A 288358-nucleotide genomic window follows, 5' to 3' on the forward strand; every position below is an offset into this window, starting at 1 on the left:
GTTCCTCTGCAACATTCCATTCAAATTCCTCAAGGAAACAACCAAACGTTAAATATGGAGCCTTAACTCATTGCTGTTCTTGGCTTACTCAAATCATGATGTCCTTTAAATATATAACACTAATATAACACTGTGAGAAATCTACACCACAAAGGGATAAAGGAAAAAGAACATTACATTCTATGTGGGGAAATACTTGTAGTTGATATCCCAGTAAGAGAACTTCATGGAATTATCTACTCCAGTACTATTTTTAACATTTCAGAAGTGTGGCTTTTTTATTCTGTGAGCACATACGGTAAGAGAGGTAGTTGGAGCAAAAATGTGTATAAATAGTCCTTGCAGTCAGGGGGTAGTAAAAACATAAATTATTAATGGACAGAGAAGGGAGTTCTCAAGACCCCTGCAGGATCTGAGTATTGAATGCTGGGTTTATTTTTGCTGTTTAGAAAGAGGAAAAACAGAGTGATTAAAAAAAAGTATGCACAGCTCGTCATCAATACCCTACACATATAGAAAATATTAGGACCAATGTTTCTCCTGAGAGCAGAAATAACTAACCTCATAACCTCCCAGTAAGTTTTCACCGTCACTTGTCTGAGCTCATAACAAGGGTTTCAGCCGAGACTCACCCCTTTAAAAGGGTTTGACTATTTCATTCAATATTCATTTACTCATTTAGTTGTTGATTGAACTTTTATTCTATGATGTTCTTTTAAATGCTAAAGAGTAGAGTAGTGGACAAGTTCACAAACCAAGATGAATAGGAGAATCTGAATATATGAGAGTCTTTGAATATATGAGCAGTACTGCACACTTCAGTGGCAGTTACTGTGGTGAATTTTTGTTTATGATCTAACCTAGCCTGAAGATCAGAATGAAGAGCTAAGGCACTAGTTTGCCACATTCCTAGTTAAGAGGTAAGCCCCTAGTTAGCCACACGCACGCACGCACGTACGCACTAAGCCACTCATTAGCCATATACCTATGCCACTAGTTAGCCATAGAAGACAAGTAGTGGTAGCAACTCCTTTGATCCCAGCACTCAGGAGATAGAGGCAGATGGATCTGTGTGAGTTCAAGACCACCCTGGGCTAAAGGAGAGTGAATCAGTCTAAAAAGAGAAGCACATCTCACACCTTTAATTCAAGCATTAGAGATAATATAAGGCAAGAGTTCAGTGCAGTCTGGGAGAAGAGTCTGAGGATACCTGAAGACAGGATAGCCCTTTCAGTATGAAGTAGAGGTAAGAGCTCTCTGGCGGCTTGGCTGCTTTGCCTCCCTGACCTTCAGCTTGAACCCCAATATTTGTCTCTGGACTTTTATTATTCATGCTAAAAGTTACCTGTGATAATGCATATTACAGGGGATGAGTGTGCCATAAAATCACTACAGTCTAAAGACCAAATATAAATGACATTCAGTTCTATTGGCACTTTTATGGTTTCCATTTTTAACTAATATCCCTGAAAAAAGAGAATGTCTAATAATAGCATCATTGCAAGATAACAAGAGGTATTCCATTCCCAAGACAGAAATAAGAAAAAAAAATGTTACGTGTTGAGTATAAATCAGAGAAGAGATTTCCTAACTAAACTGTAGCAGGAATGATTCTTCTCTATAAAACCTCGGCATAAAATGAAATAATCTCTGAGTTGTTTTGAACAAAACCCGAAACTGTCCTTTTTAAAATCCTTGTAAATCAAAAAGAAATTAAGCTGTTTTTTATTAACCAAATTAGAACTTTAATTGAACACAATTAAGAAGTTAGTAAATTGAAATTGTCATGAACAATGCAGATGTCTCAAAAAGTTGTAGAAAACACTGTTGAAAGCCAGGTACACAGTATAGGGGGAAGTAGTACTTACAAAACTGAAATCTGATAGTCAATAGTACCATGAGTGCATGCCCCACAAATTAGAAGAGGGCTGGAGAGATGGCTTTGACGATGGTAACGACAATTGCTGTTCAGGCAGAGAACTGACTTCTGTTCTATATGTCAGCTGACAACTCTCTGTCACCAAAGGTGATTGATGTCCTCTCCTGACCTCTATGGGTACCATCACATATGTGGTAAACATACATGCACACAGGCAATGCATGTAAGATAAAATATCTAACCAATGTATATGGTATTTTTCATTGTTGGGTTGCAGGAGGGTTGGGAAGCAGCTGGCTAGGAAGATAATACAAAATCATGTATTGAATGCATCACAAAGAAACCTGTGATCCCAATCTCTCAGCATGGAATAGGGATTCAAGGTAGCATCCTAAGCCTAAGAGATTCTGGCAATCCATGGCTTTTGGGAGAGAGGGAGATCAAAGTCTGAGAGACAAGCCATGGAAAAGTGGCAGCACAATTTGAATTCAGGGGAGTTAAAATAAAAGGTTATACAAACAGTAGGGATCCTGTATGGGACTGACCTAGGCCCTCTGCGTGTAAGTTACAATTTTATAACTTGTTCTTCTTGTGAGACACCTAACAGTGAGATCAGGGGTTGTCTCTGATTCTGTTGCCTGCTTTTGGGATCATTTCCTCCCACTAAGTGGCTTCATCCAGCCTTAACAGAGGAGGAAGGAGGTGCCTCATCTAACTGCAGCTTGATGGACCATGACTGACTGATATCAGTGGGAGGCCTGCCCTTATCTGAAGAGAAGCAGAGGAGGAGGAAGAGGAGGAGGAGGAGGAGGAGGAGGAGGAGGGTGGTGAGAGAGGATAGGTAGTGGGAAGGAATTTGGAGGAGAGGAGGGAAGAGAAACTTTGGATGGAATGTAAAAATAAAATACTAAAATGAAGAAAGAAAAGGGTAAATGAAATTAAGGGAGTTAATAGTGGAGGAAAATGGGTGCAAGAACACAGCACAAAAGGACATTGGAAGGGTCCTGTGGGGGGGTGAAGGACAAATGGTGGGTGGGAAATAGGTAGAGACCTACAGACAAACTTCTGTGGAAAGCTTATTGGGGGGAGGGAAGAGATATGAGAGACAGAGAGACAGAGGGACAGAGAGTGCTTCCTCCCCAGCAGACAGAGTGAATGGAGGTTTCTGTTGTCTGGTTCCTTAGCCCCTTAGTCCCAAATAAACACACAGAGGCTTATATAAATCATCTGCCCAGTGACTCAGGCTTCTTATTTGTCCAGCTCTCTCTTAATTATTAACCCATTTCTATTTCTCTATGTACCTCTACTTTGTCTTGGCTTACTGGTGATGCCAGGCCCTCTGACTCCCTTGACTCCTCTCTGCCTCCCTCTTCCCAGCATTTTCCTAATCTGATAGCCATGCCTATACTCCCTGCTTCACTACTGGCCAGTCATTATTCATTTATTCATCCACCAATAAGAAAAACATATATTCACAGTGCACAGAAAGACATCCCTCATCAAAGGAGAGAGCAGAAGTGGGTGGAGCTTGCCTCTTAAAGGGACCTTAGCACCTGCATACAGAGCCAGGGTACTGCCTGCTATGCACAGAGGGATGATGAACTGTGCCAGGTTCCCAAGAGATGGGGCCGTGTTTGCCTAGACTACAACAGTGGGAAATGATGAAGTGGAGGTAAAGGGATGGATTTGATCAAAATAGATTATATGCATGCTTGAAATTTTTGAACAACAAAGTCTTTTCAATTAAAGTAAAAACAAACAGAATAATAAAAAGAGAAAAAGATTAAAGATATGTAGACATATACACAAAAAGAAACTTGTTTCTCTCATCCTAGTTAAAAAGGATAATTTAACAGAAAGGGGAAAAATGGACTGGTATAATTAACAATGGAAGTGTTCATAAACTTGTATGTTTATAAGAAAACATACAATTACATTTCTTCTTAAAATATTCAGCTACTAGCTGAAGCAATGTTATAGCAAAAGCTCATGGAAGGCATTGCTACATTATTTACTTTCAAATTCTTATGTGTGTGTGTGTGTATATGTGTGTGTGTGTGTGTGTGTGTGTGTGTGTGTGTGTGAGAGAGAGAGAGAGAGAGAGAGAGAGAGAGAGAGAGAGAGAGAGAGAGGAGATGTAAGACACCAATCCCTTGGATTTTAGCCATGGCCATATCTATGTTGTACCCTGATCTTTTTACAGAAATCTTGAGTATATTCCCAGAGAGTGATTTAAAAGCTTTCTGGTCTGTATCCCCTGGGAGTCACAATGTGTGCAAATTTTGACCTTTCAAGTTATTCTCCAATGACACATTTTTAGACTTAAGACAAAGAAATAAAGAAAAGAAGTCACCTCTTGGAAAACTGAGTTGTTTTTAACACTATACATTTTTAACTGAAGTATAATTTATGATTGTTTACTTTCTAAAAGAGAACTGAGAATAGACATTTAATTATCTTACTGTAAGAACACAAGAAGCAGACATAGATAGATGATAAATTATAAAGAGATGATAGATTTTTAAAGGCAAGAAAAATGACATTGTAACTCAGTAACAGCTACCTAAATCCATGTTTCCAATTATTTTCGTATTCTCTCTGAAGCCCACTAAACTCAAGACTCTCCAATTAATTCACATGATTTGTCAAAGTCTCAGATTGCCTTTCTGTGTTTAACTTACAGTCATTCTTCATAATCCATTGTACTGTATTTGTCAATAGAAGTGGAAAGAAAAATTAACAACTCACTGTTAACAGTGTTTTCTTCTCATTTCAAGACCCCATCTGTGTGTGATATTTGTTCAACTTACTAGCCTGCCCTATTCTCAGTGTCAGAGTGTTAAGGTCTCACTCCTTGCACAATTCTTTTTCTTAACTTTCATTTTCTTGGCAATATAATCAAACAAAGAGCTGTAGGCATAACTACTCCCAAATGTAAGTGTCTATTCTAAACCAATTCATAGAGCTGTTGTATGCAAGTGGCCATTCAACTTTTCAATGAGACATTTCCTGGAATGATCAACCCACTCAGGGACAGCCAAAGAAGTTCCTGGTGCCTGGTCTCATCCCCTAAACAGCTTCATGCTGACTCCCCAGATTTGGTGGGTTGCTCCAAATCCCTAAAGTCCACTGAATCCCTCCATTTTCCCATGCTCAGTAAACATTACTAACAGTATCAGAGAGACACACAGAGAGAGGAAACATGCTCTGTTTAAGCGTGCTCTGAAATCATTTCATTTTCCTACCACTTTGATGATGATATCATAGCTCTGTGCTGAGATGATTACATTAGCTGTAATGTAGCTATCCTCTATACCTCCAGCATAATCATGTCTTGTTAGTCCATATACATTCATGTTTATAGTGTAAATCAAACACATTGTATGTAGGCAATGATTAGAGCTAGTCAATGAAAACATCACAGTTAATTGTAATGTTCTCTCTACTCAGTAAAAAGCTTTAGATTTTCTACTAACAAGCATTCATAAAGAAAAGCATTTGTAAGCTCAGATGCTCTGGAGACATGTCTGAACAAATAATGCATGACAGGAATGACATAAATAGGTGGGGGAATGAATCATAATACATGGCTTACCTGTTGATGGTTCTCCAAAACTGTGGGATACCTCAGCATTTCAAAGCGAAATTTGATTTGACAACATTTACTTGTAATACAGAATATATAGATGTAAACCACCTAAGCAACAAAAGCACACTCCCATTGCTTTAATAAGAAAGTTAATGTAATTGAGTTGATATGTCTGCTATCACTATGAGGCCATAACTTGTGACTGGGAATTATTAGTCTAATTTTAATCCAGGTGCATACATGAATGCATTGGCAGTAAAATTCCAACATGGTAAGGAGAGAGTGCTAGTTCCCAGGTTTATAATGAACTGACTGTGTCATTTGATGGAAAGAAGTGGTGTTGTCAAAAGTTCCCATATCATTATGCTGAGATGGTCATTAGCAGATCTTTCTAAAGCATGTATCTTAGCAATGAAAATTTTCTTATTTTCCTTGGTGAGTCTTTCTACAGCTTGTATCTTATCAGTAGTAAGTCTTTCTAAAGTATGTATTTCATCAATATTTAGTTTTTTTAATTGGCCAAATTATCCTATTCGACAGAGTTATCAAACCACTTTTTAAGCATAAGATATAAATTACCAAACTGATAGTAATTACAATTGGCATTATGCCAATCTTAGCTGAGTCATCCCTCATTCAAATTTTCCATTTTCAAACCCTCCTTAGTAGCACTATACATGGTACTAGCACTCTGCCTTGTAGTCTCCCAAAATTCTTAACATGGGAAGGATCTTTCATTTTAATATTATTTAGTCTCTTCTAAAGGACTTCCCCAGGTATCCCATCAAATCTGCTGACTCTCAGTTTGTCCATGCTGCCAGTAGTAAACGGTAAACTCAAGTCCCTCTTGCAGTTACTAAGTGGGGCCTACTTAACAGTCATGGTAAGCCAGATGGCTTCGAGTGCTTGCATTTAGAAGCCCAGATGGGAACTGTGGCAGAGCTGGTTGGTGTGACTTCACTGTCCATGAGGCCATGCCATGAGTTTGAGTAGCAAACGTTAAAGTTTTGGAACAGTAATTGTACCTTAATCTACTGCTATTTCTGACAGTAATTACCATTCAATAGTTGCCAGATTGCTTCTCTGGTAGTGTGGCCCAGCCGCTCAGGTTGCAGCCTGGCAGGAATTCTTTTCCCATAGGCACTGGACCTGTTGCCGCCACCAGATTTGGCTTTAACTAAATCTCTATTGTTCTATTTATAAATAAGACTTTCTCTAACTTCTAGCATCTCCTAAAGAGAGTGTCCTTCCCTTCCACCCAAACAAACAAACAAACAAAAGACACACCACCTCAGAACATGTATATCTGCACATGAAGAGGGCACCAGATCTCATAACGGATGGTTGTGAGCCACCATGTGGTTGCTGGGAATTGAACTCAGGACCTCTGGAAGAACAGTCAGTGCTCTTAACCTCTGAGCCATCTCACCACCTCAAAACACCCCCTACTGTTTCCTGCACATCTTTCTGTCTCTCTCGGATGCCCTCTGATGATCTATGATTACTTTATATCGCTTAGTTGCTAATTCAACATCCTGATGCAAGGTTAATTTTATTTAATCAACTGAGACGCAAACTGGTGATACACAGTGTGATTCACTATCCCCCAACAATGGCCATTTACCATCGTAACAATACTGGGTTCTGCCTGGTAGCCTAGGACTTAGCCAGTCATTTTTTTTCAGCATAGTTAATAGTACCAAATGAGTTCTATCTTCTGTAGCAGTATTTTTTAACTACATATTTGTTCTCCTCTCTCTCAGTCACTTTTCTCATAAGTGTGATAAAAGTTTTGACAGAAGTGACTCACAGACAAAAGGAAGAACAAATATATATATATAATATATATAATATATATATATATATATATATTTCGTAGTTCAGAGTCCATCATGGAGAAAGCATGACACAGTGACTCCGTGGCAGCAGACGTGAGTGGCAGGACGCATCACATGAAGGCAAGACCTCAGAGCAGGAGGGCAAGCTACAAGTGTAGCTTTCAAAGGCTTATCTGCAGTAACATATTTCACTACCTAGACTGCCCAGCTTCCCAAGATGTTGCCACCAGCAGAGTACATTTAACCCGTGGTAGACATTTCAGACTTACAGAACAGCATATTCTTATTAGAAAACGCTTCGTGCGGTATACAGTTTAGGTTAGCTTTGTTCAAATTTGGGTTTGTATAATCCAGAACTGTGCCATGTTGGGGGTTAGACATATTTAAAAGCATCCCGATTTTAGAAAGAGACAACTACAAATATGCATTAGTAAAGAAAAATGACTTGTACATTTCCTCTTACATCCAGCATATGGTGCTGGCAGGTACAGAATCAAATTTCTATCTTCATTCAATTACACTCAATAGCAAAGCCATGAAGCCCCGATATAAAAGGCCTTATTGTAGATGATTGTAGATATCACTTTTCTCAGAAATTGCCCTGTTTTCTATCTGCAACAGAAAAATGCACATTATTTCATTTTGTATCATTTTTTTTCAGGCAGGTTTTGGCTTTGTAACTTTAATGTTATTTGATGGAAAAAATAAAGAGATTTTATCAACTTATAAACAAATGATTCTCTTTCATTTGTAGAAGAAATAAACCCAAAACTCTGTGATTTACACCAGTAAATAGGCTAGTGATTGTGTCAGAAACACCTGAAAACCTGGAATATTTATTTACTTTAAGGCAGTTCTGCCATCTCTTCCCTAGAGATGGTTTTTATGTTACCTTACTCTAAGTCTATTGTGAATTATTCGCTCTCTGCCTTCTGTGTTTACATCCTCAGTTTCTTACACTACTTAAAGAGGCTGAGAGCATTTTCAAATACTGGAACATTAAAAATCTTCGGTCTCTTGTGCATTGTTTGCGAGGCCTTGCGTATGTATTCTGAACATGTATCTACACAGCCTAACATGCTGGTGCTTCACGGTCTTCAGTCCATGCTGGTTAAATCTTTGATCATTGTACGGACCTGTGTAATCTGGGTCTGGCCCTCTGTGAGAATTTCCTTTCCTCTCAGAGCACAATAGCCTATTGTTCATCGCTGAGAACCACTCTCGAAATTTTGTTTTCTCAGCATCTCATGTTGGATCTTAAGTCCTTTAACACCAGGTTCAATTTTTGACATATTTCTAAAGCTCTCTCTCGAGACTGTGACATTTTTGTTGGCACTCAAGTCATGACCCTGTTATAAGTCCTTCTTCAAACTGACTATTTCCTTTAAAAAAAATAGCTCAATGAATAAAGAGCTTCAGTGTGTTTGCAGATTTTCCCAAGTGTCTTAGTTAGGGCTACTATTGCTGTAATGAGATACCATGACCAAAAGCAAATTCTAGAGGAAAGGTTTTATTTGCTTACAGTTCTACAGTCATAGACCATAGAAATTTAGTACAGGAACTCAGAACAGGAACCTGGAGGTAGAAGCTGATGCAGAGGACATGGAACATGGAACGGTGCTGCTTACTGGCTTGCTCTCGATGGCTTGCTCAGTCTGTTTTCTTATAGCACTCAGGACCACCAGCCCAGGATTGGTACCACGTATAAGGGATGAGTCTTCCCACATCAATCAATGATTAAGAAAATGCCTAGCAGGCCTGCCTGTAGCTGATCTTATGGAGGCATGTTCTTAATTCTGGTTTCCTCCTCTCACATAACTATAGCTTGCGTCAAGTTGACATTAAAATATCCAGAACACCCAAGTTAGACAAAATAACCTTGAAGATAAAATAAAGATGATTTCCTATTTGTTCATTGATTAAATACATACATTTTATTTTATAAATTCCTCTAGGCTTTATATGACTCTGACACTCCCCTTCACCTTCATGTGTCATCTCGATTATAATAGCTCTGAAATAATAATGGAAATTCATTTTTTTTAGTAAAGGAGGGTGTTGAGTTGTCCATTATGAACCTGAAATGAGCAAGGTAGCTTTTTACACTCACACAATCTCCTCTTTAGCTCCCAGCATCAGGTCTACTGATTACAGTAAGTCTCCAACGTCACATAAGAAATCAGCCCAGACATGCCTCCTTTCCTGAATCCTTTCCGTACGAAGAACTGAAAGCAGCAAATGGACACGTTAAAACTGTATCAGCTCTTAAGTTTTTCAGCAAAATGTAAGCTCAGACGGAAATTTAAGACATTCTTTATTTTCAGTTTGTCTTCTACTTCAATGTCCAATCTATGTTAATAACATCCTTGTGAAATTTGACAAGTCCACAAGCACACATGAACACACACTTGTGAAATTTGACAAGTCCACAAATACACATGAACACATACTTGTGAAATTTGACAAGTCCACAAGCACACATGAACACACACACACCGCCCGTGTCTTGCAGTTTTCTCCTTTCCTCACCCTCATCATCGACTCCAAAGAGGACTGTTTCTCCTCCCATTTTGTTCTTTTGTGAATTCTTCTGTAACAGTGCCCCAAACCTCACTTTACATTTAAAATGGTTGGAAATTGGTGGGAAAAGAGGCCATGAACGTGCAAGGTATTGAAGAGGGGCATTAGAAGGGTGAAGAATGAGGAAATAGAAGGAGGTCGTGTTGTCATCAAAACACAATCTCAAAAACAACTAAAGAATAAAACCATTAAAAATCTCTTTACATTTGTAAAAGATGCAATAACTTTGTTCAAATGAAGATTGCCTCTGTTACTTGAACAGTAGATATCATACTTCAAAAAAATACATGCTCATCAAATAAGTGCATGAAATGCGTTCATCTCCAAAATGTGCATTTAACCTCAAGTGGAATTTTTTAATAGAGTAATAATTAGTTTATAAGGATTTAAAGGCAAAATGGAAAATTTTTTGCTTCTATCAATTTGCTTTATTTTTTCCACGTTAATACTGTAGATATATTTTTGGAAAATTTGTTTCACTATCATTCTTATTGTGAAATCATTATATTATGTGTGAGGTCATAATTTGCTCATGAAAATAGTTGATTCATAAAACCTAGTCTTAACCAAGTGGGAGTATTATTTGATCTTATCATTGATATAATGATAAAATTCAAAATGAACTTTGTCAAAATATGAAAATCTTATTTCCCCTATAAGTTAGTACCACTAACAGTACTACAAAATGAAATGCAAATATCTGCCAGGTGGTAAAGGATAAGACTATGTCGTCTCAATTGGGGATGTTCAGGTGGAGTTAGGGCAGAGGAAACCATGATCAGAATATACACTATGAAAAAATTATTTTCAATAAATGTATGTTAAAATAATTGAAGGTAATGAGAAAGTTTTAAAAGGTCTCTTTCTAAATCATGATGTTTTGTGGAAAATATAATTTGTGTATAATGACATCAGTGCTTTGAAAGATACTCAATGGTGATTGGAAAATATGACTTATGACTAAAACAGAATCAGCAGTGGATGTTTAGTGAGAGGCAGAAGTTGATATAAAAAATAACTTCATTTATGTGCTAGATATATTAAGCTTTAGAGATATGCCCCTGTCATTTATGAATGTGTTTTTTTTCTGTTTTATATCTTAAGATCAAAAATACAAATTATGTGGCTATACCTGTACTTGTCAGTAGCCAAAAGATGAACTATTAGAATCCCCTTAAAATTATTAAATGTATACATGCAGCATTTAAATACATATATTCTCTAAGAGACAAAATCATGTTCATTTCTTATGGACTTTATAAAGGTGGGAAATTACGTGGTGATTACCCAAGCCCTCAAGAAATAATTCATAAAGGACACTGAAAAAAACCTTGGATGAGAAAAGAGACAGCATACAAAAGAACACTTAGTTCCATGAAGTGGATTTGAAAAGCGCATCCCCCAATGACTCAAGTACTTGAACACAAGGATCCTCTTATGGTTCTGCTTGGAAAGGTTTGTGAGCTGTGGCCTTGTTGGAGGGAGTGTGCCACTGGAGGAAGGTTTAGAAAGATTAAAAACACAATCCATTTTAAGTTGCTCTCTCTGCTTCATGCTTGTAGTTCCAGATATGAGCTCTTAGTTTCTCCTCCTTCTACCTACTATGGGAATAAATTTCCCACCACAATAAACTTTTATTCCTCTGAAACCATAAGATCAAACAAGCTATTTGATAAATTGCCTCAGTCATTGATTGGTTTTCTAACACAGCAAAGAGAAATAAATAATACAAATGGTACAAAAGATCAAAGATAATATTTCTAAAAATAATCATAAGGATTTGAACATAGAATGAGGCCCGGTTATTCCAATCATCATTGCCACCTATTTTTTATTTCTTCTGAGTGTAAATAGGTGAGGTGATCCTCAGCATCAGAAAATCCTTGTATCATCATCATTCATATTAATTCTCCCCAAAACTGTGAGAGCAGTAAACAACTGGGGTACAGGATCTCCAACTGGCCTACTTGTCTGCAATTGCAACAGAGAACTCTAGAGTTACAGCTTTTATAAGTTGTCACCCTGGTTGGGAGTGAGTGATCTGATGACACTCTGTTGACAATGTCTCTGTTGATAAGATTAATCCCTCACTGTCACTTCTCTAAGTAACCCCAGCACACTCATTGGTTCAGCAGATAGCTTTCTGTTGTGTGATGAATGGATGTTTGTCTCATGGTTCCCCAGGAAGAAGACTTAACACCTTATGCACAGTCAGTGGTCATCAAATATCAGTCACTATACCTAAAGAGGTAATGTGACCGGCACTTGGGAGGCAGACGCAGGTGAATCTCTGTGAGTTCGAGGCTAGCCTGATCTACAGAGGGATCTCCAAAGCAATACAGAGAGAAACCCTGTCTCAAAAAACAAAACAAAACAAAACAAAAAAGGTAAGGTGGCCCCTCATAGTAAATATAATTGAGTATTTGGAAGAATTTTTCTGATTTAATTTTTCAATTTCCATAAATGACAAACTGATTTCCTCATAAGTCAATACAGGCTTTGTCTGATCCACATACCAATGAACTGTTAATTCGGTTTTTGTTTAAAGTTTCTTAGTGAAAACTACTACTTAATACTTCCACTTGCTCTTTTTCAAATTCATTCCCTATGAATTGTACCATTTATGGGAATTAAGTATAGTATAACAAAACCTTATCAGAATTTTCTTCTTCGAAATCAAGGCTCTAAATATACTACATGTAAAAATATTGCTTAGAATGAAATAATAACTACTCTAAGTAACATATTACTGGTTTGTTTGGTTTTGGTTTTTGTTTGTGTTTTGTTTTCTTTCTCTGTGTAGCTTTGTAGACCAGGCTGGCTTCGAACTCACAGAGATCCGCCTGCCTCTGCCTCCTGAGTACTGGGATTAAAGGCGTGTGCTACCACGCCCTGCTTCATATTACTGTTTTAAATGAGAAACCTACTCCCATTTTCATTTTACTGAAACTGTCTCCAAACATGTCTCAAAGAAGTGAATATGTTGCGGTTTTACTGTCATTACTGAAATTTAAGATCAAAGAATGATGCAGTTAACTGGGACAAAGTACAGTTAGGCATGTGCAGCCTCTGATAAGACATGAAAATTGAATCAGTGATCTCTATTACTTGTGCTTTAAAAGCAATTTTCCTGGATTACCTAGCTATCTTAAGCAAATGAACCTCTAAGTTTCATTTATAGACAGTGATCTTAATTCTTCATGGTAGTTTAGGCAAAATTAATAAAAAGTCTGTATTTCCCTTTCTGATGAAAACATCAAGTACAACATATTCTATGGTGCATTAAAAGATTTGGTTGAACCTTCCCTGCCAAAATAATGAAAAATGTCTTTGAGAGGGAATGGAGGGATAGGGTGGGAGAGTTAGAAATTATTTAAATGGTGTTATCATATGTGAAATTTTCAAAAAAATAGAGAACCGTCTGTACAGAATTAAGTGGTGCTAGAGACACAAACGTATCTCTATCTTAGTTTTCCCCCAATGCTAAGGAAACATCTTAGGATGGAGAGCAGGGGAAAAAAAGAGCAGGAGATGAGAGGAGACGAGAGCTAAACAGTGTCTTCTGGGACCTTGGCATTAGTAAATTCATTTCTGCCATTTCTGTGATCAAAAACAAACAAACCAAAAAAACCAAAAAAACAAACAAACAAAAAATCAAACCTGAAGCAGAGAAGCATGAAGAAGAAAGGGTTGTGTGCAGATAATCCTAGGGAACAGTCCATCCCTGTAGGGAAATCAGGGGAGAAACTGATAACATAACATTCACAGTCAGAGAAGAGAGAAATGCACAGATCCCTGTGTACTCTATCCATTCTTAAAAAGCATGGGGCATGGTGTCACCCATAGTAGGCTGGGTGTTCATTAATCAACAATCAAGGAAATTACCACCTGCCCATCTGATACAGAAACTTTCCCACTTGAGGCTCTCTTCCAGGTGATTCTGTGTTGTTTCCAGTTGACTTTCACATTCTCAGAGTAAGAAACAGATAATGATAAAATGAAAGTCCTTCTGTAACCCACCCTCACCCAAAGACAAGTTACACTGTTTACATTTTAAAGAAACTGTCAAAAGTGTCTCACTTATCACACATAACAGTGCCTTACCTCATACTTTAAAGAATATAGGTTTCAGGTTCTAAAGTTCTTTGTAAAGTTTGGATGCATTTCAAGCCTTTGTGTCCAGTGTGAGCTGTGGTTTGTATATGCAGTGGTTCTCTTGTTGTGTCTTGTCATGCTGTCGTCCCTCATTGCCTTTGGTATACAAAGCTCTCTTCGGCAATGTTCCCTGAGCCTGGGAAGGAGACCTATGTGGCATTATTCTATTTTCTCAAACCAAAGGGAAATAAAAAAACGAATGTATAAAGTTAGCGATTGAAATTGTAGCAATAAATTATTGTTTTTTATTTTTTCAAAAAGATTTATTTTTTGAGATTATAGCATAATCACTTGCTTTTTCCTTTCTTCCCTCCAAATTCTCCCATATTGCCCTCTTTGCTCTTTCAAATCATTACCTACTTTTATGTTAATTGTTGAGTGACTGTGCAATCTTGAATACATAAGTACAACCTGCTCAGTCTGTAGAATATAAATTGTATCTCTGTTTTCATGTACAAATATAAGTTGGCACTCAATTTCACATGGCCTGTAAATATACTGAAAGATATTGTTTTCTTTTTTCAGCTTTAGTTTAGCTCCTGTGTAGGGAGACACCCTAGCCGCTCCCTGGGACAGGCACCAGGTGGACCCGGGACTCGCCCATAAGGGTGTGGTGTAGGAAAGCCAAGGTGACATAAGGGAGGCTTCTTAAAGACGGTTCATGGAGACCCGAGCCCTTTTGTTCTAGCCGAGCTTGCTGGGTTCCTGTAACCTCGCTCTGGCCTGCATTTTGCCCTGGTGTTTTCTTAAATAAAGAGACTTTAATCTATTACACCTGCATTTGGTTGCTAGAAGAAAGGGTTACATAAGCTTAGGAAAATGTGTTGACTATAAAAGTAATTCTTGTGTCTCCATAAACACACTTCTCAAAGAAATTACTTTAATACCAAATAAATATGATATATGTGGGTAATATATAATACAATAATTGATAGTTTAAACAGAATGTAATATTTAAACATTTCCTCAGTTCTATTGTTGAAAAGGATTAAATGTTCTTGATAGAACCCAAAGCAATAAAAAATAAAATGTCTTTACTAAGAGTACTGAACAAGGAGTTTAGATTTAATTACAGATTCCTTTGTAGAGATATTCCTGAGCTGTCATTGTTATCTCTTCTCATAAAATGCAGCCGTACAATACTCCATTGTTTAAAGGATTCTCGTAGAGTTGCTTTTCAGCAATTTTCACTCAAGCGTTCTACAGTTAACTGCAGAAATATGCCAAGTGACTGTAAATGCTGAGGGAAAATTCTCCCCTTGCTTAAAGCACTACTCAATGATGTAGATCCATAAACTCTAGGGTAATAGTGGAAAGACCATGTGTTCCACATACCAGCTTCTAATTGTGTAAAATAAAACGCTCTTCTTTAAACTGGTCAAAACTGTGTGTCAAGGAGGACACACGTCATAGAGCAGTTCTGGACAAAGCAGTAGAAGATAGTGATTTCACTAAGAAAGGAAGTTCCTGTTAGTGAACCCTGTCACTCAGTATGGCGATGTGTCCATCTCTTTGTTACTGGACATCGGACCCTTTGCCAATTTCCAAACACATATTAGTGCTGAGAAGTTATCAAAATGAGAGAAGCAGGCAAAAGAGTAATGAGGGCACTCCTAAGGACAAGAGGCTTTAGGTATGCATTTCCCTAATTCATAAAATCTTTTGTGCCGGGCGTTGGTGGTGCACGCCTTTCATCCCAGCACTCGGGAGGCAGAGGCAGGAGGATCTACAAGAGCTAGTTCCAGGACAGCCTCGAAAACCACAGAGAAACCCTGTCTTAAAAAACCAAAAAAGAAAAAAAAATAGATTGTTGGCCTCACTGTGTTTTCTCACTTGTTAACCGTATAGAACACCTGCCTGTCTCTGTCGTTACAAGGAAACGAGCCACAAGGTAAAAGGTAATGGCAGGATATCTCTAGGAACAAACTGGCCATTAATCTTTGTCTTACAGCATGCTAGACAGGAGGGCAGGGGAGGGGGCACTATATGGGAGGGATCCCAAGGAGAAAAGGAAGGGAGCAGTGAGGTAATTATATTATAATATCAAAGAATAAAAGAATTAATAAAAAATGTATGACAGTGGGAACAGTGAAGGTTTTATTTTTGTCTTTTTGTTTGTTTTTTTGTTTTGTTTTGCCCTCAGCTTCTCCCACGAGGTTGCAAATAGATTGTTTTTCATGACTGACCATAGGCACGGATACACTCACTACCTATATTTGTAATTTATTTCCAGTGAAAGTTACTGGACTTTTTCAGAGTTTGGCCTTGAGAACAGATTGGTTCCCTGGCATCTTTTCAATGAGTTCCCTCATCGGAAGCCTGGTTTTCAGGGTCCTATTGTTTACAGCGCGCTCCCACTCCCTGGTCACTTCTAATCACTCTGCTTGTCCAGCCTTCATTTTATAAGTAAATGGAAGGGCTGAAAAGCCGCCCTGCTGGGCGGGCTGATTTCGGAAAGTGACTTTCTAACGTCTCAGCCTGTCCTTTAGGAAATTTTACTTTCCCCACCAGGAGTCTCCTTCCTTAGCATTCTTTCATATTTTCGAGATGCTTTTGTCTGGGACCTCATTTAAAGTAGGGTAGCCAAGCGGAAAGAGCACTGTGCTGAGCAGGAGGCGGGTTGCAGCATGGCCTCTAATGCGCTAGCTGCTCATGCTGTGGCCTTGAACTTTCCTGTGTGTGTTGAGAAATACCACATCCTTTTTTTCTACTGCTTTTCTACCGTCTATGACCATCTTTTGTCCTTCAGAGAAACTTGAAAGATAAATTACATAAAGTACCAAGTGTGTGTGTGTGTGTGTGTGTGTGTGTGTGTGTGTGTGTGTGTGTGTGTGTGAGCGTGCCTGCCTGCCTGTAGGCAATATGGTGTTCTTAGTAAGGCCTGGCAAATTAGTAGATTGAAAATAAAAGCCTATTATGTTTGATATAAAATAATCAGTGTACATGCATGGGTACAGTGTTGGAATTAGTGCCTTTGCTCAGGTTGTATTATTCAAGGCATTTTGCCAGGTGGTCTAAGTATATTATTCCATTGTGCTGTAAATACAATGTCGATTGTAGAGAAAAAGAAACCGGTCCAGGGACCCTGATTTTAATCTTAACAATTTTGCTAGTATAGGAAAAAAAGAACAGGAATATTAAATGGAAGAATTGTTTGCAATCTAGAGTCCAAAGGGAACATTTTGTAATGACACGGGTGATGATTAACTATATTGTAAATATTCCAAACGTCCTTGATATGTTCACTTTCAAATGGCTAGTTTTCTTTTATGTGATGCCCACCCTGGGTTTAGGAGATAGATAACAGTGCGGCCATAGCAGGTAAAATAATACGCAGTAGGCAGACAAAGACGAGTAACTGCTAGCAGCAGAGGGGCACCCATCATGTTGTCAACAAATTTGACAGAGAACAGACCCCAAGCTTCACTTTATAGGATTGCAGTACATGGGTTATATCTGTGGAGTAAAATCTCCACCAAAGCCTAGGTACCTTTTAGATCCTTAAATGACAAGGCACATAACCATTATGGAAATCTCAACCATTTCCCAGAAAAACAAACAAACAAACAAAAAACAGATCTATTCAAGCCATTCCCCCCAAACAAACAAACAAAAAATAGATCTATTCAAGCCATTCCCCCCAAAATTAACTATGCTCAAGGGCACAGAGAGACACTCGGTGCACTACACTGTGCTGCTTTTCTGTGAGAAATCTTTACATTTGTTCAAAACACACTCTGTGTCTGAGACAAAGGACCCATGTTTCACATGACATTTATATTAAGTTTAGTTTGCCCAGTAGTACTCTTGGAGATGGAAAGGACTAGTGTAATGTCCCCAAACAAGACACTCTGAAATTCTTGAAGGGAAACATGGTTGAGAAAAACAAGGTATGAAATGTATGTTTTTGTTCTGGGTCTAGCCCAACATGGAACTCAGGTGGCCTTGAGGGTAGTATTGAGGAATCCTATCTCTCTGGAGGAAAAATAAGTCTTCAATCTGGTGGTAGAGGGAAAGGCCATCCAATCTCTCTTCCCCAAGCCATAAATTCTTCTTAATCTCTATCCAGACAAATGTGGACTATAGCAGGGAAAAAGAAATAAGAAATGCAGGAAGGTTAAAACAAAACAAAACAAACCAACAAACCCACATTTCTTCTATTTTGTTTGCTATCTCACAAATTATTAATTTAATTGTAAATATGTGCCATGTGAGGATTTGTAAATGTAAATATGATAAGTATTACTCACATATTCTGTGTCCCAAAATACATTCATGCTACAAATATCTTTCAACACACCAAGGAGAATGAGCTAATGCAAAAGGGAACATTCCCTCAGTGACATATATTTTCAAACTGAAAGAATTTGGTGACATATAGATTGTTATAATCCATGATAAATTTACACTAAGAGACTACAGAAACTGAAAAATCTTGGTTTTCATGTATTAGCTTTCTAAATTTTTTTCTACACTTCTGGTCGACAATTAGTAGATATTTTATAAATTATAATTTTTGCCTATTTAGATCTTACATGTGAAATAATCACATGCAACATAGCAGAGATTTCAGTGAGTTACACACTGTAGTTTATATATAAGGATCATAAAACTCAGTAAAAGATACATTGATTCAAGGTGGTTTGCAACAGAGAAACAAATATCTAGAAGTATAACCAATTCAGGCTTTCAGTAAGAGATAGCTTGACTCCAATGCTATCTATCTTTTGATGATTCTATTTTATTTTATAGTCACTATCTCAGCTTCCTCAAGATGTATGTTGTGTATAGCTACCATATTGACACAATATTACACATTTGATGCTATTTGTGATCATTTTCAAAATAATCATGTAGTACTTAATATTGATTGCCAATTTATGAGGATATAGACTCATCTAGGAGACAGACTCCTGGGCATGCCTGAGCAGGATTACCTAGATTAGGTTAATTGGGAAGGGAATACCCACTGATGTAGTTCGATTTTCTGTTGCAGTGATAAAACACTCTGACCCAAAGCTTACAGTTTCGGTCACAATCCATCATTTAAATAAGTCAGGCCAGAGATTCAAATGGGAATAAGGCAAGAAACCATGGAACAAGGCTGCTTTCTGTCTCTCAGTATCCCTGGTGTATATTCATTTATTATTATTTTATGTATGTGAGTGTTTTACTTTCATGTACATATATACTTCATTATGCATCATAACTGAAGAAGATATATCTTATTTCTAACATCAGAGGACTCGTTGAAACATTACATCTACTACTGGATTGGTCTGTGATTTATTTACAAATGTTCAATTTCACTTAAAATTTGTTTTCTTTGTGTTTCAAAACACCATATATACCTGCATGAAATATGATCATATCTGCCCTTCATTTCTTCCAACTCTTCTCAAAGATTTACAACACATATCACTCACAACCCCATATCTTTTTTGTGTTTGTGATAACCCACTAGTGTTAGTCATTGTTCCATTGCTATGAAGCAAGACTAAGATTACAGAAGGAGGCATTCAGTTGGGAGCTTTCTTACAGATTCAGAGGATTAGTTTTATGTAGTGGTTTGAATAGGAATGTTCCCTATAACTCATATATGAATGCTTGCAGAGTGGCTCAATTTGAAAGGACTCGGAGGTGTGGCCTTGTTGAAGTGGGTGTGGCCTCATTGGGGGTAGGTGTGGCTTTGTAGGAGGAAGTGTGTCACTGTAGGAGGAAGGTGACGTTTCTAAAGCCCAACCCCATGCCTAGTGTTTCCTTCTTTTGCTGCTTCCTGCAGTTCCAGATTTAGATCTCTCAGTCGCCTCTCCAGCATCTTGTCTGTCTTTGTGCTGCGATGGCCCCGCTGTGATGATAATGGACGAAACCTCTGAAAATGTAAGGCAACCCCAATTAAAGGCTTTCCTTTATGAGTTTCACTGGTCGTGGTGTCTCTTCACAGCAAAAGAACAGTGTCCAAGACAGCCCATGATTATCATAGTGTCAGCATGGGCGTGGAGATGGAGAAGTAGCTGAAAGCTTACATTTGATCAAAGGCAGCAGGCTAGAGAGCTCGACTTGGACTGGTGTGAGCTTTTGAAATGTTAGTATCACCCCCAGTGATGCACTTCCTCTGAATAAGGTACCTCCTCCAGCAATGACACGCCTTCTCCACCAAATCCACACTTCTTATTCCTTCTTAAACAGTCCACCAACTGGGAATAAAACACTCTGTGAGCCCATAGGGGCCAATCTCATTCAAACCACCACACTGCTAATAATCAGTTAGTGCTATCCTTATATACATGGGTGTGTGGTCATCTACTAGAGCATGGCAAGCTTACCAGTGCTTAAATCCTCTAGAAAAGAATGAGTAGCTCTCCTCCAACAGCTATTTACTGGCAATAGCCTCACAGCATGGGGTCAAACGTAAAAATCACTTTTCCCATCTAAGCAAAGATTTCAGCTGGCCTTTAATGTGTCTTATACAGGAGACAGCTGCCAGGGGTTCATGCTTGCAATGGGCATGTCATATCCATGTGTTAGCTAGCGTTTCATAACCCCCAGCCACACCCTGTGGCTCTTATAGTCTTTTTTACCACCTCTTCTGAGGTGTTCACTGAATCCTGGTTATTGATGGGTGATATAGATGGCCTATTGAGACATCAACTCCAAATCTCTGGGCAGCATCACTTTGGCCAGTTATGCTTCTCTCCATTAAAAGAAGTCTCTCTGACCAAAATGGGAGCTGCCCAGGTCTATGGGTATAAGCAAAAGTGTTTAGAAGATAATTTAAATACATTGATCATTTTAAAATATAAAAATAGCTGGTTCTACGCTAGAACCTCTGACCTCCCCTATCCTAGTTAGGGTTTCGATTGCTGTGAAGAGACACCGTGCCCACCACGGCAACCCTTATAAAGCACAACATTTCCTCTGAGTGGCTCTCTTTTAGTTCAGAGGTTTAGTCTATTATCATCATGGCAGGAAACAAACAGCATGCAGACAAATTGGGTTCTGGAGATGAAGGTGAGAATTCTTACGTCTTGACCCATAGGCAACAAGAAGTGGTCTGAGACACTGGGTGTGGCTTGAACATGTATGAGACTTCAAAGCCTCCTGCTACAGTGACGTGCTTTCTCCAACAAAGCCACACCTACTAATAGTGCCACTCCCTCTAGGCTAATGGGGCCAATTACCTTCAAATTACCACATTCCTCTACCCTCAAGTGACAGACTTTGGATAAGATTGTAGTGGTAATCTTAAAATGCCTTCCTTCAAAGTATGCCTCAAATCAAATCCAAAAGTGGTAAGTTATACCACAATCGTCATGCCATGGTTACACCAAGAGACATATCATGTCTGGTAGGTTGATATTGTGGCAGGAAGGGCCCAGCACTGTATGTGTCCATTTTTTGGCTCCCAGAAGCCTGCATAGTACCTTCCGGTACTATGAATATAGGCAGCAATGAGGAGGTTTTCCAGACTTTTGAGATTTATTTTTCAATCAAAAGTCTTCATGGAAACCCATTAGTATGTTCAATTCAAAACACAACTTAAAACAATAAAAGAATTCCAAAGGCATTCCCTTACAGAGTTTAATGATGCCATGCCCAGAAAACAGGTAATTAAATGAAAACCACAGTAGAAGACAGGAGAATGGTTTGAATGAGAATGGCTCCCACAGGCCAGTGTGTTTGAATACTTAATGCACAGTTGGTAGAAGTGTTTTAGAAGGATGAGGAGGTGTGAGTTTCATGGAGAAAGAGTGTTACTGGTGGCTGGTTTTGAAGTTGCAATTCCCGATATTATTACCTGTAAACTCCCTCTGACTCATGCTTAAGGAAAAGGATTTAAGTTTTCAGTTACTGCCATGCTTCCTGCTGTGACGCCCATAGACTATAACCTAGAACTTGGACCTCCAGATAAATCTCTTTTATCTACAAATTGCCATGATTTGGTGTCTTACTAGAGCAATAGGAAACTAAGACACCTCCCTATGAACCATTGATCCTAGAGTTCCCAGCTATCTCCAAAACAGCAGAAGTTATTTCCATTAGTAAGTTAAATTCAAAACACAACCTGAAAAAAAGAAAAGAATTCCAAAGGCATACCCTTACCATGGCTACATAGTAAAATCCTATAGCCGAAAGCAGCATTTACTTTGACTTCAGGAACTTTTCTATTTCTAAAAGTCTTAACCTGCACTTTTGTGTTTCAAAAACTTCTATATATTCATCATGAATAGTTTTTTCTTTTTTAAGTCTAGAAATAGTCCATTCAATAACATTGACCTCGTTTTGCTTTCATTTAAGCTATTGGGTATATAAACAATTTTTTTGCATAAAGAGTTTTTTCTTCTGTTGAACTACTGTAAGGAGAAATAGACCATTCAACATGAAAATATGACAATACAGAGTTTTAAAAGTAATATATTCAACTGTGTAGAAAAGTAGTGATAAAAACTTATTCTAATTAGTAAGACACAGAATTCCTGCTGTCAGCAATATTCACAACAGAACACTTCAAGGAGTTTTAAATTCTAATTATTTCATAGAAATATTTAAAAACAAGAGAATAGGAGGCTAGAGTTTTTAAAAATTATTATAAACTTCAAAAAAAAATGTGTGTGCCTAGAATTGAGCTTTATGATTTTTTTGAATCCGAATAAATACTCTGACATTTTCAGTCAGTGAAACATAAAATTTTTTTTTATACTTTGTATTGGTTACTAAATCGTCCCAAGGGTTAGTTATTTATTTTGGATCTCAGTTTCACTCCATCAGGTAGGAATGATGGAGAACACTCAAGCTGAACAGTTCCTATTATGGCAGACAGGAGGCAGAGAAAGGGGGTATCTTTCTACTTCTCAGATATTTATTATCTGGTTTATGAGATGGCCCTGCCTGTATGCAAGGTGGGGTTTACTCCTTAGTCAAACCACACTGGCAGTACCCTTCATAGTGGCAGGAGAGTGTTTTTCGCATTTCCCCTGTACTGTAAGTTAATAATTAAAATGAACCCTCTCATTCAGCATTTCTACAAGGTACAAATTGGGGGTTGAATGGAGGGTAATTTGAATGTGTCTCATTAACCAGAGAAGAGCTGAGCTATGGTAACACAACCAAAATTAGGTATCTCTCACTTGGTAATCCCAGCTCACAAACACTGTGTCATCTGAAGATGAACAGATGGCTGCTGTAGCATGCCACCATGAGGTGTCCTTTCTCTTAAATGATTCCTATCTATCGCTCATTGCTTTGGGATGTTCAGCATGTTCACAGGTCTGGTTTTTCGGATGCTACAATAGAAGCATCATGAATTCCTCTTTCCACTAGGTCATGTTAATCCCATTGATCAGGTATAAGACCACTAGCACAGATCAAAGCCCAAATAGAAGCAAGCTTTAATTAAACACTGGCCAGGTGGATGGGTTTTGTCCAGATACATACTCCCGTTCCCAGGAAATGCCCCAGAATCAAATATGGCAAGGGCTTAAGAAGGAAAAGCCATAACGCATTATATTTCTCATAAGGTCCAATCAGGGGCTAGCATAGGTTCTATTTCCTGTCTATGTACCGCCCAGTCCAATGTGACCAAGCACATCTGGAGCTGATAAGTCAAATCAAACAAACTTGTTGATGGGCATGAGGACATGTGACTTGTGGGCTTCCATAAACACTATCCTCCAGCATTTCAGGAACTATCTGTCCTTGGGCAAGGGGCTTGCAGATCGGTATAGACAGAAGTTTCTGTCCCACCCAACCCCACAGCCATTTAGTCCTCCTCTCTGACAGATCAGAGGCATTTTTGTTTCCTGGATCTCTAAGGCATAGTACTTAAAACTTAAGATGTAACTTTGGCTCTCAGAGTCATAATTTATAGAAGTGACATCAGTTCACACATGATGTCAATTTTGTTGGTATTAGTTGTTAGTACAGCTGTGGATCCACGTGTTTCTTGACTCAATTGATCAAAATACGATTATTTGCTGCAAAACGTTAATCATCATGAGTCTGTGCTGGAGGAATGGTTGCAGTTGACTTGTGCAAACAAGGTGTTCTCGTTCTTCCTTAGCATTTGTTCTTGAGTGGATCAATGTGTTGCTTTCCATCACTGGGCCTCTTGGCACCAGGCACACACCCTGAGACGTGATTTCATACAATGTGGAGCAGCAGTGCAGGACACAGTGTATTCTCTGGTTCTTATCCTCAGTTTTGAAGATCGATAATATCGGTCCACACATAGCAAGGGACTAAGCCTTGAATAAACTCTGCTTGACCTCAGCCAAGAAACTTTGCATTCCTGCAGGCATGTGGGCATCTTCCCACTATGCCAAAATCCCTCTCATCTTCCCTCTCAGTGAGTTACCTGGCTCAGCCACTCCCCACATCCTGTGCAGGCCAGACAGTTTCCAAAGATAAAACAAGGGTGTACACACAAATTTTTCCAGGAGTTAGAGATTGCAGACTGTCAAGTTGCTCCCTGAAAGTGTATTTAACTTCCATGACGCTGCCACCCTAAGCCAACAAACTCTGAGTGTTTCCTTTTCTCCTTGCAGATACCCCTTTCCCTAGGGAGAGTGTCTGCCCCTTGTTGTTTGAAATAAATGTTCTTTTCTGCTAAGATCTAACTATGGTCTCTTTCCTGACTCAAGTCTCCCTAAGGTGCCTCAGAAACTTAACACACATACTGAAATGAGCACAAATGATAAATAAATAAGTAAGTAGTACCTAGGAGATCTCGTTTTTATTGCATGATTTGTTTAAGTGTCCACGAAGGATAGAAGACAGAAGTCAGAGAGAAACCTATGGAGACAATTCCTTTCTGTCCTATAGTTGTACCAGGGTGACATGGTTCTCAGCCTGTCCCTACCCTCAGCACATGCTCTCTGTCCTTCAACAAATCACTTTGAGTATTTTCGTGATAGCAGACACTGAGGCATGTTTAGTAGCTGGATGCTCCAGATCTGGGCTTCAGGTGCAAATAAAAGGCCATGGTCTTCTAAAAGGAAGACAGCAAGCCTGATACAACTATTAGGCATCCTAATCGAAATCCCAATATACAACAGTGTTTGATTCCTGGGAGGCTTTCATGCAGGAAGTGGTAGGGAGGGGACCAAGACTGCACTGACATTTCCCTCAGCTTGAGTAAACTGCTGACAATGTTTCTTTGGGCCTAGAAGCCCGCTCTTGACCTTAGGCATTTACATTAGAATATTTGTAAGTGTAAATTTCTTTCTCTGCCTTTTGGGATGCAAATTTTTTCTGAAGTTTTGCACCAGCTTAAAGTGGTCTCTTTCCAGGGCAAGGGACATCCCTTGGAGATGTGATTTCAAGAAGCCACTTCCTCCCCCCAGTTACTATGAAGATAGGAGAAAGTTTACTTTTCATTTGGGTAAAACCAATTAACAGGCACAGGGCACCTAAAATACCTCCTCCAAGATGTTTAAAATTGAGCACTTAATACATTAGAGTTAAGATCACACAGAACTCATGATTTTCACCTATTCAAGTTCTGCCTCAAGTCTTACTTAGCTGACTGAATTTCTTGACAACAAAAATTGTCTTTTCTTCACAAACCAGAATGTTCTACATAGACCTGTTTAAGTGACAAACAAGGACTGAATAAGTATGAACTGTGTGTTTTCAAACTAATCCCCTGATTTCATAAACATTTGCAGTAGTTACATACACACACACACACACACACACACACACACACACACACACACACACACACACACCCCTATATATTCATTTTTAATCACTTCTCCATTAAGTCCAAAATGTCCTAAGCAGACAAACTTTGTTCAGGTAAACAGAAGGACTGTTTTGGGTAAATGGAGGCACATGACAGGTTTCTCTTCACTGGGAGCCTCTCTTCAGCCACCAGGAACCTAGCTTCCTCTGCCCCAAAGGTGAACTATGTTAGGAAAGTGCCTCTAGTTCCAGATCAAAGACCACACCCTGTAGACTGTCAGGTAAAATCTGCTTGCTTTCCTGCCATTTTGTTCTTCCCTCTGCCACCCACCCCTGAAAATAGCCTTGTCAGTTTGATCCCTAATAAGCCATTCTTTCTACCCATGAAAAGGCTGAACCTAGCGAGCCTCTATGAAGGTGCCAATCTGGGGTAGGGGTGGATGGTGGATCGAACTCTAAGCACAGCATTAACCATGTATGTTCTGAGTCAGTTATAATATGGGCATGCCAGTTCCTCTCTACAATATGAGGTAAAAGTGTTTCCTTGTAGAACACAATAGTGGCCATATCTACCACAACTATTCTATACAATTTTTAGGGCATAAAGGAAAGAAAGTGTGTGTGTGGGGGGGGGGGGATTAAAGAGAAATAACTTACAGAAAATCCATTCCCTGGGAATAGTCTTTTTTTTTTTTCCTTTCCTTTTCTTTTTCCAAATTTAAATTTGAAACAAGCTTGTTTTACATGTCAATCCCAGTTCCCTCTCCCTCCCCTCCTCCCCTGCCCCCCACCGACGGACCCCCTATCCCTTCACCTTTTGCTCCCTAGGGAGGCTTAAGCCTTCCATAGGAGATCTTCAAAGTCTGTATATCAGTGGGAGCAGGGCCTAGAACCTCCCCATGTGTCTAGGCTGAGAGAGTATCCCTCTGTGTGAAATGGGCTCCTGAAGTCCATTAGTATACTAAAGATAAATACTGATCCACTGCCAGAGGCCCCAGTCCTCCTAACTGACACCCACATTCAGGGGGTGTGGGTGAGTCCTATGCTGGTTTCCCAGCTATCAGTCTGGGGACCATGAATGACCCCCTTGTACAGGTCAGCTGTTTCTGTGGTTTTCTCCAGCCTGGTGTTGACCCCTTTGTTCATCACTCCTCCCTCTCTGCAACTGGATTCCAGGAGTTCAGCTCAGTGTTTAGCTGTGGGTTTCTGCTTCTGCTTCCCTCAGCTACTGGATAAAGGCTCTGCATTTTTTCTCTGTGTGCAATGTCTGAAAGGATAATGTTCTCTTACAATTTGCTAACCAGATTTGAAGACAGGTTTCTCTTCTTCAAAAATATGGTTAGAGCTAGGAAGCAAGGGGCAACATGAAATGAACCCCAAATCACTACTGCTAGTTATAAATATTTCTTCATTTCTATAAAGAGTCTTACAATCACTTTCAGTTTGTAGTTATTCTGTTTCTATTACTCTAATTGTATTTTCCCATTTGGGCATAATAATATTTTATTGGATAATATTTCTTAATCAGTCTTGTTCTGCATTAGAGTTATTACCCACTGGAGCCTACCTTACTATATTTTCCCCCTAAACTTCTCTATTTTCCTATAATTCTTCTTACTTAAATTACTTAATCCTGAACACTTCTACTTTCATATAGATTTCAGAATATTTAAAAGTAGTTTACAGTGTCTTAATATGAATTAACCATAGGATAGTTGCCATGTCTGAGATTGTAAGTCTCACTATTTATAAAGATTTTATTTGCTGTGTTTGAGGTAATAAATGTAGAATGGATAAAAAAAAAACAATGTTGTAAAGCTGGCAAGAAATATGCTATTCTTTGGTTAAATTTATTGCTGTTTACATTATTAGATTAGAAGTAATGGCTTATAGTCACATTTTGGGCACCATGGTACTATTGTAGGACAATCGTACAGTACCAAATTATCTCTTTCTCATTGGGGGTGAAACATTGCAAATATGGTCTCACTGAGGCGTGAAGTAATTTCTCATATTGTAATTAATGTGAGAATATTTTTAGTTGTCATGTGTTCTCTTCTGTAAGGTTGTTAGGATTTCTGGTGAGGAGCTCAGGGTTCACTGGGTCAGCAGTCTGAATTATTGCAAGACTTGCCAAAGTCTCAACTTGTATAAGTCACATTTCACCATCAGCCACCTCTGCAGGAATGAACTTGTAAGCTGTGTGTGGCTTTGGCACCAATCTAATTTCTCCAGTCATGTTTTTGCTGACTTAATAGTAGAGTGGGTACTGCAACAAGCTTTCTTCCTGAAACTTTCCACAAACACCTCAATATCCTGTGAGCTTCAGTGTAATGTTGAATATGACAAGAGAGTTTAACATCCTCAAATATAACTTGTCATTTTAAGACACGGCCATTGTATTTCATAGATATTTAGGGGAATAAATTTCATCATGGAAAAAAATCCTTTCCTTTCTCTCTTTTGACTTGTTTTGAGACTGGAAGAGAAACCAAGTGAGTAATGATATTTTGCTTGTGCTCTGTCAAATGCAGCTTGCATGCAGATCAGAGGACAGTACTAGCCGCCAGTCAACCATAGAGGTCTGGAGATCTGCACAGACTGGATGGGACCAATAGGAAATTGGTCCTATTCAACTGAGAAGCTGGGGGCTAAGAGTTGGCTGTGGCTCCCTCCTTTGTCTCTCTGATCTTTAAACATTCACTGTATCTGACTCTGGATTTTTATTATTGAGACCAATTAGAACTCATGCTACACAAGTGTCTGTGATATTTGCACCAATGACAACTATGGATATCTAGATCCTTAAGTCAACCTCCATAAAAAAAAAACAAACCACAATACACTTTTGATGGGGGAAGTGCTTCCGTGTGTATGTTTGTCTTATTGGATGATAAATATACTGTTTGGCCAATGAGGCAGCAAGTTAGGTGGGACTAGGAGTCAAGAAGGATTCTGGGAAATGTAGTAAAGAAGTGGTGATCCAGGCAGGAAGTGTCATAGCAGGGAGACTCGTATATAAACAAGGGCAAGAAGGAAGTGGGCTGCTTCTCTTTTCTTCCAGAGTCACCATGTGAACTCAGGAAGACAGGACACTTGTCACTGGTGTCCAATAAGTCTTATAAAATATATATATTTATAAAAAATCCTAGTCATTGGCAAAGCAGCATTTGTACCTAATATAAGTCTCTGTGTGTTATTTTGTACACCCACTGGGCGGGCAGAACTCAAGCAGGTGGCGGAAAGATTTATCGTAACACACTTTGTATATGGATTTCCAACTTTGGAATTTCAAAAGGCAGAGTGTCATAATTAGGTATTTCTGTGATTAAGTAAATACGTATCTGACCTATGGTTACAGAAGTTAAATGGGTTAAATGAAAGACTAACTGTACCACTGTGTCTTATATGTAGCTTTTCAATTTCATTGCTTCTTGCATGAGAGTTTAATAATCCTCTCCTATGGGAAATATTTCAAGAAGCAGAGACTGAAATGGAGGGGAGTTGATCCCCAGTCACCAAGGAGGAGACACTTTCCACCAGTCTATAAAACAGGGGACTCAGCAGTTACCATTCCTCTAACAAGAATTTTGCTGCTGGCTGTTAATCTGTTAAATGTACAAATGCTTCTTTTAGCATTAAAAGAACTAAGATAGCTATTTATTTCTCTTTTGTGGTTTATAGAAAGGGTGAAATACTGAAGAATCTTGTTCAGAACGCAATTAATCTTAGCTCAATTTATAGAATCTCGGGGAAACAGATTAGTCACTCTGTTAAGCATGTGTGGCAAGAACAATTTCTATACCATTTTTATAGAACCCAGTCCTTTTGATTTTGTGGAGGAAAGGTGAAAGGATCAATCAGGCTGCTAGGGTGGGAAACCTATCAAACAGAGCAAGTAAGGTAAGTCTAAGAAATGAAATGTTAAAATTGGAAGAACATAGCTTGGATGTCAGAATTATCGATACTTATCATTTTTGAATGACTCGGAGTAATGGTCAGTGTACTTTGAAGAAAGAAATGGAGGAGATAGCTTTTGAGGAAAGGGAGCGATGATCATCAACTTTCAACCAATTCAGGAAGAAAAATAATCATTGGATCAATGTTAATAAACAAGGAAAATGATAGGCAGTCATGGTTCAGTCTGTCAAAATCCATGGAGTAAAAATTACTCCAAATTACTCTTCGAAAATGTGCTATGTCCTCAAACCACCGAAAACGGGACCACTATCAAGGTCAAATATCTGAGAAGTACTTTCTTATCTCTCGACACTACATGGCAAGCTATAGGAAAAGTGTCTAAGTTTATCTATCAGACGTTTGTTAAAATGAGACAGTGCTATCCATGTAATCCTTGGGATGAGATTCTTTTCCCATGGAAACAAATTCTCGGGCATGATACATTAGTAGACTACCATCTTGAAATGGTACAGTATGTTTTTGGGACACACACTTGTATAAGGAACATGAAATGAATGTTTGTACATATAATTTGATGTCCACATTTCTTTTTTTGCATTATTATCAAGCATCCATTGTTTTACATTCATCATACTCCTTGCTGAGTCAGAAAACTGTTTTTTCTTTTCCAAGAATGAATTTTTAAAATATAAGAATAAGGAGAAACAATAGAAAAATGTATTATCACCTTTCCATTATAAATGATTTGAAATCACAGTATTAAAATAAGAAAAACCTCAAGCCCATGTACGAGATGAAAAGGCTTAAGGAGTCAGAGCATAGAGATCATTAATTTATTCACATAGCTGTCTTGTCTGTCAGCTCACACATTTAACGGATGCTTTATGAGAGCCTAGGATATAGCAGCAAGGAGACAATCACCCTGCCCTATTAAGCTGACATTCAAGTTTGTAAAGGAGACACCTTGGTTGACAAAGTGAAGATCCTCAGAGGAAAAGAATATGCCAGGGGTCTCAGAGGGAGAGAGAAATACAGGAAGTGCCCAAATTCTTTAGGCGGGAGCAGAGCTAGCAGATTTGTAAAACAGCAGCAAGAACAGCAGGAATGATGAAAGGAAGCCAAGGCAAAGATTTCGAGGGAAGAGGTCAGAAGTAGCTGCAAAGCTGTGCTGTTTATAGCGGTGTTGGCCATTTTCAGCGTTGCCTTTTATGCCCAGTAAGTGGTAATGGAAAAGGAAAAAAATCATAAGTGGTTTGTCATGACAAATATATTTTTAAGTTGCCCACAGGCTATTATGTTCAGAATAGAATATAAAAAAAATTGAACACAAAAGCAAGAGAAAGCATATAATAATTCGATTTTTTGTGTTTCTGATATTATCAGAGGTAATAGTATGTCTTATTGACATATATGTAATTCTGATCAATTATGCCAGGGAGACTTATTTAAAACAAGGTGTCTTGAAAAGCATTCCATCATAATACACATTTCATATAGATCCTCTCAGTAGAGGAAACTCAAATGGCTGAGAAACACTTAAAAGAAATGTACCACATCTTTGGCCATCAAGGAAATGCAAATCAAAGCTATTTTGCGAATCCATTTTACACCTGTGAGAATGGCTAAGATCACTATCACAAGTGACAGTTCCTGCCAGTGAGGATGAGAAATAAGGTAAACACTCCTCCATCGCTGCTAGGAGCACAAATTTGTGCAGCCACTATGAAAATCAGTCTGGTGGGTCCTCAGAAAGTTGGGAATTGAGTGACCTCAAAATCCAGTTGTATCATTCTTGGGCATATACCCAAAGGTTATTTCATCCTACCACAAGGACGCTACTCTACTCATAATAGTCAGAAACCAGGAACAACCCAAATGCTCTCCAGCATAAGAGTGAATAAAGATATCCCTAGCATACAAATGGATGTTGGGAGCCCACTCCATGTAGAGGGATTCTCTCTCAGCCTAGACACATGGTGGAAGGCCTATGTCTAGCTCCAAATGACATGACAGACTTTGAAGATCTCCTATGGAAGGTCTCGCCCTCCCTGGGGAGCAGAAAGGGGGTGGAATAGGGGGTTAGTGGGCAGCAGGGGAAGAGGGGAGGGAGAGGGAACTGGGATTGATATGTAAAACTAGCATTTTCTAATTTAAGTAAAAAAAAATACAAAAAGAAAAATTAAATCTATGATAATCCAAAAAAAAATTAAAGAAATATGGTACATTTACAGAATAGAGGATTTCTCAGCTCTTAAAAATGTAACATCATGGAAACTGGGAAAAAAATAGAACTGGAAAAAGTCATCCGAAATCAGTTAGCCAGGCACAGAAATATAAATATGGTATATATTCACTTAATTGTGGCTATTGGCCATTGAGAAAATGATAACCAACCAGCAATTCATAGACCCAGAGAGATAAGGTATAAAGGGAGGGACTGGGGGACAAAGGTCTTTCCTTGGGGCAGGGAAATAGGTTCTATGAGAGGACCGAGGGTGAGTGGTAACCAAATGGGGAAGGGTAATTAGGATTGAGGTAGGGAACGCAACGAGAGAAAGTTAGAATTAAGGTGTATTTGCTGGGTGATATGCAAACTTAGTGCAGTGGAAACTTCCTAAAATATATGAATGTGATCTCAGTGAGGTATTCTAATAATGGAAGACACAGATTCCCAACAGACCATCTCTTGTCCTCAAAGAGGTTCCCAGTATCAGGACTGGGTTGTAATCAATTGAGTTGTTGGCCAAGAGGGTCTTATAGAAATCCCCCCAACAATCCAGAATACTGCTAAGACAAAGGGATGCCTTCTGCTGACAAAGGGGTCCCATTGCTGGGGACAATAGCCACACAGCGATTGAATATGGAGAATCTCAGCTAGTGTTTACACGCGCCCTTCTTCCCTACCTACTAGAGTCTTTCTTCTAGGAAGGTACTCTGCAAGATACTAAAAGGAGAAACATAAGCACCTACCCAGTCACAAAACCTTTGACCTACAACCTGTCCTGACTGGAAAATATGCTAGGGTAATGGTGGCAAACTGTTGGGAATAGCCAACCAATATATGGTGGGACTTAAGGCCTACTCCATGACAAGGAACCCATAAATGACGATTTCTGGTTAATTAAAAATCAGAGACTGGATTTTCCCAGAGAACCAGGGTAAAGGCAAACACTACTTACTGGTCAATATATATTCAATAAAATGACTCATAACGATATCCTGCTTTGCCTTATTATTTAGTCATCATCAGAGAAGCTTCCTTAGACAGTAGATGGGAGGGGAGAGACACACAGGCTTACATTAGGAGGAGAGAGAGTATAAATGGGAGGTGTATATCAAGTCCCTCCTGTCAGAGCTCAGGGAATACCACAGAAGAGGAGGCAGAAAGAGCCAGAGGGGATGGAGGACTCCAGGAGAACAAGGCCCTCTGAATAAACTAAGCCAAGTGTGTATAATCTCACTAAAACTGAAGCATCAAGCATCAGACTTACATGGTTCTGCACCAGGTCATCTGTGTAGATATTATACTTGTCATTTTAGTATTTTATGGGACTCCTGAGTGTGAGAATGAGTGGATCTATAATTCTTGGGCCTGCTCTTTTGACTCTACCACTTAGTGGGCTCTTGTGTCTTAGATATGATAGTTTTTGCTTTATCTTACTATACCTTATTTTGTCATGTTTGACTATTATCTCTTAGAAGCCTGTATTTTTTTTTTTCTAATGAGAGACAGAAATGGAGTGGATCTGGAGGGTGCTAAGATGGCGAGGAACTGAGAGGCGTAGAGGGAGGGAAAACTATAATCAGGATATATTTTATGAGGAAAGTATTTATTTTCAATAAAGCAGAAACAAGAAGAGAATTTTAAGGATATTTTCACTGAATCCTGATGAAAGTTAAGTCTACGTGAAAGTGTTACTTTCTCATATTTATGATCCTCAGTAGGTAGCTAGATGAAAAAAACTTTTGCAAAATTCACGTCCCTGGCTTCATTAAAGAGGAGGTTTTCCTGAGTCCCCCTGGAACTAAGTCCAAATACTAAGCACTTGTCAGTCTGAAGCCCACAGGGTGCTTAATTTCATGACAATTAAGAACTTTCTTTTAGTTACAAAACAAAAAACAAAAAAAAAACACCAAATAAATACAAAGTTTTCCACCTGCTAAGCATTCACTTAGGATTCAATGCTTAGACATTCTTTTGCATAATTTAGTTTGGCTTACCTCAGATGTAGTGGTATGGTGTTTTAACAGTTATCTTTTTATATCTATACTTTCCAATGAGGTAGAAGAGAGCCAGGGCCAGAGAGTAAGAGTACTTGCAATTCTTCCAGTGAATCCTAAGTTTGGTTGCCCGCACCCAGGTCAGGGGGACCCATACCTGCCTGTAACTATAGATACAAGACATGGGAATCCAAAATACACTTTTGGCCCCTGTGGGCACATACTTACATAAGTCACACATGTAGACATACGATAATAAAACTAAAAGCATATTTTTTTAAAGAAGGGTTCAAACTTTCAGACATCTGTCAATATTGAAACATACTTAACTATTGTAATTAACAAGATGGTACTTTGGACATCATCTGATAGATGTCAAGGACCTCTTAACCATCTTACCATGTGCAGGGCAGCACCTTACAGCAAGGAATTATCTAGTCCCAAATACAGTCAACAGTCTGACTTATACAGTCAGACTTATAATAGTTTCAATACAGTCAACAGTGCGAAACTATTCCAGCCCATTCTGTTTCATTTCCTTTAAGATTCCATTGGGCTTTGTCCCTGCCTTGTTCTTCTTGTCTTTCAGAGTTTAGGTCATCTCTCAAAAATCATTCTGCCTAACACATAGACAGTACATTGTCTCCCAGCATTCTGATCATGTTAGTAGCAACTTCCTTGATAGAAACAAATGAGTGAAGAGGTCACTTGGTCAAATAGTATTTCACATTTTCTTTAATCACCCATCAATTTTAGGAATGTTTTGTCAATTTCGTGTCCCAACTGCTAGTGACATCACTACAATATGTGTAGAAAAACATCCTTGTCTTTTAAATATGTACATTTTACTGCCATATCCAATGTTGGTCTTAGATAATGAATGTAATTATAAAGCATTATGGAGCCTCAAAATACTCAGAAGCAGCACGCTTAATGTATCTATTATAAAGGAATGAAAATAAAATGATAGTTCAAAGTGTTGACTATATAATTAGCCTCAGATGATTACTATGTACAAGTGAGTCAAAACATCACATTGGTCCGGTCCTGAGTGCTGCAGCCATTCTTTATGGTAGATTCAGTCTGTCCATGGACCTCAACATATCCTGCCCCTATGGCTGCTGTGGGCAGTTTGGATGCAATTGACTACAAAAACTCAGATTGAGTGGTAGTATTGGCAAGTGTAGCCTTGCTGCAATACATATGGCTTGGTGGAGGAAAAGTGTCACTGTGGTGGTGAACATTGGGGTCTCATATATGCTCAAGTCATGCTCAGTGTGATAGTTTACTGCCAGTTGCTCTCTGACTAGAATGTAGCCAGCATCGTATCTGCCTGCCATGTGGCCATCCTCCCACCATGAGGATAACAGACGGAATCTCTGAAATTTATAAGCAGACTCATCAATTAAATGTTTTCTTTATAAGAGTTGCTGTGCTCATGCTGTCTCTTCACAGGAATAGAAACCCACACAAAGACACCTGCCACTGCCATATTCGGAGATCCTAAGGGGCCTCTCCCCTGCCCTAGACCATAATCTGTACCACCATTAGTCTGGCATTCCACAGCCACTACGTGGGGACCCTTTAGTTTCACCACACCACATGCCCTGGACCAGAACCCAAGTCCAGGTCTCCAGCCTCCTTAGCCTTAGTTCTTCCATATTGACACAACACCCTGCCCTACTTGAGCCATCCAAGTCACCACCCTGTTTCAGGTTTCTGGTTTCATAGGCTAAAATCCCATGCCAAAAGATAACCAGCATCCTAAACTCAGATTCTCAAGTCCTCTTGTAGAACACCAGTATGAATCAAAACCATTCTATAATAATGTCACCTAGGAAAAGTAGCTTGGGAAGAATTCAAGATGCAGCTCTAAAGAACAATTAGAACTATCGTCAAAGAGTTGAAAGTTCTCAATGAGAAAATAAATGAATGTCTGAAGACAAAAAAAAGGATGACTGAAGACTAAGGCAACAGAAGTAAAAGGCTGTATGAAATTATGCAGAGAGAGAGACTCATGACTTCACAAGATGCTGAAAATAATCGAAGGTTGAAGACTGAGTCCTAAACAAGATGTTTAGTAGAGTTCCCTCTAAGGCTCAGGGATCACTGTGGAAAAGAGGTGAGGAAATATAAGATCCAGGAGACACAGTGAAGGATTATGTGGAATGCATCCTCTAGACTCAGTACAATGAACTCAAAACAACTGTGATACCTGCATTGGGTCAGTGACGGTCTGTCACACACTGTTAGAGAAGCCGGAGACACTTGGGAAGTCATAGCCCTCACTGCTGAAATCCTTGCTTCTCATTCTTTCTGGACAAGGAGGAACACTACCTCCAGTTGTGAAGCCACCTCAGAGCCAACCAGACTCCCGTGGAAAGCTCCAGGCTCATACTGATAGCTTTGATGAAGCTCAGTGGGTAACAAAACACAACAAATAGATATGAATGTAAGATATTTGTATGAAATGGGGGGTGGGACCCATAGAGGTAGTGAGGTGTTGGGGGGGTGGTAATACTGGTCAGTGGTCATTATGTAAATATATGAAATTACCAAATAACTAGTTAATAATATAAAAACATCACATGGTTCCACAAACCATATGCTAATATAATATTTCACCAAAAGTAAATTAAAAGGTAAAATCTAAAAGAACTTAAAATGATTTGGATGTAAATTAGAGTTGCATCATCATTCTAAGCACTTTAAGACTTTTAAATTATAAATGTTTTAGCAATATCTATTAAGCTCATAAGAGTAAAACAGGAAATTTCAAATATTAAACTAATTACAAAATGTATTTTCATACCTTTATCCCAATCGCATATATTCCAGATACAAGGAGTAAAATACCTATCAAAATGTATATTTATTTAAAATGTTATGAGCTGTTAACTTTCCTAGAGGTAGAAGATAAACAGCTTTTACTATTTGTCACCCTAAGCTCTCACACTAAATTGGCTGACATAGTTATATATGATTTGAAAATGAAAAAGTTTTCCTTGTTAACATATTCCTTCTGATCCCAACTCCACAGGAAAGTGAGTAAAAGAGAATGAGTTTTCTTTGGCTCATGGAATTCCTGACAGTGTCCTATTAGAGAATATTACAGACAAGGGAGCAGATGTCTATTTCCTAAACTTTCTCAAGATAAAGTGTGAACCAGATCATCAGGCAGGTGTTTGGAAGACATCGCTGAACAACAAATACACATTAACAAACAGAAGTCCATGTTTATTTTGTAGAGCTTCTTTAGAAGAGAGAAAACAGTAAAGAAAGGAATACACAAAATGCATGATAAACACAGATATGTTAATTGACTAAAAGTCTTAGGGAATAACATTTTGAAAATCAGAAAACTGGCAAAATTGTACAATTATTTTTATAAATTTGCGAGACCAGATGAACAGACTCTACTATTTTATTACCAATTGCTACCATTTAATGGTGCTAGAGAAAAAAGTAAATCATACATAATATTTAACTATTTCCATAGGCTAGGAATGCAAATATGTGTATTTGCATCTTTTCCTCAGAATCCCATAAATCTTCAAGCATGGTGGCAACCCAACTATGTGTCCATTTAAAATACACGTCTCGAGTTTCTCTTCATATATTAGGTGGCTACCAGTTAAATCTAGGGCTGTAGTAATAGCTTTCTTCCTGTCCATCATTAGTGTTCTCTTCAGAAGACCTCCAAACTCCTAGTTTTCAGGACTTCTTTATAGTATGCAAGAACATCCTTCTTTGTTCCTTTTTTTTTGTATTTTTATTTTTGCTTTTTGAGTGTTAGTTATACTTACCTTTAATGACTTAATTGGATACATTAGGCTGGCTCAGAATGACTGTGCTTGATGAAATGAATTTGTTATTCAATTCATTCTGTTATACACTGGAGTTTAATTGCTTTAACACCATTCTGCAGGTTCTGGGTCCTACTAAATATAAAGTGATCAACCAAGATGATTAGTGGTTATACTAAAATTTATTATAATAGTGGAAATAGGAATGGTGGTGAATAAAAAATCATTTACTGTCAGTGTAACAAGGGAGAGGAGATAAGGCATTAAAAGATGATAAGAGTTGATATTATTTCTCCCGGAAACAGAGCTATTGCAATTATTTTTGATTGTGAGTTAGGAATCCTTTAGTAAGAGCATGGGTCAAGTAGACCAGAAGGAATATCAGATTGCCATTGTAGTGTTTATGAAGAATAATGACTGTTAAAAAGTGAACAATTATGTCATGTAACCAGTTGGAACATAGGAGTGTAAAGAGAACAGGTTCAGGGAATAACTGTTCAGGGAATAAAGCTGTGATAATACCATGTTCTGAGGGCTCAAATCTAGATAGGTTCTAGGAAGAGACTTGAGATCAACAGCCTGGCACACATTTACGTGGAAAGAATTTCAGGAAGTAAATATCTTATCATAAATGCATGAAGACCTGAATATGTAACTGTCATTTCAGCTCGGGAAAAGCAGGGGCAAGAGCATCTCTAGTGACGGTTGACCAGTCTTTCTTCGCATGCCTAATATATATGAACGTGTATACACACACACACACACACACACACACACACACACACACACACACACACACACAAACACATGCACTCATGTATGCACACATGCACAAGTTAATGAATAAACATCAATAATATCGGATAACTAAGGAATATGAACAGTTAATTCTAATGGAGAGAAATTAACATTATCCTAGGAGTTAAATTAAGGATTTCTTTCAAGAAAGGAAAAAAAAAAAAGAATGCTCAATTCCTTCTGGAGGAGTTCAAAAATTATAAAGTAAAATGAGTCTAAAGGCAACTCTTTTTAACATACATATGAAGTAGTCTAAATGTACCATTGCTACCAAACAAATCTAGATATTTACAGCAATTGAATTTGTTACAGCAATGTGCTATTAAAGTGAATGGCAAAATATAAGCACTGAGAGGAAGAAAAATTAAGGCAAGAAAATTCTGAGTTCTGCCTTTAGGAAAACATAATATCAACAGAAAAAACAAGGTGATATATAAACCATCAGTATTCACATGGATATTTACATGAAATATCATTCCCTTATATAATTAAGAGAAATAGTAGTTGAAATCACTGCAGTTTTTACAAGAAAAAAATCTTTAAATTCTGTCCTACGGTTCTTTGCTGTGAAGAGACACAATGACTATGGCAATTCTAATTCAGGAAAACATTGAACAGGGGCTTGCTTACATTATCAGAGGGTTAGTCATTGTCATCATAGTAAGAGACATACATGGAAGCATGCAGGCAGAACTGGTCCTGGAGAAGTAGCTAAAATTTCTACTTCCAGATCTGCAGGCAGCAGGAAGAGTGAGATGCTGGGCTTGGCATGTGCTTTGAAAACCTCAAAACCAACCCCACCCTTAGTGACACAAGGGTCACTTGAATCTCTCCTAATCCTCTCAAATAGTGCCACTCACTGGTGACCAAGCATTCAAATCTAATGGGGGTCATTCTTATTCAAACTACCAGAAGTCCATAACAGGTATTAATTGATACATTATAAAATGCAGCATAGTACTAAAGTAAAATATTTAATTTTAATGACCTACAGTTATTTGTCATCACAGATCAGAAACAAAGCATTAAATATACTTTTTATGTACATAAACTTATTTATGTGTGTGTATATCAAGTATAATATAAGAGAGTATTAATTCAACCTGCAAAAATTCCTTGTATGCAATAGAAAGGTTGATTATAGATCAGGAGAAGGCTACAAAACTCTTAATACCTAAAACCCAACCAGGTTTGTTTTCTTCAAGCAATGTCCATTGAGCTATGAACAATGTTTCCTGGTGAGCTGTGTGCTCCTGAAACAGTAGGTGCTCCAGCAGCAGTGGGTGCTCCTGAAGCAGTGGCTACTCCCGGAGCAGTGGGTACTCTTTCAGCAGGGGATGCTCCCACAGCAGGGGATGCTCCCGCAACAGTGGGTTGTCCAGCATCAGGGGATGCTCCTGCAGCAGGGGCTGCTCCTACAGCAGGGGATGTTTCAGCCAAAGTGGGTGCCCCTGCTGTCCTCCCAGAGGAGGAAAACAGACTGCACATTTGAGCACCAACTCTGAACCCCGCCTACCTGCCATGAAACACGCATCAGCATCATCTCATCAAACAGAATTACCCACTGCAGGTCAAATGACTATGTCTAGCTTTAAAATGGGAAAGACAAACAACTTCCTTCTCCTCGAACCAGGGAAGCTGGTGTTAATGATTTACAGATAAGTCCAACTCGAGATACCCTGTTCTTTCTTTTACTCATGTTTTATTGTAACAGATTTAAAATCATTCTCCAACTGGGCTAAGTAGCCCAGTTGATTTTTTTATGAAGGCAATATATTCAAACATAGGGGCTTGAAACAAGACATTTTGTTCAATGCTATATTTTGATAAATTAGCTATCTTATCACACATCTATAACCTCAGCACTAAGGAGGCAGAGCTAGGAGAATGGCAAGCTCAGGACTGACCTGGGATACAAGTCAGACTCTAGATCAAAAGGCAAAAGAAACACCAAAAACTTCAGCGAAATAGAAATGAAAAATAGCCAGGTAATACAAAATAGATTAATTGAAAGCTCTACTTATCAACATACTGCAGCTCAAAATTGTTAAAGTGGGACCTAGTTCTGCATAAGAATTTTTTTTGGCAAGAATTAAGCCCTAGTTTGAATACCACCAGCAAAGTAAAGGCAAAATACTTCTACTATTGGTACCTGTATTGAGTTTCAGGACATCAAGTATAAATCGTTCTTCATTTACTGATACTTAAGATATATATATATATATATATATATATATATATATATATATATATATATATCAATTAGCAAGCAGAACAGTAAAGTCTGAATTCATTGTAGAAATATTTAAAAATGTTCATTTTCTCCTCTACTATGAGTTTTCCCAAACTTTCCTCAGTCATTAGTTGTTAACTGCCATATCCATTACCAGATCAGCAGAAAAATGAACTTGTGGAATGCGTTTATGGCTCTAGCCTTCATCAGTGTTTCTAAGTCTGTCTGTCTGGATTCTTTAAAAGATATTTTCTTTGTGTAAGTGGATGGAAGAGATGAAAAACTGGATTTTTACCCAAAAAAAAGATGCCTTAGGATATTTGTCATCTGGGATAATTCAGTGCAGATCAACTGAAGCTCAATAAACATTCAAATTCCATGGAGCTTGGCAGGGAAGCTTGGTTACTGGTGGTTATTGATGATATCAAGGGCAGTATATTTGGATGCTGACAGTGGCTGTGATCTTAGGGAATATATATGTTAAGTACACTGGAAATGGATTTATCTTCTTTCTTATTTAGAGAGTTGGAAATTAAGCTCTGTCTCTATAAGACTAATCCTGTAGACACACCATGAGAGAGGTCCTCATTTATCCTACAGTTTAACAGCACCACACGCTTTTACTTCCTTTAGGGTAACTGTGCAGTGCTGTGAAAATTTACCCAGTGGTTAAGTGAAGCATGGGTATGCATCTGAAAAATCATGCCTCTCCATGATGCATTTGTAACTCAAGCCTCGGTGGCTCTCAGGTTTTTATATTTATTTTAGAATGCTCTAGAATATAGGATCCAAATCCTACCAGCTATAGTATAAGGTTTTTTTTTTTAAATTTGTATAAACTTAACATTTTAAAATGGAAGGCTAAAGATGAAAAAAACTCACATGGCCATAATGTTCTAATATTGTTTCTCTTCAACATTTGTATAACCACTATTACCACTGGGAACTATACGTTTTTCACAGCACTGGGACAGGTCTATATGAAAGGACAGTTTGTATTTAAATGGAATACAATCTGCACTCATTCGTGCAGGTGAGTTTTTGTGGAGGAGCTGGTTGAAGAGATGTATATACTTTAGAAAGAAATGGAAAAATAACTTTTATGTTTCTTGTCCTATTCAGTTGTTAGGTTTCAGTAATTGAATACCTAACGAAACAGCAAGTATCATTAGAATAATGCAACTTTAGTCACAATATCTGGGATTAAAAAAAACAACTAACTTTTTGGAATCAAATATCGGAAAAAGCACTGTTATTTGGCAAAGTACAATGTAAAAAATGCTCTAAAATTGACATAGTAAATAGTGGCGCTCAGTAAACAAATTTACCGCCTTTGCTGCCAACTACTGTAACCTGAACATTGCAGAATTTTCAATGGGCTCTGTGGGGCTTTCCAATAGTCCACATGATCAGGGCTTAAATATGTCATTTACCCTTGGCAGAGCTGTCATCCTAGTACTTGAGTGCAGTGGAAGGCAAGGCATTAAATAAAAAGCATATGATGTTATCCGGTGTCTGTGTTTAACTTAGAGTTTTCACTAATGTAACTTCAGCTTCTTTACATGGTTGACCAAGAACATGTATTGAAACATGTCCATGTTGGAGTTACATGCACAGAAAAGGGAGATATTGGTTGGAGAAACTGTTCCTCTAAGATAATCATGTTGGATCATGACATTTTTGTTTCCAGAGGAATCATGGAAACACAACTCTTAGAATCTTTCTGAATGGGCCTTGGGTAAAGAAACTAGATGTTTAGATTGTCAAACAAATCATTTTTTAAAAAGCATTAGATGTCAGAGCCCAAGAGAACTAGAAGGAGCCTTCTTGTATTAAAGGAAAAATTTTATTTAGACATTCATTGTTTTTACTGGATTGAAACTCCCACGAAGATCTACACAAGAATAATTCAGTCATTAAATCTAATATGTACATGGCATATAGTTGACATGAAGCAGAGTATTAAATTCTTTATTGCAATTCATTTAATTCTCTTAATAGGATTCATAAAATCCTATTGAATCTATGATTTTATTGTTATGCTGAGTGTAGCATGACACAAAAGATTAAGTAGCTTTTCTAAATTCATTTACTGAAGAGAGACATTCTCAGCAGCATGGACAATTCTGGCTCCTCTGGCTGAGTTGTTCATTGTAGCACAAGTGTAAGTTGGATTGATAACTTGATTCCAACTCTAGATTCTACTATGTGGTCATTCAAATTTTTGTTTGTTAACTTGACATAAGCCGGGGACATATGGGAAGAGAGGACCTCAATTAAAACAAAAATAAACAAAAATCAAAAATAATGCCTCCTAAGATTGGCCTGTAGTAAGTCTGTGAGGCATTTTCTTGATTTGTGACTTAGATGGGTGAGGCTCTATACACTGTGGGTGATGCCAACCCTGCACAAGGTGGCCCTGTATTGTTTAAGAAAGCAGGCTGAGCAAGCCATGGAAACTAAACTAATAAGCTGCAGTCTTCCATAACATCTGCTTCAGTATCTGCCTCTAGGTTCCTGTGTGGAGTTCCTTTCCTGACTTCCATGAATGATGGATGGCAAATTTTAAGATGAAATAATCCCTTTCCCCCAAACTTAATACAGTTCATGGTGTTTTATCATGGTAATAGAAACCAGGCACACTGTGGCAGCAGCTAGGAAAACTCCCCAGTTCTAATCCCTGCATGTCATCATGCATTTCAGGTATGAATTCTAAACTATGTAAATATGTAACTGAAACATAAAATGATGAGTAGCAGTGAAAAAAAAATTTTAACAATGAGAGAATCAACAGTTACAATAATAAAAACAAAGAAATCTATTCATGGTATAAAAGATGGTAGAATTTTCTCTCCTGGACTGAGGAATAGAATTTTTTAAGAAAACAATCAGGGTCCAAGGACTATAAATAGTTCACATAACTTGAAAAGTGAAGTCCAGTTGTTTGTGATTTAAATAGCTGATAAATATTTGAATAGTTCTTTAGAAATATTTGCTTCATGGAATATAGCAAATTTTCTCCTTAAATCCTTGAAATTTTCAGTGGTACAGGCCTTTAATCCCAGGACTGAGGAGGCAGAGGCAAGCAGACCTCTTGTGAGTTCAAGGCCAGCCTGGTCTACAAAGCAAGTTCCAGGACTTGCTCCAAAGCTACAGAGAAGCTCTGTCTCAAAAAAAAAAAAAAAAAAAAAAAAAAAAAAAAAAAAAACATAAAATTTGAACTTTTCAGAGAGTTCTACTTAAAATTGAGATTCTTATTCTGACTCATTTATTTTTATTTTTCCTTATTTGTTGTAAACTTCCATAGTAACCTTGAGTCTCTCTTTTCCCACTAAGGTGGCATATACTTTCCAAGAGTCTTGAGACTAACAGCTTGCTTGAGTTGGTTGGGCCTTTTCTAGAAGTAGATTCTGTTGTCTTCACATCTGCCATTCAGAGTCAGACATGTGGAGGGAGGCATTGCACATTCAGGAAGTGCTTCTTCTGATGGGAGATGAATTAACATATTCAGATATTTTCTCATCTCCCTCTTTTTTTGGGATATTTGATCACACTGTGTGAAGGTATCTCTGTCTTACCTCACCTGCCTAAGGCACCTTCTGATTGGTTTAATGAAGAGCTGAGTGGCCAATAGCTAGGCAGGCGAGGAGAGACTTCCAGGGAGAAGAACCTGGAGGAAGACTCTGAGAGGCGAGGGATTGGCCAGTAAGATGCAGAAAAAGGTGGAAATACACTGTATTGATGAAAGGTACCAGCCATTTGGCAGAAATGAAGATTAATATAATGGATTAATTTAAGTTACGAGACATTTGGGAGCAAGACTAAGCTAAGGTCAAGCTTTCATAATTAATAATAGGTCTCCGTGTCATTACTCGGGAGCTGGTGGTCCAAAGGAAGTTAAACTATACCTCTCCCTCATGCCCCCTTCCCATTGTTCTCATTGATTGAATATGTGAAATATATATTAAATTGCACATATGCATAATTAAAGAGTAAAGAGCCATGAATTTTATAGGAATTTTATGGGAGCAACACGGGAGAAGGTAAGAGTATGGATAAGGTATGGAGGTTATAATGTAAATATATCACTCCTGAATGAAAATCTCCCAAAATAAAACAAGGCAGAATGAATTCCTTACTGAATAAGGGTTCGGCACGATTAATTGTCTTAGTCAGTGTTCTACTGCTGTGAAGAGACACTCCGATCAAGGCAACTCTTCCAAAAGAATGCATTTGACTGGAGGCTTGCTTATAGTTCCAGAGACTTAGTCCATCATTGTAGGGAGTCAAATTGGAGCAGAAGCTAAGGGCTATGTAGGGAGACACCGTAGCCCCGCCTCCTACAGTGTCTCCCTACAGGCTACATCCCAATCTGTGAGGCAGAGGAAGACAAAAAGCTGGGTCTGGTATGGACTTTTGAAGCCTCACAGCCCACATGCTCCAAGAAGGCCACACATACTGCACCCGCACTTCCTAATCCTTCTTAAATAGTGCCATTCCCTGGTGAATAAGCATTCAAATCTGTGCCTATTGGGGTGACTCTAATTTAAACAATCACAACAAACATAGGCAAGGCCAATCCCAAAAGGCAGTAATATATAATAATGTTTTTACATTTAGTTTTCAATGAAGTTCAGTTAAGAAAATAATAGGAAATAGTGTTGAATTTTTGGGCAAATATAAACTAAAAGAACACAGGACAACTTGCCCTGTTTTCCCATTGTAAAGCTGAGCATGGAGCTTACAACTAGATCTCTGTCTCTCAAAGCAATGGTACATTATAGAAATTATTATTTATATGAAACATGATTAAATTTTATCCTCCATATTATAATATTTTAGTTTCTTTTTTAATGAAAAAAAAAAGAGTTTGGGCTTTCATTCAAATATCCACCACATCTTTGCAATTATTTCATGTTTAATGCACTTTTATTTCCCACACATGCTAACTTATCAGCTTTAAAAAATGAGACAACCAGAAAGTGGCAAGCTGGGAAGGTCAGACAGCCCAAGATGCTAAAAGCCTCAGGAAGACTTGCAAAATATTTTTTTTGTACTTTAATTAATGGAAATAACTTTGTAGCAAGGAAAATGTTAAACTATGTCTAATGGCTTTCTGCTTAAGAAGGAAATGTTGTGAATAACACATTTTATAATATGGCTCTAAACTGACATATTAAGAAATAATTCTTCAAGGTAGGTTAGCATTAATCAAATATGGAGCATGATATTCTGTGTTCTACCTAGTGTTTTTCTGCTACTTTTGTCCATATAGACCTGTCCTTTAATCTCAGTGTATAGCTTTAATAAGAAAGGTGATATATCCTAATTTCCATGCCTGATAGATGAGGTTTAATAAGCCGTTGGGGATGAACTGATTTAGTTATTTGCCTGTACAACTAAAAACAGTCATAATGGAAGCACCGTCACCAGAAATCATGTGTCATTGAAAACATGTGTTTTTTCTCTCATATTATTAACAGTAAAATGAGAGTATTCAAACAAAATTAATCTCACTATTTAATGTTAGTTGAATAATTCCTCTAAATTGCTTGTGGCAAATGTTTTGAGAGGTTATTGAAGACAAAAGTCATATAATGTGAAGATAGCATGAAGCATTTTTATTAGTAGGAGTTAGGAAACATGTACAAGTCTGATCATTAGGATTGTTTTCTAATGAGTATGAGTATCAGTTTACTAACCTAATCATTATTTACTGTGTATATATATCCATGATAATCTGTAAGCATGAAAATAAATGTTCTTGCTGTTTGTGAGGTTAAAATACAGCAATTTATTTAGGCAAGAAGATTTTAAAAGAGTTACAGGTTCTCTAACAATGAAAGTTAAAAAAAAGAAGCCACCATAAGTAAAAGCAGCCCACTAAATCCCAAACACATCCCACTTTGAGAAGGAAATGAGAGATGAATGGGACAAGGGTGTTTCGTTTTGTGTGTGTGTGTGTGTATTTAAAATTTCATTCATAAAATCAAGTTTGTGTCTTCATAACACTTCTGTATGTCCATTTTCATTGAAAACAACCCACCCTTTTGGCCTATATATGTTTATGGATGTATATCCAGGTGTGTGAGTGCACATGTGTGTTGGTGTATCTCTGTGTGTGTGCATTTACATGTGCATGTATGCATGTGTGTTTGTGTGATTGCATGTGTCCTGTGTGCATGCGTGTGTGTGTGTGTGTGTGTGTGTGTGTGTGTGTGTGTGTGTGCGCGCGCGCATTTGCAACAAAGGATAATATTGGGTGCCTTTCTCCACAGATATATGCCTTATATATGGAAACAGGTTCACATACTAAACCCAGATGTCATCAATTTGGCTAGTCTGTCTTGCTCTGGGGATCCACTGTCACGGCCATCTTCACTCACTCATGCTTGTAGAGAAACCTCGTTAACCTGCAGAGCCATCCTGTCAATGCAACACTACCCAGTTTAACAAGCTAAAAATAATCTTATCCTTTCCTATGTTAATGCAGTTCTAGCATCCATAATCTGAAAACAGGGAATCTGAAAGTTTCTGAGAGCCAGCATGATGTCAAACCGGAAAAAATCTTGTCACTATGAGATGTGATTTGTGCATAAAACATCAAAACATTGGATATAATTACTTTCAGTCGTGTGGTGAAGGTGTATGCGGACCATAAATCAGTTTCTGTTTAGACTTAAGTCCCATCCTCAATGCATCTCACTCACTCCATGTATGCTCAAATGCTAATGTAATTAATAAACAAATCAAGAAATATTACTAGTCCGAAGCATTTTTAAAAAGGGCTACTTAAGCTGTTGCCAAGTTCTTCTTTGAAAAATGCAGATGCTAACATACTTGGAATAGTTGACCTTTAATGACTATTCTTTAACATTAACCATGCACTCCTCCACTGTGTGAACTGACAAAGTTCACACTTACATAATACTGTCCACAAGAAGCTTAAATCATTAGAGACCAATTAGGAAAATTTGAACTGTTCCCCTACGCAGATCACATACAACCTAAAAACCATGAGCCCTTTGTTCCTTCTTTATTTTTATTAGTACCTTTTAAGGATTTTCTTTATGATGTTTGCATATATGTATAAGACATATAATTATGTATATATATGTATATGCACATATATATCCTCTGTTACCCTTTATTATACCCTTGACTTCCCACGTCCATGTCTTCTTATGTTTGATGCTCTTTTCATCACACATGGAGAGCAAACATCCTCCACTACTCATGTGGAGACGGCCGATTTCTTTGAATATGGTGCTCTCTTGTTTTGTGTCTCTTTTAAATATCAAAGCTTCATTCTTCTTTACTGATAACTAAAACTCCACTGCCCCCTTTTCCTTATTTCATATATCTATTTCCCTATTGATGGGCATCTAAGATGCTGATTCCGTAACTTGGCTATTAGAAATTGTACCTTTCTAATATGACTATGGAGATACATTTAGAGTGAGCTGATTTAGATCCTTTTGGGACATGGAGCTCAGAAAGGTATAGATGTTTGCTAAAGTTATCTAGAATCACAAGGCGATGGTATTTTGAACATATGTCTTGGTTTTCAAAGTATTCTTTCCTTTGATCTCTGTGTCTGTTTCTCTGTTTTGTGTGTGAATAGTATCCTACTTTGTTACCATGGCTCTGTTGTACAACCTTCAGTTTGCATGTTTTGCTGGTGATTATCACATATCCTCATAGGATTTTCTTGATTTCTGTTACTATTGAAAAAGTAAAAAAAAAAAAAAAAAAAAAAACTCTAGGTCATGAAGTTGGGAAATGGCTTAGTACAGTCACTGACTTCTCTTCCAGAGAACCGGGGTTCAATTCCTACTCTCCACAAGGCCGCTCCCAGTCATCTGTAATTTCAGTTTCAAGTGGTCTGACAACCTTTTCTGGCTTTTGTGGTTGCCTGGCATGCATGTGGTACACAACATACATCCTGGCAATAAATCCACATATATGTAAAAAAAAGTACTAGGTCAAGTTAAAATAATGTTGAACATAAAAGTAAAACCAATTTACAGCCAGGCATGGAGGTGCATGCTTTTAATCTTAAGACCCAGGAGGCAGGGGAAGGCAGATCTCTGTGAGTTCAAAGCCAACCTGGTCTACATACATAATGCGTTCCAGAACAGCCAGGACTATGTATAGAGAGACTCTGTCCCAAACAAACAAACAAAACAAAAACATTAAGTGAACCAGTGTATATATTAAATTAGCTCAATTGAGGATCTTCCTTTGTCTTTCATTTTTCTTCTTGGTGTTTCTTACTCTTGGAGCTAAGGATAAAATTTAAATGTTATCAGATTTCTACCATAGGTTTACTTATATTTGCTTAACTTAATTCCCTCATGTAATAGAATTTCATTGACTTTTAATGTCTCATTGAAGTTTTGTTCTTCATTGCTTGGAGCTATTTGATGTATTTTCTTCTTCCTTTTCCTGTATTTTATTAATGTAATAATATCTAGTGTTAGAAAGAAATGGAATTTGAGACACTATTAATGAATGTTAAAAGAGGAAAGAAAATCAGAATTGATTTTAGAAGTGATCACAAAGCAACTCCTCCTACATAGAATTCGATTAAACAAAATCCCCTAAGCTGGTAACTGTATCTTAATTCTATTTTTTTCATAGCCATCTTATACATAAAACAGAAGAACTTTATGAGTAGACATGTTTCGATACCTTTTAGTATTCAAGCTCCATTTGGTCCTGATTGGTTGAAGGTTATCAGGAAGTTGAGCACCTAAGGGAAATTAGGGTAATTTATTTTTGTAAATTGTCTTCCTTTGCTATTCTTTTCCCTCTGGCCCAAAGTTATTCTTACTCATAAATGAAAGCTTCAGGAAGATACCTCTGGGGTCACAGATTCTCTCTCAGCTAGTGATTTTCTGCCACTTTATGCACATCATGGTCACTTCCAGTTTAAGTAATTGAACTAAGATGTCTATTGAACTTGTAGCCAGACAGTTCAGTCTCTGCCTGATGACTCACAACCTGCCCAGACAGCACAGAAAATTGGAGTGCGCAATCCATAGTTTCAGAAAAGGTCAAGACTAGATCCACAAATTTTCCACAAATCTTCTCTCCCTCCTATTTTAAAAGAGAAACTAAAATTAAATGTCTTCTATTATAGATTTTAGTGTTTATGCTTATTCTGAACACACACACACACACACACACACACACACACACACACACACACGTATAATCTGGTATGCCCTTTTATAATAATGGGGAAATGGTAAGGACTACAGTATAATGTGACAGTTTCCTTTCATTGTATTTTAAATAATTCAATAGATACCTGTTGAACTTGTCAACACTTTAGAATATAATGCATGCACATCAAAACTATGCTATGTGATTTGTAGGACTTACCTATATAGTACCTGTGCAAATAAGAACCTAAATTAGTGTACAATTTCAAACAATACTCCTTGAACAATCTTGTTTATTGTGCTCCTCTGCTCTGGACCCAGGGTTTTGTGTTCCATTACGCCTCTTCTTTTTATCAGCCAGCTGAAGCTTCTGGCCAAAGTCAACACTTTCAATCTATTTTATTTTTTACTCAAAATGCACCACTTCACAGACTAAAATCTGTGTATTTTTAACTTAAGTTCCCCTGATGGAAACTGATACGTTAGGAATTTGCTGAATTTCCTGAGAATTAGTGTTCTTTGAAGGTATATTTTAGTTTGTTACAGCTCTATTGGCCATCATGTGCCATGAAGACTCACTTGTACCTCTAGAACTTTCCATTCCAATAAATGGACTTTCTGATACCAACTGCCAAACAAGCTACTTGAACCGAGTGATCTTGCCCTGAGATAATTGCTTACCAATTCTGAATTATTTCATGTTAAGGCAGTTGTGGACAATGTTGTGTTTGGGAAGTAGAATGTCCTTCCAAAGACTCATGTGTTGATGTTTTGCTGTCCAGATGGTGCATCTAACTAGTGAAGTGTGATGCGGTCACAAGAGTTCTGCTTTACCAAGTGGATAAGTCCTTAAAAGCCTTGAAACATTTGTTATTTGGAGGTGTAAATTAGGAGATGAACTACACTAGGAATAAAGAAAGTAGAATGGAATATCTTTTCTCTGGTCCTCACCCTCCTCTCTCTCTTTCTATCTGAGCACGTGTGGTGTGTGTGTGTGTGTGTGTGTGTGTGTGTGTGTGTGTGTGTGTGTGTGTGTGTGTGTGTGTGTCCCTACCAGGCTTCCATAAGCTGACAGTTGAGCTTTATTCATATCCATGGCATCATTGCTATCTCATCTCAGGCCTATAGATGAGGACCAAATAGATAATAGAAGGAAACTTCTGAAACTGTCTGTCCACATAAATCTTCTCTCTTTTATGCTTTCTTTCATCAGCTTTGTCATGACAAAAAAATCCTATTCATTAAAAGGAACTGGGTGTTTCAGGAGACTGTGAAGAATGAGTAAATAATAGCTGTTGTGGGCCAGATGGTGATGTAAAACATAACTTAGTATGTAATAAGATTTTATTGAAGACTTAAGTTGTCAAAATGATTTATTTTGATACATAATTCAAGAAAGAAATGTTAGACCAGGTATTGAATCACATACAGACACAGACCCAGGAATCCATATATACACAAACATAATGTGATTCTAACTACTGATATTCTGATTCACTTTCACCTGATAGGAGAACAGAAACTTTTAAAAATTATTATTCTTGAAGATATTTATGGGAATGGCCATGGGATGTTGATGCTAGAAAATAAAATGTGTAAAGCTCCTATTACATGCCAGGTATATAAAATCCTGTGGGAAGCAGTTTATTCTTCAAACTTAGTCCTGTCCCACAGTAAAAAAGATAGAGCATTAATATATACAAATATTTATGTATCAGAGAAAGATACTAAATAATGCCAACTTGGAGGAGGTTAAGCCAATATAAAAGAGAGTTTAAGTGAAGAAAAACGTGTTTAATTATTGCAAAGAGCATAAAAGTCATTACATAATAAGAGTAAATAATACATTACATATTAAGAGCATTCAGTTTTAACATTTAGATACATAGCCCCTACCTTAATTAAGGAGTAGAAGTCACAGTTTGAATAATTTCACAGCTTTCTATTTGGTATAAAATATAATCTTACTGAAGCAATAATCTTGTGAAATTTAGTAATGAAACACTGTTTCAGTTCTGAAAAGCAATGTAGCTATTTCAAACAAAAATATAATTAGATGTTTAAAAGATGTACTTTTAAATGGTTAAAATTAAATAGATGTTCTTGTGATTATTAATCCTGTCAACTCAACAGGATCTAGAATTTCCTAGAACATAAGTCTCTTGGCTTGCCTGTGAGGGTTTGTGTACATTAGACTAACTGTGGTTGTAAATCCTACCTAACTGTGGGTAGAACAATTCAATGGGCTGGGCCTGGAAGTATGCTAAGAATTAACAGTCTTATTCTCTGCTTTTTGAGTACAGGGAGAGTGTGGCCTGCTGCTTTGTTGTTGCCATACTTACCCTGTCATGAAGACAGGGCTTTTGAACCTAACAGCTAAAAGCAACTTTTCTTTGCTTAGTTTACTTTTTATTGCAGCGGGTCAACAAGTAACTCTTAACAGTAACCATAACAATTACAAAGATTTAATACATACACAATTTATTATGAAATTGAAGACAATTCCTTATTAAACCTTTACAGTTAATATTGAAGCATTCAGATCCATCATTACAGGAATTAACTGAATTTTACACAGCTGAAATCCATTTGTCTTGAGACGAGACATATTTGTGTGTGTATGTTTCTGTAACAAATAACTAGAAAGCTGACATAAAACTAAGAAATACATCCACACCCAACTGGATTTGAGAAATCCATATTCAAAGGATAGATTTAAGAGAGGAGAGTTCAATGATTTGGAAGCTATCATCTGGTGTAGAAGAGCAATAAACAAGACACTAAAATTTTGTGCTCAGGAAACTTGATAGACTATTGCTTCTATAGACAAGAATAATCAAACATCCATGTATATCTATTTCTTAAAACATGACTCCCGGAGATACTTGGAAGATAAAGACCAGGATAAAGGCAACCCATATGATCTCATGAAAACACAAAAATAAATAAGTATGTAAAAGAAATGCTCCAGCCAAAGAGCCACTTCAGCCCTGAAGATCACAAATTATTTGCACCAAGAGTGTATATCAAAATAATCTTCATTGCTTCTTACCTCATCACACAACAGTAAAACACTAGTTGGGTGTGTGAATGACATGTACAGTGAATTTCACAAAAGGAGTTGAATGTCAAACCACAAATGATGCTATGATGTAAATCAAGATAGAAAAATGATATAAACTATTCATCTAAAACATAAACACTATTTTTGAGGACATTTGAAAGTCAAGTTACAGAACAAGTAGAATTCTTAGAGTTCATAAACTTATATGGTCTCATTAGTAAGTCCCCATGCTGTTATATACTCATAATTTATGCTCTCAACTTTTTCCTTTTGAAATTCAGTGAAATATAACTTAAACACTATTCATGGGAGCATTTGAAACACACACATTTCACAGATTACGTGAATGTTCTGAAACCCTTTAGCACAATTTTCCATCAATAGCTCCTAACTGTAAACATATGCTTATTTCAGTCCAAGTTGTTTAGATAGTCAACGAAATTATATTGAATGTTTTAGTATATACTCATACAGTATAGAGAAGGAAGAATAAAGCACATAGCTGTATTAACAAATATCAAAGTTTTAAGTTGAAAGAAGTTAAAATCAAAGATTAGACAGAGGATAACTAAAGCTAAAAATTTTAATACAGAGAAAATTAAAATACCTACTAGAAATCAAACAGGTGGCAAAAACTTGTGGGATTCTGCCTACTAATGGATGTAGGTGGTGTTTTCTATTAGCAATACTTTCTGTTTATTGATTTTGTTGTTTATATGTGGGATTGAAAAATACAATGAAGGAATCTGTATATATGTTTCTTTTAGGCAAGCCTATCATTTTCATGACAGACTCAACAGGACACATTATATTTAATTCCCCATTTCTCCATAGATAGTTCTTTATAGCCCCTTAAAATACCCTCTATTTTTAACCGATTACTAAGATGGAAAGAAGCTTACATTCACTCTAGATAAGGGATAAAGTGCAGACAAAATTAAAATATGATTTCTCGAGTTTACATTGATGAACCACTTTTCTAGAATTATAGGAGCTCAGATGAGTGTATACAGTAGAGTCTCCAAAGCCCCATACCAAGCATGAGTTGGGATTTACAGAAAGCTTTCCCACTGAAGATTTCCAAGTGATCTAACCAGCTTCAAGCACATTGCTGTCAGATAGGGCCAAGTCTTCAGTCTTCAACACATAGTGATAAATGCAATTAAACACACATATACAGGGCATCACAGTTTCAGAGGTTTAGTTCATGGTCATTGGGTCCCAAGTGCTTGAATTCCCCATTAGAGTGTCAGAAAAATGTTTCTAGATGTCCAGCACATCTTACAAACTCAGGTAAGTAAATAAATGGTAAAATTTTACTAGATTTTTAAAGCAAAAAATCAAACTCTGTTTTTTCTACTATTCTGTGCCTTTTAAAGCGATGATAAAATATATATGTGCCTCCAGTTTATTGTGGGGCAATAATCTCTGTTCTGGAATCATCTTCCCAATTGTGTCTAACACCTACAGTGCTTAGAGTCTTACATGTTTTCAGTATTAACAGTCAGGTATTTTACTATTTCAGTATTAACATTGTCATGTCAGGTGACAGTTTTTTTGTGGCTCTCTCAAATCTCTTTATGGCTTCCACGGAAGCCACTGCCTGCCATTCATTCTGAATACTCACTCTTATTATGTATGGACAATCTGTTATTGAAGGACCAAGGCTGTGTCCTCTTATAAAACTGAGGGCAAGCATTCCTGTAACACCTTTATAAACATTTGCTTTCTCAGGCTGAAATACTCATTCTATATCAAAACCTGTTAAGTCTATTTGTGTCTTTTCATTACTTCACAGTAATGGTAAAGACTGCAAGTTAGAGAAAATTGATTTTTCCCTATTTTGACTATGTACATTCCTGTAAGTAGTACATTGTTCTTTGTCTCTGGCCTAGAAGTCTTCTGCTATCTGCCTATTAAATCGCAACACTTATTTTTGTAAGACTAGTTGAGGGGGTTTGCCTGGAGAGAGTTCTTAGTAGCTAAGAACACTGGGTGCTTTCTCAGAAGACCCAATTTCTATTGCCAGGACCCATTTGGCAGTTCACAGTTGTTGGTAGCTCCAGTCCCTTGGAATTTGATGCCATCTTCTGTCCTCTGTGAACATCAAACATGCATGCCATACACAGAAATACAGGTAGGCAAAAACACCTATAAGCATAAAAATAAAATAAAACTAATTATTAAAGTTAAAGTTATCTTGAAATATGAAATCAAACATAGATATATTTACTAGCTGATGACTTGGGGAAATTGATTACAATAACAAATACCTCTGAATAAAGTTAACATAATTACATATGCAACTTCTTAAACACAAATGGTTAATACACAATTTTGTATGTATTTTGGATTGTGACCAGGTCCTAGTATGTGGCTCAAGATAGCCTAGACCCCTTATCTTACTGCCTCCGTTACCCACAAGCAAGGGTTTAAGGCAAGGATTTAGACACTAGGTAATATGCTAGTTTAAACACCGTTGTGCTTGTCAAAATCATTGATTATCATCTTTCTTGTCTGGAGAGACAATTTCTGTAGTTTCTTGTTTTCCTCATGCTTTACAAAGAGAGGCACTGATTGATTTTGTTTGAGACCTTTTTGTAAATGTTGTTTGTGCAGTGAAACATTTTGAAAGGTGCAGACGTTTTCTCCTCCCAAAGCAGAGTGCAGAAAGCTCTGATTGCCTTTCAGATCCAAAGGGCACTGAACCTTTTTGTGGTGTTGTGCTTATACTCATTATTCAATATGAGTCATTTGAGCTTTCAGTACTTCCTCTGTGGGGCAAAGCCATGGTGTGGGGGGTGTGAGCCTGGGTCATACCATGCTGCCTAATAGTGCTTTTGTGAATAAGAGAGTATGTAAGACCTACACCTCTCATTGCCTGCTGCATGTTGGGGGTTCTTAACTAGAAACACTCATGTATATGCCCAGAATCTGGGAAACTGTGGAATGTATATGCCCAGAATCTGGGAAACTGTGGAATGATAAATCAATAGAAGAATGGCAAAAGCTTTATAGTCATCATAATTATTGAAATTTGTGTAATACACCAAGATTTATAGTCTTGAATACACTCTTAATCACACCTTGAAGTAAATACATTTCTTCCTACATTGAAACAAATGGGTTCATTTCTGAGATAACTCAAATAATAAATTCTTATCATGGTATTCTCTAAGTACCAATGATTTGAGGTGTAAAAACTAACTGTGCTGCAAATAGACTCAAAAGTTATTTTTTGAAACCCAGTGAAGTTTTCAAGCTGTTTATCTTTATGTCTTGCTGGGGAGTTGACTACTTTCATCTATGACAATGAGTTGTGGTATAAGGAGGTTAGGGCATATCATTTGGTTTCCAAGTGTTATTCTTTATATTACTTTTACCAATAATGTAGATACTATTTCATAATCCTTCAGTTCTTTAAAGTTTCATCTTGCATCCATTTATGGCTGATGGTAGAGTACGAAGCACTCTATTCTCCACTAGATTTACAGCCATGAATAAAAGGGAACACGGAGTACAACACAAGGGGAGGTATTTGTAGTTACCACAGGAGGCAGTCAAAAGGCCACACCCTTGTTAATGTGCTTTAAAGGGGCGGTCCACATTAAAGTGTCTCAAAAATTAGAAATATTAACAGTAAAAGAGCTAGCTGTGGAATAATGCTTTTTTTCTGGTTCTTAAGTTGACTGAAATCGCTATATTAAATATAAACTGTTTTCAGAAAAATAAATAACAGTATTTTCATTTTTAAAAAGTATATGGGTATTTTATTTACGTGAATCTTTGGCCACCATGTGTATGCCTAAGGTCTTTAGGGATGGAAAGAGGGCATTGGACAGACTAGAACTGGAGTTAGAGAAGGTTGATAGCTGTTATGTAGATAGTGGTCATTGAAGCCGGGCCCACTAAAAGAGCAGGCAATGATGCTAATTGCCAGGCCACCTTTCTGGCAACAAAATTAGTGAATTAAAAAAAAGTAATTAGTCATGCTGATTTCTGGATATTTCACTGTTTATTACTTAATGCTACCTAAAAGGAAACATAGTTTCCTTGTTGAATGATGTTAAAGTTTTCTTTTTAGCAAACTCAAGCTCCACTTTACATAATTAAGTGATAGATACAATATTATTTAGACAATTCGTCTTTCATCTTCACATCTATCTTGATAAGATTTGACACAAAAATAATACTTTCAATCAAAGGTATGATTTCTTCAGCTACACAAATTATATACATTGAAAGTGCTTATTCTCCACAATGAAAGTATTGCTCTATTTGCATTCTATGTAAGTTTCAGCATAATTTTAAACATATTATTAAGTCCATGAAAAGTATATGCTAAATTATTGACCATTTTATGTAACTATTAAAAAACAAATTGAAAATTCATAATAAAGTCTCTCATTTGAGATTCAGGGACATCCTATTCTTAAAATTGTGGGACAAAGCCGGGCGTTGGTGGTGCACGCCTTTAATCCCAGCACTTGGGAGGCAGAAGCAGGCAGATCTCTGTGAGTTCAAGGCCAGCCTGGTCTACAGAGTGAGTGCCAGGATAGGCTCCAAGGCTACACAGAGAAACCCTGTCTTGAAAAACCAAAGAAAAAGAAAAATCAAGGGACAAATTTAAAAGCCATTTATACCATTACCTATATATCGACGTCTTAAGTCATTAAATTACCTCTTGCAGGTCATTGAGTTTCATTGCAGAATAAAACGGGAGTGGGTATTCTTTTGATCATTTGTTATTTAAGTCACAGCTTGAGATATTCGAAGTCATTAAGAAAAATCAAGTAAACTGTGGGAGTCACATTAAAATTACCACAGTGTTCTTCCCATCCCTGCTGCAAAAACAGAACATCATTCACACAATTAAAAAGGGAACAAGACACTGGACATCTATAAAAACAGAACTTTGTCCTCCTTGTAGTGATTAATTTAGAAAATTATAAAATTGTCTTCGACTGTACATACATGAAAAATGTAGAAACTACCCAGGTTAAAAGGGCCTAACATAAAATATTCAGTGTACTCTGGGCATCTCTTTGCAGTGAGTGTAGTTTCTTTTCTAATAGAATGAATGCATATATCAGTTACCTTTAGCTACATAACAAAAAAAGATCAATTTGTATTGGTTTAAAGCAGCTACTACCCAGAATCCGATAGCTGGAGAGAGATGAGATGAATAGATCCATGACCCCACTGATTCATCCATGTAGCTGAAGCTTGCTTGCTTGCTACCTGGTGCCATTCAGATGTGTTAGTTGAATACGAGGCAGTCCACCCGTGATGGTATCCAAATTTGAGGGAAGAGACAAGACGCCAGGCCTCCTGCTGTTGTGACTCAGCACTCATATTCTATGCCTTCCATGGTGCCTACATGGAATAAAAATAAATTCCAAGGAAATGCACATTACCCCTTTAATTAAAGAAGAAAAAATTCCCTTTACAATATTCATGACTATTAAGGGGTGTGGAAAACTGGAACCATTTCTGTTGTAACCTACTAAATGATGGTATAAAGTTTTTTATGATCTTATTACCTGAGAGTTAACATTAAAATTGCTTAATGAGAGATGTAAATGTGAGGATCATCACAGCTATTTTATGAGTATTTTGCCCCCAATTTAAATTATTTTGTTCTTGCATTTCTCTGTGTACGCCTCTCTCTCTCTCTCTCTCTCTCTCTCTCTCTCTCTCTCTCTCTCTGTGTGTGTGTGTGTGTGTGTGTGTGTGTGTGTGTGTGTGTGTGTGTGTGTGTGCAAACACAATGAATGATCACAAAATCATAGTCTAGGAAAATGTATCCTTGCATGGGTATTTTAGCAAACAAACTCTTTCTGTGCATGTTTCCACGTTATAGGTCACTTCAGCCAAGATTTGCAGGTCAGATGAACTTAGTCTTGGTGGGAAACCTTGTGAACTCTCTGGAACACCAACACCTGTGGGAATCGTCTATGAGCTGATTCTATTCACCTCTGTGTGTCCTGTGGAGACTGACATGCCTTGGTTTGGCCCAGTTCCCCAGATTCTGATGGGGTAGGTGGCCTTCTCCTCCTGCACTTCTTAGGATTATAAATACAGTCTATAAATATGTTCAAGTGTCTTGTGCAATTGGTTCCTGAGGAACAGGACACCCCACAGCTTGCATTGTATTGCCCGACCGCCCCTTTGGTTTTAGCATCGCCTTCTTTGTTGCCTTGGCTAGATGGTGAAGTGAGTTCTCTCCTCTTGAGTAATGAACTGTCTGTATCAGAAAGGGCCTTGCTGCATTTCCTTGGCTGAATTTGTCAGACCTCGGCTTTGGCCTTGTTTGCCGCTGTGTGCTTGACAGGAATATATTTAGAAACATGGCTGTAGCCTTCCTGATTTTGGCTGTTCTTTTCCCATCACAAAATATCTGAAAAGTTACAGGCAGTATTTTTTTTCTTACTATTGGATAGTATACTATATCAAGCTTCTCTGAAGATAATTAGTCTGGTGTCAAGACTCTGTAAACATCAGAAGGGTTCTGCCTCATCAACTGTGAATCAATATCATAAAATTTAAAAAATTAAACTTAATTATTTCCCTCTTATTTATCATACAATCTCTGCATTCTTCCTAGTACATAAGAGAACTGGAATTGGTTTTGAATCAGGGAAAAGATAAATCAGAGGATAAATAAGACTGACATTAGCCAGAGCAATCTATCTGGCAATCTCCAAGTCTTTAGGTGTAATTGTGCCTAATCTGAAATCTAAGACTTATGAAGGCATAGACATAGGTCATCCCCTCTCTTCTCTTCACTCTAAATAGCCTCTCTTGGTTGTATAGTGATAAGCAGTCTTAACTTCATTTCCAAGAATTTTCAGACTGGATGTTGCATGCAAAAATACTTCTGTTTCATTGGGAGAAATTGTCAGAATAAAGGCATTTCCAGGACATGCAGTTAGCTCACAGGGGTCCCAGTAAACTTGTTAAATAATTTTAGTAGCACCGTTATTGGTCAGGATATGATTCAAAGGTAAGTCCACACTGTAAAAGATTCTTTGTGCCTCTAAAAGCACATTTATTATATAGAAATGTGTATTATCCATGATTTAGAGTTTTGGTTATTTAATACATGTGTATCTTTTAAAGCGTTCATTGCTTTGCAATGAGTTCTGAAACAGAAAGCTTGTTTCATTGAGCATTTTCAGTTATTGTTCTTTTTTTGCAGTTATTGTTCATAACAGCAATTTTTTTAAAAAATAAGTAAAGTTTTCATTGTAACAAAACCCTTCGAATTTGGGATAAAATGTTAGTAGTGACCGTAATTAACATACAAAGTGAGCATGGGTCAAGGGAGATATCTCTGTTGGAAAGTACTTCCTTCAGGGACCTGAGTTCAATTCTCACACCTCAAGTGAACAAAAAAAAGGAGAGTAAGATTGCACATACCCCTGCCACCCCAGAGCTGGCAAGGTGGAGACAGGAGAATTCCTGGAGCTCTCAAGCCAATCACTTTAGCCTATTTGGCAATTCCAGGCTGTTGAATGACTCTGTCTCCCAAATAGGTGGGTTATACCTTGGGAAGATCAAATGAGGTTGTCCTCTGTCCTTCATATCCACCTTTACCCACAGCACACATACATACAGAAAACTGACAGTATATTATGCCTTGCTGGATCCCTCCTACTGTTTTCAAGAAAAGAATATATGTACTTACTGAGAATTTGAATATCAAGGGTGTTTCATATTTTAATATTTAATAAACTAGGGGCTGGATATCACCAGCTTATTATATTTAGATGACACTTCAGGATAAGATTAGACACAGTAAGCAGCGGAACACTATTAAGTCCTTGTAGATACAGATTGTGTTTCTATCTGTCAGTTCTTTTTTTTGACTTTTCCTTCCAGAGGAACCAGCACTTTTTGACAGGTATGAATTACAGCAACGATACACTTTCATAATTTACAGAAATAATTCATCTGTATCTTTAAACTTAGGCAGGCTTGCATTCCAGGACAGTGCTGAAATTTTCACACAGGAAAATGACTTTCAAGAGAGAAAATATATAATTTCTTTAAGCTCGTCACCAATTCCATTGAGGGAAGGAAAGGCTATGTGCACGAAGACAGTTTGAAAGCACCACAAACAGTGGGTGAGTGCTTCCCTGGCAAAGACTGTATCTCTCACTCTCAACATTCCATAGTTCATTACATAGGGCTGAGACATCGGGGACTTTCATCACGCTCATGTGTTGATCAGTGTCATCCTTGTTGAGCTCCCGTTTGGGCAGTTATGTTGGTGAGATAGTAAGTCCACAACTTCTGACACGGCCAGAAAGCCACACTCTCAAAGCCAACTCCTTTGTGTTCTGGCTCTTGCAATCTTACACCCTCTCCTCTGCAATATTATTATAATCTCAAAACATAGAAGAAACTATACAAAAAGAACAACAAAAATGTAGTTATTGCACAGGAAGCCCCTGAGAGTTCTAAAATCAATTCAGATATTAAATTCCTTTTATTATTATACATCTATCTATCATCTAGATATCATCTATCATTTATCATCCATATATCTACTATCATCTAAAATCTATCTACTACCTATTATTATCAATCTACTATACATTATCTATCTGCTATGTCTCTCTATATATATCATCTATCTATCTCTATGTGTGCATATGTTTGAGTGTTTGGTGTTGGTGGTGTGCCACAATGAAGTGAAGTAGTCAGAGGACGACTCTTGGGAGCTGGCTCTCTCCTTCAACCATGTAGATCTCAGATTTTCAGCCTTAACAGCAAACACCACAGGTCCTGTAGGTGGCTTTTAATCCTACAATTATAATTATAAGCACTTACCAAAATTAGAAATACTTTTATAAATATTTAGAATTTGCATCTTTTTAGTTTATTTAAGGATATTATTCTCTTGGCATGCTGCTACTTATGGCCATACAACTGTTATTACCGTCAAGAAATTTGAAGGAGTTCAAACTCCTAATTGCCAGCGAGTTGTTTCAAGGTCAAGTATTCTAAAAGTTATGAGAACAAAGAACTTACAGATGACACATTTTTATAATGCATGCTAACTTTCTACTTCCCACCCTGAAAGCACTTTCCAAACCTTAAAATGTAAGGTGATGGGTCATTTCCATTTCTCCTGTCATATAGACAAGTGCTTATTACAATCGTGTTATTTTGTAGTGCTAATTTTTCAAGGTTGTTGTATTTATAAACTATATAGATTTTAATTCTTCTGGTGGTTTGAATGTTCGACGTCCTATGTATTCTCATGTGTTTAAATACTGAGTCTTCAGCTCTTGATGCTCTTGTGGGAGGCTGTAGTTCCTTTGGGACATGGGATTGGGAGGGTGGGTCACTGGGGGCAAGCCTTGAAGGTTTGAACTTAGCATTGTTTCTAGCCCATGTTTATCATAGCCCTGCTATGATATGAAGAGCGCCAGCATATTGCAGAGCCATAAACTCTGCATGCATCCCTCTCAAACTGTGAGGCAGAACAAATCATGGTCATTGTAGGGGAAGCTGTAGCCACGCCTTCTTAGGGGCTGGCTACAGGAGTACCTGAGGGCTTGTGAGGGCGTGGTCAGAGTGAGTAGGGGGACTGCGTTTTCGGTTTCGGTTTCTCTTTGCTTCTTGCTGTACAGACTACCACCGGCTGGCTGGTTCGCTCTGTAAGTAAGGCTTTTCCCTATTAAATACCCTTATATTTCTACCTGACTCCGTATTGGTAATTTCTTACTATAGGTCATGACTTAGATGAGAAAGACATATAATGTTTTCATATTGTCAAGCTCTAGATATTCTAAGTGATTATTTTATCAATTATAAGATTATCAAATTAAGAAAAGGAACAAACATTATTTAAGACACTATAATAATAGAAAAATATGCAAAAAAGATTGAGTGTGTCCCATAATACCTTTTAAGATGTCATATCAAGGACTCTTATGATTAGAAATTTAAAATGACTGCAAATCTTCTACCAAGGAGGAAGGACTATCATGGTAACTAAATACAGAACTGTTGACATATTTCTTCAGGCCGATAGGAAGAAATGTTGAATGGAAATAGATAGTTTATATAATCCAGGAAATCAGTCCATAATCATTCATTTGGATAGCAACCATGAGTTTAAGATTATGGCTCTTGGCCAGGCAGTGGTGGCTCATGCCTTTAATCTCAGCACTTGGGAGGCAGGTGGATATCTGTGAGTTCGAGACCAGCCTGGTCTACAAGTGCTAGTTCCAGGACAGCCTCCAAAGCCACAGAGAAACCCTGTCAAAAACAAAAAAATATGGCTCTTCCATAACTTGAAAATTACACAAAATAAAAATAGCACTCCTTACATTTCATTAACATTATGTGCCCTGAAGCTTATTGTATTATACTGTGAATTTTCAAAATTTGCTTTTTAATGAATTAAGATTTTCAGGATATAATTTGATCTCATGTTGGTCTTGAGCATGTAATCCCAGCAGCTTGAGTTTGTATATGCAATAGTCCTATTAGGCTGAGCAAATATGGCATCACTGTAAATGGTTACCACCTCTGACTCTTAAAATAATTTTGCCGTCTTTTCTGTAATAGTCCTTGAGTCTTGGAGTGAGGGTGTGTGATACAGAAGCCCCAGTTAGAGCTGGCTCTCCATAGTCGACATATTGTCGACATCTTGATCGTCTGTGGGTCTCTATATCACCCTCAACTATAAAAGGAAGCTTCTATGATGAGAGCTGAAAGACAAGCAAGTTTATGGGTATAAGGCTAAATAGTTAGTGGACATTTTATTTTTGTGACACGTTAGGAGAATATTGGTATTAGTTTCTCCCCTCACTAGTAGTATAAGCAACTTTAAAATCTATGCAATAGCAAATCAGCCAAAATTCCAGTAGGGAAGCAGAAAGGATTCTTCCTGCTATGGAGCTATTAATGTTTAATGGCCACCATGTAGCAGTGTTCAGTTTTTAAAGAAAATGTATTCTAGCATTAAGTAGACTCAGGGGCTTTATGTACAAAGCACATGACATTGGGGAGGGGGGGAAGGGCTAGAGAATAGGGATTGATTAAAACATATGCATATATATAAAATAATAATTGTTTTTAAAAATCTCAACTTTCAAGGGGACTGTGAAAAGTCCTAACATGAAAACTGTTGGCTTCATTCTTGCTCCAGGGTCCAGGACCCAGTCAAGTTGTCTTTCAGCACCATTACAACAGTGCCTTAAATTTTGTTTTATTAGTTGCCTAGCAGCTTCGTTAGCTTTAGCTGTCAACTTGAATCATCTGAGAAGCGATTTTTCATTTGGGGGGTTTTCCGAATTGAATTGGCCTTTGGGAATGTTTCTGAAGAACTATCTTCATTGTTGGTGTAGGAGGAAGGGCTCAGTGTTCTATGGGTGGCATTTTCTGGACAGGAGGCTCTGGGCTTTATAAGAAAGCCAGCTGAACTGTAGTCTATGGGCAATCTCACAGGTAGATTTCCAACAGAGTTCATTCTTCAAGTTGCTGCTTGTGTTCCTGCCCTGACTTCCAGGACTATGAAGTGGAGGTCTAATCCAGTAAGTCTCTTTGTCCCTGAGTTCCTTTTGGTCAAGGTCTCTAACACAGCAGCAAATACAGGATAGAAAACCTAACAAGGGATACTGAAAATCCATTTCAGAAAACTGGGAAGAACTGATTACACAATATTAATTTTATGGGCACAAAAAAAGAAAAATAAGGAAACATAAAGGCAAAATATGAATGTATTTATTACAAAATAATTCAAACACAGCATTGGCAAGTATAATAGTCAGTTAAAGGCATATGTGTTTGTGGTGGATCATAGGCCCAGGCAACCCAGTGAATTAGAGTAAATGTGAGGAGGAGGAAGAAGATGAGGAGGAGGATTATTGTATATAATATATTCTATTATATACAACACACATATGCACACTCACACTAATAACAATCTATTATACTATAAATCATGTTATATAATATATGAAATACCTATATACATTAAAATATATTTTAGGCCCTTCTCTAGATTACATAAAAGTCCACAATAAATATGATAGTAAACACTTCTCTTGTTATACTAGAGCCCTTTGGGTAAGCCTGCAGGAGTGGTATAGCTGGTTTACATAGTATATATAATTTACTGATTTGAGCAACCTCCGTATTTATTTAATTGCTGGACTACTTTAAATTCCCACTATCAGCATGAAGAGATTCTTTTCTGTCTTTCTCTTTAGTGGCATTTGTTGTTAGTTATTTTCTAAATTACTACCACCTGATTGGAGCGAGATGACATCACACTGTAGTTTTACCTTGCATTTCTCTGATGGTTAGTGAAGTTGAAGATGTTATTTTTATGTTTATTGGCCATCTGTACTTCAAACTTTGTAATGTGTCTGTTTATTTCATTAGGTCATTTACTGAGCTGTTAGATTTCTGTGTATCTAAGTTTTCATGGCTCTAGTTTTCATATTCTAGATATTAATTGCTAGTCAGCTGTATTTTCAACAAAGACTTCCATCCATCCTGTAGGCTGTCTCTTCACTCAGTCAACCATTTTTTGATATGCAGAAGGTTTTTAATTTCATAGTGTCCAATGTCTCAATATTGGCTCTACTTCCCAAGTGAATGGAATCTTATTTGAAAATGTTTAGTTTCCATTATTCCCCAACATTAAAAATTTTCAGAAAGTTTAGAAATTCATAGGTCAACATGTATAATGAGATTTTAATTGCTTAGAAGATATATTGATTTTTAATGGTGAAACTTTGCTTTAAAAATTATTGCAAGTTATTCTTAGGGTTTAATAGGAGTTGTTCACGGTTAGCATCAATTACTTCAAATCCAGAGTTAATTTTCATTCAATTTCTGTCTATGTGTCTACTGAAGATATACATCCTTATTTGGCATTATTTTTGTTTGTTTTTACTTTTTATCTTTTAAAGATTTATTTATTTATGGATATCAGTGCTCTGTCTTCCTGTACATCTGTGTGACAGAAGAGGACATCAGGTCCCATTATAGATGGCTCTTAAAAACTGAGCCTGTTTTTACTTTTTCAAAGTAATTATCTTTCTTTTCCTTAGTGGTCCAGCCATGTTCCTTCTTAGGAACTCAAAAGAAGGTTTGATGAGCAAGGATATAAAATATGGTATTTAACAGTCTTATACATATTGATAGTTCATTTTGAAGCATGCTTTGCATTGTAATCAGTATTGTCAGCGTAATATTTGTTTCTATTCAGTAACAATTTGGTTCTGTATTGTTGGTCTGGGATTTCTGTAGTTCCAAGTTTAAAAGCACAGGGAGTTCTTATTTAAAAGTAATCAATGGCTCCCCTGGCCCTTACAACACATGCAAAACTTCTCAAAAATGTCTTTAACCTCTCAATGTGATTTTTCTATTGCTCAGTGACAAATTTCTCATCAGTTTCTAGTAAACAGTGAGCTAGATACAAATTTTGATTTATTTCCATAGTATCCAGCAGCTTTTGATCCTTCAGGATTCAGCCTACCAGTTGTTTATAGGCTTATTATGACAGCGTTGTCTCTAAAAGAAATGACTTTTCCACTAATTCATAGTGATACAGGGCTCTCTGTGCACTATGTTTCGTGTGTTTTCATGGTACACACTCATAAAAATATTTCACAAACTATAGCCTCCCTCTTACAGTAAATGGAAATTCTAAGTTCACAAGATTTATAATTAAAACTATAGAATTTTGTGGCTGTAAATATGTTCTCAATGCAATGAAAACAAAACAGGAAACAATGAAGATATTTAGCATGAAAGGTTTGCAAACTCCTAGTGTGTTTGTCCTTCTAAATAACAACATATGGTCATATAAATTTGTTTTGTAATTGGCTGAGATTTTTGAAACATTTGTTCTGACTTTATAGGCACTCCTTCAGTTGTCCAGAATTTCAACTAACTGGGGCATGGATTAGTATTATTTTTTCACTTGATTTAGCTAAATAATTATCTTAATTTTCTACTTCATTATCTGTGTGTCAATACATGCTCGGTCTATTTCTTTAAGATGCTATTGGACATAGTGTGACTTCTCTTTGCCTTTTAAAATGGAATGTGTCACATTTGGGTTTTCTCAGTCAGTGAAGTGAAGCATTAGGAAGTAGGCAGTTAATGTAAGTTTCATAAGTGTAATTAGTCAAGCTGGGTAATCGACAAATTTCCATCTTACTGCGTTACAATGCAACAGTATGGGCTTTAGCAATTTGAGCATTAAGCATTAGGTGTTCTTGTGAATATTTTCCTGCCTTGATCACCACTGGTACCCTCCATATAAGTTCCAAGATGCTGTTAAATGTAATAGTAAGTACTTTTATGCACTTGTTTAGTTTTTTGCTTTAAACTTAAGATCTATATGAACTTACATGCGAATATGAAGTTAGTGCTTCACAGCTATGTCAGGTTTGGTAACTTAAAATTCTACTTTCCCCACTATTTTAGGTGAATTGAAACTAATAGTCATGACTTTTTCAATTTGGAACTTCTTCCTCATAAAGCTAAACTGAAGGGAAATGTTCCTCTTCCCCAATTTTTTAACTCTTCCCATGTTTTTTTTTAAAGCTCTAGATTTAGATCTTTGCAATTTCATACTTTAGTGCCCCTCTTTGTAGTAGACACATAAAGCTTCATGATTTCATGAAACATTTGACCATGTAGCTGATGTGCACGGGATAGTGTCAAACACTGAGTTGCAAATAGAGACTTGGAGCATCATTTGGCAACTGATTTCGGTCCCATTCTCTATCGGTACCATTCCACAAGAAGAGCACCCTTGGCTACAGAATCAGACTCGTAGAGCAGAATCCTACAAGTTTCATTGCCTGGAGGCAGTATCAACCTGTCTTCTCGAGCAAGAGATGAGTTGAAGTTTGTTGTCTCATTTTCCTGTGTTGTCGTGACTAATATACCTCAATAATCACAACATAAAGGAGAAAGAGTTTATGTGGCGCACAATTCCAGGTTACTGGCTAACATGGCAAGGAAGTCAGAGCATGGGACCCTTGAACAATTAGTCACATCACACCCACAGTCACTAGGAGGCAGGCAGACTTCTTTCTAGGCAGAAAGATAGAGGGGCCATGGCTACAGGATGAAGGCAACACATTTCCAAGATGGCCAGGTTCTTCATCACCCTCTTGACTTGAGAAAAAGCCTGGCAACTTATAGCTTTGTCCTTTGTCTTCAATCTGTTGGTCCCTGTTGATAGATTTCTCTACAAGCTCAAGGTCACAGTGGGATGTGTTATGTAATAGCTGTAGAGTAACCAACTCTCCAGAGGCTTAAAAACACATGTATGTTTCCTGCAGGAAAAGTTTGACTTTTAAGAAATTACTAAATTTTCATTTACATTGATTTGTATGCAGTATCCCTCACAAGATTTGAATACTCGTTCACAGGAGGTGATTACTTGGGAAGGTCTCAAATGTGGGCTTGTTGAATGGGGTGTGTCACAGGAGATGGGCTTTGAGGTTTCAAAAGTCTCAGAAGCATTTCCAGTTGTCTCTCTCTTCTACTTGAAGATAACGATATAATCTCACAGCTCTTTCTACTACCATGCCTCTGCACTACCACCATGAACTCTAACCTTCTGATACTATGCTCCAAATTAAAAGATTGCTTCTGTAATTTATTTTGACCACAGCATTTTTTCACAGCAATAGAAAATTAACCAGAAAAGTTGGTACTAAAGGATTGCTGTAACACAGGCCTGAACATGTTATTTTGTGACTGGGTGAAAGAGTGCAGAAGTTCATCCATCTTGCCTTCTTGCTGAGGCAATTTTAGGTTTAGCTAGGATATAATCTCGTTCATGCAGAATTGGTGAAAAATTACCCGACTCTGTTCTAGGAACACTTGGTCAGGATGCCTCAGCTAACTTAGCTTCTGTTAAACAGCCTCCATATGCAAACCTCCAGCTAACCCCTTATCTTAAATTCTGTTAAATTTCTTGCTTGCACAAAAATTCCCCTTATAGTTACAGAGCAAAATACTAGGATATGACTTTTGCCATGAAACCCTTTACTTGAAACACTTGAGACTACACTTGGGTCATGACTATAGTCCAACGTGGCTGGAATAACAATTTCATCTGGCTATAAACTGTGTGTATGAGTGGCCATCTCTGGTGGGCTCCCTGTAATACTTCACTGGAAAAATGTGGAATACTGAGAGATTGGACTAGAAAACTTATTTAACACTGTAAGCAGAGATTAATGGCCTATCCTAGTAGGAACTAGAAGACTCAGTTGCTGAGAGCTCTGTAGGCTATGGAGGCCTAGGTCAAGGGACATCATAGAGTAAGACTCTACACAACTGGAACAGAGATTGTAGTGATGTTTTGGCAAAGAATGTGGCCACATTCTGGCCTTGTCCTGAAGAATTTACCTAAGGCTAAATTAAAAAGCAATGAACTAATTTCTTTGGCAAAGGACATTTCAAGGCCGCCTAATGCTGACTCAGTTGTGTTTGTTACCAGTCATTGTTATATAAGTCTACAATGACAAAGAAAAGTTTTGATATACATAGAAAATAAGCTTGAGAATATTGAATGTTGGAGCCAAAACGTCTGGTAAAGGAAATGAATGTAAGAAAGGCTAAATCTGTGTTGAGAAAAGAAAATGGAAAAAGTTGACATCAGGAAAAGAGCTAGGAAATTAACCAAAGCGACTAAAATTATAATTCAAGGTGACTAGTCTCCATCCCAAGCATGTAGCTGGATACAGGAGAGCGTTCCACATGGTTCTTTCATTAGAGTCATGATGGATACACAAGACAAGAGGTTGTGAATCTTCCTCTATGGGTAAGGAGAGCCTCCGAGGCCAGAAAATTGTGTGTCCCTGTATGACAGTTCTGAAAGGTTCAGAAGCTCCGAGAAGATATTGCATGGGATTATGAAAGTGATGTGTGAGTTGTGTTGGAGACCCCCAAGTGTTAGAGATGAGAGAGCCATAGGATACCTTCTAAGAATAGCTGCACAGAAGGAGTGGAGCCAGCTCAAGAATGAGATTTATCTTGCAGGGAGCAAAGCTGGAAGGTTAGAGTGAACTAATCCCTCTGATACCAGATCCACGTATGGAATTTCAAGATTTGGGGCTTACACTGCTGGATTGTGGCCTCTTATTTCCTGACTCTGTCCTGATTCCTCTATTTTGGAATGCATTCTGTCCCAGGGCCTGTTACAACTGTATAGTTTGCTTTTGATTTTACACCAGGTTATAATAAGGGATTTATTTTCATCCCTGGAAAGACTTGGACTTTTAAATGAGGCTGAATCTGTGAAATATTATGGGTTCTTTTAGAGTTCAACTAAATGCATTTTTCTTTCTAAGATGGCCAAGAGACTATGAGGTCCAGGGAGTAGAATGCTATCATTTGAAGGGGATATCTGCTGCCACAGGCCTTTGGCATTTGAACACTTGATCTCAAGTCATAGCTGATTGGGGAGGATTCCAAGGTGTAGTCTTGTTAGAGGATGTGTGTGACCGGAGGGTGGGCTTTGAGGTTTCAGAAGACAATGTCATTCTCAGTGTCTTTCTCTCTGCCTCATACTGGATTTAAGTCCTCAGCTATTCCTATCACCCTGCCTTTACTCTTCCATCATAGACTCTAAGCATCTGAAAGTGTAAGGCACAAAATAAACACATTGCTTCATTAGCTGCCTTGACCATAATGGTCTGTCACAGCAAAAGAAAAGTAATGCAGACTGGGTTTCAGTGACAAGGCACCTTCTCTGAAACCCTGTTCTGTTTCCTCTGGTGATGGCTTTCTCCCTTCAAATGAGGCTAAGTGCCATAAAGGAAAACGAGAAACCCACCTATGTCATTTAGAGGTCATGTTTTAAAACAACCTCAAAGATAATCTGTTTATCATAAAGCACTATACACAGTGTGTCCAGAACATTCACAAAGAGCCATGAGTCCCAATCAATAAAGAGAAGCTGTGACAAAAAGGTAACCAGTTATATGAAGATGAAAGACCTAAATGAATGAACACACAATTATATGCTGGGAACTACTTACAAAATGAAGTAAAATATACTAAATTTCATTCTAAATACAATGATACTTCAGTAAGTTATACACATGGCACAATAAAGAAAATTTTATAGGAGAGAACTTAGGGTCTTCAAGACCTAAGGGATGACATGGTTGCTAACTCTATTATTTTTCTTTGTCTTGCTTAGAGCTATTGAAAATTGTACTGAAAATATCAAATTATAAACCCAAAGATCCCACAAATGGTTACATCTGTAGTCCATAGCGCTGCAAAGGGGCTTCGTAACAAGACAGGGAAATTTTAAGCATGTCACTAAGGCGCTAATGATAGTTGAAAGCTAGAACCAGCTGCGATGAATCAGCAAATGAATCCATAATGAAAATGTGATGCAAACTCATAATGGGATTCTTAATTATGCTGTAAAGAAAAATGAAATTATAACATTTGCAGTAAAGTAGGAAGAAATGGACATTGATATATTAAGTTATGTTTTTTAGACCAAGAAGGACAAATTACCACACTTTCACTCTTCTGTAGACTCTAGATTTTAACTTTCATCCACATGAACATGTGTGTGTACAGATGGGTGGGTGCAATCCATAATACATACCAGGAGCTATGACAATGAAGAAAGTTCATAATATATGGTTGGAGAGGGATAAAAACAGAACATATGTAACACAGAAGAGGAAGGTGTGGTGTTTCTAGGAAGGGGAGGCTTTGTAGGGTCTAGTGGAAAGTCTGACTTCTACATGCATGCGATGGGACATAGAGCCATACACACATATCATGTGCACACATACCATAAATTAAGCTTTGAAAGCCATCTAGGTGGGGAAATACTGAAATACGTCTGATGATGCTGGAAGAGGAAATCTCTCTGTCTCTGTGTGTATCTGTATTAGTTTATATGTACACCACATATATTCAGGTTCCCATGGAGGCCAGCAGGGGGAGTCAAGTTCCCTGGAACTGAATTTAGTAGCCAGTTAGGAGTCATTTAATGTAGATCCCGAGAACAGGTTCTAAGTTGTCAGCAAAAACTTCAAGTGCTCCTAAATTCCAAGCCATCTCTTCAGTGTAAGAATAAGACATTTTCACTAACAAAGGGACAATGTATACGTATTCATAGAGGAAATTCTAAATGAAGACACACAGTGGTTATTTGCAAGGAAATGAGAGAATCCTAGAAGATAACAAAACTAGAACACATTGATCTTACTGATCTTCACATTTTAGCATCCAAAACTGAGAAAAAAGTAAGTAGCTCCTTAAATTGGCTAGGCTGCGTTTTTTTTTTTTTTTTTTTTTTTTTTTTTTTTTTTTTTTTTTTGCTTGTTATTAATGGCGTCTTTGGTGGTTTGAAAGAAAATGGCCCCCATAGGGAGTGGCCCTATTGTATTAGGAAGTGTGGCTGGTTGCAGGAAGTGTGTTACTGTACGGGTGGGCACTCACTTCACTTCCTGTTGGTTTTGGAAAACAATGTAGAATTCTCAACTCCTTCTCCAGCACTATGTTTCTCTGCATGCTGCCATGTCCCAAATGATGAACCTGTAAGCCAGTCTAAATGAAATGTTTTCTTTACAAGGGTTGCTACGGCCATGGTGTCTCTGCACACCAATAGAAACCATAACTAAGACATCTACAACAAACCAACAAAACACATAAAGGAACTGGTTAGTCACATGCACAATTTAAACAACAGAACTTGTTAAATGAAAAAGATTAACCTCAACGAATTAGGTCTTCTTTGTTCATATTTATGTAAAGGTAGTGAAGTGAAAATAAAACCTATAAAATGGGATAGTAGTTTTGTGAATGCCAGGATTAAATGAGAACATACAGGGGAGAAAGTGGGTGAGAACATCAGATGTCAGCCTAAAGGATTCCCAAAGTGCTAAAATGTTATATGCTCTTTATAGTATCACATAGATTTTCAGGATATTATCAACAGGGCAAACTGGCTAGAGTAACTCCAGTGATCATTAGATGAAACTGAATGTGAACAAGTATTTAAAAAGTGCCCTGAGTGCATATTTGTCAAGATAATTATTACAGCAGTAAGATTATGTGTAATCATGCACATACCTATACACACATGCAAATACACATCTGTGCACACCATACACACACATAGACAGAGAGATATTTAAGAGTAATTTGAAAGTGTGACACAGTGGTACCAAAATACAGTACTAACCACCAGACAAAAATAACCCAGATATTGAAAGTGATAGGCGAGGGGAAAATATTAGAAAATAAAATTAAATAAATTTTCAAGTTTACCAAAGGGGAGGATAAAGCTGTTGAAGAGAATATAGGAAATTCAGCTGAAATATATAACTGTCCACTCAGGATATAAAACATTCAATTACTAGCAGTCCCAGAGAGCGTTAACAGAGAAAATGGAAAGGAGACTGTTGCCAAAGGGAGGAAAAAGTAATTTACAGAAGTTGAAAAGAGATGAGTTTCCAAATTACTTTTCTATAATATAGCAGAATAATAAATTTTTAAAAAATAAGTAGATAAATTATCCACACATATTCAATACAATGAGAAGTTTCAGAACCATGGAAACAGACTTTTACAAAAAAATCACGACAGAAAGACAAATAGTTTCTTACATAGATCTGAAATCAAGTTGGCATCAGAGTTATCACCAGTCAGTATAAAATTATGAAAGGAATGACATAATCTCCAGGTTTGTGATGGAGAATAATTGTTTAGTCAGAAATTCTACACCTCGCCAATTATTAGAGCAGGATAACTGCATTTTAAGAATACTAAACAATCTCATGTGCTTCCAAGAATGTATTTGGATGGCCAATTTATTCAGCTACAAATCTGTAGGTGCTTAGTCCTGCAACCATGTGGATATTGTGCTGTATTTTCCAGACGTAAGTCCATTACTGCTCACCTGGGGTTATGTGAGAGAAATTATCATGGGTAAACAAGATTTGCCAGATTGAGCCAGATGAAAGACTGTAAGTCACATCAGGCTCCCCTGAGAGTCAGTAAGTTCTAATGGGAAATAGTTTCCACCAGCACCAACATTATGGGACTTGGACACCCACTTGTGAAGTCAGGCTGTGAGTAATCACTGAGACAATTATTTACAATAAATCCCCCCACCCTAATCCCTTCTGTTTTTTTCTAATCTCTACCTCTCGGGTGGAAATGTGACTGATTAATCAGCAGAAAATTCGGCCTAAGAGAGGGCATAAGTTAATTTTGTGTGTCTGTGTAGAATGTGCCACAGAATGGCTTAAAGGAAAAAGTATTTGTTGGGTTCAGTTTCTTTTTTGTATATTTTTATCAATTTTGTAAATGAGTATTGGATTTATATACTTTCTCTACTCACAACCCTTACACTCAGATTCATACTCTTACTTTTAAATTATAAGATAAATTATATATATTATGTGGTTAAATATGGGGTCATGGACTCTAGGCAGTGGCTACACCACTTAAAAAACTCACATACCATACCACAAATACCATTACCTTCCAAAAGTATTCCAGATACAGGTAAGAGTTAGAACATGGCCATCCTCTGGACTAATCATCAGAGAATATTGATGCATTTCATTTTCAAAGATAAACTCATGATACAAAGATATTATAGCTACATTATGTCCAGAAGATATTATTTTATAGTCTCTCTCTCTCTCTCTCTCTCTCTCTCTCTCTCTCTCTCTCTCTCTCTCTCTCTGCTGTGTGTGTCACATTGAATGCATGAAAATCCCTTGAGTAGATTTTTATTTATTTTGACTTTGTTATATTCTTTTCTTAATTTTTATTTAGAAACAATCTTATTTTACATATCAATCCCTTGCTCAGTCCCCCACCAACACCTCAACCCTGTCCCCAAGGATAGTGAGGCCTTCTGTGGAGGATCATCAAAGTCTGCCAACTCATTTGCCGGAGGGCTTAGGACCTTCTCCGTGGATCTGAGCTGAAATAATATCCCTCCATAGGGAATAGGCTCCCAAAGTCTGTGCACAACAGATAAATACTGGTTTTGCTTTTAGAGGTCCCATAGACTGCCCAGGCCTCCTAACTGACACCCACATTCAGAGGGTTGTTTCAGTCCAATGTTAGTGTACCAGCTTTCCGACTGGGGTCTCTGTGCTCTCACTAGGTCAGGTTGGCTGTTTCTGTAGGTTTCTCCAGCATGATTTTGACTTCTTTGCTCATCATCCCTCCCTCTCAACAACTGGATTCCATCAGTGCTTAGCTGTGGGAGTCTGCTTTCATCAGCTACTGGATGAAGGCTCTAGGATGGCAATTAAGGTAGTCATCAATCTCATTATAGGGGAAGGGCATCAAATGCAGCCCCTCCACTACTGCCTAGGTTCTTTGTTAGGGTCATCTTTGTGGATCTCTGAACATTTTCATAGTGCCAGATTTCCTTTAATCCTATACTTGCTCCCTCTATTAAGGTATCTCTTTTCTTCCTCCCCTCCGAATCAGGAAAGCCCTGATTAAGTCTTCCTGATCCCTCTGGTTCTCCTCCCCTCTTCTCTTTTTCCTTCCCTCCTCCCCTCTCTCTCCATGTGCCAAATTTGCTCAGGAGATCTTGTGCCTTTCCCCATGTATGTCTCCCCATACATGACCATGTATGTCTCTCTTAGGGTCCTCCTTGTTTCCTAGCTTCTCTGGAAGTGTGGATTGTAGGCTGGTAATCCTTTGCTGTATGTCTAAAATCCATATATGAGTGAGTACATACCATGCTTGTCTTTCTGTGACTGGGTTACCTCACTCAGAATGGTTTCTTCCAGTTCCATCCATTTGCCTGCAAATTTCAACATTCCATTGTTTTTCTTTTTCTGCTGAATAACTGTGTAAATGTACCACATTTTCTCCATCCGTACTTCAGTTAAGGGACATCTAGGTTGTTTCCAGGTTCTGGCTAATATGAATAATGCTGCTATGAACATAGTTAAATAGATGTCCTTGTTGTATGCTTCTTTTGAGTAGATGTCCTTGTTGTATGCTTCTTTTGAGTATATGCCTAAGAGTGGAATTGCTGGATCTTGTGGTAGACTGATTCCCATTTTCTTGAGGAATCACTATACTGATTTCCAAAGTGGCTGTACAAGATGGCACTCCCAGCAGCAGTGGAGGAGTGTTCCCCTTTCTCCACATTCTGACAGGAGTAAGATGGTGTCTCAGAGTTGTTTTGATTTGCATTTCCCTGATGGCTAAGGATGTTGAACACTTTCTTATGTGTCTTTCAGCCATTTTGGATTCCTCTATTGAGAATTCTCCATTTAGTTTTGTATCCCACTTTTTAACTGGATTGTTTGGGGTTTTGGAGACTAGCTTCTTCAGTTCTATGTATATTTTGGAAATTATCCCTCTGTCAGATGTGGGGTTGGTGAAGATCTTTTCCCATTCTGTGGGCTGCTGTTTTGTCTTATTGACGGTGTCCTTTGCCTTACCTTTTTCTATACCTTGCTGGAGTAGAGTCCCTAGAATCTGGTCCCTAGATTAGGTTTGGCCTTTTCATGGTCTCCCATATTTCTTGGATATTATGTGTTAGGGATTTGTTGGAATTAAGAATTTCTTTGGTAGATGATCTATTTCCTCTACTGAGTCTTCAACACCTGAGATTCTCTCCTCCATCTCTTGAAATCTGTTGGTTATACTATATATATCTATAGTTCCTGATCATTTAGCCAGCTTTTCTATTTTGAGCATTCCCTCATTCTGTGTTTCATTTATTGCTTCCATTTCAGTTTTCAAGGCTTATACTGCTTTGTTTCCTTTACCTGTTTGGTTGTTTTGCTTGGCTTTCCTTGCCTTCTTTAAGAGATTTATATATTTCTTGAATTTTTTGGTTTTTCTTTTCCTCTACTTCCTCTACTGTATTTTTTGTTTGTTTTTTCTTCCATTTCTTTAAGAGATTTTCTCATTTCCTTTTTGAGGGTCTCTATCATCTTCATAAAGTTGTTTTTAAGGTCCTTCTCTTCTGATTCATCTGTATTGGCTTGTTCAGGTCTTGCTGGAGTAGTCCCCTAGATTCTGGTGCTGTCATCTTCTCATTCCTTCTTCCAGTGCCTGAAGGTGGGGGTCTCTCTCTCCTCTTGTCTCCTGATGGGTGTCGGTGGCTCAATACTTTGATGTCAACAACTCTGGATGGTGTGAGCTCTCTTGGAATTCTCAAGCAGAAGGCATAGGTGGGCCAAGACTGCAATGAGGGCAGACTCCAGATGGCTGCACTGAAGCAGAGGGCCTGGGAGGGGGCAATACTCAAGCAGAGAAAGTAGAGGGGCCAAGACTACCATGAGGGCAGGCTTTGGATGATTTGTTGTGGAGGACAGGTGCACTATGTAGAGCTAACCCACCATGTTCCAAGGAGCAAACAGGGGGAGTTGGGCCTAAGTGGGCCCATACTCACCTCAAGCAAAGAGAGTAGGGGGGCCAAGACTGTGATGAGGGTAGACTCCTGATGGTCCAGAGTGCCAGAGCTGGTCCACTACATGCCAAGCAGACCCATGAATTTCTTAAGTAGATTTTTAAATGTTCATTAATCAATTAGTTTATTATGTGTATGGGTGAGGAGGGGGTCATTGCCCCCCACACACGCAAATTCCAGAGGGCTGCTGACAAATTTGGTTTTCTCTATTCTATCTGTATGGCCCAGACTTCAAATTTAGCTCATTACAGTTGGCACCATCAGCTTTATTTACTGAGCAATCTTGTTAATGCTGTTTATCTTCTTAGGTGTTTCTTTCAGAGCCATGGAAGGGTTGACATATATGTTCCTTTTGGGGCTGAGCACAATATAGTTAACTTATTTTCATCTTTTGAGCACTTATGCTTCTCTGCATTAAATGTCAGCCATGACAACACAGCCTCTCTGAGCTAAGATAAAGATTAATGCCAAGCTATAAGAATAAATCTAAATATTTAGAAGGCAATTTAGCTGCATGCATGTTTAGCAAGACTGCAGTAGTTAATTTCTTGTGATGGTCTATGGCCTTCCCAGCTACCTAGCCATGGGTTTTGATCATTTTGTAGAGTGGATCTCAAATCTACTCAGGAAGTGATCGTTAGTCTCCATAATAGTCCTACTGTTTAACTATTGGGTACATCTTACTTTGTTACTATAGCTCCTATAGTCCACAGTTGAGGTAGAGTTTTAACGAGTTTTGTCTGTTTGCATCTGTTTAGTGTCTATAAAAGACACCTAATAAGGAAGAAGAAAGTTTTAATTCAGTTCTAGTTTTTTTTTTTCTATATATATCTTGCATTCAAAGGACATGGGATTTCCAGTAATACAATCTTACCTAATAGATACAGTTAGTACCAAGCTGTCACAGCTTGCTATGACCAGTGATGACCTTTCTTCCCTGATAGCATGCGTGGCATCTTCCACCACTATAAAAACATGGCCAGTAGGCACGAGCCCTCCAGAATGGTAAGAGCTTGATTTCTCCATGGCCTAGGATATAGATATACCGAGGTGGCCTCATGAAAGTGTCCATGTGTGTGTTTCTGTGTGTTTACATGTTCACCTATATAGGTGCAAGTGTGTTCAAATTTAGCTGTGTGTGTGTGTGTGTGTGCATGTGTATCTTTTACCTGCGTTTTGGAAACTGACCTCAGGTCCTCATACTCCCAATGAAAGTGTTTTCCAATTAAATTTTCTTCTTAGTCATGTATTAATCACCATTAAATATTACATCTAATTAACATAATTATTGAGGCATGGAGATAGACCTTTATCATCACTGCAAATTGATAGTATGCTCAGTCCCTATTATCTACCTATTTTTTAGAGAATCTATAAATGATCAATTACAGCATTCATTTTTAATTAATTAAGTTTAATCCATGACATCACAGTATATTAGAAATATATTAGCATCATCTTAAAATAATTTTCACATAAACTAATCCATTTCATGTGTCTTCCTACTGTTTTAGGATATCCATTCTATCTTAAGTATTGCAGGATATGTGGAGAAATTAGACATTTAATATTTGGGAAATTACCTATAATGTATTGTCTATCCTTAAGCCCCAGCTACTGACGTTTTATAACTAGAATAGGAGCAGATAATTTTAACATTCTCACAAACTGTTTCACTTTTGTTATTCATCCCTCAGCATACTGAATTTCTTTGTGTTTAGATTCTTTCACTAGCATAAAATAATTATTTTGTTATTCTAATGATAATTAAAGCCATCCTTAGACCATTAACACAAATCTATTATAGTAATTCTCAGCTAAGCAATAAAGACTTATACTACAGATAACTTCAATATAATTGGTAAAGAACTTTCTTAGTGAAAAGGTATAAGTTCATGAATATAAATATAATTGTAGAACATGTCATGATTCTTCTTAAAACATTTCTATGGAGAATTCTGTGTTGAAATTGTTTTGTTTTTCCTTTTTTTGTTTTTCCTTTTTTTTCTCTGGTCATTATTTTCATATGTACATTTTTGATCCTTTTTGCTTGCATTCAGCTTTTCTGAATAACAAATATAAATGTGGAATAACAAAAGACATTACTAATAAAAACAATTAGCTTCACAGCAATTCTAAACCTACTCGGCAAGTTAATAATGTCTTGCTCACTGTTTGTTTCTTATTGTAGTTTTTCCACACATGGCTTCTGGTGTGTATTTAGAGGAGTGTGTACATGTTGATTATGTTACTAAGGCTTGAGTGAGTTTTTTTTTTTCCGGATATGTTACCAGATGATCCCTTCAGGGTCTGGATTAGTGTTGTTGACACTGACAAGAATGTCAATTTTCTGGTCTGTAGTTGGATTTGCAGATGCTAGGTCTATCACTAGATATGTAGAAAAAGTATGGATCCCACTGGATTTCTTCCCTGTTATCTGAGTAGACGTGACTGGCATCCTGATGATGCTGAGAGACAACATACAACAAAACCACAAGAATGCTTCAAGTTCCACCTGGACCTTGATATGGTTTGAGGAGAGAGTTGCATGCCCTTGTGAAGAAATGGCAGAGTAACATATATTCTAGGCTGGTTCATCAATGGTGGCTAGCACTGTTGGTTTTTCATGCAGGACCTGAGTTACAGCATTACTTATGCCAATAGTAGAAATAGGTTGATGCAATCCTTTGCAAAGCATTTTTCCTGTTCATTTTTAATTTTTTTTAGGATAAATTCTATTTCTGACACTCTTGTTTACTAGACCTCAAAGAGACTACCCACTCACCTATCATCTTACCACTAAACCTCCACCAGCAAGTTGCTCATAAAAACTTGAATAACAACATTTTTAGACTTTCCATAACATATGTCCTATTGCGACAGTAAAATCTACTCTTTCCCTATAGGAACAGTGGTACAAAATATAACAATAAATGTGTGTGGGTATGTCCAAATACAACTTAAATTCAATATAGTGGATACTCAGAAAATTTGAAATCAATCTACCTCAAGATCAAGTGATAACACTCCTAGGCTTACACCCAAAGGATGCTCCATACTAACACAGGGACACTTGCTCAACTATGTTCATAGCAGCTTTATTTATAATATCTAGAACCCAGAAACAACCTTGATGCCCCTCAACTAAAGAATGGATAAAGGATATGTGTAACACAAATGTAAATACACAATGGAGTATTACTCATACGTTAAAAAAAATAACATTGAAAACTGGAACCAAATACATGGAACTAGAAAGCTCATCCTCAGTGAGGCACCTAGACTCAGCAAGATAAACATGGTATACACGCCTCACAACTGGATGTTTGCTGTTAAGGTATAGATAATCAAGCCACAATTCATAGCCCCTGAGATGCTAAGTATCCTGGAGGGCCCAAGGTGGGAAATGTGGATCTTTCTGGGAAGCAGAAGTAGAATAGAGTTTTCAGGTAGGCTGGGGGTGGGTAGGGATGGAAAAAGGAGGGATTGGGTATGGGGAGATTGGGAGACACCAAGTGTGTACTGGGAAAGACCCTGGAATTGGGGGAGGGGTTATTTTGTGGTGACATGGAAAACTAGTGCATTGAAAACTCCATGGAATGTATGAGTGTCACCCTAGCAAGGACCACTACTGATGGGGAGCCTTAGCTGGCCATCTTCCATAACCAGGCAAGTATTCCAGTTTGGGGACCGAGACATTGCTGTGAGATGAATTTTCTGGATGCTGTGCACCATATGTATTACTCCCACTGGTTAACAATAAAAGCTGTTTGGCCTATGGCAAGGCAGGATAAGGTGAAGCACAACAATCAAACTGAGGACTCAGAGGGGCAGAGTCAAGGAGTCACCATGCAGATGCAGAGGGAACAAGAGATGAACGTGCCATGTTAATAAAGGTACCGCTGTATGGAAGAGCATAGATAAGGAATATGAGTTAACTGAAAATGTAAGAGCTAGGTACTAATAAGTCTGAGCTATTTGCTTAGCATTTGTAACTAATGAATGGTTATTTGGTACCAGGTAATCAGGAGGGTACACTTTTATTTACAGGACATCAACCCAGACACAGGACCTTCAACCTACTCTTTCTCATGCCTACCAGATGTTCTGGATAATGATGGCATAACACTCATGGGAATGGCCAACCAATCACTATCCTAACTTGAAGCCCACACCATGTAGGGTATACCCGGCCTGACATTGCCTAGACATTCTGGAATCAGAGGTTGGATAGCCCAGATTCCTAGGATAGAGCCAAACTGAACTGGAAAAAAAAAAAAGTCAATGAAATGATTCTTAATGTTATTTTCCTATAATCATAAATCAGTGCCTAGCCTACATCATCAGAGAGGCTTCATCCAGCAACTGATGGATACAGATACAGAGACCAAAGCAAAACATTAGGTGGAGCTTAAGGAACTCCAGAGAATATTGGGAGCAAGGCTTGTAGGAGTCAGAGGGGTAGAGGACATGAAAAGAATAAGGTCACTCCACAAAAATTAACCAAGCAGGGTTCATAAAGGTTCACAGAGACCCAGGTGATAATCGAGGAGCTTGTTTAAACCTGAGCTAGGTCCTCTGCATATACGTTATGGGTGTGAATCTTGGAACAAACATTCCGACCTTTTAATGACTATTGATTATGTAATTGAAAGAGAAAGATTCTCTGAGTGGTTCTTCTCAAAATAATGCCCAGTCCTGTGTTAGTCTGGGTTTTCTAGAGAAACAGAATGGATAGAATGAATGTCTATATTAAAAAATGGGATTTATTAGTGTGGCCTATAGGTTATGGCTGTCTAATGCTGGAAAGTCCAAGAATCCAGCTGTTGTTTGGTCCAGGACTGTGGACATCTCATCTTATCTTCTAATACTAGTAGAGGAAGGAACCTTCCAGAGAGATAGAGAAGGAACAGTACCTTGTCTTTTATGCAGCCTGCCAGCAGCAGGTGTGACCCAGGCTTAAGGTGGTTATTTCTACCTGAAAATATCTAAATTTAAGGTGGGTCTTACTACATAAAATAAAGCAATAAAGAAAACTCCCTCATAGAATTACTCAGCATCATGGATTTTGGCTATTTCAGATGGAGTCATGTTGGCAACAAAAAAACAGCCATCACACCTATGTTGACATGTTGTGAAGGACTCCAGTATAAAGTGGTTTCTATGCTTCTGCATCTTGTGCTTGCATGACATTGGTCTCTATGTATATGGTGTTTGGTTTTCTAAGAACTTCCATGTAGCTTAGGGTACTTAGATGATAGGAGCCATAGAACACATTGTAGGGATAGTTAGAGAGGATGCTAGGCCTAAATGGCAAGCTTTTCAAGATCACACAAGTCACTGGTGCCATCTTAGATTGAGCATGCGATGAATTAGCGTCACTTTTCAGTAGTGTGAGATTAATTATATATGTCAACTTGATTGGGACAAAGAAAGCGTGGATATCTGGTTAAATATTATTTACAGATTGGTGTGTGACAGTGTTAGCAGAAGAAATCTGCAACTGAATAGACTTAATGGGCCAAACAGATGGTCCTCCCAGTGGGGATGGAAATTATCTGGTCCCTGCTACTCTAAAATGCCTACAAGGAAGAAGGTTGCGTTTACTTTTGGTCCAACTGCTTGAGCTAGAGCATTGATTGCCTACCGCCACAATTTCTAACTTTTCAGACTAAAATGCACACCATTGGTTTTTATGCTCTCAGGTTTTTAAACAACCAATGATTTGCATTCAGCAAATTCCAGAACCAGGGCTCCACATGATCCTCCAGCAGACACATACACACACAGAGACACATAGATAGATACAACACACACACACTCATGCACACACCTCCTTTATACACATTTAAAGGTTATGTCAGCACAGTCACTGTTAAAATTCAGATATTAAATATCTTTGTACGGCTTGCTGTTCTGAGCATGTCACTTACTTTGGGGAAGCTCCAGAACTGTGAGCAGGTGGGTGTGTAGAAGTCACCAGACATGGGCTTTTGAAAATGGTATCTACCTTTGCATCCTCTCTCTCACCCCCTGTTTCTAGTCTTCTGTGATATCCAAATTCTTCTAAGCACATTCCCAGTGCCATGTCGTCCATGGCACTGGGAAGGACTTAATCCCACTAGAGCTTGAGTAAATCCTCCCTCGCTTGCAGAAATCAGCCCTGCTCCCCTGAATTTTGTATCTACACTTTCTAGTGCATAACAGATTTAGAGCATTAACTACCCTTTAAATGAATAGTTATGTAATATGTTTGTGTTTTTATTATCTATCACCTATGAAATTATTTTCAAAAATGCAACTCTCCTAATCATATTGTTAGATTTTTACACTTTTAAGTGGTTTCCACCATATTAGGACCAACCATATGGAAAAATTAGGTTCAATAAGTTTCTTCTTTCTGACAATTAGGGTGAGGTGAGGAAAATGACATCAGAACTCTTAGATTTTTCTGCCCAGGAGAGCAAATCCATCCAGGTCACACACCCTTAGGATCCTTAACCTTATTTTTTGTTTTACAAGGCCCCAATTTTCCTGCAGGTCCTCATGACTATAGCTGACATGGCAACCTAGACTTGAACCTGACCCTGGTATCATATTTTACTGGCAGATCCATAATTAACATCTTTCCCCCGAGGCCATTATAATTATGAATATTTACACATTAAAAATCCATCTTTATTCCAGAGGAAGACAAAAAAAGTAAAATGATTCATACAACCCTGAGTGAGAAAGACAAGGAACACAGAAAATGACACTGGCTAAAGTTAGAAACATCCAAGAAAAATGAATTTTTCTATTTTCCAAGGTTAAAAAAATAATATGACTACTGAAATGAAACTGGCATTTAACTTTCCAGTTCTGGAACACTGTTAATATCTGTTCATCAGTCAAGACAAAAAGGAGATCTTATGTGCTGTCACTTTCTCTGGTTATTGTCAATATACTCAACCCATAATAGTATCAACGATTTTTTTTTAATCCATGGGTCTTAAAATGCATGCATTTTCCTCTTAGATAGTCATACTTACTGAGATAAATATAAAACCTACCTAAATTCTTTAAAACATTATTGTATTAACTTACACTGAATTCATTTCTGCTCATATTAGAATGTCATCATGGGAATTTTAAGCCAATATTTGGTCAGTTTCATAAACTTTGGATAGTTAGTTCTGCTATGTAAATCACAGCTTAACTAAAAGTAAAGCCACACACTACTAGTAAGTTCCTTCTAATAGTTAGAATGACTGTTTACTTTATGTACATTGGTATGAAGGTGGCAGATCCCCTGGAACCAGAATTATATGTAATTTTAAACTGCCAGGTGGGTACTGGGATTTGAACCCTGCCCCTCTGGAAGAATAGTGAGTACTCTTAACCACTGAGCCATCTCTCCAGGCCCTGATACTTCATATTTTTTAACCCAGTAGTTTTGTTGACATGTATCTTGATGGCAGCAAGATCACAGAATTCTTTTCAACAACAATGAAAAGTAACAATTTCCTATTATTCAGAAACCACATAGTGCTTACTAATTCATTATAGCAATTCAAGAGGACAGAAGTGATTCTTCACTGTTTGAGTTTCCTGTTGATTATTGCCCTGGTGGTGGGCTCTTCCACTGCAGCCAGGTGAGAAACAATGAAACAAAGACCCTGGCTAAGCAAAGGTCCAGCTTGAAAACAGAGATTTTAAGGATGTAAAGCAAAAATCATGATGCTTATGTCCCCAGTCTTCAGTCCCATTTGCTATGGTTCAATAGATAACTACACTCAGCACATTTCCCATCAGTGTCCTTCAGCAGTAAGGCCATATGGAAACAAAACATCTGTGTGTCCCACTCATAGGCCTGGCTGCAAAGTAAAATTCTCCTATTTATTTTACAAATGAGATTAGAAAATAAAATTACTCTTAGTAGAATCTTGCCTTACATTTAAAAACCTGTAGCTATAGCCATTATACAATATTGTTTTACAAACTCCCTTTCTTAATTTGTCTGAGAAATTACCACAATTATCCAATAACCTTAAATTGTACACTAGTTTTTAAAATACTGTACTTTATAAATACATTTAATACTTACGATGTTTTGTTTGTAATGCATAATGCTCACCTAATAGTTACAATGCTACCATATCTCTATATTAACATTTTCAAAATTTTTATTTATAAGAATGCCCCCATATAGTTGAATATATTTGAATGTTTATTTTCAAAGGCTCCTATTTTTTAATGCTTCATCATCAGGGAGCAGCATTATTTGAGAAGAATTAGAAAGATTAAGGGCTGTGACCTTATTGAATGAAGTTTATAACTGAGGAGTGGACTTTGAGATTTCAAAAACCCATGCTAGGTCAAACTCCACAACTCTCTGTCTCTCTCCTTTTTCTCTGCTTGACATTAATGTATCTTTTGATACAGCCCCAGGATTATCTGTGCTACCATGCTTCCTGCCATGATGATAATGGATTAAGTCTCTGAAACTGCAAGCAACCCCCACTAAGTGCCTTTTTAAGTGACAGTTGTCTTGGTCATGGTATTTTCAGAGCCATATAACAAGGACGAAGACAGTATGTGAAGGAAAAGAATACACACAAATATCCAAACATTTTTGATCCTTTTCAGTGACACTGCAATATATATTAAGGTTTTCAAATAGAATCCTGTACAATGATAATTTAATAATCTATAGAATATGCTTATAAGCAACCGAATAAAGTGCACAAGAGATTTAGTTTGTGCAACATTTTATGTATGCCATATAAGAAGGATTTATTATTTTGTGAAAATCTGACAAAGACAAAAAAGGCAACTGGTAAGAGCTTAGACTTATTTTTAACACATCACTAAATAAGCTGGCAAAATGCATAGTGGCATCTGTAATGACAGTAGCCCAGCAAGAAGAACAACACAAGATTCAATCCAAAATGCAAATTAGGAATCAGTGTATCTTTCCTGGAAAATAGAAGGTCATAAAATGATTTCTCCAACTTTCTAAAGTTATGTGAGCTTCCAAATTTATTTTACTATTATTCACCAACATAAACTCTCAGTTAAAAAAAAAAAAACTAACTGTAACTCAGTTACATCTTAATATTGACCAACTCATATCAAAGAGTCTGTATAATATTAAGGTGCAAGAATTTGTTTAATAAGAAATTTCACTTCTTAAATATGTCTAAATTATAAGATAAGGCATCAGACTGCAAATCATTGTACCCAGATGGAAATAAGTGACAATAAATATGACATGCAGTGATACATTTCAATAAAATCAGACCGCACACTAAAAGTCAGATATTGAAAAGAACAAATCTGTAATTTTTGAGAATATATAAATTTCAAAGGGGAACCAAACTCCTATTTCTTTTTGTTTGTTTTCGAGACATGGTTTCTCTGTGTAGCTTTGGAGCCTATCCTAGCACTTGCTCTGGAGACCAGGCTGGCCTCAAACTCACAGAGATCCACCTGCCTCTGCCTCCGGAGTGCTGGGATTAAAGGTGTGTGCCACCAATGCCCAGCAAACTCCTATTTCTTGATAATATTGTTATATATGATATATATATAAAATCACTGCATAATGAGTATAATGTTCTATATATAAAATTCAGGAGTATGAACTAAAATGGACCTCTGTGAAGTCTCACATACCACTCTTTATGATTGCCCTGGAGACAAAACTATTTTGAATTTAATTTTTGCCATCACCACGCTTAGGGAATCATGGACTCACAAAAGAATTCTTTTTCCTTATTTATTTTTATTATTCGTGAAAATCCCATGGCACTTTAATTTTCTTCTCTACATCCGTTTTTGTAGTTGATTTGCAATCACATCGGTTTGTGAAGCCAACTTTGTTTCACTCATTTTTATTATACTGTGTGTCTGTAGCAGAAGTTGGTAATACGTTTCCTGTTAATAAATGCTTAAAGGGTTCCCGGTGTTTTACCTTTTTTCTTTTTCTGTGATCCATCCTGCTTGAGGAACTTGTTGCTTTTCCCATGTGCCATTCAATGCAACTGTTCCATGTGACCAGGTCCTATGTTGCTTATATGTTCATTCACTTTCAGTGGGTTCAAACTATTTCTCATGTTTGTGTTGAAGATTGCACTTCTGTTGGAAATTGTGTAATTTTCTGTTTTCTTCACTTTGCCTACACTTTGGCTATGGCCTACCTACTCATTATCAAATATCTTTCAGCAAAGTTCAATTTACATTCTCACGAATATTAATGAAGCATAATTTGACTGTCCTGTTTTAGTTAGCACATGTATTTCATCCCCTGGAGCTTTTTTATTGTATTTGTTGTCTGTGTTTTAAGAGATGATTTGTTTTTGCGTTATTTAACCAATATTGCATTAAATATGCGTTAATCAAAATTATTTATCCACTTAAAGATAACTTGATGTTCTTCTAAAGGAAAACACTTTCAAGTAAAAAAATTTAGAAAAACAGTGTTTCAGTTAGAATTAGCTCCTTTTCATGCTTAAAGGTAAACCGGAATTTCAACAAAACTTAATAGCATTTCTCACTTCTATATTTTGTAAAGGATAATAAAACTATCACACAAAACAGTACATATAACATATGGGAAGTGTTTAAAATTGTGAAGACATGGTAAAAATTGAGTCTTTTCATTGATAATGCACTGCCTAGACAGTGGTGACTTGAGAGCAAGATGTGTACACTTGTTTTACCAGCCAAATGCTCCCATTTAAGGAAAAATCTATAAGCTCCATTTCCAAGTAGGTTCCTGCTCTCTGGCAGTTCATTACCTCTGTGATAGCTGTGTCTTGCACTAGAGGCAACGTTGCTTGGCTGCTTTAGCAAGAAATTATATCCTGCAGTCAGCATCTGTTTCAGAAGCACAGTACAAGCTTCAAGTTTAATCCTAGATGAGGTCTTAAATCAAAGTAATTTGGAGGCTCCCACTATCAAGAAACAACAGAGTAATGCATAGAGATTGAGTGTCTATAACCTCATCACAACATCTTATGGGTTATGGAAAATAATCCACACTGTGGCAATATTTGTGCAAGCATTTGTTTGTCTCCTAAAGAGTGATTTGAGTGATTTTTGGTCCCCCAATAAAATGTGAATTGGTTGTTTGCTGTCTAAAACAACACAGGTAATAATTGACTTTGGCCATTAACAAGACGTGTTATCATTTTTTTCCATTTCCTATGAGTACTGTATAGTTTGGGTGTCCTAACCAACACACGTAAGTGTAAAGACTGAATATCACTGAATGCTCTGACCCTCGGCAACTTGGCACATGAGTACAAAATAGCCATATTTACAAAAAATATCAATTTTCACCCGAAAATGCCCCCACTCTGTATTTTTCCTTTATAAAATTATTATTAAAAGACACTTTCTTCTGGAGGCACAGGTATTTCATGGGAAATTAAGAATTTCACTCTACAGTCAGCTATCTCCCACATAGAAGAGAAAAAAAATTAAGTTTCTCTGACAGAAAGGTGTTCTTTGAAGGTGGCTTGTTATCATTACAATAAACAAATCTTATAAATTGTTTCTACTTACGAGTCTAAGGGTGGTGTCATTTGGTGTTAAAACTTTTTGTTCATAAATTATTTTCCCTGCTGACTTGAAAGACACTATGAAGCTTGTTGATTTCGGGTTTTCTTTTATAAGAAAAGCTGTTATTCAGTGTTTTGATAAATCACTCTCTGGTCAATAACACTGGAAAATTTAACTCATTAAACTGACCTTCATAATTAGACATGTGCACAATTATTGCAAAAATGCTTGAAGGGCATTTTACAGGAAAAAAGCATTAAAATTTTCATGCCATATTTAGTGCTATCAAAAAATAACATCTGCTATATTTTAGTTGTAGTAGATACTTGTATGGTTGTATTGTGTTACAAAAGTATATAAAAGTGCTAATATCTTTGCATTAGGTTCTAGATTCAGTAAAGACATAAAGCTAAGAAGAAAACCTTTTAAATATATCCATGGGAAATTAACTTCCAATAGAGAATTGCTAAAGCCAAAGAAAGCTACTCTGGGGTCACATTGTAGCTTGTTATGGAATTTCTTCTGACGGGGACAAAAAAATGTTGCAACATTGATTTTTTGGTGATGGCTACAGAACTCTGAATCTACAAAAATCCTATTAAATCGCACACTCTTACATAGAAAACTGAATGGTGGATGATATCTGTGTGTCTTCCATCTTCCATCGACCTATCTATCATCTCTCCTCATCATGTTTTAATATCTCACCCTTGGAAGGCAAACTGGTGAAAGAACAGTGGCAATAGCAAGGCAGACCATAATCTTTGACACCCTACCTGCTCTCATGGCTTTATACAATCCAGAGAAAAAGAAATAGTTTCAGACAAGGTGACCACAGGGAGTAAGAGCTGCATAAGAGAAACAAGCACTATTTAGATAAATTAGAATAGAACTTTAGCGAATTGCCCGGATTAAGTCTTCAAATGGCACAAGTGTTGAGTGACTTCCTTGGAGATATATGATTTTCATACAGTAAAAAATAGAATAGGTAACGTAGAAATCAATCTATAGCTAACCTACAGCCACTGAGATAAACAACAGAAGAAAATAAAAATCCCATAGCTTAGTCTAAGCCTGTAAACTCTCTCACACATAAGAATAAAAAATAGTGTCCAATATTACTTAATGTCCCATTTCACCCACTGGGATGGAATCAAACAAGTATTTGTTAGGTAAAATGTGTTACATTTAGAGTTTTAAATTATGACATACATTAACTGATTTTTTAATATTTGAAATATGAATTTACACAATCAGCACATAAATGTACAATTTATTATCACTGAAAAACCACAAACAGATCTAATACATTCATTTTTAATTCAAAGCAGTGTTTCTCAACTTGTGGGTCATGACCTCTTTGCGTGTCCAATGGCACTTTCAGCAGGGAATGAAATTAGACGTTTAGACTATGATTCAGAAGAGTAGCAAAATGACAGCTGTGATGTAACAATGAAATAATTTTATGGTTGGGGGGTCATCACAACATGAGAAACTGTATTAAAGGGTTACAGCATTAGGAAAGCTGTAAATCACTGACTTATGGCTTCCAAAGAAATGATAACTCCAGATATCATTTTTATGTTTTACTTATATGTGCAAAATCGTATTTGGAAGAAAATAAAATTCTACCTGATTGACTCTTACATACATTCCTAATTGGTTCCATATCTGATGAGACAAATTATTTTGAAACAAGAAACTATGCTCTGTCTGCCTTTTACTCTGTAAAGCATCTCCTTCATCTTGTGAAATACAGAATCAGGACTGAATGCCAAACACTCTGCTCTGGAATAAGTAAGACTAGCATCTAAGCAACTGATGGATGGTTTGATGGTGAACTCACAGAAACCACTAAATAATTCAATCTTTCTTTCACACTGAGCTATTAAGTTGTGTTGAAGAGTTAAAAAATTACAATTTCTGTGTGACACTGTTGCCTCTGTTTCAGCCTGAGTACTTTCATTGGTCCTTTGGATTCTTTATATTTTATAGCCAATTCTATGGTTCCATTTAATTCTCCCATTGTAAAAGTATACAAACTCCTAAATTAGCAAATGCAAACAACTCATGTTGAACATCTATTTCTTGTCCCATGAACTTCTCACATTTAGCTAATCTCTCCTGAAGCCTTATCACTTATTCTTTTTATCTTTAATGTTCAGCAAACTCATATAATGGTAAAGGAAACTGATGAATGAGGTATTCAGCTATATCCTCAACCACACGCAAAAACAGTGGATTTAAATGACATTTAGTGTACCCTGGCCTGGTGATGTATCTAAGTCTCTACTTAGGTTCTTCACAGACCTTAAATCCCCTGATCCATAAAGGTTTTCCTGACACTGGATATGAAGTAACCTGACAATACATTTGCAATTTTGTATTTCTAACACATAATCATAAATATATACTATAAAATTTACTGAATGAAATTTGGATTTTCAGGTAAACTTGAAAAAAAACATGTTTATTCTTTGAAGAAACTATTCTAGAATCACTTCATTTAGCCCAGCAATCCTTTTAGAACAATTCTTGAGGAGTAAGAGTGAGAGAAATGTAATGACTTTAACCTCAATTTGACAGGGAGTTGTTAGCTCTGAATATTTTAGAGCAATCCTTCCTTTCTTTACACCTCTGTAGTGTCACACAGCTGTTGCCATGGTCTGAATGTTTATGTGACACATGTTCCATCTGTGTGGTGACATCTCAGTCTGATGGCATTCACTGATGGAGTATTTGCGGAGTGATTCAATTATTAAAGCAGCAGCAGTATTTGGTCAACCGAATTGAACTCAAGCATCCTTAAGGGTGCCTTGTCTCATAATGCATACCAGGACTCCACCCCTTTTAAAATTTATTGTTTTATTTATATATTCTTCTCTCTCCTTTTAGCCTAAAGTTCCTTTGTGTATGAAATACAGCTTCTGCTTTGGGGCTTTGATGGGATTGCTTAGTGCCAACGAGTGAGTCTTTCTTTTTTTGTTCCTTCTCTTGGGATGTTTCCTTTTTATTTATCTTTACATATTATGTTGTTATCCTGACTGTTTTCCAACGAGCATAAGAAAAGGAGTAGATCTGAGTGGGAGGGGAGGAAGACAGGAGCTGAGAGGAAGGAGTACCATTATCAGGATATATTATATGAAAAAATCTATTTTCAATAAACAGAAAAACAAAAGAAAATGACATTATCCTTTAGGGAGGGATTTACTGCCTTGTGAAAGAAGAGAGGAAAGACTGACTCACCACAATTGAGCTGGAGTGAAAGGTGTCCTCTGTGGACCAGATGGAGAGCCTTCATGAAACACAGAATCTGTTTACTCCCTGAACTGATATTTAGCTTGAGCTCCAAGACTCTGGGAAATAAATACTCTCCTGCAATGAGACTCTAGGTTCCTGGTATTTTTGTCATAACAACCCCAAAGCATGATAAGAGCTGCTACAGCCACCTGTGGATTCATTGTCATTCCCTGGGGAATCACATGTCTCTGTGAGACTTGAACACTCCAACAGGTATAGAATTATAAACTAGACAAGTCCCCACTGCAAATGTTGTTTTCCTGTCTACCAGGAGGCTTTGGTCCTAGCTTTGCCTTCCAGTCCCTTCAAAGAGGTTTAGATTCAGGATCTTCCCTTTCTGTAAGATACACTGTTGCTTTATATTTTAATTAGCATGTGTGCTTTATACAATAGTTTATTGTACTCTTCACAAAAAATATATAGATGTTCTAAATTGATATTCTGGACAAGCATTGTCTATACATATAATAATGTGAGGCAGACTCGGTGTCTTAAAAATTCTGAGAACCACAGAAGGATTTATGTGTGAGTGCACACATTTAAAAGAATTACTCTGAGTCAAATATTTTGCTAGCAATTAGTAATAGTTTCGAGTTTCAGTTTTAGATGAAAGTACCTTTTCTTATTTTCACAGAAGCATTTTGCAAAAACAACAAATAAACATCACTTGCTAAAACCACATTAAGGAGGACTGTATCTGAGTAAATTAAAATAAACTATGTTGATAAACTGTAGCATCTTTAGGAGCTTGTTTTACAAATATAGAATTGCCTCTTTTCTATTCAATATTTGAAATATATCCATAAAATTTTTATTCTGATGATTAAAGAGAAGTAGCTGAAACAATAAATTATTACATCTGCATATTGAAAAATTCTATAAAAAATATCACCTATAATATAGGATTAACTAGGACTAACATTTTCCTTTATGTCATTATAATTAAGATAAAGTGTTAAAGCATGCAATTCCAATCATAACAAACTTATCCCTTCCATTATACAACTATCGAGCACTTGGAAAAATTTACCTATATGATGTGCTTTGTAAGTTTTTTAAATTTCTGATTTAATTAGTGCTACTGTGGATAAAACATTTTTGAAAGATTTGTTTAACCAACATCACACATTAATTTTCTTATAACTTATTTTGCCTCAACAGAATTCTAACTGAAGCTCTGAAAGAGTTCCCTTTTAAAATTAAACACTTAAATTACAAAATCACATAGAAAATGGATAGACTTATTTATTGCATCAAAATAACTGATAGTATTTAACAAAAGATATAATAAATAAATTTAACAGATGGATTGCCAACAATTGAAGATAGTTTTACTCTTTGGCATTATGAACCACTAAGGTGAATATTCAGTTTCCAATAAGCATTTATTTGAAAATTACTGTGTGCCAAAGCCTAGGTTTTGTGCTTAGGGGAGAAACCCACACAAGGCCTACTCAGTCTCTTGATGATTATTTATCTATTTATAACAAAAGTTTCTTAAATACGACCACAAAGTGAACACGTCTTTAAATGGTGGAGTCATACTGCCCTTCTCCTGGTTCACAACTGGACTTCCAGAATTTCAATCCCATTGTCAAACCTCAAGTGACTGCCTTGTATAACATGTTGGACATAAACTATAAACCAATGTTGTCAGAAAAAATTACTTCTAAATCCATGGATCACATTAAAGAAGAATTATAATGTTTTGTTTTTCATGCTCTTAAATCTTGAACTATTTTGATATTGCAACAGGAAACTAAAGTAGGAGGAAAGAGCAGTAAAAATTTTATGATCCACTCTATGACTGGAAGAATGGGAAAATATTTCCTATTATAATTTATATATCAGCTTGTTCTTGAATGAAAATGAAATATTGGAGAAAGCTGTAGCATTCACAGGATATTTCTAAAATGCAATTATCATATAATTTTATCCAGTATTAATGTGCCTTAGCAAAAATGGAGAAGAAACAAGTGTGAAAGCTGATTTTTTAAAAAAAGAGTCTTCTTCTATAAATCTTCCATCTCTAGAAAAAAATTGAGAAATTAACCTGCCCAACAAACACCTGGAGAAAAAAAAAAGATAAAACTATTGCCAGAGATAGTTATGAATATGTGAGAAAGCTTAAGATGTTGATTTCTAGAGCATTGCTTTTCAAGGTGTTTCTATGATATCAATGTCAAAAACTCAAAGAAGACCAGAAATAGATAACTGTCATTTCCTTATAACTGGAAATCATTACACATAATGCCCATGAATCATAGAGTGAAAAGAAAGGTAATTTCCCCAGATACTGCCTTAAAGAAAATCCAAATTTTTTCCATAGAGGAAGATAGACTTTGTGAAGTGCAGTTATATATGCATATATTGGATATTTTACGTAACAATAGATACAATATCCATTATTAAGCAGGATTCTATTTCTCTCTACTAACATGTTCTCTTTTTTTCTATTTGTCAAGTTGAAGAATGCCTCTAGGCTGAAGAGAGTGAGAAAGTTTTCCCTGCTACATAGCTTTCAAAGCATTGGAGGAATGTGCAGGCTTCTTTGTAAATCCTATGAAACAAAAGACCAATTTGCGGACTTGTGCAATAGTGGCTTGAGTGTTGTGGAGACAACCAACTGTCTTCTCATCAGATTTGAAGCCCCCTATACAGAGAGAAGTCCACAACTACCACTGTTAGCCCTGCTAACAACTTAGGACAGGGAGTTATTGCTATTATTTAACTCAGCCAATACATTGTGAAACTGCTTTGTAACATCTGTGCTTATGATGATAGACAATAGCTTTTCCAAGCCTTAGTCATACAGTTTCTCTTAATTTTTAATGTCCAGTAACTCACAACAATAATGGTTATAAGTTCTTTGTGAACACAGGGTGGATAAGTCATGTAGCGTGGTGTCTCACAGGGCCCAGCCCTTTAAGTCTGAACCATTGGGAAAGTAAGACTCAGGGTCTCCCATTGTGTACCCACTGCTGATATTACAAGGCTCCAACAGAAAATTCCAAACATGTGGTCTCACAAATGATGGAACCCAGAGATGACAATATAAAATTAATAGGTGTGAAAATGAGAGAGAGAGAGAGAGAGAGAGAGAGAGAGAGAGAGAGAGAGAGAGAGAGAAGTAAAATGAAAAGCCACAAGCAAGAGAGATTTTTTGAAGGGTACAACTACAGTGTTCAGTAGAAAGATATGAAAAGGTACAAAGTCAGAGTGGCAAGGGCCCTGGAGAGATGATTCAGTGGTTAAGAGTATAGGCTTCTCTTCCAGAGGACCCAGGTTCAATCCCAGGAGCCACACAGCAGCTCACAGCTGTCTGTAATTTTGGGTGGCGACCTTTAATACAAGCACTTGGGAGGCAGGAGGCTCTCTGTGAGATCAAGATTAGCCTAGTATACAAAGCAAGTTATAGGACACAGAGACCTTCACAAAGAAACTATGTCTCAAAAAAAGAAAGAAGAAAAACAAAAGAATGGTCAGTATATATTGTCTATATAGTCATGAAGCTATGCAATAACAAAATTTAATTATGGGTGGAGATTTAGGATGTGAATGACACAAAGAATAAATGAAAAGGAAGTTAAAAAACTCTCTAAGTATTAGGATACCTAAAAATCCATAGTACCTGGGTATTATCAATACCTTTTAAATTACCATGTTTAGATCATTATACTTACAAGAAGCAACAATAGTAGAATCAATCACCAGCTATGCTGTTAAATTGTCTTCTAAATGAAAAAGCAGCGAGTATAAATGGGATCAAATTAAGTTTACTTAATCTGTGTAAAAATCCACTTTTTAAGGATATTCTTTTATTACACAAAATATTATGTTTCTTCTCATTTCTTATTCTAAGCTAAAATAAGCTATACAGGAGAGTTATGATTTCTCGGAGTTTGGGTGATATATGTATATACATATATACATATACATATATATATATATATATGAATGATATGTATTATATGTTTTGTATATAAATTATCATGGGAACATACCTGTGTGAGATTTGCTCAGACATTGATCACTAAACACTAGATTAGTATTTTAAAAGATATAAAAGTAGTTTTAATTATTTCAAATACACTTGGTACACATGCTATGTGCCACGCCCTAAAGATACAATGGTGAATTGATGATGATAACATTTTGCTTCTTATGTGAAGCAATCCATCTACTGAAACAGTCAGTGCCACATACATGAATACTGACACACATGCGCACAAAGGAGTCAGGGACACGCGCGTGTACATAGGTGTACATGTGCATGATGGAGTCAGTACCACACACATGGTCATATTCATGCAGGTGCACACAACACACAAATACTTGCAAAATCTGAACGAAAATAAAATGATTACCATGACGGAAAAGCATATATATATGTGGATGGATATAGATATAGATATAGACATATATAGATATAGATATGTAAATATAGAGATACAGGTCATGTACTTCTGGGATCTGGAGGAGAACAAGCTCCCATCCAGAAGGATGAGAGAGGAGGGTACCAGAGATCACTCCAGCCATTAACGCTGGTCAGAGTAAACTGTATATGAAGAGTGTGATGTGTCAGAATAGGGGGTAAGAAGCTAATGTAATTTGATCTAGGACATGGCAGGTTGAAATGAGTCCTGGCATACTGACAGAAATGATAGAGTAGGAAGTGAAATTTTTATTTTATGTATAATGAAATTTTATTGACCTGACTGGGGCAATAATGATAACAGAGAGTGAGGGTGGGGTGGAGGGAGGGGTAGAGAGGGGGAGGAGGGGAGAAGGAGGGAGAAGGAGGGAGAGAGAGAGAGAGAGAGAGAGAGAGAGAGAGAGAGAGAGAGAGAGAGAGAGAGAGAGAGCTTGGATCAGGTATGCCATGTGATCTGACAGAGACAGACTAGCAGCCCAGAATATTTTACACATACCATGAGAGAGAAGAGGGGTTTACTGTACACAGCTAAAAGACAAAAGAGGAGATAGGTTTATTGTTTATAGCTGAATGAAGAGAAGAGTTATCGAGGGAGATCTCTATAGGGGAAAAATTTCTAGTTTCAGTCATCAGGGAAGAGGAAGCTGCACTTAATATTTTCTGCATATTCTGGTTTTCACTAATATTCAATAATTTATCGTATCTGCACATGGCCAGAGAGAGGAAGGCTTTGCCATTTCTTTGAGCCTGGCCTGTGGAAGACTGCCATTCTCATGGGACAGATATATTAGGTTCACTGACATCATAATAGTTATGTAAATGATAAAAATTCACTCAGGACTTCATCCATACCCCACATTCAGTGTTTAATTAAATTAGGAAAACCAGTTGGTAGTACTTAACAAATTTTGTGTGTACCTATCTTGCAAATACTGTGCCCCCAGAACAAGAACAACAAAAACATAGTATTTGAGCATTTCTGCATGTTGATGCTTGATAGAAGTTATCTCTGAATTAATAAAATTAACTGAAATCTGTATTTATCATTTACCTTAATTAAGAACCTTGAGAAACATCCCCTCATCCAATATAGTATCAGTATAAGCCTGCTATAATACTTCAGTACTCCCAGCAACCAAGGGAAGGAGTAAGAGAGGAAATAAAAGAGAAGGAGGGAGGGAGAGAGAAAATAGTCAAATTGTAGTTTGCATGGCCATTCATAGTAAGTGCAATGCCCTAAAGTAATTGTTTATGGCATTGTGAATGTGAGACTACTATTCTAGAATCTCTTCTTGGTTTAGTTAGGAGGGAGGTTTCCCGTCAGGTGTAACACTTTCTAATAGTTTAAACCAGTGTGATAAACTTTACCCTGTTCTTATTACCCATTAGATTCTCATTCATTTCCCTGACTAATGTACTTTCCAGGCAAACGTTGAGTCCCAGGCTATACTAATGAATTTGAACAGTTTTTCACCTCTCTACACTCTTGAATATGACTGTGAATAGAGCACAAGTCATTAGATGATAAATATGTGCAGTGAATTGCAAAATACACAGATAAACAATATGCATTGTGTCTCTAATGAAGTTTGGCTAATGTATGTTGGGCATTAGGTAATGTATTTTAACTGTCTACACTTGTAAATGTGCTGGCTCATCAGAGTCTGCAATAGGAATTGCTTATTTGGATCATATTATTCATTAACTGTTCTTTACAGAGGCGCTAGTACATCAATTGTAGGATATGTATTTTTGCACAATTACTAAATGAACTTTTAGAGTATTAAGTGTCAGCCATATAATTCCGATAAAAAAATATTAAAGTAAGAAAACTGTCTACCATAATAAAGTAACATTTTATGGACGTTCTTTGAGCCAAGAAAAGTTTTGGTTCATTTACTAATTCTGCCATTGCCTGTGTGGGCACGAGTTATTTGCTGTTGCATTTACCACCACACATTCTGTACCTTAATCTTTTTTCATCTTATTCTTATTCACTGTTTCAGCTTGTCTTTGTTCTCATGCCTCTCTCTATTCTACTGGAAGAATCTGTTCATGCAACCCTCATTAACTGTGAAATTGAATTTCACTTAAGACCACACTCCATTATTTTCTCAGGAAAGAAAAATCAAGCTTTTCCACAGATCTCCACATCACACCACGAAAACACGTTCTTGGAGTGACTATCAGGGTTCAAAGTTTGCATTTGTATAGTATGAACACCTAATTTTTGAATCATTCTCTTTCATCATAGATTTTATGTCCCCTAAAAAAAAATCTGTATCTTGACTCCCTGTAGTAAATTGAATAAGTCACAAAAATACTTGATAATGAAAGGAAAAGAAATGTTCTACTTATATTTGAAGTTATTACTTTGAGCTAGTCACTGTGTCCTTAAACATGTCACTGTTCCCTCCCAATCAATTTGTAGCAGAGTCTTCCAAAATCCCTTGTTGAACTCAAATGAATTGGTCCAAACCAACCCCTGTCAATCTCGGAATGGTGTCTGACAAATACATCTAAAAGAGTCTAATGTTAAACGGCATCAAGAAGACATCTTCTGTATGTCATGCCTTGACTTTGTGACAATAAAAAGAAACTTACCACATGGCAAGAAAGGTCATTGTGAACCATTCTTAGTTTAGAATTTTTGCTCAGTTTTCAAAAACAAAATACTGTTGCTCAAAAAGCAGGGCTTAGTTAAGTGAAGCTTGCCTTAATAGAAAAGATAAGAATACCAGATTGTATAGGTAGGTACAGTGGGAACAAAATAAGATCAGGATGCTTTACTAATGCCCTTGCCACTGTCTGATTGTGTCTCATTTCTTAAGTAATGCAGACGTGTTGTGAATTCGTCTGTTGAATCCAATGGACTTTAGTTCCACACCATGACTGATTTAATTGGCTATCAAAAACACTAAAAGGATGGGTATTTCTAGAATTTAATGTGACTGTTGGCACTAGAAGGTTTCATGCTGGCCAACAGCCTTATTGTTACCAGGAACTTGTTACGGATGCAGAAACTCTGGGCTTCACCTCAAATCTATTGAGTGTGTGTATGTGAATGATATATATGAGCCAGGAAGTGGTGATGCATGCCTTTGATTCTAATACCTGCAAAACATGGACTGGCAGCCTGGTCCACAGAGTGAGTTCCTGAACACCCAAAGCTATGGTGAGAAACCCTGTCTTGAAAAACAAAACTTTATATATACATATTTATATATGTGTATGTACGTGTGTATAATCAAAAATTATATTTGTTTTGTTTGTATATATAAACAACACACACACACACACACACACACACACACACACACTTATATATATGGGGTGATCATAGAAATGTACAAGGTCAAATTAGACCCACCCATAGTAAATCTACAAGCCCCAAATGACTATATTTCTGTGTCATTAAGCCAAGACAAATTTTTTAGCCATTAATTATATCTCCCTTTTAATCTATTGCTAATACCCCCAATGAATAACCTGAAATAAATTCATGTCCATCTATGTTAAGTTTAAAACTACTAGTCTCTAAAATTGGTGAGAATTATTTTTAGTGATAAGTTCTTGGGAAGTGACATATAATAACAATTGAGCTCACATCCTGTCATTAGAAAAGTATATGTAAGGCAGAAAATATAATGACTGCTTCTCTGATAGGATTCTGGGTTATGCCTGTCATGTTAAGTTGATTGATAACTAGGACCCCTTCACTTTGTACACTACTTGTGTGGATGACAAATTATATTGTTACTCTGTCTATAAATAAATTAAATAAAATAATTGATTGGTGGCTTAAGCATTTGCAGCTAGAGTTTTATGACATAAACATGTTTTAGAATAAATTTCAAATGTATGTTTTTCTGTATTGTCTAGGTCATGAAATACTAAGTCTAAAATTGGTATAAGTTTATCAGCTTCTGCCTAAGAGACCTTGACTAGACCATGAAGCTCTTAGATCAGAATTATATCCAATACTGTTCACTCAATATCTGGGAGTGTTTTTCTGAGACTATTCCAAAAATCCTTGGAAAATAAAGATAAAACATTCAGACATGAAGAGCAACCAATGAGCATAACCTCCATTAGCCCTCAGAAATATTTTTGCATTACAGTATAAGGTAGATCCCAGAAGCAGGCTCTATGCTGGAGATTAGTCAGTTAGAAGTTTAGTAGGTAATAAACAGTCTGTGGATTGGGTATACCAGAAAGCTCTATTATAAAACAGTACCAGAAGATCCCATGGGCAACTTTGCAGGTGATGCTTTTAATATTAAACAGTCTTTGAAGTCAGGTCAGGCTCAGACAAGCAACCAGTAACTGGAAGCAGGATACCCTAAGAAGATGCATGACCTAAAGATTGCTGAGAGGTTAAGACTTGGCTACCAGCATATACAGTTGCAATAAAAAGCAAACAAACAAAAGAGAAACACATAGATGTTTTATATAGGATGTTTCCAGTGACAATATTTTAACAATACTCTATTATTCTATTATTCAAAAAATTATGTTATGATGCTTGGAGTCTTTATAAAGTACATCAGTTTAGATATGGTTCATGATTGCGTTTCATAGGATTCATGAATCACATTGAAGTTGTATATGCCAAAATATTTTGAACAAAAGAAAGACAGAAATACATTTATTACAGAAATAATGAAGTTTTCATTAATGAAGTAAAGAGATCTGGTTCCCAGAAAAAAATCACAACGAATTGAATTTTTTTTAGGTTATTTGAAAAATTTAGCTAAGTTCTCTGGACCAGCTGATCCTGATTTGAATTCTCAGGAGGTACTTTTGGGTTATTCTTGTCCTTTGGAAAAAAAAAAGCTAATGCTTAATATACAAAGTTCAAAAGGAGTATGAGGAGCTTAATTGTTAAACTCTCCAAATTGAATTATTTTTCTTTTTAGTCTAGATTGTAACATCGGGAAAAATGCCATATTTCAGTGATCTACAATCAAAGAAAAATTGTGTTGTTTTCGTGAATACAGGGAAAAGAAATCTGTATCTCAGCTGACAATCTTTTCTCATAGGAATGGTCCTAGGGAGAAGACTGTTGGAATAGCAACCTCTTTTGCTGAGTAACTGGCAAGTGTTTAATTTTCATTGCCAACATATGGGACTCTGACTGGCATAGTCAGAGGACACATTACAGCTGAGTTTTCTTTGTGCCAGGTGACAGAGTTCTCATAAAAAATCTCTTAAAAAGAAAGAGACTTCTTATCCTGGAGTTTCTACCAGGTAAAACCATCCCTCATAACTTAGATCCCTTTCCAAACCTATATCCATCACATGTTTTAAGGAAACAAGCGTTTACCTGGAATTAAAAATATTGGTTTTATGTATGTCTGTGACTTCCTGACTCCACTTCCTTTGCTCAGGGACAAGGCTTTCAGACTGCATGTAATCGTGGACTTTATCAGTGTAGACATACCCTTTTGTATATTAACCCTGAGAAAAGACACCATCTTTCCACTTTGGAAATGCTTTTGAATTTAATTCCACTGCAATGTTTAGAAACTGATATGTGTGGGAAATTTATTTGCTTAGTAACCTTGATTGGTTAAAATCTATGTCACCAATATTCAGAATCTTTCATTTAATGGCCCTTTCCTAGCTATCAAGTTTTACTAATCACCAATACATATTTTCATCACTAAAATGGGAAAATATGTCTTTAATTCATATTAGTGACAGAAAGGTAGCAGAAAACTAGGCATGCCTGATCCTGTAGCACCTACCCTATAATGTTTTCAGGCCATTTATAATCATTTCTTTGGTATTAAAGACTTTTAAGGTAGAAAATTGGCTTGATTTTTAAACAGCCCAACAAGTCCTAAAATGAACCGACATGGCTCAGAATGTTCCTTGCATTCTGGCTTTACCTTCTGTGTGAAATGATGAATTTAATGGCAATTAGACAGAAACAAAGGGAGGCATTTTCAAGCACAATTATCAAGCTGCTAAGATCCTCAGTGAAGCACAGCGTGATTCGTTTCTCTTGCCTTTTCTCTTCCATTTGGCTGCAGTCCCAATTTACCCCAGCTTTCATGTATGGTTAAAATCAGCAATAGTCTCATGCTTCCAGGGCTTTTTCCCCACCTCCTTCCCTAATCAAACACCTGCTTTCTTAATGCTTTCCCTTTGTTATCCAGAAGCTGGGAAGTAAAGGAGAAAGCCTTGTCTATAGTCTCATCCTCGAAGACAAATTTATTTCCTGTTCCTCTTGACTTTCAAACATTAACTTTGTTAATTAAGTGATTAAAGTTTCAAAATTACTGTGTCACCTAACGGAATTAACATGAATAAAAGTATGGTCTGGGGATAATATTTAATAATTTTTAGATCTGAGACTTAGAGTCACTAAGGTATCAGAAATGCAAATGTCAGATTTTCAATATTTCTAGTTCAATATTTCCAAATTCTGTTTCTCCTAGCTAGGATTTCACTGAGTTAGCATTGTGTAAACCAACACTATGCCACATAGGTTTCATGGATTCCATTTAAGCTAAGACTAACCATTGAAAGGAAAAGAGTCCGCAGCATGAAAATTCTCCTTAAGACAGTCTTTGTTGCCAGTTACAATAATGTTTAAGTGTCTGATTCAAATTTTGTCCATTGTAGAATATGTGAATATAAATATAAAAATTATCCAGAATGTATCTATGGACATATAAAAATATAGCTGAAAATGAAAATAAAATATAAAGAACCCTGCCAGACAAAAGAGAGGGAATGAGAAGGAAAAAATATGAGAGAGAGAGAGAGAGAGAGAGAGAGAGAGAGAGAGAGAGAGAGAGAGAGATGAGCAACAGTGACATCATTCTAATTTCTCAGGAACATGTGATATGGGACATGTGACATTTTCCAATATGTGGAAAATTCCATGTGTTGTAACAGAAATTGTCAAACCTTTACTACCCTAAGGATCAATTAATATTAATATAAAAGTCATCAAATAAATGAAGAAGCTTAAGTATGATTAAGTAGAAAACACGGTTATATTACAGAACTCTTGCATCTAAACTAATAGCAGATATCCACACAAGCAGAGCACCAACATAAAACAAAGACTCTCTTTGGGGGAAAATGTTTCTTTGAACAATTATTCATGGAGCTATGAAAGACCAAAATAATAGAAAAGTGAGCGGGAAGGGTTTCCAAAGAAGACTAGAGAAACTCTTAAAACAACTCTCTATTCCATTGTACATGTGTAGGTTCTTTGTCAAAAATCAGGTGTTCGGAGGTATTCAGGTTAATATCAGGGTTTTCTATTCGATTCCATTGGTTTACCTGTTTTTGTGCCAATACCAAGCTGTTTTCAGGACTATTGCTCTATAAAAGAGTTTGAAATCCGGGATGGTGATGCCTCCAGAAGTTCTTTTATTGTATAGGGTTGTTTTGGCTATCCTGGGTCTTTTGTTTCTCCATATAAAGTTAAGTATTGTTCTTTCAAGGTCTGTGAAGAATTGTGTTGGGATTTTGATGGGGATTGCATTGAATCTGTAGACTGCTTTTGGCAAGACTGCCATTTTTACTATGTTGATCCTACCTATCCAAGAACATGGGAGATCTTTCCATTTTCTGGTATCTTCTTTAATTTCTTTTCTTAAAGACTCAAAGTTCTTGCTATACAGGTCTTTCACAGGTTTGGTTAGTGTTACCCCAAGATATTTTACATTGTTAGTTGCTATTGTAAAGGGTGATGTTTCTCTCATTTGTTTCTCAGCCCTCTTACCGTCTGCATATAGTAGGGTTACTGATTTTTTTTTTTGAGTTAATCTTGTATCCTACCACTTTGCTGAATGTGTTTATCAGCTGTACGAGCTCCATATGCCACCCTAGAGCCTGCATCCAGCAGCTGATGGAAATAGAAGCAGATAGCCACTGCTAAACACTGAACTGAACTGGAATCCAGTTGTAGAGAAGGATGAATGATGACCAAAGGGGTCAAGACCAGGCTGGTGAAACCCACAGAACCAGGTGACCTGATCAAGGAGGAGCTCTGGGCCCCCAGAATGATCACTGGGAAACCAAAATGAAACTGATGCAGACCCCAGGAATGTGAGTGTCAGTGAGGGGGCCTCGGAAATCTATGGGACCTCTTGAGTAGATCAGTACTTATCCCTGGCATAGGAATGGACTTTGGGAGACCATTTCACATAGAGGAATACTCCCTCAGCCTAGACACATGGGGGTGGGCCTAGGCCCTATACCAAAGGATATGACAGACTCTGAAGATTCCCCCCCCATGGAAGACCTCACTCTCCCTGGGGATCAGAATTAGGATGGGATAGGTAGGGTGTTAGTGGGGGAGGGGGGTCAGGGGAGGAGGGGAGGAAGAGGGAACTGGGATTGACATGTAAAACAATCTTGTTTCTAAATTAAATAAAAAATGGAGAAAAAATAGAAAAAGAAAAAGGAATAAGATTTTTAGGAGTATTAATAAGTTTAAATAAAATTTGCATGTAAAGAAAAGAAACAACTCTGAAGCTTTAATAACCTTGAATGTGGTATTTCTCTGATATTTAAAATGCAAAACAGACACAGTATTTTGTTTTGTTTTCAGCTTGACAAACTGAACAGGCTGACTGAAGACACCTGTCTCACTGCTATTTACCATAGAACATTCGGTGTATGTGCAGAAGCCCGAAGAGCTTAAATTTATTTCACATAACAAAATCGTGTAAGACTCTAGATGCAGGTGTTCTGATTTAAAAACCAAAATAACCCACTAAACTAAAATAACCCTTTATGAAATCCTGAAAGCAAGTAAATGGAAACTGAAATAATTTTGTGCAGTCAAAATATGAGACAATGCTTTGAATTACAGGGCTAGAATTTTCCCTCATGCCATTAAATTGCCATTACTTTTCTATTAATTTTATTAACCAATGCATAAACAATTTTTTCTAAATGTCTGGTAGATGTCATTGTTATGATTACATTTCTATAATAATCCAGTAATATCTCTAACTTCCCTATACTATCCTTCAAAGGAAAAAGACTCAGAAAGGCATGTAGGTGTGTGTTGAATTGCTATGTCTCCTTTTCTACACACACATTCCAGCTCAATTATCTGACTAGTGCCAAATCACTATATTTAGTTGGAGACAAAATTGTTGGGAACATGACTGGATTTCCACTATGCATTTCTCAGTTGTTTATTAAAAACCACTCAGGGCACTCTGTTTTCATCTGTTTCCAGTTTGTAAAACGTAGAATAATTTTTCAACTAATGTGAGATACCTGTGTGTGAACACAAATATCTTGCTACTCAGCATCAAGTTGCCCTAGACTCTGAGGTTTGTTATTACCCAAAGATTTACACTATTACATTATTTAATTAATATCTTGAAATTAAACACAGTTCTCCTTCCCACACCTCCCCCTAGCCCATCCCCAGTCCACTCCTCCTCATGGGTAAGGCCTCCATGAGGAGTCAACATAGTCTGACAATAGGTTGGGGCAGGGCCAAGCCTGTCTCCCATTCATTAAGACTGAGCATGGCATCCCACCATGAGGAATGGGCTCCAACAACCTAGCTCATGTACCAGTAAGCCTGAATTTTAAAATACACACAAGACTGTATATAAAACAAACCCTTCCTTCAAAAATTACTTTTGTGTCTGTCCACTTTTAAAGTATGAAGACCGCACATATGAGTGTACACATTTACACTTGAATAAAAACATATATAAATTCTTAGAGACGGTTCATATATCAAACAGATTATTCCAGCTATTTTTAGCTATTTTATGCTGAGTGTGCTTTCTAGGCCAGAGAGAAATTTATATATTCCCCAAGTGGTACCTTATAACTACTAAGATGGATTCTAAATAGAAACACCGAAGAGTTAGCATTTTAGAATACACTCTGCTTTTTAGGTTATTTTCCATTCAGTTTAAGGAATATTTGCCCACCCTCCCCCCAAAAAGCCTTAAAAGTGTTGATGGCAATTATTTAAATAATAGTAACTCTATGTCCTGAAGATGTTAGTAAAACTATTTAAAATAGACCTACCTGAGACATAGAACTGGATGGTGGAAAGTCACAGAATTTGATGGGTGATAAATACAGTAAGAGTGTATGATATACTTGACTAAAAATGGCTCTATACTTTACATACCTTCTCCCCGACTTCGCACTAGCATAGCAGCTGGGGCAATCTGCTGTTCCCTGTCAGACTTGGACTATTAAAATATTTGTCCTTGATTTAATTCACCATTACTTATTTGGTAACCTAAAGTATGCCTAGACAAAAAAATTGATTACAGCACCTATGTAAAGACTTTCTCAGGCCTCCAACTAGCTCCCACATCATGGCAATGGAAACTTAATATTAGTTATGAATGTTCCACCTTACCTTATATTTGTCCTCATAACTTAAACTGTTTCTCTTCACTGACATTTTGCCTTGGAGCTTTTTACCTTTCCTTTATTCTGTCTGTCACACTCTGTGTCTGCCTTGTTGGCAGCTGCCTGGCTGGGTAGCCCTGGAAATCAATCTCTCTCTCTCTCTCTCTCTCTCTCTCTTAAGCCTAGATTTTTGCCTCTCTGCTGGCTAGCCACTCCCATCTATCTATTGCCTAGCTATTGGCTATTCAGCTTTTTATTGGGCCAATCCGGTGACTTAGATAGGCATAGGAAAATAAATGCAACACATGTCTACATCATTAGACAAATGTAGCATGACTAAATGTAACACATCGTTCAGTACCTAAAGTAATATTGCACTGCACTCTCAGTGGCCATTCCAACATCCCCACGGTTATCCTATGTTCAGTATCCTGCATTAGTTACTTTTCCTTTCTGTGTGATGAATGCCAGATAGAAGACTCTTAAGGGAATGTTTGACTGGCTGTTGAAGGAATAGAGCCCCAGCATGACAGAAAAATCATCATGCAAAAAGTGGCTCATGTCTGTCTAGGAAGGAACATAAAATTGCTTACTCACATCTCAGGGTACCATGAAACAGAGAGATAGTAGAGTTTGGTCTTGGCTGTAGACATCAAGGTCAGTCCCTTAGTGACCTATTTCCTTCAGCTAGGCCTCATGTCACAAAGGCTCCATAACTCATGGAACAGTCTCTAACAGATGAGGACCAAGCACTCAAACACCTGACATTTCAAAATCACACTTTGACAAAACACTGAGATGCCAGATCCAAAAGGCAGATAGGCCCAGATGTTTGAGACTGAGATAGCAAATCATATTTTCTTTCTGAAGAGAATGAGTATTAAGGGAGACTCACAGGAGAGAGAGAGAGACAGAGAGAGAGAGAACTTGAAAGTGCAGTTAAGGTCCTTGAAAATGAATATAAATAGTGGCAGGGTTATTGTACTTATAATGCTAGTATTGGCATCAACACAGTCTGCTTAAATAGCCTGTATCTTCTGGCTAGGAATTTTGTTCTTAATATTAATTTCAATTAAAAATATGTCCATTCAAATTTATCCTTGTCATTCAGATTCTCTAGAGGGGAAATTTCTGTTGTCCCAATAAACTATCTGCATTTTTATGTTACATTTCTGTGTTTGTGATCTAGTGCAAGAAATATAAAAATGGTACATAAGTACAAATTAACATATATTTCTCCTAGATTATGGACTATGAAGACAGAAACAATCTGTTCAAGGCTAATAGAAAATTAAAATGTTCAAATTATTTTACACTGTCAAGTAAATATAAAAATATTAGGACTGAATATTACTTCTTTTATCATCTTAAATTGTTAATATGTTATGAAACAATTGTTATAAACTTATATGACAACTAATATTGAGTTATTATACCTATGCAATTTCCAGTATTGATACATTTTAAAATTACTATTTTTAAAAAATTAAATTAAAATTGTATTTCTCTTATTAGTTTGATAATGTCTGCAGCACATTGCCATTAAAATCAAGAATAGAATATTTTATTCAAGAAAACACATAAAATTTGACTCAATTCTGCTGCTTTTTCTGATGTTTCTGATTTTATTTCAAATCTGTTATCATATTCCAAGTGCACCTATGAGCTCATTTTTTAAAGCATATTACTGCCTCATGATCTTATCTAGCTTATTGACCTCATAGGATATTAATATCTCAAGAGGTTTCAAATTTTTCTGTTACTCTGAACTTGTGTTTGAACTCCTGAGTCATTTTTGTATGTACATAACGTTAGATGGCAAAGCTGCTTGCAACTGATGGCATTCGTTTTATATGGAAAGAATATTTTATATGTTTCATGGAAATCAACATCTTTACACTGACATTATGGAGTAATCACACACACTACATTTTCAAATTCGTGATTCCCTCTTGGTGTTGCTTAAGCTACTAATCACACACACTTTCCTCTTAACTAAAGCAACAACCCTGTCACGTGGTTGTTAATATATAAAACCCTCACACATGACATTCTGAATATCAGTTGCCATTTCTTTCCAGTATCAGAACAAAGACCAGTTTTATTTCACTACAATTAGAAAATGGACACAACTGTAGTGTCTCCCTTGGTATTTTTCTATCTATAGTTCATTAATCAGTCCATTCTATTCACCAAAAACAGGGTGACTTTCAAAAGGTTATTAAGGTTATGCTGTACCCATGAGTACCCTCAGAATAATTAATTCCATTCTATCACATTTAAAGGAATGGCCACCTATTGCAGCCTATGAAAGATTGGCTTGACACAACACTTTGTGTCAAGCTTATTTTCCAATCCCATTCATTATTTTGTTTCCCTTTTTCATGTTCGGTTCACTTCTGATATGTCCACTGCACTTGCTACTTTATTTCAATCCTGTATGCAGCTCTATTGCCCGTTAAACTGAAAAATTGTTTTAAGACATTCATTAATGAGTCAGCGCAAAATTAAGGCACCCCCTAAATTATGGAATTTATAAATGGAAAATTTTAGAATTATAGCTTCCTTCTGGAAAATCCCTCGAAGGAAATTAAATAAAATCATTCACACAGTTAGGATTTTGAGAACATGAAGTTGTTAATTTTACTACAAAAGAGAAAGTGTGTGGTATAATTATGTAAATTGATTCATGACAAATGGCAAATTATTTGGTTGGTTGATCAAGGACAGGGAAAGAGCATCCTTAGAAAATTGGTGGTAAAGCATTCTAGGGAAGAATTATGTGGACAGGCTTTTTTTTTTTCCTGAATGAGCATGAAATATGAAGCCATTTGTGGTATATATAAAAAGGGAAAATTACATTTTTGAGTAGGAAACTGTCAAAACTATGTGGACAAAAGTCATCCATTCTGCTGATGCAACTCCTGTCTCCCCAGATATTCCTGTTCTGTTCCACCAGACAGACAAATTTAGTGGTTATTGCAGTAGGGGTTGATGTTATATTTCCATTTGCTGTTACAGAATTTGGCAGGCAGGCGAACTATGACTGAATGACTAACCTGCTCTAACACAAAGCCGTTTTCTGGAAGACCAACAACCCTTCTACTGGCATGATAATGATAGCGAAGTTTCCACCATGGACAAGGAATGGTATGGACTCTCTGGCGTAGGCACGTAATCGTGGAAATGCCTCCTCTAACATTCCTTAGTGCAACCTATAGCATTGCTTCTGAACATGACATTAATTTTACAGCAAACAAATACAGCGCACAGGCCTTGAATGAGCAAAATTTGAATTGACATTTTTACCACTCCAGCCTCCTAATGGCAATTAATTAGTGGTCAGAGGAGGAGTTTCTGCTAGTAAAGATGATCAGAAGGAGAGATCATGTGGCATCTTTAAAAATAGGATTGTATTGCCCCATGATGTAAGAAAAATTTTGTTGAAATTTAGGTGATTCTGTTGAAGGATTTTTTAAAAGCCCTGTACAGATACCTATAGTTAATTTAAAACTATAAAACTCGAGACTCAATGAGATCCCACTTGCTCTGGTCAGCTGTTTCTGTGGGTTTCCCCATCATAGGCCTGACCTCTTTCTTCATATTATCCCTCCCCCTTCTTTTTTTTTTTTTTTTTTTTGGTTTTTCGAGACAGGGGTTTCTCTGTGTAGCTTTGGAGCCTATCCTGGCACTCGCTCTGGAAACCAGGCTGGCCTCGATCTCACAGAGATCCGCCTGCCTCTGCCTCCCGAGTGCTGGGATTAAAGGCGAGCGCCACCAATGCCCTGGCCACTCCCACTTCTTTACCATTGGATTCTAGGAGCTCTGCCCAGTGCCTAGCTGTGGATCTGGGCATCTGCTTCCATTAGTTATTGGGTGGCATGGGCAGTTGGTTGGGCCACTAGCAGGGGAATAGCTATTTATCCCTAGTGCATGAACTGGCTTTATGGAGCCCTTTAGCTAAGGAAAGATACCTTGCTCAGTCTAGACACAATGGGGGCGCCTTTGTTAATTCCCCATGGGAGGACTCACCCACTCTGCGGAGTGGAAGTGGGTGGGGTGGGGTAGGGAGAAGGAACTGTGATTGGTAGGTAAAACAAGATTGTTTAAAAAAAAGAAAAACAGAAAATATACATTCTATAGGCTATGTTGGAAAAATAATAAAACTACAAAACTCAAGACCCAGAAGATTGTGGAATGGAGTTTGGCTCTATCTACTAAATAAGAATACATAAACAGCCACAGAGACAATCCATGGCAGAAAGTGAAGAAGTATAGATTAAAATAGCTCTAAACACCAGTGATTACAGTAACTGCTACAGAAACAAGGGCAACACTATTCTAAGCATGTTCCTTTAATTATTGTGAACACGTTTGGATCTTTACACAACTAGTTCTTCTCATAAACATGTTCATAGAAACTGATGGCGTGGCTCAGGATTTGAACCCAATGAAACCGTGAGAAAGTGGTTTCTCTAGCCATGGAGTGACCAGCACTCAAAGATGCTTAGGTAGCTTTTGTGTCCTATTTTGGAGCAGAGTTTATTCTGGTTTTCAACTGTATAATAGACAGCAGCATTATTCCAGTTAGAGTACCACGCCATCTTGCCGTTATCACTTGGAAGTTTTTTGTACTGTTTAAAACAAGATGGCAATAAATGGAATATGGGGACTTTGACATTTACTGATTTAGCTCAGCTCAGCACGTATTTCCTTAATGGCCTTCCATGAATAGGGCTAGGTTAATGCTGACCTAGTCAATAGATGTTCTAAATGATTTGCAATACAAGGCAGAATAACGGCCACCACATTAAAATAGAGTCCAGCCAAGAGTTACTGCAGCATAGCCCTAGCAGAGATTGTGTTGCTCATTTCTGTAGGCCTTGAGAAATGGCTACATTACATAGTTCCTACCCAATCTTTTTCATCTGGGTCTGTATATCATATGAATTATGTGCACGTAGTTTTATGATCAAGTGTTTTCAGGCTTTTTGGTGGTCTCTGAAATCATCAATATTATGTGCTAGTATCGCTGTCTTTACTCCTGACCTACAGCTTATTCTCTCATAGTCTACCTTGCCAGTGGCTTCCCCTTCATTGTGTCATGTTCCATTCCTTCCCACCAGAATTGTGGACACTGGGGAAATTAAAACTTGAATTGATCAATAATCTACAGACTTATGGACTACTTTATCAATCATTCTTATTGATTTTGTTTCTCTTATTGTGATAAAAAATGTTACAATAAAGTGATAATTTAAGCATTATAAAACTGAACTATTATATTTTACATTATCTCTACTTTTAGAAAAATAAAAAAGCATAGGATTTGATTCTTTCATAAATACTAAATTTAACAGTCAACAGACATCAAATATTGCATGCATATTTGTATAAATATGTAGTTTTATAATTATATTAATATGTATATCAGATTTTTATTATAGTATTATAATAAATGATTATATGATTGCAATTGTTATTTTGTATTTTTATCTGTCAGAAATGAGGTAAACCTAACAATAATTATGCAATTGGACTAGTCCACTCATGAAGGAGAACAGTTCTTCCTTGCAACCAAGCAGAATTCATAAATAGACATGCTTACATATGCTTAACTGACTTTGACAAATGAGTAAACTCAGTCATTTATAAATTGTATGTTTAAAATTTAAAAGCATAAATCAGTCTAGAAGTTAGTATATGTGTTTTGCAAATAAAAAAATTTAATTTCCCAGTATTAAGAGATTTCCACACAGAACATATACTATTCTGAAAGTGCAAGCCCTTAAATTATGGCATCCATTTGCTTGTGTCTCCCCTATTCTCACATTCTCAGGTTTTGCCCCATCCCACAGATGGCTCTCAATATTTGCATATCTAGCTTTCCATTTCTCCATAAATATATCCTTAAATCAAATCTTCAGTAAAGTTAGTGGAAATGCTGATGGATGAATTACCTTTGGGAAAATGGTCCATGAAAGAGGCGTGGGAAGGATCTATAGTCGAGAGGTGAGTCATCTTTTAATATGGAACTATGATGAGAATGTATATGTACTTGCCTTCCTGTCTTTACAGACTCCCATTTATGGAAAGTGTGCAATTGGAGGAAGGCCAGAATTTGATCACTGAAAATATCCAGCTATGGGTGAGACCTGCACTTCCAAAGTCTTATGGCAGTAGCCATTTGAGAACTAGCCAGGAGGCCATTATATGTGGAAGAGTCTAAGAAAAAACAAAAGATGAAGTCAGGGGGAAGTTAAGAGCTAGACATAATTGTCTAATGGGCCTCAGCTGCCCACTAAGATCGCCAGTCAAAAAGTACTCATGTCTGGTCAGTGATTCCAGACGCTCTGATTCAATTGATCTGGGCGAACATCCAGTCATGGACAATTTATAAATCTACCCAGGTGAACCTGGTCCAGAGCCAAATTTGAAAACCATATACATAAACACATTGGCTTTCCCTCTTAGACAGGAAGCCATTAGAGAATTTGGAACAGAAACCTGCCACAATGATTTAAATTTCAAAAGAAAATGAACATAGCAGCTAGATAGGGAATGGCCTCCAGAAAATGTAGAGGAAAAAGGGAGAGATCTTTTTCTGAAAGAGAAAATGAGGCTTTCTGCCAAAATGATATCAATAATAGATACTTAGACAGGCATTTTGATACAGAAGTCTGGAAATTGTGTACCATGTGTGCATGAATATATGTATGTCTGTGGATGCATGTAAAATAACTTTGATGTGAAAGAGAGTTTGCATGGACACTTGTAAACGAGTACACAATTTCAACTTTCCAACAACAACAACAACAACAACAACAAAAAAAACTATGGGAGTGTTTCAAACAAGTCTCTTCCTTTATAACTAACAATGAGAAGTAATGGCTGAAATGAAACTCAACCTAAGTAAGTTGTATCTGCAAAATACTGTTTATTTTAGCTGTAGGTAAACTCTACAATGGCTTATATGACAATAAGCACTAGTTAGGTTAGTAGGAAAATATACACAATCTAGTATATCTTCACATATAACTTTAAACTAGAAAGCATAATTTAGAGGACTTGCCACATGGAAAGCAATTGCATTTTTTCTAAAACTGATTTAAGAAGGTAAAAACATCATTCTTAGATAAATTGGCTTGATTGATGTTTTATTGTCACTATCCTCTAGTGTTAAACTTAACATTAAAGCATCTTTCATTTTGATTGTTATTAGTTAATTACTATTATTCTTATTAGGCGTGTGTGTACCATGTACACGTGCATGCATGCAGGTGCTGTTGAAGCCAAAAGATGTCAAATCCACTGTAGATAGACTTGTGAGCCACCACATTGGTACTGGAAACTGTCAACTATAACGTCTATTATTTCACAGCAATGAGAAAAGTAAACAATACCGGTACCAATAGAGTTACCTGTCATGTTAGAGAAACCAGGAATCTGTTCCCACTCTATCAAGGAACAGGCTGTTCCAAGCTGCAAAGCCTTAGCCAGAAAAATGCTATAGGCATAGGCAAGAAAGTGACCCCTACCGTCAAGTGACAATTGTCAGGTCCTTCATTGTTCTGACAATGTGCATTCTCCAGAAATGGTCTGGGGACTTCACAAACACTTGTCTCCCATAGAAATATTTGAAAGCTTAGCATCTTTTCGTCTATTTTGCTGATGCCAGTTTACTTGGACCCATTACTTTATGGGACAATATCTCTCCCAATCCTTCATAAAAGACCATTGAAAACCAGGTTTTGCTCTTCCTAGGTTTTGTGTGTGTGTGTGTGTTTACATACAGGCTATATAGATGGTATTTGGGGGTTAAATAAGCAGCTTCATGATACTACTCATTTCATGGCCTTTATTTTAACTTGTTTTCTAAAAGACATTGACCAAGGAGATTTTCTTCAGTATTACAGCTCTCCTATGATTTACATGCTGTGCATTTCATTGTCAAGCTTAAGAAGAACAAAATGCTAGGAACGAAATTTATAAGATCTGAGATGAAAGAGTTCAGGAAAAGACAAATTCTTTCTTTGGAAAACATTAAAAGCTGAAATAGAATTCCACTCTGTAGTTATTGGTATTTATTGGACACACTTAAAGATACATATTAAAATAATGATCAGCAAATCAACACGCATTCAGTACTATTCATTTATGTCAGGATATGTGGTGTGGTGTGTGGTTTACAAGAGGCATTTTTTCCTGCATTATGGCATAATGTCCTATAATCCTGTCACATACTCTAGAAAGCAGAGACATGAAGAAATATGCCCATGCACAGGGGAGTCCGCCAGACTCACATTAATGGTGCTTTTCAATCAAAACTGAGAAAACTATTTCAGAGAATACATCAGGGTTTATTATTTCTGCTTCTGTGTTTGCTTGCTTTTGAATTCAATTCCAAAGAATTTTACTTTTTAAAACACTACATACATATGCATATAGTTTATCTAATTTCTATTTATATCTAATTTCAGTGACATAGTTCACAGCTATTTCACTGTGTAAATTTGATTGCCAAATATGTTTACCTGTAGTGAAAATATTGTAATTAGGTCATGAACTTAATTTCAAGTAAATGAGAATTCCAATGTCTACTATTCTTTCTTCTTTGCCACCTTTTATTATTTACAGTATTCTCTGTAAGTTCAAATAAATAGATTCAAACTCTAAAACTTTTCAACTGGTCCAATAAGTCAGGTTAGAAGAGTTCCTATCCTCATTTTATACTGCAGCTATATTGTTCAGTAAAAGAATTAAGATGAAGGATTACTTCTTGAAGTTTAAATACCATAATGGCTATTTTTCTAGTTAAAATAAGTGCAATAAAGTACTTTATAAAATCATTATGATCTGAGTTATTCTTCCTGATAAATATCATCCTCTGGCTTTGTCTAGTAAATAAATATTTCTATTCTGGTTTCAGTCTGTAAATCATATGTAATGAGGATAACCTTGACCCCATCCAAGCCAGAAACATGAGTTGTTGACCCACAACTATTCTTCTAGGACACTGAAGACTCCTCTCTGTGTGTATCATCTTTGGGATACTGATAGCGTGCTTTCTGTAACAGTTGCTAGATTTCAAGCTCAATGTATGAAGGACAGTGTAGATTTGGTTCATTATTGAATCAGATCAATGCCAGTTCTTAAATTCCTAGAGCAATCCATAAATAACAGTTGAGCAAGTAAGCAAATGAATAATTTACTTTCTGGTTTTCAAAACATTAAGAGGACCCTTCTCAACATGCACACTTTTATAACTAAATTGTTGTCTTTTGTAAGTTATTTTATGGATTCTAATGAGCACCCTTTCCAAATACATTATTTATGACATAATGATTTGCAAATATCATATAAAATATATTTTTATTTATCATCTTTCTTAAGACATCTAAAAATATTGTGATGGGAGAAGCGTTTGAATTTTGTATAATAAAGTGTATATTGAAATCAGTTGCTCTGTACAGCCCGTGTGTCTTCTAATCTACAGCCCTTCTGTGAAGTGATTATGAAATTGAGCAGAGAGCTTAGTGACTGTACATCACTAACTTTCCACACAACCTTGTCAGTTCTATTTTTCATCTTTCTATTTTCATCTTCCTTCATGTCAGAGAAATTGCCATAGGCTACTGATCTTGAATCAAATTCATCTGGAATTCAAACATAATGAAAATGGGAAATGATGAATGGAAACTCGTCACAGCCATCAATGTTGATCGTAAGTAAATAAATTCTTCTTCAAGCTTGAGAACATTAGCACTAATGCCTGTGAGAACGGAAGTAGCAAGATAAATGCATATGGTCCTGGGTGAGGAATAATTAGTATTCATACTATATTAGCAGCTAACTATATAAACTGCTTAAGATATTTAAATAATTTCTGCCATTCAGGGGCCTATTATACTTTCTGAAGATTCAAGAAATTATCATTGAGTCTCTGTGTTTACTATGAAATTGTATTATGAAGTATGCATTACACAATAAGAATTTATTTTTATGCATCAAACTCAGACACATGACTTAAAGTTTGTAAAGGCGTTTGGTATATTTCCCACTGAGAAAGAATAGGTTAGGGTTGGATTAGGGTTCTAGTTCTAGTTCTTTTCTTGGGTCATAGTCAAGCTTCACCCTCATATAGACTATTCTCAAAGGATGTATTCTCAAATGTTGGGATTATATTATATCACACAAAAATCTATGAATGTATTCAAGTAAGATACTACTATTGTTGTTAAACTAGCTTTTACCTGGGGCTCTAGTCAGCATGGAGTTTTCTCCAAATACAACTTATTTACGACACTGCTTTCTTCACTGTGGAAATAACAAACTCAAAGTCATGGAGAGGGGCCACTTATTGGCTTGCTTCACATGGGCTTGCTCGCTCACCCTGCTTTCTTATAGAGCCCAGGAACACCTACCCAAGGACCCAGGAAGCCAGGGATCTTAATCATATCAAAGATAGTCCTGGTAGCCAGTTTTGCCCTTGTGCTACCGTCCCAGGCTGGAACTATAGCTAAACACCAAGTCTACCAGATGCTATTGTGGGCTCTGGTTATCCTGACTTTGTTCCTCACAGTTGCTCGGCACAAAAGCATCTCAGATCTGAAAGCTGTTATTGCTGATCCTGTAAATATTCAAAGCTGTACCTGAAGGCATGGCCCAGCCATGCAGGTGATCCAGGGTGTTGAGGCAGGGGCATCACAATTTCAGAACCAACTTGGGTAACTTCTGAAGTCCCTGTTTTAAAGGCTTCCTGGGTCCTCTGCATATATGTTGTGGTTGTTTAGGTTGGTGTTTTTGTGGGTCTCCTAACATTGGGAGAGGAGGGTGTCTCTGATTCTTTAGCCTGCTCTTGGGACCCTTGTTCTCATGACGGGTTGCCTTGTCTTGCCTTGGTGTGACGGTGTGTGCTTATTTTTATTCAGTCTTGTTATGCTGCATTTGGTTGACATCCCTTGGAGTCCTGCTCTTTTCTGAAGGGAAACACAGGAGCAGTGGATCTGGAGGAAGCAGAGGTGGTGGGGAGGCATTGGGAGGAGTGGAAGGAGGTGAACCTGTGGTTGGGATGTACCATGTGAGAGAAGAATAAATAAAAAGAAAAAAAGACCCCCAGCCTCTTCATAAAGTGGAATATTTGAAGGTGGTTTTCTTTCCTTTCTCCTCTTTCTCTCTCTCTCTCTCTCTCTCTCTCTCTCTTTCTTTCTATGTTCCTTACTCTTTCTTTCTGCTTCCCTTTTTCCTTCTTTCATGTCTTCATTCCTTCCTCCATATTACATGTAAGGTTCAAATTTATAGAATATTTGATTATTAGGGTCCCTACATAACGAATACCCAGTTTCCATTTTCCTCCCTCTATTAAACTCTTAGTATATTAATTTTCCACAAATAAGTAATGAAGTAATGGTAATATGAATTTTCCACAAATAAGTAATGGTAATATGTTTTTAGGGATATGCATACTTTAATCAGATATGCTTTTGTTTGGTTGTGATGTCAATATGTATAGTCCAGGGTGACCTCACACACATGGTTATCCTACCTCAGATTTCACGTTAGTTCAGATTGAATTTTTTGATGCCTGAGGTCCTATATCTGACCCAGTGTTCTGTAGTCATTAGGTGGTCCTGTCTTCTGTAGCTTATCCTGGTAGTGATAAGGAAGAAAAATCTGCTCTTCCTCATTTTGATGGCATTGAATTATCTATGAAAAGTCTGGACAAGGGGCACAGTAGTTAGTCTTTTCATTGACTTTGAGCTGTTTTTCTTAGGATGAAACTGGATTAACACTTCAGGAAAGAAAATTACCGATATTATAAAATCAAAGATTCCTATCATGAACATGTCATCATTATGGATGATAACCTTGAGCTCTCGCCTGAGGTGATGAAAGCCAGGTTTTTCCATTATAGATTCTACCTTATTGCTCTTTCCACATATGTACTTTGCCAGAATTGACTGCATGTAAACACAGTTAAATGTAGGAGTGATAGCCCACTCTTTGTTCTCACAGCTTCTATATGTTTGGGAGGAGTCTGACTAACACAGTTTTTGTTTTTATCTATTTGTTTATTAAACTATTAATTTATCCTGTTAAGGTAACATGGATATTTAATAGTACTTTGTTTTATAACCCAGCACTTTTGCATTGTCTTTTTTTTTTTTTTTTTTTTTTTTTTGCCTAAGTTGCTCCAACCTGGTCTTTAGGATGTCTTTCCCTTTGGGTCTGTGAATATTTAATATGCTCTCCTCTTTGTGGATTCTTAATAATTGCATTCTTACTTTCAGACGTCACAAAATACTGCAGGATAAGTTTCCATACTGTCTGCTCTATTCAAGACCAAAGCATGTCTCCATGGAGCACTGGTACATTTTATTGTACAAACAATGTTACCAGAAACCAAGGTTTGATTGTTTGTTACTCTCACTGATCTTGTTCTATTGTTACTTCTAGAGTCCTCCAGTTAAAAGAGAGGAAACAAAATTGTGTATGCACAAATATTCTGTTTTTTTTACACTTAACCACTTGTATTTCTATGAAATTATCTGTCTTTTCATATTCACGAGTTCATGTTTATAATATAGCTATTTTTTACCTCCCTTCTTTATCTTTATCCTCAGTATCTTCAATAGTGAGAATTGGAGTGTCTATATTCTGACACTGTTCAACTTTGAGTCACAAGTAGAGTTAGTGTAATGGTGTATGTCCCAGGATTATGCACTACTTCCCTGCAATTTCTTTTACACTGAAATGTGTGAGTCCCAAATTTTTTGAATATAGTAACTCACATCACCACTCTTTTTTTATGAGGACAGTATTCCTCACACTGCTGTTACAATTTTTGTTTTCTTTATCATTTTCTATTTTTTAAATTTTTACGTTTTTGTTGTTTTCCTTTTATTAAAAAATAGATTTTCCATTCAATTATGATTTCACTCTCTGTATTCCTCCCAGTTCATTTCCTTCCCACATATGTTCCCATCCTCATCTGTCTCTTATTAGAAAACAACCAGGCTTCTAAGGGTCATTAATAAAATAAAATATCAAACTATTCCAAGATAGAACATAATAAAACACATTGGAATAGGACAAAACAAATAGAAGCAAAGAGCCCTAGAAAAGGTACAATGAGCAGATACAGATGCAGAGACCCACTCAAGAAACCACAATGACACACTTCACTTTCTATGCTCAGTTCAAACAAAGATCAGAAATATTTACAAAATATACGAAAAAATAAATGCACACTAGAGTTCTTTTAGACACTATATAATGAATCTAACCCTGACCATAGTACCCTCCACGGCATACAAACACACACACACACACACACACACACACACACACACACACACACACTCACAATTCTGTGTGACTCTAGGGAAATTCCATGACTTCTCTGTCTGGAGTCTTGCAGAAGATGCTATAATACACTCTGGGATGCTAATGCAGGAAGGTAAATCTTACTGTGCAGCTGCTAGACAGCAATGACCATTCTTGGTAGATAATATTGGTACCACCAAAGTTCATGCTCATCTTCAAAACATGATACCTAGTCCAGTCTCCCCATCTTGGACTGACAGAAAGCTTAGCCAAGCTCCATTATCTCTGTGGGATGCATCTGACACCCTCTTCTATCCTTGACTGCAGTTGCCAGGATTACTGCCTGCTAAACAGCACATAGACCTATCTGTTCCTGGGAATCAGACTCCTGAGAACTCAGTTTTCCAGGCAGGGTAGAATCTCTATCATCTAAGAGGGCTATTGAGCAACTTAGAGTTAATTCATTAAATACTTATCACTCTTGGAAGGGTGAAAGGCTCAATTCATTTGCTATTATAACTCTCAGGTGGAAGGGATCCATTGGCTCCATTTTACAGGAGACAACAAACATAAGATAAAGCAGCTAAGAAAAAATAAGCATGAAAAGGAACAGCCTGAGCAGACGTTGGAGATGGAACAGATTTTTTTTTATCATTTTTTAAATTTGAATTAGAAACAAGACTGAATTACATGACAATCCCAGTTCCCTTCTCCCTCCCTTCCTCCCCTACCACCAACTAAAACCATACCTATCACATATCCTTTCTTCTGATCTACACCTGACTCAACCTTTCTGCTCCCTCATGACCTCTGCATCCTTCGTCTTCCGAAGATGGAACAGATTTTGTGGGTACCACGTGAGTGGGTTAAGGAAGATTATCCCCAACCATGTCCATTTGGTTTGTTGATTATTTCAGTGCAGCTCCTCAAGAAATTCTACTTGTAGAAAGAGCTCACTGGCCTCTTCTTCCCTACTGAGAGCACTCAGCAAGAATTATTTTGCACAAGCAGCCTTCTCTATACCAGGATGAGAGTAACACAGAACTGTTGCAATGAACCTGCATAAATATCATTCCTGAAGTAACCCTTCTGTTGGCAGCTTTACCACTTCCCTGTATTTTCTAGTGATGTCCTGGAATGGACTGCCCCAACTCATAGCCTTTTATCTTATCTTTTTTTCCACAAATTTGTCTAAAAATATATAGAAGTTTCCTGTCTTTAAAATCTTTAGTCTCTAGTGAGCATCAGCATGTACCCAAAGAACAGCAAAACATGTATGATTTTCTCTTGTAAATAAATCACAAATAAATAAAAATAAAAGAGAGGAATATGTAGTTTTAATAAAGCTGTTAATGTTTTGTATCCATGACTCATATTTTGGATATTTTATCTAAATAATTATTGTTTAATCTGAGTTCACATAAACTTCCTGATGTGTATTATTCTAAATATTTTGTAGTCCAGCATGCTGCATTTACATCTGGCTTATTTTTATTGACATTAAAATACATTTGTATGTGTGTGTGCCTATTTGTGTGAGTTCAAATGCATACATGCAAACCACTGCTACTCTGTGGAAGTCAGAGGACAACCTTGAGTGTCTTCAGGCTTCTCCTACCTTCTTTGAGACAAACTCTCTTGTTATTTGCCACTACGTAGTCCATACTTGCTGGCCCTCAGGAATCAAGATACTCTTGTTCCTATCTCTCATGACACCATAAAAAATGGAATTACAGATACATCTTATAGCACTAGATTTTAAGTGTTCTTAAGATTTGAAGTTGGGGACTCAGGTTTTCTCAACATAGCGCTTACCCATGGAGCCATATATCTAGACTGTCTTAGTTTTTTTTTTTTTTAAGTGTAAAATATATATCTAGATTCGTCTTTGAGTTTATGGACACACAGCTGTCACAATGCTTTTGTACTTAAATCATTTTGAAAATCATCTTTTCCCCCAGAGATCTTCTGTGGTTCCTTTCTGAAGCATCTCACCACAACTCTATCTCTTCTTTTCACAGCAATTTTCTTTTCCTTATCACTTCTTTTACAATTCTGGTCTATAATTTTGACAATTAAAAGGTCCAATCAGAAGGCATACTCTGTTACATTGATCTCTTTTCATCAACTTGAGTAGGAAGGATATAAGATAACTATATATTAATAACTCTTAAATGCTATTTTGTATGTTTGAAGGATATTTTTTGAGTGAGGTTAACTTTGGAATTGATAAACCATCCAAGGCAGATTACTTTCATTAAAATATGTAGGTCACTGAATGAATTTAACTTCATGTGATATTTCCCTTTGTATAGGCCTGCTCTTGTCTTACAGTCCATCCATGCTTCCATCTATTAAAACAGACAAATAGAATATATTTATACATAAATTAAAACTATTAGTTCCATTCCTCTGGTTGCTCTGATAGTACCAGGAATTACAATGTCAGATCACAAGCTACTAGTAGATATTTTCAAAGTATATTGACATATATGAAAATATCTTGTATATTAAATAAAAACATTTATAGGTCAGTTAGAAAATAATCTAAAAAATTAGTAAAAGGGTATCTCATCAAAATTCTGTATAGTGACAATAATGCATGAAAGACAATTATAAGCAGTGTGTGATATAATAGAACTACAGATATAAATAATGAAATATCATTAAGCATCTGTTGAATTGCTAGAAATCTAATTGCCAAATTATAACAGCTAGGCTACAAACCAGCAGGACTTCCATCAGTTATAAATTCATGCTCTTGGAAGAGTGGCTTAGCCCTGTCCCAACCTATTGTGTCAGACTTTATTGACATCTCATGGGAGCCCTTACTCAAGAGGAGAGTAGACTGGGAGTGTGCTGGGGAGAAGTGAGGGTGTTGGGAGGAAGGGCTGGAGGGAGAAATGTGGTTAAATAAATTACAATAAATAAGTTCATGCCATATGAAGACCGAAAGTCAGATTACCAATTCTTAGTTGTTTTGTAGTTTTTATGCAGTCTCATTCTTTGTCCCAAGATGTCCTGAAACATTCTTCTTAGCTCATTTTCTGATAGCTAGAATTACCGGACTGTTCCACTACATTTCACAGGTTGGCAATACTCTTATGCTCACAGTTAAATGCAGACAACTATATAATTAAGAAAAATGCCCCTACAGATTTTCCTCAACCACTTGCAGATATGTCCATGTGAAACCTGTATACAATTTGATGACATATTTATTCGCACTGACTTTAAAAGGAAAAGCACAAATGACATTTAATGCAGGATAAATTTTGATATAACAGGCAGTAAAATATTATTTGGTGTTAAAAAGCAACATCTGGTGATAGCCTATATGGATAAAAATGATATATACTCCTAAATGAAGCAAACTAACCTGAAAAACAAACAAGAATTTCTGGAAAGAGCTAGACTATAAGAATGTAAATGGAAGTGATTGGTTGTCATTTAATAAAGGGAAGAAAGAACTATTTGAACTGAAAAAATGTAGGAGAATGTTTAGGATGCTGAATCTATTCTGGGTATGTTCTAAACCATGAAGATATACCATTTATACATTTGCTAAAACATGAAAAAAAGTAATACTAACAAGTTTTTTAGAGAATTGATTTTGGATATTGATTTAGAAAATAATACCTGAAACTAAATTTTCATTTGCAAGTGGTTATCATTGGAGACAGATTCTGGATTAGAGAGAGGAGTGTGTGTGTTCACTTCTCTTTCCAGTTCTCAGACCTCATCTGGTGCAAACCCTGTGTGTGCTGCCTCCCTGAAGGAAGTTTCACTTGGGAAACAAACTACTCCTAAGGATAGGACACTTGCCCAATAGAACACAAACTCAATGCGTATTTGGTGGTTCTTATCTCATGATGAAGTAACGGGGCTTTCTCTTTTCTTTTTAAAACATTTTTTTTTAAATTTTTTCTGCTTTGTACTTTCCAATACAGATCCTCTGAATACATATATATATGTGGTTACTTCACTTAATATAACTTTCAGTTTTATCTTTTCCTATGCAAATATCATTTCTGTTTCTTCTTGGCTGAAAAAAAAATTCACTTTGTGGATACAGCTTTTGCTAAAATCCCTTCCTAGGAGAAGACTTAAGAAATGCCTCCTTCAGCCAGGTGGTGGTGGTGCACACCTTTAATCCCAGCATTCGGGAGGCAGAGGCAGGCAGATCTCTGAGTTCAAGACCAGCCTGGTCTACAAGAGCTAGTTCCAGGACAGCCTCCAAAGCCACAGAGAAAGCCTGTCTCAAAAAAGAAAAAGAAAAAGAAAAAAGAAATGCCTCCAAGTTAGGATTCCAACACAGTTTAATCTGAGGATCCCATGCATTTGCAGAGCTTCCGTGCAGATCATAGGTGAGAGATTACTTTCAAGGAAGTGGGTGCTCCCATAGCCTTTCTCATCAGGGTCCAGGGCTTCTCCCCAGCTATATAGATTGAGTGCCAGCTCTAGTCTCCTCCCCACCCCCCTTTACATCATTTATCCCCTTTCCCAAACCACAAGCTGAGCATTCAGTTGATACAAAGCAGCTGTTGGATACTCATGGTTAGCACGCACACCTATGCGCACATGTCCGTCTGTGTGTGTGTCCCTCTGTGTGTGTGTGTGTGTGTGTGTGTTGTCACAATCATAGCTGGGATGATATTTTGCAAGAGGACAGAGATAAACGCCCCAAGATGTTAGTTACATGGCTGGGAGGACAGTCACTCAGTACTGCAATACAATGACTTTATCCATTCATCTGCTCATGGACATCTAGCTTTTGTGACAAATCCCTTCGTAAATATTGATAGTCAGTGTCTCTGGTATGAAGACGAAGAATCCTCCAGAAACAGAATGGCTAGATAAATGGTAGTTTTAGTTTTAGGTTCATGAGGAAGCTCCAGGAGTTCCAAAGTAGTCTTCCAAGTTTAAATCCCCTCAAGCACCGAACAACTTTCTCTTTCCCAATGTCTTAGACAATGTTATCATTTATTTTCTTAAGGCTAGCCATTCAGTTTGGGGTGAAATGGATTCACGAAACTCTTTTAATTTGAAAATTCCAGATGACTAAGGATTTTTCAATACTTTTTAACATTTGTACTAGCTCTTTAAATTCCTCCTTTTGAGAATGTCTTGATGTTCACCACTCTGAGGATAGTGAGATGGAATCCTAAAGTAAGTTCAATTTGCATGTCCCTGCTGGCTTAGGAGTCTCCTCTATGAAAAGGACATTTCAACAGTTCACTGATTTGGAAAGAACTAAATATCTCAAATGCCATCAGATTTTTTTTCCTGACCTAATTCCATAACACTTGATATGCATAAAATGGTGCTCCATTTTAAACGAAATTAAAAAAAAAAGAGGGGATACAGGAAAGAAGAGAGAATTAGAATTTTGTCCATGTCTTGCCCAATCACACTGACTGAATCACTGAGTGTAACAAAGACCTTATTATGAATTCATAATTGGTGACTTTCAAAACATTCCAGTGAGAAGATGAATAAATGGGTATCGTTCCCGCTCTCACACAAACATTTTGTCCATTAAAGTCTAAAGAATGAGAGCTAATCTCTGCTGTTCCAAGAACCAAAGAACCCTGTGGTCTGTGCCGTACACATTGACTTTTCCTGCTGTCAAACAGTGCTCTCTTGACTATTCATGTCTCAAAGTGATTATTTGCTGAAACATACTTGAGAAGAATTAAGGTGAGAGCTAAAAGCCAAAGAATCAGCCTCCCAGGGCACAGAAATAAAATCAGCACAATTCAGCACAGAACAATGGAAACTGACAAAATCATTTTGTCTTCGGGGCAGAACAAATCCATGGAAGAGGAAACCTGGAATCAGCACTGTGTTTTGCTTTCTCTTGGAGCTGTGTTGATTAATTGACCAGCTCACTTGTTGAGGGGGATGCATGGTAACGGGCAGCAGACTGAAGCTTCCTTACTGCTAACTCAGAACATGATCACATTGCTACTTGTTCTCTGAGAACTTTTCACGCTGAAGTCTTTTCAATACTGGTATCATTCACCTTTCCATTGAATCTTAAGGATTTAATCGCCCCCCCCCCAACATACTCACCAGTATGGAGCTTTCCCCAGAACAACACAATGGCTTGCATACCAAAACTCAATACTGATGGTCTGCTTCAAAAGGTATCCAGTATCAAAGATGCTCACCAATGAGAACAGCACGGATGTAGCTAATACTACCCTTTGCTGTCTCAGAAAACTAATTTTTCTTTGCAAATTGATATCTTAATCACAACAGGATGATCATGATATCATATGAGCTTGTTGCTGAATTCTATGAGGTAAGTAGATAGAGTAGCTATACTTTACTGATCTCCACATGTTACTCTGTATGTATAGGCAGTTGAATGTGTAGATTGTGTATAGGTACATCCTCCCCATGCTTGTAGTGTTTCCCAGATGAGGATACTCTACAACAAAGCATCATTCATAGAAACTGTCCTTCATCCTTCATAACTATGCTCAGAAACTGAAACCCAATTTCAATATTAGCCTGTAGAAAAAAATAATTAAGATGGTAAACCTGGGAAGGGCAAAACACATAGAGGCTAAAATCAATGGTGAGTAATACTTGTGCTATGTCTTCCTTTCTTATTAATCATGATAAAACCCAACTATGTACTAAAAAGATTATGTTCATGAATGTATCCTTAGGCAAATAAACATTGTACGTTATACAATGATTTTCATCAAGTTGAGGACAAGGCAGAAATATAGCAAGATCTACCTGGTATAGATTCAATATATTCATAGATGGATGATAGTTGCAGACTGTGATTTATTAAGTGAGAACAGATTACTAACTGTGAGTGTAGTGTTTACAGTCCTATCAAATTGGAATGCATTTTAAAACCCTTCTACTGTAAGTCTGATGGCAAAGGTTGGGGGACAGAATATTTACTGGCTGTTACACCCAAGCACAACATTACTATTTTAAGCATAACTCATATTGCTGAGTGCATTTTATTTGTGATAATTAGAAATGAAAGATATGCCATTCAGATCAAGTAAGTTGAAACAGAAGGCAGCACAGATGAAAGATGATGACTTTGGACTTTACATATAGTCCATTTGTTTTATATTCAGTAGAAACAAGTCTATTATTATTTTGTGACAGGAAGGACCATGGGTCCACAGCATGCATGAGGAGGTTAGATGCCAACTTGCCAGGAGCTGGCTCTCATTTGACTAGGTGAATCCCGAATGAGTGCTGGTCATCAATCTTTTAAAGCATCCGAACCCACAGAGCCATCTTGCTGGGCCCCATTTTTAGATCCAGTTTTGTAGTGTTTTTACATCTTTTTTTTTTTCAGGGAAAAACAACAGGGAGAGTGTTCTTTTTTTTTGCCTTTCATATAGAGCAAAACTATTTTAATTTTCCATTTACCTCTCTACAGTATCTCAATACACACATCACATTTGATTTCTTGTGACATTACATTGAAGTTTCTTACTGCAATGAGATGAGTACATCTCTATTGTCTTTCAGATGTGAAATTATCAAAATAAAACTGTCTTTTAGAATAATCTACAAGTTCTATGATAACATAACACCACACGTTTTCACACCTTCCATTATTGTCATTTCACAGGAAACTGTAACTATTTATAGGTTGAACTGAATGACTTTTCTATACACATGGATTGGCATGATTATTCATTTTGGTACTGTTACCTATCCATTTTCCCTTGGGATGGAGGACTGAATGGGAGAATTTAGGAGAAGTGATGCGGGAAGTTAAGTACGATGAAAATACATGATCATTATTCTATGAAACTCTCAAATCAGAGGGGGCCCTGGCAGGAGGACCAGGATACAAACCTGGTACATGAGCCTGCTTGTTGGATCCCCTTCCCTATGGTGGGATGCCATGCTCAGCCTTAAGGCACGGAGAGGGGCCTGGCCCTACCCAACCTATTGTGTCAGACGATGTTGACTCCAATGGGAGCCCTTACCCATGAGGAGACGTGGGCTAGGGGAAGGTGACTATGACGGGGGCAATGGGGAGTGGAAGGAGGGGTGGGAGGAAGAACTGTGCTTGGAAAGTAAAATGAAATCAATCAATAAAAAATGTAAAAAGGATTACCATAAATACAATTTAAAAAGCGAAACACTTATTAGAGTTTTTCTTGGCTATTTGACCACAATCAGTCCTCTGGTATAACTTAAAAGTTTTAATCAATACAGAAAATACATAAACAACTTCACTTTTCAAATAAAATGTATCTACTAGAAGCAATCCCATGTATGGAATCCAGGTGTCCTTTTTCCAGGATACCCCTGACATTCAACTGCTCCTACAGTTTCTTATTATATGGAGTGATTTTTTTTTTAACCTCTAAGAGTGGCTTTAAGAAATGCTGCTATTGTCAAACGTACATTTACAAAAATGTTCAAAATGCCATCATACTGTGTATATTGCTATAATAAAACTGCTAAACAGAGACTTGGCACAATTCTAAAAGGTAACTGCACAGCTCAAATCAACAAACCCTAAAATCCTGTCAGAAGTATGTATGGACTGTGGGAGTGGTTCTCATTACTTCTCCTTGACAGCTTTGGAGAGAGAATTCTGGTGTTTCATCTGATCTGCATGTTACAATGACAAAGTAACTTCAAAGACATCACACAATTAATGTACATGGAGAATCTGACCATAGTCTAAGCCACAGAGCTTATCAGAAGAACGCCAGGTTCAATAAAAATTCTCACTAATCTTGTACTACACAAAGTTATCAAACTCAAAATCAAGGAGAAATTGCAAAACTAATCAAAGGATGTATACAATACATACAATTTATTCTGACAGCAAACACTTTAAGGTTGCTTTCAAAGAAGGATTCAAGGAACAGATTCTAAATAGTACAATTTGGGGTAAATGTCAAGGAACATTATTCTGATAAATGTCAGTGTAATAATTGCATGGAAATTGTTCTCAATACTACACACTGTATAATCAGTTTTGATAGAAGGATCAAAGGTGTAAAATTCATGACCATTCAATGAAGGCATTTATCAGAAACTTTTACTGGGAAGTGTAGGAAGGGAGAGGATAACTATTTGCAAAACTATTTCACTCAGCCATAATACAGATTTCACTGACTTTTAAAATAATTATCTACTTAATACTCTTTTGAGGGAACAATTACAGTTCTCTTAATATAGGAACCAAAATGGTATCTAATGAGGGGATTACCAATACCAAATCAGGTAAAAATATAAGGGTATTTATTAGGGAGATGCCTTACTTACAGAGCAACCTAGCCAGCCAGTAGGGCAGGAGTAAGTACAGCAAGCCGATGATGAAAAAGAAGAAGGGGCTTCCATGTGAGCATCCCTCACCATTAAATCTTCCCTACATCACCCTGACCACAACTTTGCGGGCGTGGTCAGGCATACCTGTAACCAGCCCCTAGCAGGCATGGTTACAGTGTCCCCTACAGGTACCCATTATAATTGCATTTAAACATTATTATAATATATACAGAGAATCTTAACTGAAGTTACAATACTGGCTCTGATAGTGGGCGGGGAGAGAGAGAGAGAGAGAGAGAGAGAGAGAGAGAGAGAGAGAGAGAGAGAGAGAGAGAGAGAACTTTTACAAATTAAGATTAAAAGCAGTCAAGGCCGACTGTGACAGCATATATCAGTAATCCCAGAATTGGGCAGAGGAGGAGTATTGGAGGAGGCTGTTAGTTCTAGGCCTGCTAGACCAACATAGTGAGATCATGTCTCACAAAGTCAGAAAACAAAACCAACAAGAATTAGTAAAGACTTTGGTGGTTGTCTACATTTTCTTCTGTGGTACTACTTGAGCTAGTGAATATTGGGTAACATATATAGGATATGCCCAATAATAAATTTTAGAGGATACTACACCTAAAATAGTTAAAACATATGTAACACAGACTTGTGGCCTGTGAAGGCAAATGCTATGCATTTATGCGTTACATATTTCTAATGTGATATATGTGTCATATTTTTTAAATGGTCATGAGTGTGATCCTGAGTATCACTGTGCATCTCGAGGAGGACAGAGGACAGAAGAGGATATTGGAGAACTAATACACTATTCAAGATAGAACTCCTTTCATCTGAGATCAGAATGCTTAGTTCAAAAGAGTCATGGCTGCCTGACACTCTGTCTGGCGTTTCAAGGCACGCTCCCTCACTGTCTGTAAGCATTTTGGCATAAACAAGAGGAAAAAGGGAGAGAAAGCCAAGGTGATTTTGGAGCAGTGTAATTGATTCGTCGATTTGAGAGTCCTACACAACCCAAGGTCAGTCTAAGTCTGAGGCAGAAAACCTAGATCAATTTTGCAGTGACTGAATGCTTACAACCACAGAGACACATTCAAACCCATCTGCGACAATCTATTACCTCTGTGAGTTAAGTTTATGAATCAAGTAGGACTTGCATCTGTTCTTTAGTGTAGTACAGAAACACTTTAGAACCTCCCTGAAATGATTAAATGCAGTTTCAGAGATTAAGTATGTAGGTACTCATTGCATGCCATTCAAAAGAGAAAAGGCAGGGATAAAGTCATTGATTTTACAGCACAAAGAGTCTTACAATCTTGTTTGCTCCTGTTTGTGACTCTGTTTTACTGCAGTTATAAAAACATAGTCATCCAAATTATTTCTAGAATATCTTTTCAGGACTTTGTATTATGGTATTATAGATGATTTCCAAATGTATTTTACCCAAAAATAACACATATAGGTAAAAGGCATGTCTCATTTGTTCCCTGTAACTTTGGTAGCTCATCTTGCAATAACTTGTAACTTCCAAGCAATGCTATTTATTCAAGGACAAACAAATTTACAGTGATGCTTGCATTGGGGGAAAAAAAAGCTCCTGTTCTTGCTATTTTAATAAAATAGGCAAAGCAGAAGAATGTTATTTGAAGTAAGATTAAGAAGTATGAGATTTATTATCATGCTATCTGATGTGCAAAGTACAGTACACACTTTTAGGTGATTTTTATATTTAAAAAGCCTTTCATTTCTCTGAGGCCACTATTTAAATGGCTGACAGGGGATAATTTGTTTTGTTCAGTGAATTCCTGATTGTTGTACAAGGAACAGTTCTTTCACCTTTCATTCAACAATCCATCTTCCTGGGGTGATTTATTTTAGCATTTCTAGACATGGTTTATTACCTACAGACTTGGCACTGACTTTCTTTTTTCTTCTTCTTTCTGGGAATTGACTGAGCCCTAAGTAGCTATACATATATTATGCTAGGTTACAAAGGTACATTTTATGTTATTATAGGCCATTGTTTTCTTTATTTGAATATTTACATATTTTAAGATACACAATTATAAACTGTTTTATAAAATTGAAAAAAAAAGGCTGAAACACGGCCACATGCAGAGCACCAGTCATATTATTTGGTTAAAAATTAGGCAATAATGTTACATGTTTTTGGCAAAGAGAGTGATGAAATAACATCTGAGGGAGACAGAACTATTTACTATTTCTTAAGGCTGTGTCTTCATTTGATTAGTAATGATAGGATCTAAGATAAAAGTAGAATTTATGACAGAAAGAAAAGAAATGTCACATTATATTTTTATTTTCTATTGTTCTTATGATTTAGTTTAAATGGCAAATGAGTCTTTATAGGGTGCTACAGTTCATAACACTGTAGTTGTCATCAACCTTCATTTCACTAAATTCTACGTATGTCTTCTGTCAACATATAATAGTTATAAAAATTTACAGCATCTTTGCTCACAAAAATTATGCCATATTTACAAATACATGTCCTTATCAAAGTGCTTTCTGCTCTTGCAAAGGACCCAATTCTTTTTTCCGTGTCCCATGTCAAGTTATTCCTAGCACGTGACACTTTTCCTGCTTGTTAATACATGTAAGCTGTGCCCCTGCCTAATTTGAATAAAATATGAAAGTTAAGACTCACTCTAATCTGTATCATCTAAAAATTATCACATGAAAGTCTACCAACACGGCAAGACTTTCCCGTTGCATAACTGAATGAAAGCAGTTTAGGTATACAGCAAAAGTGTTGTTTTCTTTTGTTTGGCTTAGAAGCATGTGCAAAGTCGAGAGACTTGTGAAGACTTCGAACGATCAAAAGCTGGGATCAAAGGAGCGGGCTGCAGAAGATATAAAAGAAACTGGAACCACACTGGAGTCAGAAACATAAAACCCTCCAGGGAGAATCAGTTGTAAGAATGGCGTAGGAAGAGTAAGGCTGTTTGAAGACAAAGGAGCAAGCCATCTAGCACACTTCTCTTCCTAACTACTCTTCAAACAGCAAAAGTTGGGACATTCTCAAGATGTATGACTGACTCACTACCTAAAGGATATCAAGCTTCACTCTGACATTCCAGGTCATAATCCGAGTCACAAACTCATGGTTTGCCTCTCCGTCCATGTACAGCAATCCTGATAAATGTACACTGGTTTCATACTCTACCTTACAGATGCTAATGAACAAGTGCTTTGTTGTAGAAAGATGTCCGTATCATGTAGCATTGCTAGAGACAGTCTCTGGAAACCATCCCTTCACCTTACAATTATTGTTATACTAATTATGTATGTGCTGCTAAAACCTTTAGTATGCTTTTTGAAGTTTTTAAATCAAGATCTACTACTTCTTGAGGTGGGCTTAGGAATGCCTTATATAGTAGTAAATTAGGAATGCCTTATATAGCAGTAAATCACTGCTTTGGATCCAAGATCCTTTCCTTGTCCTGTTTAATCATAGTTTTTTTTTTTCCCTGATACCTACAAGATAAAAATAAGACCAATTTGGGTCATTCATTAACAAGAGGCATATTACACAGCCATAGGCTGCCTAGCATTTCCTTTATACACCGCATACAAATGCTTGTAAATTTAAGATCATATTAACATCCAAGACATGTAATATTTCACATACACTGAAAGAAATAACTACACACATATAAATATATCTCTGGGAAAACATTTTCATTTCTTAAAATATCAGACAGTTATGATGAATACATTCATGAATGCTTACTCAGTGAAGTTTGGTGCTTTTCTCCTTGAAAATGAAAATAAAATAAGTAAACTCATGCTCCTATTCCTTACTTATCTTTCAAATATTTATTGTATTTAAAATACTCTGCAATGCATGAAGGGAATCATAAACACACACACACACACACACACACACACACACACACACACACACACAACAGGATCAATGTTTTAAAATTCAACTGATATCATCGATGAAACTCATTTTACCTGCAGGACAAAGTTCTGCATTTTAAAGGGACATTCTTATAATGCTAAAGTATCCAAATACCCAAGAGATTACTATTGAGCAAGGATCATTTGCAGATCATAAGTGGGTAAATTTTAAAAGGCACTGCTTAATTTACCAGGAAGTCCATTAGGTCCTTACAAAGGGAAAGCGAGGAGCATCTAAAGACCTCTCAGACTGGAACCTTAAGAAATCTAGTAGGTGGTGAAATATTATCCTATTGAGAAATCCATGATCCATTTCTAGGAAGAGTGATGGCTGCTATTGGTTTATAGCCATTTGCAGCAGCTTGTGGGAATTACATTATGCTATTTATTCCCTAACCTTCACAAAGATCTGCCACAGAGAATCACTTGCTGATAGGGTTAATCTGGGAACACTGAAGGAACCTTAGCAAAGGACCATATTCTCTGAGCAAGCAACAGCAAAGGAAAAAGCAACTGCAGAGGATGTCAGCATCAGTGATGCAAACAAGTGCTCCGACGCTCTGACGCTTCTAGAATAATGTGACCTTTGAGGTTGAGGTCTTATGGTGGTATGTGACAAAAGGTTTGCATGACTCCTAATGTTGGCAAGGACCATGTCATTCAGACTGGTAATCCCAGTTATTGGGAAGCTGAGGCAGAAGGATGGAAGGTTCAAAGCCAGTCTGGGGTACACAGTTCAAACCAGACTGAACAACTTAATGAAACGCTGTCTCCTTAAAAACAAAATAGTCAAAAGGTAACTGTGGATCACAGCTTAAAACTCCTGCCCAACAAATGTGAGGCCCTGATTTCAAATCTCTTGACTCAAAAAGCACTGTTGACACTAAATTTACCTCGTTCCAACAAGAGCTGTGCAGATGAGGAAGTGTGGTTAAGGATAAAAACTTCAGGAGGTTGTTCGAATAATATTGTCTACTACTTAAAGGGATGCAATAGAGACAGAGGGAGAACCCTTGACAATCATCAATCTGTTCCCAGACAGGTTTACCTGAAGAGGTGACTTCTGAGTGCTTAGTCCCAAACAAGAAGTCTCTGTCACCCAGTGCAAGGCCCAGAGAATATCATAGACCAGACATAGAAAGACTTTGGAGAATAAAACATGGAGAGGAGTACAGAGGGATACAGAACCCTGGGATAAATCATGAAGTTTCCAATCATAAATCCATAGCATGCCTGTGTGGGGACTAAAAGGAAGGAGGGACAGAAGGAGACAGACAGACAGATACACAGAGAGACAGAGGCAGAGAAATAGAGGCAAATTTAATCTATATTTATGCCATGCATGAATGAAACACCTAAAAGGTCTTAAGATGTTTATTTTATGTGACAAACTTGGCTCTAATATTTTTTAAAAAGCCCTACATAAATGGCATGTATTATGCTATATATGGTATATCTCAATGAATATTAGCTAATTTCTCGATGCAAAGAAATACACAAACTGGTATCAATAATTAATCCACATTTTTAGTGTTAGGCATACTGAAATTGGGAAGATGGAAGAGTGGGAGAGGCACCTGTTGTGTAAGCATGAAAGGCTAAGTTCAAATTCCCGATAATCACATAAATGCTGTTCTATTGTGATGGTCTGATCTGTAATCTCAGCCTTCAGCAGGCGGAGACAAGGAATCCTAGGTGCAAACTGGCTACTTCTTAATCTAGCTGAATCAGAGACTCAGGTTGACATTGAGAGATAGATGAAGACACAGGATGTCAACCTTAATACTTCATACACAAATTCATACCAGTGTACACACACAAGCACACACATGCCTATATACACAAATATGTACATACACACTGCAGCATACACATATTAAGTAGATAGATTAGATAGATAGATAGATAGATAGATACATAGATAGATAGATAGATAGATAGATAGATAGATAGATAGATAGATAGATAGATAAACATAGGCTTTCATGCCGGGTGTTGGTGGTGCACACCTTTAATCCCAGCACTCAGGAGGCAGAGGCAGGCAGATCTCTGTGAGTTCGAGACCAGCCTGGTCTGCAAGAGCTAGTTCCAGGACAGCCTCCAAAGCCACAGAGAAACCCTGTCTCGAAAAAACAAACAAAAAACAAAAACAAACAAACAAACAAAAAACAGGCTTTCAGTTTCCACTCTGGCATGTACAGAGTCTGGAAAAATAAACAAAAAATTCACAATTCCTCTTAAAGCCATCCTAGAATTGTCATCAAAGACCAACTTGTCATAAAAACTATCTATTGACACAGGCCAGATGTAAAGTAAGAGTTTGAGGAACTGGGAGACGGCCTAGGTTGATAGTGCCTACCCTGTGTGATGCTTAGTTTTGATTGTCTACTTCATAGGGTTAAAAATCATGACAAACAAAATGGCAGTAACCCTTCTCACCAGGATACGGTATCTATGTGTTGGGATATGCCACACAAAATAAAAAGGGGAATACAACGTAAGCACAGGTGTCTCCCCAATATCTCCTGGAACTTTAAGCCAAAGAAAGTAAACCTGTCCTTTACTCATCTTCATCAAACATTTTGCCTCAGAAACCATTAAATACATGTAAGTCTAGTAATGTAAATTCAGATTCCCATCATGCACAAAAATGCTGTGCCATATCCTGTGGCAAGCATGTGTAATACTGGTCTAAGAAGATGGAGAAAGGTGATTTCCTGGGAGTTTGTATCTGGCAAGTCTAGATGACCTTTGAGTTTCTTGTTTGTTGAGAGATCACACTGCAAAAGCTAGAATATAAAAGAGATTGAGGGACGCACCTGCTGTTCACATCTGGCATTTATCCTTCCACCAACATGCATAGAATTACACCCATAAAGACAATTATATAGACAGGAAAACACACACACACACACACACACACACACACACACACACACACAGATAGACAGATAGACAGATAGACAGATAGACAGATAGATAGATAGATGATAGATAGATAGGACAGCAGACAAGAGACAAAGACTTAGAGATAAGAGAAAGAACAGAAAGACACACACGAGAGAGAGAGAGAGAGAGAGAGAGAGAGAGAGAGAGAGAGAGAGAGAGAGATTGAAGCAAGATAGAGCCAGAAACAGAGAATACATAAAATTTAAAGAAGTAACCATCTTGAAATGCATCCAAAGATCTTGGTTTGTTTTTAATCAGGGCTTTCCTTCAAGGGGAAATATTTTCTTCCAAAGGAAAAAAAAACCACATAATATTTTACAAAAAAGTACTCAATTTGAAGAAGGACAAATGTTATACCTTAAGTCAATTTATCCTTTAATTTGGGCAAAAAGAAACAGTCACTAAAAGACAAAGACTTAATCATAAGACTATACAGTGCGTCATCACTGCCCACATACAGATGAACACCTAGAGAACCACAGGCTTGTATCCTGTCCACGGCCATAAAGAAAATTTGAATGCAGAGAGTCCTTCAATAGGAAAGCACTAAGAGAAAGTTTAGCATCTGATGCTGTGGTTGCTGCAGACAGGAAACACACACTGACTTCCAGCTATTTAAACAAATGAACATGGTGAATTCCATATTTTTTTGAATGACAAAAATTCCTAGTCATGCTAAAAGATAAAACATTGTGCAAAGTAACTATTCATACTAGACTTTGAACTGGCAAACATTTTGAGTATTTGGACTAATATACCCGTGATGGACAAGCTAAAGAGTATGAAAAAGAAGAAAGCATTCCAGAAGACATTGGGCAACACAACAAAGAGAAGTAAAGTATAAATGGAATAAAAGAAAATAAGCTTTCTCAGTACAAACTGAAATATGGAAGAAAAATAAAAGTGTGAGATCAGAGAACAGACTGTCCAAGAATGATGGGGCAATTATAAAAGGCCTAAAGCCATAAAATAAACACATCACAAGGAAAAGAGAGAAAAGTCAAGAAAAATATCTAAGTAATAATATCTGAGAAATGTTTAGAACTCATACCAAACACTAAATCACAGATTGCCTGAGCTCACAGTACACTATGAAGACTGAAAAGGATCCATGTCTCATTATATCATTTTCAAACTGCAGAAAATCAAAGAGAGAACATTGGAAGGCGTTAGGAAAACAAATGGACACCATACCTACAGAAGAAAAGGGACAAGAATTACAGTGAGCTTCTACTGAACACTCACAAAGTCTAGAAAAGAAAGAAATGAAATACTGAAAGGGTAGTGCTGGGAAGTATTGTCAACACAGGATTTTGTGTCCAGTGAGGTTAATGCAATGTGTGGTGTTTTTCATTTAAAAAATAAAGGAAATATGTGACCACTGAATATGCAGAACTAGAAATGTTGAAACAAATTCATCGAAAAATAAAATGATAGCGTTGATCTACTTGGATCTACTTCCGAAGGAGGGAGAACTCGCTAAACAAATGAATGTCAAATTAAAAAATACATTAAACAGTTTTAGTTGATCAGATATGTAAGAGTTTTAACAAAGTAGTAAGATGTACAGTTTATGGTTATAGAACACAGATCAGTAAATCACATGTCAGGATTTTCTGAAGTATAAAGGCACAGATTGAAAATTTGTCATAAAGAACTTAATATTAGTAATGAAGAGATTTTGATATTTAAAAGGAAACTTGGATTAGTTAAAAGCATATATTTCAACATTCATAACTCTTAAAATATTTTGAAAGAAAATGAAATTCCAAAAGATTATAAAAATATTATTGCCAATAGCAAAGAAAACAAGAAAAATAAGAGATTAGTAAATGAGCATTAAACTACCAACATATGCAGTTTTAATCCAACTGTATGAATACTTTAAGTGCTCAATGTAGAGATAGTAAATGTCCTGAATACAAAAGAGAGACTCAACATGGTCTTGCCTTTCATTAAAAAGTATACATAAGAAAATCGATTGGATGAATGAATACTTGCTTTGCTAATACTACTTGAAGGAAATATGGGAGAACAAATTGAATTCAGAAAAATAAAAAAGTAAAAGTAGAAAAAAATGGTTAAAACATGGAGGATCATTTAGTCAACGATTAATGTACATGTTTTTCAAAACTGTACAACAGTTTTAATGTGTGTGAGCATTGCAAACTAGCGAAGAAATGTTAATGTGAACCTCATAGGCACTGAAAGGAAAACAGACATTATCAATCACTCAATGTCCAGACTATAAACATCTATCTATGCTGACCAATTCTTTAAAGAATATAATATACTACCTCTTAGAAGATGAGACCAAGATAAACTTAATGGATGTAAATAGATAGAGTAACAAAATTCAATCAGTAACCAATGACTCCCTAATATCATGAGCTTGAGAAAATATTATAAACATTCAATTCACAAATAATTTTGAAATTGACAAGCACGTTTCTTAATTCTTTACAGGTCTCTCCAAAAATCATAAGCTGAGGTGCCAGTTACTGACTTGGTTTGACAAAGTTAGATTTGTATTAGCACAAAAATAAAAGTTAGAATATCATAAACTAACCAAAATGCTTAAACATACATGTGAAAAATCTTCACCAAAATGTTGGTGCATTGCATCCCAGTGTGCACAAAAGATTGAACTCTTAAGAGTGACCAACGTTCATTCACTGTAGTCATTTGGTAAAGCTAGTTTAAGTAGAAAACATGCAAATATTATGGCAACTTGCCTAAAAGAAAGTGCAAAGATTCCTATTGTTAGACCCCCGGAAAACTCAGGTATCCAGGGTCCCTGGACACCACCACGGTCACCCCAATCACCAGGCAGATTCAAAAGCTTGCTGCAAACTGCATGAGGCTTTATTGTAATTTAACAATCTAACCCCATGTTAGCTCGGGTCTTTCACCCACCTGCCATGGTGGATGCTCATGGCTTGCAAAAGACAGCTTGAAGCGTCTGCATAGAGATCTTGTAGGGCAGCATAAGGGGAGTGTCTAGGGGTAAGCCAGGCTCACGATTGGCATGCCTCCAGGCTTGGAGGGCTTGCCCTGTGTTGATTGGCCAATTGGTTGTTATGGCCCATAGGCCCTCCCAGGATGGTTGCTATGCTCTGCGCGTCATTGCTGTGCACTTGTCCGTAAAGCACACCCAGAGCCGTAAAGCATAGCGCCACCAGCTAACTTCTGATTGGTTCCTTGCCACGAGGCAGGGATCTGACTTTCTAGTGACTAGGACAAGGTAAGACAAGCACGTGTTCAGCTGTTATGGCTGCCGAAAGGGGCAGGCATCTGACCTTAGTGACTAAGACAAGGTCAGACAAGCTGTTATGGCTGCTGAAATGGGGAGCTGGTCCCTTCACTATATGTGTGTGTGTGTGTGTGTGTGTGTGTGTGTGTGTGTGTGTGTAGGTATATAATATGCATGGGTATGTGCACACACACATATATGTATGTATGTATAAACCATATTTCCAGTGTGGTTTGACTAAGAGAGAAATCCTATCCTAAATGTGGGCAGGGCTATTTTGTAAGCTGGGCTAACCAGACAGAATAAATGGCTGAGAAGTAGAAAACCACCACAGTGCAGGCAGCCTTTTCCTGTGCCTTCTGTCTGCAGGGATATGAAAAGTTCTGCTTGAAAATATTCTTTCTACCTGATGGACTAAATCCTTTAGAACTGTTAACCAAAATAAATGATTAACCCTTGAGGTTATTTAGGTGTTTGCTTTCCATATATTTTGTCTCAAGGATAAGAAAAGTAACACACAGAGTAAGAATGTTCTTTGCTTTCATTGACTGAAAAATGCCAGAATATTTCTTTAGCAAAATAAATGAGAAAAGTTTAAAAATCTTTATAGCTTAATTCTAGGCATAAACTCATTTTATATTGAAGCCTATAATTATGATTTTAAAATAATCTAGGCTCCTTTTCTCGTTGTTTTTAATAATATTTTTTATGAAGCAATTAGAATGTAAACCTCCTTGAAGTGTCCTGTTGTGAATACTGCTGACAGCATACATTCTCTGTGTTATTAATTAAAATGAGTTGTTAGCAGTACTTTTCTACATAGTTGAATACATTATTTTTAAAAGCCTATAGTTTAAAATATTGCTACATTTTCAAACTGAATGTTCTGTTTCTTATTATAGTAGTTCTACACACAAAGAAAAACCTGTATGCAGAAATTTGTTTATGCAGGTGATGGCTTAAATGAAAACAAACTAAGGTCAATTTTATTGAATAACTCTATTTCTAGACTAAAAATTTAGACCTAGTAAAAGCTATTCATGATGAATACAAAGGAATTTTGGGGATACAAGACTACAGGATCACATTTTAGAAATGCAAAATTTCCTAGATCCCAAGTATATGCTGCCTTCAGCAAGAGGGTCTTACCCTGAATCTCTGGTGGCTCAGCAAGGGCACTAGCAATGGCCTGTGCAGTTTTGGCAATGTATGGGAACTCCCTAATAAACAAATTCATAGCTACTTTTATGCTGTTCTTTAGTGTCTTAGTTACTTTTATATTGCTCTGATAAGACATCAGGCACAAGACAACTTGTAGATAAAAGAGATTAATTTGGAGCTCATGGTTCCAGAGGGTTCCAGTCTATGACCATCATGGCAGACAGCATAGCAATAGCTGAGAATTTACATGATTTACCTCAAGCATGAGGCAGAGGTATATAACAAGGAATAATATGGGCTTTATGGGCTTTTGAAATTTCAAAGCCAGCCCAAGTGACACACTTCCTCCAAGAAGGCCACACCTCCTTATCCTTCTCAAACAACTCTACTAACTGGGGGAAAATATTCAGACACTGAGGCCCATAGGAGCCATTCTCATTCAAACAACCACAGGCAGTATCCCCTTTCTTGAACTTGGATTTAAATTGAATTACCTATGTCTGCTGAGAATGGCATTGCCAAAATCTGTAGGGTGTGCTTCTGGAATTACTACTACTTCTTTTTTTTAAAAAAAAAAAAAAAATTATTTATTACGTATACAGTGTTCTGCCTGCATGTATGCCTGCAGGCCAGAAGAGGGCACCAGATCTCATTACAGATGGTTGTGAGCCTCCATGTGGTTACTGGGAATTGAACTCAGGGCTTTTGGAAGAACAGTCACTGCTCTTAATCGCTGAGCCATCTCTCTGGCTGAATTACTCCTTTTTTAAGTTGCATTTTGAAGGGAGCTTACACACTGCTGTCAGGCAAGCAGAGAAACTTTCTGTTGTTTCCCCCCCTCCCTAGTTCCTCTAAGTCCAATCCTCAGGCTCTTCCAGCTCTACAATGGAACACATACTGCAGCCTTCCTTGTCCACAACCCCTTTGTACATGGATCCCATACCTCTTCCTCTCCTAACTCAATCATCCCACCAATTGTTTATCTCTGCTAAGAACTCCATTAGGCACTCTCTGTGAGCACATGGGCCACTCTTGCCAGGGAAGCAAGTTGGCTAGCTGACCTGCATTTCTGTTCCTCCAAGTTCAAATCCCCAGTCTCATGCTCAGCTCTGCAGGAGAGCACCCACTGCAGCCTCCCTCCTACAGCCATCTCCAGTGGATTACAAAGGTACTCCCCTCCAAACCACCCCCCCACACACACACACAGCTCATTGCTTTGCCCCAGGTCCCAACTCCAGCAGGTACACCCTGTGAACCCACCAGCAACTCTGAGCAGGGAAGGCAGATGCTAACTGCAGATTCTTCATCTCCCTCTCCATTCCTATAAAGACAATCTGCTGCTCTCATTCCCAGCCCGGCAGCAGACTTTCTCCTGAGGCCTCCCCTCACTTCCTGCCCCCTTACCCAGGACACTAAGGAAGCAGATCCAGGTTGCGTATTCTGTTCTCCTGCCTCTAGTGAATCCCTTTTACTGCCCCCAGCTGATCCTCATTTCACAGTGTCAGGTCCAATACCCAGGAACACATCCCCAGTGCCCACAGCTATTAGGACCCCAGAAGATTTTCCTACAGGCAACACAGCCATTGCAACATCCTAAGAGCCAGAAAGGGCAAAGGAAACCAAGGTACAAAACACTCACCCAACAAAACCAGGACCAGACTTCAGCACCTAGAATTGCAATCTTCCCAAATAGACACCAACATTAAATTATAACCGACAACATCCAGAACAATACATATCCATTAGAGCCTAGCAACCTTACCACAGCAGGGCCTAAGTAGTCCAACAGTTGAAGCACAAATAAAAGACCTTAAAATAGCCTTTAGGAATATGAAGAATATGTTTCTTCTTTAAAGAATATTCAAGTAAATCCCCTAGAGAAATGTATGAAAACATAAAAAAGAGTTGAAGGAAATGTATAAAACCATTCAAGACCTGAAAATAGACAATCAATGTGGAAAACCCAAACAGGAAAAACAGGAAATGGGAACCTTAGGTACTAGAACAGAAACCACAGAGGTAATCTTCACCAAGAGATTACAAGAGAAAGAGGACAGAAAAAAAATCACAGGCTGTGGGTTTTGGATGTCTGCTTCTGCTTCCATCAACCACTGGATGAAGGCTCTAGGATGGCATATAAGGTAGTCATCAATCTCATTACCGGAGAAGGGCATTTAAGGTAGCCTCTCGACTATTGATTAGATTGTTAGTTGGGGTCAACCTTGTAGATCTCTGGACATTTCCCTAGTGCCAGATTTCTCTTTAAACCTATAATGGCTCCCTCTATTATGGTATCTCTTTTATTGCTCTCCTCTATTCTTCCCCTGACTGGATCTTCTTGCTCTCTCATGTCCTCCTCTCCCCTCCTCTTCTCCCCTTCTCATTCTCCTAACACCCTCTCCCCTCCCCCCATGCTCCCAATTTGCTTGGGGGATCTTGTTCCTTTCTCCTTCTCTGGGAGACCATGTATGTCTCTCTTAGGGTACTCCTTGTTTCATAACTTCTCTTTAAACTCCCTTTTTGATTTACATTTTAACGGTACTTACATAAAACCTTCCTGAAATGTATCTTTAATATTAGTTTTGATACTTTTGCTCGAATTTCTCTCTTTTTAACTATTTTTCTTTCTTCCCCCACTTCCTCATTTCCATGCATGAAACTTTATAAACTCTATTTCTATTAGCAAGTATTTTGTACCAAAAGACAAATTGTACTTGGCCAGTTTTCTTGGATGAATAACCTCACCTAGGGGCATGGTACAAAATCATGGATAATAGCTCCATTTTTTTCTAGTCTGGGGCTTAATAAAAATATGTATTAGTTATTGACATTTAGATGTATGAAAATTCTTCTGGACAGTGTGTATATGTGAGATTCCTTGCTGAACATTAGTTTCCTGTATGCACGTGGCAAGTTGTTCGTACATACATGCTTGCCTATGGAGGCTACAGACCAGTAAATTTTCTTCCTCGAACTATGTCACTTTTTTTGAAACAGTGTCTCACTGAAACTGATCCCACCTATACACTTTGGCTACGTAGCAGACAAGCCTAAAGTTGCAAGGATTTGGCATTACAAATGTGTGCTGTCTGTGTCTAGCATTTTCCATGAATGCTGGTATTCTAATTTGTGTCCTGATCCTTGGGGAGCAAACACTGCTGAAGAATGTTCAGTCCAGTAGTCTGTTCTCTCCGTTTATTGATTTCGCTGACATGATACCTGGAAATCCCACTAGTTGTTTTCTAACCAGATGGTGTCTATCAGAAAATGTCAATAGAATCATGGATGTGTAGACAGGACTTTTAGGCATTTTTGAGATAATGCATCAACCTTGGCTTCTAATGAAATGTCAACAGTATTACCTAAGCCAATGCAAATCACAAGGACTTTGTCACTGTGCCATATTGGCACAGCTGCTGGCCAAAACAAATCTGTGAGGCAGATTTATTTATTTATATGCTGCCGAAGAAGACAGCCTGGAGTGAAAAGAAAATGTATCAGTGAACAGTGGTATGAAAGATTTAGAGCAAGAGTGAGAATGAGAGCAAGAGAGTTAGAGCAAGAATGAGAGAGACACAGAGAGACAAAGAATGAATGCCCAGTGTTAACAGATTCTTTTCTAGGCCCACAAGCGTGTTGCTTACTGATATCTGAAAAGCACAAAATAGAAACACATAATATATTTGCATTACTATTGATCATAGGTTGTTGCTGAGTTTATCTCCTGTGTGTTTATCTCCTGAACCCAGATCACCTTTATCTAATAAAGAGGAAGCTTCAGGTGTTTTGGAACTTACACATTTAGTGTGATGATATTTTCTCATGGGAATTATTACCTTATCTTGAGTAATTAATCACCAAATCTTACAGACCCAGGAACATGGAAAATTAAAACATCAAAAAGAGTGTGTGTGTGTATGTTGTGTGTGTGTGTGTGTGTGTGTGTGTGTGAGAGAGAGAGAGAGAGAGAGAGAGAGAGAGAGAGAGAGAGAGAGAGAGAGAGAGAGATTTTTCAAGACAGGGTTTCATTGTGTATCTGTGGATGTCCTGGAACTTGTTATAGATGAGCTAATCTCAAACTCACAGAGATACACCTGCATCTATATCCCAAATGCTGGAATTAAAGGCTTTCACCACCACGCCCAGCTAAAAGTGTGGTAGTTTGGATGTAACTGGCCCTCATAATCTCATAGGGCATGGCAGAATTAGGAGGTGTGGCTTTGTTGGAGTAGGTGTGGCTTTGTTCAAAATAGCATTGGGCAGAGTATAAGGTTTCCTATGCTCAGGATCCTGCCTAGTGTGTCCGTTGTCTTCCTGTGGCCTGCATATCAAGATGTAGCCAGCACCCTGTCTTCCTGCACAATGCCATGCACTCCACCATGATGATAATGGACTGAACCCCAGAAAGTATAAGAGAGCCACCCCAATTCATTGTTTTCCTTCTAATAGTTATTGTGGTCATGCTGTTTCACAGCAATCAAAACCTTATCTAAGACAGATGGTGTATTATGGATTCTCTGAATATAATTTATTTTTCTTATTCAAACAGAAGGCAGGAGTTTATTACATTACATGATAAATACCACTATTTGGAACAAAATTCCCACCATTAACTATATCAAAATGTGATAGGCAATATATTCAATAAATACTAGTTACATGAAAGAATAAATATACATGATCGACTATCTTTTCACTTTAAAGTATTAAATTCTAGGCTTACTGGGGTCACTAATTATCTATAGCTATCCTCCCAAATTTATCACAAAATCGATTATAATGAGAACTGAATGTTAATCTTCATAAACAGAAAAAACCCAGTCCCCTAAACAGTAATACACTAACCTCAGCAAATCAATGACCAAAATGTTGAGTATTGTAAATGTTTCCACAGTCATGATTGAAGCCATATTTTTCTCTGCATTAAAATAAATTTTAAGTAAAAAAATACTTAAAATCAAATATGTAATTCTTTAGAAATTCTTTCAAATGTCAGTGTATTTACTGTGCCTAAGTATTGTGAAAGTTCTTTTAATTCCTAGTGGTACATTTGTCTACGTTTAGATGATATCCTATAAATGAGATTGATCACAAAACCTAGGGCTTTAGGATTTATTAATGTTTATAGGATAGCAGATTTATGAGTAAAGGCAAAAGAAAAATATAAAGTAAAAATAGATCATATTTGTATAGAAATTTTATCATGTAAAATCCTTTCAGGACACCTTAATTTTTATAGCTCCTTGCTCTACACTATCTACCTTAAGGCATCAAAACTGTGGTTTAAAGAATCTGAGTAAATTTCTAATGTCGTGGGTACATTAAGAATGAATCTAGGTCTCATTCTTAATATTACATTTCTTTAGTCACCTGTTGATAGTGGTACCTTTTATTGTTTTAACCATATCTCAGTTGCTTAGAAATGACTATATACAAACAAATATTATGTACATGAATATACTTATTTATGGATAAATAATTCACCTAACTGCTATAATTCAATTTTCAATGTAATACAAATAAATACCTTGATGGATAAATGAAAACAGAATTAATAGAAAAACTGGAAAATTGTAAACTTTAAAAAACAATAAGTGACATTGACTAAGTGTCAACTAGCAATGTAATATTCCATATTTTTAAAAGATAATTCTAAAACAAATCATAGAAATGTAATAAGGTTTGATTTACATACCCTATTTGCCTAGATTTCCTAATTTCCACTATAAGCTTAGGAATTCTTACTGATCATGGAATTAAACTTTGTCATTACACTTCACTTCCAAATAAAATAAGGAGAAAAAAATGTTTTATCTTTAGCAATAAAACACACATAATATTCTTAGACAAGAATTCAAACACAAATATTTGTTTGCTTTGCCGATGATATTGAAGAAGACAATGAACCATAATGTAATTTATATCTTTTGAATTGAATGCTATGTTGAACCACATACAGATGTAATCTTGTTTGTTCACGATAACAGTTATAACTATCAAAATAACTCAATTTGAGGAAATAACTTTCACTCACTAAACATGATATAATTTTCCAGAGAATCCTGAAGATAGTCACTCAACAAAACCGCCTGTGGAGTTATTGCTTAAGATGTTTTTGTCATCCTTCATTTAACTCTCTTTATGTAAATTCTAGAGCGATTTTTTAAAAGCCTGACACAAAAGCATAAACAAATCAAGTTCCCAAGAAAATTAATAACATACTAGTCTAAGTTGTGATCAACACTAAGAGGTCTTCAAGGAGGTAATCAGCCTGCCCACTCAGCAGGAGCCGATCAGGGCAAGCAGGAAGCTGGTTTAACCAGCTGCATGATAATCGCAGAGCTGAGACTCTACAGAGATGGTTTAGTGTCATGAAGCAGTCTAAAATCATTAAAGTCATGCATTATTTACTGGAGATTTGGAACTTTAACTAAGTCTGAAAACCATTGATTACATCACTGTACCTCACAAATACGTTCTTTAAATGAAGGAAGGGAAAGATCTCTACAATGCAAATGATTACTGGTATAACTTGGTAAACTTGAAGTGCTGTCATGTGTAGAATCTTTTCAGCTAAAATAATGATGCCTTTTATAAATGCATTCAAACCCTACAAATATAAAAGTCCTTACAGAATATGTCTCCCTTCCTTGTTTTCCCTGGGAGTCCAGGAACTCGCAGAAATAAACTCTAGTGAGTTTGAAGTAAATTTCTGTAACTTACTGTATACAGATACACAAACAAGTCAAATCCAAGCCATTCCCAAGTTAGGCATGGTATGATTAAAAAAATTTGTTTATAACATTACTTATACCAAAGGTCCTGGATCCTCATTTAAGATAATTAGTCATTATATTAAGTTATATGCCTAAGGAAATATTTGCCTGTCAATTATATACACGGTGTCTTGTTTAAAACTTTCAAAACAGGGCTGGAAAGATGGCTCAGCCATTAAAGGCTAGGCTCACAAGCAAAAATAAAAAATCTGTAAAATATCATTTCTCCAGTGGGCATCTCATCACTGTCATTCTTACATGGGATCAGAGTTGTCAAACCCATCTAGATATGATTTATTCTCCTAGGAGCAATGTCCAAAGAATAAGAATCAGATTAAAAAATCATGTGTTTGAGACATGAAAATTCTCTTAGTTTATCAATACACATTTTATGTATATATAAGATATTCTACTATGCAAATATATATAACTAATAGATAATGAAATAATTTTTCATGAAGAAAGAATTTTCTCCAGAGTGACAGATGGCAGGTGATATCTTAAAAGCACACTTTGCACACAAGCAGTGAGGGAATCTTCGGAGGGAAGTGATGCTATATTTAAACAGTAAAAATGATATTCAGATGCTTTTCACGATATTTGAGAATATTCCAATAAAAAAAGAGGTCACCATGTGAATACAAAGGGTCCTAACTGGCAGAAAAATATCAGCAAAGTTCTCATCATGCTTAGGCTTTTAAGAATTCATACAAAAGATGGAGAAGGCTGAACAAAGAATTCCATAAGAGATTGGTTTTCACAAAATCACCAAGTGAGCTGATCATTAAACATGTTCTCAGTAATGGCAACATCACTCTCAGACCAAAGGAAGGTTCTGGCATCCCTGTGAGACTCAAAGCTTGCATCAGCTTTTGGCAAATTCCCATGGTCTAAGACATTGTCCTGGTCACAGGGTAGGCAGTGTAAGCAGCACACATTCATCCACGAATTCATCTGCTCTTAGCACATCGGAGACCCACACTGTAGACAAAATTAATGACTAGCTCAAACATAAAAAAAAAAGACTCTTTCTGGGACATTGATGGATGCCAGTGCCTTGCTCTGAAATCTCATAAAAAACAAAAGGAATTACGTTCGTACATTATGTCTATTATCTACATAAAGAGACAGAAGTATAGTTTCATATGTATAGCTATGTATTGAAAAGGGAGAAAGGTATATATGCCATGGACACATGAACTTGTACCTATAAGCTCAACATATGTATGTACATAATGGAAATTTCAGAGTTACGTTGGTCTCGTGGGAGGAGACAACAGATACTTCAAGTCAGAGGACTACAAATCTTTGGGTCCACCATGTTGATTTTGCCTTTTTGCATACCCAGGATATCATTTTTGTTCAGAAATCACAGGAGATGACAGCGGGGTCAGAATATTTACATACTCTTCAACATTGAGTACAGATCAGGTTGGACCATTACAACACTTTTTCTATACTCTTGTTAAGACACCAACTCCAGGGAATGCCTTTTCTCTGAATAATGAAAGAAATTATATCCCCCAACTAGCAATGAATGCTTACACAGTAGATGACAAAATAGCAGACTAAAAATTAATAGCATGGAGGTTATTATTCCTCTCGTGCATTTATTGTGTTAAAAACTGCATGTCGCCATGCTGGTTTTAATAATGTTCATTTTTGAAAGAATATCGATATTATAATCTAGGGTGCTAAATAATATATGAAAATGAAGGCATCCATTTAAAGGCAAAAATCACTATGATTATATTCAATGGAGGAAAAGAATCTCTGATTAGTAATTTTCTTTACAATACTATTCCTGTACAATAGTGAGAAAAGGTGGTTTTACATTAAACTAAAAATTTAAATATCTAGTAATTAACAAAAAACTAGCAGAAAAAGCCTTGGGACATTTTTTTTTTTGGTACAAAAAAACTCTGTTAAATAAAAGAATAGAGAACTACATTTGGAACACAAAATTGGTTAAAGTTAACTTACATTATTAAATTATTTTTGAGGAGTTTATTAAATAATCTGTTTGCTACCTGAAATCATTCAAAAATGCAACACCCGTACGCAGTGAATGGCTTCTTTTAACTTAACCAATTAATTATGAAATAATATTGTCTACCTAATTCAAATTGCCTATTTGTAACATCATATTTCAGCCTCCTCAGCAAAAGCATACTTTTTATCTCTCTACTATTAACTTTTTTTTTATCTGGGAAAATAGTCATGTAATAAACAGCATTTAACTAGTGTGAGTAATACATACATTCAAAATGATTTTTAAGTATGCAATTTATTGGATATTCAATACAAATGATCAGCCATGAAACTATGTACACACAGCAAAATGGACTCAACAGTTAATCTCCAAAATATGTAAGAGATCAAGATACTGGACATCAAAATACCAAATAATCCAATTAAAAATGGGGTGGAGAGCCAAACTGAGAATTCTCAACAGAAGAAACTCAAATAGATGAAAGATATTTAAGGATTTGCTCAACATCCTTCATCACCTGGGAAATGCAAGTCAAAATGACTCTGAGATACCATCTTACACTGGTCAGAATGGCTAAGATCAAAAATGCTGAGGGCAGCTTATGATGAAGAGGATGTAGAGTCAGGGGAACACTCTGGTGTGTGGTGGTAAAGCTGTTCTATAAAGTAGTCCCCCCAAATTAAACATAAAAGTATAATAGGATGAGGATATTCTATATGCCTGTATATCCAAAAGCAGCAAGAGGAGGGACTTGACATTCACACAGCCATTTTTACAGTTCTGTTATCTTTAGTTGTTGGTGAGTGGGAACAAGCCAAAATACATCAATTGCTGAATGAATGAATTTACTGATGGATGTGGCAACAATTACCCAATCTTTAAAATCAGTAATTATGCCATACATTACAAAATAGGTGATATTGAATACATCTGGTTAAAAGGATTAAGCAAACCATGAAGGGATAATTATTAAAGGATTCTAATTTCTAAAATAGTCCAATTTAGAGACATAGAACGATCAACAGTGTAGGAATTTACTGTGGAATGAGTATACAGTTTCTAGACAAGATGATGGAGAGGTTCCCAAATCAGGTATCAATGATATTTTCTTAACTAATGAACTAGATACATAGAAATGAAGTAATAAAATTTAGGTTATACCTCCACAACAAAATAGAAATAATTTTCAAAGAAGAAACTGGCTGTGAAGTATGTCAATTACTTCTCTGATTCTTTCATATCTTATAGAATTCTTTTGTTGTTGTTGTTTTGTTTTTCGAGACAGGGTTTCTCTGTGGCTTTGGAGCCTGTCCTGGAACTAGCTTTGTAGAGCAGGCTGGTCTCAAACTCACAGAGATCTGCCTGCCTCTGCCTCCCGAGTGCTGGGATTAAAGGTGTGTGCCATCACCTTAGAGAATTCTTTATGTGACTAGAAGTTAGTTGAAGGTTGTTAGGATAAATCTCTCTGCCAAAGCCGCCTGAGCCCTACTACCACATGAGCGGTCTCCGCCAACTGCATGGATGGACAAAACAATACAGAGACATACCAGGTACAAAGCTGCTTGGCCAATGACTAGGATTCTCATCTTTTAGCTCAGTCTCAATGATCATAAATCTACATATTTTATAAGACTTACCTTATAGAAGATGCCTTCTGCTGGCACCCTCTCTTGCCAATGGATCACATTGTGCTGCTGGAGGAAGAGCCAAGGGGAAAAGGGGGACACTTCCTGTTTCTCCTTGCTTAAGTATGAGTCTCCTTGCTATGTCACTTCCTGCCTGGATCACCACTTCTCTACTACATTTCCCAGAATCCTCTTTGACTCCTAGTCCTGTCTAACTTGCTGTCTTACACAGTACATTACCCATCAGAAGGTGAAACTTTCTTTCAACTGTTTTCAATCAAGAACTTTCTTGACTTTCAAATCCCCTTAGAAGGTATGATACGTGAACACATAGACCATCCACAGACTTACAGGATGACAAACATGGAAAGACGAGTGTGTTACAGCCAGCTCCATCAACAAGTGGCCAATAAAATGAAGGCAGAGGGAAAATTGTTACTTTTCTCAAATCAACCAAGCTGTTAAGATATAAGGATTCAGTGCTCCAAAATGCAGCTAATACTGATATGATTACTTAAATATTCACGGGTCATGCTGAGACATGGGAAATTGCCCAGAGGACCTGGTGCAAACACATGTAGGTCCTGGTGCCTAGAATATTTCCTCCTCCTCCTCTTTGGTGGGGTTAGAGAACCCCTAGGGGAGGGACATGACAGAGACTCACATTTAGATTCTCTGTATGCATATTGTTTGGCTATGGACCTCCCCACCAGCTTCCCTGTTGCCTGGGGAAGCATTTCGGGGCAAAGCACCAATCTATTAGTTAGAAGAATATCATTAGGAATCATTACATTGGCATTCTATTTATTATTTGTTTATTTTGCTAGTCATGTTTATGTTTACCCCCAGGTCTCTGGGCTATCCAGTCTCTGGTTTCAGGCCATACATGCAATATAGGGCATGGCTCCCTCTTAGTAACATTGATTTGAGGTTAAACCAAACTTTTGTCAGCCACTCTCACAAGTTATGCACACACACACACACACACACACACACACACACACACACACACACACAGCCCCCTGCCAGCATTTCATACAGGTATAACAGATGAGAGGTCAAGGTTTTTGTGGCTGGGATGCTGTTCAGGTTTCTCTGTCATGAGTTAAGGATATCTTTTCAACCCAAGAAACTAGAACATGGGGATGAAGGCAGACACAAGTTTGACCTTTCTATGTATGGCCAACAAGCTATGTGGATGTTGTCGTCAGCAATGGTGCCCTGCTGTCAGTTTGCAGAGAGCAGTTTTCTGTCCTAGGCTGGGTTATTTAGAGATCTCCATGGGAACCCACAGGCCAAAATCTCCACCAAATGTACCACAGTCCCAGCACTGGAAGCCTTTCCTGGTTACAAATGATTGCCAATTCAGACTCTACAGCCTCCGTTACTAGGAAATCTCACTAAGGTCACCCTCAGAGATTCCAAGAAATTTCCAATGTAGAAAAGTCACAGAATATCCAAACATAAAATATCTTTATCAACTTTAGTTGGCACAGAAATCAGACAACAAACCTAGAATCAAAATGTTCATAGTAATGGATGTAACAACTTGTTCACACACAACGGTGATTTTCTGCACAGGGCCACTGAAACCAATGATGCCCAAACCTTTGGAGAAGTCCAATTCGCAGACTGCAGAGTCTCTTTGTCTACTGCGTGGGATCGACAGTATTACCCCATACCTTTGCTATACATTTTGCTTTTGTATTGGAATATATATATATATATATATATATGGTTTACTTTTCTATCTTTCAACTCTATGCTTATTTTATGTATTCAGATATAAGAGTAAGTCACTTATGAGGGAAAATTGCTGAATGCAACAGAAGACCCAGTATCAAATTGGTTACAGAGTTACAGCAGACAAACCTGGTGGTACAGACTTGTAATTCCAGCTGTTTATGTAACCATGGAATGGGAAATGCAAGTTCGAGGCCTGAATGCACAATGGATGGAGAGCCGGGTAAGCATGAGACATTTAGCGAAATCTTGACTCAAAATAAAGATTTACATGGCTGAAGTTATAACTGCATGGTAAAACTTTTACCTGGAGTTCCTGACAGTCTAAGTTAACATAAAGTATAAACACAAAGTATTAAAAATTGTATAAAATGTGAAAGTGTTCTAAACTCAAATCTAATTTAACAGTGTACTCTAATTGCATATTGCCATATATGCTGGAGAGAAATCTCACATTTTTCTTAGGAGGCAGAATGACATGCTGGCTGTGACCTGTCTGCCCCCATCACTGGGTGAATTCTTAAACCTCAAGGAAATGATATTAAAAAGATGAGCCCTTTGGAACATAATGAGTCCACAAGGGCAAAGCCTTGAGGATTGGGTTCAGTTTCTACATAAAGGAGAGTACAGAGAGCAAGAAACATTTTTGATGTCTGAACATGTTCCTAATTTCCCAAAGCAAAGACAGCACAATTAATTTTCATGTTTCTAAACTTGGCCCAGTTTTTATTTTTGGTTGGCTTGTATTTTTAAGAAGCATCTTTCTTTATAACTGCTATGGGGCAAAGGTGATAATTTCATTGTATGCTGATTTACATAACTAATGTTTCATAGATACTTTCTAGTAAGGAATCCAAAATAAACAGCAGAGATAGTTCTGTTGTCAAGGAATGTTTGTTTTATTTAAGGAAACATTTAAATTGATAAATTACTATGTGTGGTGGTTTGATTTGCTTATTTCATATATATGTATACATGTATTTCATATGACATCTACATACGTATTCAACTTAGGAGCTTTGGAATAGTTTATATTTATCACCATTTTTACAGTGATCATAGGGAGAAGAATATAGACAGCAGTTAAGAGAACATTAATCTATTTTTGTTTAACTATATTTGGGAACCCAGATATGACATGAATATTGATTCTTACGGGTACTATCATTAGGGATAAAATTAATGTGAGAATAGAATGACCTCAGAACTCCTTAAAAATAAATATAATCAACTCTCCATGTTTCAACTCTCCTGTTTTAATTTATGGAGCAGGATAACCTCAGTTTTCAGTAAAATAATTAATATTTGAGAGAAAAAGAAGAGGAATTTCCTAGACTTCTGCTTCATATGTGCAAGGGAAAGAATATTTCAAAGGGCTGTACTAACAAAAATTATGGCTTCCCAGATTCAGATGAGGGATACCCCTTCTGGAATATATCAAAAATAAAGCATGAGAGAAACTCTGAGAAACTTAGTCTATTCTTTCACTTTTGACTTTGAGGAGATAACAGTTTCTCACGTTATTCAAGCCCTAGAATTTTGTTTCCTATTTTTCCTTTGTGGATAGTATAAACCTGTTCCACCAAACTTCTCTTAATCTGTCAAACAGGGTCCACAAAAAGTGGTACAATCAGCAAATATTTGCAGGGCTAGAATATCTATTTCCTGAAACTGAAAGACAACTTGCTGTTGAATGTAATGACCAAGTCAGTGTAAAAAAAATTATTTTTGAAAGTCAATGTAAGTTCCAGACACTGATTTCATTACTCTCTGAGTAAGAATCTTAATTTAGAACAACCTCAGCTTCACCTCCCACCAATCACTGTCTTCATTTTTAGACTTAAAAGCCTAAAAATGCATAGCAGTTTGGGAAGTAATTTAAATTCTACAAGTGACCATTTTGTAAATTGATACTTATTCTGTAGAAAGCAATATCTAAATCCAACCAAACTGGATGTGGATCACTAATAAAGTTTTATGCAATTTGTGGGTAGAGATATACATTTAAAAATAATTAATGATATTGTGGCCAGAAAATGCTCAAAATTGTAAAATCACAAAGCTATGTAACAGATCTGTGTTTCCAACAGAGTGTGGTTTAATTGCAAATGACTACACCATATTTCCATAAAGGGGAAACCATTTTTACCTTGTTAGCAATATTGGTTGCATGATTGGGTTATACTTTACTTATGTAAAAAACTATGTACATATGTAGTGCATGTGTGCACATATGTGACCGTGCATATGTAACTATAAAAGAAAGGGTTTCCTATGTAAGTTACATCTTTTTTTCTCCTTTCCTTTGTTGGGAAGAGATTTTAGTCATGTAATATATTCTCATTATGAATTCTCCTCCACAATCCTCTTCATCTTCCCTCCCATTGGCAAACTCAACATTTCTGTCTCTCCCTAGGAAACAGGTAAGGCCTCAATAATCATGAAATAAAATAAAATGATATAAAACAAAACAGACAAATCTGAATAGGACAAAACAAACAACTAAACAAACGGAAGGGAAAGAGCCATAGGAGGAAAAAACATATACATACAAGTGCGCCTACAGATGGAGACCCTCACAGTCACACACACAGGAACCCTATAAAAACATAAAACCGGTTCCTTCTCCCCTTCCTCTCCCCTGTGCTCCCAATTTTCTCAGGAGATCTTGTCCCTTTTCACTTCTCCAGGGGACCATGAATATCTCTCTTAGGGTCCTCCTAAGGGGAGAAGAGGAGGGGTGAGGAAGACATGATGGGACAGGGAGGTTGAGTTGAGGGAAGAACAGAAGAGGGCAAGTTAAGGGATGATATAATAGAGGGAGACATTATAGGTTTACAGAGAAATCAGGCACTAGGGAAATGTCTGGAGAGCTACAAAGATGATACCAGCTAACAATCTAAGTAACAGAGCAGAGGCTACCTTAAATGTCCTCCCCTGATAATGAGATTGATGACTGACTTATATGCCATCCTAGAGCCTTCATCCAGCAGCTGGTGGAAGTAGAAGCAGACACCCACAGCTAAACCTTGAACTGAACTGAAATCCAGTTGCAAAGAAGGAGGACTGATGAGCAAAGGGTCCAGACCAGGCTGGTGAAACCCACAGAAACAGCTGACCTGAACAACGGGGAGCTCTTGGTCCCCAGACTGATACCCGGGAAACCAGCATGGGACTGATCCAGACCCCCTGAATATGGGTGTCAGTGAGGAGACCTTGGAAATCTATGGGACTAACATACATATAACTTTCAGATAAAGTAAACTAGGACTTTTGTTGGTTAATGAACTACTTTGAATATTTTCCAGATAAATAGGGCAGCACTCGAATCCTGTGACTTCTAAACATAGAATATTTACCAGATGTTTACTATAGGTTTGAAGTGACTGTTGTCCTTTGAGAAAATCCTAATTGGGACAGAGAAAAATAAAGAAGAAAGAGAAGGGAGCTATGGGGAAATATCAGAAGCTCTGTGAGTTGTATTTTCAGACTAAGAGAAACTGACAAATATTTATTTTGAAACCAGCAAACGGACTTTCAAATTATATAACCAATGGAACTACTTGTAATTTTTGCAAAAGAAACAGAATTTGCCACCAATGCACCTCTAAAGCAGACTCTTAGGAGTAAATCTCTTGAGATTAAAAAAATGACCATAATTTAAGATAGTGAGGTACAAAAACAGAAATGTGAGCCAAGAAAAAAAATACTGAATATGCAGTCAAATGTAGGCAAAGATCATATGGAGAAAAACAACCAAAGTGTCTTGGAAAGGAAAAATGAACATAGTGTCACTAAACAAAATCGCGTGCTGCAAGAAGACTAACTACTTACACTTTCAAACTTCTTTGGAATTTTTGAAATATGCGGTAAAACATGAACTGACAAGATATTCATGTTGTAAAATGATGTGTCAGCCATTCGTGATCAAATATTAAACAGTAAGTAAAATGTCACAATGGGGTCTTTTCATCTTGTTATTGGTCAGTTAGAATACCCCCTGTATTGTTTTGGCTTTCTCTAGAACGGCTCTCATCCATAATTCATAGGGGAGTAATCCACACCTGTCACTTAGTCACCTAATAACCCATGTCTTCTGGGAGCAATGCCATTCACTAATGTTGTATACTTTTGTTCAAATTCCTATTTTTAGAAAAAATAGATTTTTAATTAGTTTATAAATTATTTGGGTTAGCACAGCCCTACCCCCTTTCCACCTCCTCTACTCCTGTCAATTTTAAACTTATTGCTCCCAGTATGCTCTCACTATTCATCCATCTATTACACTGTCCCTATATATTACATATTTTGCCTCTGATCATGGGTTCTCAGTAATGCTTCACATACAATGTGTCTTATGTATAACCCTTTTCATGACACTACCTTTAGCCATGCCCATCATTCAAATAACTACTTGAACATGTCTACCATGAGTATTTCATATCTCATAACTATTATTTCACCTGTATTTTGATATTTCCTCCTCTAAATGTATCTATCACTAGGAATGTTCTGTTGTTAGTTTCCTTAATTCCATTTTTACTCCATGACATGCACACAAAAGAAAAGACTGGAAAAATTAGTCTTTTGGGGACTGGGTGACCATAGAATTTTTCCAGTTCTATCCATTTATCTGCAAATTTCATAGTTTCATTTTTCTTCACAGCTGTGTAATATTCTGTTGTGAATATGCACCATACTGTCACTCTCAGTTGTGAATACTGAAATTAATTAGATGTCTTAGCTATTGTGATTACAATACTATGTACAAGTGTCCCCATAGTAAGATATTCCTTTAGTCATATATCAAGGCCACATTGTAGATAAATTTCTAATATTTTTGCAACATCTGTAGACTGATTTCCAGAGTGGCTACACTAGCTTATACTCCCATGGACAGTTTATCAGCGTTTCCATATTTGGCAACATTTGTTGTTATTTTTGTCTTTGATGATAGTCATTTTGACTGGTATGAAATGGAACTTTAGAGTAACTTTAGTCTACATTCCCCTAATGACCAAGGCTGTCAAGCACTTCCTAAAGTTAGCCAATTTTTCCTCAAGGATGGGCTCCCGGGTAGACTATCCAACCCTTAGTGGTCTGTTAATCAGTTCTAAGTGTTAGAACTCAGGCAGTAGAACAGTGAGCCCATATATCCACAAATGAGTTCAAGCTGGACCATAGGAAAGTTTCTGGCAGTTAGATAAAAGCCAGTGTTGGTTTAAATTTATAGCCACAGTTAGCAATGTTCTCCTGCCGGAAGGCAGGGAAATTATTCCTTTGGCAGATGGGAACCAGTTTCACAAGTGTGCAAGGAACACACACACACACACACACACACACACACACTAGGCCATAGAAGAAATGGAAATATAAATACTATACTTACATATGAAAAGGGAGAGAAAGCGCTGGAAATAATATAAATATAGAAATAGAAGAGAGCAAAAGACGAGATACCATCAAAGAGGGAGCCAAGTGAAATCAGGCACTAGGGAAATGTCCAGAGATCTACAGGGATGACACCAACTAACCATCTAAGCAACAGTGGAGAAACTACCTTAAATGCCCTCCCCTGATAATGAGATTGATGACTGACTAATATACCATCCTAGAGCCTTCATCCAGCAGCTGATGGACGTAGAAGCAGGCAACCACAGCTAAACACTGAACTGGAATCCAGTTGCAGAGAAGAAGGAGTGATGAGCAAAGGGGTCAAGACCACGCTGGTGAAAACCACAGAAACAGCTGACCTGAAAAAGCGGGAGCTCTTGGTCCCCAGACTGATAGCTGGGAAACCAGCATGGAACTGATCCAGACTCCATAAATGTTGGTGTCAATGAGGAGGCCTCAGAGATATATGGGGCCTCTTATAGTGGATCAGTATTTAATCCCTATCCTAGGAATGGACTTTGGGATCCCATTTCACATAGAGGGATACTCCCTCAGCCTAGACACACCAGGAAGGGCCTAGGCCCTATACCAAAGGATATGACAGACTCTGAAGACCCCCCCCATGGAAGGCCTCACTCTCCCTGGGGAGCAGAAATGGTACTGGATATTTAGAGTGTTAGTGGGGGGCAGGGGAGGAGGAGAGGGAGAGGGAACAGGGATGGATACATAAAACAATCTTGTTTCTAATTTAAATTAAAAAAACTAAAAAATAAATTGTAAACAATAGTTTTATTTTTATAATTTTCATTCAATTTATTAAAAAAGATTTCTTCCTTTCTTCTATTCTTCCCCTGACTCAACCTTTCTGCTCCCTCATGACCTCTGCATCCTTCCTCTTCTTGGGGGTTGGTAGGGGAGGAAGGGAGGGAGAAGGGAACTGGGATTGTCATGTAAATCAATCTTGTTAGTAATTCAAATAAAAAAAAAAGATTTCTTACTAGAATATATTCTGATTAGGGCTGGAGAGATGGCTCAGCCATTAAAGGCTAGACTCGCAAGCAAAATACAAGAATATATTGTGATTAGAATTTCCCTTCCTCCAACTCCTCCCATATATATGTCCCCAGCTCCTCTGTCATCTGGATCTAGATTCTTTTTCTGCTTTGTCAAAAACATGAATGTAAAGAACTTAAAGCACAAATATAAATAATTAAATTCATCAAGTATTTACTAGGTGTTTCTATTTTAGTTCAATAAAATTCATAGACTATATTTTGATTATATTCACTTACACTGCTCCAACTAACTCCTCCCAAATCAACACATTTCCCCTTAAATTCAAATTTTCCTTTTATTAATATCCCATCAAGTTCAAATGCTGTTGGCTATACACTTCTTGGTGTGCTGCCTATTGTTTATTATGGCGATTTTTTTTGAGGGGGTCATTAGATGTTTGATTTCTTGGTATATTCCAGACATGAACTCTTGTCACCTGTTTCTCTGGCAAAGAATTTTTTCACTTTCTGTTGGCTGCCTGTCTATTCAGTCAACCATTTATTTTCCCATACAAAGCTATTTAGTTTAATTAAGTCTCATTTGTCAATAATTGGACTCCTGATATACTGGAGTCCCATTTAGGCAGTTTATTTCTGTTAAAAAATAAGCTGATAGTACTAAGTTTTCCTCTAGCACTTTTATGGTATCAGGTCTTACATTGAAAACTTTGATCCTTCTGAAATTGAATTTTGTACAAGGATCCACTTTCATTTTTTTTCTGGATGTTGAAATCCAAGGTTTTGTTGCCATTTGTTGAATGCTTTTCTTTTCTCCAATATATTCTGTTGTTTTTGTTGAACATCAGATGGCTAGAACTGAGTGGCCTTCTAGTTGGCTCTTTCACTCCATTTTGTTGATATATGTGTCTGTTTTGTGATAGCATCACGATGCTTTCCTTACTATGGCTCTATAATATAATTTTCTTTGTAGTTTTCAATACCATTTATGCTGTATTTAGAGTGTCTAAACTTTAATAAGTTACAGCAAATCCTTTCATGGTGCTGCCTAACCACAGTCTGGTAACTCTCTATTTGATGTATATCTCAAGCTCATTCTTTGATTTTATTCAAAATATTTACAATGCCTTCATTATATTATTTTTCGTGCATATGACGAAGGAGTAGATCTCCTCCATATTTCATTCAAAATTTGTCATTGCTCCTTAGTGAGTTATCCAAGTCTTTTCTTGTCTTTCAGTCTCAATACTCCATTTTCTATATGATCCATTCTATTGTTTAGGCTTTCCACTGAGCTTTTTGTTTTGCTTGTCAAGTCCCTCATTTTGAGGATCATTTCAGCTTGTTTTTTTCTCTCATGTAATTCTCTCTGTATTTAATTCACTTCTCATAACTTATATTCAATTTATTACATTAATCTCTATAATTTGTTCTCTTAGAATATATTTATGTCACATTTGGGTTGCATGAACATTGTTATATTACTTCTTTTAAATTCATTGCCTGTAAGTGATTCCTGATCAATGTTAGTAGTGTCCATGGGCTCTAAACCACTGGAGCACCTTTCCAACAACACCCCGCCCCCCATCAAATTCCACAATTTTACTACATTTACTGTCAGTGTGCCCATCTACATTATACTAATTGCTAAAGCTCTTATTTGATAGTTAATCTGTAGTTTTCATTTTAAAACAGATATACTATAGCACTTGTGTATATGTGTGCACGCCCACGTGCACATGCATGTTTGTATGAATACACATATGCTTATGTGTATATGAAATAAAATAGTATGAGAGTTAAGAATATAAACACACACACACACACACACTTTCATTGATTTTATTTAGCCAAGCCTCTTAAGTGTTCCTACAGAAGGGTTGACATGTCCTTGTTTACTCCAAAGAAGGATGGGCACTGTAGAATTTGTTTAGCCATCAAGAACATGTACTGTTTTTTTTCAGAGGATCTGAATTCACTTCCCAGCACCCAAATCAGGTCACTCACAAGAACCTGTAACTCCAATTTTAAGCACTCCAATGCTCTATTCTGGGTTTTATAGGTACTGCATTCAGGTGCACACAAATGCCCACAGACAGAAAGATAGAAACACACACACACACACACACACACACACACACACACACACACACACACACACACACACACACTGCTTAAAAGTAAAATAAAATTGAAAAAAAGAGCAAATTACCCAGGAGACACTCTAAGACAGATAAAATCGGGGCGGAGGGGGGGAAGGACAAGTAAAATATATTTATTGAGGTTACAAAATCTGTGCTTTTATTTTTATGATAGCTGAGTGTCTCAGAACTCATACAGGGTTGTAATGTTCACCATGGAGCCACTAAACTATTTATTTTCTCCTTACATGGAAGAAAAGGCATTCTTTGGTTTGACTTCAAAGTTGGTGTGCTAAGTTACATAGATTACAGAACTCTGATTTTCCAGGGGTTTTTTTCCCTGCTGTAGATATCAGAAATTTGAGTTTTGATCTGGAATCTCAGAAGAGATAGCTTTCTCATAACAGTGGCAGAAACCATCCCATACTTTTGGATGTGGTGCTTTTACTAATTAAGACTCATTGCTGGTTCTCTCTTCTGTTACCATCTTCTATTAGGACAGTGCCATCTGTGAGAGCTTTCTAGCATAGTGACTCATTGTTTGTGCTAGCTTATGTGTGTTCTCTGTCAACTTGACAGGAGCTGGAGTTATCTGAAAGTAGGAAAGCTCTGTTGGAACAATGCCTCCATAAGATTCAGCTTGGTGATTAACGCAGGAAAGGCCAGGATGCTGTAGGCAATGCCATCCCTGGGCTGGTGGTCCTTAAGTCTATAAGAAACAGGCTGAGCAAGTCAATAAGCAGCCACCTCCATCAGCTCCAGCCTCCAGATTCCAGTCCTGCATGAATCCCTGTCCTGATTCCAAGTGATGAACTAAAATCTGGACATGTAAGTCAACTTGCTTTTGGTCATAGTGTTTTTCTTCAGCAACAGAAACCCTAAAAAGATGATGTAATTTAGAAATTACATTTCACGGACAAAACATTCTTAAATTAAATTAGTGTGTGTGGGTGCATGCATATGTGTGTTTTTATGTAGTTTTAGTACTGATGAAAATATGAATCTGTAAATCTCAACATTTCTTCCTATAAAGTGAAGTCTCAATTTAAATAGAAAAAAATTCATTGATTTTTGGCACGAGTAAAGATTTCTTTGATGGTGATTAATCATATTTTGCCTGATTTTACTTTTTATGACTGCACATTTGGTATGATAATTATCAACGATTAATGACTATGGAAAATATAATGCTATTCTTTAAACATCAGCCATAACATGCTATTTGGTGAAGATTATCAGAGTTTTGTAGCAAATTCTTTCCTGGGACACATGGTATGTGATGGTCTCACACAACTTAAATTTACAACTAGAAAACTCCCACCTGCAGAAGATTGGAATAACTACATCAACTCATAGCCAAAGATAATGCAAAAGGTGAGACACAGCTGGAAATGAGATTTCTCCATCAAATCCCTCCTCTCACAACTCATGAAATCCTTCAGAAGAGGAGGCAGAAAGAGTCTAAGAACCAGAGAGGAGAGAAGACACCAGTTGAACAAGGCCTTCTGAATCAATTAACCAAGGTGCATATGTACACAGTCTTCATCAGGTTCCTCTCTCTCTCTCTCTTTCTCTCTCTCTCTCTCTCTGTCTATCTCTCTCCTCTCTCTATATATGTATTTATATATATGTGTGCGTATGTGTATGTATTATGTATATGTACATATCACAGCTTTCAGTTTAGTATTTTCATGGGATTCCTGAATGAGCAAGTGGGTATCTGATTCATTTTCTTGTGTTTTATCATTATCTCTTACAAGCCTGCTCTTTTCTAGGGAGAGACAGGGAAAAAATGGATCCCAATGGGAGGGTGGTGGGGAAGAACTTGGAGGAGTTGAGGGAGGGGAAGCTGTAATCAGGATATATCGTGTGAGAAAAATGTGTTTTAATAAAAAGGAAATTGTAACTAGAGTTTCACTTTTTAACGGTTCATTTATTTTTTATTTTATGTATATGAGCATACCCACACATTGGTATGTGCTCCAAGTGCATGCCAATGGAAGCCAACAGAGTGTGCCTGGTGTCCTGGAGTTGCAAAGTGATCTCGGTGTAGGTGTTGGGAAATAAACCTGGATCATCTGGCAGTATTAAATGTTTTTTCTTTTTTATCTCTTGAGCTATGTTTCTACCACCATGATAAGATGATAAGAAATACTTTATTCATACTGGCGTTGTATAATCTGTCAAATGGGTAGTCAGCAAATATTTTCATTTTGCATGCATGTCCATGCTGATGTCTTTCTCTTTTACCTAAGGTTAATAATAATGATCCAAATATTTTGTACATTTCTCCTTTATTAAAATCCAACTATTGGAAAAATATTCACACAAAAGACTATTCCTAATATATCTGTTTATAATGTAAAGAGTTAAGCTCTAAAATATTTTCCTTCTGATGAGACTGGTACTTAAATTTATCATTTTTGGCTCTAAAAAAATAAGAAAACAGAATATTCCCTTGCTTCTATTTCAATACCAATCAAAATGTACCAGCAAACAAATTGAAAAGAAATTATCACACACTTTATTTATCTTGGTAAGGCAACATATGTTTTATGTGTCTTTAAAAATCTTACCTACACTGAGCAGTCTAGACATGAGCCAGAATTGCAATCACTTTCAATGCAGAAAAGTAATTGGACAGGGTCAAGTTTGAAGCCATGTTTTTAAAATTTATGAGAATCTTGACTCTCATCTTAAATATTAACAATGACTCTGACTGACCCAACTTAAATCTCAAGAACCTCTATACAGAATTGTTTGAAAAGGTTTTATAGTGATAATCACTAGTGAATATGTAGACTAAGATTCTTCATAAACCGTTAAGGAAACTATCCTGCCATTCATCTGAAAGATGCCAATGAAAATAAAAACATACACCAAAGATCCAATCTGAGCATATTGGTCAAACTATAAAAATATCAAAATTCAGGTATCAACCGATGTCTTCTCTTGTTATTAATATATTTGTTTGGCTAAATATATGTACACAGACCAAAACAAATGCATTGTTACTCACCTTGCAAGCTAGAAAGTTCATTTTGTATTAAAGGGATATCCTATTTTATTCATTGTGCATTTATATTTACTTATTTTCAGTGGTGTAACTTATTTTCTATTAAGTAATATTCATGACTTCAATAATTTACCTTTTGCACACAGAGAAAAAAGTGTCACGGTTTTAGTCATGCAAAACAATTATACATTTTAAGCATTCTTTGGGTCTTGATGTACTAATATGATGTGAAAGATTAAAGAAATTGCCCACCAAAGGATCATATATTTGCATGTTTACTTCCCAGTTGGTGGACTACTTAGGAAGGATTAAGATGCCTGGTCTTTTTCTCAAGGCGCACATTGAGATTTCAAAATTCCACACTAGGCCTGGTCTCACTTTTCTCTACCTCATACCTGTGGATCAGGAGGTAAGCTCTGAGCTACTGGGAAGTGACTAACCTGCCTGCCTGCCTGCCTGCCTGCTACCACACTTCCTGCTATGATGACCATGGACTAACCCTCTGAAACTAAGCGAGGCCCCCAAATTAGTGATTTCTTTTATAAACTGCCTTGATCATGTTGTTTGATCACAGAAATAGAAGAGTAGCTAAGATATGTGGGGACATTTTAATAACTGTCATAATCACACACTAGTATTTCTGTGTTCTTTAAATAAATTCCATATTGCTTACTTTCTCCTTCTATGTAGACATATTCAAAATTCTAAATGGTCAGTTCTTTGTCAATACAATAGGTGTTTGCTGATTTGTAGCAAACCAAAGCATGCAAGTTTAGAGTATATGGACAATACAAAAAGTCATTTTAGGTTATCATCTTGATTTAAAAGTTTTATCAGTGAAATCTAGAACTTTGCATGCTTGTATCACAATGTGTCTACAATGATACCACTATTGCCTATGAAGGTTGCAAATGAAAAAAAAAATAAGATTTGAGTGTGCTAAGTGGCTCACATAAATACTTGAAATCAAAGTATGATATGATACATTTATAGTCATTTGTCATAAACTGTCACCTTACTTTCAAATATTCATGTTTTAAGAGAGGAAAACCATGTTCTCTCTCGAGTCCTTTCTTTTCTAGCTGGCTGTACTCAAGGGCATCAAATCTGCCATAGAAGCTGAGCTGTCTCTGTATGAGAACACTTTCCTAGGCACAGCTATCATTAGAACATAGAAAAGACCTGAACACTGGGAATTTAAGTTCAATTTAGCCATCCATAGTAACAGAAACATTTTTCCCTAATAAAGTCCTCAAATAAATATTTTAGGGAAAGTGACATTCAATGAGAATCTCAAATGTCTAACAAACTTTGCTCAGAGGGTTTAAAACACAGGATATATTAATTTCTCAATAGATTTTTAAGATTTATGATGAGATTTGAACTGAAATAAATAGTACTAAGTGTTAAAATAAAAAAAAAAATTATCCAGGACTAGGAAACCCTGTGCATTTCCTTTTAGTAATTTTTCCTGGAGATTCTGAAGATATAGCTTGACTGCATAGTTCATTCCCTACAGAAAGAGATGAATTCAAATAGTTTCACTGACTCTTGCTTTCAATAAAAGTATCTCATAAGTTATTTGAAGGATGAAATGTATATACTAAATTATCCACTCCAGTGGCTTTAGAGTTAGGTTTTTTTTTTAAAAGAATACCCAGCACTGACATATTGCTCAAAGCTCTCCTGCTTCTGCCCTGTCAGTATTTTATGGACAACAAACAGTGAAGCTCAGACTTACTGAATTCTGCTTATGCGTGTGCTGGCAGATTGCGTATATCAATGTCTAGGAGGTCACGAGAATTGCCATGTCAATCACCGTACACATCCTGCCATGCTTGAGCTCAGTAGAGATTTTACAACAAAATGCAAACTGACCTCAGGCTGCCCTTGAGAAATACAAAGTGAGATGCATGCAGAACACAGCTCTGGACCTCAAGCACAAATAAGTCACTCCACTGTGTATTGGTTGTCCAGTAGAATTTCTCAAACACGTTATTTTTTCCATTTCCTTTCATTTATTTAGTCTTCTCTCATACAATACATTCCAACCACAGCCTAGCCCCCTCCACACTTCCTAATTCCTCGCACCTCCCCTCTCCCCCAGAGTTCTACTGCGTCTCTGTTTCCCTACAGAAAAGAGCCAGCTGCTCAGTGATACCAACCCAACTGGGCACAACAAGATGCAAGAAGACTCTATAATATATACCCTCATATCAAAGCTGGATGAGGCCACCCTGGGGGAGGAAACAGGTCCCATTAGCAGTCACAGATGCCCCAACTCCCATTGTTAGGAGTCCAACAAAATGGCTAAGCTAAAGAACCACAGCATGTATGCAGGTGACCTGGTGTAGACCAAACAGCCACCATGATTGCTGCTTCAGCCTCTGAGCTCCTATGAGGTCTGCTGAGTTGATTCTGTGGGCCTGGTTCTAGGGCTCTTGACCCCCTCTGTCTCCTACAATCCTTCCATCCCTAGAAGTCAATGTTGCATCATGTGTCTCCATTGAGGACAAATCTTAACTTCTTTCTACTTCCTCTTCTGCAGCAATCCCTGCATAGTGGAGAGGATGGTAGAAATGCCCTGTGTAAAAAGATGTTTGAAAATCTAAAGTTCTGATGGCTTCACAATCCGACGTATCCTCTGTGTCTCTGCATCTGATTTCATCAGTTCCTAGATGAGGGCTCTATGATGAAAGTTTGGGTATTCATCAATCTGATCGCAGGGGTTAGGCCAGTTCTGGGATCCTCTCTTCTACTGCTAGGAGTCTTAGCTGGAGACATCCTGTAGATTCTTGGGAATTTCCCTAGGTTTCTCTCTAAGCCTATAGTGGCTCTCTCTATTAAGACGTCTCCCATTGCTCTTCCACTCCACCCCTGCACTGTGCAACCATCCCATTCCCTTGCACTCTTATTTCCCCCTCTCCTCCCCCTTACCACATGCTAGACATTAATCTTCAACACAAATATATATATATTTTTAATTTCTCATACTCTCAAGGCATCTTTCACTTTCATTCCCCAGAAGCATCTTAGGAATCTGTCCATCTATGGTCATAACTTAACCATTAATTTCTGCTTGACTAATAGGCATCAGTAAGCAATAATAATGTATTGTTCCTATATTAGAAGTCAATATAATCTTAAAGTTGCTATGTAATAATACTCAAATTTGGTGAGAAATGTCTCTGCGCCTATGTGTGATTTGTATACAGTTTTGAAGAGTCAGCTACTTAGTTGTGATCTGTAAATCTCTTCAGTAACACTGGAGGTGCTAGTTCATATTTACTGTGCACAGAAAAGGTTATAAATGCTATTTAATGATTTACCTCTCTCTCTCTCTCCCTCCGCCCTCTCTCTCTCTCTCTCTCTCTCATACATTCACACTCTCTCTCTCATACATTCACATACACACCATGCAACACATACCAAATCTCCTTCATATACAAATTAGTCTCAGCCATCACCATATTACAATGACTCTGCTCCTGCCTAGTCCTGTCTCTTCTTTCATAGAGTTCCTGGAGTTAGTGTTTTTTATACAAAATGTCATCATTTCTGTCATCAAAAATAAATATATTTGTCTTTTACTTGTTGACAACCAAAATATAAAAGCCCAAACAAATGTGGTAAGAAACACTTTTCTATTTACTGCAAGGGATTACACACAGAATTTGTTTTTCTCTTTGAGTTGTTTTATTTATTTTCTCAACTTATAGTGCTGGTTCACTGAACTTCTTTCCCAAGGAATAAGGAGTTAGACAAAGGACATATGATGGCTGAATTCTATTGATAATTAAACCCATTGTGTTATATTTTTTGAGCTATCATTCAGTAGAACACAGGAAGCTGAAAAGCTTATGTGCAAAATCAAGTACAGAATTTGATGAAAAAACAGGCCAGAGTACACAAAGAACATAAAACATAGGGGCTGCTCTGATACTCTCCCTGTAATGTCAAATACAGTGGTCTCCAATAATAAATTGGTTAATAAATAATAAACAGATGGACTCGGTACAGGGCAAAAAAACCCTGGTAGACAAGGATTCTCTTTCTCCATCATACATAAAGCCAAGAGCAAATAGGAGAATAAGAGAAAAGAAAACAGAAAATATAACAGAGGGAGGTAGAGAAACTAGGTATCAATGGGTCAATTCTGAAAGTAAAAGGGTGTATATATAGTTACTCTATTTACTTCTTGGTTCTATTTCATACTTTATAAATTTCTGTTCATACTGAATTTTGCTTTGTAATTTCAAATATCAGATTGGAGGTACATATGCTTACAGTTTCTTGTATGTCTATACAAGCTATTGAAATATTAATTATATCAATGAAGTGGTGATCATGATATGTGAGCCACTATGGCTGGTAACTTTGGAGTTTTGTTTCTTTGCAAATGCTCATATTTTCCTATAGAACATGTGAGTGTACCTGATACTTGAAAATGCCACTGTGTTCATTTATCAAAGTCACATTGGAATGTCATATATATATATATGTGATATATATATATATATCACAATGGGTTTAATTATCAATAGAATTCAGCCACCATATGTCCTTTTTCTAACTCCTTATTCCTTGGGAAAGAAGTTCAGTGAACCAACACCGTAAGTTGAGAAAATAAAACAACTCCAAGAGAAAAACAAATTCATATACATACATACATATATATATATACATATATATATATATACATATGCTATGCATGTGTCAAAAATTAGTTCATTTGTTATATATTTGAATTTTTTTCCTAATGTATCTTCCTGGAATCTGCAAATTAAAACAATGTTTCTACATTTCCCTGCAATGAAAATTTACACATGACAAAGAATCTAGCCAAGATAGGCATCCATGTGATCACTGAAAACAGAAAGATAATGTAGGAAGCCATAGCTGTGCACATATCACTGAAACGCATCTGACATTTCACAACCTCCATTAAGCTTCCTCTGGTGTCCTATACTCAAGCTGGATGAGGCATGATGAGCAATGCTTTGCAAAGCTATAATTTAACTCCATTAAAGTAATTTCCTCCTCCCGTATTCTAACCACTAAAAATGATAGTAGCATGACATATGTATGAGACTCTAATATCTGTAGATATTCAACTCAGTGCTTTATGAGTATTGTGTCATTTATTTGTGGGTATAGCTGTATATAAAGCTGACAGTACAACTGTGTTTATTAACATCAGTTTATATTCTAGATTTAGCTAACTGTAAGACTAAGAAGTATGCCTTCTGTTGTAATCTATAGTTTATAATGATGTAAAATAATATTGAAACCTTATGAGCTATCAATAAGTGATCATCAAATGAACAAATTTGTGCAGATTATTTCCTTGCTTCTAGGACAAGGGCTGTTTGAAGGGTAAGATCATGCATTGTTAATGTAATTTGAATTCTATACCACCAAGGTACACATTTAATGATAAAACCACCTTCAGAAGAGTAGCACACATTACTCCATGCAAGTACAATATCATATATTATAAGACAAAAATCAACTGTTTATATGGTTTTGAAATATCATATTAAGAATTTGTATTAAATAATTTTGGTTAATTTGATTAAGTCTATCTCCTTTATAAAGTTACAGAATACAAAACAGCTGTTGTGAAGTTGTATTGTTTATTTCACAGATTCTCTTCTTCCTCTCAGGTGTGACTAACACTTTATATAAGAGATTGCAGATTCTCTAGACGTCTAACGCTAATAGAAGTGGTCTTAAGAATTCGATGATTAAGGGGAGAAATCCACAAAACAGCTGATGTGAACAAGGACCCCAGACTGATAGCTGGGGAACCAGCATAGGACAGACCCAGACCCCCTGAGTGTGGGTATCAGTTGGGAGGCCTGGGCAATCTATGGGGCCTCTGGCAGTAGATCAGTATTTATCCCTAGTATATGAACGGACTTTGGGAGCCCATTCCACATAGAGGGATACTCTCTCAGCCTAGACACACAGGGGAGGACCTAGGCCCTGCTCCAAATGATATGACAGACTTTGAAGATTCCCCCCATGAAGGCCTCACCCAAGGAGAAGAAAGGGGATTGGATGGGGGTTGGTTGGGGAAGGGGGAGGAAGGGAGGGAGAGGGTACTCGAATTGGCATGCAAAACAATCTTGTTTCTAATTTATATTAAAAAAAAAGAATTTGATGCCTATGTAGGAGATTTCTGGACATAAAATAGTTAAGTATCAAAAGTCAGAAAATTCTTTATGTGCAAAAACAATGTGGGCACAGATATATTTTTATTATTGGAGTCCATATTAATATTGCATAAGCACTGATGTATATATATAATTAAATATTTAATTATTATGTCTTCATATGTGAATATTGCCCAGATATCCTTATAGTAAACATTATGTTTAGTATGTGGTAAGTCTTGTATGTGATGACTTTACTGAGTTCAGAAATCAGTGCTTCTATGGTATGAAACTATGTGCCACACTCTGAATCTCTCTTCCACTTTCTATAATGTGATTAGGTTTTGTGGTGGCAGGAAGATGGCTACAAAGATTATGATTCTGGTACTTCGAACCTGTGGGTGTTACTTCCTAATTTAAAATTTTGCAGATCTGTTTTTTTTTTTTTTTGCAGACCTTGAGAATATATAAACCTCCAATATAAAGATATAAAATTAATGTCTTTGCAGAGGTGTCACTAGGGAAGTGCGGAAGGAATTTTATATGAGATACAGAGAAGACAAAAGTTGAAGTGCTACAGAAACAACTCAAGGTATGACAGGAAAGAGCAGAGAGGGCAAAGGGAGGAGTCGGCAGAGGGAGGAGGACCAGGACATGGACGAGGAGGAGAAGAGAGAAGAGAGGAGAAGAGAAATCTGTAGAAGCCATTAAATATTCTGTTCCCTACAGCCTGCTGCGGGAATATGATCTTGCTACACCTGTATTTCAGATCAAGATGATGAGGATTATATTTATTTCCCATATATCATGAGGAAAATTTATTTGGTTCTATGTCTCAACTGTGATAATTTGCCAATATGAGTTTCCTGTATGGCATCTGTAATAGACTTACCTTAATATAAGATGATAACTCGGCCCCGATTTTCTTGGGAGGCACACTGGGGAATGCTCACTAATGGAAAGATTTACAAGTGTATTGACTCGTGACATCTCAATAATAACAAGTAACCTCCTCCATTACTAATTTTGGGTTTCCAAAGAACAGCTATTAAATGATATCATAAAATATCACAATTATTGTCTGGTGATCTGACTAGCAGTATCTGTGCATGGAAAAATATTCCTCGAGTATTTGTTCACTCAATAAATTTCTAAAGCTACATGTAAAGATTGTAAACTTGATGAAAACTTTAATTAAAGTGTTTGTTCCCTGGAAATGTGTGAACTGAGATTGAAAATGACTTGCTGAATATCATTTTATTCAGTTTAGAAAACCTTTGCTTCAAAGGCAAGATCTCAATGGAAATTAGAAATTAACATTTGAAAAATACAATTTAGTTTACAGTGATATAATACTGAATATACACATCCATCAAATTAAAAGAGTATTCACAAGGCAGTGGCCACATATCTCTGCAATCCCAGAATCTGGGAGACAGGGCAGGGAGATCTTAATTTCAAGGTCAGCCTAGAATTACTAATGGACCATTTCTCAAAAAATTCAGACTCAACTACACACACATACAACTACATGTATGTATGAAAACATCACAGTAGGAAGGGTACTGACTATATGGGAGAAGGAAAAACTCTAAAGGGCTGAGGAAATCAGAGAATAAAGGGAAGAAAAATACCAAATATCTCATTTTCTTCAAGAAAAGGTTGTAGATTTTCATGACATGAAAACAGAAAGAGACTATTTAGAATATTCAGACTGCACCCTCCTAATGCTTCAAGCCTTTAACACTGTCCCTCATGTTGTGGTGGTCCCAAGCATAAAATTCGTTTTGTTGCTTCTTCATAAATGTAATTTTATTACTTTTACGAGTTGTAACGTATATATTTTTGGAGATAGATTTTTGTAATGGGATCTCAACCAACAGGATAAGAACCACTGATTTCGAAAGACTATGTGGGATGACTAAGGTCACAAGATAAGGCAAAATATTGCACACAGGGGTGTTATGGGATGGAGAAACAGGATAAGGCAAAATATTGCACTCAGGGGTGTTATGGGATGGAGAAACAGGATAAGGCCGAGTATTGCATGTGGGGGTTTTATTATGAGCAAAGTGTGATGATGTATGAAAATGTCATGAAGATCACTGTTATTTTGTATGACAACTAAAACGTTAACAAATGCAAATAAAAAGAGAATAAATAAGCGATTTAGGAGAATTAAACTGTATTACTGTTTCAGCTAGGTTTTATTTCTCTCTCTTTCTCTCTCTCTCTCCTTTCCTTTCCTTTCTTTCTCCCTTCCCCCTCCCTCCCCTCTCTCTGCCTCTTTTCTTCTCTTATACATTACATCCCAACTACAGTGCCCCCCCCATATCTTCTCAGTCCTTCTCACCACCTCCTCTGTCCCTCATATCCACTAATTCATTTCCCTTCAAAAAACTAAAAAGGAGCAGCCTTTCCCAGGGATATAAACTGAGCACACTCTTAGAAGTTACAACAAGATGAGGTACAAACCCTAATGTCAAGGCTGGATGAGGCAACCCAAGACGAGGATGAAAGGTCCCAATAGGAGGTAAAAGATTCAGGGACACCCACAATCTCACTGGCAAGGTTTCACAAGAACACCCAGCTACACAACCATAAAGTCAATACAGAGTATCCAGGTGACAACCATACAGGGACCAGAGGCTGTGATTGTCACTTTAGTCTCTGTGTTCCCTTATGAACACTGCTTAGTTGATTCTGTGGGCTCAATTCTCATAGTGTTCTTGACCCATCTGCCTCCTCAAATCTCCCCACTGCTGCATGTTTCTTCTAAATCCTAGTGTTTGGCTGGGGGCTCTGCATCTCATCCCTTCCATTGCTAGATGAATCTTCTCTGATGACAATAAGCTATCAGTATAGCAGAATATTATTAGTAATCATTTCATTGAATTTTTTTCCCAGTAGGATTTAAATCTATCCTGGGTCTCTAGGATATCCATCCTTTGGATACTGGCCACCCAGGAAGTGTTGGGTAATTACAAACTTTTGGATTCAGATAAGAAATGGTTAAAATATTATTATTATGTTTATTTCCAGCAATATAATATATATGATAATTCATTATAGCAAAAACAGGTGTTTTCATCTATGCTCTATTCTGTAAGTTCGTGTTATTTCTTTATTGTTTTCTTATTTTTCATTCTTCTCTCATACAACATATTCTGACTGATGTCCCTCCTCTCCTCTGTTTCCACACCTACCTTCCCTCTGCCAAGATCCTCCCTCCATTTCCTTCAGAAAAGCAGAGGAGATTTGCATCTCTGGCAATAGGTTATGTATGATTGACTCACAAATGTAATATTGTATGTACCCATGTTTAAAACAGAAAATTTTCATAATAAAGTAGCCTGTGTATGTCTACAATTTTTTTTCTGAATTACATCTATTTTTCTGAGTGGCATTTAATGACCTTTATTATCTGGTCTTTGGGAACTCATGTAATAATATGAAGTCTAAATGGGATTATAAATTTCATTTGATTTAATTTCCCTAAGGATGAAAACATAGACTAGAAGTTTAAAGGTCAGTTTTTATAAACATTATAGTAGGAATAAGGGATGGATGGCATAATAAAATATGTCAAAAATATACAGAAAGAATGGTGAATTACTATCTGAGTAGGTGTAGAAAATACAATGCATCTGTGTTTTGAGTATCCATTTATTGTTTTACTTCCCGCCTATATATTGGTTGGCTTATTTGTGATAATATTCATGAACTAGTCGTTGAAATTTTGCCATCTGTAGTCACTCTATGGTAGATTAACTATGCTCCAGTAGATGGACCTGTATCCATCAATTCATGGGCATCACAAATTGGACTTGATGGTTTATTTTAAAAAGAAAACAGAGGTCCCTAGTATAGGAATGGACTTTGGGAGCCCATTCCACATAGAGGGATACTCCCTCATGCTAGACGCATGGAGGAGGGCCTAGGACCTATCCCAAAGGATATGACAGACCCTGAAGATCCCTCCATGGAAGGCCTCACCCTCCCTGGGGATCAGAAATGGTATGGGATAGGTAGGGTGTTAGTGGGAGGCAGGGGGGGAGGGGAGGGGAAGGGAACGGGGATTGACATGTAAAACAATCTTGTTTCTAATTTAAATTTAAAAAATTGAGAAAAAAAAAAACAAAAACAGAGGTCCATGAAGTTAAGGCTTGTTGGGGGTGGGGGGGGGAGGGGACAGGGTAAGAGGTAGATCAGGGAAGTCATAGGGGTAAATTTGATCAAAACATGTATGTGTGTTTCAAACTTATAAACAATTAATAGAACATGTTTTTTAAAACATAATACTACCAGGAAACTATTGTATCTCACTTTATTTTCCTGTTTGTGTGACAAACGCACCTTAGGGGAGAAAGGGCTTATTTTAGTTCACGGTCCAAGGTGCAGCCACCTTAGAAGGGAAGTTATGCTGACAGTTGCTTCATGCAGTTGGCCATACTTACTTTCTAACTTATCAGAGACCAAGAAATGCATGTAGGCAGGATTCTGTTCCCTTCTGTCACTCTTACATACTCCAGAATACATGGTCTAAGCAACAGTGCCACCCACAGTGTGGGTCTTTCCACCCCAATTAATAAATGAATTCCACATACACATGCCCAGGGGCCTATAGCACTGTAATTCTAACTTCTGTCAAGATGAAAATTAGCACTAACAATTACATACAACCATATCTACATAAGATATTATAGTATCTCATACTAAATTATATTAAAATTACCAAATTTTATCTGTTTAATTATTGAGAAAATTTGACAGCTTACTGACAGGCTTCATGAGAATTGTTAAGACTGAAGTTTGGGCCACGGTAGTTCTAACTGTTTGGACTGATTAATAGGAAGTATTATCAATACATTCAATATTTAGTGTTGTTTGGCTTATCTTCAAAGATTGTAAATTTAGTTTTGGTTGTATTGATTTTGGAAATTTATTGAACATTCAAGTGAAGAATCAAATGGGCATAAGTCTGTGTTTTATATCAGGTATGTAGTTTGAAGATAAAATCTTTAAAATAACTTGAACATAGAGATGGCTTTTAAAGATAAGAGTGGCTAGATTGTCTTAAAAAGAGATGTAGATCGAGAATCAAAAATATTCAAAAAGTTGAAATAAAAATACAACTAGTGCATACAGCATGTTAGGAAGTATTAAAGAAAGGTTATTGGATGTTTTCTAAAGTAGTCAAATAACAGATTAAAGGAGACATTGATAACTATCAACCCCCCCCACACACACACACACACATACACACAAACATTTCAAATATTTCAGAATTTGAGTTTTGAGTTACTAATGATATCATCTGATTACATTTTTACATTTGCTGCTGGAACAATAATATTAACAAAATATAGAGGGCTGGAAGCCATTTTTTCAGACAGCCCTGTTAGAGACTCATGCCCTCTAGGCTGGCATGCCCAAGTGGCATGCTCATATAAGTCTGATATTGGTGACCTAGTTGTCAAAATGAAATTTAAAAGGTTTAAGTACCAGTAAGAAGAAGCATTGAAGGGATGGGTGAAAAATTGAAGGAGATTGGCAATTTCCGAGGTTTTGTTGTAAAAGAAAGTCGACCTTATTCAGTTTTGCCTTGGTGGTTCACATTGGTGAGAATTTGTGCGTTTAACTACTGATGCTACACAGATGCACGATCACACAGCAAACTCCCTGATCATCTGGCTCTTACACTTTTTCCACTCCATCTTCTGCAACGTTTACTGAGTTTCAAGTGCAGGAGTGAATATATATATATTCATTGTGACTAGGCTCCACACCTCTGTGTTTTGATTGGGTGTGTTTTGTATATCTGACTAGTCTGTAACACCAGTGAATGCGCCAAACTACACAGGGAGAATCCCACAGAGCCTCAATCCTACACAAAGTACAGGCAACTGAGGAAAACCAGGAGTGGGAGAGGCTATCTCCTCTGGGGAATGGCATATCAATGGATCGTTCAATGCTAAATGATCAATCCAGAACATATACATACAAGTAACATGATACACACTGAAAAGTTATATTTAGGAATATATGTTTATATATACATAAGCATACAATAGCAATTAGTGAAAAAGAGGCCATGAGTCTGAAGGACATTGGGGAAGAGTATAGAGGGAGGAAAGGAAAAGGGATAAATGTTGTAGTCAAAATTTAGTCTCAAAAATTAGAAAAGGATTGCTGTCAGAGACAAAACAAAACCCTATCAACATAAAACAGGGTGGGTCTGATCGATTCCCAACTGATTAAACAATTTTCATAGATTGGGGAATTGGTAATTGGCCTTAAAAAGGAAAAAAAATATTTCTACAATTCTCTTCTTGCTGAGCAAACTGTGTATGTAGTAAGCAAGTTGGATGGTTTTATATTACAGAATTTAAGTAAGACTCACCATTTAGGAGTAAAGAACTCCTATAAAGAATAAAGCAACTAAAGAAAGGGAATATTCAAGACAAATTGTAAAAGATGGCATGAAGCTGTCCAGGGACAAGAATCACGTGGTAGTCATTCCAGGCAAGGAAAAAGTAATAAATTCTGAAAACCCTGAAAATGTGTAATATGGCCAAGGAGATTCTTTCTTCCCATCACTGGCATTCTTATTTATATTTAAAAAGCAACGAGGAAAAAATGTATGCTGCATGTGAAAGTCAGCTCCATATACTGGTTTATACACTAATTTTTCTTTGCTTTCCTTCTTCAGGTATTTTATCAGCTTTGATTTAAAATTCCTTTGGGGAAGATTTGCTTCTATAAGACAGGGATGTTTCTGAAAGCTGTAAAAGATTGTTGGGTTATGAAAACGAGCTCTCACCATGCTCACTTGAGTGTTTGAAGAATATTTTGTTTATGATAGCGTGTTTGTGATATTGCTTGTCACTTCCCATTACCTTTTGATCAACATGATAACGGGAATAGCACCTCCAAAAGCAATTGACTCTGACATTGTGAATGTATTTAATGGCTTTCAGTTATGGCTGTGAGTTCCAAGTGCTAGCCATTTGACTTCCACTATAATCAATTATTATAACTTCATGAGACAGTTAAATTGAGTGACCTCTAGGGCTACATGCTTGAAATAACATTTGAGTAAATCTATATAATAGGTAGGCCAAGTTGTAAATCCCAACCACTACAGTTAACTGAAATGAACTTGGCAAATCGTCTATTTCAGATCATGACTTAAGCTTTTTCAAAGGATAATGTAAGTGTATCATGCTGTTCTAAAAAAGGAGGAAAATAATGATACTCTATTTTAACTTCACCACATTTTAAATATTATTCACACTAAATTCACCATCAGCATTCATGTATATACAGATTAAAATACAATCTTGATAAATTAAAGGAGTAGGATTTTAGCTATCGTCCTGTTCGTTTGGAAGTACAATGTTTAGCCTACACAGTATGGAAAATGTCATGCATATCATTTGCTTCCATTACACATTTTCTCATGGACACAGGCGCTCACTTCCCTTTTAATATAAAGTTCATCACTTACATTCATTGTGCATTCCTTTTGTTTACCTACTGTATTTTATTAATCCCCAACTGCCATCTCAACAACATTAACATACACTAAAAGTATAATTTGTCATATAACTTCAAACATTTTTACCTAACTGGATATTCATTTTTTTCAGGCATATTCCTAGCATACTACTTGTGCAGCTGTCAAGTTAGGTCTTTTTACCATGGATTAAATAAGAATAGTGAAGAAAATATTTTATTCAAAATCCTTCTGCCAGTTTTACATCTTTGTTGTTGCCCAGGGAAATTTGGAATTGCCATTGTTCCCTCAAAGTTATCTCTAGGGCCATTAAATTCTGCAAACAACGGGGAAGGGGCATCCCACCAAAACCTGTTCAGAATCATCTTGGTGGGTCATGGAACCATGGGCTATCAACGGTAAAACCTTATAATAATATGTAATATGCCAAGAGCAACACTGTATTTCCATAAACAAGTATTCCATTAAAGTAAACTAGTCACTATGATGCCTAATTTTAATTGTCAACTTGCCTGAATTGAGAAATCCCCACAGAATATAAGAATAAAAACAAACAAAAAAAGAAAAACAGCACCAGGTTTTGTTTGTAGGATTACCTTTCCCAACAGTATCAGATCATGAGATCTCTAACCTAATAGACAGACTAGTTTTTGATGCATTCATAACTTGGTGGTGTTATTTTTAGCTGGAAAAGTGATGCCATGTGGTTAAAATATGAAGGCTACATCTTGCCCTTGCCTCTTCTTGTATCCCCAAATTTTTCTGTTGTTTAGTTAACATGACATTAAATGCTTTGATCCTTCAAATACCTCTCCAATGTGATTAAGTGAGCCTTCTGAAGCCACGAACCAACATAAAAATCTACTTCCATCTATCTGTCACAGTCATGAGAAAAACAATCAGTATAATCACATTTTACTTAAAATATTCTCTGCTGATCTCTGTCCAACTCAGTGACAGTGACCAACCAATTTGTGATTGGCTATAATACCTCCTACATGACATTGAGGCCATATAAGGCTATAAAAGGGGCCTAAGAATCTGTGGCTAGGTAGGTTGTAGGCCTTATGGGAATATCTAATGCTGTTATTAAACTATGTGTTCAGTATTAAAATGATTCCTAATGACTTCTTGGTATTTCCACAGATCAGTGAATCTATCAGCCCTCTTCAGAGAAGCTATTTCTTGCAAATAGGTGGCATTTAACTGTGACGTTCAACTTGCCACTGGGGACTGAATGAGGAATGGAATGTTCAACCCTTAAAGGGACATACAAACCACACCTCTCACCTCTCTCTCCAACCTTAGGGAACATCTATGAAGAGGAAGTGGAAATATTATAAGAGCCAGAGTTGGTGGATCACTTCAAGGAAGTAATTTTTTCAATAAACAACAGTTACATATATGAACCCACAGTGGTTGTAACAGCAAGATTAAGATATATGCAAACTCAAGCCAGCTAAACTCTCAGCATGGAGCATAGAAAGTGAACCTAAAATCCTACCACTAGCAGAAAAATCTTCTATCCTTTTATAGCTGTTGGAAGACAGTTATACCTAATGATGTCACACTTAGTAAGTCAATCACAGTCAGAGAAGGCTACAGTGGAAGAGTAGTTGGTCAACACAAATTAGACTTGAAATTGTTAATTAGTTGTCATGACCCGGCTTGTCTCATCTTTAACCCACGACAGCCATGAGGTTAGGCCTGAGTGGGGGAGTGTGGACCTGGAAGCTCCCAGCAACCCAACGTCGATAAAGATCAAACACAGGCATCTTGTCATCTTCAGAGAGCTCTCAGTTCCATGTTGCAGAACTAGAGTCATTTCTTTATTAGCCATCTTTTTGGTGTTTCTGAACCATCCTGCCAATACCAGGAGAGAACCATTTCCCTCTTTGTTCCCTCTCTGTTCTGGCCACTAGCCCGCCCCTAACTCCTAACCTTCCATCCTCACAAGTTACTCACACACCTCTGGCCCCTCTGCCCAGGTGAGGGCCTATTCAGATGCTTAGGCCCACAGAGATGCAAATAAGAGGCACATTACCCTGAGGCCATGTAAACAATAGTAGCCCTACTGGCATTAACAGTACAATAGTGGGCCGGAGCTTTCTGGTGCTCCATGTTTAGTGAGACCAAAGGCTGGATCTCAAAATATTCCATAGCAGAAATACTTTGGTCCCCCACAATTAGTTATTTTAAAAACAAGAAAACTTGAAGTTGGTTGGTTATAGAGGTGAGAGCAAAGAAGATAGGTTTAGAGGAGTCCCAAACACATTGTTTCTCAGTCTTAAAAGTTTAATAAAAATCTTGTTATAAAAGGAAAATCTGTTTCCTTGTGGTTCATATCTGAATAGAAATATTTACACAAGACTCCATTCCTTTAAAGGGCATCAGTACTGAAATAGAGGAAAGTAAATTTGAAGAAATTTTCTCAAAATCTCTCAAATTATATACTGAAAGATCTTTAAAAGGGCCAAAATTAAAATTAATTTATGAACCAACTTGATGTGATTTACTGCAAAATACCTTATTTTTAGAGCTCATTTCATTTACACACTCTAGATAATATACAAGAGAAACTAGATTTGAGAAAGCTCAACAGAGGATATTAAATGTTGGGCCACTATACTTAATTATTTAGAGCACTAATTGGAAAAAGGTAGTCAGCGTTTGACAGATAACAATCACAGAATAATCACTGCTAGTAGAAACACACAAACTGTCAACCTATTTCTTAGTGTCTATATTCAACAGACATCATCTCCATAAAATGAGTTGAATTCAAATTCCACTCCCTTAGAAACTGTGTTCTAATGTCCTATTCGCAATAGGTGAGCTCAGAATATTAACAACCTCTCAGATTTCAGATAAAATATTCATAACCTATTTGAAGTGAATATGCACACGTAGTCTCTTATTCTGTGAGTTCTCAGCTTCTCTCTCTTTGGATAATCACAAAAATAAAATTATAGTTGGTTAATGAAAATTTTAAAAATTGAATTTGTGGCTTATTAATTTTGCTCCTATTTAAATATTGTTGATATACTAAACTTAGCCATAAATAGGATACTTTTGATTTCAAATGATACCATACAACCCAGGTAAAGCTCGAAAACATTACCTTATGTGGCTAGAAACTGTGCAGTAGAAAAAGGCGTTGTAATTTAAGAAAGTGCATGAGAGAGAGATGCCATGGGGCAGAGTTCAAGGGGAGGGTATTTTATTAGAGAAAATTATCATAAAAGGGGGAAAGGTGAGGGAGGAGACAGACCTCCAGGGCACATAGTGAATGTGCACAGGTGGTGTGTTGGGCCTAAAATGGCTTGGACATGAGGCCCAGTGTAACCTCATGAGCCTGGCTAGAGTTTGGCGACCTGCCTTTGGCCTGTAACCTCCACATGGGGGTAACTTAGCAAGGTCTGATGTAAGACGGCCCCCTACCTAGCTATCTGCCAGCTTGGTGAAATATTATTGGCCCTTACCATGCCACATTACCCCATACTAAGGTTCCCATCCCCTCAACCCTATATAAGTTCCTGCCTGTTGGAATAGAAGGAGATCTTGCTTCAGCAAGTCTCCTGACTCAGTGCGTTTCTGGGGCAGGGGGAGTAGTCTGCGTCATCGACACTCACCATCCCCCTCAGCCCCAGAAAGAGACAAGCTGGACTGGCTCTCCCACAGCCCTACCTGCCTGACCCTGAAGTAGTTCTCTTAGTGGCTGCAGCTGAGGACATATCCTGTCATAACCCCAAGGGCAGACCAGTACTGATGCAGGAATACTAACACAGAAGTTGTGTTGGTTCTGACCAAGTTTCTCACTCAATTTTCAGGACATAATGATTGATTTTAATAATAAAGTGATGGATAATAAAATAATTATATTTTATATTAAATAATAATAAATTATATTAAATAATAATAAAATAATTATAAAGTGAAAACACCACTTGGAGGTGTTTTCCTTGAGTTATTTAAGTTGAAAGGATAGCTTAAAATACACATTTCTCTTGTATTCACACTGTAATGTATTGATTGGTCTATAAACAGCTGTCCAATAGTAATTTACATAATGCTTTCATTTGCTTTGGTAGATCAATGAGTATCAGTTAATTAATTAGATTAATCCAAATCAACAAACATATATTAAGGTTTGAAGAAATTGACCACAGTAAAAGGTAACAAGGTCATAGAGACAGAGTGTAAATCTTCCATCTCAAATTTCTCCTGTTTGGGCATAAATATTTAATAATTTAATATTTCCTTTACTGGTCGGAATTGAAATAAATATATAAATTTAAAATGTACGTATCAGTTCAAAAACAACATAATGTTCTCAATACAAGTAAAAATCATAATTATTTAAAAATAATGTAATTTTTAATTAAATATACAAGTTGAAATAAAATTACATTAAGATATTGACAAAAATGGTTTCCTTGAAATCATGGTGCATCACAGGTTTCATATTCTGAAACCCCACAGTGGCTTGATTTTCTGTTTTTATTGATTTCTGTATGGTTTCATTGTTTTTTTTCTTACCTTTTACATTAACTTCTCAAACTTTATGGACATCCTGAAGACCATACCATCTTAGACACATGTCCATATATAAAGATAAAATACTTGCTTGCACTTTTCTCAGAAATTGCTCCAGTATATTTACATTTGTGCTGTAGAGATTTATAGTATTCTTACTGTAAATTTGAAATATTTCCTAATAAATAAGAAATATGATGAATAATACACATGATCCTTTGACATGGCAATAAGTAAGTTGACAATTACATTTTTAGACTTAGCTTATCTAAGACTAATAACACAGTGTTTAAATTTTAAATTATTTATTTTAATCCTTTGGTTTTTTTTGAGATTATAATACAATTGTACCATTCCCCCTTCCTTTTTTTCCCTCCCAACCCTCCCATCTATCCTTTATCTCAGATTCATGGTGTCATTTTTTCACTAATTGTAGTTAAGTAAATATATATAAGTGTATTCCTCACCATCATCAAGGAAATTTCTCCTTGCAACAAACTGAGACAATTGTAGAAAACCCAAAACCAATCAAAGTGAGGAGTAATGACTCCCAAACCCAACTAATACATCTATAGGAAAACTGCTGCTTCTATAATGGGTGAAAAATTGTAAAAGCAAAAAGATCATGGAGTTTGCTGTGTGGCTGTATCTCCTAGTTACAACAAAAGACACACCCATGAAGTTTCACTGACATCACTGCCTACACATGAGCTGAAAAACGGCAATGATAACATGATAATGAGAACAGGAGAAAACCCAAGAGTCTTTAAGTTTACACAAAGGACTCTGGCCAACAAAGGAATGCTGGGAAAGGAAGAGATAGACTTTTTTAGGAAAGAACAGTTATTTTCACAATACTACTTTGCTGGAATTTTAATATTAAGTAGAAAATTAATAAATATCTTCCTATGCTTCTAGTTGAAATAAATATGGGGAAAATAAGCTAATGTGCAAGAGCCATCACATAATAAAACATAAATCTCATCACTGAAAAGTACTTCGAGCCGGGCGTTGGTGGCACACGCCCTTAATCCCAGCACTCAGGGGGCAGAGGCAGTCGGATCTCTGTGAGTTAGAGGCCAAACTGGTCTCCAGAGCAAGTGCCAGGATAGGCTCCAAAGCAACACAAAGAAACCCTGTCTCCAAAAACCAAAAAGAAAGAAAGAAAGAAAGAAAGAAAGAAAGAAAGAAAGAAAGAAAGAAAGAAAGAAAGAAAGAAAGAAAGAAAGAAAAAGCTTCGAACGCATACATAACTACCTATGACCTGAAAAATCAATTGCCATTTACAAACACATATTGAATCTTTTGAAAGGATTTAACTTTTTTTAAACAGTTCTTTGTAAACTGGAGACCATGTTATAAATGAGTAATAGTATTCTCAAGAAATGTAAGCAAAATTCAAGCAAGCAAATTGATGACCAGCTAAAAGATTATCACCCTATTGCTTAATAATCTGCTGTGACTTGGGTATGCTTTGTCACCCAAGGGCTTCTGTGTTGGAGATTTTCTTCCCTGTGGCATTGATGAGAGGAGATGGATACTGGGGAAAATGGAAGATCATTACTGACTACTCCTTATCTAAATATCTTGTTTTATGGTCTTGTCACATCTCTGTAACACACATATATACTCACACTATAGCATCGTTTACCATACAGTACCATGGGGAAAGTGTCTTTCACAAAACCTGTACCATGCTAATTTGAACTTGAACTTCATATGTTCAAGCAGCATTGTTTGTAATAGCCAGAACCTGGAAGCAACCTAGATGCCCCTCAACTGAAGAATGGATAGAGAAAATGTGGTACATTTATACAATGGAGTACTACTCAGCAGAAAAAAAAGCAACAGAATCTTGAAATTTGCAGGCAAATGGATGGAACTAGAAGAAACCATCCTGAGTGAGGTAACCCAGGCACAAAAAGACAAACATGGTATGTACTCACTCCTATATGAATTTTAGGCATAGAGCAAAGGATTACCAGTCTACAATCCTCTTCACCAAAGAAACTAGGAAACAAGAAGGACTCTAAAAGAAAAATGCATGGACCCCAGAGAATGGGAAGGGGCAGGATCTCATTAGCTAATTGGGAGCATGAGGGTAGGAGACAGGGAGCTGCCAGAATGAGAGGAGGAGAAGAGGAGGGGAGAGGAGGAAATGGAGGACCAGAAATGTTGAGTTGGGGGAAGAATAGAGGAGAGCAGGATGAAAGATACCATATCAGAGGGAGCCATTATAGGTCTGAGGAGAGATCTGGCAGTAGGGAGATTTCCAGAGACCTACATGGATGACATGAACTGACAATCTAGGCAATGGTGGAGAGGATAACCCAAATTCTCTTCCCTAAAATGAGACTGATGATTACTTTTTATGCCATCCTAGAGTCCTCATCCAGTGGCTGATGGAAGCAGAGGCACACATCCACAGATGTACACTGAATTGAACTCTGGAACCTAGTTGCAGAGCGGGAGGAATAAAGATCAAAGGGGTCAGTACCAGGTTAGTGAAACTCACAGAATCAGCTGGCCTGAAGAAGGTGGAGCACATGGACCCCAGACTGCTGTCTGGGAGGCCAGCAGAGGGCTGAATCAGACCCCTGAACATGGATGTCAATGAGGAGGCCTCTGCACTCTAGGGGCCCCTGGTAGTGGATTAGTATTTTTCCCTGGTGTAAAACGGGACTTTGAGAGCCCATCACATGTGAAGGGATGCTCTCTCAGCCTGGACACATGGGGAAGGGCCTAGGCCCTGCCCAGGATGATGTGGTGGACTTTGAGGAGCCCCCATCGAGGGCCCTACCCTGCCTGGCAAGTGGAGGGTGGATGGGGTGGGGGCAGGTGGAGGGTTTCGGGGGAGTGTTGGGGGTAGGGGAGGGAGAAGGGATAGACATGTAAAGTAAGCTTCTTCCCAATTTGAACTAAAAAATTAATTACAAAAAATAAATAAATAACAAAAGTGAAGCAAATTTTCTTTGTAAGTAGTGCAACGTCAGGTATTTCAGTACAGCAACAAAAGGTGGCCTACATGTTTCTAAATGTTTTACTATTTGTGGTGGTTTCAACAGGAATGATCCCCCATGTGTTTTTTTGGACTAGAGAGAGTGGCACTATTGGAGTCACGTTGCAATGCTTGAACTACAGAGTGACACTATTATGAGGTGTGGCCTTGTTCAAGAATGTGTGTTCTTGCTGGAGGAAGTGTGTCACAGTGGATATGGGCTTTGAGGTCTCCTATTCTCCAATTATGCTCAGTGTGGTACATAGTTTATTTTTTGTTGTATGAGGATCAAAATGTAAAACCTTCTGCTCCTTCTCCAGCACCCTGTCCGTCTACATGCCCCCATGTTACCCACCGTGACTATGATGAACTAAAATCTCTTAAACTCTAAGCCAGACCCAATTAAATATTTTCCTTTATAAGAGTTGCTGTGATCATGGTGACTTTCCACAGCAAGAGAAACCCAAACTAAGACACTATCCATCATAAAATTCCATTAATAATGATTTCCTAAACAGTAGTATATGAACATAAAGCATAAGCATATGACAAAGACTCAGAAGCAAAAAGTATGCCTGTATTACTCAGCTCCAAAAAATGGATAGGATGTTTCTAGATAAGGAAGAGCTAAAAGAAGATGCAGCTGCTGAAGAGACACACAGCATGTGGATTTCAAGGCCATTTTTGGAATTCAGATTCACTTTTCGTATTGACTTTAACCTTTAGATTATTTATACAAGACCACTCGCATTATCTAAGTTAGAAATGATCCTAACCACAACCTATTTTCTATAGATTTTTTAGACAGCTATGCAAATGGTCCACATTAGATAAATGAATTATTTAGAGCAAAAAAAATTAGTCTTTATTTCTAGGTTAACAGGGATACTCTTTCTATACTGATACTCTTTTTTACCTGGGCTGGAACTGGAATTACTCATTCTGTTATACTTTTTTTTTTTTTTTTTTTTTTTTTTACCTCTCCTTGCTCTCTTATAAGAACGGTGACGAGCTGGGAAGTGGTGTTGCACTCCTTTAATCATAGTCCTGGGAGACTGAGGAAGGTGGGTCTCTTAATTCCAGGCCAGCCTGGCATATACAGTAAGTTATAGGACAGCCAGGACCACACAGAGAAACACTCTCTTGAACCCCCCCCCCAAAAAAAGCAAAACAAGAAAATAAACAAACAAAAACAATGATGATGAAATTGGCCTTTCCTTAAAACAGGCTGTTCTGGAATATGCTGAACTTCTCCAATGATCATGTATGCCTCAGCCTCTTATCTATTCTAGCTTGTACTTCTGTGTGTGAGTGTGTGTTTTGAGCAGGGATCTCCCAAGAGAAGAAAATCCAATCTAACTGTGTCCTTTGGCTTTTAAATTTATTTACCCCTCCCCCTTTTTAGTGGGAACTAATACAAACTCCTTCTAATAATCAGTCCTTGACATTTTTCTTTGTATATTATGGCACAAAGAGCACAAAACAACCTTAACATGGTATTTCTATCAAATGTAATGGGGTTCTCCCTGCCATGGCATTCCTTCTTGTGTAATTATCATCCATATCCCAATAGAGATGAGAGCCAAGGAAAAAGAATGGACAGCAGCAAATGGCTGCTTGAAAGCTGTAGTAGGTGGAGATTCCTATGTCTACACCTATAGTCTGAAAACCATATATACCTTCTTCTATAAAGCAAGTGCATTTTTATGAGCTCCAGTAGAAGAATTAGCAGCATAAATCATTAGGCGGGAGAGATTTTTTTATTATTCTTATTCTGCACTATAGTTGATGTTTTAGTTCCTGTTCTATTTCTGTTAGGCAATGCTATCCCAAAGGCAACATGATATAAAATATTACGCTGGGGGCTTGTTTACAGTTTTATAGGTCTAGCCCATGACCCTCACAGTCAGAAGCACACAGGCATGATACCTGAGTGACAGCAGAGAACCTTACATTCTGCCCCACAGGTAGCAGGCAGAAAGAACAAGACTGAGCCTAGAATGGGCTTTTGAAATGTTAGGTTAGGGTCAAAGCCCATCCCAGTACTATATCTCTTCTAATAAGACCTTAGCAACTTCAACAAGGCCACATTTCTATAATTCTTCACAAGAGCTCTACTAACTGGGGACCAAACATTCAAATGTATGAGCCTATGGGAGACATTTTCTTTCAAACTACCACACTGGATGCTATAGGCAAGAATTGGAAACCAGTTCATATAGCATCCCATTGAGTACAGGTGGGGTTCCTCTTTCTACACTCCTTCACCCAGAATGCAGCCCCATTTTCATCGTCACACATAGAGAGAAGGATGGGATGATGCCTGGGTAATTACTTTATAATTTATACTTTGCAAGTATCCACCAAGGTACAGATGCTTTAATGTGATAATGAAGGACAAGTCAGAAAGCCCTACAAATGTATTCTTCTGACCTTAGGGAACTGCTCCTCCAAACCCTGTGACTGGTCTGACATCTATGAAAGACAGTGAGTGTACTATGTGCCAACTCACTCTGGAGAGTGGATCTTGTGCCAGGAAAATGGCAGAATCCCTACAAGGTATCATCATCATACCTCATGGTACCTAGCCTCCAGTCTGCCTTTTGATGGCTAGTGTAGAGGTTTGAATGAGAATGGCTCCCATAGGCTCATATATTTGCATATTTAGTCCCCATTGGATGAACCATTTTGGGAAGGTGTGGCCTACTGGAATATGCATGATCTTATTGGATGGGGCCCTCTCCTTCTCTGAAGCCTGATGGAGCAGGATGTAAAGCTTCCAGCTATTGTTCCAGCAACATGACTCTCAGGTTCTTGCCATGATGGTCACAGACTAAACCTTTAAATCTGTTAGAAAGTCCTGAGCTAAATTCGTTCCTTTATAAAAGTTGTCATGGTGTCTCTTCATAGTGATAGAACAGTATAACTAAGACACCTAGGCAGTAACATTGAGGACAGCAGTTCCTGAGCGGTAGAATCTTTGAAAGGATGCATGCATTCCCCGTTAGGAACACTCTGTCACAGCTCCTTGGCTGAAAAATGAATTTCCTTGTCAGAAGCAATCTTAAGAGTCATCATCTGCCAGTAGATCACACAGTCTCTAAATAAGTGGACAGTTGCTACCTGAAACTTTACTGTAAGAAGAACAGATCCATAACTGAGAAATATATCAATTCCTGTAAGACAGGGTCTGATACAGTCAAATAACTCCACTGTCGCTTTAAGGTGTGCTTTCAATAACAGGCTTATGGTGGTCTCTATGGATCGTAGACCAGATATTCAATAGGGTCAGTGTATGAATACATTTTTTGTTATTGACTATTTATTCTATACATAGCCTCCATTTCTATAGTTGTCATTAGTATGGTGACTGTGCTAGGTAATTCCCCATTACTATAAGAGCATACCAGATATAATTCACTTTAAAAATGAAATGACTCACGTTTTACGCAGTCAAATTCACGAACAGAGGGTCTCATTGCTTTTAGGCCTTTGGTGAGTTGTCAGAGGGGACCGTGGTGAATCTTCAGTGGCTCAAGCTGCTTACCACACGAGCAGTGATCTAATGAGAAATAAGAAGGATAAGATGTTCCAAGTCTCCTCTGAGGGTGATCCAAATACCTTTCATTAGGACCCACCCCTTAATTCTAGACAAACTCCCAATGCATCTCTTGAGATACAAATTTGATATGCTGGTCCATATCAAATGCAAATTTTGCTTACTTGATTCTTATCTCAAAACTGGAGAAATTCCTCACCAGCCTGCATATACATCTCATAACAGTGAAAGTACTCTTCATTGGGCAAATAATTAAACAATTTCAATGCACTGAAAAGGATTAAGTTCTGCAAAACAAGAACAGAAGTCCCATGCTAACAGCTTCCAAAATGTGTTATCTTGTTCATATAAATTCTTCAGTTGACACAATTATACAAATGACAAGCACACTGATGTCAATCACAGCCTGTGGGAGGGCTGCAGTAGGGTAACTGGCTACACTTCTGATGTATAACCTCTGTGGTCAAGGCCATGTGTAGTATGTTGGCTGAATTAATCACCCTATCCTTATAGTAACAGTAATGTATGGCAACCATTACTGCCTGACAAAGTCCCAGCTTTTCAACTGTGATCAACTTTGTGGATCACAATTCTCCATTACCCTTTAAATTTCATTTCTCCCACTGTGTGTTATGGGAGTTCCCTTATTCCTTTTCCTTTGGCAGATTTTTGTACAAGCTTTGAAGGATAAAAATATATAAAACAGCAGATTCCTTAAACAAAATAATTCTTAGGGAAAAATTCTTCACTGTTGGAAGACATTGCTGGATGGTAGAGGTCACAGACTATATCATATCCTGGTAGCTCTCTTGAGGCTGGGCAATGTGGAAATTCCCTCTGACCCTAGCAAAGCTTCCTGCTTCTGGACAATGTCTGTAGGACCAGGATGCTTGGCTTTTCTCAAGGTTCAGCCCTGACACAGTTCCTGCAAAGGCTTTTTCCTGTGATGACCCATCTGGTAATTGGGCAAGTGCTTTAGTCTTTTTGATAGGGCCCTGCTTCCACTAATCCAGCTATATGATAGGAGTGTGTCACTTAATGTAAATTAGGGTTTCTAGGTTCCCCAATCTGATATATCTTCCTCATATTCCAAGTTGAGCTGATTCATCGTAGTCTGTCTCTAGGAGGCCTGTCACCATCCATGCTCATGGGCCATGTACAAAGCTTTGGGTTGCCACTTCTGCCTCTTTCTCCTTGGAATGAAGGTCAACAGGCCCCCCACGCCCCAACACCATAGAATCCCCACTGTACCTTCCTGATTACACCTAGAACAGGAACGGTAGAGTTTACTCAGTGGACACCCCTGACCCCAAGGATGAGCTGTTTACAATCGAGATCCACAGCCTAAGACTTAAGGGTAGGAGTTCAGTTAAGATGTAGAGAGAAATGAGAATGGTACAGTAAAATGGGAAAAGACTAAGATATCAGGACCGTCCCTCTGGAGCATTTGAGGGAAACAGGCTCAAATAGTGAGACTAAGACCCAAAGAGACACAAGTAGGGAACAGCTCATTGCAAATGCTGCCCCATGCCCCCTGAGGAATGAAATTGCTCTTAAATTGTACTGGAGTGTCTGGTCCCCAAAAGTCTTTATTCCAAGGCACTTGAATAAGGGCTCCATTCCCTCAGGGGCTAGAGGAAAGTTCCTGCTTGCTAAAATCAGCCATTCTCCTTATCACTGGCAGGAGGATCTTGGGGCCCTTCCATTGATGTAAGGGCCCCTGGTGGAGTAATTGAACCTTTGCAAACAGCAGGCATTTAGATACTTGCTGAACTTCTCGCTTTTGTCTCAGGGAAAATGTTATAATGAAGCTAATGGCCACTTTCCGTCCCCAAATCATTGAGTCTGCTTTCAATTTTGCTTGTGGCTAAACTATTGAGTACAAAAGGTGTATTCTTCTTGCAGTAAACACACTGGCAGCCATCCCAGTTCACCTCAGATTGTGTCTGCCCGCCGTTCCGCTGCACGCATCCTTTTTGGATTCTGAACCACACCAAAGCAGGTCTCGAGCAATTAGAATAATTCACGGCAAGAGAAATGATGGTTGGTGCAGACTCTTTGTGTGCAAATCCTGCCTGTGGCCACACTTGGTAATAGCTTTTACCAAACACTCACTCTCATGAGGATCGGGATTTTCATTCCCCTGAGAATCCTCATTGCAAAATTCTTCTTTATGGGGTATTTTCCCTTCCTTCAGTCACTTGGTTCCAGGTCTAGATATTCCAGTCTGAATATTAGTCAACCATGTTTTTTTTTTGTACTCCCTTCATTTTCTTTATTAAAGCAGATATGCTTAATAACTCAATGTTCAAATAATTAATCTTTGCGATTTTGGGGTTTCAAAAAAATCAAAACATCCTTATCAGGTTACCTATCTTATCCCCAGAATATTGATCTCTATAAACCATACCATTAACTAACAATCATCTGGTGCTGAGTAGGGCTGCCAGTACAATCGGACCATGTACAAGAGCAAGAAGCCCTCTGCTTCCAATGATGAAGAATCTGACACATGCCTTCATTAACTGGAGGATTCTATCACTACGCTGATAGAATCTATGAGCAGGGAGGGTAGAGCTATGATACTTCAAGCCATCAGCATCAGGACCCGCCTGCAGAAGGCAGCCACATGAATTGATGATGGTGGTGATGCTCTTCTCAGTCATTCAGTCCCTGGAGTGGCCTCCAGGTCCTTGGGTAGAAGGTGTTCCAGTCTAAAAGAGTATGTATAATCTTACTTTCCCACATACTAAAATAAAGCTATTAGATTTTTTATATCTTTTCCTCCAATGCTCTAGAAACTATTTTTTCCACATGAAGTTTATATCTATTAACTATAAAACAAAAACACTGGAAATTTTTAATACAATGGCAAAGACAATCTGAGATTTTTAAAATGTCAAGTGCTAGACACTTATCACCCACACAAATGTGTATCTACTGCATAAAAGAAAACACTGTTTTTAGGCAAGTTTTTAAATTCAAGACAAAATTTAAAAAGAAAATATATCTCTTAAAATTGATAAATTTTTAAAAATTGATAAACTTGTCATTGAAATGCACAAATAATTTTTTCAGAGCACTTAAAATATATAACAGTTTTAAATATAGATTCCCCCAACATTTTAATAAAATTGATTTCACTGCCTACCATGTAAAGTATTATTAATGCTTGTTAATAAAAAATATACAATTTCAGAAATGAGGTAATATCAGTTTGTAAATTGATTAATGGAAACTTGCCAGGGAATTTAAGATCTTGGTAATTTTCATTCAAATATCAGTAGTGGTTTGTTATCTTATATTTTGCAGTGAAACATTTTAGCATGTAGGTTCATATAACAATTATTCTTCCACTAGAAAAAATCTAAATACACTTTCCCCTTCTTTTATTGGGGATAATCATTTTTAATTACATTAGGATCAAAATATTCATTAGGCTCTTCAGCAAATTTAATTATAGTAGCAGATATTCCAAAATACGACTGGGGATTTCAAGTAAGTGCAAATGCTTTGCAAGGCTGTGTTTTTGTTACTTGAGCAGAAGGATAGAAATGTCAAAGATGAAGGGACAGTAAAGAAAAATGACAAATCCTTTTGCTATCTAAATTATGAAATAACATAAGATTAAGGCAACTTTTCTGTCCTCGGGTCAGCTTTAAAAACGCAGAACTTAAATGTCAAATCTCAGAGCTCTGGTGTAGACATATTTATGCTAGAACAAATGGGGCTTCCTCCTGCTTCCTCTTTTAAAGGGATGGATTGCCATGCTTCATATGAGCCTTAAAGGAGAAAGTCTCTTGGTATTATATGGACATAATATTAACAATTGAAAAATGAAATACTAGCAAGAGCCTTGTAGATCAGTAAATAAATACTAAAATTAGAAGGAGCAGAAGGAAAACTAAGGGTTCACAATTCTTTTTTCCAACATTGTGAAGACTAGATGGGCTATGGATATACTGCAAGTCTCAGGCAACACACTGATTGAACATAGCAAGACTGTCAGGGAAATTCATATATTCTTTTCCTAGCTATTATCAATTTTCAAATGTTTTTAATTGACCTAGTTACACCATTTTTCCTCACATTCTCCTCACTTCAAACTTTCCTAGAATCCCTCCCCCATGCTCAAATACATGGGCTCTTTTTCTTTGGTTATCATTCTTGAGCACATATTTACATAGATATCCATATACACACATATATACACACAATTCTATAAATACAGCCTGGAGTTAATTTTTGCTGTTTGTATGCTTACAGTTTCAAGGCTGACCACTCTCCTTCCGACATTCACTAATGAGGTTCATCCCAGGGACAGGCTAATCTACATCACAGCTCCTGCATTATGTCTCAGGAAATGAACATGCTAACATGAAAGGAGAAAAATTTAGTGAGTCCCACCCTTAGCCAAAGAGCTAAAGGTAACTAAATGGCTGCTGGGAGAAAGAGAATTGACCTCTCCTTGAACTCTTTATTTAATTTTTAGTAGACATCGGGACACACGAAACAAACAAACAACAAAATACCTCAGATATCTCTCATGATTCTAATGGCTATGGAAAAAAACCCTTACATGGTTCTGATTGCTTTGACAGGCACCGACTTTGCATTGGTTGGTCCAAATCTCCGGTTTCCTGGTTCCCATCCATTAAGGGGAATAGATGGTTGAGAATAAACAGGACTGGGAGTGAATGGAGTCTGCTGACTTCCTGCAGCTCTTAGTTTCAGAGCATGAATAACTTGCTCTTTTGGGCTTCCTCTCTAAGGAAAAGGCCATCACAAATCTAAACTGGGATTAGACAATTCCCAGACAGTGTTGTGATTTTGGAAGAAATTTTAGGCCATATTGAGTACTTCAATAATGCATTGAAGTTCATTTTCTCCTCTACTGATGCCATCCACTCCAGGGTCCCATTGCCTGTAAAACACAAATACTCAAAATTTACCTCCAAAGTTTCCCTCATTAGTCAGGTTTAAATTATGCAAATAAGTGGAATAAAAAGTTACAGCTGTAATTTTTAAACCATTAAAGGAAGGGATCAGTGTGTTTACACAGTGAAGTTTTTCAAAAGAACCTAGAATTTGGACAACCAGATACAGGAAATTGAATTTTGTTTTTCTGTCAGAACTTTTCAAATCAGCCAGACATTCTTTTTAAAGAAACAATTATACTATTTTCGAAATCAGTAGAGTATAGGGCTAGAAGCAACAGCTGCAGGGACCATGGAAAGGACAGATTGTACCATTATAGTCATTGTACAAAAAGCTACAGGCTGACTCTCAATCTTACAGGGCATACCTTCAGACTGGAACTCTACCTGTCAGAAATGTCACCTTCAAATGGGATGATAAGCATTATCCCTAAACTTGTGCTATAATAGGTTAAAATCTCTTGAGATAAAAAGCAGAAGCCTTTGAAACAGAAAAAAGGAAGTGAGAAATACTGATCTATGTCCCATTTTAGTTGGGCTTCAATGAAATACTATATTTGTTTTGTGTTTTAAATAGTCATACTAAGAAGAAATGCACAGTCTCCCAGCTGTCCTCCGCAATAGCGAAAACCAAGCTGTAAATTAAAGGAACTTTGTCTCAAAACTTAAAACCCAATGCACAGAAGCTATTTTAGAAAGTTTCAGGACCCAGCTTTGGGACAGGAAAAGAGATGATCTGGAATGATGATCATGGCTCTCTCTTGATTAGACATCATTTGGGTCCTTATTTAAATGTAACACTTTGTGTTATACCCAACATATAGCACTTTGTATTATACCTAATATGCAACACTTCGTGTTATACCTAACATGTAACACTTTGTGCTACACCCAACAAATAACACTTTGAGGTGCACATAAGAAATTCCACACTTTCCTTATAAAGTGTGTAACTAAGGGCACCACAAATAAGAGATTAATAATTGCTTTGAAACATATTGTCACAGTCGTCTTAAACACATCACATTTTCCTCATTTTATTCCTTAAAGATTTTTTAGTCAGTCACATGGCCACAGGCCAATGAGCTAGCTGATACACCACTTCCTTTTGGTGTATGTTTTGCTTATTTCTCAACTAGTTATGCATTCATTTTAATAGTTTGGTCTATGACCATGAAATAAAACATGCTTGGCTTATTAAAAAGATTTAATAAATAATTTGGGGGGAGAAGGCACCTACCACCCAACAGATCATGTATTCTAGTTTACCAAAATATAGCTATATATATTTTTAAAAATAAATAAGCAAATTTTACTTTTATATTAATTCATGTATCAGAAACTGATCTAATTTTCTTTAGCTCTATAAAATGAAATATTTCTATTAATGGAAATGAAGAATGTCTATTAAAATATATACTATTTTTCATGATGCAAATAGCAACTTTCCTCAATTATTTATACAAGCATTCATTTGAAATACTTTTTGGTTTTAAAATATTTTATTTAGTCATTGAAAAAAATTGTGTGTATGTATCCACAAAATGTATTTTAATTGTACATATGCTAATTACTTCCTTCTAGTTTTTCTAAGGATCCATTAAACATTTCTTTCCCAAATTCATCTTCTTTTTAACTTTTTAAAGTTTAATAATCCACCAAGTCTTCACATGTGATTGGCACTGTGATTTGCAAAGGATATTTTATAAAGCATGGCATGAGTACAAATATATACTGTTGGTGAGAAACATTTATCCATTGTGATAGTAGAACCTTCCTATGTATACATTTGCATGTATAAATGGATGGATCCTTACATGTGTGCCTCTATCCCTGCCCAACAGAGAATTTTAAATATGGCCTCTCAAGGAAAAGAGCTGTTCAATTTGAGAAGACTTCTTGGGCAGAAATAAATAAAACCAGGAGGAAGAGGACAATAGAGAAAGGGAAAATCTAAAAACAAAGTAAGAAACATCTGAAATGCCTGTCACCACCTTCTAGTCCTTATATTCACCTTAAAATTAATCTAAAAATTCCAAACTATGTACACAGAGAGACAGACAGACAGACAGACAGACTATACTATGCATAATATGATACCATCAAAATGCCTCAGTTGGTTAGGTGTCTGTTGTACAAGTCATGAATACCTGAGTTTGGATTCTCAGCACTCATGTATAAAGTCGGCTTGCTGTTATGTCACTGTAGCCCTTTCACAAGTGTAGAGAACACACCAACCGTTCCTATCATCTCAGAGATGATACCTCATGGCTTCTAACTTTCTCTCTAATCTGTAATGTTTGAAAATGTTTTCATTGTAGTTCACTCATCGGTATCCTTGGCTGGTTATTTCAGAATTTAATATTTTCATTTCAATGTCGAAGTGTTTGAGACCCCTTCTACCTTCCTACTTTTTCCCTTCATAATCGTATCCATTACTCATTCTTACTTTTCTTTTTTGTGTACATTTTATTTATTTATGGATATAACTATTACACAAGTACAAAATTCCATAGCCTTTGATTGTCTGGTATCACCATCTCAGTTTAATATGATATTCACTATTGATGAACTATGGAATTTCTGAAGAAGATACTTTCTTAGTATTATATGTTTCCATATATTTTAGACTTTGTTGGTAAGTTCAGAACTCACTCTTACTATGTTTCTTTTTGAAAACTTATTCTTCAGTATTTACAAATTTTAAGTGTATTAAGCCTTAGGGTTCTAATACAGAAGCAAGTATATTTATTTATGATTACAACAAAAGGTCCCTGTCCCTTCAATGTTTGTTGAATAATGAAATGTGGGCATTGATGAAACTTTAACATGTAGACAGACAATCATTATTATCCACTCAGATTTTTAAGGTTAAGTCATGTAATCATTTTATCAATAGGCCACCATGGATGCATTTCCATAAAGACCAACACAGCCCATACAGTAACATTATTTTGCTATTGCATTCATCTAATGAGTATTATTTTAACAAGTTTTTTACAGTAAGTTAAGTTCAATGTCAACTTTTCATTTTCTTTAGCATGGGAACAACAAAATTAATTTGCATGTTCTCAGGTTGGCTAATGAAATATCTTTTACAGAAAATAATGAAATTTGAATTAAATTAAATTAAATTAATTACTACAAATAACTGGAAGGTCACATATCTTGCTAACTTCTTTCTAGTTGGATGCTAATCAGGAGCTCATTGGATTTAAGCTTATCAGTCTGGAAAGTCTGTGCAGTGTATATTCCTGGAACAATAATAACTAGCATTACATCTCTCCAACAATGGGTCATTATATAAATGCATTTTCCTAATACCTGGATATTCCAGAAGGATATGTGGTAAATTTATGCCAATGACAATATACACTTCCTTGACAAAGGTGTCGACATTATGATACCCTATTACTATTGAGGAAATATAAATATAAGAACAATATAAATTAGAAGAGACATGAAACTGTCAATCAACATTAAGTATGAATATACTGGTGGTACAATTTAATAGAAAATACCCATAAAATTTGCCTCAACTTGTCATTTCTCTGATACAATGCAAGCAATTATTTCATTTCTTCAATGTCAAAAAGCATGCTTTCTCATACAGATATGAGATTAGCTTTTATTAATGTAAATATTTGGTCTAGGAAAAACTAAAGTTCACTATTACAAATGAGAATATCTGAAAAATTTAATAAAATAAACTTGAAAATACTAAAATCTTAACAGCATAATACAAAGCAAAAAAAAGAAAAGAAAAGCTGTCAAGATCTCACTATAAAGTCACCAATTGATGAGATATTCATTTATATTCTAAATTAGCATCATAACAAATAATAATAATGTAACTTCGTTGAAAATGGCTGCAGACTCAAGTAGACATTTCACAAAAGATGATATACAATTGGCCTTATATATAAAGGAATTCTCAGCATCACTCATTATGATGGAAACAATTCAAGTTCAATGAGATATTTTGGTATGACCATTTCCAGAAAGAGCAAACATAGCAAGTGTCTGTTCAGATGTCATGCACACACACACACACACACACACACACACACACACACACACACTCACTCACACAGACTCATACACACACAAACAATTCAAAAGCCAACTTCTTTAAGAAGTAGCCTCACAGACACACACAGTGTTTTAATAGCTCTATGTATATATGGATGTGTACATATTGGATAGTGATATTAATTTCTATATCGGGGTATGTCTTCTATTTCTTTCTGTTCACAGATATACCACATACTTATCCATCATCGGGTATATTAAGCACATTGGCTCATATGATCATGGACTCTGGGAATTCACCAAACCATCCTCTCTTACACTAGAGAATCAGCAGAGCACACACCTTTAATCCCAGCACTTGGGAGGCAGATGCAGGCAGATCTCTGTGAGTTCAAGGCCAGCCTGGTCTACAGAGCAAGTTCCAGGACAACCTCCGAAGCAATACAGAGAAACCCTGTCTCAAAAATTAAAAAGAAAAAGAATGCAAAACAGTTTTGCGTTATTAAACAAATATTGCACGGTGCAAATGAATGTAACATATGTTAAACTAACATTCCACATCACGCATGTTTGTAAGAATGGCTTATTTCACTTAACATGGAACCCTCCAATTCTATCCATTGTCTTAGAAAAAAATTCATTGTTATGTCTGGGTAAAACCCAGTTGTGTACAAGTGCTGTATTTTTTATCTGCTTACCACTGACATCACAGCAGTACTGTCCTCTAAGATGATGTAAGGCGCTACAATGCCTCCCTGATAGAATGACGTGAAAAACAGTAAAGCATCATGATACAATAGAAACTGATCTGATACATGAGATAGAAACTGACTAATAGGCAGATGAAGTATATAAAGGATAAATAAGTTTCATGTTCTTGAATAGAAAGAGGAGCATAACACACAAATTTAATTACACTTCTTAGTCTAAAGTTGTGAATTATTCTTGTCATTTTACACTTAATATATTCAGATCTTGCTTTGATTAACATGAGGAAAAGATTCAACCAGAATCAAAAACCCTAGACAAAGGGACAATTATAAGCAAGTGCAGCCTTTTCTGCTGTTAATAGGCAATTGTTAGAACTATAAATAATAATCTGAAGAACACAATAGGGAATACTCAAAACTTCATCCATTGAAAACAGGTATTTTGAAGACTTGTAAAAAGCTTCATAAAATACCAACAAATATGACTAATAAATAAGATTGGAAAAGCCTTGTGTATAATTTATGCTTTAATAAGAACATAATTATATCATTCCCCCTTCTTCTTTCCCCATCTAACAGAGCCCATTTCTCTGAATTTCAAATTCATGAGCTCTTGTTCTTTCATTACTATTGTTAAATATATAAACACAATTCATATGAAGATTATTATTTGTCCTTTATTGTATGCTGTGTAATTACCTCTTAAGGAAGAACAAATATTCTATTTTTCTGATATTATTTATCCTATATTGTATGCTGTATAATTACCTCTTAAGGAAGAACAAATGTTCTATTTTTTCTGATAAGACTTTTTATTTATTGGTTGAATATTATATAATAAAATAGTTTCTTTTTGTTCATCATGGCAGTGCATCAAATTAATTTACTAAACATTACACTTAGACTTTCACTCATTCACTAACTGACAGAAACAGATGCAGACACCCATAGCCAAACATTAGACCTAACTCTGGGAATCCTGCTGAAGAAAGACAGCAAGCATTTTAGGAGTTAGAAGGGTCAAGAACACCACAAGAAAACCTACAGAATCAACCAACCTGGCTCATAACTAGGGAGAAGAGAGAAACAGGCAGGGCTGGCAAGCAGAAAGAAGAAATAGGAGGGGGAATCTAGAAAAGGGAGAAGGGGGGAGGAGCGAGAGGAGAAGAGGACTTCAGACGTCAGCCAACCAGCTACTACGCAAGCAAGCAAGAAGTAAAGAAAAGCATATAGGAAGGTAAAAACCCAGAGGCAAAAGATAGATGGGATAATTGAAGAAAAGCTGGCAAGAAACAAGTCAAGCTAAGGCTGGGCATTCAAAAGTACAAATACGTCTCTGTGTATTGATTTGGGAGCTGGGTCAAGGGTCCACAAAGAGCCAAAGAAAAAAATGTACATTATATGATTTTTCTGTATGTGGTCACTGTGTGGTGGAAGCAGGAAGGATGTAAAAGTCAAATGAACACTACTGGACGGGGCGAAGGGAAAGAAAGATACCTATGAATAACAGAAGGGGTAAATATGAGCACTATATAATATATACATGGAAGGAAATACCACAACATAAGCTGTCTGTATGAGAAAGGGTTTCTCTGTGTATCCCTGGCTGTCCTGGAAATCTCTCTGTAGACCACGCTGGTCTTGAACTCATAGAGCTCTACCTGCCTCTGCCTTAAAGGCATGTGCCATAACTGCCTGGCTGTCTTTTATTAAACTATATTATTATGGTTGTTTCACACGTTATTAGTTTCTGTTACTAACATTTTATCATGATTGACTTAGAAATTTTAGTGTATAATATTGCTATATTATAACATAGCGATATTATAGAATTCAGGGTTATACATTGTTTCAAACATCTGAGAGACTAAAAATTGTCCACCAGATATTAAAATTGCAAAGGATATATATTCAATTGTCATCATGCTCCACTCTTCATTAAAAAGAAGGTTAGTCTTTCTTTAAACTGTAAAGTATGCTTCAAATGGGGTTGGTTTTTTTACTGTAAACTTGATATTGTACGTTTCCCACAAATTTGCATAGCTGAGTATTCTCAACTTTGTAAAGTTGTTGACAAATAACAAAATATCCCATAGACAATCACTTTTAAAGACAAAGTTAAGTGAATACCCTCTTTTTTTTTGTTGTTTTCAGATTGTTTCTGTGTAATTTGGAGGCAGAACACGGCTCTGTCTGCCGCTCTTCAACTTTTCTGGTTCTCCTGCCCCTGCTCCCATCAGGTAGAAATTACACATGTGATCCTCGCTTCCTCTGGGATAACTTCCTTTGGGGAAATCATTTGCAGTTCTGAAATATGTACCTGAAGGATGTGGGGCTCAGGTCCCCTTTGCTGTTCTCTGCTCCTTCCCACTCAGACAGCAGACATGATGAAATGTATGCCTGACTGAAGCATGAACACCCCAGCTCTGGTCTCTTGCGAGAAACACTGGATATTGTGTGGGTGAAAATTCATTTTAAATTTTGACTATAATGTATTATCATATATTAATCTACAAGCTAGGCAGCTGTAGTTGTGAACTGCAACTTCCTTATCTCCCCTAGAGTATACATTTATTACGATTTTCTCTTTGTGTATGTTTTACCTCAGGAAATAACTCCTAGAAATTGGAAAGCTGTGTTTCTTCATCACACATTTCTTTTCCTCAGTGGCAAGTCATTCTTATCCTGATTCACATGACAATGTCTTTCCTATCTCTTGAGTTATCGTTTTATATTATAAGACACATTTATTTATTTTGCATCCTGGCTGCCGTTTCCCCTCTCTCTTCTCCTCCCAGCCCCTTCCTGCCATGTTCCCTTTTCCCATCCCCCCAATCCATTCCTTCTCCATTTCTGTTTATGAGAGGGCAGGTCTCCCATGGATATCCATAAAACATGGCGTATTAATTTGCATTAAAGACTAAGTGTCTCCCCATGTATTAAGGATGGTCAAGATGACCCAGGATGAGGAATTGGGTCCCAGAAGCCAGAAAGCAGTCAGAAACAACCTCTGTTCCCTCTGTTAGGATTCCCACAGGAGAACCAAGCTACACAAGTGTAACATATATGCAGAGTGTCTAGGTCAGTCCCATACGGGCTCCTGAAGCATTAATCTAATTAACTTTATCAATAAAAACAAGGAGTAAAAACCTGGAAAATCAGATAACCAGAAGCAGCTGCCAGTTACTTCCTACAGGTCTCCTTCCCAAATGCTGGGATTAAAGGAGTGAACGCCACTGCCCAGCTTCTATGGCTACATCAGCTTCTATGGCTACGTCTGCCCTCTGATCTCCAGCAAGCTTTATTTGTCAGAACACAAACCAAATTTCACACACCAGGCTCCCGGGTTGCTGGGTCAGTCTCTGGACCCTTATGGATCCCAGGTTATTGATTCTGTGCGTTTTCTTGTGGTGCCCTTGACTATTCTGGCTTCGACAATCCTTTCTCCCCCTTTCTGCAGGATTCCCTGAGCTCTGCCTAATGTTTGGCTGTGGGTCTGCATCTGTTTCCATCAGTAGTAGGATGGAGCCTTCTCATGACAACAGAGCTATTAGTACAATCTATGAGTATAGCAGAATATTGTTAGGTATTATTACATTGACATTTTCCCTTCACTCATGTTGGTTTCTATCCCTCATCTCTGGGTCATTTAGTCTGTGGGTCCTGGTGCTCAAGGCCAGGGTTGGGCTTACTCTTCTGGCATGCATTGCAGGCTTGAACAATCATTGGTTGGCCACTTCTTCGATCTGTAGGCCATGCTTACACCAGCATGTCCCATAGTCAGGACCGACTGCACTCACTGAGTCTGAACCAACAACCACTTGGCCTGCATGGAACCAACCTAAGCCCTCTACAGATATGTGATGGTTGTGTAGCTTAGTCTACTTGTGAGATTCCTAACAATGGAAGCAGGGGCTGCCTTAATGCTTTGGCTGGCACTTTGGAAACGATTTCTTAGACTGGATTGCCTTGTCCATTTAAATACAAAGGGAGATGTTCAATCTTACGTCAATATGGTATGACATGCTTTGCTGGTACCTACAGGAGGCCTGCCCCTTTCTGAACAGAGAGGAGGAGTGGATTGGAGGGTTGGGAGGCAGAGGCAAGGTTGGGGGAGGGAATGGGAGGAGATGAAGGACAGGAAACTGTAGTCAGGATGTAAAATAAATAAGTAAATTAAATAAATCATTTCAAAGCGATTTAAACTTTACATAGAACCTCATATATCGCCTTGAAGGAAACTGCTTGAATATAAAACGTGTGGCCCTTCTGATACACTCATGCAGGGAATCACAGGGTTGGCCTGGTCTAGTGGCCTTGAGAGGTATACGTCATAGTTATTTTCAGGTTAGATTCCTTGTCTCAAACTGTGGCATTTCCTCAGGCACTGAAGCATTCCGTTCACACCTGTGTATCTTTATGTTCCCTAGAAGTCAGCAAATCACATAAAGGCTTGGAAGAACAATTAGTCTTAGACATTAATCTTATGTGCCCAGTATGACTTGCAAACCTCACTGCATCCAGGCAACTGAATTTCTTTGTATTCTTCCTGTCACCTGCCATTGTATTCTGTTTCTGAGAAGGGTATAAAAAATCTGATTGCTTGCAATAAACTTGGCTCAGCCTCAGTCTTGCTGGGACCTCTGGTCTGATTGACATTCCCTCTGACCAGCATCAGTCAGGTAACCCTGGCTTGGTAAGTGCCGGTGCTCACCCAATCTAGGCTTGTTAAAATGCTTGTCATAATGTCCCGAGCAGGGAATGCAGCCCAATGAGGCCTTGAGTTTGATATCCAGCATCACATGAAAACAACTAATTAATTTTCAAGTATTTAAGTCTCTATGCTTTGCTTAGTACACCAGGTTTCATTTACATCCTAGGTGAGGTGTTCTATTGTTTATCAGTCAATTTAGAATTTTAAAATTTTGAATCTGTCAGAAACTCAGAAAATGTTTTTGTTTGTTTTTTGTCTTCATCTTTTATGAATGTATTTATAATTTATTTTACCAACTGTTGTCACACATATATGTTTCAGCTGTATAGCTTGATCTGCTTAACACTTTGGCTGAGTTTTGGGAAGCTATTTACTTTGCCTGGCCTGACACAAAGGGAGGTGTTTAGTGTTACTTCAACTTGATTTGTCTTGCTTCGGTGATAACCATGGGAAGCATTCCCCTTTCTAAACAGAAGCAGAGGAGGAGTGAATTGCATGTGTTTGTGTGTAGGGGTGTATAGCTGTGGTGGGGGGAGGGGGGAAGAGAAACTGTGCTTGGGATGTAAGATAAATGAATAATCTTAATTAATAAAACAGTGGGGACTCATTGTCTTCAAGGTAAATATATACAACCTTGATTGTGATTCTTAGAGTTGATCCCAGTGCTTTACGTATACTAAACAAGAACTCAACTGCTAAGATAGATGTCCTGTTGTTAAGACGGCTCTAAGACACTGCCTACTATTGTGTGACCCTTTCTTCAGTAGGGTCCAGACACTGTATATCCAAGTATCTCAGACAAGATCATGATATAAATAAAATATGAAATTAATGCAAAATACAATGAACTGTAGTGGATAATTGGTTATTTAGTTCATCAACATTGCAAATTTAGGTTGTCATGATCATCAACATTGGTCATGACACACATATTTCATAGCATAGTATCTTCTAGACATATATGCTGTGGCCAGGATGTTTCAACAATACAGTTACCTAATCTAGGCCTAGATAAGGACAACACTAGTTGGCAAGCCAATACAGATGGGAAATTTCAAATATCCCTTTAATTAAATATCATCCAGAGACTTACCAGTGAACCAAAGGATTGGTTATGGAAACGTGGGAACAAATGTTTATGTGATTCATGTGATAGGTCTATAATTAGAACCACGGCACTTATTAATTAGAGTTGGGTATTTACGAACTTAAGCAACAGGCTAAATTAGGTTGACAGACAATTAAATGAGGGATCAAGGAGTGATCATGAAAATGAATTTGTATGACAGATCTGAGTTATTTTTACACCCATGTGGACAAACTGTCTTTTAATCAAAGCAGCTGTAACTAACAGCTGATATTAAAATCAAAATTCTGAGCCATACCCACTTGGAGCTTGCTAGATTAATTAGAATGTTCTCCACATCATAGCAATTTGGAGATGAGACATGGCAAACATGTAAAATTCACTGCTGATGACTGATTCGGATGATGACAAAAGTCACAACCAAAGCTAGAAAAAAATGTAATGTTCTAGAAAAATAATCAACTATATGTACAGGAACACCAATTCTATGTGTGGGCTGAACAGTAAGAGTGGGTGATCGACAACCATAATCTCTAGAAAAAAAATAAGAGTATGTCTGACATTTTTGTTCCAGAATAAATTGGGGGTAAATTTTATCTGTGACACAGCAGATGTGGCATCATTTGTTGTTTTGAAAAACATTGGGTAAGATTACCTATAATGAAAATATCAAAACAAACAGGGATCTAAATAAAGCTTGTGTTTAGTAGTATGTTCCTCAAAACAATATTTCTTTTATATTAACATTATATTATGATATAGAAACATTATGATACTGTACTGATTTATATTATATTATACAGAATGCATGGATTCTTCCTCCAAGGTAATAGTCAAAGAGAACTGTAATTCATGCAGTCAGGTAAATAGTCCACAAAAGAAGAAGGATGGATACCCATCCCCCTGATATTCATCTCCTTTATCTACTAAATTGTTCTTCTGTGCTAGCATGTACAATTTAATTATATCTTCCCTGTTAAGAAACTTTTAGAAATGAGACTACTTAGCTGTGCTCTTGGTTGCCTAACTGGAAATAAACATTCTATTCAGAAAACAAACAAACAAACCAAAAACCAAAACCTAGGCAATAGCTATTAAGTGGAAAAAGCAAAAGAAAATGTTTTTAAAGTTTTCATAATAAAGAAATGATGAATTGTGTGGAATAGTATGTTAAACTTACAGCAAATATTATATACTATATGCACATGCCAAAACATCACATAGGAAGGCAATTGATACATATTACCATATGGATTTATGTCTCAAATAAAAATAACAATTTGAGTTCCCAAGTAAATAAAACTTTCTAAATTTTCTATACAAATAATTTCTCCATTAAATATATAAGATGCATTTTTTCAGTAAAACAAAATTAAAGAGAAAAGAGATGTCACATTTAATATGGATAAGAATAGTTATTGTTTTGTAACCCTGCTGCACATACAAGCACACACACCCACATGCATGCACAGATCCCAGTATGCCCAGTATGTACTCTTTGTCTCTTGGGGGCTATGCACACATTTTAAAAGGCTGTTTTTCAAGTAGAGAAATAAGGAGGTCCAGAGATATTCCAGAGGGAAAGAATATTGAAATGTTAATGAAGCAAACAATGTCTTTGAGCTCTGCCTTATGGGACACCTGGTAAGAAATGAGTCAGAAGAGACAAGGGTTGGTCAAGAGAACCAAGACTTTGGCATGGCTGCTACACATGTCTTGGGCTTAGATTTTATTAGAAAGCAATGGAAAAATCACTGTAACTCTTAAAGAACCTTATGTAAGTTTACAAAGAAAGAGACAGCTGTGTGGTAGTGTTTGTGAGAACATCAAGAGTAGTCTCACTGATGGTGCTTCACACGGAAGTGTTCTTAGCAACAGAGAATGAAGTGTGCACCAGGTTTAGTGATGGTGGGAACTTACTCCTTGGGGGAGAAGTTAAAAATACTCACAGCTGTAATGTCAGCAATATAGTGCCCTACTTTTGATTCTATGGCTGTGATAAAATACCCTGGAAAAAAGCAAGTTAGGGGAAAAAAGATTTATTTTTGCTCAAGATTCCCTCAAAGAATGGAAGTTTAAGCAGTAGAGATAATAAAGCATCTGGCCACATCATATGCCAGCAGAAGAAGGGAATCCATACACACTCATTTTCTCTAGTCTTATACAGTCCAGGGCCTCCAACCCAGGAATGTCACACACAGTGTCCTGGATTCTCTCCCATCAGTTAACCTAACAAGACAGTCCCCTCAGACAAGCTCACAGGCCAACCTGATATAGACAATTCTTCATTGAGATTCTTCCTCAATGATACATTAAATATGTATTTGATACATTGGCATATTTATATCTCATCATATAGTTCTTCATCTAGGGAGGTCCTTGTTAGATAACCAGATTCACACAGGAACATTAACAGTTGTCATTGTGCGGACCTTATTTTGGCAACATTATTATTCAGATTTCAAGGGATCTGTTTCCTGTCATAGAAGACGACGCTATTACTCAGAAGCAATCCTGGTCCTGTTGTTCTTGCAAAAAGTTCTCATAACGATTCACAAAACCTAAATTTTTGATCCTAGATTGTGGCAAAGTCAATATTTTTACAGGCATAATATGAGGTTTCTCTTTGTCATATTTATCTGTATAGCACTGTATAGCACAAATATTTTCATAAGATATGTAATTTGATTAAAATTATGTTTTTATTGTCAAATATCAGACCTTTTATTAGTTTTAATGCTCTCCTTCCATTCCTTCCATTTCTTTGTGGCATTTGAAGATTAAAGAAAAGAAGCTTTAAATTCCAAGAGAAGACACCACAACAGCTTTCAAAGGAATTCAAGTGGAAAATCTCTCCTCATACTTTCCCTTAAGTCTTGTGAGCATGCTCTAACTAATCAGTCATTTGTGGACACAGCACTGTTGGGAGTGGTCTCCATGGTAGAGTAGCACCTTCCGGAAAGCCAGTGATGGGGAATATTATTCTGTGTGTGTGTTTGTCTTATTGGTTGATGAATAAAGCATTGTTGGCCAAAGGGAGGCAGGGCAGGTAGGACTAGGAGTTGAGGATGATTCCAGAAAATGTAGTCAAGAGAAGTCACCATATGATCCAGGCAGGAAGTGACATAACAGGGCAGAATCAATATATAAGCAGGGACAAGCAAGATATCACCACAAGCCAGCACCAAGAGGACACATGTGACCACATCAGTCAAGTGGCTCACAGTTGGAGCTGAAAAAGATGGATGATAGCTATGCAACAGACAAGATAAAAAAAAAAGTCTGTGTCATTAAAATCTGTAGCAGTCATTATGGTTTTCCCTCCACGAACCCGGCCCTTCGTTGCTACATTGTCCCTTGATCCTTAGGTGTAGGGCTTGTAAGTAGGTTCCAGAAACGTTTGTTAAGAACCACAGGACCAGAATAGGGGCTGAGTAACAGTGGCTTCTGCATATGACAGGCAGCTGCACCCCTGAAATCTTAACATGCCACCGAAACAAGATCTGGAAATGACAGCCACAGTTGCCCTTCCCGTGTGGATATGGATGGGGAAATCTGAGGGCCACACATAGAGGAAGAACTATGGGAAGCTAATGGAACTAAGAGAAGGAGAACCAGGATTGAGAGAGTAGAGTCTGATAGGTTATCTGTTCCCAGGCAATTATCCCAAAGTACATTTATAAACACTAAATAGACTTAGACTCAGGGATTTACACACACACACACACACACACACACACACACACACACACACACACACGGGTAGAGAGAGAGAGAGAGAGAGAGAGAAGAGAGAGAGAGAGAGAGAGAGAGAGAGAGAGAGAGAGAGAGAGAGAACAATATAATTAAAGAAGAGATCATTGCTAACCAGAGAGGTCAACAGGAAGTTTGTTCTGTTGTTTTTTGTTCTCTGTTTTTCTCTTGGATGGGGGCTAAAAGTGTGGAGAACTGAGAAATGAACATGATTGCATTAGAAAAAAAACAAACAAACAAGGTCATGAATTTGAGAGGGGCCTGGAAGAAAAATGGGAGGAGGAACTGTAGGAGAAGTTGGTGGCATGGAAATGGACGAAATTCTCAGAATGATAATGTAAAAGAAAGACCCAAACAACTCAACTTTCCCCCAAAGGAAACTAAGGAAAAACTGCTGTTTCAGGCAAGTGCAGACAGAATGTAATTTTAAACAATTTTACTCGAAAGGTACTGTCAATTTCAGGCAACAGTGGGCTATTTCTAGGACTGAGGGTGTCCCTAGAGTTATACAATTCAAATAGAGTGTCTGTTATTAAAACACACTACAGGTCCACAGATTAGTTCTTTGTTGACAGCTCACTTTATGTTGCTAGATATTTGTTGCTGTTTTTACATTCACTAAAGCATGTTTCTTTTCTTCTTTTCCTTTCTTTTTGTTTTGAACAGATCAGGGATAACCTCTTCTCGGTACCTAAAAATGCAGGCTACTTTGAGGACCCCTTAAATAGAAACCCAATTTTCATGGATTTTTACTACTTTTTCTGTTGTGGCTTTTACAAATCAAGGAACATAGTCCCTTCTTAATTCTATTCTAATTTCAATGTTTGAAGAAAGGGAAGAGAAATTCCAAGAGATCTGGTAGGTACAAAATGAGTTATCTTTTTCTTGTTAAGCCAACACTTCTTTTGGCCAGGCATGCATAAAAGTGACTTTGAATAAGGACATTTTCTGTAACTGGACTCACACATTTCTCACAGTGATGATATACCATAGTCAACTGTGAGATGCATACTAATACTGGGATGCCCTGGAAGTGAAATAACAGCCTCATACTTTGCAAATGTAATTCTTACATTTTGGGGTGTGGGCCTAGCCTTTAACTACTGAGCTATCCCTCCAGCCCAACCCAATATAATTCTTTACTCCCCTCTTGTACTGAGGAGAAGGCTGGCTTGGAATTATAGGAGAGCTCTCATTCCTTTGCCTAGCACGAATATGAATCCATGAAATCAACAACCTTCTACATCAGCACTCTTGCTATGGCCAAAATATAAGTTCTATCCAAAATAACTTTAGCTACATAGAAAAAATTATTATAGACCTTTACATGTTGGAGCATGTACACAAAGCCTTAATAATCCAGCTGTCACAAATGCCTCAGAATAATTTAAAGAAATTATTTTACAATTTTACCCCCAATTCAATTCATCATCCCAAGAATTTTATCATATACAAAATGAATAGTGTCAGAGTTGACTATACTGGACATATTCAAGCTTTGCACAAATAATATCTTACTGATACTTTTGAATGCACGGATACACCTCGCCTCCATGATATAAGATATACTTTATAGAGACCATGTTCAACTCATGCCCTTATTGACTAACTCAAGAACTTCTCTCTATTCTAGTTAGAATGGAAAATAACATTCCTTCTAGCTTGGATGCATCAGATAATTACATTGTATATTTACCAAAATAAGTTGAGCAAATATTAACCACTTCTTATTCTTTTTCCTCTTGTTTTCTTATTAAGTGGACAGAATTATCTTACATTAACCCAAACTATCTGGAAGTAGTTAATACTAATGTTTCTCATCATTGTATCATTGTTTAATAATCTATACTGTTTTCTCATTACAATTTTTATCAACTGACTTTGACATAAATCTTTACACACCACATTTAAAAAATTGAAGTCCTTCCAATAGAATTTACCATTGAGCAACTGTTTCAGTCTTAGTTCTGTGAGCAAAGACTGGCACCTACTGGCACAATACATTCAGTTCACAGCTGGACTAAAGTGTGAACTGTCAGTCAACAAGTCAATGTATGTTTTTATTTTAATTATTATTATTTTTAGTTCCAAAATAGGGTATTCGCTTTAGTTAGTGTTAAAATTAAAAAATCATTAAATATTACTAACTATATTCTACTATTAAAATTACTTTTAAAAGATGAAATTTGAGTAAGATCTACAAAGTTAAAGAAAAGTAGTAAATTTAAACATTGTTGTTTTGGGGTTCTAAACCAAACAGAGTGAAGCTACCAGAATTTGATACTGAGAATGAATATATTAAAAATTCAGTTACAAATAGTAGATAGAGAATACATAGACATTCTCAGGTTTGAAGTTAGATAAAACATTTTACAAGTTCAGCCGGGCATTGGTGGTGCATGCCTTTAATCCCAGCACTCGGGAGGCAGAGGCAGGCAGATCTCTGTGAGTTCGAGGCCAGCCTGGTCTCCAGAGCGAGTGCCAGGATAGGCTCCAAAGCTACACAGAGAAACCCTGTCTCGAATAACAAAAAAAAAAAAAAATTACAAGTTAGTTCCAGCATGGCTGTTTTTAAAACTAGTATCTGTAAATACTATTCAAATTTCAATGAATAAATGAGATGCATAATACATGATAGACAACAACCTGTATGGTTCTTGGTTTCTTGTTTTGCTTTCATGCTGTACACTTGTGCAACATATTGGATGGACATTCTATTTAACTATCCATACATCAGGACTTAGAAGTTTTCATTAACCCTCCTCTTGTCCTGCTTTGTGTAGGTAAGTTTAGTTTTCATCTAAACTATTCTCAGTGCTTTTCTGTTTTCCTTGAACTTATTGCAACCCTTGTCAAATCCTATCTCCTCATTGTGATCTCTAGGTTACTAATTGGTCATCTTGCTCTAACCACTACCAATAGTGCTATCCTCACCCCAACAGATCTTTAGAATCAAAAATTCCACATTTAACTTGAATCACAAGATGCTGACTAGGAAGAAATACATTTGCATTTAGAATAGTTCCTGGCACAGATTGTATCTATATTATTAACGCATTTGTCAACACATTATGCTAATTTTGCCTATATAAACTTAGTACACCAACCCAACTTATAAACATACACACACTTAATTAGATATTTTAAAAATATATAAATGGCTGTTCACAAGATCAAATGTGTGATTACATTTGTGCTGTTAATACAGTCTCTTGTTTTATGAGGATTTTATCAGAGGACAATTTTATTTTGTGTAAGTGTGACTTCATACATTTGCACTCCAGAAATAATTATTGCAAGTGAATTCCTTTCTCTTCATCATTTTTCATTAAGTAATAAGGCTAGCTTCTAAATTGTGGCTGTCAAATCTTATACATGTATTTCTAGAAAACATATGAGACCTTGTTAGGTTACAACTGGCATAGATTGAGCAGCAAATACTTAACATATACAATAGATTAAGTGTTGGCATGTTTAAACAACCGTGAAATCTTCTGCAACGTCTTGCTTTATCCTTTTAGTAATCTGCTGTAATTCCAGTGCCTGATCATCTCCCATTCCCCCTCATAGACAACTAGTCTTCAAACACTTGAGTTGCACTTTCTAGAACCTGCTGTAAATGAAATCATAGAGTTATTAATGGACATCCCTCCAATTTTTCATACATAAAGCCACTAAATTCAGTCAATGAAGCTGCTATGTGCTTGTATACGGGCTTATTCACCTGGTACTTACTCCTCTGTGCCATCCTGCCCCATTCCATCATGACTTCCTTCTCTCATCTTTCCCCTTTCCTTCCCCTAAGTAATCCTTGTGTTCTTATTCACATTCATGTCTTGTGTGTGTGTGTGAGAGAGAGAGAGACAGAGAGAGAGAGAGAGACAGAGAGAGAGACAGAGAGAGGGAGAGAGAGAGGGAGAGAGAGAAGGAGAGAGAGACAGAGAGAATTGTGTATGTGTGTGTGAGAGAGAGATAAAGTGTATGTGTGTGTGAGTATGTGTGGGGGTGTTTTGTGTGCGTGCGTACATGAGCAAGTATGCAGGCATACTCATGGGACATCAACACATGATTTTAATGTAACAAAAAGTTCTTATTTTCCCCTTTAAGGAGCCTCCATACTGATGCCCACAATGGCTATACCACTGTGTGCCTAGTGTTATTTCCCTATGATGGTTGTTTATTTCCTTCATAATCCAATCATTTTACTGGAATGCGATGGACTCACTATATAGCCTTAGTGAGACTTTTTCTGCTGGCCAAGGATATTCAACAATTTTATGTTCATTGGCCATTTATAGTTCTTATTTTGGGAATTGGTTGATTCCCTTGCCTTAGTGGTTGCTTTGAGGGTTGTTTTGTTTAACCCTTTGAGTTTGCATATATTCCAAGTGTCAATGCCCTATGAAATGTAAAGTTAGTGATGCTCTCCTCCTGTTGTACAAACTGTCCGTTCACTCTTCTGATGATCAGAGCGATGGGGTTCTTATAGGAACACTTCAAATTTCAGCTCACATCCATAGAAATAGAACATTTTAAAAATATGACATACTAAAATGGCCTTTGAAAATTAACTATGAGGATAACCACCAAATCAATTAGAATCAAAGCTAAGGTAAAATATACTTTTTCATTCCTTTGTAAAAAATTTTCTTGAGGGCGCTGGAAGATTTGGTACAAAGTATCTTAAGTCAAGGCCGGTCTCAACTCACTACATAGCTCAAACAACTCCCATCTTCTGATTTCCCTCCCTTTTCCCTCCCCGGCCTAAATCCTGGGGATTACAGATGTATGCCACCACACCAAAGTTTCAAATTCTATTCCCTTTATCTGGATAACACACTTTGAAAGCTTATCCCATGAAATAATGCACATTATTTGGAAGCAGAACTATTGTAAAAGGCCTTTAATAAACAAACAACAATATTATGATCTACCAAGCTCAGAAACAGGTTGAAGAATATGTAAGACTAATGATGAAACAGTGATGGCATTCATAAAGGCTAAGAGGAGATGTTTAATATACAAGCACAAAACCAATTCTCTACCATTCTTTCAGGGGAAACATAAATAATTCTTTTATTTTATTAACTTATTTAAAACTTCGTCGCAGTGGTGATAAATATCTCCAGTAAAGTGCTTGCTACACAAACATCAAGACCTTTGTCTGGATTCCTCATCACCTAAATAAATGTCAGGAATGGTGGCTTATATGTATAACCTCAGTGCTTGAGGAGAGAAGATTTCCAGAAATTTGCTTGTTAACTTGTGTAGCTAAATTGGGAAGCCAGAAGTTCAGTGAGCAGCCTTTATTAATAATGTAGAGATAAATGGAGAATACTAAACACTAAAGTCTAGTGTCTACATGTAGGTAAACATAGATGAGTGTGCCCTACAACATACCCATGTGCTCACCCATGGACCACACACATACTCACAAAGATCTGTGACATGCAATTTAACAATATTCGTATAGAAATCAATGCTTATAAGAATATACATATACTGTAATTTAGGATCCTGTCCAAGAATATATGCATTGCAAGGTAAAACACAAATATCAAAATTATGTAAGCAACTAAATTTATACATTATGTAATAATGATTATGCTTTATGCTCTGTTATTTATTTTCTAAAATTATTTAATTTTTGTAAATACTAATCTTCCAACAAAATACTTTATATGTGTTTTATAATGCACCTTGGAATGGAGTAGACAAACATAAACTGTTCCTGGCTTTTGTGCTTTTAATGTTTCCTAACAAGCATGCAAATGTTCAAGCAAATCAGGGTGGAACTGATTTGCTAATACTGAATTCTATTGAATTTTGAGAGTTGAAATAGAAGCTGGATAAACAGAAAACAAGCCGTACTTGTCTTCGTACCAAGGAACACAGATTTATTTAAATAGAAAATCCAGTGTTGAGCAATGAATTGACTTGTTTCCTTCTGACACAGGAGTATTCTTGAGTTGAAAATCTACCTATGAAAGCATGACCTTTTCATAAAATATTATTGTGCAAATGCACGATTCTCCCAAAGGCCTGCTTTGTTCATGCCGCTTTGTGCCATGCCACACAGCAGGATCAGAACAAGCAGACAATACCTTTTTTCCCCCCACATTTATGTATTCACTGTACATGGTATAGTACCCGAAATATAAAACACATTCAATATGAGACGTTATCAGAAGATAAATGACTAAGATGATTTAAGGGATCAAAAATGAGAGTGAGTATTGACATGGAAAAATAGCATTTATAAGGGAGTAAGGGTAATTTTAAAAGGGCATATTGAGACAGTTAACCCAGAGATCCCCAACTGGCCAAGACACAGAAAGTAAAAGATTACAGTGTAGACACCACTAAATGGGACTTGTGTCACACCCTAGCCTGTAAGACTCGGGGATTCTTCTTAGGAGAAGGTACAGATAAATTGCAAAAGCCAGAGCTGGTAGATGACGTCAAGAAAACCTTGTAGTAGAAATAAAGGGATAGTTTCATGTGTGAACTTACAGTGATTACGACAGCAAGCCAAAGACCTGAGCAAACTCAGACCGGCCAAAATCCCAACATGAACGGGAGGAGAGCGTCCAGAAGTCCATAGCCTACCTGAGAAGCTGCTTGTATCCATTGGTTGATAGGAGAGAAAGAAAGAGAAGGAAAGGGAGATGGAAAAGGAGAGGGAAAGGAAAGAAACCATTTTTCTTTAGGACTGTGACCTCTGGTAAATCAACCACACCCCAGGACAAGCCCCCCAAGGAAGAAGAATTTAAAGGACACAAACTGTACTTACTTTATTTTTTAAAGAGAGAGAATATAAAGTTTGATAGGTGAGGGAAGCGGGGAGGATTTGGGAGTAGGTAGGGAGGGGGTGAAGGTAGCCAAGACACATTGTATGACAATCTGAAAGAGTTAAGAAAGTACTATTTTTAAAAGAACATGTGGAAAGTAAGCTTTGACAAGAACCATTGGAGCACAAAGCCATTTGGAGATAAGGATAAGACTGGATGTGATGGCCGTCATTACAGAGCTGCACACAAAGACTGCTTTATTGGAGAAGGTTTAATGAATGTTGAAAGGCAACCCATTAAAGAATTAAAAGGAGGATATTTACATTCTAAAAAGCTCATGTGAGGAGAAATGTAGAGTTTAAACTCTTCAATGTCACTAAAGCATTTTGTAAATGTATGAAATTGCTCTTTTTCCTTGCACCGTCCTTTTAATAAGACTAAAACACTTTTCAGTGACTAAAATATTTGTGTCTTTTCTAATTTAACATTATGTAAATATGCTTTGGGGAAATATCTTCCCAGTAATAATAACCATTCAGATATGTCTATTAAATAGCTTTTAAACTGAGAAATAGTTTTCCTAATAACCTTGTACAAATTTGTATTCCTTTTGACTTTATGAGCTATCCTTATTCTATCAAGTATTGCTTAACACAAACCGTGACTCTGACCATTGTTCCTCTTGAAGTTTAGAGATCCATCTCTTATTTTATCAGTGATATCATTTATGATTTTCTTTTTTCTCCACTTTCCATTTAAATTAAAAACAAGATTATTTTACATGTCATTCCCAGTTCCCTCTCCCTGCCCCCCCAGCTAACACCCTACCTATCCCATACCCTTTCTGCTCCCCAAGGAGGGTGAGGCCTTCCATAGGCGGTCTTCAGAGTCTGTGATATCCTTTGGGATAGGGCCTAGGCCCTCCTGGGTGTGTCTTGGCTCAGGGAGTATCCCTCTATGTGGAATGGGCTCCCAAAGTCTATTCCTATGCTAGGGATAAGCACTGATCTACTACAAAAGACCCCATAGATTTCCGAGGTCTCCTCACTGACACCCGAGTTCATGGGGACTGGATAAGTCCCAAGCTGGTTTCCCAGCTATAGGTCTGGGGACCAAGAGCTCCCTCTTATTCAGGTCAGCTTTATGATTTTTTAAAATAATGCTTTCTGATATTTTCTAAATCTTTTTTATAAACAAAAGCCCTCTGACACTGAAAACCAAATGTCTCCAGGAATGGTTTTGTGTCGTTATGGTGGGTGTGAACTACCCATGGGCTCTCACAGGCACTCTGTTCATGGAACCTACCAAAGAGACCAGATTTTAATTGTAGTAGGGCAGTTAAGACAACCTGCGGTTGCCACACTAGGTAATCGTGATGTCTAGGGCAAGGCTCTGAGCATTTTTCATAACCAATTAATACATGATACCTTAAATAACATGGGTTTGTCATTCGTTATTAAAAGAAAGTAGGACAAAGTTGCCAGATTAAAAAAAAAAAGTTAGGAATATCTGCAACCCACACAATTCAACTTCTACGCAGAACTCTTGACAATTATTTCTAAAGATAATAGAGGTGACCTTCCCATGTTTTACCTACTTATCTTTCAATCTAAACTTTCTTTAACACAAGCCAGTGTGAATATTGTGTACATGGACAGCTAGCCATTGTAAAGGTTTCTGTACTGATGGTCTTTGTCAATAACAAAAGTGGATTTAACTTTTCATTTTGTTCTGTCCAATCATCATTAATTGATCAGAATATAGACTAAATCATTTCTTTCACTGTATCTTTAGAGAAGACAGAATTTGAATTACAGTTCTTTCTGGGAAATAAGAATCTGTAAATCAGTTCTATACAAATGTGAGCAAAGACCACGCAAATAGGTGGAATTAGCCAATACTGTAAATTTAGAGTTTGACACCAATAGTTTCTTCTGTCTTTTTTGAAAGGTTATCTGACAACATCTGCAAAGCAAGAATTGCATACTCATGATGAATATTTAAGCTCTCATGAAACTTATTTATGGTGTGTTATGTATTCTAATTATTTGTGTACTAATACATATGCTGATTATAATAAAATTAAACTACTGGGGCTGGAGAGATGGCTCAGCATCTCAGAGCACCAGGTACTCTTCTAGTGGACACAGAATTGATTTCCAGCACCCATTTATGGCTAAAAACTGTTTGTGCTTTGAGTTGCAGGTGATTGATAACATCTCTTCCCCTTTGTGGTACCAGGCCAGCATGTGACATAATAACATATATTCAGGAAAAAAAATCTTGAATACATAAAAAGAAGAGAAATTTTAACTATTACACAGATTATTAAGGATTTGATGCTTTATAGCACCTATTCTAAATACAGTATAGATTTTTTGTGTCATGGAAGCAATATATATTCATATATATTCATATATATATGAAACTGAATTGTATTGATTATTGGATAAATTCTGGACATTCCAAACTGTTAAATCATATGTTTTGATAGTTTAGAAGTGACAAAAATTATTGGGTATATTTATAGGGAACAATAGGCTGTTCTGATTTATGACTACATTGTAGAAAAGTCAAATCAGACTCATTAATATACTCCCCAGAGAAAGAAAGTTCCTGTAAAGATCTCTGCTGTGGACTAATTTTTATTACACCAGAAGGCAGCATACAAGCTTCCAAAGGAATGGAGCAACAGCAGTCCTAACTAGCTCTCACCCTATGGACTTCAACAAGAGCCAGTGCAGCAGAATAAGCTTAAGGGTAGACTGGTGCCACACATACCTTGGAGGCAACCAACATCCAGCCCTCTAATGGGACTTAAGACCTAATCAAAAATATGGAAATCGTGCCTAGTGCTGGAAACCTAGACAACAGATTTTCCAGAGCTGTGAAATCATGGCTCCTAGAGCAGAATGTGTATCCACCACTTTGCTAAGCAAACATAATCCCTAACTATATTCTAACATTTGTACTTACAGGCACAGATATGTGTAGATCTCAGGCCTCATTAAGACAGCTTCTCTTTGCAGCAGAAGGAGACAATCACATAAAACAACAACCAATCAAATGTAGTCTCAGAGCCTAGTCCCAACTGCTAAATGACATTCCTCTCCTGCACCGAAGGCTCAGAGAACATTGCAGAAGCAAGGGGGCAAAGAATGTGAGATCCAAGAACAAGAAGTTTACTCTAAGAATGAGCCTTCTAGAAATGTCAGAACCTACACTGTGAAGTATACTAATGTGACCGAATAAAGATGATCTGAAAAAGGAAGACACTAATAAATATATTTACGTGGACATGGGAAAGGTATGACACCTCAACCATAGACAAAGATCTATATGTACCTCATGAAACTAAGGAACACTGGGTGTGAGAGAAATAGTCTTGCCTGCGAATGATCACAACTATTGGTTACCCGACACTAAAAGGTCAGCCCTGAAAATATATAAATGCAAGTAACATATCAAAACAAGGTACAAACTTATCTGGTGTATTTATGTATTCAGTACTATGTATAGTATGAGTGTAACATATAATATGTATACATATATAATAACAATTTCAAAAATAGGCCATGAATTCGACAAAGAACAAGGGGTATACATGGAATAGTTTGTAGAGAGGAAAAGGAAGAAATGTAACCATATTATAATCTCAAAGATGAAGGCATTAAAGAAAAGAACCACTTCTTATATTCCACTTTCTGTATGACTGATTGAGTGACAATTTTAGTGATGTGGAGAGGAAGGACCACTACAAGTTTCTACTAACATAATTGAAAAGTGTCTTGATTTAGGGTTAGGGTTAGGGTTAGTTAGTTTAAAACTCTATTTTACCATGTTGGTAACTTGCATTTGGGATGAATTGAACCTCAGTTCTTAGGCCATGCTCGCTCACTCATATATAGCTTAAGAATGAGCTATCTCTTAAACCTGCTTTGGGGTAAAAACTGTGTATTTCCAATGATTTGTTAATTTATCAAATGATTAAAATATTATTTTAGCCATTTTGCAATACACAATATTTTACTACTGCCATCATCACTCGTATCAATAGTGACTGAATAATTCACACTTTATAACATTTGGTCAACATCTCTACTTCCTCCATCCTTCATCCTGTCCTAGGATTTGTTAAGGACCAACCCATTCCGTTTAAAATAAAAACCAAACAAAGTGGTAGAAAGATTAACAAAGTACTTTCTTTAATTTTAAATCCCAGGTGGCGTGTGCCACAGTTTCTCTTCAGTCTCATCATGTATCTCCAGACCATGCTTAAGCCACCTGTGAAGGGGAAACCTCTTTAAAGCCTCACTACACCAAGCCAAAGACTAACAGAGTATTTTAACATACACAATTTGAAAATGCCTACTCCTTCTCTTCCTACACATTTTTCATCTTTCCTTTTCAAACCTCTAAAAGAATTGCAACATAAAATAGGTCAAAAGCATGATTTAGAGGGGAAAATTTGATAACGCCCATCTGAGAAGAAACAAACCTCTCAAATAAATGAAATATAAAACTATGACTAATTCATATTCATCTATCATGTTTAAAACTAAATAAATTTTTTTTACCATATTTAGTTTCGTCAGAGAAATGAGAAATAAAAAACTCTTATTAACACTACTAGGAAGGCAAAGGATATAAGATGTGTGGATAGTAATCCAAGGAAGTCTACCAATGCGTAAACTGAGCAAATGTATCCGTTTAAAAATTCGATACCTAATAATCCACACTAGTTATATGTACTTTGGATGTGTGACAGACCATATATATAATGGTTAACGATTATGAAACAAAAATACAATATGCAGCAATGAAAAATGAATGAAGGTAAGATATGTGTCATATGAAAAGGAACTAGAAAATTATGCATAACAGATTTTTATGTGCAAAGTAATTTTACAAATGGATATATCAATATATAAAACTGTCTCACTGCTACCCCTGTGGGAAAATGGATAGGAGCTAGGTGACCATAATATTGTTTTAAATCGAATTTACACAATTTTTATAGACTTTTAATACATATGCAGTAATGCTTTTTAGTGGACACAAATTCTAACCATTTCTTCTCTATCTTCATATGCCTTTTCAGAATAGATTCATATTAAATTTGAATATATTCAATAGTCCCATTTTGGCTACCCAAACTTGCGACTTCAAAAGCACCTAGTTTCAGAGAAGATAAAGCCTCGATGAAAACTTATCCCAGAATCTATGCAGGTTGCTTCTAATGATTTTTTTGTGACATGAGAACCAAAAAGTTTGCAATTGACAAAATAGAGTAATAGTAGTTTAGTGAAAGCCATAGAGCAACACGAGGCAGAACTTGAACTCAAGTTTTGATACCTTATCAAAAAGAACATTTAGGTAAGGGTTGTAATAAAAAAATAATGCAGATAGAAAAATATCACTGATATGCAAACATAGTTGGTCAAACTGAGCGACATAAATGACAGCAAGAAACGAAAGGATCTTTAGCCTTTTTCTGCTTGTTAAGCACTTTAAAGATGTCAATGCTGTCATCTGTAAGCTTCTCAATTCTTACTGTCTCTTTTCTACTCTTAGGGGTCTTAAAATCACCAAGTGACAAGAGTCAGGGTTATTGTCAGGGTTATTGTCTAGGTCTCATGAGGAAGTTAACAGGGAAATGGATGTTAAACCCAGGGTAAATCCTGAGGAAAACATGATCACTCCCTTCCAGGATACAGCTGTAATCTTATTAGTCCTATCACATGGAGGAAAAAATGGTAAATAAAGTTTAAAAATAACAACAATTACCAAGTGTGCCTCACAGAGAATTTGAATATCCTTTCATAGAAATTGCATGATAATATCTGCATGGTGGGAAAAATTCATACCCAATGGCTATTTCCATTCCCTGAAAACAAATGCAATTTGGTAATTAAAAGATCAAGAGCATATAGAGTGCATAAGAAAAGCAATTACAAATAATCCTTTTTATACTAAATATAGATAACAGATGGAACGCCAATTGTTTATGTTGAGGGTGAAAATATTCACACAAAGACATTGTTATACTTAAGATAAATCATGTGTATGAACCCAGTACAAAGCTAAATGAAATGGGTCCAGGATTGAACAATTTGAGAAGATTGCCTATCTATTGAACAGGCTAAGATTTATTCAACTTTGTCACTGAGACCGTATTAATCCAGTGTTATTTGGAAATCCATTTTTTTGTTAAATTCAATATGCCTCGTGATTTTTCTAGGTGTACTGACCTTACAATGTGTAAAACAAGAACCCTGTGTGAAGAGTTTCACTGAATTCTTGGTCACTTGAGTAGATGAAGTAAATGTTGAACTACCAGATTGATAACGTCGGCTGTATTTAACCACCAACTGGAAAGAAATCAGATTTCATATTGGAGAGAAAATATCTAAATGTTGCACTCAACCCAGTGACATGTTATTCTGTTTCTCAAGTGGTGCATTCCCCTGTGTCAGTATTTTGATTTCACAGTCCACAGGAGATGAAAGAAAGGAATGAGGCTCCAGCTCAAGTTCTGGTACTTAAAGAAGAAAACTGACTTCACTGGTACTGGCATTAATGAAGCACATTTTATCTTAGTACAGGCAGAACCTAGAAAGCTCTGTCACTGTCGCAGAAACTAGAGCCAAAGTTATGTGATTCTTCTGGCACTTGTGCAGGCAGATAGAGACTTATAAGAAAGGGGTGGAAAAGCAGAAGACTGCAGTTTCTATCAAAGAAAGCCATGGAATAATTTTACTAGTTAAGTCCATGAAATTAAAGAATCTGACTTGCATTTATTCTCTTCCTTGAAATTTCCTTTTTTTCTGTTAAAGTACATTCTGTTGGCGACAGATGTATTCTTTTATTTTCAAGCAAGACACTCAGAGAAGGCACAATGGGATATTATATTTAAAACCTAACATTAAATTAATAGGATTTGACAACATGAATTTATGCATATGAATCAAAGTGATGACAAATAATTCCAATGTTCAGGACCAGTCTTTGTGCTTGTACCTCTCCATGGATTTGGAAGCTTGTATTATTGCAAACATCTCCTCTTAAGTTTTATATCAGTTTTAATTGTCAACTAATTTCTTATGTCACAAATATTTTATCAAATATTGTTTAGATTTTCCATTTACAGGATTCCTTCCCTTTACATTTTCTTTATTGCTTCCATTTCCATTTTCAGGTCTTGAGTAGTTTCCTTTATCTCTTTGGGTTTTTCCTTGACTTTCTTTTAGGGATTTATTAATTTCTTCCAATTCTTCGTCTTTGCCTCAATTTATTTAAGGAATTTATTCAGTATGGGAACAAGAGAGATCGGGTTTGGGAAGGTCAGAGGGAAGAATACTGAAAGAGACTACTGGGAAAGGGGGACATTTCAGGGTCATTCCCTGACATAAGTGAATCTCCCAGGAATCTACAAGGAAGACCCCAGGTTCAACTCCTAGAAATATCAGATACATAGCCTGAGCTGGCCATCTCCTGTGATCAGATTGGTGCCTAGCCCAGATCTCCCTGGAAAGGGGAAATAAATGCATTTATTAAAAAAATATTGTTTATAGTAGTTGTAATGAGGAATCCTTAAACTAGATCTAGATTATCTGAAATATATCTAGGTTAATTTGCCTTTCCTTTCCATGAGACAAGAGAACTCCCAATGGCCCCAGTACTCCTCACTACTACCTACATTTGTAAACCTGATGGATCAGAAATCCAGGAATAACCCGTGAACATCACCTATTCTTTAAGAGGTCCTCTAACAATATGTACAACTGTTTCCATTAGTAACACTTTCTAACTGACAAATAGTGCCAGTAAGCTGCAATTGAATTTCTTAGAATAGGACAGTCTCCTCTCCGTGGACTTATACATAGTAATTATCTTCACAACCGAAATTTCATTGATATAAATTTTCAGTCCTGGTATGATTATAGGAAACATTTGCATTGTAAGTCTCAGCACCATGACGGTTTTTTTCCCCACATAGCTTTCTCTTTCCCAGGATATCAGACTCTTTAATATACTGTTACTGCTATTTGGAATATTGGGGTTGTTGATTTATAAAATTTCTGTGTTTTCACACTGTCTTTTGGCAGTCGAAAGACTTAATTTGAGAAAATCATCCAGAAGATATTCAGGGAAGAGTTAAACTCAGTTTTTATAGATACACACATATGTGCATAAATGTATATGTACCCACTTACAGAGTTTTAAAAGACAAAGTCTCTTTTGCATGTTGGCTTGCAACTTTCTATAGAGACCAGGCTGGTTTTGCACTCTCGGAGGCATCACCATGCTTAATACATACAGCAATTTCACATGACAATATTTGGAGTGCAAATATGATTATCATAGCTCTGCTTCCCAGAAGATTTTATAATATTAATATAATTATTTATTAGATGATAAATGTCCTTCTACAAGTCTATTTATTGAGTATTAATAATTTTATAGATTATGGTTACTACCTCCTAGGTATGCAAAAAGATTATGCTGTATTTCAGTGGATAATACATTTATTCTTTTAAAAATTGAGAGGTGTTTACTTCCAGGCTACATACCTGAAAGTCAAGAGTGTATTCATGTCTTCTATCATAGGACTGCTAATAAATGAAACCAAGGATATATCTTCTTTTGGAAAACATTGGGAGGCATCTTTTTTTCACCCATTAACCCTGAGATGGGTTCACCACTGTTTAACATGCTGGTAGGAAATAGATTCAAAATGCATAACTTTATGTTAATGTCAGTAATAGTTCCCTTGCACTGAAGTTACCATGTGATGCTCAGAGAACATAAGAGAATAGTTTCTACTGTGAGTTTATCTCTACAACTAATAGATACCAATCATTCAGGGTTAGGTAGATACACAGATAAGCATGCAGACAGGCAGGTGAAGGATGGAGATGCCTTTTGCCAGCATGTATACATAGACTAGAGGAACAGAAATATATAAAAGTCAAAATGTGTGTCGGTAGTTTGTTTTTATTTATTTCATTCGTTGTAGGACTCTAGAGACGTAAGTACTTTCTCTAGGCTAGTTTATGTTAAAATACAGAAGATGGTGCATAGATCCTACTCTTGGAAGGGAATTAACTGTGACGATTAACCTGAGCATCTGTGCTGAGTGAGGACTCCCAGGTCTTAGAACTTTCAGTTGCCATGTGTGTGGGGTGGGCTGGAGGTTTGTGTCAACTGTCTGTGTGTATGTGTGCTTGTATGTCTTTGTGAATGTGTCAAAGGTGAACCTGCAAGAGGAGGCCACAATGCACATCAGCTCTTTCGGTGCTGGATATACAAGCAGGTCGTTGTGGTCTACCTCATGTGGATGCTGGCAACTGAAGTCTGGTCATTTGGAAAAGCTTCAAGTACTCTTAACCACTGAGACGTTTCTCCAATTCTTGTTTGTTTACTTCTGAAGCAATAACTAAATACCTACTTTCTGGCATGTCAGTTTCACTAATTTACCTTGGGTCTCATGGCCATTTGACATCTCAAAAACTATAACACTGTCAAATGACTGAAGCTGTTCAATGTCATTAAGTGTTCAATGCCATCAACAGATAAGGACCATGGAATTAACAATGAGAGACTAAGTAAAGTTCATGTGTAATATCCCTCATTCAAAAGATTTCAATTTAAATATATAAATTGAAAAGTGGCTGTGTCAAAAGAATAAAAATATAATTACTGTGATGCACACTGACAGAATCTTATGTGGGAGGCAATGAAACTATTGAAATTATAGGCTCTGTCATCACTAGTATGCAAAATAGAGGTGCGAAAACCTCTGTACACTGCTAAGTAGTTATTAATTTAGGTTCTGAGAGCTGCAAAGTCTCTGGGAAAACTATTCAGCTATGGCCGTGGAATACAAAAGCTGCAGTAGAATATGTATACCAAATACCCTTGCCTGTATGCAAATGAAATTTTACATCCAAAAATGTTGCCAGGATTTGGCTTGAGGGCAGCTGTTGACAGACTCTATGTGTAAAGCAACAGAATCATTAACACATTTAGCAAAACATCATTTTTTTTCTTGTCTTTATATCCAACCCTTGTTAACATCCTGACAAAGTGTAATAGAGGATGACAATATGCCTGCTATCATGACAAACTGATTGTAAATTGTCACTTGGCTGTAGAAAGTGCCCCAGTATCACTTAGCATCAGTTCTATAAGCCAAACATTTTAGAATTAAGTATTGTAGAATTTCATGAATCCTATTTGATTTTATTCACCCCTCCCCAACTCTTCCCAAATCCACCACCCATTTCCTATCTACCAAACATTGTATTCTCATTTTTGAAAAGAGAAAAAATATATCGTTTAGTCCAATTTGGATATTCATAATCTCCTGGATGTACGGCTATCCACTAGAGAGTTATCAAACTATCATGGGTGACAATCTTAAAACCGACCCTAAAAACTGACCCCAATTATCCCAATTTTGGACAACTCATTTTTTATGTGTTTTAGTTGAGTAACACAACTGTACACTGTATCAGATGCCTTTTGTTATGGTGATAAAAAATGGCCAAAAACAACTTCTGGAAGAAAGAATTTATTTTGAAATATGGTTCCAGACAGAGAATCCATACTAGCAAAGAATGGAAGGCCAGCAGGTGGCTGGAGCAGGAAGCTGAGATTGCATCTCCAGCTGTAAACAGGAAGCCATAGCAACTTCCTTTTCACAATCTTCTCCTATTCCTAGCTGTGGCACCAAACAGCCAATATTGACATCAGCCCTTTTAGGTGCTATGCTTAGCTGGGAATTGGGGAAACTAAATATGCCATTCAAAATCCTCCCTGGGATTTTATCATTGGAACATGTAAAGGCATAGTATGTGGTAGGGATAGTATGTAGTTTGTTGATATTATGTTGGAAATTTAGAGAAATGTTTTGATATAATAGATTTTGTTATACAGACTTGCAAAAAATTGATTTTTTTCTTTTGGTAAATTAAGCACAATATCTTTGTAGTTGTATAGTTTGTACATGGAAAGATAATATTCTGTTTATGATTCAGAAGTTACTTATATCAATACATGAATTAGCTAATATATGCTCATGTGACTTTTGTAGTTTGCAGGAACATACCACTTGCTCTCTCAACATAGGTTGACATATATAATTTTGTATATGGAAAGCCAGTCACAATTACCATGCATTAAATATTATATAATAATGACATTAATTTGATTAGTGTTCATAAAATCCACATCAGGAAGTTGTTATTATGCTTATTAATGTTAGGTGTTCTGATTGGTTTATCCAGCCTGTCACCATCTTGGATATATCTGGGAAGAAGGAATCTTTTCTGATTTTTTTTTTAAATTAGTACCTTTATTTTTATTTTTTCCTTCTCTTCCCATGATTTCTTTCCAATCTTCTCACTCCCTTTCCACCCAACTTTAAGTGCTGCCTCAAAAAACAAAAATATGATAAATCACAGAAACCTCCAAAACACAGAAACCAAAATAAAAACACACCCTGAATGAAACAAAACACCAATATAACCAATAAAAGCATACACCAAAAAACAAACAAACAAACAAACAAAAAGGCTGTGGAGTGTGCATTGGTCTGATTTACCCAATGTCACTCCACTGGAGAAAGCTAATTTTCCCTCCCCCAACCAATATAATTGACAGTTCAGTTGTTATTTCTTTGTGGCTCTGTTTTCCATGCATTTGCTCACTCATTTATTTTTTTAAACAACAGAGCAAAGTAAAATGTAATAGGATAAAACAAAACCTGTCACTTTTGAGTTGGAGAAGATAGAATAACAGAAGGAAAAGAATCCCAAGAGAAGGCACAAGATTCAGAGACCCACTCATTCGTATACCCAAGAATGCCATAAAAATTCTAAATTGGAAGTCATAATATACACACAAAGCTCTGTGCATGGTGCCCCAGTCTCTGTGAGTTCAAATGATCTTTGCTTATGTTGATTTCGAGGGCTTCTTTTCTTTCTACCCTCCCTCCCCTCTGGATCTTATACACTTTCTTCCACAGGGCTCCTTGAACTCCAAGCAGAGATATTTTCTGGAGACATCCCATTCAGGACCTAGTATTCCAAGGTCTGTCACCTCAACATAATATCTGACTGTGGTTGCCATATTTGTCCTCATCTGCTGCTTGAGGAAACTTCTCTGAGGATGACTAACAAGGTATAAGCAAAGTATCATTGGGATTTACTTCATCTGTGTAGACACCAGTTCTACATCTCCATGTTCAACATAGGTGTTGCCTTCAGCTATGGGGCCTTGCTATCAATCTGTAGAGAGCAACCTATTAGTATTGCCAACAGACTGGGTTCTCTGGAGATTCCCATGTTTAGCAAAAGGGAAGAAGGAATCTTTATTGATAAATTGACCCCATATAATATGTCTTTTGGCAAATCTGGGGAATTGAATGGGTTAATGGTTAATGTGCAAAGGTCCAGCTCACTGTGGGTGATCTCTTTCCTGGGTGGATGATCCCAAGTTGTGTCAGAAGGCAAGCTGTGAAGGCTACAATGGTAAGCACTGTTCCCCTATGGCTTCTGCTTCAGTTTCTGGGTCAAGTTCTAGCCCTGATGAAATGTGACCTGAGGATGAGCTGCAATAAATCCTCCCTCCCCAAGTTGCTTTTGGTCATTGAGTTTTATCATAACAATAGAAACCTAAAACATCATGTTATTATTCCTTTTCAGAGAAAAGCCAAGACTAGAGAAGTTCAACAATTACTGTCTGATTATTTATTAAGTGAAATTACTGAAGTTTGAATTCATATAATCTATTTTGAAAAAAACTAAGAGATATGTCACTATGCTGCTGCTCTGCTATACATTTGTGATTATTTCCTTCTGATGGTTTTATTAATGTTAATATTATCACATTCTATTTTTACTTGTTAAAAATACCTCAATATATTTGACAAAGACTGAATCTGTACTTAATTGATTCTTACATTCTTTCTGCTTTTAATGAACAATTTATGTCTTTCATATTTTTACTAGTCTCCATGTATTTTTGATGACAGTAATTCTTTAATATGTGATACAATATTCTTATAATACAATACTTTAATTTTTACAAAATATTGTATTGTAATATAATACTTAAATAATTCTTTAAGTTGTCATTTACCATTTTATATTTTATGATGCTTCTTTAAGTGAAGACGCATAAAAACATTTTCACATTCACAATTATCATTTATCATGTGATTTATAATTTATAACTATTGTGACTAGCTGAATCTGATCTATCACTGCCTCAGGAGAAAAGAAGGCCACAGCTGCTTATTAATGCATGTCAATAGCTCTAGAGTGGAGATATCAAAGATGTTTGTCATTCATCACTTATGTCCTTCCCCGCTCGCCATTTCTCTGCGTCTCCAAGTTATAAACATTTTAAATACTTAGCCAAATTCCCACTGCTCCTAAAATTATCTTATCTAGTCCATGAAAACCAATGTCTTTTAGGACTTGAAATCTCAATCTTTCTTCCACCACCTTCACCTCAGAGGTCTGATCACATCAGCCCTTGTGGTTCTTTCTACAACTTAGAATTCTCTTCAACAGATTAATCTACATTAAAAAATTGATGCACAGCTCTTTGCTCTCTTCTCTTACCCTCTTCATCTCTTCTCGTCTCTCCCCTCTCACTCTCACCCTCCCCCACTTTAATAAACTCTGTGGTTAATGTAAAAAAAATTCATGCGCAGACATGTGACCTATAGCACACCCCACACCCTTTTTACTGTCAGTGACACATATATTACAAAGTATGTGTGTATACTTGGTATACATATATTTGGTACACGTAGACATATGTATTACAAAATGGATACAAGAGTTCAAAGAGGCTGCATCAGTTTCAAGAAGTGCCAAAGTAGACTAACAAAAATGTGATTAAGTCTGTGTTGATAAAGCAATGAACCCCAAACCACTATAAAACAGAAATGACTTCTGTGAGGAAGTCCTCATAGAGTCATAGGTTTGAATGTGGAGCTCTGAAATTAAGTAGAGCTGCATGCATAGGGACAAGCGTATGTGTGGCCTGAGGATGGAAACTTAGACGAGTTAGTAGGTAGATGTGCAGAGGTTTCATGTCAAGTAATTCATGTCAACAGCAGGGCTCAAGCGGGCCTGAAGTCCTAAGGACAGTCAGGAGTCCCTTGGCTGTCAATCCGTGACACACAAACTAAGCAGGCAGATGAGACATTATTAGGCGCTCTCACCTCTGCAATGCTAAGCATCCACAGCTGGTTCTGAATTCTGAGATAAAATGCACGCATGCTTCTGTCATCACAATTTACCCTGGTAAGTTTACAGAGTGGTTCTCCTCCTCCTCCCTTGAAACAATTGTTTCTGAGTAACCTACAAGGGTCATACCACAGTCATTCTCCATTCTGCAAACAAAGTCAAAAGCTGAGTGTAAAACTCTCGGGGAAGAACACAGCCTGAGAAATCATGCTTTCCACAAGAAAGCGTAACATGGAGTAAGCCATGGCCTTGTTTATTGCAGGGACTGTTGGGAATGTTCCATGACATTGAAGTCAGAGTGGAGACAATGTCTGAAGCTCATGAGGATGCAGAGAGGACTATTGACTGCAAGTTACAGGAAAACATGAGTTTGATCTAAGAAATAAAAGGAAAAACTGTGTCTGATAAACAAGTTACAAACGAGGCTTGATGTGTTTCCAGGAAGGAATAAACAACACTTAGGATTCTAAGAGCAGCATATTCACTATAACTTTTTCAAATGGAGTACACAATGGAGTACAAGGAGGACTCTGTGTCATACCTGGTCCTCTGGAGAAGGGGAAAGGGACAAGATCTCCTGAGCAAATTGGGAGCATGGGGGAGGGGAGAGGGAGCTACGAGAAAGAGAAGGGGAGAAGAGGGGTGAGGAGGACAGGAGGGAGCAGGAAGGTTGAGTAGGGGGAAGAATAGAGGAGAACAAGATAAGAGTTACCATAATAGAGGGAGACATTATAGGATTAAAGAGAAATCAGGCACTAGGGAAAGGTCTGGAGATCTACAAAGATCACACCAACTAATGATCTAAGCAACAGAGGAGAGGCTACCTTAAATGCCCTCCCCTGATAATGAGATTGATGACTGTCTTATATGCCATCCTAGAGCCTTTATCCAGCATCTGGTGGAAGTAGAAGCAGACACCCACAGCTAAACACTGAATTGAACTGGAACCCAGATGCAGAGAAGGAGGAGGGATGAGCAAAGGAGTCCAGACCAGGCTGGTGAAACCCACAGAAACAACTGAACTGAACAAGGGGGAGCTCTTGGTCCCCAAACTGATAGCTGGGAAACCAGCATGGGACTAATGCAGACCCCATGAACGTGGGTGTCAGTGATGAGACCTCGGAAATCCATGGGGCCTCTTGTAGTGGATCAGTATTTATCCCTAGCATAGGTATGGGCTTTGCTATCCCACATAGAGGGATACTTCCTGAGCCAAGACACACTGGGGTGGGCCTAGGCCCTATCCCAAAGGACATGACAGGCTCTGAAGACCCCCCTACAGAAAGCCTCACCCTCCCTGGGAAGCAGAAAATTTATGGGACAGGTAGGGTTTTAGTTGGGGGTAGCAGGGGAGGGCGAGGGAACTGGGATTGACATTTAAAACAATCTTGTTTCTAATTCAAATAAAAAATGGAAATGAGAGAAAAAGTAATAAAAGGAAAAGACTAGCATGCACCAACTCAATTCTGCACAGGGGAGTTACCGTACAGAATAATACAAACTCTTTGAAAAAAGGGAGACCGAATTCTCTATTTCCTGGTGGGGAAAATTAAGTTCTGATAAAGATTAAGTATAGGGAGTAATATGTGGCCTTTAATTTCCATGCATTTAATGGTATTTAATTCCACTGCGTCTGAAATTCTTTGGCAATCATGCAGCCATCAGTTATCAAAACGCTTTAACAAAATCTTAACTAGGAAACTAAATGCCTACTTATGCAATTGTTAGCTTCAGTTGCTCAAAGAATGCAAAGTCAATAGCAATTAGGAAAGAAAACCTTAGAAAAGGGAAAGATGGCTATAAAATACCTAATTGTTTTTTTAAAAAATACTCCCTTGGTACCTTCAAATGCTAATAAAATGCCCTTTCTATATGACCAGTAGCACACAGGTCTTTCTCTTCTTGTGTAGAAAAAAAACAAAACAAAACAAAACAAAAACCCATACCGTGATGATGTACTTAATACCCTTCATTACTAAAGATTGTATTATTCTAATGTTACTGGTTTATAATTAATTTGTAAGTGACTCCAGAAGTTTAACACCCCACCCTCTGTTTGTTGCTTAGTAACAAACAAGCCACATGAAAAACTGCCAGGTTATTGACTCTTGGTCCTAATGGTGGGAGCATTCTTTTTAGAGTCCTTTATATATTGTCTCTGTAATTTAGCTCAGGCAAACTTGCCTTCATAATGGAAACTTGTCTAAATAAATATAAAGCCATAGAAAAACGACATTGTAAGTATTTAGTATAATGTACATGACAATTGTTTGTCTCAAACACATTGCTGCTAATACATTCTTGTTTTAAAAAAAAGAAATCAATGATAATTGTGCTTCATGTTGCACAGGCAATAATCTTCTATTTTCAATTTTGGCATACCACACAGATGTAACCCACTGGGTATCTTCATGGTACAAGAACATCTGTGTTTCTACAAGTAATAAAGGAACTAAGCAACAGAGCCTTTATTTAATACAAGCATGTCCAAGCTGTTTCAATAAAACACACAGAAAATGAAAGATACTGAGCTTTTGTGTTGTGTCCAGAAAACCCATGTCCAGCACTATGTACAACATAACCAGCTCAGTGGATAGAGTTCACAGACTAAAGGTCAAGCGGAGAACACTGGTCTGAGAAAGATTAGATCAACTTGTCTTAATGCTTAATACATCATTCTTTCTTCTTCATTCCCTCATTCTCTTTCTCCCCATCCATCTCCCCCCCCTACACTTTTTCTGCTGTTTTCTAAATCTTCAACTTTCTAGGGTTTTGTTTTGTGTTTTTGTGTTTGATACCTAAGCACATAAAATTACTGATCTGGAGACCAAAAAAGCATCTTAAAACCTAAATTGATTGCTAATGTGGATTTCAGTTGTTACTATTTTACACATTTTCTTGAAAAAATGAAAGCTTAACACAGCAACCTCTTGCCTTTTCCATCTCAGACACAAATAAAATTTAGACACAGACACATATAGACATATTACACACATGCACACATAAACACACATGAGTTAGGTACTACATTGCAATGCTTGGGTCAATAACAGAGTGCATGTATGATGGTGGTCACATAAGATTATGTGAAACTGAAAACTCTGATTGCTTAGTGAAGCAGTGACCATAATAGCACAATAGTGAGCACTTTTACTTGTGTGCCTGTATTGATGGTGATGTAAAGAAAAAGTATTATTCCTCATATGAAAGTACAGCATTTGCATATATAGTACATGATACTTTATAATGATAAATAACTATGTTACTGATTTTTTGTGCTCATTGCACTATGTTTTAAATTGGGATTTAAAATACGTTATGCCTACTTTTAGAAAACTACTATAAATGAATACTGTATCACACCAATATTAGGGTTTCCTGAAACTCTGGATTTGTATCGTTTTCCCTTTGATTATTTTTGATATATATGGTAATTATCATATTCGGTAATTATCTTACTGGGCTATCTAACGTAGCAAGCTTAATCATTGGATTTTCTTTGGACCACTAGCTAGCAAATAATGACATGGAGGCTTACTATTAATTATTTAATCATGGTCTTAGCTTAGGCTTGTTCCACTAGCTCTTGTGACTCAAATTAACCTGAATTTATTAATCTATGTTTTGCCATTGGCTTCATTATCTCTCCTCTATACCATGTGTCCAAACTCTTCAGTGTTTCCCTGAAGTCTTGGTGGCAAATCTACCTTTCTTCTTCCCAGAGTTCTCTCTCTGCCCAGAAGTCCCACCTATATTCCCCTGCCTAGCTATTGTCCATTCAGCTCTTTATTAAACCAATCAGAAGGTGCCTTAGGCAATGATACATCTTTACAATATACACAAATATTCCACAGCAGTATAATTTTATAATTAATTCACCCATTTAAGTATATTTATATTCAGCTAACTTATTTTACCATTTTATCTTTTTTCATGCCATCTCTTTCTAGTTTGCTTTCTCTTACAGTGATAAGTGCAACCATCAATTGCAACTTTGGTTTATTTGATTTATACTAGTATAAATCAAATGAGGCAAATCATGCCAGGAGACAGTAAGATTTAGGAGCAGAAACCAAGGAATAATGGTGCTTCCTGCATTACTCCTCAGTTTTTTCCATCTTGCTTTCTTTGTTAATGTATTATTGATTAATTAATTAAAAATTTCCCATCCAGATCAGTTTCCCCTCCCTCCTCTTCTCCCAAGCCCCCCATCTACTCCTCCTCCTTTCTCTTCAGAAAAGGGCAGGCCTCCCATATACATCAGCCAGCGGTTGTAAATCAAGTTGCAGGAAGACTAGGCACCTCCACCTCTTTCAAGACTGGGGGAGGCCACCACATAGGAGGAAAGGACTGAAAAATCAGGTAACACAGTCACTCAGAGATCTTTGCCTAGCCCAATTGCCACCAGTGAGTCTTGACCCAGTAACTAATGGTAACAGATGCAGAGACCCACAGCCAAACATTAGGCAGACCTCAGGGAACCCTATGGCAGAGGTGATGGGAGGATTCTGGGAACCATAGGGGGGAGGACACCACATGAAAATTCAAAGAATACACTACCTTTCTTCAACAGCCCAAGTACCACACACAGTGGGTTGAGCCCTCTAACAGTAGTCAACAATCAAACAGCATTCCACAGACATGGCCATAGGCTGATCTGATCAAGACAGTACTAGCTCTGAGGTTCCTGCTTCCCAGGTGACTTTAGGTTGTGTCCAATTGACAATAAAATCTAACCAGCACTATGTCTAAGAGATTGTGAGCAAATACTATTTAAGTAGTACATACACCCTTCCCTCTCTCTGCCAGCTATGAAGGGATGAGTAACAGCCAAGAATGAAAATAAACAATCAAACACCAAATTGAATTATAGATGGTGATGAAAGTTCTGAAAAAAGTTAAATCGGAGTGAAAACTGAAGTAGATTTGCTGAGGCTTCCTGTCTAACAAAAATCCCAGTATCGGGCATCAGAAACCAGTTATGTGGCTGGTCAGGATAAACAGAGTGACTCCAAAAACAATATAGGCGATTGCTGTGACACTGGCTTGCACCTCAGAGGTTGAAGGCATGTCCCTATTATTGAGGACACCACACATGTCAGGCAAAGGACTCAGAAGAAGAAAATGGATCTAACCTGAAAACCTCCTCCTTTTGGTCTAACTGTCTTAGTATCAGAAAGTATTACATAAGCTACCAAGCGAGAGTAGAAATCACGCTCCAATCCACCTCAAGGAATATTGGGGAACACAGGATGGAAAACCAGTCGGAACCAGGGAGTCTAGAAATCACAGGAAAGCTTCATTCATGATCCTGCAACATTATGGTCAGCCTAAACAAGAGCTTAATATTATCAAAAGACATAGTGATGCAGATCGGGGGATCTGTGGGGACCCTATCTGTAGACAATGAATTAAAGACAACTGATGACTGAAGAGAGGAAAAGGATTGCCTATCAGGGATAAGCCCCCTAAACTGGACATCCAAAACAAAGTGGTCAGTCCTGAAATTATATACACACAGCCATACAAATTGGACTCAGCAGGTTGTATTTATACATTTATACTCATATGTGTAAGAATAGCAGAGGCTCACAGAGGCTCTTAGAGGCTGGTGACAGCCACTGCATCTGCATTGGGCTATGCTAGGTCTTCTGAATACATTCTGTGGTTGTTTAGCTTAAGGGTTTTGTGAGACTCCTCACAGTGGGATTGGGGGTTGTCTCTTTTGCCTGCTCTTGGGACTTTTTTCTCCTACTAGATTGCCTTGCCCAGGCTTGATATAAATGTTTGTGACAAGTCTTATTGCATCTGGTTATGCCATGTTCTGTTGCAGGTCAGACACCCCTTGGGGAAGGGGCTGAGAAGACCCTGGCAGCACCAATGTCTCAGGCACCGGGAGTCACTGAGCAGCAGAGCAGGCTGCAGACTGGTTTATTCAGGAAGTTAGGTCTGCCTTTATACCCCCTCCCAAAGTCCCATTGGCCCAGGCGGCTGACTCTGATGTGTGTCCTTTCCTCATTGGTGTCTCTGGTCAAGGGTCTCTCCATCACACCATGGTGGTTTGAGAGACACTGCTTGGCACAAGGGGTCTGACTCCTCCTCATCTGAAGTGTAAGGGGCCTCAGCCACAGGTAGCATTGAGGTAATACAGAGGTTAACATTGGCCTGCTCCTGACAATACTTGTTGTGGGCAGTTATCACTTCCTCTGGAGAACAGGATTTGAGGCTGGCAATGATGGTTAATACGACGGGAACAATTTGGGCAAGACAGAGCACACCCACGCAGAGGTCAGGCTCCCCATGTTTTCTGGAGAAATCCAGGGGGCCAGCACTACGGCCTCATCCCAGAATACCTCCAGATCCAGATCAGTCTTAACCTTAGGCACCTGGTAACCAATGGTGATTTTAATGCCCTCACCTGAGGCTCCTTACAGGGGGAGGGTAAGTTTCTCACTCTCTTGATTTCAAGAGACGTAGACAAGAACAAAGTCTAAAACAAAGACAGACTTGAACAAACACAGTAAGCGTGTCAGACCTCAGTGTAGTAATGTTCCTACCTAATGCACCAGGGGTACCAGACAGACACGAAGGAAAAGACAGAAAGAAAAAGAGGAGGGTCCCCACGCTCACCTTCAGGAGGACCAAACACATGAAACACGAAGGGGGCCAACTCACCGAACAAGTCTCAGAAGAGGGGGCACCAAAACAGGCTGCAAGCACGAAGAGGAGTCCTAGAGGGGGCAGATAGTGAAAGCGAAAGTGCACCCTGCATCCACATAGGCTCCATCCACGGATGGACCGCCAGCAGCAAAACGCAAAGACCAGGATCCAAAAATCAGCTGTGGTGACACCCTGAGTCAAGCGTGGTGGAGACCCAGGCCAGCACGGGATCCACGAGCCCCATGTCTAGGCTCCAGATGTTGCGGGTGACCCTGCTCGGACCCCTCCTGGGGTAGGGCTGAGAGGTCACAGCACCAATGACCCCTGTACTGGGAGTCAGTGAGCAGCAGAGCAGACTGCAGACTCAGGAAGCTAGGTCTGACTTTATACCCCCTCCCAAGGGCCTATTGGCTCAGGCAGCTGACTCTGCTGTATTGTCCTTTCCTCATTGGTGTCTCTGGTCAGGTGTCTCTCTGTCAGCAGTCTCTGGGCTTAGAGGCAGGTTTGGAGGTTTGACTCAGGGAGGAAGTGCCTGCATGCACTCGGGGCTGTCCAGGGCACTGGGGGCAGGGTGATTGTGGCTTGGGTAGCCTGGCAGATATTCCCTGGAGGCCTTCTCTTTCCTGAAGGGAAACAGCAACAATGAATCTAGGGGAGCGCTAAGGTGTGGGGAGAGGGACGGACAGGTATGGCAGGAGGGGAGGTTGAAGTCAAGATTCTATGAGAAAAGGAAAAAAAATGTAAAATTAATTTTTCAAAAATTACAAAAAGATATACTAGAACTACATAGCATTTTTAAGTCATACAAATGAAGATGTACATTTGAGAAACACATAAACCTCAAGGACAACTTGTCAGAAATTGTATTAAACTTTTTAGACATTGTTTTCTTTAGAAATATTTTATACTTTTACTCTCTGTGTCAAACCATTGTCTGTTTCTTTAATGGCTTAAATAATTATTTCCCAGTAGATGTCTTTCTTTACAGAAATTTTAACATTTTATCACCGATGTTCTCTTTGTTCACTGTTTAAATAACTATAGCCTCACTATCACTGAAGGAAGTTTATTAGTAAATAAGTTGATCAGCTGAGAGCATGCATTTCTCACAAGTACACACATTTATTTCAAGTGATAATGTTTTAGAAGAATTTCACTGATATTTTGCTACACTTGAACTTATTATCATTCACTAATTTCCTAACTTAAACTTTACATTTGGATTCTAATGCAAAGATTTCCCTCTGGCTTACATTTTCTTGTAAGCCTTATAGGCAATTAAACTTTCTTGCATGATCTGCCTCCTTGGATTCCCATACCAACACTAGGAACCACCAGGAGACGTCAGGAGAGCAATGTTCCCATGAATATTATTCAACTTTGATTTCTCTTTTTCTGAGAATTACAATAAAGAGTGTCACTTATTTCTGAGAAAGTGTACTTTCTAACCTTTTTGGTCTTAGGCTAGCTAACTGGTTTCATAATTTTGTTTTTCCTGCAGGCTAAATTTCTTAGTAAAGTAAATGACAAATGTTATACAACTCTAGCACCTTCTACCCATTCTTAACTTGTTCCTACAATTTCTTAAATGATATTTTTATCAGCTGATAATGGCGAGTTTGGTTCATTTCAGAAATGGCTGGCACCAGATTTTTGAAGCTAAGTGAGCAGCAATTTAAACACTGCCCACTGGTCATAATTCTGCTCAATTCTACATAATTAATAAGCTTGATTTCTCTTCAACACAGCATCTATAGTATAAATCCTGACCTCACAGAACAAAGGAAGGAGACCTCGACAGCATCAGTGGCTTCATTTTACTAAACTTGAGGTCTTATATTTCCTGTATACAATACACTTTAAAAGCTCTAGACTAAAATTTTGGAGTATGATTTATTGATTAAAACCTTTACCTAATTTATTAAGGACCCGGCTTTTAATACTCTGCACTGCAAAAGGAAACTAACAGAACAAAAGGGAAAAGGGATAAACCATAGTAAAAAATTGTAACCATTTAAATATTTTCCAAGTATTACTCTTCACTTATAATTTTAAAATGAATCACTTCCCTCCTCCTTTCTATACTTCCCATGTCCAAGCTCCTCTAATTCATACTTTTCTTTAGTATTATGATCTTACATAAACACACAAGAGAATCAAGATATAAATACAACATGATCAGTAAGTGTGATATCACCTGCATGTATATCTTTCTAAGACTCACAAAGGTGTTGGAAAACCAATTAGGGGCTAATTGGTTTAGCCCCTAAACTCACTTTCCATCATTAGGAAAGACTAATTTTTTCTCCATTTTTTTAAATTAAAATTAAAAACAAGATAGTTTTACATGTCAATCCCAGTTCCCTCTCCCTCCCCTCCTCCCCTGCCCACCACTAACAGCCTACTTATCCCATACCATTTCTGCTCCCCAGGGGGGTGAGGCCTTCCATGACGGGGGTTCTTCAGAATCTGTCATATCCTTTGGGATAGATAGGGCCTAGGCCAATCCCCTGTGTGTCTAGGCTGAGGGAGTATCCTTCTATATGGAATGGGCTCCCAAAGTCTATACCTATGCTAGGGATAAGTACTGATCTACTCCAAGAGGATCCAAAGATTTCTGAGATCTCCTCACTGACACCCATGTTCATGGGGTCTGGATCAGTTCCATGCTGGTTTCCCAGCTATCAGTCTGGTCAGGTCAGTTGTTTCTGTGGGTTTCACCAGCCTGGACTGGAACCCTTTGCTCATCCCTCCTTCTCTGCAACTGGATTCCAGTTCAGTTCAGTGTTTAGCAGTGGATATCTGCTTCTACTTCCTCAGCTGCTGGATGAAGGCTATAGGGTGGCATATAAGTTAGTTGTCAATCTCATTATCAGGGGAAGGCATTTAAGGTGGCCTCTCCACTGTTGCTTAGATTGTTAGTTGGTGTCATCTTTGTAGATCTCTAGACATTTCCTTAGTGCCTGGTTTCTTTTTAAACCTATAATGGCTCCCTCTCTTATGGTATCTCTTATTTTGCTCTCTTCTATTCCTCCCCCTACATGCTCTCCCCTCCCCCCATGCTCCCAATTTGCTCAGGAGATCTTGTCCCTTTCCCCTTCTCCGGGGGACCATGTATGTCTCTCTTAGAGTCTCCTTGCTTCCTAGCTTCTCTGGCAGTGTGGATTGTACACTGGTAATCCTTTGCTCTATGTCTAAAATCCATATATGAGTGAGTGCATACTATGTTTGTCTTTTTGTGACTGGGTTACCTCGCTCAGAATGGTTTCTTCTAGTTCCATCCATTTGCCTGAGAATTTCAAGACTACATTGTTTTTTTTTTTGTTGTTGTTGTTGTTGTTGTTGTTGTTGGGTTTTTTTTTTCTGCTGAGTAGTACTCCATTGTGTAAATGTAACACATTTTCTTCATCCATCCATTCTTCAGTTGAGGGGCATCTAGGTTGCTTCCAGTTTCTGGCTATTACAAAAAAATGCTGCTATGAACATCATTGAACATATGCCCTTGTTGTATGAATGTGCATCTTTTGAGTTTATGCCTAAGAGTGGAATTGCTGGATCTTATGGTAGACTGATTCCCATTTTCCTGAGGAATCTCCATACTGATTTCCAAAGTGGCTGTATGAGTTGGTACTCCCACCAGCAGTGGAGGAGTGTTCTCCATTGATGTTTTTTGATTTTAGCCATTCTGACAGGATTAAGATGGTATCTCAGAGCTGTTTTGATTTGCATTTCCCTGATGGCTAAGGAAGTTGAGCACTTTCTTATGTGTTTTTCAGCCATTCTAGATTCCTGTATTGTTAATTGTCTATTTAGTTCTGTACCCCACTTTTTAATTGGATTATTTGCCGTTTTGGAGACTAGCTTCTTGAGTTCTTTGTAAATTTTGGAGATCAGCCCTCTGTCAGATATGGAGTTGGTGAGTATCTTTTCCCATTCTGTGGGCTGCCGTTTTTGTCTTGCTGACTGGCAAATTGAATCCAAGAACATATCAGAAAAATCATCCACCATGGTCAAGTAGGCTTCATCCTGGGGATGCAGGATTGGTTAAACATACGAAAATCTATCAATGTAATCCACCATATAAACAAACTGAAAAGAAAAACCACATGATCATCTCATTAGATCCTGAAAAAGCCTTTGACAAAATCCAACACCCCTTCATGATAAAGGTCCTGGAGAGATCAGGTATAACAGGAACATACCTCAACATAATAAAAAACAATATACAGTAAACCAACAGCCAACACTAAACTAAATGGAGAGAAACTCAATGTGATTCCTCTAAAATCAGGAACAAGACAAGGCTGTCCACTCTCTCCATACCTCTTCAATATTGACCTTGGATTTCTAGATAGAGAAATAAGACAACAAAAGGAAATCAAAGGGATACATTGGAAAGGAAGAAGTCAAACTCTCACTATTTGCAGATGATATGATAGTTTACATAAGTGACCCGAAAAAGTCTACCATGGAACTCATACAGCTGATAAACCCCTTCAGCAAAGTGGCAGGATACAAGATTAAATCAAAAGGAAATACTAATTTTTTGTTTACATTTTTTATAAACCAATCCAAGTTCCCTCTCTCTCCAGTTTTCCCATTCTCCCTAGAATAATTTTTCTGTCTAAGAAATTACTAATTACCTATAGCTCTTATTCTAAGGGTTGGGCCCAGAGAGATTTTCCCCATCTTCAATGGGATGTCAAATGTCTGAATTGTTAGGTTTTGTTTAAGCATTTGTGTTTTGTATCATACTCCCCACAAGAGTAACAGACATATAACAAAACCCAGTACCAGAATGGAAAAGTCATCTGGACATTATTTGGCAGAATTGCATGACCCGAACCAGGGACCCGCATTACAAATAACATCATATCAGACATCATTATTAAAATACAACAGAGTGTGCATTCAGCAAAAGATTTTATAAGAAATAATTTCATGATAAAGTATTTTTAAGAAACATCCATTTAGGGATGTTAGTGACTTTTTCCCTCATGCAGTTATAAATCTGTTGATAGTAGTATTTAGAGGCACTGAATCCTATAATCCTTTTGATCTTTGGAGTTATTTGTTTTACTGACTAATTTTTCTACTTGCTCTTTCATAGAAACCTTTTATCACTGACTTTCAGGTTTCTGATGAGAGAGATGGAGTACAGTTTTCATCTTTTCATGGCTGACTTGGTAATGTGTTTGTTTTAGTCAAAAGAATATTTGTGTGAGTATATAAGCTAAACATCAAAAAGCATTTGTTTATTAAGGTTCTGTCTGTATCCATTATATTGAAACAACGTTTCCTTATGAGGCTGCTTCATCGTCCTGGGACCTAGAGCTAAATGAACAGGTTCAGTGATGCTTGCAGCTGGAGCTTAAGTCATGGCCACGAATGTAAACCCAATGTAGTGTGGTTAGATTCCTCGCTTAACCTGTCAAAGCAATATGCCTACTAGAGATTCTAACACAGAGAGCTATTCAGTTATACAATCTGTCATATGACCCTCTTGTGACTGCTTATTACACATCTGTAAATTAGCAATATTTTTTCTTTGATACATACTGCTGGATGCAGGGTGTAAAACAAAGGAAATAGAGTTCCTGCTTCTCAACCTTGGAAACTATGAATATTTATCAGACACCCCTGACATTTGCTGAATGGGCAGAAGGGCTTAGGTGAATTTACCTCCATAGAAAAGGGCAGTACTATTCAATTTTTAAAATAATAATCCTATTTTGCAAAGAAAATTTCATGCCTGCTTTATAAGAACATGGCCTGCCTCAGCACAAGTTCATTTTCCTGCCTCTGTACACACGGAGATGAAATTATTTTTTTTTTTAATTGGCAGCTAACATCCCTAAGGTTTTTGGTTTTCACATAAAATATGAGTGAAATCTATTTGATCTGGTTTTTCCCCTCCTCCAATTCATGCCATCTCCTTACCCACCTAAATGTATGCCCTTTCTCTAAGTATCTCTGGAAGAAAAATTAATAAGTGCATACAGCAGGATTGATGCTATCTAAACTCGCAGAGACTGAGGGAGGTAACATGCACCAGGGCTGCACAGGGTCACCTTGACTGGTCCTGGAACTGAGAGGGGAAAATTAAGGAGCCCTAGATTTAAGGCTTCAAACTATATTTCATGGTAAGCAATTCCCATAGCTTTGTAAACATTTGTATTGTTGTGGTGATATTTTGTTTATGATCTAACAGGTAAAGCTTGCCTGAAGATCAGTCACGCTAATCAGCCACATAGACAGAAAAGTGGGTACTCACCTTGAATCCCAGCAGCCGCACTAGTTAGTCATAGACATTGGGCAGTAGTGGTGCACGCCTTTAATCACAGCACTAGAGAGGAATATAAGGTGGGTGGATTCAGGCTTCCACTGTACAGTCATGGACAGGATCCCCCTTCCAGCCTTGGTAGAGGTAAGAACTCTCTACTGGCTGGGTGCTTTGCTTTTCTGATCTTCAGCTTGAACCCCAATATCTGTCTCCTCTGGGTTTTTATTATTCGTGCTTCACATTGAATATTTATGGATTATTCTATAATCTATAAATGTGTAGATCCCACACATTTTTTGTTTTCTCAAACTCATACACACGTACAATGATTTTCTCACCTCTGGAATTATTTTTTTTTTACTTACGCTTTTCTTTTCTACATTCTTTACCTGCTAAGTTATTGTTACTATGGTTTTCAATATCATTAAGTTAGAAATACATGTTTGTGAGGTTAGTTATTTAAACCATGTTCTAAAATCCACTGTTCCTCGGGAGTCAATTGATTTAATAATTTCTAAGTGTTGTGATTTCGCTATGAAGTGTTTCCCACAGGCTCCTGTGTTGGAACATTTGGTCCCCATCTGGTGGTCCTCTTTTGGAATCTTGTGGATCCCTTAGCAAGTGAATGTTTGCTAGAGGAACTGGGTCAACATGAGTCACCAAGGGTGCGGATCTGGAGGTATGATAACAGAGTCTCACTTTCTATCTATCCTCGCTTTCCATCTGTGACCACACAGAGAACAGCTACCTGCTCCTGCTCTAATAGTGCCTTCTTGGCCATGATTGCCCAGATCCCTCTGAAATGTAATACAAAATAAACACTTCCTCCCTGAAGCTGCCTTGGATCAGGTATCGGGTCAGATCAACATGGAAAGTATTTAATATACGAAGCAAAATGACACAGGACTGACTTTTAAAAGGAAACAGAATCCTTGGCCAAATTTACACATCTGAGAAAAGCAAATAACTGTAAACCTGACTCGAATGCCACATTTTATGAGTAATAACAAGAGGAAATCACTTATTATATTCAAAATAACAAGAAGAAATCACTATTATATTCAAAGATGCAAGAACCAGGGTTCATAGGAAGAAAATTGTACTTCCTATTTTATGAGGGAACAATGTGTATACTGAAGAACAGGGAGGGATCACTCCCATATATCATATCTCTTAAAACATATCAATATACCTGCAGTCCAAACATTTGAATGCTTTAGCCATAATCTGAAGTCTAACATGATGATAGCATGATAAAAACTATTATTGAGCTTATATTTGAGTTTGCACTATACAGAATTGAGTCTGTACTGTAACTATTGGTTCAACAATCAGAACATGATATTGAAATTGTTAATCATCTCCAGATTCAAGTTGATTCTAGTATCAAAATGATATATTTGCCCTGTGTCTAATCAGTTTATATGGAAAGAAAATGTGATGATATATAATATAATATATAATAATCAATATCTGTAAATCTTTCCTTCGGTTTGGCATTTTGTAAATAATATTGTGAGCCTTGAGAAATGACATGAAACAAATGTACCAGTTGTAAGGCTAGCATTAGAAACCCTGCAGATAATAAGTTGAAATTTGCAGTGACTGATTTAAAGGTCACTTGTCCTCAAAAGGTCATATGACCACTCATGGGAAAACTCACCATGAAGTATGGCCCCAGTAAATTCACTGAGTTCTGGCAACTGTCCTAACTGTGAATATGGGAAAAACACACACACACACACACACACACACACACACACACACACACACACACACACACACACGGGGGAAAAAAAAGCCCGCAGATTTTTCTCAAAGGATATTTGACCTATAGGGAATTGACTGTGACAACTATTTGTACAAATGAGAAGTGTTTTATCAAGAAATTCTCTGACTGGCATGGGCGTTTAGGAAAGCAAATTAATTTGGAGTGTGGCCCAAAGTAACTTGAGACAAATAATTACAGAAGTGATTCTCCCACAATCCAAACAAGGGACTCTATCTAAGTTAATTTATTCATCTCCAGCAAATTGAGTTTTTCTTTTCCCTTGATAGTCCTGCCAAATTGTAGTTCTCTGTATGATTTCTTTTAGGGAAATACTTATCTCTATTCTTTTCTAGATATGGTCAATATGATTACAGTCATAAGCAATCATAGTTCAGTTCTATGCTCTTGAGATAATAGGCAACTTATTGTGAGTTTTAAGGATTCTTAAAATGATCACTAACACAATATGTAGAAGATAATTACTTGATTACTAATGACTTACCTGGAATAACTAATTAAGTCAAGCAATAATGATTTGTTTTTAATCCTTAAATTTAAATGACTTGTATTCCTTTCTTTTCTTTTTAGAAAAAAAAAGTGTCTAATGATTTTAATTACTGAAGTCTGAATCTGAAAGTTCTACAGGGTGCTTGACCAGGTGCCTGAAATATCTAAAGGGAAATGATCAAGATACATAATGTTTATTTTCTTATCTTTATGGCCATAAATGTAAAGTAGTCTAATATGCCTTTAATTTCCTAGGCAGCCAATGTACACCATTTAATGTATTTAAATAGACCTTTAAAGTTTTATCAATTAATATCAATTAATTAGTTTCAATTTACTAAAATAATATATAAATAAATAACATTTGGGTGCATATAGGGAACCAAACTTCTACAGTTAAATTATCTTAACCACGCCAGTCGTTGGTGGCGCACGCCTTTAATCCCAGCACTTGGGAGGCAGAGGCACGTGGACCTCTGTGAGTTTGAGACCAGCTTGGTCTACAAGAGCTAGTTCCAGGACAGCCTCCAAAGCCACAGAGAAACCCTGTCTCAAAAAAACCAAATATATATATATATATATATATATATATATATATATATATATATATATATATATTAACCACTTAAGTGATTTTCCCAAAATGTGAACTTATAATTATTTTTTGGTAAGGGCTTCTGTCAGAGTTAAGTTTGTTTGTCTCAATATTTCCTCTGTTTATCTCCCTTGGAATTAGGCTCTGATAATAACTACCAAGGTATAAGAACTATTAGATAACCCCTCTAATAAAAACTCCTTGAAAAGCAACTCAAAGAATCCTGAGTCCTTCCCCAGGTCCCTGCCAGAAGCCATCAACTGTGAAGAGCTACACTCCAGCATCTTAATCAGTGTTTAAGGACTCTCAACAGCTTCCTGTCTGGACTTTTTCCTTTTTCTTTTGGGGGGTGGGGGTGTGTGAGAGGTTGTCACAGAAGCCTGGCATGCTTCTTATTCTCATGGTTGTAAGTCTTCAGCCATTAATACCACTGAACAAACTTTCTGGTCCATAGCAGCCAGCAGAGGCATCAATCATAGACTTCAACGTGGGTTCTGTTGCAGGAGTCTGAGCATCCTGCAATGAGTATATTGACAACACAAACTGGACAAACTGGACTTGGTGACTTGGTGTCTTTTTTTTTTTTTTTTTTTTTTTTTTGGTGGGAGGCAAGATGCATTGCAGAAGGGTGCGCCTAGGAGAATGGGAAGCAAGTCTGATCAGGGTGCATTGTACGAAATTCCCCAATAATTAATGAAAGTATTATGTTGGGGCCTGGGAAAAGCAAATTAAAGGTAGCCTGAGTTTGTTGTTTTACAATCTATGCCAATTCTAAAATAAAATATTATACCCAAATGTTTATATAATGTCATCTTGTCAATTAAAAACTAATATAAGGCCAATCAAACAGTGGGGGATAGATCCCTCCCTGTCTTCATCCCTTCCTCAGAACTGGGGTCTCAGGTCAATATCATGAAAATAAAACTCATGTAAACCACAATAGAAAAAGGAGAAAACAGAATTATTCAGAGTAGAGAAACTTCATTTCTAGCCAAGAAGGTTTGTCTCACATAACAGCAAATTAGACTCCGCTTTATTTTTAGTACCAATGTTTTCTGGTGTTTTTCAATCAGAATATGAAGTAATAATTAATACATTATAAAATATGAAATGATTTGCATGATGGCAACTAGATTATGGAACCACTGAAGGGAAAAATGTCCTTAACTAAGAGGAACCATTAATTAAGTACCCAAAATCAGATTTTTTTCAAACAAGACAAAAAAACAAATGAAACTGAAATAAACAATGCACTGTTTTATTGTTCTTGTCTTCTTTTTCAGCTATGACATAGCAACTATAGAATATAATTTTGATGTCAACACAAACCAGTGCTACTAAGCACAATGGCTCATGACACTCTTTTTACCCAGGATGGATAATTTACAGTCACAGTTAAGTCTCAGAAATTCTCTTAACTAATGACTCTGGCTTTTCTGTCATTTATGATAAAATATATTGAATGAATTATACACCCCATATGTGATGTGGGATAATGTTCTTTTCAAATTAAAGATTTGTCACTCATATTGGTTTAATAAAATACTGAGTGGCCAGTAACCAGACAAGAAATACAGGCGGGGCTACCAGACTAGGAGACTTCTGGGAGGAGGAAAAGGCAGAGTCACAGTAGCCAGCCAGAAGCAGAAGAAGCAAGATGAGAATGCCATACCAAGAAAATGTATCAAGCCATATGGCTAAACCATTGAAAAGAATTATGGGTTAATTTAAGTTGTAAGAGATTGTTATTAACAAGCCTGAGCAACAGGCCAAACAGTTTATAATAAATGTAAGCCTGTGTGTTGATTTGGGACTGAACAGCTGCAGGACAGAAACTTCCATCTACCCATATGTCATACACAGACATCCAGGGCATATATGAGAGACACATACCAACTCATGATTTTGCAAATGTTAATGGCACTATTAAATAATTTCAAAGTAGCATATCTTTGAAAATCTTGGAAATAAAAAGTAACTATGAGCAGCAAATAAGCTGAACTTGGAGATGTCAATTATTACTCAAGTTGTGTTTGAATAAAAGAAAGTGGAATACAAAGACAGTGACTGACATGCAAAAATATTAAGAGAAGCAAGTACCTAAACAGAAAAGGGAGATTATTTGAGTAGCTACAGAAATTTTACTGTTTGGCTAATGATAGCTGTATTGAATATGACCAGGATACCTAGCAATTGATTTCTCTAGAAATCAAGTACAGGGTGTGACCTCTCAAATAATTTAGTGTTGTCTAAAGAATATTTAGAAGATCAGTCATTGCCTTGTTCAATATTATCTTTTCAATAAAATTTACTATTTTCAAAAGCACTCAATTTGGAAGCATGAACCACACTAGTCTAAGGATTAACTAAATATGCTCTCCATTCCCAAAGCCTGTTCCAAATCAAGCCATTTGGATCTTTAAGTGTTTTATTGTTTAGTTGGAAAAAGTAAACATAAAAGTATCAATCTCTCTTTGCTGAAAAACTTCAAGTTGTTGGTTTGGAAACGTTAGTGGAATGTTCCATGCCACTGTGAAGAAGACCTCCTGAAGGCTAAAGAAAGAAACTAATAAGTAGATGGAAGCATAAATAAGGTACAGAGAAAATCTGTTCTTTCTCCTCCTTGTTTCAATTAATTATTTGAATGACTTTGGAGCTTTGCTGTGGATGTCTGGAGTTTGACGTCTGTAAGTTGAATTTTGACCCCTGCTTAATGTCATTTCTGCTGAATTTCCATTGCTATCAACAAAACTAACACTGATAACTCCAACTATGGACTTTTCCTATCAGTAGAAGATAAGCAATATACAGTATTAGAGCATCGAGACCTCTCCAAAGCTATACTTGGGCAGTTTAACTTAACCTAATATTTTCCCAAAGTTATAGGAAAGGGAAAGTATCTTATTAAGTAGTATCATACAAATTCATGCACATTCTGTTTGTTACTAGCCAGATAAGATAAACTGCTTAAAGGCTAGCCATGGGAATGTCTCTCTTCTATTTTAAAGATGAATATAATTTTCTTCTTGAGTACCAGTTCTGATACAGATGGGTGAACTCTACAGAATTCTATGCTGAGAAAGACTCTGCTGCTATAGATAGCTTTATGGAAAGAGGGAAATGTTGATTATTGGAGTTGGTAGGAGATGCTCACACATCTAGCTAGCTTCCATTTACCCATCTTAAAATTGTAAAGTAGACCATGTACTGACCCTGTTCCTCAAGCATGAAAAAGATTTAAGGAAGGGGAGGGGAGTTTGCTCAGATGTTTCTGCAGTGTTTTAGTCTTTCCTTACCCTTAGCAATCAGATATCATTGTACTATGACTCATTAAGTCGGGAAGCCATTTTGGTCTGAGATAGGTTCAAGGTTCCTGGATATGATTTATACAGCATGCAAGGAAATTCACAGATAGAGCACTTCCAATGCATATGTAATAAAGTACAACAGCATGACACGATTTTTCCATCCAGAAAATTATGATACTGAGTCGCAAATAGATTTTCTTCTGTGGACTTTCAAGAAGTCGCACACTGATCTCCGAACCACAGGATGAGGAAGTCCAGGTAATGCAATATACCAGGGGCAGCTTCCCTGCTGCCAGGAATAGATTTAGGAGGATTCCAGTTAGGATCTGGAGGGATTACAGGAATTCAGCACAAGGGTGACAAGTCTTCTTGGAAACACCAGGAAAAAATGCCCAATAGCATCTTTCTGAGCCCACAAAGTGAAAAACTGATTTGTGGTGGACATAATACTGAAAGAAAATCCCCCTATTTACAAATTCATAAAATGTACACAGATGGGTTTCACAGTAGTGGAATAAGACTATGTCCAATACATGAGAATCAGCAAAAGATGGTGTGGGAAAAGCAACAGCAGAGATTGGAAATGGATGAAACTGAAAATGCAGCCAGGACCACCGATAACTGAGGTAGTAATTTACATATCACTGAAAGACATGAGCACAAAGACATTTTCTTTGATTTCTTTTGTGTCCTTGTTCATTTACACTTAAGAACTTTTTTTTGTAGCTGTGATCAACACTATGACCAAAGCAACTGGGGAAGGAATCCGTTTTTGTTTGTTTACTTGTTTGTTGTTCATATATAGGTTATAACCCATCATGAAGGAATACCAAGGCAGGAGAAAACAGAAACCTGGAGGCAGGGAATTAAGATCACAGAGCATCTTTGGGGGTTGAATGACCTTTTTACAGGGGTCACATAACCCGCAGATCAGATATTAATATAGTGATGTATAAAAGTAGCAAAGTTACAGCTATGGAGAAGTAACAAAATAATATTATGCTTGGGGTCACCACCATTGGCTTGCCTTCAGTCTCTTCTTCAGCTAACTTTCTTTTATACAAGCCAGATGTATCTGATTAGAAATGGTGGTGTCCCCAGGAGACTTATATCAAATTGATGTGAAGAAACTGTCTCATCGATGGGTCACAGGCCAATCTGATGGAGGCAGTTCCTCCATCGATGTTCCCGCTTCCCAGATAGGTCATATTGACAACTCTAACCAACTCTACCCAAAAAGCTTATCTCCTGCCCTCAGACTGCTGGCTCTAGGCTAGCCCACCTACTGCCAACTTTGGACAGTATCTCCAATATGCAGGGCGCTCTTCTGCAACTGAGGCTGCACCATTCTCAATGGCCTCACCTGACCTCTTCAAGGAGTTTGATTCTGCCATATGATGCAAAGCTTCAGCTTCTCTCAAGACCCCTTCAATCCTGGAGTTTCTACTACAAGTGAGATGGTACCATCACCATCAGCCACTTCTAACCTCTTATTAAGAGACTTTACCACACCCACTGTGACAAGCCTCAGCTAATTCCCCAACCCATCTATGACATCAAATCCAGTGCCACGTGGGAAACTAAATATTAGCATGTTTGTCTACCACCTTAAAACGCAGCCTTATCCTTTCTTCTCCCGAACCACAAATTCTGTGTACTAAGCCTGATAAATACTTCCTAGAAGATTTCACCCAAGGGATGCTGGTCTCTTATTAATCATAGCTGGTTTGTCAGACACATCTAAGCAGCATCGGTTATTCCAGTAAAACCAAGGGTTCAGTTCTGTGGTGCTGGTCTCCTGTTAATTACAGCTTCAGCCACAGCTGACCTGAAACCAGAGCTAGACCTCAAGTCCAAATACCACAAAAGCGACCATGAGAGAGTCTTCCTTTCACTCTGAAACATCAGAATCCAGGCCTCTACTTCCTGCCAGACCCTGTTTGATACTTCAGACACAGAATGTAGACTAATCAAGCTGCACTGACTGGAAAGCCCCTTCCCTGAGGAGTAGATCTCATGGTATCCAAAGGTATTATACCATCTCCTAAAGGAGAAATCTAATCAATAATCTCACCCTATTTTTAAAGCCTATGGACCTTAGCAATGATTAGTCTGGCAAGAGAGCCCCAGAGGAACAATAGTGGCACTGGTATTTGGAAATTAAACAGTATCTGCTTAAATGGACATGTGCTCTGAAAAATAAGAGGGAATTTGTAAAGTTATCCAGCTCCCCATGGGTAGAGGTCAGAGCCCCTCATAGATAGCCTACCACTGCCATTTTCCTATACCAATATAATTTATGGCTATATTCTGAATACGGAAGGCCCTACCCAATATATTAAATTTAGTTCTCACTTCTCATCAAAGTTTCTTCCTGTTGTAGCAGACAGAGGATACAACAGAGATCCCCAACTGATTAAAAAGGAAAAAGTGACTGTGGAGGGTCCAACCCCAACTGGTATAGTTGCAAGCAACCCATGCACTTAAGGCTTAGGGAACATTGCCGAGCTGGGTTTGGGAAAGAGACAGAAAGTTCCAGAGAACCAGGATACCCTTCTCCTAGACAGTGTCTTCTAATCATGGCAGATAAGCAGCACTCATGGGATCTCAAATATGACTGGCTGAAAAAGTTCATCATGACGGCTCCACCAATCACCATGCCAAATGAGATGGGAAAAATTCATAAGGCTCTACATCAAGATAAATAGTGATAGGCAAAGGAGAACTACTGAGAGACACGGATCAGTCCTCTCTAGGGATGAGCCTCCTAATGGATCATCCAATCCTAAATGGAGCCCTAAATACAGGTCCATAAGAGTGACAGTAAATGAACTCACTAGAGATGTATGTATGGATGGATGGATAGATGGATGGATGGATGGATGGATGGATGGATGGATGGATGGATGGATGGATGTTTTTAGGGGCTGACTATTTGATATTTGAATAACCAGTTGGTGACCTAGTTCATGGGAAAGATTAACTCTCCCACATTCAGAATTCCTTAGATTCCTGTCGTTCCTATGTAGGGTTATGACATCATGGTCTTTTGACCACCACTTTAGCACTTTCATTGTTGTTGCTCTCCAGCTAACATTTAGACAATCGTGTTGGTGAGACTTTACGGTTGTTGCTTCTGACATTATTATAGTCACAAAGTCTCCTAGAAAACGCTTCCATCCTCTGGCTCTTGCAACCTTTCTGCCCTTCTTCTACAAGTTCCCTGAGCCTTAAGTGTGGAAGTTGTTTTCTAGATGTATCCATTGAGATTGTGTTTCCCAACTCTGTATTTTGAATGGTTGCACTTTCCAGGAATGTCAATCTGTTCAAAGAAAACATTATTCGAAGCACAGTGAAACCTACATAGATCAACAACTGTGGGTATAAAAACTAACATAAAGTAGCTATGGACAAAGCCCAATTGAGGAAGTGAATAATCTGATTCTACTAAGAATTAAGGTTCTAGACTTTAGTATACTATTTGAAACACCACACTAACTTAATATTATACTCTTCTTTTTCCTATATTCTGGAACTTACACATTCATGCCAGAGAATTCCAGTTATTATGCCTATGTCATTGAATTTCAGATACCTCACAATCATGGATCACTCATTTGTAACTGTATCCTTCATATTAGTCACCATGTTACTCTTTATTACCTGAATACTTAACAAATATTTCCTTTATTTTCACTTTTGGGGGAGAGCAAATGTTTTACTTCATATAAAGTGTTCCAATTACAGGTTCATTCTTTTTTATTTTTCTATAATGAACAGCAAGATGATAGATGGATTTATGTATCTGTGTAACTATATTCCCTATGTTTTATGCACAACTGCATATTATACTTGCTTATCAGTATTGACAATGAGACATGAGGTTTGGAATTTATCCCCCAGGTATTTGTACAATTGGACCATATATAAACTAGGGCCAGTAGTTAGACATAAATATAAAAGACTTAAAAAGAGTCCAAGATGTCGCTGGAACTAAACAGAGTCCCTGCCTCAATGACAGACAATACTCCAAGGAATACAACCCCAGTCTCACCCTACCCTTCCCTTCAGATCATTTACAGAAGTACCCCACTGAGTTTTGTACCTTCTTTTGAAATCATATCTGGTTTGGGCAGAGTTAGGCTCAAAGGGACCAATTACACAGAAAAGGGAGACAGTTATTTCCTTTTAAGTCCCTTGGCTCACTGAAGTTAGCTATCCTTTCTTGGGTCTTCCTTATGATTGTGAACCCACCGAGGTAGAATGTTTTTCCTTTAGAATTCCCAGTAGTTGTTTACCCAGGGCTTCTAACACACCTAGAATTTTCATAAACACTGTTGATGAAGTTGATAATAAAATGATTATCTGTTTTATACTTTGCAATGTTTAGCAGTTCATTTGGGGAAAATGAGAATTGAAAAGATGGTACAGTTCAGGCAGAGGATTTCGTTATGAATTTTCCGGGAGGTTAATATCTATCTAGTTATCCAGAAAGTTTCATATGAAGATCAATCAGCTTATCTTTTCCCTCTTCAAACCATGCTCCCTTGTCTTTTGGGAGGATAACTATCTGGTAAGACAGTGAAAAGGGTTTTATTAAATAACTATAAAAATCTAACAACTCTGACTATTTGAAAACCTAATATTTCTAGAGAAGAGACTCGGGGCAATTAAATCAAAGAAACCCTGGGCATCGACCCATTATTCATGTTTCTACATTTCTCTTTGTGACAGGTGCAACTCAAGTGAACTTTCTTTCGTAATTCTTCTTTTCAAATTTGTCATGGATCTCTGAAATTTGTCACTGAACAATTAAAAAGAGAACCTAATCACACAATCCAACTGTATCTTAAGCCTCCAGCTTGTTCAACTAAGACAGTGGAGACTTTTATGGAAGGAAAGAAAAAAGTTTACAGATACCTTTTTTATATAATTTTACTAACTATAAATGTGTGTGTATTGGAGAATTACATTTAGATGCCCATAGTATATTATCAACAAATTTCACTACATGATCTCTTTGTAACAAGTCTAATGTGTGCCAAATGCTTAAATATAAGATAAAAGCAATTAAAATTATATTTAGATACATAAAAATTTAATTATAGTCATTCTCAGGCACCATGAAATTTGATTGATTGTTATTTTTATTCTAATTAGCTTAACTGTCTAAAGGGAACCCAGATAGTTTCAATGATGGATGGTAGCACATTCTATGGAGGCTGTAACTATAATAGAAAAAGAAGAGAACAAGAAGCCATCCTTTCCTTTATTGTCTACCATACAAGAGGAAGGAGAATGAGGTGGTTACTTTTAACCCTATTATTGTCTACATTGGTACGGCTCCTGAATAAAACTCCAGATGAAAGGAGAGAGGGCAGAAGGAAAGGAAGGAGAAGACTTTCAGACTGGAACCAAATTTGTGTCTCATTGATTACTGATGCTTTTCTTTTCTTCTCATTCTTGTTTAAATTCATTAGACTAACCAAAAGTCAAGTTGAAAGAAAGGAAACTGAAATTTTTTAAGTATTTAAAATGGGAGCACAGTTTACGACCACAACTTCTGAAATGAATTAGTAATTCTAAGCAAGTTTTATAAGACACATTATACTCTGGATTTTTGCCCTGGAGAAACACTGAGATGTTTTCTCTCATGGACATGTATGAGAATACCTAAAATAGCAGTATTTGATATTTCAAGAATAGGGAAATTAATTTCCATCAACACATGAGATGATGGATTTTATTATATGCATATGGTATATACCAGAACACTCTATAACACTAAAAACAAGGCAACATTATTATTATAAATCTTGCAGTTACATATTGAAAACAATAGAATATAGGATGTACATGTATGTAGATATGTGTATATATGCACACACATGCACATATATGGTGTATATATATATATATGGGGACAAATAAATTGTTGGACATTAAAAAATTCCACACAATAGTGTTCTGTAGTTTTAAGCATGCAGAATGACCCAGGAAGAGTTGAGAAATGTTCTCAGATTTAAATGATTTTTATCTTAAGCCAAATTATGTTAATAATTTATATTACTCTTCAGAATGCAATTTCCTGTCTCCCTGTCTTTCATAGACAGATGAATACACAAAATATATATTTTCTCTTCCCTTTTGTAAATTTATAAAATTATATAAGTAAATTCATAAATGCAAACATATAAATAAATATAGAAAACTACAATGAATAGATACTTCTTTGAATGCATAACTACTTCGATGTACAACTGTAGAGGTAATACAAGAAATTTACACATAATTTGATATTATAAAATAAGAATCCCAAAACAAAACCCAGAGAAGGTATAACATTTTATGATATGACTGAACATTTTTGAGAGTTAAAACCCTATCTTAGTGCAGACATTCTGTTGAAAGAACTGATCTTTCCGGTTTGACTCAGCTGACAACTGAGAGCCCTGTATATAATAACATTATAAAGATAGACAGAGGCACAAAGAGCATGTCATCATGTTAGGAATTCATCTCCCTTTTCTGATTAATATTAAATGTGAGCAATTTCAGACTACCCATTAGATTTATCAATAATTAATTCAATGTTATTGTGGATGATTAGCGTTATTTCCTTTAATGGGATTTTCAAATCACTTTTGACATCTTGGTATAAATTCTTCATAGCATATATCCTTGAATATATTTTCTAAACTTACCAGACAGGCTTTATAACCGTGAATCAACTAATGTCAGCACATGGAGAAGTAATATTTATCCTTGTATCTCACCAGTGCTGTAGTGAGAACTTTAGAATCAATAAGTTATTCTTCATGGTTATTTTTTTTTATTTTAGTAACATATGAGAAAAAAAAGCAGGAATGGCAGTTTGAGATCTTTTGGTAAACCAGTATTATAATATGTCAGTTTGTTACAAAGTTCCTTTTATCTTTGGAGACCTTGAACACAAAAGTCTATCAAAATAAAATGGTTGTCTTCGCATAAGTTATTATACCAAGGCACATTGTTGTTTTTTTTTTTAAACAGTTCCCTGTTACAGAATTATTACTGATTGGGAAATAAGTATGTATTTGCATATTAGTCTAAGTCTAAAGATATAAAAGTTGAGAAAATGAGACACCACACTGAGAATGTTTGAATTAAAAGAAAACTACTACAATTAAAGAAAAGCATAGCATCTACAATTTAAATTATCAAGAGAACTTTTGCCTGAGAGTTCTACGCATAGTGTCCCCGTGATTTAAGACGTATTCTTGAAAAACTTTGGTAGTTTAAATATGTTTGGGATAAGTACAGCATCTCTGATTTTCACAGCCTGAAAAATTCTGAAATCCTCACAGTATTCAACAAGAGGAATCTAAGTTTATACAAGCTAATAAGTCAAAATCACACAAAAATATGAACACATACTTCTCAAAAAATAATTTTATATCAAATTATATTAAATCTATTCATTGGTTTCTACATCAGTTCATGGCAGGTAGAGATAAAGATAAAATTTAGATGAATATGATAAATATGAAATAATTAAATGTTTGCTCAAATGAATAAAGTTCAAGACTGTTCGTACATATTACCTCTGAAAAAGCATGCTTTACGTTGATTAACTGTGACCTACAGTTTTGTTTAGTTTTACATTTCTATGAGAAAAATTCTTTATAAAATATGATGGTGAATAGAATGAACTTGACTGAGTAGGAAACCACTTAGGAGATACATATCCGAGAAGTATCTTTGAGAATGGATCAAGAGGGGTTAACCTGAGAAGATTCCTGAGAGAGGATTATACTACTCCATGTCCAGTCATAAATAAAAAGAACACAACAAACCAAAGTACAAGGAAAACAGAATGCCAATGTTCATCTGTGTGCAGACTTGCGAAAACATGAGCAGCCCCTTCACGCTCCCACCACTAATCCTTCTCAACCTTACATTCTGTAATGTTAACAAAAACAAATCCTTCTTCCTTAGGTTATCTTTATTTGTTAGTTTTTTACAGCAGCAAGTAAAGGAAATATACACAAATATAATCGTTTAGGTAAAGATCTGTAATTGATTGAATGGTTAGTTGCAAAAAAGGAAGGATGATTTGTAGAGTGGTATAATAGTCTATTCACAGTTTATGAGAGACATAGTCAATGGCATGTTGTTTGTCTTTGAACTTAACTCTGTCATGTCACCTGCATTGAATCATGGGAAATTCTTAGATTGTGCAGCAGTTTGCTCCTATTCAATGTGGAGATTAAGTGCATATCACCCACAAGTATAAGGATGTTAAATAATAAGCATGGGTCATTGAAAAGTGCTTTCCATATAGTGAATGATATATAAAGTTTTACTGATGAATATTGGTGTTTCTTCACATCAGTTGCAATGAATAAAGAAATCTAGAAAGTGGCCTCCAGGAATACATAAAATGTTCACCAGAAAAAAAATTAGGTTAAAAATTATTAGCTGAAAACTGAAATCATTTTTTTTACTGTAACAAACTGACAATAGTTTCAACTGAGTGTTATAATGCATTTATGGCAGAAGTCAAAGAGTAGTAATTAAACCCAAAATTTCCTGCAGTTGAAATTCTTCAAAGTCTGGAAAACACATTGAGAAAAATATTATTAGTAGGATAGCCTTTTAGCCTTCTATTTCTTTGCAAAGGTTTGGGTACAATGTAGCCTAGTTGCTGGGAAGGCACAAAAAACTTGCAAGAATAAGTGGAAATTTTTCATCTATCAGCATTTCATGGAAACAATAACAGAGGAGCAGGAAAAAAATAGAAATCAGGGTGTGGCACTATTTGAAGATTTATGTGGGTCACCACTTCTCAGAAATCCAAGATAGAAAAACTAGTTTAAATATGCTTGAGATTCACTACATACAGAGTAGAGATCCAGAGTCTACCTTGAGCCCTAGATGTTATGAATGACTCCAATGAGAAATGTATATTCCTGTGATAATAAATGGAAAGAGGAAGGTTACTGCTTAACTGATTGTTACAACCAGAGGTGTATATTAAACATATCAGAAACATAGAAATGCTGGGAATTATGTTAAATGCCTTTAATACCAACATTCCAGAGGCAGGAAAATTCTTTATGCAATAGAGACTAACCTGGTCTACATAGTCAGATCCTGTAAGACAGAGGTACACAGTGAGACCCTATCTCCAAAAAGAAAAAAAATGAATATTTTGGAAAATATCAATGAATCACTATTCTTATATATAGTAAAACCAAGTTCTCTATTTTTTATAAATTAATAAAACTGTTAAAGAAATGTGGATCGACTAAAACATAAGAAAAGTCATTTCTTATATTGTTATACACAAGATAAAAGACTACACCATTCCCAAAGATTCCTAAATTTAGGGGAAATAATTCACAAATAATCCTAAAGGATTGAGTGGTGTTTGTCTATTTTTGAAGACTTAAATTCCCCATTTAATTTAATTTAATTCTCCAGAAAGAAGCACATATTGAGCAATTCCTAAAACTGAAATGCATCCGCATTTCCACAACATAAAACTTTCAATGTGTTTGCTGATTTGGGGGAGCAGATGACCATGGGGCAGTAGACATAAAACTGTATCAAAGTTATCGGACAATTTTCATTCAGAGACCTTGTCTTGGTCAATGTCCTCTTGCTTTCAGGAGACAACATGTTTCCGATGGTTTCCTTCACTGCCTAAGCTTGGCTGCCCTTGTACTTCCTCTGTAGACCTCAAACTCAGCGATCTGCCAGGTTCTGCCTCCCAACTGCTGGGATCAAAGGAATTCACCACCACATCAGCTCTAAACTTTTCTTTGATTAATTTTCACAGATTGGAAGTTTAGCTGGGTGGGGTTATGCTCTGAGGTCACCATTCTCTTTATCCCATTTAGCATCAGGCTTTTCTTTAAACTTTTTATCACCCTGAAAACCACATTTAGCTCTATTATACTTCAAGGTGTCTCTTTTCTCCTCAAAGTGTACATTTTGTATTTTTCATTGCTCAGCTTGTTCCTTTTTATTAAAGATCTGCACAAGACTGTCCACTAACATCCAGGCAGCACAGTCAATACTAGTCTGTTTTGTAATCTCCTCTGTGAAAGCCACTAATCCAAAGCTCTTCCATTTACCCTCTGGCAAACTTTTCTGGCAAAGGGCAAAAAGGAGCCACATTCTTCATCAAAATATCACAAGAACATTCTCTAGGCCACATACTAATATTTTCCCCTCTGAAGCTCCACAGTTCAAATCACACTCAGCATCACCTTAAAGTTTCCAATCACTTTCCTAGTTCAAAGTCCCTAATTGTTCCATATTCCTTCGAACAAAAACATAGTCAGTCCTATCAGAGCATTATCATAGTCCCTGGTGCCAATTTCCGCCTTAGTCAAGTGTCTTAGTACTGCGAAGACACTCCATGACCACAGCAACTCTTATAGACCTATTTTCTAGTTTCTAATATACTTGTAACAACTGTTACATGTAAAAGATTATGATCTTGAAATTTTCATTGTACCCTAGCCATGGGCTATTCCCAACTCCACAAATACTACTAGGTTTCACTGTCACCTAGTAATTAGGATAGCTTAATAAATAACTGTATTACTCTCAGAACTTTAAGTTCTATGTCACACTAGTGGATCATGTATGCAATATCACAATTTTAACACGAAACATGTTTAAATTGTGTTAACACACACATAAAAACACAGTATCAATAAGATATTTGGTATTTGGCTGGGAAACATTGCACAGGCCCAGCAGGGGTTGGCTCAATTCAGACTGAGATTCTGAATACGTTATTGGGCTCTTAAAATATTTCTTAATTTTATACAATTTGTTTGATTGCTTTGGATTGTACTGCATAGTCTGGCCTTGAATTTTCAACAATTCTCCTGCCTCTATCTCCCTAGTTCCAGGATTACAGGTATCCCTCCATCATGTCTGGCTTTGATATCACCTCTTGGTAGCTGAGGTTACTGCAGATATTAGCTCTTAATTGGTTTATCTGACACTTTTTTAAAAAGACTAGACATCACAGTAGGCACTATTCTTTTACAATACACTTACATTAGTGACCAACTGTGCAGGTTAGAAATAGCTGGTGAAAATTGTTGCCTTGGTGTTTGTTCAACCAGGCTTCAAGGAAGGTAAAAAAAAAATGCTCATTTTACAAATTTGTAGATGCAGTTATTTTTAATCTATTTTAGACTCTATAAATCCTGAAACAGCTGCTTTTGCAAATCAATATAGTATCTTGAGATAGAATCATTTGACTTAAGATATGTACTTGCTTTTTTTAATTATATGTCACAAAATAAGGTATGCATTTCTATGTGAATCTTTAAAATAGTTTAAATGAATAGCTATATTCATAGTCACTGTATTCTGATAAAATACTACTGTATGCCCAAAAGTGATATATTTTTGATAGTTTCAATACTGATAGAAAAGAAGAAGGTCCTTTTTCTGCCTTGTTCTTTATTTAATAAAACATGCCAGGTTGCTATTGGTGATTAAGACTTCCTGATGTAATGATGATAAGCACTAAACACTTTCTGAATTTGAGTCAGCATTTTTAGTTACTTTGACAACAGTCTAGCACTCAAAAAATAATCTCAGAGTATTATAGTACATTCCAGAAATAGAAAATAGCCGAGCGTTGGTGGCGAACACCTTTAATCCCGGCACTTGGGAGGCAGAGGCAGGTAGATCTCTGTGAGTTCAAGACCAGCCTGGTCTCTAGAGCAAGTGCCAGGATAGGCTCCAAAGCTACACAGAGAAATCCTGTCTCAAAAAAAAAAAAAACAAAAAAAAGAAGAAAAAGAAAATATATGATTCTGGGAATATTACATGGTGCTAGTCTGCCTCAATTGTACCCACGACCATTCGAACACAGACCTTTTAGCTGTGAAAATGAACATAGAATAATGGGAAAGAATGACAGAAATTTTTCTGTGAAGGCAGAATATCTGCTATTTTATTATGAATGAACTACAAAATTTGATGGATTGAAGTGCACACCCAGATAGCCATCCCACTTCTACTCATCTGGGCCCAGATTTCTGGGCTGTGTGAATCTGAGTATAGCCTAAAATGTGAAATAACATTGAGGCCAACAACACTGAAACAGAAGAGTTAGTCTGGCATGAAAATCTGGAACAGCTAGAGCCAGGAAGAGTGAGGGCCAGCTGGACTCAAGGAGGAATTGGCAAGAAGCAGTGGTGGGATCAGTTCCCAAACCAGAAATGAGGCTAACCAGAAGGGAGGAGAGCAAGTGGCCGCATGGCCAGGAAGAGAGCCAAGCATTCAGGATTCCCACATATCCAAATCAGCCCCATTCCCCAGTGATCCAGATAGACAACCCTTTGTTTTCACACAATGTAAAGACACTACATTTGCTATGAAGCCCTGAGCCAGTTAAAGGTGCTGCCAGTAACCATGACCCGAATTAGTCAAAATGTCACAATGAAATTTTGTTAGAAAACTACAATCATATCTCTAGTCATGTGTTACATGGCAGATATCTTGACTCGATGGTAACAGGATTCTACTGAATACACAATGACAATATCAAACCACTATGATGGTCAAAGAATTCAAATAATGATATTAAAATAATTCTAATGAAATCATCCTATTACAGATGTTATTTTAGAAATTCTGAGATAAACATGGTAATGAATTTTAAGGAAATATTTTACTTTATCTTTCCTTTTATATAGTCAAATAGGATACAATTATTATTATTATTATTATTATTATTATTATTATTATTATTGACTGTATGCATGTAATAATATATACAGTACACCTATAGAAGGCAGAGGGCAACTTGGTGGACACAGTTCTTTACTTCAAACTTTCCGTGGGATACAGTAATCAAACTTACATTGTTGGGTGACCAGTGCCTTTTCCCCTCTGGGATCTGACTAGCCTATGACATTTTTTATGACATCACCTAGGGTATGAATGTCTCAGTACTCTGAATTTTTTGTAAAATTTCTGTCTAGCAGATTATTTTCAACAATATTTATACATATTCAAGTCTGCTTTGTATTAAGTAAGACATCTTTCCCTATGACAATATGATCATAGTTTTACATTCTCTTCTCTTTAATATGATAGTTATGGGTCATCAACCAAGATATGGGGGTAACTTGGGCATCATTTCAAGAGGCTGACAGCTGAAGCTGTCTATCAGGGACACCTGTAACAGTTGGATCACATGTTTCCTTGAAAAAACACTGTCAGTTTATCATTTTGCTGTTTTATCTCAGCCTATGGTTACCCCACGGTTTTGGTAAACCTTCTCTCTCAGAAAAAGCATGGAGAAAGAAGATTAATGTCCCTACCTATGGAAGAATATTTGCTCCCATGGCAACGTACATACCAAAGGCATGAACACCCAGAATTTCATCTCTGAGGAGTCTAGGATTCTAAGCATTTGATACCTGAACTCTTTTGAGGCCAAGGTTGACTAACTTGACTATTAACCCTTGAAGGTAGCACTGGCTTGTTTTTTCTACCCAAATTATTTGAAAGTATTCTTATCTATTTATGGTAGAATGTGAATGACTCTTAATTTCCTTATTAACTTTGTGTGTGTAAAAGTATACATTATATTGTATAATATAAACAATATTTGAGGAAGCAGTACAAAGTATAATTCAGTCCATAATACAATGATCCCTACTAGGAAATTCAAGCTACCTAGTTTGGGCCACAGTGGCCAGAACTAAAAGTAAAAACAATCTATGAATAGGCCTGTAGTTTCATCAATTTTGAGAGCATCAGCTCTCAACATTGCCTACTTCATTATATTTTCCTACATAGTTTCTGAATGCATTTCAAGTACCTAATTGAGAATGCCAGCACCTGGATCCCATTGCACCAGCAAACCATTCTGGTTTTTCTTTGCTACAGTCTGCCAGGATTAACAACTCTACTCAGGTCAAATTCTTTATTGTTGCCTGTACAACATTCTAGGCATCACTTAAAATCACTGTGCTCTGACTTGTTGAGTATTCCTAAAAGTGTCTTCAGTTATACAATTTACCATTCAAGTGATTTATGAAGGTATGGGTAAAGGGATGGAAAGTGTACAAAAGAAAAACCAAGCCATGATGTACGCCAATATCCATCCTAAGCAACCCCTATGGAGAATTCTGGAGCTGAAATGGGTCTTCAGTGCTTTTGTTAATTGAACAAATTGCCCAGAGTTTCCTTCATTTTCATCCATCATTTACTGGATAAGGCTTGTCCAGAAATAAGTTAAGCTGGATAATTTTATGCATCATGGGATATCTTGAAGGAAATAAGTGTGATGGATAGCTAATACTTTCTTTCTTGGCTCATGGAAAAATAAATCTTCCAGTGAAAGAATGTCTAAAAAGTAAATCACTGTCTACAGAGGCCTGCAGTGATGGAGGCTGCCTTACACTCTACTCTCTGCAGGCTGGAGCTTGTAGTTATTTGCCTCAATGTTTGGTGACACTATGATTGCTGAAGGATTCTCCTAAGTATTTTCATTCTCAGAGATATCTATGTGAGTTCTAGTTCTTCATAATATAAACAATATTTGTGAAATAACTTCCTTTGCTACTTTCACTGCAACTAGTGGTGAAAGCAAATGATAATGCTAACCATTTAATATGTTTGCATAAACATTGATGACTTTGCAAGTTTCCTTCTGTGATTTTCTTTCTGTTCATCCTCTACCCACTTCTCTAATAGAACTGACATCTAATTTTCTATTTATGATTAGAAAAGAACCATTTATCAGCTATAGGTACAACTAACAATTTCTTTACCACATCTTTCACCTTGGCAATCTACAGGACCTCTTGTAGTAGTTCAGTACTTATCCCTAGCATAGGTATGGACTTTGGGAGCCCTTTCCACATAGAGGGATACTCCCTGAGCCAAGACACACGGGGGTGGGCCTAGGCCCTATCCCAAAGGATACCATAGACTCTGATGGCCTCACCATCCAGGGGGAGCAGAAAGGATATGTGATAGGTAGGGTTTTAGTTGGGGGGTTGGTAGGAGAGGAGGGGAGGGAGAGGGAACAGGGATTGACATGTAAAACAATCTTGTTTCTAATTCAAATAAAAAAATCTGCAAAAAAGGTTTCATTTTAGTATAGAATAATCCATAGAGAGGAGACCATGGGAGTTGTACTTTGCAATCTTTCTAACCCAAAGTTATGAAACTGGTTCCTTTCTTTTCTTGCTTGCTATTTATTACATCCTCAGTAATGTACATTTAAAGTCTGCATTTATATGTACTGCCAAATCTGGACATTCTATATTTCATGGAGATCAATTTATATTAATTGTCAAATAACAAACACTTGCATATATTTCATAGATGTTTGATCTGTATTGTGATATTTTGATTGAGAATGGCCCAATGTGTTCATATGCTTGAATGCTAGTCCCAGTTAATGGCACCATTTGGAGTGCATTATAAGATGTTGCCTTGTTGGAGGAAGTGTGTCACTGGGGTTTGACTTTGAAGTTTCAAAAGCCTTAGTCAGACCCAGTCTCTGTCTCTCTCTCCCTGCATCTGGCCAATCAGATGAAAGCTTTCAACTACTGCACCAGCCAGCAAGACTACCTGCCTGCCCATCACACCCCTCCCAAGGTGAGCGTGAATTAACCCCAGAAACAGTTAGGAAGCCCGATTAAGTGCTTTCTTTGAAAAGGTTCCTTAGTCACAGTGACTTGTCATAGTAATAGAACAGTAAACAAGGCACGCACGTGTGCATGTGCGCGCGCGCGCACACACACACACACACACACACACACACAGAGAGAGAGAGAGAGAGAGAGAGAGAGAGAGAGAGAGAGAGAGATGTTTAAGTGTTTCCTTTTATTCTTTAGTTTTTTATAATTTGATGCATTTTCTGATTGACTTAACATACAGTGCCTTTTTTTAAAATACCTGTTTCTTTTTGTACTGTGTGACTGAAGAGATCAGAGGAAATCTTGAGGAAGTCACTTCTCTCCAATGACCTTTATGTCCTGATGGATGAACTCCTAACCTCAGGCTTAACTGCTGAGATATCTCTCCCTGCCCTGGATTATTTTTAATTTGAGGAAATGGATAGATATATGGGTGGGTGGACTGATATATTTCTTGTGGATTTTTATAACTTAATGTCTGCACATACTATTTCCTTAATGGATATAGTTGTTCTGGACACTTCAGAGTATCAAAAGATAAAAGTCAAATGATATAGAGAGTGTATTGAATATAGCCTGAAACATTCAAAAACTTAATAAAATCCACTAGTCTACCATCACTGTGGTTATTACTGATCATTTTATCACTGACATTAATTTTAGGTAACTTATAAAGACAACTGATGATTTATAACTGCCAGTTTGGAAAATATAAACCTGATTCTGCAGTCTGCGCTAAAATTTTGAGGAAATTTTTCTGTCTATATTTTTTTTACTATCAGTTTCTCTCAACATACACTGTGCTCATGAAAACATACACACACACACTTCTTACATAGCTTTTATAGAAAATAGAAAATAAAAGCATTAATTTCAATCTCAAATTCTGATATAAATTTTAAAGCAATATGAAGGACACAATAGCAAAAGTTTTCTCATAAAATGAGTGTTGTCTGTTGGAAGATACATACATACATACATATATACATACATACATACATACATATTTGAATGAGGGCATGGATGGAGATACCGTTCTCAGGCAGGATTCCATATGAGGAGCATAGGGGCAGATTTAATGACAGTTTTCAGTGTGCTATCTTTACGTACCATCTGCTGATCTAAACACTCAAGAGTAACTTTGGAACAATGAATTCAAACCTGCAGATGTACTTAAAATGAAGATGTCTAGGCCCTATCTCAGAATTACTAAAACTGAATTTCTGAGACTAACGCTCAAGATGTTATATTGTGTGGATCTTTGAATCATATCAATGCCATAAGAATTGCATCATTTTTGCATCCATTCACCTCTTCACGTACAAAGCACTTAATGGCTCCCACTCTGACAGCAAATTTAACCCTGGCCTCACAGAGAAATCTTGCCTGATGAGTTATATAAAGACATCATCAGATACCTGAGAGTTTGCCAGCCTAGGTAACAGTGCTGCCCCACAGAACATAGGCTAGCAACTAGAAGATGTTGTCCAGAGATGCCAAGAACAGTTTAGAGCTCATACACAGGATTTCACCAGTAGGCACAATGTGGTCCTATTGTGCAGTAACTCCTACATAGCCTGTACTACTACTGAGAGCGTCTGACTCCCAGCAATAGTGTCTTATACTTGTCTCACAGGGATTCGCCATTAACTACTGTGCCACAACCAGTTTTGCAATAACTTTAACAAATCGTGCATCCATACAGAAATTTATGTTTGTATTTCCTCATGACTACTTTTAGAGGGAAGTAGGCATTTACGTTCTAATAGTAGGCTTCCTCTATTACCTAAATCTTTTAAAAATACGTGTTTAAGGTGCTTTCATCAAATGGATTTGCATTATTTATGCATATTTATGTGGCTTTTAGTAATACAGCAATTTTACCATTCCCCCTTGAGTCTTTGACTTAATATCTAGACTCATGAGGTCTGGTCTCTGTCCTCTTTTGAGTGATAACTAGCCACAACGCATCATTCTATATGATATGTTAAAATTACATAATCTCAAATGGCTCTTTCATATAACGAAGGAATACAAATATACAAAACAAAGCCTGGTAGCATATATTTAAGCTCACTAGTTTAGTAAGTAAGCTAGGTGTTATGAAGATTTGGAGTTATAGGCACACATTACAGAAGTGTGAACACAAAGGTTGCAGTATTCTGACTAATTTCATGGCCCAAAGTTAAAATTTAAAAAATGCTTCATAAAACTGAAAAATACTATATATAGTTTATGAATACATTTTTATTAATGCTTTAGTACTATTTTCAGAAGGAGGCTAAAATAGGAAAGGATGATGATAGAGTATTTTTGTACATGTTTTATTAAAAGGACAGTTTATTATGAGACCAGTTTATTATGGGATTTATGACAACACAAGAGTAAATGAAAAATGATAATGTTCTTTAATTTTGGTCACATTATTACTTTTTACCATTTGAGCCAATTTTTCCAGAGCTCAAATTAATCACACCTGACTTACTTCCGCGCAACTGCAAATTTCTTACAATTTACTAGGAAAAAATACTAATTGGATGCAAAGTTAGCAAATAAATAAATAGAAAAATTTGTATTTCTTGTATTTCACTACAAATATAAAATCACAATCATGAAAATGCCTATTATTAAGTTTAACTTCCTATCTTTGGATATATCTCAAGAAACAACATGATGAAAATAAAGACAAAAATAATATTTCCTTTTGTGCTTCTTGGTTTATTTAAACTGTCAGTGTCTAAGTGCATTTATTTTGCAAACAACAGTATTTCCTTCCTTATGGTATTATATATTATAGATTATAGCATATATATTATACATAGTATATATTATATATAGTCAGATGATATTCTTTTGGGCATCTTACTACATTTTCTGAATGCATCCATCTAAATCTTGACACTTTCATCAGAGAGAGATAATGGCATAAATTAATGAGCTACATTTTACTTTTTCTTACAATGTGTATATTTCAAAAGACCATGTAGCAGTGATAAATACATCTAATTTATATTCTGGTTTTAAAATTAATTGATTAATTAGTTAATTTAAGACACTGTGAACATATTCTCTAACTGAAAAACTGTTCAAAATGAGCCACTGTATAATAATGAAATTGCTACACACAATGCTCACCAGCGAACATGTGAATCATTAGCTTGAGGTAGAGCCATGGTCTATAGAAGATTTTGTATAATAAAGATAGAAAAATAATTCAAACTCAAATATTCAAATTCAAATTTTGAATGGCAGGATTAGTCTACATATCTGTCAACAGTTTAGACTTTATGGAAACACACATGTTTATACCTATCTCTTGTTAATTCGGAACTAGTTAATAATGTAATAACAGAGTACCTTACCAAAGGGCAAATTTGTTCAAAGATTTAGCCCTCAGTTTTTGCTAATGTATTATATAACATTAATGGTTGGTGGGTAAGAGAGTAAAAAATGAATAGGCAATGTAGGGAAAAGATACAAAGACTACTTTTGACAGAATCTCATTTGTCTCTGCATTCCACAAATGTAACTCTACGCATCTACAAAATCTGTGATCTTAGTATCTTTTTTGAACTATGCACTCAAAGGCAGAACAAAGTGTGTCTTTCATGTGCCAATAAATTTCTCACTTGAAATGAGATACTCTGCTCTAAATGGTCCTCTGTTCTTCACCTCTTTCAAGACACAAGGAAATAAAGTTCATAGTTCATTCTCTATGACAGTGTTAGAATGCCAGGTCATTTTGCCCAAGAAAATAATTGGCAAACATAAAAGCAAACATAAAATAGGAGGAAAATTATAGAAATATAATTATAATTATACAACTATAAAGAATCAACAAGTACTGAAATCTTAATTTACCAGATAAATGTTGAAGCTATTCTGAGAAGTATCAGTCACATGGGTGATTATGAAATTTTGATTTTTTTCATACATCATTTAGGCAATTGTTATTACAGAGTATGGAATAAAACTATAAAATTTATTTTTTTCTCTCTACTTTTTTAAGGATATGTAGACCAGTCTAAATTTCTGGTCAAGTTGCACAGATAGGTTGCTACTCTGTGATTTCCCTCTAGAAAGGAAACAGAAAATCAGACTAGAAACTCATAAGCAATCACATTAAAAATGAATTAAATCTTATTGAGTAGAATGCTGCAAAACTTCTTTATTCTTTTCTGGAACACAAATCTAGTAATTTGTATAATGGGTTGCTGGGGGCAGCGAAGATAAAATAAAAAGCCAATTTATCTCTAAAATAATTCTAGAATTTTAAAATAAATTGGATCATCGCAATCTGAAACATTTTCTTTATAATTGGCAATGGGGCAGTAACATTAACATCCTTTCAGTTATATAATCCTTAAAATATCTACGGGAATGTAACAATCATGAGTTTCAAATACTATCCTGAGTAAAATGCTTCTTGTATGAAAACAAGACCTCCTTTGTGTACATCCCCCATAATCTAGTTAGCACTTGTAATAAAACCTTATGAATCAAAGTTGAGCGCCTAACATACCTTGGAAGAATCAGAATTACAAATACTGTGCAAAGGCTAGCAGCTGTTGCTCCAAATTACACTTCTGTAAAATGTGATAATGCAGACCCTTTTATTTTCTGACATCCATTAAATAAAGTTCCCCCAAGTGAGAGGTGCCTGCCAACAAAATATGCCTGAACAGTGCTCTGTTCTCTGGTGTCTTTTCTGCCATGTCAGGGCCCATATGGGAATAGTCTAAAAATGGCTTCCATGAATATTTTCCTTTGTTCACATTTTGCAAGTCTTGTTCTGTTTGACGTTTTTTGGCTTGGCTCAATAAAGTTATCTGATAGGTCCACAATTTGTTCTTCCAGGGATATCTAAAGGTATCATCTATGTATTCTGGTCATAATGCCACCTGAAATAGGTGAACAGCAGTTGGCTTCCATGATTGTGGAGCTCACTTGGCATTCTGTCTCAAGAACAGTTGCAATAATAATAAATAAAAGGAAGTTTTTTAATGCCTAGGGAAATTAAGATAAATTAGTGACGGTGTTGAGAAGAAGTCACAACAACTATTATGCTCCATAAGCACAAAGATTATTTTCCAATAAGATATAGTTATATTTCTGATATGCTGGAAGAAAAAAGATTGTTATTATATTAAATAAGTCATGTTCATGAGGCAAAAATTGAAAATTGGAAACAATTTTTTTTTTAATTTCTTAGGTTAGAAGCCTTAACCAGTTGATGTTTTTGGAGTGATAGGCTATTTAGTTTTACATGTCTTTATTGATTATAGGCTATTTAGTTTTACATGTCTTTATTGATTGTGCACAGACTCACAAGCATATGTCACGGAATGCATGTAAAGTGAGACAATAACTTGCATGGGTACTGGGAATCGAACTCAGGTCTTCAGGGTTGGCAGCAAGGGTTTGCCCTTCCTTAGCCACTAAGCCATACTCCTGCTCTTGTTCAAGAACTTGTTATTGGAGCATGGTCTCACCATGTAGCCTGTGCCTGGTGATTCACAGCCATTCTAGATCTACAGAATCCAGAGCCCTTTTCTGGCCTCTGTTGACACATGTCCCCATGTGCTTATATACACGCACACACAGAGACATACACAAAAACATATAAATTAAAATAAAATCAATCTCTGCTTTCACAGTTTTATATTTGGAAATTTTCTCAGTAGTCGTTTTCCATATTGCTTTTCATAAACTTTTTTTTGGGAGGTAGCACATCCCCCCAACTCCTAACTTCTACCGTATTTCTGAGCCCCTCAGTTCTTAAGCCATTCCATGCCCCAGTATTCACGAATCCTACTTTAATTTTGACTATATTCAACTACCATCTTCCTTTAGCAAATTGCTCCCCACAAGGCTGCTCTGTATTTCCTGGCTTCCACTTGTTTCCCAATCAAAATTTACAAAACGAAAGATTTTCAGTTAAGTTCTGCATGTGCAACAGAACAGAAGACTTTTTACCATTCTGGACCTGGGTTGCCTCGGGCGGTATAATTTTTCCAAGTTTAATCCATTTATCTGCCACGTTTTGATTTGCACTTCACAGAACTATCTCTCTCTCTCTCTCTCTCTCTCTCTCTCTCTCTCTCTCTCTGTGTGTGTGTGTGTGTGTGTGTGTGTGTGTGTGTGTGTGTGTGTGTGACTTTTGTCTTACACATTTGTCTGCTGGTAGACATACAGATTCCATTTCCTGGCTTCTGTGAATAGTGTAAAAAGAAGACAGATGTGAAAGTGTTTCTGTAACAGGACACAATGTCTTTGGGGTATATGTCCAGGAGTGGTATAGCAGATCACAGGACAGTGTTACTTTATCTAAGTAGGATTTTTGAGGCAAGGGCATCTCAGAGCCATTATTGACATTTTTCAAGAACATATTTTATTCTTGTAAACTATAATCACTCCACTGTACAGTGAACTCTTGAACTGACCCTTCTCACAAAAGGGCAAAGAACAGTCTTTTCGGCAGAGTTGAATCAACTTGCAACCCACATATAGACAAGTGGGGCTTGTCTCTTACAATACACAAAGTTCACTCAGTGGATGCAAGCCTTAAATGTAATCCATGACGCAATGACATACAAATAGGTGCAGCTTTCTTTTATATTGTTTGATTACTTTTATGAAGCACAGATAACACAAGCAAAAACAGACAAGTGGAATTACGCCAAAGTAAAAGGCTTTACTCCATCAGAGAAAATAACTAGCTAATGAGGAAATTGGCAATAAAATGGGAGACACATTGACAAACTATATCTAATTCAACTTTAAGAACAAAACACATTGGGAACACAAACAACCCAAGAAAAATTATAAAGTCTGAATTAAGTATCTATCACATGGCAAGGATACCTAATCTGTATAATGATTTAGTTTTCATATAGTCACATTTTTATACATGAGAAAAGCCCTTAAGGATTAGTGTAAAATTTATGTTGTCACAGTTTTGAGCAAGGGATAATATATACATATATTTCATAGGTACACTAGTATACTCATAGCTTTTTGATTAAATAGAAATTTTTAGGCTAAGGAGGTAGTTCTAGGTAAGGTGCTTGCTGCACAAGTGTAATAAATTGACTTAAAATCCCCCAATACCAGTGTAAAACCTGCACAGTGTGGACCTGTAGTCCCAGGTGGAAACAGTAGGGGACAGTGAGCCTTTTGGAGCCAGCCTAGCAAATTAGTGAGCTCCAGATTCAGTCAAAGACTGCTCCCCCAAAAAATATGGTGGAAGGTATTAAAGGAAGAATGTTGATCTCAGACTTCCATAGGAACACGCACACATGTGCAAACACACAGATGTGAACACACATGAAAGAACAGAATGCACTCCAAATTATAAAATGGAAAAAGCAAGGATGAAAACTTAAGAATCTTTAAAAGTAATGATGAAAGTAGATGGATAGTCTCAATTCTGTCCCCACCCCCAGAGAAAGGGCTTTCACGTCGCACCCTTGTTTGCTGTCTCCTATGGCTTCTTTGTGGGAGTTCACAGTGACTCAGTTTCCAGTGGGAGTCTATTCTGACTTACAAGACATCAGAGCTCAAGCTTGCTTGTTTCCGTCTCCTTGAGAGCCGTGAGAATGTTCTGATGAAGCCCAGGGGAAAGAGCATATCATCTGACTAACAAGCTTCTGATGCCACCCGAAAGGCACATAGAGATAGGGAATGAAGCCGCTTGCTGCTAGCAGGACTCACATGATAGATAGTGAGCCTGGCTGCTCCTCCATTCAAGGACAGTGCACGGAGCTGGTAACATTATGCTGTACTTTGCTCTTTTTTGCCGCTAGTCTTTATATAAGCAGGCTCTACATTAAGCTGGTCGGTGTCTAAAAACCATGGACCAGGCAATCCTCCCAAATCCATCCCATGTCTCTAGCTCTTTTTCTTTTGTGTGCCCTTTCTCAGTCCTCACGCCTCTACTCAGGTATTCCGGCTGACTCATTGGAGCAAGCTCTGACACTTCTTTGCTTTTCACACTTGGCATTATTTGATACACAGAATGCACTATTATTTGAGATCTTCATAAGAGAGCATCATTGGATAGAGTCAAACATGTGCTTAATTATCTAGAAATTCCTTTATCTTTCTCTGTGACCTAAGTTGTGATCCCACTGTCATTTATCAGGACAACTACTCTGCCCACGGATGGCTGTTGAGTCTTCCACTTAGTAACGAAGTTCTTTCTTCAACGCACCACTGTGTTGCTTTGAATATTTTCACTTTGGATCCCTAATTTTTAGCTCAACTACAGAGAGACGAGCTTTATAGAAATAATTTCGGACAGCAATTCTAATGCGAATTACTTCAGACACTGAATCATGGATGCCTAACAATGTTGTCACTGTCTTTCTTCTCTATGTCTTAGGCAAAGAATTGACAGGTGTGGTGCTGGTGCCCTGCGGTGATACTGGTAGAACATTTCCTTCTATCTAATAAAACCTACTTCTTTTTCTGGACTGTGCTTTTGCCTAACCCTTAATGCCAAACTCTGTTTCTCATCTTCACCTGTTCTATGTCATCTAATATATTGTTTTCTCTATCACATACCAAACATCCTATCCTCTCCCAAGAGAGTCACCCTACTCACAATGGTTAGTCTATGATTTTTAACATCAAAGTTTGACTCTAGGGTCTCAAGAGTTGAGACACATATCATCCAAAAGTATACAAGAGAGGGTTGAGGCATACACGTGGCTATATACTTACTAAGACTCTGATTCTGAGAGCCACATTTAAAAATGTACAGGTACTTTTCAAGTGCTATGAAAGAAATAGTGCATTGGGGGCTTTCTTACAATTTCAGAGGGTTAGTCCACCATGACCAACACCATGGGGAGATGGTAGCAGGCAGGCTGGCAGGTTCTAGAAAGCAGCTAATTGATTACATATTGAAACAACAACCATGGTGCAGAGTGAGAGACAGCTAACTGAAAATGGCATAGGCTTTTGAAACTGCCAAAGTGAACTCCTCAAGCATGATCACACCACCTAATCTTTCCCAAACGGTACCACCAACTGGAAAAGAAACATGTGCTAAGTGGTTAAAGGATTTGTAAGTAACTGTAAATGAATCTTAATTAAAATAAAAATATTTATGTTAAATCATATTTTTCTTTTTCATAGTTCATTCAAATGTGGTTACTGCAGTCCCAGAGAACTATGCCCTTTTTCTTGATATATTACCTTGAAATATTAGAGAGCATGACAGTAAGGACTTTGTCAACTTGACGCAAACCTAGATATATCTGGAAAGGAGGATCTCAACTGAGGTATTGTCTCCCTCAGATTGGTTTGTAGGCAAGACTGTAGGGGCTTTTTCTTGATTAATGGTTGATGAATGTGAGTCCTGCCCACGATGAGTGGTTTTAATTTTCTCACTGATAAAAAAACATATCTGTGAATTGGACCTATTTTACAAAGCACATTGGTTTTTTCTTTTTTAATTTCAGAAAGACAACTTTATCAGAACAACTTATATAGTGCTACTCTCATGGGATTACAAAAAACAGTAATTATTTAGATGATGTGTACCTTCTAGTAATATTTTCCAATCAATTTTAAACATTATAATTTTCTTACTTATTTCCTGGAAAGACCAGGGATTTTTGTTACTTTTTTAAACATCTTCAACAGGTCTTAATATTGCAAATTTCAATGACACAACTAAAATGGCCTTGTAATTAATGAGACTGATATTCTTCCAAAGCTTACGTATCAGACACTCATTAATAGTATATAACTGTCATGCTACTTATATATATTTGTTAAATTAGTTATTACTTCAATAATTATCCATTGTTTACGTTGTTAAAAAGATTTATTTGGACTAAAGGGCATACTAGAGTAGGAATAGAATTAACCTCTGTACACTCCATTCTCTGTACACTGTCATTTTGGTGGGGAAGACAATATATATGACTACAAATATGATACATTCAAGTAGTGACAGATGGCTGAAGAATTGAAACTAGAATGTTTACCATGTTGTTATCGGAGAAGGAAGTACTCTGAGAGACCTGTGAGCTAAGAAATGGTTGTCAAGTTTAGTCACGTGGCATGGGAAACATTTTAGGTCAAGGAAGAAAAACTGTCCTCAAGAACTAAATATAAAGCATCTGAAATATGAGCCACTAAGAGCAAGTGATGTAGGTACAAGATGGAGGCAGGCATGGGAAAACTGCAGAGGGTTTACACAAAAGTGCAGTGAATATATACGTCAGTGAATAACAGTTTCCATAGTATACAATTAAACTTCCAGAAGTAGTCCCTGGTGTTAATATTTCTATTTCATAGAAAGGCAATTTAAAATCAAGATAATTTGTCTAACTTGTCCAAAAAGTTGTTTTTGAAACTGTGGGATTTGGTTTACAAATTCCATAGTTACCCCATTACAGACACCTACCTCAACAATGCACCATTGTAACCTGCAATGGTTCTCACACTTCCAAATGCTGTTGAATACAGTTGCTTATGTCATGGCCAACCCCAACCCTAAAATTACTTTCATTGCTATTTCGTAACTGTAATTTTGCTACCATTATGAATTTTAATGTAAATATCTGTGTTTTCTAATGGTCTTAGGTGACCTATGTGAAAGAGTCATTGGTCCCTCAAAAGAGTCAAGAGCCACAAGTTAAGAACCATTGCTTTACAGATCAGGATGGCCTTGAACTCACAGAGATAGATCTACGTGACTATGCCTCCAGTGTCCTGGGATTAAAGGCTACCACCAGTGGGTTTAGCCAGGCAGTGGTGGTGCACACTTTTAATCTCAGCACTCAGGAGGCAGAGGCAAGCAGATCTCTATGAATTCAGGACCAGCCTAGATTGTTTTAAGGACCCTTTTATTCTCCCTTTATGACATAATCTTTCCTAAAAATCTCTCATCTCCAGATAAATGTTTTACTTATATTTAGAGATTTCCCCCTTGGCAAGCATTTTAGTGCTAATTATCACAATCAACACTTTTGAAACTAGTTGGAATTTTCTAAGCTTTATTAAACTATAATAGATATATTTAAATGTCCAAGTTTAATATGCACAGCTTAATGTGGTTGGACATACTCACATAGTCAAAATATGTCACCAAAGCAACGAACAGCACTGAGCACCCATCAGAAATGTCCTTGTACTACTCTTGTGTGTTTTAACTAAATCTGTTAATTCCTGTGTTGTAGACACCTTAGATTTCATTCCATTTGACACAGCATAGGGCTTTGTCAAGCTAGAACTGTCTAGAATTTTTTATTTAAAGGAATACAATTATTAATTTCTCCAAGAGGAAAATAATAAATCATGTATTTAATCAAACTAAAATGAAATAAAAATACAAGCAGCTCCTAGTTTGAATTGCAACATTCCCAAATGAATAAGCCATCCAGCAAACATCTATGAAGAAATGAATTTCATTCTGAACAGAAAGGAGGTTTGAAACAGATGGAATCTTTAATGGGTAGGATGATAAAATCTAATCAAGTTTTGCTAAACAAGATTGAGTGGTTAAAAAACCAGACTTGATTGTATATTGCTAGACTCTAGGGTTGGGCAAATTCTGGAGATGATTTGATTGAAATTATGGAAATACAAATTCCTAAGTTCCTGGGGACTGGGATGCCGGGTGATATAATCAGAGTAAAAGGGCATTTTAGATGCCTTGGACAGCTCCAGGAATCACAAGAAAACAAGCTGCTCCAACACTTCTAACTGCTGATACAAAGGACACATAGGCATTTCCATACAAGGAAGATAAAATGCATCTTAAAACAACCATTGTTTCTGCCAATCTTAGGAGAGCAGGTACATGAGAGATAAATCTTCCACTTATTGGTGCTTTACAGAAAAGAACTGTGATAAACAAAGCCTGCAGGGAAATTCGTACCGCAGAGAGCCAGCATTTGTTTTCCTTGCTCTCGCCAAGCTCTGTGTTAATAAGATTTAACAGCAGCACATTATACTACGAAAGTCCAAACAGTCTCCTTGACCTTCTGTGAAAATACTCGAAGCTCTCTCATGCAGAATGGGTCTTGGGTGCCAGAACTTAATTTTTGGTTTATTTGATTCATTTGTTTTACACTATATATAAATAAATGTGCATAAATATATGTATATATAAGATAGACATATTACACATTTATTTATTACATATCAATTATATATTATATATGCTTAGTAATACTTATCTAAATATTTCTATATATACATATATATGTGTGTGTGTATAAATAATGAATATGTATACATACATATTACATAATGTGTGTGTGCGCGCGCACGCGCACGTGTGTGTGTGTGTGTGTGTGTGTGTGTGTGTATTTATATTCACATTTTCAATCTCATTCAAATTCAGGACTTAGAACAGATATTCTCTTCTCCCCTCCTTTGCAGCAATTACTATCTCTATTCTCAACAGAAGGGCTTTTAACTGCCAAATTAAAGATTAAAAATTTTGACTTGGAGACATAAATGTATTCCTTTTCCCTTAGACCCTTTTGTTTTATCTGATTGAAAGTAGTTTTTTTTTTTTTCCCTCACATAATGTCCCTGTTACTCTTTCTCCTCCCCCACTCCTCCAATTTCTATTACACATTCCGTCTCATCCACATAGGCTCCCTTTCTATCTCCATTAGAAAACAGGCTTCTTAGGGATAATGATAAAAATAAAACATAGTAAGATAAAACAAAATAACACATCAAAATTGGACAAAACAATCAAACGAAAGAGAAGTCACTTACTCAAGGAACCCCATAAAAATCCTAAAATGGAAGCAGTGTTATCTTTAAGGGTGGGACCTTGCTGTTATTTCGTGGAGAACAATGTATATAGACTTGAATAAAACCTCAGTTGTTCAGGGATTCCTATAAGACTGACTACTTTTGGTCAACAACACAATTTTATGTAAACCAATCCTGGGACAAGAAGCATCCCCTGGTGACAAGAGATAACATATTGAGACTCTGTCTCCTCCTTTATTTCATAATTTTATTTAGATCACCTTTATACAAGTTTTCTGGAAGTTTCTAATGTATTTTGTTTTCATCCTAACCATTTAATTGCCCTTAATTTTAGCTGTCTTTTCCAGTATTTTTTCTCTTGTCCACCTCTCCTCACTCCTGTTCCATTTGATCCTCCCATTCCAGGCCACCTCAATCTAACCCACCCCTAACTACTGACTTCATCTCCCTTTCCATAGGAAACCTGTCTGCACTAGTACCTTAGCATACATCTAACCACCGTGGTTCTATGGATTATAGCTTGGTTATCATTCACTTAACAGCTAACATCTATATATAAAGGAATACATACCATATTTCTCTGTCTGGGTTACTTCACTAAGGATTTTTTTTATAGTTCCATCCATTTATGTGCAAATTTTAAGATTTCATTTTTTTTAATGATTAATACTCCATTGGGTAAATGTATTGCCTATTTTTTTTTATCCATTCTTCTGTTGAAGTACATCTAGATTGTTTCCAACTATGGTTTTATGAAGAAAGTAACAATTAGCATTATTGAGCAAGTATCGCTGTGGCAGGATGAAGCTCACTTTAGGTTTATGCCCAAGAGTGCTATAGTTGGATCTTGAGTTAATTCAATCCCTGTCTTCCCAAGGAATCAACACATTGATTTCCACCATGGCTGTACAAGTTTACACTCCCACCAGCAATGGATGCGTGTGCCCCTTTCTCTAAATCCTCATCAGCATGAGCTACCACTTATTATATTGATCCTAGCCACTCTGACAGGTGTAAGATGATTTGTGTTTTCCCTTATGACTATGGATGGTGAATACACCGAAAATGATGTTTCTCAGCTGATTGAGTGTTCTCTTTTGAGAATTCCTGGTTTATATCTGCACCCCATTTGCAAATTTGGTTATTGTTTTCTTAGTACCTTGTTTACTTAGACAGCTATTTATACATACATACATACATACATACATACATACATACATACACTGTTGCTCTAGGATTATTTCAAGGTAAGTATACCTGAATGTTCATTATAACCTTCAACAATCTTATAGTTGTATGGGAATAAAGAACGTACAATATGATAATGTTGACTCTCTAGAGAATTGAAAGAGGTGGCAGAGGAGTGAATGTGTGAGATTTATCTGGGAAAATAAGCAGGCACCGATGAGATGGAGAAGGGGTAATGAAAAAGAAATCGTGGAGCATGAAGACATGTTTGAAAGCTTGACTTTGCCCCATCATAGAAAATGTCTACAGTGATAGAACAACTGTCTAAGCTAAAGGGCGTACGATATGGAAAGAGAAGTATTTAAGATCCTTGTCAGTGCCCGAGCGAGTGAGAGATTTTAGTATTATCTCTACTTCACAGGTTATGAAATCAGAGTATATCAAATTGTAACTCAACTTATTAGACCTAATTTAAGTCAACAAAGAAAATGTCTAAACGTAAATCTGATAGGGCTTATGCCTTTTGAAAGCCATACTCAACTGCAGAAAATTAGCTTTATTCATAGTTAAGGCAGTGACTGCAAATACAAGAATACTAGGGAAAGGGATAAAGCTCTTGGAGGACACAGCTGGTGCTCTGGTAATAGCACTTTCTTTGTCTGACACAACCAGGAAATTGTGAAATCATAAGTGGTAGACAAGATTCTTAGATTGGAACTACCACTAGTATTGTAGCTTGCAGTGAGCCATATTCAAACAATGTGAAAGACCCAAGGGAAATTATATAGCACACAAGTTTACCAGAACAGTAAAAGCAAAGGTTGATAGAAAAGCATATAGTAGAAATGACAACTGGGTGAATAATCCCCATGTTTTTATCAGGACTGAAAATGGAGCTGGGCCTTCAAGTTATTTTTCAAGGCAATATGAGACACAATGGGTGTCTGGAATCAGCCTCACATTTGGCATTCTTTTTGTCTGTTCTGCACATTAAAGGAAGTAGAAAGAAGCAAGGCAACAACGTGACTGTGTGAATAAATAATGACTCACTCATATCAAGCAAGTACTAGACAATTATTTCTTCTGTAAGCAGTCCTGTTGCCACTGATGTTCTTTAAATTGGCCAAGAATAATTATATTCCAACACCCGAGTGTCTGACTCTGTCACCCAATTGTTTCCCAGCTTCCTTCCCTTGAATATTGGTTTCTGAACAAAGGTGACCTTAGGAACCTTCCCTGTTGCCACTAACTGACTGAAGTATGTATGGTTGTGCTCAAATCATACCACTATTATTCATTTTTTTCAGCAAGTAATAAGTAGTACCTACCAGTATATTATGAGTTATCACTTCTGTAAACATAGCTCAAAAAGTGAATGTTCACTAATTTGTGTTTGTGTTCACTAATTTGTTACTAAGTGAACAAATTTTTGAATCAATGGTTGGGCAGCTATGTTTTTGTGAAATTATATAGCATGTGTATATTTTAATTAACATGTAATAAGGACATATATGGGAGCTTATTAAAAATAGGAGACTTTGGGGAAGATGACAGAGTAGTAGATGTATTAGGAAAACTCTATACAAGTTTCTACAGAATGCTATAATGTAGACAAAATAAATTCCAATGCTTTTTACATATACCTAGGAAATTATTTAAAGCATTATGATTCAGAAAGATTTTTAACCCAAAATGTTATATAAGAAAATTAAATGCAACAATAAAAGTTTGAAAACTAATGTGAGTATAAGTAATATATTGAACTCAAAATAAGGTAGGTGGAGGCACAAATAAATGAAATTCACAATGAAGCAAATTTGGCCCAGACAAATTATTAAATGTCGAGTTATGTAATATATTTATAATAAGTCAGTTATAAAAAACAAAAGCACTCTTCCTGGTCATTTATTATATCCTGAGTTGAGTATGGCATATAAGAAATATGCCCATTTATGTTATTCATTTAATTAATATTTATGTATTGATTAATGCTATATGGTAGGCAATGGTATTCTGGGTACTAGGACATGCGAGTGAACACATTTCCAGAATGTATTTTTGAAACCCATTTCAGTTGCTTTGTATCTTTGTGCTCTATTTAAATGGAATCACTGATAAACTATCATGCATTTAATAGGGGTAGAAGTGAAAAAAATTAGACGAAAGTAGAAAAAGAGAATCTTGCCTAAAGTGTTCGAAGATGTGGATTTTGTGTGTGTGCTTGTTTAATTTTGTTTTTTAGTGAATGAAGACTAAATGCGCCTCATTTTGAAACAAAGCCAATATCTGAACTTAAAAGTGAATTAGGACTTCAGTCTCTGAAATCACCAATTAACTACTTCCCATTGCACTGCACAAAGCACTGGTCTCTGTTGCTGGATCTGGTAAGTAGCATCAGGTGCTCACCTAGGGGAAGAGTTTAGGCATCGTTCATTAAAGAATGGATGTGTTCATTTCAGATTTTAGATAGTTTGTAAAGATAAATTCACTCTCTGGAGTAGACCCTGGAAGAAGGGGGTTGTGGTCAGCGGATGGCTGTCTCAGTATGTTCGGAGGAGGAAGGGTTAAAGTTTGTGAACTTAGAGCTGGAGAAGTCGTGAATGATTTACAAGAACCACAGGGAGACTGTGCTTGTTTTATAAATTGTGCAAGGTGAAATTGTGCAAGGTGAGTCGGGCTCAGGAAACTGACTGCATAGGGAAGAGGGAAGGTTAGAGCAAACAGCAGAAAAAGAATGAGAAAGGCTTAGGCAGGAAACTTGTGACACACACGGTCCACTCCCAAGTTTGGCCAGATGTGGGGATGGGTAATGGTTGTGGATATACCAGGCACAGAAATATTTTTAAGCTGAAGTCTGTAGCATGGTATCAGACACAGCTTCATAGCATAGTTTTCTTTTTGAAAATTGGAAGTAGACCCGTCAGAACTAGAGAAGACCAAAGACGCTATCCCAAGAAATGCAGGTTCCTGCTGATCACAATTTGATACTCCCAAAACTGCCAATGAAGCTAATCCTAGAATCACGGAGTGGAGCCAGTAACTATCTGATTGGAATTGGCCATGGAGAAGTCAGCAATTTGGATAGAAAAGATGATGAAAACAGAGATGATGGAGACTTGAGTTTTTGCTACCTTTTTTTTTTTTTTTTTTTTTGGGAGGAGGAGAACAATTCCTTCTTGCAGTGTATCTTGCTAAAAAGCAAGGTCCACTAATTACTAGGCAACCTCTCTGAGCTAGCAGGTTTTCAACCCAGCTTTTGACACCCAAGTCTTATTGAGAAATAGAATGATAGAGTCTGAGTGGCCACTGTAGTGCGGACACAGATGATAAATATCAGTAGATTTGTGTGCATTTACTAAGCAAACAGAAAAAAAAAAACATCAAATCCAAAATACATATAGAAAACAAAAAGTAGTAGTATGTTTAAGATGTCACACTCCATCACCTCAACTTTGCACTACTAAGGAAACGCCACTCATCCCTGACCCTCAGCTCATCTCCATACCACAGCTCTGTGCTGAAGTTAACTTAGTGCCTCCGTCACTGTTTTCCCTGCTCTTTACACACAGTGTCTTCTTTATGTGCCAGGATAGCTTGCACATGGGACCTGCACACAGGCACACACTGCACCACAAACCACAGAGTCGCCGCAGCATAGCAGAAAATGTACAGCTTATAAATGACACGTGGGCACATAAAATGATACTTTCCACCAGTCAACTGCACCAAATCTTAGTAAAGGACAATCTTAAAGTCCTAGGCATCATTTTTTGGATAGACAAAGCTAGCAAACGATGACAGATCTCGACTCAGTTTTGTTTTTTGTTTCTTTTACTTATTTTTTTATCATTTTCCCATTTTATTCGCTGTATTTTTCTCTTACCTTTTTTTTTCTTTTTTGTTTATATGCTGCTGTTTCTGTCGTAGTTATCTGTCTGTGTGCTTATCTATTTATTTGTTTAGTCCTGCCAGGTATCAAATCCAGGAGAAAGTGTCATGTATGCTAGACAATGGCCTACCCCTACAACCTCAGGCCCACACACTACATGTACACAATTGATATGTATTTCATTTAAGTAATTGTCAGAAGCCTAGAGTGAGAGAACTAGAATATGGGAAGAAAATATAGTCAGAGTATTATAATTTACTTACCATGGCCTCTAAGTATTTGGGACAGCATAAACTCAACTGACTTTTAATGAAATCCATGTTTGTTGTCTGCAATTTACAATGCCACTTCATTGCCTCTAAGTCCAAATCTGTTACATTTTTTTCACTATATCCAGCATATTTCATATTCCTTCCAAAGAAAGCTTACCGGGGATTGCTTCGAAGTACTTTATCTATTCAGACATGGGCTGCATTATTGAAAAGAATCATAAATGCATGAAACACAATTTAATTAATATTTAATGGTAGTCCATATGGTATACTCATTTGACAAATTTGGAGAGATTTTTTTCCCACTTCCTAGTAATGTAATTTAATATTCAAGTGAAGTTGAAAGCCCCTAGAATTAGCAATTTAAAAGAATGAATCTGTTAATGACCATGAGAGTCTTTGATGTTGGAAAAGAGGGACCTAGATGAAACATAACCAATAAAGTAAGCAATGATTGGTTCATTTTACCTTTATAGTCTAAATTCAAACTTTCTGGTTTGGACACCACTATAAATTAATGAGAATTTCATAGGAGAAAAATGTATATGGGTATATGCTTGTCAATTCAAGCAGAGTTAACTAATTAAAAAGAAGAATATGGTTACAGAAAACCTTGACAGTCTGAATGAAGAAACACTTTGTACCTCAAAGATTTTCATCCAAGGCAATGAAATAAAAATATTGTCTGAGCAGATTTCTGGAAATACTTATATAAAAATCAGAATGCCTTTCGAAAGAGGTAAGAGGAACCATTCAACCAAGTTCAAGTCTTTGTCAACAGATATTTTTGTCCTCTATGTTTTACTTGTAGTACGGAAATACTGCAGGTGACATCTTCAGTGAGACCAGCTACCGACGATAGAAATTTCAGGACCAGAGTCAGCTACTAGGAGGTATGAGCTACGCAAAAGATACCTAAGCATCTTTAGAGAATGCAATGTAACAAGCACAGTGGTTACTGCAGTGTTCTCTACAGAGCCTATCAACCTTGACCGCTGAAACAGCCAGGAAGTAGATACCACAGAACAAAAATGATGTAACTAAACGAAGTATTCAATAGCACTGTGTTTTCTCCTCTCTTTCTTTTCTTTCTTTCCTTTCTTTCCTTTCTTTTTTTCTTTCCTTATTCTCTCTTCCTTTCTACCCCTTCCTTCCTTCCTTCCTTCCTTCCTTCCTTCCTTCCTTCCTTCCTTCCTTCCTTCCTGCCTGCCTGCCTGCCTGCCTGCCTGCCTGCCTGCCGCCTGCCTTTCTTTTTTGCTTGTTTGTTTACTTCCTACAAGTCTCATGCTAGGATGGCCTAGGATGGCGTTTTGCCTCACATTCCTGACGTCTGTGTTTACAGGCATCTACCAGAATGACCCCAATAGCTTTTAACCCATCTTTGAATTGTTAATATAGTCTTTACATTTGGATGGCCTCTGTTCAGATGTTAAATAAAATCCAGAGTTTTCATATCCCCATATTGAGTTGCTCTTGTCTGACTCCTCATTTCAGTGGGAAAGTGATCACTGCGTTCTCGTTTTGTCTCCTGTCTCGTTTTCAGCAAGCCTGTCTTCAGTTCACTCCAGATTCTACTGACCTTCTCTGTAACAGGCATCCTATAAAAAAAAAAGTGGGTCTCAAGTTCCTGCATCAACTGAATCCCCCAGAGCCCTTGTTAACACACATACCTTGGAGCCTCCTGAAAAGGTCTGATTCAATGGGGGCATTTCTAGCAAGTTTCCCAGACAATGTTGACACTGCTAGTCTAGGGACCATTTCTGAAAAGCAGAGCTTTAAAATGTCTACAGGCTCATTCATGTTTAGCTACTAAGGGGTAATAGAAGCACCCTGTAGTCGCCATAAAAGTAGGTAAATACAATTCATTTGAACGACAGCATCTGTCAGCACATGGAGCATGTCCACTGAATAACAGATGCTTAGCAACATGTTAGTGAACAGACGTCAAAGTAAAAATGGCAGAAATAAAATACTTTTATTTCTCTATGAGTGATGACAAGTCCAAAGAGTAACTTGAGAGGAAGTGAATGCCACCTATCCTTTGTCAGTCTCACTCAAATGAAAGAAAATTACGAGAGATTATACATGGTAACTGCAATGATAGTACTAACGCATTGCATTTCCATAAGGAATATCTTGGAGATTTCAAAGCATTTCTATAGCCTGAGCACACTGGGCTCAGAATCAACAACACATCCTGAGCTCCTGTACACTAGAGGAACGGCCAAGAGTGTGTGCACACAGTATGTGTCCTCAACTCACTGACTTCTACCAGCAGGGAAGGCTTTCTCGGGTGGTGAACCAGAATGCTTTGCACTTACAGCCAACATTCAAACAACCCCGATGACCCTTCCCTGCTAGGGAAGGCTGTCATTTCTGGCTCACAGAAAGACATTCTGCAAAAGCAACATTCTTAAAGGTACAGTCCATCACAGAGTCTGTTCAAAACAAAATAGTGGGAGCCAGAGCAATTGGAAACCATGAATGGAGAAGACCTGACCAAAAAAAAATAATAATAATAATAATAATAATAATAATAATAATAATAATAATAACAACAACAGATACAACAGGACACCAAAAAGACAGTTTGAGCTCTGAGATAAGGTTGCATCCATTTTATTTAAACAGACACGAAATAATAAAAGTAAGGGAGATATATCAGTGAGGCAACAACAACAACAACAAAAAAGATTATAAAAGATTAGGTCCATTTGTCCTAAATGGCTCTACCACTTTGATTGATAAATATTTTATTGGGAAATAAAAGCTGTGCATACTGACATAGTACCATGTGCTGTCAATGCATACTATCCCATGCAATGAAGACATAGCTGCTGATGAGATGATGACGTGTGTGGAACGGGAAACAAGGGGATTAAACTCACTGTATAAAGAAAAACCTGACATTTTGCCATTTTTAAAGCTACCATAGAGCACAGAATAAGAAGTCAAAGAAGACATTACATATTCTGTAAAGATTTGTGCTGCAACAAAATACAACTCTGGCCCGTGATCTCATTTCACAGACAACAGCAGAAACGGAGTCTTAGAGCCGGGGCTTGCATGTGAACACAATAAGCATTCTAAGTCCTTATCTGTCTTCCTTGCTTTTTCACAATTAAATTCTTAATAATTACTTAGCTGAAAATCACAGCATGATCTATCGTGGTAACGGAGCTTCCCTATTGTGGACAAGACAAACAAGTGTGTTCATTGTGCAACTTTACACTCAAGGTGGATTTTTCGGCAAGTGTGTCCTGAAATATTCCCACCTCTAGCCACATGCAAATTCATGCCAACAGCGACAAACTTAGATGCAGGACACTGAATTACAAATAAAAATCAATGTAGCCGCTCACTAAAATCCGGAGTAGAATCTTGCTGTGCGCTGCTTGTGCATTGCAAACTTACAGGTGACTAATTTTAGATTAGTGACCCTAGTTTTTTTTTTTTTTTTTGTATAGCTGATGTTTTACTATTCCTCTTTGCAGTTTACTCAATATTAGCTTGGAAAAACACTTATAATGATTCAAAAATATAAAGGTTGTATTGAAGCACTTTTAGAATTGTCTCCTTGTCTATTGTGAAAGCAGACATCATTTGAATTTTTTTAAATTATTTTTTTCTCATCTATTACCACCCAACTGGAGTTTCCCCTCCCTCTACTCTTCCAAGTCCCCTCTCCATCCTCCTCTTTCCCTCAGAAAAAAAGCAGGTATCCCAGGGATATCAATCAATCATGACGCAACAAGTTACAACAAGACTAGGTACAAACTCTCAGATCAAAGCTAGACAAGGCAACCCTGTAAGAGGAAAAGGGTCCCAAGAACAGGCAAAAGAGTCAGACATATCCCGCCCCCCACTCCCAGTGTTAGGAGCACCATAAGAGCACCCAGCTACACAACTGTACCATATATTTAGAGGATCTAGCTCAGATCCAGTCAGGCTCTATGTATCTTCCTTCAGTTTTTCATTTTGTTTAGTTTTTGTCAGCCCTGTAAGCCCCAGTGATTCCTGCTTAGATGCTTCTGTGGGTTGTGCTCTCCTGGTGCCCTGAGTCCCTCTCAATCCTACAATCCTTCTCCATCTTCAGCAGGGTTCACTGAGCTCTCACTAGGATTTGTCTCTGCATCTGCTTTCATTATTTGCCGGATGAAGCCTCTCTGTTGATGACTGGGCTAGGCTCCTGACTAGGAGTCTGCAGAATATCATTAGAAATCATTTTATTGACTGGGTTTTTTTTTTTTATTTTCCAGTTGTGTTTTGTTACATCCTAGGACTGTGGGCTATCCAGCTTTCTGTTCTTGATCATCCAGGCAGAGACAGGCATGGGCTTTCCCAAATGGTGTGAGCCTTGAGTTAAACCAGTCATTGGTTAGCCGCTTGCACAAGTTCTGTCTCACCATTACCCTAGCACACCTTGCAGGCAGGACAAATTGTAGGTCAAAGGATTTATGGCTAGGTTTGCATCACAATCCCACCACTGGAAGCCTTTCCTGGTTACAGAAAATGGCCCATTCACACTCAGTATCCGCCATTACTATGAGTCTTTGCTGGGGTCACCGGCTGTAGATTCTAAGGAGTTTCCATTTCACTACCAAATGTCCTCTAATTCCAGTACTCTCTCCCTCCACCCCCCCACTAATCCCTCCTGTTCTTATCCCTACCCACACGCAGTCCACCCATAAAATCTACTCTATTTTCCCTTTCTAGGAGACCCAGGCACCTCTCTCTACCTCTACTTGCTACTTGGCCTTTCTGGGTATAGACTTGTAGCATGATTATCCTTTACTTAACAGGTAATACCTACCCACTTATAACTAAGTACATACCATGTTTATCTTTCTGGGTCTGGATTAATACTCAGGGTAATTTTTTCTACTTCTATTCATTTGCCTTCAAATTTAAACAGCTGAGCAATTCATAATACTGAAAACAGCCTAGATGTTAATCTATATCTTAATGCAAGCAGATTGAAGATGGCTTCCTAATTATTTACTCTATCCCATCTACTGAGACAATGGGAATAACACTAGGTGGATTGGCTTTGACTAGCCCCAACTTGTACCAGCTACTGATGGAACAGTTTGAGGGAGGGCATATTTTCCCATAATTAAGTTTTTTGCTGAATGATTTTGCCTCCATTTTGAATGAGATGAATTTTTCTCTTGTGGGAAGCCCAGTTTAGTTACTATCGACCCAGAGTCCAGTTTCCTTCCTCTTTGCAGTTATTTCATCTGTTCTGTCTGACATCTGCCTTGTATAACCAGTCTCTATAACATCCTGTATATAGAGTTCTGGATACAACTAGTCACCTGCCTCCCACTAACTCAACTGTTTTTAAGGACTGTCCAGTACTGCAGCAGAAAGCACAGGCCAGTCACCATGTGACTCCACCCAACTCCTCTGTGATTGGTTTAAAATTTAGACCCTTTAGACACTAAATTGAGCCATTGGAGTTAGGGGAGAGGAATGAGTATGATCAAAGTCGATTGGAATTCTCAAATAATTAATACAAAATTATTTTTAGAAAGCAGATGATGTCATGAGCATCAGTGATGTGGGAGGTCCTTCTGCAGGCTACAAATATGTGTTGCTTTTATTTGGTTGATGAATAAGGATATTTCAGCCAAGGGATGGGATAGCAGCAATTTGAAACCAAAAAAAAAAAAAAAAATACAGGGAGAAGAAAGATAAAAGAGAGTCGCCATGTAGCTGCTAGGGAGGCAGGAATCGGTTTTCACCAGAAAGTCAA

The 288358-nt window shown here is 37.1% G+C and overlaps 1 long non-coding RNA gene across 1 annotated transcript; it reads right to left on the reverse strand.

Annotated features, from left to right (window-relative positions):
• Positions 1 to 57638: 57638 nt before the first annotated feature.
• Positions 57639 to 236687, reverse strand: LOC103159510. The gene is made up of 3 exons (XR_004771252.1): positions 236373 to 236687; positions 189290 to 189409; positions 57639 to 58315 (listed from the first exon to the last, which is right to left on the reverse strand). It is a non-coding gene; the product is annotated as an uncharacterized LOC103159510 (long non-coding RNA).
• Between the last annotated feature and the right edge of the window lie 51671 nt (positions 236688 to 288358).

The sequence above is a fragment of the Cricetulus griseus genome, chromosome 10, assembly GCF_003668045.3.
Source record: "Cricetulus griseus strain 17A/GY chromosome 10, alternate assembly CriGri-PICRH-1.0, whole genome shotgun sequence".
In the NCBI taxonomy this organism is placed as follows: Eukaryota; Metazoa; Chordata; class Mammalia; order Rodentia; family Cricetidae; genus Cricetulus; species Cricetulus griseus.